The 288,358-nt window shown below is 41.7% G+C and overlaps 2 protein-coding genes and 1 long non-coding RNA gene across 9 annotated transcripts; 2 read left to right on the top strand and 1 right to left on the bottom strand.

Annotated features, from left to right (window-relative positions):
• The first annotated feature begins 25,295 nt into the window (after positions 1–25,295).
• Positions 25,296–146,467, top strand: PSPC1 (paraspeckle component 1). Of its 5 annotated transcripts, XM_075851613.1 has the most exons (11): positions 25,296–25,788; positions 41,181–41,482; positions 53,173–53,268; positions 56,454–56,650; positions 82,342–82,426; positions 84,388–84,490; positions 99,508–99,565; positions 100,630–100,817; positions 136,082–136,204; positions 139,905–140,016; positions 146,308–146,467. In XM_075851613.1, the coding sequence occupies exons 1-9, from the start codon at positions 25,405–25,407 to the stop codon at positions 136,187–136,189; spliced, it is 1,521 nt and encodes a 506-aa protein (XP_075707728.1). In that variant the 5' UTR covers positions 25,296–25,404; the 3' UTR covers positions 136,190–136,204; positions 139,905–140,016; positions 146,308–146,467. The 5 variants fall into 5 exon arrangements, with proteins under 5 accessions (XP_075707728.1, XP_075707727.1, XP_075707729.1 ...); XM_075851614.1 differs by lacking the exon at positions 136,082–136,204 and having other exon boundaries at positions 25,297–25,788; XM_075851612.1 differs by lacking the exons at positions 136,082–136,204; positions 139,905–140,016; positions 146,308–146,467 and adding an exon at positions 102,023–102,521.
• A 24,452-nt stretch (positions 146,468–170,919) lies between these two features.
• Positions 170,920–183,751, top strand: LOC142742142 (uncharacterized). Of its 2 annotated transcripts, XR_012881320.1 has the most exons (4): positions 170,920–171,493; positions 173,366–173,488; positions 177,189–177,300; positions 183,592–183,751. It is a non-coding gene; the product is annotated as an uncharacterized LOC142742142 (long non-coding RNA). The 2 variants fall into 2 exon arrangements; XR_012881319.1 differs by having other exon boundaries at positions 170,932–173,488.
• A 43,590-nt stretch (positions 183,752–227,341) lies between these two features.
• On the bottom strand, positions 227,342–263,975 carry MPHOSPH8 (M-phase phosphoprotein 8). Of its 2 annotated transcripts, none has more exons than XM_075851618.1 (14): positions 263,716–263,975; positions 258,794–258,949; positions 257,675–258,469; positions 256,402–256,498; positions 255,031–255,276; positions 254,779–254,901; positions 254,479–254,567; positions 253,460–253,600; positions 251,943–252,029; positions 250,191–250,342; positions 249,479–249,633; positions 234,941–235,068; positions 234,148–234,231; positions 227,342–232,570 (listed from the first exon to the last, which is right to left on the bottom strand). In XM_075851618.1, exons 1-14 carry the CDS (start codon positions 263,881–263,883, stop codon positions 232,529–232,531), a joined length of 2,463 nt encoding a protein of 820 aa, XP_075707733.1. In that variant the 5' UTR covers positions 263,884–263,975; the 3' UTR covers positions 227,342–232,528. The 2 variants fall into 2 exon arrangements, with proteins under 2 accessions (XP_075707733.1, XP_075707732.1); XM_075851617.1 differs by having other exon boundaries at positions 254,779–254,904; positions 263,716–263,974.
• Positions 263,976–288,358: the final 24,383 nt, after the last annotated feature.

Below are 288,358 nucleotides of genomic sequence, written 5' to 3' on the forward strand. Positions count from 1 at the left end.
GTCAGTGACGATCTGCTGTCTTTGACAGCAGTCGTCACGTTAAATTCCCTAACCCGGCTCTTTCTACCGCTTTTCTATGCTAAAACGCTGTGATTGGTCTGTCACTACTGACTGACCATTCACAGCGATCGTGGGAGGCGCCGCGCTGTAATTGGTCCCTCGCCGTATCAGTGCGACTATCGGCTGTCTGTGACAGCCGATATCATTCTTCTGTCACCATGTCTTTTGACATGGTGACAGTTTTTAGCCATGACGTAACTGTACCTCATGGTGCCTTAATGCAGGGCAAACCATGACGTACAGTTGCGTCATGGAGCGTTAAGGGGTTAATCTCCATTTTGGATTCATCATTCGGCTGTACTAACCTTCTTCCGGTCGTTTGGTCTGATTGACATTTGTTCCACCCAATCCCGGTGGTTCTTACATGGATTCCTGCTCTCACTAACTCTTTTATGAAGTCTCCTATTCTTACTGCCCCAAACTAGCTCACTTCCGATTTCGTGTTGACCTTCTTCCGGTCGCTAGATTTGATCGACACTTAAATCATCCAATCTCTGAGTCTTTTACAAAATTTCTTATTGGATACGGGGAGTGACCGCCCCAAACTAGTTCACTTCCGGTTTTCACGATCGTACTAACCATGCCTCAGATAAATCTAATTAAACTAAGATTTGTAGACATATATATACTCCTTATCCTGTCAAACAGCCTTCATCCCTTTCCCCCTGACGAAGCCTGGTGGGGAAACGCATTGGGTGTAAGTGGGCTCCTGGCACATCGTTACTCCTTACCCCAAAGTATAACTGCATCGTCTGTCAAAACTTTTCTTTTATCCATTTTTTGGCTACCTTGCCATTTCTGTCTATCGATTCTGATGGTCTATTTTCACTGTTTTTATTTGGTTATGTGACTTACCATGACTGTTTATTTACAATGTATTCCTGTATGGTATAGATGTTATGGCCAGTAGCCCACTCAGTACTGTCTTTACTGTGAGGACATATATTTTAAATCCATTTTTGATGCTATTATCTGTATTTTGTATTTTTATCATGTTTCAATAAAAATTATTTTATTTTTAAAATGTTTGGGTCATTTAACACTGATCTTCCGCATATGTGTTTAAGCTTACATATATCCTGATCTACTCCGCACAGCTTACATATACCTTGATGTAGTCTGCCCAGTTTACATATATCCCGATGTACTCCGCCCAGCTTACATATACGATGATGTTCTCCGCACAGCTTACATATACCCTGGTGTACTCTGCACAGATTACATATATCCTGATGTACTTCTCGTAGTTTACATATACCGATGTACTCCGCACAGATTACATATGCCCCCTCATTATAAACTGAAATTCCAGTAAAACTCCAAACAAAACTACGACCGAGCCAAATCTGCGCTCCAAAAGCCAAATGGTGCTACCTCCCTTCTGTGCCTGACAGTAATGTATTCTGGAGAACCCGCTTAACAATTTATGGTGTGTGTGTCTACAGTGGAACAAGCTGGGCACAACATATTGGTCACTGAAATGGCATATCAGTGGAAAAATGACAATTTTCAATCTGCAACGTCCAAGTGCACTAATTTCTGCAAAACAATTGTGGGGTCAAAATGCTCACAATACCTCTAGATGAATTTCTTCAGTGATGTAGCTTCCAAAATGCTGTAATTTTTTGGGGCTTTCCAATGTACTGGTACCTTAGCTCACTGCAACATGGTGTCAGAAAACTAATTTTGTAAAATCTCCACTCCAAAAACCAAATTGCACTCCTTCCCTTTAGAGCTTTGCTGTGTGTCCAAATAGCAGTTTATGACCACATGTGGGTTTTTGCCGTACTCGGGAGAAATTGCTTTACAAGCGTTGGGTGGTGTCAGAAAAGTTTTATTTTAAATTTATGTTTATGTAATGGAGACCAAAGTGTTGAATATGTTATCAAGTGTGAGGGTGGTGGGCAGTCTACATTTTCTATTCTTTATATGATGTGTGTAATTTCGTGCAGCAGCCATCTTGTCTGGAGTTCTCATCTTGTTTCTTTTATAATGAATAAGAAAGTCATTGTTCCTTTAAGACAGGTTTTCATGCTATTGAGGTTATTTATCTTTGACCTTGCTTCTCATAGGAAGCTTGCAGAGAAAACACAGGGAGTGAGATGGTAGGGCAGCAAAAATACTTGTGGGAGTGCCTCCCCCATCTTACAGAAATAGTTTTGCCAAGAGAGATAAGGCCACCTGCAAAACCTAATGTGTGAAGAATTATAATGATGTATCTGTAATATATTGTGTGTCTGTAATTGGCTGAATAAGCAATACGTTTATCCCATTTATAAAAACCATGATACGCAAGATATCAGCAGACAGAGGCTGAAAGATGACTTAATCTGATGTCGCTTTGTCTCCTCATTAATGAGAATAAAAGGCCACAATACTTCAATTTATTCCGATGACTCCTTGAATCTCATTTATAGATTATAAATTCTTCTAACAGGTGGCTTTTTCTCCTTTATTCCTTGTGAAAATGAAAAAAATCAACTTATTAGTGGAAAAAATTTTGATATTAATTTTTACGGCCTAATTCCAATAAATTCTGCAAAAGACCAGTGGGGTCTAAATGCTCACTATACCACTAGATAGATTCCTTAAGGTGTGTAGTTTCCTAAATGGGGTCAATTTTAGGGGTTTCCTAATGTTTTCGTTCCGAAGGGGCTTTTGAAATGTGACACGGTACCCGAAAACCATTCCAGCTAAATTTGAGCTTCAAATGGTGCTCCTTCCCTTTTGAGGCCTGCAGTGTGTCCAAACAGCAGTTCATGACCACTTGTCGGGTATTGTCGTAATCGGGAGAAATTGCTTTTAAAACATTAGTGTGCTTTTTCTCCTTTATTCCTTGTAAAAAAATTAAATATCCACGTATAATGTAGCTTTTCAATTTCATGGCCTAATTCCAGTAAAGTCGGCGAAAAAACCTGTGGGGTTAAAATGCTCACTATACCGCTCGATAAATTCCTTCAGGAGTATAGTTTCATAAATAGGGTGACTTTTAGGAGGTTTCCACTGATTTGGTCCCGCAGTGACTTTCAAATGTGACATGGCCCCGCAAACCATTCCAGCAAAATTTGAGCTCCAAAATCGAATGGTACTCCTTCCCTTCTAAGCCATGCCGGGGGTCCAAACAGCAGTTTCTTGTTACATATGGGGTACTGCTGTGTTAAGAAGAGGTTGGTTTACAAATTTTGAGGTGCTTTGTCTCCTTTATTTATTGTGAAAATGGAAAAATCGGAGCTAAAACTACATTTTATTAGAAAAACACGTAGATTTTCATTTTCATGCCCAAATTCCACTAAAGTCAGCAAAAAACCTGTGGGGTCAAAATGCTTACTACAGCCCTTGATAAATTCCTTGAGGGGTGTAGTTTCCCAAATGGGGTCACTTTTGGGGGATTTCCACTATTTTGGTCCCACAGGGGATTTGCAAATGTGACATGTCACCCGAAAACCATTGCAGCAAAACTTGAGCTCCAAAAGCCAAATGGCGCTCCTTCCCTTCGGAGCCCTGCCGTTTGTCCAAACAGCAATTTATTACCACATATGGGCCATTGCCGTAATCGGAAGAAATTGCTTTTCAAATGTGGGGTGTTTTTTTGTCATTTATGCCTTGTGAAAATGTAAAATGTCTACGTTTTATTTGAAAAAAAATTGATTTTCATTTTCACGGCCTCATTCCACTAAATTCAGCAAAGAAATTGTGGGGGAAAAAAGGCCCAGTATACCCCTTGATAAATTCCTTGAGGGTGTAGTTTGCCAAATGGTGTCTATTTGGGAGTGTTTTCACTGTTTAGGCCCCACAAGATCTCTTCAAACCTGACATGGGACCTAAAATATATTCTAATAAAAAGAAGGTCCCAAAATCCTCTAGGTGCTCCTTTGATTCTGAGGCCTGTGTTTTAGTACATTAGCATACTAGGGCCACATGTGGGATAGTTCTAAAACTGCAGAATCTGGGCAATAAATATTGAGTTGCTTTTCTCTGGCAAAACCTTCAGTATTAGGGTATGTGCACACGCTAGCTACCTTTTACGTCTGAAAAGACAGACTGTTTTCAGGAGAAAACAGCTGCGTCGTTTCAGACGTAAAAGCTCCTCCTCGCATTATGCGAGGCGTCTTTGACGCTCGTAAATCTAGAGCTGCTCTTCATTGACTTCAATGAAGAACGGCTCAAATTACGTTGCAAAGAAGTGTCCTGCACTTCTTTGCCGTGGCAGTCAATTTACGCGTCGTCGTTTGACAGCTGTCAAACGACGACGCGTTAATTACAGGTCGTCTGCACAGTACGTCGGCAAACCCATTCAAATGAATGGGCAGATGTTTGCCGACGTATTGGAGCCCTATTTTCAGACGTAAAACTAGGCATAATACGCCTCGTTTACGTCTGAAAATAGGTCGTGTGAACCCAGCCTTACAGAAAAAAAAAAAGGATTAAATATGAATGTCTGCAAAAAAAAATGAAATTTGTAAATTTCATCCCTACTTTGCTTTCATTTTTGTGAAATGCCTTAACCCCTTCAGGACTGAGCCTGTTTTGGCCTTCAGGACGAAGCCAATTTTTTCAAATCTAACATGTATTACTTTATGTGGAAATAACTTTGGAATGCTTTTACCTATCCAAATGATTGTTTTCTCGTGACATATTGTACTTTATGTTGAAAAAATGTTGTCGATAAATTCAATATTTATTTGTGAAAAACAGCAAGATTTAGAGAAAATTTGCAAAAATTAGCAATTTTTCTAAATTTGAATGTATCTGCTTGTAAAACAGATAGTAATACCACACAACATAGTTACTAGTTTACATTTCCCATATGTTTACTTTATGTTTGCATCATTTTATAAACATTCTTTCTTTTTTCTAGGACGTTACAAGGCTTAGAACTTTAGCAGCAATTTCTCATATTTTCAAGAAAATTTCAAAAGGCTATTTTTTCAGGGACCAGTTCAGTTCTGAAGTGGCTTTGAGGGCCTTATACATTAGAAAGTCCTCATAAATCACCCCGTTTTGAAAACTGCACCCCTCAAAGTATTCAAAACAGCATTCAGAAAGTGTTTTAACCCTTTAGGCGTTTCACAGGAATTAAAGCAAAGAAGGGGTGAAATTTAGAACTAGTGTGTTACTGGACTGATACACCGGTACACTGAAAAAACATAGAAAAACATAGAAAATTTTTACATGGAGTAAAGGAGAGAAAACAATTTCTCCCGTTTATGGCAATACACCATATGTGGTAATAAACTGCTGTTTGGACCCACAGCAGGGCTCAGAAGAGAAGGAGCACCATTTGGATTTTGGATTTCTGATTTTGCTGGAATAGTTTTCCGTGCCATGTCATGTTTGCAATGCACTGGAGGGACCAAAACAGTGTAAATCCCCCAAAAGTGACCCCATTTTGGAAACTACACGCCTCTAGGAATTTTTCTAGGGGTATAGTTAGCATTTTGACCCCACAGTTGTTTTGCTGAATTCATTGGAATTAGTCTGAAAAGGTGAAAATCTACTTTTTTTTCTGAAAAAACTTAGATATTTTTAATTTTTACAAGGCACAAAGGAGAAAAAGCACCCCAAGATTTGTAAAACAATTTCTCCCGATTACGGAAATACGCCATATGTGGTAATAAACTGCTGTTTGGACCCACAGCGGGGCTTAGAAGGGAAGGAGCGCTATTTGGCTTTTGGAGCTAAAATTTAGCTGAAATGGTTTTCGGGTGCCATGTCGCATTTGCAAAGCCCCTGAGAGCCTAAAACAGTGGAAACCACCCAAAAGTTACCTTATTTGGGAAACTACACCACTTAAGGACTCTATCTAGGGGTATAGTGAGCATGTAGACCCCACAGGTCTTTTGCAGAATTTATTAGAATTAGGCCGTGAAAATGAATATCAACATTATTTCCACTAAAATGTTGATTTTTTTTATTTTCACAATGGATAAAGGAGCAAAAAGCCCCTCAACATTTGTAAAGCAATTTCTCCTGAGTATGAAAAAACATTTATGACCACAGGGGTAATAATGGGGCTTAGTGTTAGCCTTTTTACTGGCTAACATTAAGCCCCGCCTTAGTAATGCAACAAAACAAAAAGTTTCCACAGCACTGGACTGCAAGTGGGTGCACGCCTCAATTGGACCTGGTTCACGGTCCTTGGTATCAAGCAGACTTCTTTGGAAGTGCTGCCTCTGTCCATTTCTTGTCCGCCTTAGTAATGTACGCTGTCAATCAGCCGGCGGCCATTACTAAAGCAGTAGTAATAAAAGTTTAAAAGAATATACAAAGACATAGAAAAAATATTTTATTGAAATAAACCCCCCCACACAACCCTCATTAACCATTTTATTGAAAATAAAAAAAGCCGTCATCGAAGTAGTCCTCGAATCTGACGTAGTCCAACGACCGAACCTGTAAAAAAACACAAACACCAAAAAAAATTAGTAACACATGTGGTACTCTCTGTTTGACCATATATCTAAGCCTACCACAAGGTAGGCTTATATACAGGGCCCCAGCAAACAGTAATCTTATACTGTATCCTAACATGTTGTAGGCTTAGATACAGGGCCCATAAGACAGTATCATATATGGCCATACATACATACATACATGCCCCCATATAGAAGTTAGTCCGTTGCCTGTGCTCCCATATAAAAGCTAATCCCTCAGTTTGGTGCTTTTGCTCCAATAAAAATAATTTTAACAAAAACTCACCTAACACGTTCCCACGACGAGGTGAACGGTCCCGTCACTGCCTTCTTACTGGTACTTGGCGCTGCTCGCATCCACAATAACAAAGCGGTGGGCGCAGATGACGTAATCATGTCAGCGTGACATGATTACGTCATCTGCGCCGCAATGCATTGTTATTCTGGATGCGAGCAGCGCCAAGTACCAGTAAGAAGGCAGTGACGGGACCGTTCAGCTCGTCGTGGGAACGTGTTAGGTGAGTTTTTTAAAATTATTTTTATCTGCTCCTCTCTGCAATCTACCACGGACGGCTATAGTTAATTTAAGCAGGTGGGCGGGGTAAAGCACCCGGCGGCCGAGTGGGCCCCTACAAGAGCAGTGGGCCCCGGTACTTGCCCGGTTTCGCCAAGTGCTGATGCCGGTCCTGATCCGCAGATATGTGGCCAGTGTCGCACTGATAAATGGTGCCCAATCTGATCTGCTTTTGGAACACTGCACATTTTGCATCGCCATATTCTGAGAGCCAGAACTTATTTATTTTTTCTTCACGGAGGGCTTATTTGTTGAGGGACAATCTGTAGTTTTTATTGGTACCATTTTGGGGTACTTGCGATATTTTTTTTATAACATTCTTTATTTTTGGGTATTTTCAACACGAAGAAATCAAAACAAGCCAGAAATGTACAGCAATACAGAAAATATACACATCCAGCATACATAGCCGGCAAGAGAAACCAAAAAGAGAACAAAAAGCAAGTCAAACAAACAATAAAATAAATAAATATATAAAACAATCCGTATTATGCATATGACACTTCCATACAATGCAACATATTCCTCTGTACCAGCAGGGGAGAAACAAATAAGGTGGACAAGATACATGGATATTGGGAATACATAATAATACATCACAATCGATACTGACAATGCATCCAGGACAGTGGGCACCACGACAGACGGCATCAGAACCATTACATTCGATAAGGCGTTAATTCCATACTCTGCATCGGATAGAGGATAAAGAAAGTAGGCAGAACCAGAGGACCCGCACTCCTGCTATCAGGGCGGAACAAGCCAATTCCCCCCCCCCTGAGATATTCTATGAGGCCTACGCGTAAAGTAAATAATTGTCCGACTCACAGAACTGCTGCCATTCCTGCCAGACCAATCTCCCCGACCTTGGATGTTCTTGCTGGACCTGCGTTGCCTCCTCCATTCTCTGCAGATGTAAAATCTCCTGGAACCATTCAGTAATGGTTGGCACGCTACTGGTCTTCCACAACCGTGGAATAACCGTGCGTGCTGCGATCAACAGGAAACGAATCAGGATTTTCGTGTATCTTTTGATCGCTCCAGGGAGCATGTAAAGAAGCAACACCTCCGGGGTATTGGGAAGCACTTGACCTGTGATTTTCTGTATCAGGTCCAACACTGTAGCCCAGAATGAGTTGATTAACGGGCACCCCCACCAAATATGCAACATCGTACCACCAGCTCTGCTACACCGCCAACATTCATCGGGTACCGCCGGATAAAAGGAATGAAGCAATGCGGGGACCCTATACCAGCGCGATAAGATCTTATAATTAGTTTCCTGGGCCTTGCAGGAGATGGAGAAGCTGTGGCACAGGGCAAAAGCTTTTGACCAGTCAGCCGACGACAGAGGCGAAGTAAGTTCTACTTGCGATATTTTTGATCACTTTTTATTACATTATATGTTTTTTATTCTTTTTTTTTACGGCATTCACCCTGGGCTATAAATGACAATTTTACTTTATTCATGCAATTACGATGATACTATATGTATATCGTATTTTTTTGTGTTTATCGTTCTTTTATGTTTTGCAGTGTTTGCGCAATAAAAACACTTATTTATAGAATTATTTATTTTTTGTGTGTCTGAGAGCCATAACTTTTTTTATTTTTCAGTCAAAAAAAGCTGTGTAAGGCTATGTTCACACGGGGTCTTTTGCCGAGTTTTTTGACGCGGAAACCGCGTCGCAAAACTCGGCAGAAACGGCCCGAGAACGCCTCCCATTGATTTCAATGGGAGGCGTCGGCGTCTTTTTCCCGCGAGCAGTAAAACTGCCTCGCGGGAAAAAGAAGCGACATGCCCTATCTTCGGGCGCTTCCGCCTCCGACCTCCCATTGACTTCAATGGGAGGCAGGAGAAAGCGTGTTTTATGCCCGCGGCGCTCAATGGCCGCGGGCGAAAAACGGCGCGATAATTGCTGTTCACACCAAGTATTTTGGGGGAGGAATATCTGCCTCAAAATTCCGTTTGGAGCTTTGAGGCAGATATTCCTCCCCCAAAATACTCCGTGTGAACATAGCCTTAGGCTATGTTCACACGGAGTATTTTGGGGGAGGAATATCTGCCTCAAAGCTCCAAACGGAATTTTGAGGCAGATATTCCTCCCCCAAAATACTCCGTGTGAATAGCAATTATCGCGCCGTTTTTCGCCCGCGGCCATTGAGCGCCGCGGTCATAAAACACGCTTTCTCCTGCCTCCCATTGAAGTCAATGGGAGGTCGGAGGCGGAAGCGCCCGAAGATAGGGCATGTCGCTTCTTTTTCCCGCGAGGCAGTTTTACTGCTCGCGGGAAAAAGACGCCGACGCCTCCCATTGAAATCAATGGGAGGCGTTCTCGGGCCGTTTCTGCCGAGTTTTGCGACGCGGTTTCCGCGTCAAAAAACTCGGCAAAAGACCCCGTGTGAACATAGCCTAAGGCTGGGTTCACACAGAGTTTTTTTGCAGGAGGAAAATCTGCCTCAAAATTCAGTTTGAAATTTTGAGGCAGATTTTCCTCTGCCTGCACGCCGATTTTCGCTGCGTTTTTCCCAACGTTTTTCGCCCGCAGCCATTGAGCACCGCGGGCATAAAACGATGCGAAATACGCTTTCTCTGCTTCCCATTGATGTCAATGGGAGGTTAGAGGCGTAAACGCCCGAAGACAGGGCATATGTCCCTTCTTTTTCCCGCGAGCTGGTTTTTCCGCTCGTGGGGAAAAAAGCCTCCGCCTCCTATTGAAATCAATGGGAGAAATTTTCGACCGTTTTTTGGTGCATTTTGCGGCGCGGTTTCCGCATCAAAAAACTCATCCAAAAACTCAGTGTGAACTCCCCCTAAGGGCTTGTTTTTTGCAGGATGGGTTGTAGTTTTTATCTGTACTATTTTGGCGTACATGTGACTTTTTGATCACTTTTCATTCTTTTTGATCACTTTTCATTCTATATTTTGGGAGGGGTGGTGACCAAAAAATAGTGATCCTGGCATTGTTTTTTACTTATTTTTTTTGCGGTGTTCACCGTGCGGGAAAAATAATATTAGAGTTTTATATGTGTACTTTTTTTAACGTGTTCATTTTTTTCCTATAATAAAAGACTTATTATAGGAAAAAAAGCATTTTTTGTTTTATTTTTTTACTTTAAAACATTTTTATGATCTTTTTTTACTTTTTTTACTTGTCCCACTAGGGGACCTGAAGACTTGCAGCGCTGATCTCTGCTAGAATACATTACACTACCTAGGTAGTGTAATGTATTCTAACTGTCATTGTGACAGGAAGCCTCCGGCTGGTCCTCATAGGCTTCCATACATGGCAGCCCGGAGGCCAGAATGGCCTCCGGTTGCCGTGACAACCATCGGCAGCCCCCGAAAATTCATGCGGGGGCAGCCGATCTGCTCTAAACCTCTTAAATTCGGCGATCGCAATCGACCGCCGCATCTAAGAGGTTGATTGCCAAATTCAGCAGCGATGGGCTGCTGATTGGCAACATGGTGAGCAGGGCAGACACCCTGCACAGTTAAACGATGCTGCGGAGTAGCACCGCGCGGCGGTTAACTGTTAAAGCGCGGTCATAACTGCACACCCAGGTGCGCGAACTTACTGCTCACCTGGACGTGCATTTAAATCCAGGTGTGCAAAGGGGTTAATGGTGTTTTGAATACCTTGAGGGGTGCAGTTTTTAAAATGGGGTTATTTATTAGGGCTTGTGTTGTATGGGCCCCTCAAAGCCATTTCACAACTGAACTGGTCCCTGAAAAAATAGCCTTTTGAAATTTTCTTGAATATGTGAGAAATTGTTACAAAGCCTTGTAACGTCCTAGAAAAAGAAAAGAACGTTCAAAAAAACTATGCCAATCTAAAGTAGACATATGGGATATGTGAAATAGTAACTATTTTGTGTAGTATTACTATCTCTTTTACAAGCAGACACATTTAAATTTAGAAAAGCGCTAATTTTTGCAAATTTTCTCTACATTTTGGTGTTTTTCACAAATAGATATTGACGGTATCGACCAAATTCCTTCACTAACATAAAGTACAATATGTCACGAGAAAACAATCTCAGAATAGTTTGGATAGATAAAAGCATTCCAAAACTATTACCACATTACACCTGCAAAGACTTAGGAAACCTTTGCAGGTGTTTTGTGTTGATTAGCTGATTAGAGTGTGACACCATAAGGGCTTATTTAGACGAACGTGATATACGTCCGTGCAACGCGCGTGGTTTTCACTAGCCTTGCACGGACCTATGTTAGTCTATGGGGCCGTGCAGACTGTCCGTGAGTTTCACGCAGCGTTTCCGCTGCGTAAAACTCACGACATGTCCTATATTTGTGCGTTGTTCACGCATCACGCACCCATTGATGTCAATGGGTGCGTGAAAATCACGCGCAGCACACGGAAGCACTTCCGTTGGACGCACGTGATTCGCGCAACAGCAGTAAAAAGTATGAATGAAAACAGAAAAGCACGTGTTTTTCTGTTTACAAACAGAGTGTCATAATGATGGCGGCTGCGCGAAAATCACGCAGCCATGCATCATACGCGGCTGACACACGGAGCTGTTAAGTACCTTTTGCGCGTGCAAATGCTGCGTTGTTTGCACACGCAAAACGCACACGATCGTGTGAATCCGGCCTAAGTCTACAATTTTCAACTTTTACCCAATATTCAAATTTTCGGAGAGACTAAATTTTGGGTTTTCATTAACGGTTAGCCATAATCATCAACATTAAAAGAAAAAAATGCTAGAAATAGATCACTCTGTGTGTAATGAATCTATATAATATATGAGTTTCACTTTTTGAATTACTGAAATAAATTAACTTTTTGATGATATTCAAATTCACTGGGAAGGACTAGTATGTACTGAGCTTTGTTCTGGTGTTGTATATGTGTACTGAGCTTGGTTCTGGTGTTGTATTCATGTACTGAGCTTGTTTTTGCTGCTGTATATATATGCATTGAGATTTGTTCTAATGCTGTATTTATGTACTGAGCCTTGTTCTGGCACTGTATATATATACTGGTCTTAGTTCTGGTGTTGTATTTATGTAAAGAGTGTCACGATCTAGAGGTATGTGGACCCACTAGGCCGCTCCTTCGTAGCGGAGAGGCAGCTGACCAACTCACAGTCTATGCAAAGTCTATGGAAGGAGTGTAGCACAATTGTACCTGAGATAGTCCAGATGGCGGCAAGGGCTCTGGCACAGATGGGGCTAGATGTGGCGGATTGCGCCAGACGTGGCGGATGGTATCCGGTATGGCCGATGACACCAGACGTGGTGTGTTCCAGCAGGCGAGGTAAGGCATGGCTCCGATACTAAACAGGCTCAGGAATGAAACACAGCACGGGATTCAGGAGATAGGAGGCAGGGCACGGGAACACTGGGAGCAGGAAACCACTAAGGGACCATTTGAAATACGAACATGGGAAAATGACAACAATGCTCAGGCAAGGAGTGGAAGGGCGGAGCCCTATTTAAAGTCCAGGTTGAACAGGGGTTAATTAGAGAACTTTAACATGTGTGCGCTCTGGCCCTTTAACCCCTCCCTTAACGCTCAGCGGCGTGATAATCCGTCGTGCTAAGTGTATCGTTCGCGCTCAGCGACGGACTATTACGTCGCGGGAGTAACGGCCATTTCGGCCGTCCTCCCGACACATATAGGAGCTGTGACGGCTGCTGTCTCGTACAGCAGCTGCCGCAGCTCCTACAGCGGGGACCGATCGCTGTGTCCCCGCTGATTAACCCCTTAAAAGCAATAGAGATCACGGCTTTTTAGGGGTTAAGCTACCATCGCCGGCCTGCTACACGATAGCGGCCGGCGATGGTGACTATGGCAACCAGACACCAAACAATGGCGTCTGGCTATGCCATCGACGGAAGCCTAGTGGGTCCTGACAAAGTCATGCTGTCAGTGAGTAGCTGACAGCTCTAATACACTGCACATGTAGTGCAGTGTATCAGAATAGCGATCAGGGCCTCCTGCCCTCAAGTCCCCTAGTGGGACAAAGTAATAAAGTAAAAAAAAAGTTAAAAAAAGATGTGTAAAAATAAGAAAATAAAAGTTTTAAAACTAATAAAAGTAAAAATCCCCCCTTTTCCCTTATCAGTCCTTTATTATTAATAAAAATATATAAACAAACAAATAAACTATACATAATTGGTATCGCCGCGTCCGTAACGGCCTGAACTACAAAATTATTTAATTATTTATCCCGCGCGGTGAACGCCGTAAAATAAAATAATAATAAACCGTACCAGAATCACAATTGTTTGATCACTTCACCTCCCAAAAAATGAAATAAAAGGAGATCAAAAAGTCGCATGTACCTAAAAATGGTACTGATCGAAACTACAGTTAGTTACGCAAAAAATAAGTCCTCGCACGGCTTTCTTGATGGAAAAATAAAAAAGTTCTGGCTCTTAGAATAAGGCAACACAAAAAGTAAATGATTTTTTACAAAAAGTATTTTATTGTGCAAACGCCATAAGACATAAAAAAAACTATAAACATCTGGTATCGCCGTAATCGTATCGCCCCGCAGAATAAAGTGAATATGTAATTTATAGCGCACGGTGAACGCTGAAAAAAAAATAGAATAAAAAAACAATAGTAGAATTGCTGTTTTTTAGTCACCACGCCACTTAAAAATAGAATAAAAACTGATCAAAAAGTCGCATGCACCCCATGAAAACTGCAATGAATTCCTCAAGGGGTCTAGTTTCCAAAATGGGGTCACTTTTGGGGGTTTCCCACTGTTTTGGCACCACAAGACCTCTTCAAACCGGACATTGTGCCTAATAAAAAGGAGGGCTCAAAATCCACTAGGTTCTCCTTTGCTTCCGAGGCCGATGCTTCAGTCCATTACCGCACTAGGGCCACATGTGGGATATTTCTCAAAACTGCAGAATCTGGGTAATAAGTATTAAGTTGTGTTTCTCTGATAAAACCTTTTGTGTTATAAAAAAAATGGTATAAAGAGGATTTTCTGACAAAAAAAATAATTTAAATTTCACCTCTACTTTGCTCTAAATTCCCGTGAAACACCTAAAGGGTTCATAAACTTTCTAAATGCTGTTGTGAATACTTTGAGGGGTCTAGTTTCTAAAATGGGGTGTTTCATAGGGGTTTCTAATATATAGGTCCCTCAAAGCAACTTCAGAACTGAACTGGAACCTAAAAAAATAAACTAGGCAATACTTTGCTTCTTATATTATACTGATAATGAGCCGTGCCCACCCCGAGATGACCCCAGTTTTGACCGTTTTTATAAACGGAGACCCCTATTCGACCGTTTCAGTGCCCGGTTTTCCCAAGCATACACCACCGAGACGTGTATTTCTATTGATGAGTCCTTGGTAGATTTTAAAGGGAGGGTTCAATTCCACAAGTACCTGCTGGGTAAGAAGGCAAGGTATGGCGTGAAGATGTATAAGCTGTGCGAGAGTGCATCAGGGTATACCTACAAATTAAGGATATATAAAGGGAAGGACACCAGTAGTCAACCCCCATAATGCCCCCCCCCCCCCTTACTGGGAGTTAATGCAAAAATTGTGTGGGATTTGGTGCACCCACTGCTGGACCAGGGTTACCACCTCTACCTGGATAATTTTTATACCAGCATCCCACTCTTCAACTGCCTCGCTTCCAGAAGTCCTGCGGCATGCGGCACTGCTAGAAGAAATCTGAGAGGCCTCCCTAAGACTCTGCTTGGGCAAACAAGAAGGGGTGAGAGCAGGGTACATTCTAGCAGCAACATATTGTGTGTCAAGTACAAGACAAGAGAGATGCCACACCAGTACCCGTGTACCAGTAGGAGGTACCAGTACAGAGACCCCCAAACCAGACTGCATCCTGGACTACAATAGGTACATGGGAGGGGTGGACTTGTCAGATCAAGTCCTGAAGCCCTACAGTGCCATGCGGTGTGGTATAAGAAGCTGGCCGTGCACATCATTCAGATGGCATTGTGCAATGTGTACGTGCTACGTCGATGTACAGGCCAGAGGGGAACTTTCCTGGAATTTCAAGAGGTGATTATCAAGAACCTAATCTTTAGGGACCAAGAAGGGGGGGGCACCCAGTACTTCTGGAAGCGAGGCCACACGCATCGTACCAGGGCAACACTTTCCAAGAGAAGTTCCCCAAACTGGAAACTGGCAAGAAGGGAAAAAGTCAAAAGAGGTGCAAAGTCTGCTATAAGAGGGGGATAAGGGAGGACACAATATATCAATGTGACGCGTGTCCCGAAAAACCAGAGCTCTGTATGAAAGAGTGTTTTAAAATTTATCATACATCCCTTGGTTTATAATTTACCCCAATTTTACTTACCCTGATGCACTCCGCACAGCTTGTCCCCCTCATCTTTCCCTTCTGAGCCCTGCTGTGTGCCCAGGCAGCTGATAACAGCCACATTGAGGGTATTGCCGTACCCATGAGAACCAACATTACAGTTTATGGGGTGTATGTCTCGGGTCAAAATGCTCACTACACCTATAGATGAATGCCTCAAGGGTGTAGTTTTTAAAACGGGGTCACTTCTTGCGGGTTTCAACTGTACTGGTACCTCAGGGGCTTCTGCATACATGACTTTGCACCAGAAAATCCCCAGTAGGCCAAATGGTGGTCCTTTCGTTCTGAGCCCTCCCATGGGCCCAAACGACAGTTTATCACCACAAATGGGGTATTGCTGCACTCTGGACAAATTTCGCAACAGAATGGGGTATTTTATTTCTTGTGAAAATAAGAAATTTTCAGCCAAAACTACATATTATTGGAAAAAATTAATTTTGTTTTAATTCCCAGCCCAATTCAAATAAGTTCTGTGAAAAAACTATGGGGTCAAAATGGTCACAACACCCATAAATGAATTCCTTGAGGGGTGTAATTTCCAAAATGGGGTCACTTCTGGTGGGTTTCCATTGCTTTGATACCTCTGGGGCTCTGCAAATGCGACATGGCACCCGAAAACCAAACCAGCAAAATCTGCACTCCAAAGAACACACAGCGCTCCTTCCCTTCTGAGGCCTCCCATGGGTCCGAACGGCAGTTTATCGCCACAAATCGGGTATTGCTGCACTCAGGAGAAATTGGGCAACAAAATGGGGTATTTTGTTCCCTGTGAAAATAAGACATTTTGATAAAAAATTATATCTTATTGGAAAAAATGACTTTTTCATTTCACAGCCCAATTCAAATAGGTGCTGTGAAAAAACTGTGCGGTCAAAATTGTAACAACAACCATATTTGAATTCCTTGAGGGGTGTAGTTTCCAAAATGGGGTCACTTCTGGTGGGTTTCCATTGCTTTGATACCTCTGGGGCTCTGCAAATGCGACATGGCACCCGAAAACCAATCCAGCAAAATCTGGACTCCAACACATGGCGCTCTTTTCCTTCTGAGCCCTCCCATGGGCCTAAACGGCAGTTTATCACCGCAAATGGGGTATTTCCGCACTAAGGACAAATTGGGCAACAAAATGGGGTATTTTGTTCCCTGTGAAAATAAGAAATTTTGATCACAAATGACATCTTATTGGAAAAAATGTCATTTTTTTTAATTTCACAGCCCAATTCAAATAGGTGCTGTGAAAAAACTGTGCGGTCAAAATGGTAACAACAACCATAAATGAATTCCTTGAGGGGTGCAGTTTCAAAAATAGGGTCACTATAGGGGGATTCCTACTGTTTTGGCACCTCAACACCTCTTCAAACCTGGCATGCTGCCTAAAATATATTCTAATAAAAAAGAGGCCTCAAAATGCACTAGGTGCTTCTTTGCTTCTAGGGCTTGTGTTTTAGTCCACGAGCACACTAGAGCCACATATGGGACATTTCTAAAAACTGCAGAATCTGGACAATACATATTTAGTAGTATTTCTCTGGTAAAACCTTCTGTGTTACAGAAAAAAAATGTAATGAAATTGAAATTCAGCAAGAAAAATGAAATTTGCAAATGTCACCTCCACTTTGCTTTAATTCTTGTGAAATGCCTGAAGGGTTAAAAAACTTTCTAAATGCTGTTTTGAATACTTTGAGGGTTCTAGTTTTTAAAATGTGGTGTTTTATGGGGGTTTCTAATACATAGGCCCCTCAAAGCCACTTCAGAACTGAACAGGTACCTTAAAAAAAAGGCTTTTGAAATTACTTAAAAATATGAGAAATTGCTGTTTATGTTCTAAGCCTTGTAACGTCCAAGAAAAATAAAAGAATGCTTAAAAAACGATGCCAATCTAAAGTAGACTTATGTCAAATGTGAACTAGTAACTATTTTGGGTGGTATAACCGTCTGTTTTACAAGCAGATGCATTTAAATTCTGAAAAATGCAATTTTTTCAAAATTTTCTCTAAATTTTGCAATTTTTCACCAATAAACACTGAATATATCGACCAAATTTTACCACGAACATGAAGCCCAATGTGTCACGAGAAAATAATCTCAGAATCGCTTGGATAGGTTTAAGCATTCCGACGTTATTACCACATAAAGTGAAATATGTCAGATTTGAAAAATGGGCTCTGAGCCTTAAGGCCAAAACAAGCCTGCGTCCTTAACCCCTACCCGCACCAGGACGTAAGTGTACGTCGTTGCGGGAAGTTACTTCCCGCACGAGGACGTACAGTTACTGAGTTAATCCCGGTGCACACTGTCGGCGACAGTGTGCACCGGGAACCAGGAGGTCAGCTGTCGCCGACAGCTGACACTCCCCTCTTGCCGGCCAGCGGTCCTTTGCCGCTGATTTCGGCGCATTAACCCCTTAAATTCGGCGATCGGGTGCAATCGCCGAATTTTAGGGGTTTCTAACATATCGGCAGACCCCCGTCTGAAATCGCGGGGTCTGCCGATAGTTAGTATGGCAAACGGAAGCCAAACAATGGCTTCCGGGTCTGCCATGGACAGAAGCCCATCAGGACCAACCTTCGGCTGGTCCTGATAGGCTTCCTGTCAGAGTGACAGAAAGTCACTGTGCCGTTCCCGATGCACACTGTCGGCGACAGTGTGCATCGGGAACTTGGAGATCAGCTGTCCCCGACAGCTGACACTCTCCAGTGTTGCCGATCAGCGGCTCATCGCCGCTGATTTCGGCAATTAACCCGTTACATGCGGGGCTCGATTGCGATCTCCGCATGTAGCGGGTTTGTAGCGCATCAGCAGCCCCCATGCAATCGTGGGGGCTTCTGATGCTTGTGATGGCACCCGGGGGCCAGACAACGGCCCCCAGGTCTGCCATGTATGTCAGCCTATGAGGATCAGCCTCTGTTGATCCTCGTAGACCAACTGTCAGAGTGACTGTGACGTCACACTGACAGTTGGAATACATTACACTACCTAGGTAGTGTAATGTATTCTAGCAGCGATCAGAGCTGCAGGTCAAAAAAAGAAAGTGTAAAAAGTAAAAGAAAAGTTAATAAACAAAAATATAAAGTGTAAAAAGTAAAAAAAAGTTAATAAATTTTTTTTATAAAAGTGTAAAAATAAAAGGTTTTGTTTTCCTATAATAAGTCATTTATTATAGGGAAAAAATGAAAACGTTAAAAAAAAAGTACACATATTTGGTATCGCCGCGTTCGTAACGACCCAATCTATGAAACTATAATGTTAATTTTTCCGCACGGTGAACGCCGCAAACAAAATAAACGGAAAACTGTCAGCATCGCTATTTTTTAGTCACCACCCCTCCCAAGATATAGAATAAAAAGTGATCAAAAAGTCGCATTTACCCCAAAATGGTACCAATAAAAACTACAACCCGTCCCGCAAAAAACAAGACCTCCCACAGCTTTTTTGACGAAAAAATAAAAACGTTACGGCTCAAAATAGCGTGTCCCAGAAAATAAATTATTTTATAGAAACTTAATTTTATTGTGCAAACGCTGCAAAACGTAAAAAAATCTATACACATATGGTATCGCCATAATCGTACCGACCGGCAGAATAAATTAAAACGTAATTTATTGCGCACGGTGAACGCTGTAATAAATAAAGAATTTAAAGCGCCAAAATCGCTGTTTTTTGGTCACCTTAGCTCTAAAAAAGATCCTGAGGGGCCAAAATCTCACTATACCCCTAGAAAAATTCCTTGAGGGGTGTAGATTCCAAAATGGGGTCACTTTTGGGGGGTTTACACTGTTTTGGTCCCTCCGGGGCGTTGCAAACCCGACATGGCACTGAAAACCAATCCAGCAAAATCTGCGCTCCAAAATCCAAAAGGCGCTCCTTCCCTCCTGAGCCCTGCTGTGGGTCCAAACATCAGTTTACGACCACATATGGGGTATTGCCGTAATCGGGAGAAATTGCTTTACAAATTTTGGGGTGCTTTTTCTCCTTTATTCCTTGTAAAAATGAAAAAATTCTATGTTTCCACAGAAAAATAGGTGATTTTCATCTTCACAGACTAATTCCACTAAATTCTGCAAAAAAACTGTGGGGTCAATATGCTATCTATACCCCTAGAAAAATGCCTTGAGGGGTGTAGTTTCCAAAATGGGGTCACTTTGGAGGGGTTTCGGCTGTTTAGGTACCACAAGACCGCCTCAAACCTGACATGGTGCCTAAAATATATTCCTAAAAAAAGGAGGCCCCGAAATCCACTAGCTGCTCCTTTGCTTCTGAGGCCTGTGTTTCAGTCCATTAGGACACTAGGGCCACATGTTGGATATTTCTAAAATCTGCAGAATCTGGGCAATAAATATTGAGTTGCGTTTCCCTGGTAAAACCTTCTGTGTTACAGATTTTTTTTTATTACAAATGAATTTCGGCAAAAAAAATGAAATTTGTAAATTTCACCTCTACTTTGCCTTAATTCCTGTGAAACGCCTAAAGGGTTAAAATATTTTCTGAATGTGGTTTTGAATACCTTGAGGGGTGCAGTTTTCAAAATGGGGTGATTTATGGGGACTTTCTAATATATAAGGCCCTCAAAGCCACTTCAGAACTGAACTGGTCCCTGAAAAAATAGCCTTTTGAAATTTTATTGAAAATGAGAAATTGCTGCTAAAGTTCTAAGCCTTGTAACGTCCTAGAAAAATAAAAGTACGTGAAAAAAAATGATGCAAACATAAAGTAGACATATAGGGGATGTTAACTAGTAACTATTTTGTGTGGTATTACTATCTGTTTCACAAGCAAATACATTTAAATTTAGAAAAATGCAAATTTTTGCAAATTTTTGCTAAAATTTGAAGTTTTTCACAAATAAATATTGAATTTATCGACCAAATTTTTTCACTAACATAAAGTACAATATGTCACGAGAAAACAATCTCAGAATCGCTTGGATAGGTAAAAGCATTCCGGAGTTATTACCACATAAAGTGACACATGTCAGATTTTAAAAAATAGGCTGTGTCCACAAGGCCAAAACAGGCTGTGTCCTAAAGGGGTTAAGGGGTTAAGGCCAGGACCGAGCGCGCACGCACCTTAGCACACAGAGCAGGGTCGAAAGGCCGCGAGTGCTGGTGTCTCCTAGGAGGGAGATGCTGGCAGGATGCCAACAGTTTGTGGTCGCGGCCGTCGCAAGGAAGGATCGGTGGCGGTCCGCGACTTCAGCCGTGACAGAGAGCTTTGTTCTAGTACTGTATTTTTGTACTGAGCTTGATTTTGGTGTAGTATTTATGTAGAGAGCTTGGTTCTGGAGTTGTGTATATGTGTTGTGCTTTGTTCTGGTGCTGTATATATTAACTGAGCTTGGTTCTGGTGTTGTAAAGGATCTGCCAGGCACAACTTCTGTGTATACGCCCATAGGTAATCAGTCTGCACCTGAGTCTATGTCTCTGAGACTGACTCCATCTTCCACCACTCAGGCTGGCAGGCTTAGGAGTAGGAGAGCCTATCGCAGCCTGGCCAGACGGAGCTAGCTCCCGCCCTCTGTCTATTTATACCTGCCTTTCCTGTTCCTCCTTTGCTTGTGATTCTTCTCGTGTGGTTTCCTGGCCCAGCTACAGCTTCTAACTATTTGATCCTGCTCCATACTGACCCTGGCTTACTGACTACTCTCCTGCTCTGCGTTTGGTACCTCGTACACTCCTGGTTTGACTCGGCTCGTTCACCACTCTTGTTGCTCACGGTGTTGCCGTGGGCAACTGCCCCATTTCCCTTAGCTTTGTGTACCCTTGTCTGTTTGTCTCGTGCACTTACTGAGCGTAGGGACCGCCGCCCAGTTGTACCCCGTCACCTAGGGCAGGTCGTTGCAAGTAGGCAGGGACAGAGTGGCGGGTAGATCAGGGCTCACTTGTCTGTTTCCCTACCCCCGTCATTATAGGTGTTGTATATATGTAATGTGCTTTGTTCTGGTGCTGTATATATATATATATATTGAGCTTGTTTCTGCTGCTGTATATATATGTATTGTGCTTTGTTCTGGTGCTTTATATATGTACTGAGCTTGGTTCTGGTGTTGTGTATAAGTACTGAGCTTGGTTCTGGTGTTGTATTTATGTAGAAAGCTTGGTTCTGATACTGTATTTATGTGTTGAGCTTTGTTCTGGTGCTGTGTGTATGTACTGAGCTTGGTTCTGATGTTGTATTTATGTATAGAGATTGGTTCTGGTGCTGTATTTATGTAAAACTTGTCCGTGTGCTGTGCGTGGAAATCACTTACAGCACACGGAGCCATTGATTTCAATGGGGCTGTTCACACATGCATGAGTTTTCACACAGCGAGAGTCTGTTGCGTGAAACTCACTGCATGTTCTATATTGGTGTGTTTTCACAAAGTCAATGGGTGCGTGAAAACCATACATAGCACACAGGTGCACATCCATTGAAAAAAAAAAGTGCTTTGCGAGCGCGTGAAAAACACATGCCACTCGCAAAGCATACAGATGCATAACGCAATGCACAAGGACCAGATTTACGCACGTTTTTTTTACGCACGTAAATCTCTCACGCTCATGTGAATGTAGCCTTAGATATAAAACATAAAATACACAACACAGACGCAAAATTTAAGCAAAGAAAAGAACATTGTACCTACTGCGAAACATGGAGGAGGCTCACTTATGTTTTTGGGCTGCTTAGCTACATCTAGCGCAGGGTGTCTTGAATCTGTGCAGGGTAAAATGAAATCTCAAGACTATCAAGGCATTCTGGAGCGAAATGTGCTGCCCAGTGTGAGGAAGTTTGGTCTCAATTGCAGGTCATGGGTCTTTCAACACGATAATGACCCAAAACACACAGCTAAAAACATCCACGAATGGCTAAGAGCAAAGCAGTGGACTATTCTGAAGTGGCCTTCTTTGAGCCCTGATCTAAATCCTATAGAACATCCGTGGAAGGACCTGCAGTCTGGAGAAGACACCCTTGATAACCTGAAACAGCTGGAGCAGTTTGCTTTATGGATGTCACAATACCAGAATTTGGGCTACGATACCGATACTTTGTGTAGTATTGCGATTTCGATACCAAAAACGATACTTTGCCAACAGTAATAAAAAAAAAAAAAGTTCTCCCATTTTCTGATGGGAGGCGCGTGGTGTGATGAATTTTGAACCTCCATGTGCCTCACATTAATAGTAATTAACCCCATCATGTTTCTCAGTCATAATGGGTTAATGTATAAGGTACATGATGGGGTTAATATCTATTAATGTGAGGCACATGGAGGTTAAATTCATCACACATCGTGCCTCACAATAAGTGATAGAAAGCAGTTTTTATTTTATTTTTTTACAGCGTACACATCAAAAATTACGCAAAAAAATTGTTGTGCAGGTTATTACGGCCGCGCCAATGTGTATATTTTATGGATTGAGACTTATTTTAATGTTTATTCTAAAAAAGGTGTATGTGTATTTTTTTTATTTTATTTAATATTACTTTATGTTTTTACTTTATTTTTAAACTTTAATGTACAGGCATATATCTATATGCCAGTACATTAGCCTGTGGACGGATAGCACACAGGCAGTTGTTAGGACATACCTCAGTATGCCCTGACAACAGGAAATATGGTAAGACAGCCCTGGGCTGTCTGCCCATATATGGTATGTCCCTCAATCGCGTCACAGGGATTCCTGTGATGCGATCCAAGGGGCATCCCCCCTTCTCATTTACCCCTGAATGCTGCAGTCCGCTGTGATCGCAGCCTTCAGCGGAATAGCGGCGGAGATGAGGGGTTTCTGTGATCTCCGCCGTTAAAGAGCGGGGCTGCGGCTGTATAATACAGCCATTGCCCCGCTCCTGACATTAAGTGCGCGCGCGGTCAGCATGAGGTGATGCGGCCTGGACTACACTAATGAGCGGTGGTTCGGGCACTGAAGACAGAACATTGGGGGTGTTTTGTAGTGCGCCCGCCATGTTCTATCTTCAGTGCCGGCGCTCATTAGTGCAGCACTGGCCGCATTGCATCATCCTGACGGCGCGCACTTGTCAGGACACAGGAGCAGGGCAATGGCTGTATTACACATCCGCAGCCCCGCTCTCATACATACATGTGTTACAATACTGAGCTGTGCCGCCGCACAGCTTAGTATCGAAATACATTAAATAACGGTATCGAACCATTTGGGGGTGCATGGTATCGAAACAGTATTGAAGTTTCTATGCATCGTGCATTCCTAGTTTGCTTATGAGGAGTGTATCTACACACATTTGTAAATAGATATAAATATATAAAACACTTCCTTTACAGTTCTGGTGCTGTATATATGTACTGAGCTTTTAATAAATGACTTTTTATTAAAAATTATTTTTACTTTTGGAGATACAGCTGCTCTGTATTTTCTACACAGAGAAGCTGTATCGTTCGCTATAAAGCGGACCTGACAGGTTCAGTATCAGCGGGTCCGGCGTGTCTCTGACACGCAGGATCCACCTGTAATCAATCATATCTAAGTTATGAGAGACACGCAGGATCCGCTGTCACTGAACCCGTCAGTCACGCGGACCTGACGGGAACAGGATTTAGTGCTAGATATAGCTGCTATTTATAGAGAATACAGAGCAGCTGTATCTCAAAAAGTAAAAATAATTTTTTATAAATACTATTTAGAAAGTTACACTAAACACAGACTGACATTTTATATATATATATATATATATATATATATATATATATATATATATCTATCTCTATATTGCCTTTAAAGGGTTTACTTGGCCTTGAGGTTATGTTCACGCACAGCAGATTTTAAAGCTTCTGACCTCTTTAGGGTCTCAAATTAATCAAAGAACTGCCTGTGTACAATCAGTAACAGGCTAATGTACTGGCATATAGATCTATGCCAATACATTAGTTACAAAATAAAAATCTATACCTTTATGGGAAAAAAAAAAGTTACATTAATGTTAAAAAAATGAATGTTAAATAAAAAAAAAGTAATAAAACACACAGAAATACAATTTTTTTTTCAATAAATAAACTTTTTCAAATATAAGTCCCAAAACATGAAATAATATAGACAAATTTGGTATCACCAAGACCGTAACAACCTGAACAACAAATGTGTAAAATTATTTATGATGATCGGTGTAAAAAAAACCTGCTTTTTTTCTGCATTTTCGCCAAAATAAAAATTTAGATAAATTAAACGATGATGTATTTGTACCAAAAAATGCTACAAACATAAAGTACAACTCGTCCCGCAAAAAACAAAGTCTCATACAACTACGTCGTACAAAAAATAAAAGTTATGAGCGTCGGGATGCAGAGGGAAATGTAAAAAAATTGTTCTGTCCTCAAGGCCAAAATTGGTTCAATCCATTTTTTCCCATTGAATATCTCTGCATGTAAACACAGGGAACATCCTGATAAAGGCTTGTGGTAGTAAGTGATAAATTATTTTATATAAATCGTCTCTAGTGATCTCCCCCTCCTGATATAACATGACCACACAGTGCCCCCTCATTCAGTACAGAGGGCACGGACACGTCTATAATAAAAATACTGTGAGGTAATATGCGGCCTTGTTTATTTGGCTGTAGATTTTTTCACATTATATTTTGCAATGCGTGAGGAGAAATTGTACGCACATCCTTCTAACTTGCCCTAGCAACACACAATCCAATAGAACACTATGCTGCCCACTGCAGTACGCCGAGCACGCTGTCTCATTTTCACCAGATTGGAGTTAGTCAATATTTTACGTCTCTCGTCCCCACTACGAGTCATTTTACCTACGACAATTAAGTGTCGGAACCGCTTGTGGTCTACTAAAACATGGCCGACGCTCTATCTTACAACGTCTCGCTGGGTGGAGTCAGTTTGACGACCGAGCGTATGGCCTCTTGCAATCCAAACGTCGCGAAAGGATCTGGATGCGTGACGTCATCACCCGTTGGAAATTTTCACGTCGCCATTTTGAAGCTGCAAGTCCGATTTGCGTGGAGACAGCTCTCTGGTTAGATTTACCGCAGTCGCCTCTGTTGTAAGATGGCAATGGCGAACAGAAACCTCAAGCAAGTGCGCATTGAGAAAAACAACAATGGAAGCAACAGCGGTGGAATGGTTTCTACTCCAAAGCAGCAAATGGTGCCGCCAGGGAAGAATAACAAACGCAGTCTGGATATGTCTGAGGGGGACCCGTCTCTTATGCCTCCTAAAATGGACGAGGGGGAAGAGGAACGGGGGGTGACCATTGATATCAAGAGCTTTCTGAAGCCTGGGGAGAAGAGTTACACACAACGTTGCCGGTTATTCGTGGGCAACCTGCCGACCGACATAACGGAGGAGGATTTTAAGAAGCTGTTCGATAAGTATGGCGAGCCCAGCGAGGTGTTTATCAACCGGGACCGAGGCTTCGGCTTCATCCGACTGGTAGGTGATTCTCTGAGCTGCATTGTGACGCGTCTCCTGCAGCCGCAACTTGTATTCATGTGATTAACCCTTTATTCGAAAAGTGAACAGAAATGATGAAAAAAAATGCTTACATTTTGATAGAAATGTAAAAATGTGCAAAATTGATGTTGCAAAATGCGTCAAATTTGACAGGAAAAAAAATAGCGCCGCATGCTGTTGTTTTTCCTGTCAAAACAATAGACATTATTAGTCAATGAGGTCCATCAGGCGCCGGAGGTCTCTATTGTACAGCGAATCTTTAGTGGTTTCCGTTCATAATGGAAGCCACAACACAAGTGTGAAGGTAGCCTTATTGATCCCAGCAAATTAGGGCTCGTCCACACGTAGCGGAATTACAGACGAAAAATACGCAGCAGAATACAGTAGCCGCATCGTCGATGAAATTTGTTAAATCTCATCCACTTGCTTTGTGAAAATTTAGACCAGATATTGACCTGCGGTGTGTATTTTTCGTACCGCAGTAAGTCAATTCCTGTTGCGAAATGTTGGCAATATTTTCTGCAGTAAACCGCAGGAAATAGTGTGTTTTTTTTCCACAGCGGAATGTCTATTTTCAGCGGAATTGCTGCAGAAATTTTCTGCAGCAGCTCCGTTCTGTGTGGACTGAACTCAGTGGGAAGGTGGAGGCTGTGCACACATCTTCGTTGTTAGGGGAAAATTGCACAGCATGCGGTATTATTTTGTCCGGTAAAATGAGTGACATCACGGCCCTAATAAAGTCGATGGGTGCCATTGGAGCTTGTCATGCCGCTGATCAGTCACTGCCATCGTTTTTGTTGGAAATGACTGACGCGCATATATATATATCATTTTGGAAGAGAAAAGCAGCACTTGGTGACTGTATAGGTTGGTGCTATGTGAACCTGACCTTGATCCAAACGGTCCTATAGACATGTGAAGAAATGATCGCAGCGCTCCAATAGGTTGTCAAACAAAAATGTGGTTTATTCCATGTTTCAGAGGATAAGCTACGTTTCTGTTCTCACAGGACCTTTTTCAAGCTGAAGTGACATGAAAAGCAGGGTTTTTATACCCATGTGCAAACAAAGCATAATCAGCAGTGATCGACATACAAGCATATAAAAAAGGCCAACATTTGGCTAAGGCCCCATGCACACGAACGTAAAAACGCCCGTAATTACGGGCACATAGACTTCTATTGGCCACGGGTACCTTCCCGTTTTCTTACAGGAAGGTGCCCGTGCCGTCGAAAAATATAGAACATGTCCTATTTTAGGCCGTAATTACGGCACGGGCAGGCCCATAGAAGTCTATGGGGCTGCCGTAATTACGGGTGGCTACGTGTGTGCACCCGTAATTACGGGAGCATTGCTAGGCGACGTCAGTAAATAGTCACTGTCCAGGGTGCTGAAAGAGTTAAACGATCGGCAGTAACTCTTTCAGCACCCTGGACAGTGGCTACCGATCACAATATAGATAAAGATGTAAAAAAAAGACGTTCATACTTACCCAGAACTCCCTGCTTCTTCCTCCAGTCCGGCCTCCTGGGATGACGTTACAGCCCATGTGACCGCTGCAGTGGTCACATGGACTGCCGCGTCATCCAGGGAGGTTGGACTGGATGTCAAGAGAGGGACGCGTCACCAAGACAACGGCCGGTGTAAGTATGAATTTCTTTTACTTTTATTACGGAAAGGGCTGTCCCTTCTCTCTATCCTGCACTGATAGAGAGAAGGGGCTGCCGATTACTGCAGTGTAATTTTGCAGCGAAAATGTGGCCGTAAATACGGGTGACACCGGATCCGTATTTACGGGCACGGGTCCGTAAATACTGGTGCAATACGGGTCGAATACGTGTGACCAAGGACCCGTGTTTACGCCAGTATTTACGGGAGGACAAAAATACGTTCGTGTGCGTGAGGCCTAAGGCCTCATGCACGCGACCGTAGCCGTGTGCACGGCCGTGATTTTCGGGTCGGCCGGCTGCGGACTGTAAGCGGACTGTCAGCCGCAGGCCGCCCGCAATCGCGGGACATGCACATGGCTGCCGCCATTGATTTCAATGAGCCCGGACTGCAGAATCGGGCCGTAATAGGACATGCCCGTTCTTTCTGCGGTCCGGGCTCCCGGGCCGTGCAAGGACCACAAAAACTACGGTCGTGTGCATGGCCCCATAGAAAAGAATGGGGCCGCAATTCTCCCGTGGATTTTCCGGGGAATTGCGGCCGCAAAAACACGATCGTGTGCATGGGGCCTAACACAAATGTAAAAAAGTGCACAGCACCATATAACAAATTACAAACAGTTAATGCATAAAGTGGATATAAAAATTCTGTTACAAAACAGTGTGTTTAACCCCTTCCCTCTTTAGCCACTTTTGACCTTCCTAACACAGCCTCATTTTTCAAATCTGACATGTTTCACTTTATGTGGTAATAACTCCGGAATGCTTCTACCTATCCAAGCGATTCTGAGATTGTTTTCTCGTGACACATTGGACTTTGTTACTGGCAAAATTTGCCCGATACATTCAGTATTTAATCGTGAAAAACACCAAAATGTAGCGAAAAATTAGCATTTTTCTCAATTTAAATGTATCTGCTTGTAAGACAGGCAGTAATACCACACAAAAATGTTGCTAACTAACATCCCCCATATGTCTACTTTAGTTTAGCATAGTTTTTTGAACATCCTTTTATTTTTCTATGACCTCACAAGGCTTAGAACTTTAGCAGCAATTTCTCACATTTTCAAGAAAATTTCAAAATGCTATTTTTACAGGGGCCGGTTCAGTTGTGAAGTGGCTTTGAGGTCCTTAGATATTAGAAACCCCCAATAAGTCACCCCATTTTAAAAACTGCACCCCTCAAAGTATTCAAAACAGCATTTAGAAAATGTCTTAACCCTTTAGACATTGCGCAGGAATTAAGGCAAAGTAGAGGTGAAATTTACAAAGTTCATTATTTTTTTCCAGAAGTTCATTTTGAATCCATTTTTTTTGTACCACTGAAGGTTTTACCAGAGAAACGCAACTCCATATTTATTGCCCAGGTTCTGCCGTTTTAGGAAATATCCCACATGTGGCTCTAGTGTGCTACTGGACTGAAGCACCGGCCTCCGAAGCAAAAGTAGCACCTAGTGGATTTTGGGCCTCCTTTTTATTAGAATATATTTTAGGCACCATGTCCGCTTTGAAGAGGTCTTCTGGAACTAAAACAGTGGAAACCCCCAAAAAGTGACCCCATTTGGAAAACTACACCCCTCGAGGAATTTATTTAGGGGTGTAGCAAGCATTTTGACCCGCCAGTTTTTTTGCAAAACTTTTTGGAACTAGGCCATGAAAATGAAAATCAAATTTTTTTCAAATAAAATGTAGGTTTAGCAAATTTTTTTTTCATTTCCAAAAGAACTAAAGTTGAAAAAGCACCATAAAATTTGTAAAGAAATTTCTCCCGAGTAAAACAATACCCCACATGTGATAATAAACGGCTGTTTGGACACACGGCGAGGCTGAGAAGGGAAAGAGCGCCATTTGGCTTTTGGAACTCAAATTTAGCAGGAATGGTTTGCGGAGGCCATGTCGCATTTGCAAAGCCCCTGAGGGGACAAAACAGTGGAAACCCCCAACAAGTTACCCCATTGTGGAAACTACGCCCCATGAGGAAATTATCTAGGGGTACAGTGAGCAGTTTGACCCCACAGGTGTTTAACAGAACTTATTGGAAGCAGGCCGTAAAAATGAAAATCGACGTTTTTTTTTTCATTTCCACAAGGATTGAAGGAGAAAAAGCACAGCAACATTTGTAAAGCAATTTCTCCCGAGTAAAACAATAACCCACATCTGGTCATAAACGGCTTTTTGGACACACGGTATGGCTCAGAATGGAAGGAGCACCATTTGGATTTTGGAATGGTTTCTGGGCGCCATTGTTTGCACATGGGTATAAAAACCCTGCTTTTCATGTCATTTCAGCTTGAAAAAGGTCCTGTGAGGACTGAAACGTAAACCACATTTTTGTTTGACATCAACATATTGCACGCACGCACGCACGCACACACACACACACACACACACACAATCTGATGTGTAATCTACATCTGTCACAGTGTTTACCCGTCATTACATACGGTGAGGATGGAACGTTGCTGAAGTTGGTCTCTTAGGGCATTCCCACACGTGGCGGATTTCCTCCGCAACTGTCCGCATCAATGCCGCACAGAATCTGCGTTGTAGATTCTGCGGCGGATCTGCCCAAAATGTGCAGTAAATTGATGCGGACTAGCTGCTGCGGACTGCGGTCAAAGTGCTTCCCTTCTCTCTATCAGTGCAGGATAGAGAGAAGGGCCAGCACTTTCCCTAGTGAAAGTAAACGAATTTCATACTTACCGGCCGTTGTCTTGGTGACGCGTCCCTCTTTCGGCATCCAGCCCGACCTCCCTGGATGACGCGGCAGTCCATGTGACCGCTGCAGCCTGTGATTGGCTGCAGCCGTCACTTAGACTGAAACGTCATCCTGGGAAGCCGGACTGGAGACAGAAGCAGGGAGTTCTCGGTAAGTATGAACTTCTATTTTTTTGACAGGTTGCTGTATATTGGGATCGGTAGTCACTGTCCAGGGTGCAGAAACGGTTACTGCCGATCGCTTAATTCTTTCAGCACCCTGGACAGTGACTATTTACTGACGTCTCCTAGCAACGCTCCCGTAATTACGGGAGCCCCATTGACTTCCTCAGTCTGGCTGTAGACCTAGAAATACATAGGTCCAGCCAGAATGAAGAAATGTCATGTCAAAAAAGCAAGACGCATCCGCAGCACATATAACATTTTCATGACAGCTGCGGAATTTAGAATCTCCATTGAAGTCAATGGAGAAATTCCGCCATGAGTCCGCCACAACTCCGCAACAGCCCTAGCATGCTGCGGACACCAAATTCCGCTCCGCAGCCTATGCGCCGCAGTGGAATTTTACGCATCGTCTAAACGAACACTGCTAAATAAAAGTGGAAGTCAATGGACAAACGGCTCCGCTGCGGATTAACGCTGCGGAGTGTCCGCTGCGGAATTCAAGAGGAATTCCGCCACGTGTGGCTTTGCCCTTATTCTTCCAGTTTCTTATTAAAGGGGAAGTATTTATATTTTTTTCTCGGTTAGTAACGATAAAGAAGTTATTTTATTAATTACAATGATCCGGGTGCATTGAGGAGAATAAAGTAGAAAACAGCCCAAAATAATAAATAATGGGCATCAAAGTGGGCAACCAAGATTGTTATTTAAATGGTTAAATGACTTTGGGCCACTAATCTAAGGGTATGAGCACACAAAATCAAAAACGTCTGAAAATACGGAGCTGTTTTCAAGGGAAAACAGCTCCTGATTTGGAGACTTTTTTTCTTATTCAAAGTCGCGTCTTTAACGGCTGTTTTTCTATAGTCTATAAAAAATGGCTCCAAAAACGGCTGAAAAAGTGACATGCACTTTTTTGCGGCCATGTTTTACGTTTTAAAAAAGGCCCATCGTAGCGGAATGCCGTTTTTCCCATTGAAATCAATGGGCAGATGTTTGGAGGCATTCTGCTCCCGATTTTTCGGGCCGTTTACAGCCCGAAAAACGGTTGAAAATACTGCGTGTGAACATACCCTAACACTGCCAACTTACAGACACAGATGACCTGCATCAAATTTAAGTGGTTCTGGGCATACAAGCTGGCATCAAAATATTCAGACACTGATTTGCATAAGTAACGGGTTTTTTCAAAGGGTTAAATGACTTTGGGCCACTAATCTAACACTGCCAACACGCTGATAATGTCCTGATATCAAATTCAGGTTGGCCCAAAGTGGTTCTGGGCATAAAAGCTGGCGTCAAAGTGGGCAAACAAACATGTCCGCTCACTTAGATGTCAGCTTTTATGTCCAGAGCCACTTTGGGCCAACCTGGACTATCAGTGTTGGCAGCGTTAGATTACGAACCCATAGTCATTTAACCCTTTAATTTTCCCATTTTTGTTCTTATTTATTTATTTTGGGCTACATTCAACTTTATTCTCCTCAGGGCACCCTTATCATTATTATTTATTAATACAATAAATCCTTAATTACTGAACCGGAGAAGAATAAAAATACTTTCCTCTTGATTAAGTAACTGGAAGAAAAAGGAAGCAACTTGAGTATCGTGAGGATAGATGCATTACAATATAGATACAATTGTGTGCAAAGCATGACATCAATGGGATCTGTTATATTTGTCACAAAAGGTGGACTGAAACGTAGGCTATGCCCACCTGAATTTACTTTCTACGTTACGTGGCTGGTTGTGCCCCCAGGCAATACTTGAGTTTGAAGATTACACTTTTTTCTTTATTAATTATTATTGTTTGCACTCGGACATTGATATTATTTCTGTATAAATTCGACACCTGACGGAACATTTTATGTTGGCACATTGAGTCCTGCACAGCTCTGTAGTACAGAGCCAGATAGGCTGCTGTACCACCTCTGTGCCATGTGTATGACGTGTGTATGTGTATATATTATAATATAATATTTTTTTTAACACAGTATATACAAATGATAGATCTGAAAACAAAGTATACAGACTGCATCATTTTCAAACATATTATTATTTTTTTTTACTTTTGTGGAACAATATAAATGAAAGGACAGTCATGCCCCCTATTTGACCTGGTATGCGATTTATACGTGTTAGTCTATAGTATTACAGTGCAGTAGTACAGCAAACCTGTAAAAATATAAAGCCATGGCAGTTTTCAAGTACATTGACTCCCTATGACCGTGATACGTCAGTCCCTGTACACACCTTCACTTCTGTGCACTTCAGTTTTCCCAAAGTGCCCTTAAAGAGACTCTGTCACCACATTATAAGTGCCCTATCTTGTACATGTGATCGGAGATGTAATGTAGATTACAGCAGTGTTTTTTATTTAGAAAAACGATAGTTTTTGACGGAGTTATGACCTATATTGGCTTTATGCTAATGAGTTTCTCAATTAACAACTGGGCGTGTTTTACTATATGACCAATCAGCGTCATACACTTCTCTCCATTCATTTACACTGCAGAGAGCGATATAGCTACATCGCTATGTGCAGCCACATAAACACACTGTAACATTACTGAAGTGTCCGGACAATGAATATACCTCCAGCCAGGGTGTCATGTGTATTCATTCTCCTGACCACTTCTGTAGAGTCTGTGATTTACAGCACAGCAGACGTAGTCTCGCGAGATTACGCTGTAAACTGTCATTCACAGCGAGATCGTGCTGTAAATCACACAGACGCTACAGAAGTGGTCAGGAGAATGAATACACATCACGTCCTGGCTGGAGGTAATGTATATTCATTGTCAGGACACTGCAGTAATGTTAGTGTGTTTATGTGACTGCAAATAGCGATATAGCTATATCGCTATCTGCAGTGTAAATGAATGGGGAGAAGTGTATGACGCTGATTGGTCACTGTCATACACTCCTCTGTACAACGCCCACTTGGTCATATAGTAAAACATGTACCACAGAGAAATAATTAAGAGCCTTTGACGCCAATGTGTGTGTGTGTGTGTGTGTGTGTGTGTGTGTGTGTGTGTGTGTGTGTGTGTGTGTGTATATATATATATATGTGTTTTAATTTATATTACACAAACACCATAAATAGTTAAAATAACATAGAGACGACTCTAGTATAATGAGTGGAGACCGCACCAAATACTGTTACTACCTATCATCTAGGGGTAGCCATATAAATATTTAAGTAGACATCTAGTTCCAAATCATCATAGCACTAATACACCATCTCTCAGAAATAAGAAAGAGCAATATCTGCATAGGTAGGAGGTTGTAAGCCAGAAAAGGTGCAGTACATATCATAGCAAATAGTGATTTGATCAAAAATGACCATTAGGTCACAAGCTTACCCATAGGTAGAGTCAATAAGTAGAGAAAGGTAGTGTCCGCTCCGCTGCATAGACCCCAGACGCGGCTTCTTCGGGGTTAAACCACCATTGACGGCCCGCTACATGATAGTGGGCAGCGATGGTTGCTATGGCAACCGGAGGCCTAATAATGGTGTCCGGCTATGCCATCTACTGAAGCCTAGTGGGTCCTGAGTCAGGACCCATTATGCTTGCTGTCAGCGAGTAGCTGACAGCTCTAACACACTGCACTACGCATGTAGTGCAGTCTGTTAGAATAGCGATCAGCGTCTAGTGCCTTCAAGTCCCCTAGTGCGACAAAGTAAAAAAGGTTGTGTAAAAATTTAAGTTTTAAAAGTCAAAATCCCTCTTTTTCCCTTATCAGTCCCTTATTATGAAATACAAATAAACTATACATAATTGCGATCGCTGCGTCCGTAACGGCCTGAACTACAAAAGTATTTTGTCTATCCCGCACTGTGAACGCCATAAAATAAATTAATAAAACCATACTAGAATCACAATTTTTTTGGTCTCTTCACCTCCCAAAAGATGGAATAAAAAGAGATCAATAAGTCGCATGTACCTAAATATGGTACTGATCGAAACTAAAGTTTGTTACGCAAAAAACAAGTCCTCGCACTGTTTTCTTGATGGCAAAAATAAAACTGTTATGGCTCTTAGAATAAGGCAAAACAAAAAGTTAATTATTTTTTTATGAAAAGTATTTTGTGCAAACGCCATTCGACATTAACCCCTTCAGGACCCAGCCTGTTTTGGCCTTGGTCGATAAATGCAGTATTTATTTGTAAAAAACACAAATTTAGAGAAAATGTGCAAAAAATTGCATTTTTCTAAATTTGGATGTATCTGCTTGCAAAACAAATATTAATACCACACACAATAGTTACTAATTAACATTTCCCATATGTCTACTTTGTTTGCATAGTTTTTTGAACGTCCTTTTATTTTTCTAGGACGTTGCAAGGCTTAGAACTTTAGCAACAATTTCTCATATTTTCAAGAAATTTCCGAAACCTATTTTTTCATGGGCCAGTTCATTTCTGAAGTGGCTTTGAGGGCCTTATATATTAGAAACGCCCCATTTTAAAAACTGCACCCCTCATAGTATTCAAAACCGCATTAAGAAAGTTTCTTAACCCTTTAGGCGTTTCACAGGAATTAAAGCAAAGTAGAGGTGTAATTTACAAATGTAATTTTTTTCATTTGTAATAGAAAAATTTCTATAACACAGAAGGTGTTACATGAGAAACGCAACTCAATATTTATTGCCCAGATTCTGCAGTATTTAGAAATATCCCACATGTGGCCCTAGTGTCCTACTGGACTGAAACACCGGCCTCAGAAGCAAAGAAGCACCTAGTGGATTTTGAAGCCTCCTTTTTATTACAATATATTTTAGGCTCCATGTCTGGTTTGAAGAGGTCTTGTGGTGACTAAACAGTGGAAACCCCCAAAAAGTGACCCCATTTTGGAAACTACAGCCCTCAAGGAATTTATCTAGTTGTATATTGAGCATTTTAACCCCACAGGTGTTTTGCTGAATTTATTGTAATTTGTCTGTGAAAATGAAAATCGACATTTCTTCTGACGAAACATAAACATTTTACATTTTTGCAAGGAATAAAGGAGAAAAAGCGCCCCAACATTTGTAAAGAAATTTCTCCTGTTTACGGCAATACCCCATATGTGGTCATAGACTTATGTTTGAACACATTACAGCCCTCAGAAGGGAAGGAGCGCCATTTGGCTTTTGGAGCTCAAATTTTGCTATAATGGTTTTCGGTGCCATGTCGCATTTGCAAAGCCCTGGAGGGACCACGACAGCGGAAACGCCCCTAAAAGTGACATTCACTATCAGAATCCAAGAGAGCAAATGCCTCTTAAGCGGTATCACTTGCGTGCCATTTGTTTTACATATTTATTTTTTTTAACACATTTTTGTGCGCTAAGACACAAATGTTTTACAAAAGTGTAAAATAAAAGATTTTTTTTTCCTATAATAAGTCTCTTATTATAGGAAAAAAATGAAACCGTTAAAAAACAGTACACATATTTGGTATCGCCATGTTCGTAACGAACCAATCTATAACATTATATTGTTGTTTTTTTACCACACGGTGAACGCCACAAAAAAAACAAACTAAAAACCATGCCAGAATCACTATTTTTTGGTGACCACCCCTCCCAAAATATAGAATAAAAAGTGATCAAAAAGTCGCGTGTACCCGAAAATAGTACCAATAAAAACTACAACCCGTCCCGCAAAAAACAAGCCCTTAGGCCTCGTGCACACTTACATCACCGTTTTCATGGCCGCTTTTGACGGGTCCGTGAACCCGTTTTAGCGGCCGTGTGGTTTCCGTTTCCGTGCGCCGAGCATGGTACTGTCCAGGGTGCTGAAAGAGTTAATGGGCTGCACTGATCGGCGGTAACTTTCAGCACCCTGGACAGTACCACGCTCGGCGCGCGGAAAATACAATTTTAATGTAATAAAAAAATAAGTTCATACTTACATTCCTCCTGTCCGGCCTCCAGCGATGACGTTCAATCCATGTCGCCTCTGCAGCCAATCACAGGCCGCTTCGGCCTCTGCAGCCAATCACAGGCCGCCGCGTCACAAAAGAAGGTCGGACTGGAGGAAGAAGAGGGACTCGTCACCAAGACAACGACCGGGTACGTATGAAATGCTTTTTATTTTATTTTTAATCAGCAGCCTCTTTTCTCTATCAGTTATTGATAGAGACAAGTGGCTGCCGATTAGTGTAATAGTTTTCTAATGTTTTTCTGCCCGCCCGGCGGTTGCTAGGCAACGGCTCCGTCATACACGCCTTCCGTGTGCCTTCAGTTTTTTCGACGGCCCCATTGACTTGCATGGGCCTCACGGTCACGGAATACCGGACCAAAGTAGGACATGCTCTACTTTGGATCGGAAAAGAGCAACGGGACCGTCAAAAAAACTGTAGTGTGCATGGCCCCATTGAAATGAATGGGTTCAGGGTGCTATCAGTGACAAAAACGGATAGCACCCTGAAGGAAAAAACTGAAGTGTGCATGAAGCCTTACACCGCTTTTTTGACTGAAAAATAAAAAAGTTACGGCTCTCAGAATATGGTGACACAGAAAATAAATTATTTTATAAAGTGATTTTATTGTGCAAACGCTGCAAAACATAAAAAAACTATATACATATGATATCGCCGTAATCGTACCGACCCGCAGAATAAAGTACAATTGTCATTTATAGCGCATTATGATTGCCGTAAGAAATAAAGAATTTAAAACGCCAAAATCACTGTTTTTGGCCACCAAAGCTCTAAATAAAATGTAATAAAAAGTGATAAAAAATGTGCATCTACCAAAAAATGGTACCAATAAAAACTACAGCTCGTCCTGCCAAAAATAAGCCCTCACACCGCTCCATTCATGGAAAAATAAAAAAGTTATGGCGTTTGGAAGGCGGGGAGTGAAAAACTAAAATGGAAAAGCAAAAAAGGATCAGTCCTGCAAAGGTTAATTAATTTCTATTAAAGAAATAAATTATTACCACGTGGGGTATTGTCATACTCGGGAGAGATTGCGTTACAAATTTAGGGCGACTTTTTCTCCTTCATCCCTTGTGAAAATGAAAAAATTCAAAATTTTAGTGTTTATATTAATTTTCACAGCCTAATTCTACTAAATTCTGCAATAGACCTGTGTGGTATAAATGCTTACTATACCCCTAGAAAAATTCCTTGAGGGGTCTAGTTTCCAAAATTGGGTCACTTTTGGGGTGTTTCCACTATATTTTGTTCCCTCCAGGGGGTTGCAATCGCGACATGGCACTAAAAACCAATCCAGCAAAATCTGTGCTCCAAAATCCAAATGGCGCTCCCTCCCTTCTGAGCGCTGCCGTGGGTCCAAAAAGCACTTTATTACCACATATGGGGTATTTCCGTAATCGGGAGAAGATGCTTTACAAATGTTGGGGTGAATTTTCTTCTTTATTCCTTGTAAATATTAAAAATGTCTGTTATTTCAGAAAAAAAGTAGACTCCAATAAATATAGCAAAATACCTGTGGGGTCAAAGTGCTAACTATACCACTAGATAAATTCCTTGAGCGGTCTAGTTTCCAAAATGGGGTCACTTTTGGGGAGTTTCCACTGTTTTGTCACCACAAGACCTCTTCAAACTCGACATGGTGCCTAAAATATAATCTAAAAATAAGCAGGCCCCAAAATCCACTAGGTGTTCCTTTGCTTCTGAGGCCGATGTTTCAGTCCATTACCGCACTAGGGCCATATATGGGATATTCCTTCAAACTACAGGACCTGGGCAATAAATATTGAGTTGTATTTCTCTGGTAGAACCTTCTGCGTTACACATTTTATTTTATTACAAATGAATTTTGGCAAAAAAAGGAGAAATTTGTCAATTTCCCCTCTACTTTGCTTTATTTCCTGTGAAACGCCTAAAGGGTTAAAATACTTTCTGAATGCTGTTTTGAATACTTTGAGGGGTGCAGTTTTTAAAATGGGGTAATTTATTGGGGTATTCTAATATATAAAGCCCTCAAAACTACTTCAGAACTGAACTGGCCTTGTGAAATTTTCTTGAAAATGTGAGAAATTGCTGCTAAAGTTCTAAGCCTTGTAACGTCCTAGAAAAATAGAAGGATGTTAAAAAAAACTATGCAAATATAAAGTACACATATGGGAAATGGTAACTAGTGACTATTTTGTGTGGTATTACTATCTCTTTTACAATTCAGATACATTTAAATTTAGAAAAATGCACACGTTTGCAAATTTTCTCTAAATTTTGGTGTTTTTCACGAATAAATATTGAATTTATCGACCACATTTTTCCACTATCATAAAGTACAATATGTCACGAGAAAACAATCTCAGAATCGCTTGGATAGGTAAAAGCATTCCGGAGTTATTACCACATAAAGTGACACATGTCAGATTTGAAAAAATCAGCTGTGCCACAAGGCCAAAACAGGCTGCTTCCTAAAGGGGTTAAAAATAGAATAAAATCTGATCAAAAAGTCGCATGCACCCCATGAAAACTACAATGAATTCCTCAAGGGGTTTAGTTTCCAAAATTGGGTCACTTTTAAGGGGTTTCCCCTGTACTGGGTCATCAGAAGCTCTGCAAATGCGACATGGCGCTCAGAAACCAATCCAGCAAAATCTACATGCCAAATAGCGCCCCTGCCTTTCTGATCCCTGCTGTTTGTCCAACCAGTAGTTTGACCACATATGGGGTATTGATGTCATCGGGAGAAATTGCTTTACAAATGTTGGAGCTTTTTCTCCTTTATTCCTTGTCCAAATTAAAAATTCGTACCTTTTATCGGAAAAATGTGATTTTCAATTGCACAGCCTAATAACACAAAATGCAGCAGAAAAACTGTGGGATCTAAATGCCCACTATACCCCTCGATAAGTTTCTTGAGGGGTGTAGTTAGCCAAATAGGGTCACTTTTGGGGGGTTTCCACTGTTTTGGCACCACAAGACCTCTTCAAACCAGACATGGTGCCTAATAAAAAGGAGGACTCAAAATCCACTAGGTGCACTTTTGCTTCTGAGGCCGGAGCTTCAGTCCATTAGCGCACTAGGGCCACATGTGGGATATTTCTCAAAACTGAAGAATCTGGGCAGTATTGAGTTGCGTTTCTCTGGTAAAACCTTCTGTTTTACAGAAAATATGGAATAAAAGGATTTTCTGACAAAAAAAATTAAGCTTGTAAATTTCACCTACTTTGCTTTAAATTACTGTGAAACACCTAAAGGGTTAATAAACTTTCTAAATGCTGGTTTGCATACTTTGAGGTGTCTAGTTTCTAAAATGGGGTGGTTGTTAGGGTTTTATAATATATAGTATCCTCAAAGCCACTTCAGACCTGAACTGGTACATAAAAAAAAAGAGGCTTTTGAAATTTTATTCAAAATGAAAAATTGCTGCATATGTTCTAAGCCTTGTGACGTCCTAGAAAGAAAAATGTTCAAAAAGTGATGCCAACATATAGTAGACATATGGGAAATGTGAAAACTAGTAACTATTTTGGGTGGTATAACCCTCTGTTCTTAATTTAAATGCATCTGCTTTTAAGACCATTTCTATTTTTTTTTCATTTTTTTTCATTTTGATATTTTTCACAAATAAACACTGAATATATCGACAAAACTTTACCACAAACATAAAGCTCAATGTCTCACGAGAAAACAATCTCAGAATCGCTTGGATAGGTATAAGCATTCTAAAGTTATTACCACATAAAGTGAGACGTGTCATATCTTAAAAATGGGCTCTGAGCCTTAAAGAGGCTCTGTCACCAGATTTTGCAACCCCTATCTGCTATTGCAGCAGATCGGCGCTGCAATGTAGATTACAGTAACGTTTTTATTTTTAAAAAACGAGCATTTTTGGCCAAGTTATGACCATTTTTGTATTTATGCAAATGAGGCTTGCAAAAGTCCAAGTGGGCGTGTTTAAAGTAAAAGTCCAACTGGGCGTGTATTATGTGCGTACATCGGGGCGTTTTTACTACTTTTACTAGCTGGGCGTTCTGACGAGAAGTATCATCCACTTCTCTTCAGAACGCCCAGCTTCTGGCAGTGCAGATCTGTGACGTCACTCACTTCCTGCCCCAGGTCCTGCATCGTGTCGGCCACATCGGCACCAGAGGCTACAGTTGATTCTGCAGCAGCATCAGTGTTTGCAGGTAAGTAGCTACATCGACTTACCTGCAAACGCTGATGCTGCTGCAGAATCATCTGTAGCCTCTGGTGCCGATGTGTCCTCGCTCGTCCGACACGATGCAGGACCTGTGAGTGACGTCACAGCGTGATCTCTCGAGAACACGGCTGTGTCTGCACTGCCAGAAGCTGGGCGTTCTGAAGAGAAGTGGATGATACTTCTCGTCAGAACGCCCAGCTAGTAAAAGTAGTAAAAACGCCCCGATGTACGCACATAATACACGCCCAGTTGTACTTTTACTTTTCAACACGCCCAGTTGTACTTTTGCAAGCCTCATTTGCATAAATACAAAAATGGTTATAACTTGGCCAAAAATGCTCGTTTTTTTAAAAATAAAAACGTTACTGTTATCTACATTGCAGCGCCGATCTGCAATAGCAGATAGGGGTTGCAAAATCTGGTGACAGAGCCTCTTTAACTGCTGCCGCATACGGAGATAATGGATATTCCCAGAATCAACAATTATAACCTATCCACAGGAAAAGCCGATGCATTTCCATATGCAGATTGGCCCCATTGAATTGAATCCACATGTATATTGTGTGAAAAATCTTTGGATTTTTCTACCTCTAAATCATGTGAACATAGCTTAACTCACTGGTTGCTAAAAGTTATCACAACTGAGGACACTTGCATTAAAAAAGAACTACTGTACATAATGGTTATTATATTTTTTTTTTTTCTAGGAATCCAGAACACTAGCTGAAATAGCAAAAGCAGAACTTGATGGCATGGTACTCAAAAACAGGCCACTCCGTATCCGATTTGCTACCCATGGGGCAGCGTTGACCGTTAAAAATCTGTCTCCTGTCGTTTCAAATGAGCTCCTTGAAGAAGCTTTTTCCATGTTTGGGTCGGTTGAGAGAGCAGTTGTTATAGTGGATGATCGTGGCAGAGCAACGGGCAAGGGTTTTGTGGAGTTTGCAGCAAAGCCCCCAGCACGGAAAGCTCTTGAGAGATGCACAGAAGGAGCGTTTATACTGACAACGTAAGTGGTTTTAGCCTTATTCTGTACTTAACCCCTTCCTGACATTTGCCGTATGGATACGTCATGGAAAGCTACTGCTTCCCGCATTTTGCCGTATCCATACGACAAGAGGTGGACCCCAGCTCAGAAGCAGAGTCGGTGCCGCTGTCAGCGGTATCTTACAGCTGACATCTGGCTGTAATGGCGGGGACCGAAATTGGCTTAGATCCCCGCCATTGTCTCTTTAAATGCATCGCTCAAACGCGATCGCTGCATTTAAGCTGTTTGCAGCTCATCGAATCCCCAGAAATGAAATTACTGGCGTTCCGGTGGCTGCAATGGCAACCGGAGGCCTAATACTGGCCTCCCGGTCTGCCTAGCACGGAAAACTTCCAGCCCCCGCCCGGTGTAAGGGCCTGAAAGGGTTCCATGGCTGATGGCAAGATGGCGCCGGCTCAGGAGCTGAGCCGGCGTCATCAGCGGTGGATGTCAGCTGTATGTTACAGCTGACATCCACCTGTAACGGCAGAAACCGGAGCTAGCTCTAATTGCTGCCATTAACCCCTTCGATGCAGCGATCGCTGCGTCTTAGAGGTTGCTAGCAGATCACCAGCCCTGCCGTGCAATCAGGGCTGCCGATGCTGCTATGGCAACAGGAGACCTAACAATGGCCTCCTGTCTGTCTTCCATTATGGAAGCTGATTAGGCGCCGGGAGGCGAAGCCTAATCGGCTTGCTGTCAGTGAGTGACTGACAGATCTAATACATTGCACGACATAGTATTAGAAAAAACAAAAAACTGACAGTTGGACCTTCAAGTCCCCTAAGTTTTAAAACCTATAATAAAAGTTTAAAGTAATAAAATAAAACACACTTGCCCTGTTCGCTTATCAAGTGCCTTATTATTGAAAAAAATAAATAAACCATTCATATTTGGTATTGCCACATCCGTAACCACCTGAACTATAAAAATATTATGTTATTTATTCCACGCGGTGAACGGCGTAAAAAAAACAAACTGTAAAAATCTATACCAGAATTTCTGTTTTTGGTCTCTTTGCCCTACAAATATTGGAATAAAAAGTGATCAAAAAGTCGCATGTATCTAAAATCGTACCTATAAAAACTATAGCTTGTCCCACAAATAACAAGCCCTCATACTGTTTCGTCGACGAAAAAATAAAGTTATGGTTCTCTCAACTCGGCGACAGAAAAAATACATTCTTTTTACAAAAGTAATTTTATTGTGCAAAAAGTTGTAAAACATAAAAAAGTGCTGTAAATTAGGTATCGCGGGAATCGTACTGACCCACAGAGTAAAGGTAACATGTAATTTATAACGCATGGTGAGCAATGTATGAAAAAAAAACTATGCCAGAATTGCAGTTTTTTTGGTCCCTTGCCTATCAAAAAATAGGATAAAAAGTGATCAAAAAGTCGCATGTACCCAAAAATGATAAGCGGCGTTTAACTGTGCAGGGTGTCTTCCCTGCTTACCGTGTTGCCGATCAGCAGCCCATTGCCGCTGAATTTGGCAATCAACCCCTTAGATGCGGCGGTCGATTGCGATCGCCACATTTAAGAGGTTTAGAGCAGATCCGGCTGCCTACCGCATGACCTAGGTAGTGTCATGTATTCTAGCAGCGATCAGCGCTGCAAGTCTTCAGGTCCCCTAGTAGGACAAGTAAAAAGATCATAAAAGTGTCAAAATAAAAGTTAGAAGTTACATAAACAAAAAATGCGCTCTTTCGTATAAGTCTTTTAGTATAGGGAAAAAATTAACACGTTAAAAAAAGTACACATATAATCTATAATTATTATTTTTCCCGCACGATGAACACCGCATAAAAAATAAGTAAAAAACATTGCCAGGGTCACTATTTTTTTGGTCACCACCCCTCCCAAAATATAGAATGATAAGTGATCAAAAAGTCACATGTACCCCAAAATGGTACCAATAAAAACTACAGCTATCAAAAAATAAAATTAGTTAAGGCTCCAATAAGTCAGGAAATGAAAAATGTGCAGTTGTGCCGGCTAGGGATGCACGGTGCATCGAAACTTCGATACTGTTTCGATACTGTGCATCCCTAAACGGTTCGATACCGCTATTTCCTGTATTTCGATACTGAGCTGCGCAGCCGCACAGCTCAGTATAGTAATACATGAATGTATGGGAGCGTGGCTGCGGCTGTGTAATTCAGCCACAGCCCCGCTCCTGAGTCAAGACATGTGCGCGGGGTCAGGATGATGCGATGCGGCCAACGCTGCATTAATGAGCGGCGGCACTGGAGACAGAACATGGTGGGCGCACTACAAAACACCCCCATGTTCTGTCTCCAGTGCCTGAACTGCCGCTCATTAGTGCAGCGCCGGCCGCACCTCCTCATGCTGACCGCGCACGCACTTCCTGTCAGGAGCGGGGCTATGGCTGTATTACACAGCTGCAGCCCCGCTCTATAACGGCGGAGATCAGAGAAACCTCTCATCTCCGCCGCTATTCCCCTGAATGCTGCGATCATACCTGTGACGCGATCATACCATATATGGGCAGACAGCCCAGGGTCTATTGACGGACCCCAGGGCTGTCTTACCATATTTCTCGTTGTTAGGGCATACCCAAGTATGTCCTAACAACTGCCTGTGTGCTATCTGTCCACAGGTTAATGTACTGGCATATATCTGATATATGTCAGTAAATTAAAGTTTAAAAACAAAGTATTGTTAAATTTAAAAAAAAATCCACATTCACCTTTTTTACAATAAACATTAAAATAAGTCTCCATACATAAAATATACACATTCAGTATTGGCGTGCACAACAATTTTTTTGCATCATTTATGATGTGTACGCTGTAAAAAAATGAAATAAACACGTCTTTCATTCACTTATTAATGTGAGGTGTGATGAATTTAACCTCCATGTTCCTCACATTAATAGTAATTAACCCCATCATGTACCTCGCACATTAACCCATTATGACTGAGAAACCTGATGGGATTAATTACTATTAATGTGAGGCGCGTTCAAAATTCATCACACGTCGTTCCTCACCTCAGAAAACGGAAGAATTTTTCTTTTATTACTGTTGGCAAAAGTATCGAAATTGGTATCGAAATCGCAATACTAAACGAAGTATCGGTATCGAAGTCCAAATTCTGGTATCGTGACATCCCTAGTGCCGGCCCAAGGGGAACATTTCTTCTGTTTCAAGAGGCGAATTATCAAGGCCCTAAAATTAGGGAACCAGGAAGGGTAGGGCAGGGCCCAAACATATCTGCTGGAAGCGAGGGGGCCCGTATTCTACCAAGACAACACTTCCCAGCAAAATTCCCCAAACTGCAAAGGTGCGGAGTGTGGACCAAAAGGCGGATAAGGAATGACATTTATCAGTGCGACACCGGCCTGTGCAGAAAGGATTGTGTCACAGCGTAACACACACCTATGGATTATTTTATTGTTTTGTTTTTTTTTAACCCAATTATTATACTGCCTGTCTATGCCCCGATGTACTATGCCCGGCTTACATATGCCCCCACATTATAAACGGAAACACCAGCAATATTCAAACAAATCTACTACCAAGCAAAATCTGCCCTCCAAAAGCCAAATGGTGCTCCTTCCCCTCTGAGCACAATCTGGGCACCACATATTGGCATATCTATGGAATAAAAAATCCCATTTTCACTCTGCAACGTCGAGTGAACACTAATTTCTGCAAAACACCTGCAGGGTTAAGATGCTCACTACACGCCTAGGTGAATACCTTGAGGTGTAGTTTCCAAAATGGGGTCACTTGTCCCCCACAAGTTTCTACTATTTTGATCCCTCAGGGGCTTTGCAAATGCGACATGACCTCCGCAAACCATTCCTCCTAAATTTGAGCACCAAAAGCCAAATAGCGCTCTTTCCCTTCTGAGCCCTGCTGTGTGTCCAAACAGCCGTTTATGACCACATGTGGAGTATTGTTTTACTTGGGAGAAATTGCTTTACAAATTATGTGGTGCTTTTTTCCCTTTAGTCCCTGTGGAATGAAAAAAATTAGCTAAACCTACATTTGGGGTCAAAATACTCACTATACCCCTAGATAATTTCCTTGGTGTGTAGTTTCCCAAATGGGGTCACTTTTGGGGGATTTCCACTGTTTAGGCACCACAACACCTCTTCAAACCTGACATGGTGCCTAAAATATATTCTAATAAAAAGAAGGCCCCAAAATCCTCTAGGTGCTCCTTTGCTTCTGAGGCCTGTGCTTCAGTCCATTACCACACATGGGGTACATGTGGGATGTTTTCTAAATCAGAACTTGGGCAATAAATATTGAGTTGCGTTTCTCTGGTAAAACTTTCTGTGTTACAAAAAAAATTGATTCAAAATGAATTTCTACAAAAAGAAATGAAATTTGTAAATTTCACCTCTGCTTTGCTAATTCCTGTGAAACATCTAAAGGGTTAAGAAACTTTCTAAATGCTGTTTTGAATACTTTGAGGGGTGAAGGTTTTAAATTGGGGTGACTTATTGGGGGTTTCTAATATATAAGGCCCTTAAAGCCACTTCAGAACTCAACCGGCCCCTGTAAAAATAGCCCTTTGAAATGTTCTTGAAAATGTGAGAAAGTCCTAGAAAAATAAAACGATGAAAACATAAAGTAGACATATGGGGGATGTTAATTAGCAACAATTTTGTGGGGTATAACTGCCTGTCTTAGCCCTCAGGCTGGGTTCACACGACCTATTTTCAGGCGTAAACGAGGCGTATTATGCCTCGATTTACGCCTGAAAATACGGCTCCAATACGTCGGCAAACATCTGCCCATTCATTTGAATGGGTTTGCCGACGTACTGTGCCGCCGACCTGTAATTTACGCGTCGTCGTTTGACAGTTGTCAAAAGACGACGCATAAAATTACAGCCTCGTCAAAAGAAGTGCAGGACACTTCTTGGGACGTTTATGGAGCCGTTTTCTCATAGACTCTATTGAAAACAGCTCCGAAAACGGCGCGAAAAACACAGCGAAAAACGTGAGTTGCTCAAAAAACGTCTGAAAATCAGGTGCTGTTTTCCCTTGAAAACAGCTCCGTATTTTCAGACGTTTTTGGCTCAGCGTGTGAACATACCCTCATGTGCACGGCACTGATTTCCGGGTCAGCCGGCCACGGAGTGACAGCTGCGAGCCGCCCACAAATCGTGGGCTGCTCACATGGCCATTATTTTCAATGAGCCCGAACTGCAGAACACGGCCGTAATAAGGCTTGCCCGTTCTTTCTGCAGTCTGGGCTCCGGGGCCATGCACGGACCGTGAAAACCACGGTGGTGTGCATGGCCCCATAGGAATGAATGGGGCCACAATTCTCCCGTGGATTTTCGGGGGAATTGCGGCCGCAACAGCACGTTTGTGTGCATGGGGCGTTACAAGCAGATACATTTAAATTTAGAAAAATGCTAATTTTTTCAATTTTTTGCTACATTTTGTTTTTTTTCACAATTAAATACTGAATGTATCGAGCAAATTTTGGCAGTAACAAAGTCCAATATGTCACGAGAAAACAGTCTCAATCGCTTGAATAGGTAAAAGTATTCCGAAGTTATCACATATATTGAAACTAGGGATGTCACGATACCAGAATTTGGACTTCGATACCGATACTTCGTGTAGTATTGCGATTTCGATACCAATTTAGATACTTTGCCAACAGTAATAAAAAAAAAAAAAATTCTTCCGTTTTCTGATGTGAGGCGCGACGTGTGATGAATTTTGAACGCGCCTCACATTAATAGTAATTAATCCCATCATGTTTCTCAGTCATAATGGGTTAATGTGCGAGGTACATGATGGGGTTAATTACTATTAATGTGAGGCACATGGAGGTTAAATTCATCATCACACCTCGTGCCCCATAATAAGTGATAGAAAGCAGTTTTTATTTTATTTTTTTACAGCGCACACATCATAAATGATGCACAAAAAATTGTTGTGCGCGCCAATACTGAATGTGTATATTTTATGTATTGAGACTTATTTTAATGTTTATTGTAAAAAAGGTGAATGTGTATTTTTTTTTAAAATTTAACAATACTTTGTTTTTACTTTATTTTTAAACTTTAATGTACTGGTATATATCAGATATGTGCCAGTACATTAGCCTGTGGACAGATAGCACACAGGCAGTTGTTAGGACATACTTGGGTATGTCCTAACAACATGAAATATGGTAAGACAGCCCTGGGGTCCGTCAATAGACCCTGGGCTGTCTGCCCATATATGGTATGGCCCTCGATCGCGTCACAGGAACTCCCTGTGACGCGATCCAGGGGCATCCCCCCTGCTCATTTTCTCCTGAATGTTGCAGTCAGCTGTGATCGCAGCATTCAGGGGAATAACGGCGGAGATGAGAGGTTTCTCTGATCTCCGCCGTTATAGAGCGGGGCTGCGGCTGTATAATACAGCCATTGCCCCGCTCCTGACAGGAAGTGCACGCGCGGTCAGCATAAGGAGGTGCGGCCGGCGCTGCACTAATGAGCAGCAGTTCAGGCACTGGAGACAGAACATGGGGGTGTTTTGCAGTGCGCCCGCCATGTTCTGTCTTCAGTGCCGCAGATCATTAGTGCAGCGCCGGCCGAATCACATCATCCTGACCCCGAGAACTTATGACTCAGGAGCGGGGTTGTGGCTGAATTACACAGCCGCAGCCGCGCTCCCATACATTCATGTATTACTATACTGAGCTGTGCTACTGCGCAGCTCAGTATCAAAATACAGGAAATAGCGGTATCGAACCGTTTAGGGATGCAGAGTATCGAAACAGTATCGAAGTTTCGATGCACCGTGCATCCCTAATTGAAACATGTCAGATCTGAAAAATTAGGCTCTGTCAGGAAGGTCAAAAGAGGCCAAAGAGGGAAGGGGTTAACATTGTGTTAAAACGTATCTTAACCCCTTAGTGACAGCCGGTTTTGACCTTTAACCCCTTAATGTCTAGCCTACTTTAAACCTTAATGACCAAGCAATTTTTTGAATTTTTCCATCGTCGCAAGAATTAAAACTTCTTTATTTTTGCGTCGACATAGCTGGATAAGGTCTCGTTTTTTTCGGTAAAAGTTTTATTTTTTAATAGCACCATTTTGGGGTACATATAATTTATGGATTATCTTTTTTGGGGGTAATGGAAAAAAAAACATACGTTTTGTCACTTTTTTGCGTCTTAGATTTACGCCGTTTACTGTGGTATAAATAATAACTTTATTCAGTGGGTTATTACGATTGTGGCGATACCAAATTTATATAGATTTTGTATGTTTTGTTACTTTTACACAGTAAAAACACTTTTCTTTTAAAAATTATTTGTTTTAAGCGTCGCCATGTTTTAAGTGCCAGAATTGTTTTATTTTGACACCGATGCAGCTGTATGAGGGCTTGATTTTTGCGGGACGACTTCTAGTTTTTATTGGTACCGTTTTGGAGTACAAGTTTTTTTTTAAGGCAAGATGAACAGAAAAAAGTAATTCTGGAATTGTTTTTTTTTTTTTTTTTTTAAGGCGTTGACCGTCCGGGTTAAATAAGGCGGTGCTGTAATGTAGAAAACAGTGTTTTTTATTTTCAAAAACTATGATTTTTGACCAAGTTATGAGCAATTTTAGCTTTATGCTAATTACTTTCTTAATGCCCAAATGTGCGTTTCTTAACTTTTGACCAAGTGGGCGTTGTAAAGAGAAGTGTATGACACTGACCAATCAGCGTCATACACTTCAATCCATTCATGTCCATTTGTACTCTGCACAGCGTGATCTTGCTGTTCAGTAAGGTTAATGTGGGTGTATGTGACAGAAGTGTCTTGAGAGTGAATAGACATCACCTCCAGCCAGGACGCAATGTCTATTCACACGCCCGAAACTTCTGTAAAGTTTGTGTGGGACTTAATAGCTGCATGGCGTGATCTTGTATGTGAGATTTCCAGCAAGTCAAACGTAATCTCGCGAGATTACGATGTAAACGAGATTACGTTTGCCTTGCTGAAAATCTCACAGAAAAGATTCAGACGTGTCAGGATTCTTAATAAACATCACGTCCAGGCTGGTAGTGATGTATATTCATTATCAGGACACTGCAGTAATGTTAGTGTTTGTGTATGTAGCTGCACATAACGATATAGCTATATCGCTAGTGCAGTGTAAATGAATGGAGAGAAGTACATGACGCTGATTGGTCAGCGTCATACACCCCTCTGTACAACGCCCACTTGGTCTAAAGTAAAACACGCCCACTTGGGCTTTAAGAAACTAATTAGCATAAAGCTAAAAATCGTTCATAAAGTGGTAAAAAATCGTTTTTCTAAATAAAAAGCACTGCTGTCACCTACATTATAGCGCTGATCTCCTTATGTAGGAGACAGAGTTTCTACTGTATGATAGGTCTCAAAGCATGGGTAATTACATACATAGCCCCAGTTATGAAGCGCAAAAAAAACATGTATCCCTTTTGGCCATGTTTTCAGCAATCCCTGTAACCCTTGTACTGATATTTATTGGTTGTAGTGGCAAGGACAGGGTGTAAAAAGTGATGCTCCGTGACCTCTACTTTAAATATAATTAATATAATATGATCAATAGTTTTTTTTCTTGGAATTTCAGATATGTCATAGTTTCTTGGTCCTTTTTGTAACCTATATAGGAATTAAAAGTAGCATCCCGTGACCTATTGCCACCTGCTAGTACCAGGTTCTAGCTTTCCTCTTGATCAAATGAGGTTGAAGAGGCCCGATTCAAGTGGTTGACACCCCCTCTAACCTAATGTACTCTGTAAGGGTATGTTCACACGGCCAAATTTCAGACGTATACGAGGCGTATTTTGCCTCGTTTTACGTCTGGAAATACGTCTCAAATAGGTCGGCAAACATCTGCCCATTCATTTGAATGGGTTTGCCGACGTACTGTGCAGACGACCTGTTATTTACGCGTCGTCGTTTGACAGCTGTCAAACGACGACGCGTAAAAATACAGCCTCGTCAAAAGAAGTGCAGGACACTTCTTTGGACGTTTTTGGAGCTGTTTTCTCAGACTCCAATGAAAACAGCTCCAAAAACGGACGTAAAAAACGCCGCGAAAACGCCGCGAAAAATGCGAGTTGGTAAAAAAACTTCTGAAAAGCAGGGTCTGTTTTCCCTTGAAAACAGCTCTGGATTTTCAGACGTTTTTGTTGACTACGTGTGAACATACCCTAATAGTGGTTACTGTCTGTCTGCAGTAGTGTCTCTCTTCTCTTCTCTTTTCTTCTCTCTTCTCTCTCCCATCATTGCACTTAAGGGCTTATTCATTGAAGTCAATGGGTGCATGAACACCGCGCACGGCACATGGACGCACTGCCGTGTGTGATGTGCTATAGAGTAGTCAAAACTATGAATAAAAACAGAAAAACACCACGTAAAAACATAAAACTAGAATGAAAGCTTTTTTTAAAAAAAAAGTGGCACACTAGAATAATTGTCCATTTACACAGCAGCCTTTTTGAAGGAACAAACACTGCATATGGTCATAGACAATATTTCCACTAACACCAATGTTTTGTGGGCATCCTGGGGGCTTTAATTCACTGTCTCTGCCCTCATAAATATTGAAGCTGCACGTGTAACCTGTGTTACACTCACAAATTTGGTATAGCTTTATGCCATACCTGGCTCTTTTTGATAGTATGTACTGCCTAAAAGACTATCACAACTGTGAGCGCAATTTAGCAACCCACTTTTAGGATCCCAGATTAAGGATGACACGGCTCATCACTGGTATGATTGTATTTACAGGTTTTTCACTGACTGCCAGTTCAGTATTAAGCTACTTATTCCAACCACTAATATGTATCATGATTGCCTTTGTCATTATGACTTGTTTTAATTGTTATGTGTTTTGTAAGATACGGAGAGCTTTCATAGTGAGGCCTCTGGAAAGAAGTGACAGGTTGTTGTGAAATTAGAGGCAGGTAATGATTACCAGACCTATAAAATCACACAAAGTGGTAAATGTGAAAGGAAATGTATTTTCCAAAGTGTTTTATATCTACTGTATGCCTTATATACTCATATCCTTAGATGTTTGTACAAGTTAGTTATATTAGAAGGTAGATACTCTGCAGAGCTGGGACTTTAAGGCAGTAGCGCTGTGTGCAAAACACTACAGAGACTAAACATGGGGGAATCACGCGCTACGATTCATGATTGCACGAGGGAACGGCCCCTCTAAGAACCAATTAAGTTGTGCCTAAACTTTATGACTCATTTGTTATTGTCAGTCTATAAATATCAACTGCTGATCAGATTAAACTAGAAGGATTTCCATACAGTAACGTGTCTCTGTGTGTATTTGCTTCTCTGAGCTGCTCGTATTCATAAATTGATTCTTAAAAGCCAATTTGGAGCTGGATGGAACTCGAGGCGTAGTGGGTTGCTAATTTGCGTTGACATAGCTGTATAAGGTCTTGTTTTTTGCGGGACAAGTCATTTTTATTAGCACCATTTTGGGGTACATATAATTTATTGATTAACTTTTTTATTATCTTTTTTTTGGGGGGGGGAGATGGAAATAACTCCGAAATTTTGCCACTCTTTTTTGCGTCCTAAATCTACGCCGTTTACTGTGTGGTATAAATAACATTAACTTTATTTAGCGGGTTGTTACGATTGCAACGATACCAAATTGGTATAGATTTTGTATGTTTCACTTTATATCACATTTTTTTTTTAAGGCAGGGTTCACAGAAAACTGCAATTTTTCCATTGTTTTTTATATTTTTTGCGGTGTTCACCGTGCGGGTTAAATAATGTAATGGCTTTATAGTCTGGGTCGTTACGGACGCGGCGATACCAAATATGCGTAACTTTTTATTTTGTGAATAGTAAAGCATTTTGTAAGGGGAAAAAGTGGGGTTTTCATTTTTTTTACATTTGTTTTTTTATTAACTTTATTCAACTTTTTTTACCCTTTTTTACCAGTCCTACTAGGGGACTTTAATATGCAATCCTCCGATCGCTATTATAATACACTGCAATGCTTTTGTATTGCAGTGTATTTCTGCATCTTCTAGGCCATGCCTCTTCCATAGCCTAGCAGGCATTCACCACAGGCAGACCTGGGGACCTTTTTATTAGGCCCCCGGCTGCCATCGGAGACAGACACTCGGTGATCTTATCGCTGGGTGCCGGTGGGCTGAGAGGGAGCTCCCTCCCTCTCCAAAACAACTCCGATGCGGCCCTCGCTATTGAGCGCCGCATCTGAGGGGTTAAACGGGTGAGATCGATATTTATACCTCTGGTAGCTGAGAGCAGGGAGATTTAACGGCTCCCTGCTCTATTTTTTTTTATTCTGATGCAGCGTCGTGAAAAGGCGTATGCATCAGAATAAGGCCCATTAGTGGCCGCCGTGAAAAAGCGTGTTGGTGATCACTAACGGGTTAAGCCTTTTTACATCTCATGCTTCACTGTAGGTTCAGCCTGGCTGAAGTCTGTCACATAGTATTTAAATTTGTCATTTGCTCTTTAGTTGAGCCCTGGTGACATACTTGACCGCTGACAAATATTTTTATTTATTTTTTATTACTAATCCTGTGCAGTAGTCTATTTCAAAGAGCCTGTAGGCATTTTAATGACACTTTTACATCTAATGATAAATTCAGTCCAGTTGATTCTAAAGTTTAATATAACCTCTATTTGTATCAAACGTTTTTAGGACACCTCGACCAGTTATTGTAGAACCGATGGAACAATTTGATGATGAAGATGGTTTGCCAGAAAAATTTATGCAGAAGACTCAGCAGTACCTCAAGTAAGTTAATTTGTTGGATCAGTATTGGTTTAACTTGGTTTAACACACAGGGTATGTTCAGACTAAATAATTTGCGTGTGCAGAGCCACCGCTACATTCATTTTCTATGGGGCTGCCAGAAGCGATCTCTGGCAGCCCCATAGAAAATGGGATTGGTGGTGGTCCCAGCTGTCGTACCCCCACCAATCAGATATTTATCACCTATCCTGTGGATAGCTAATAAATATTGATTATGGGAAAACCCGTTTAGGGCTATGAAATTCTTAAACTACAGATGCATCCGTATTAAATCAGTATTGCTAAAGGGCCATGTTACGAAATTCAATTTATTACCTACAATACAGCCCATAAGTATTCTAGTTATGTAGTATGATTGCAATACCGGTGACCTACTGATGCAAAATGATCGGTAATACGGTCAGGTCTTTTAACCCCTTCCCGCCGCAGCCATTTTTAAAATTTTCGTTTTCGTTTTTTCCTCCCCAACTTCCAAAAGCCATAACTTTTTTTTATTTTTCCATCGATATAGTACTATGAGGGCTTGATTTTTGTGGGACGAGTTGTAGTTTTTCGTAGCACCATTTATTGTGCCATATAATGTACGGAATTCACTGTGCAATTAAAACAACATGTGATTATGGCAATACCAAATATATATATATTTTTTTTCTATATTTTACTACTTTTAAAAGTAAAAACCTAAGTGTAAAAAATGTACATTTATTTTGTTGCCAAATTCTGACATGCCCTATCTTCGGGCGTTAACGCCTCTGACCTCCCATTGACATCAATGGGAGGCAGAGAAAGCGTATTTCGCTGCGGTTTTGCCCATGGCACTCAATGGGCGCTAGCGGAAACGGCGTGCAGGCAGATGACAATCTGGCTCAAAATTCCCAACGGAATTTTGAGGCAGAATTTTCCTCCTGCAATAAACTCCGTGTGAACAGGGCCTAAAGGTGTCCATAAAAATTAATACAAATGTTAATGTATCAATCCAGAGATGATTCAGGAATGTTATTCAAACCCCCAGAGTTTTAACAAGATAATTTAAAAATCCAATAATTTTCACGTTGTTTTAGTTTATTAAGTCTTTTAGGGGTATCGGGAGGGATTTGTTCAATATGAGTGATGTTAATTGAATTAAGTTTTGGACCTCCCTTTCAGCACTGATGACAGCAACAATTTTGTAACTAGAACGCATCTTGAATCGGTGGATGTAAACCCCTACATCGATTTTAAGGCTGGGTTCACACGACCTATTTTCAGGCGTAAACGAGGCGTATTATGCCTCGATTTACGCCTGAAAATAGGGCTCCAATACGTCGGCAAACATCTGCCCATTCATTTGAATGGGTTTGCCGGCGTATTGTGCAGACGACCTGTAATTTACGCGTCGTCGTTTGACAGCTGTCAAACGAAGACGCGTAAATGGACTGCCTCGGCAAAGAAGTGCAGGGCACTTCTTTGCCACGTAATTTGAGCCGTTCTTCATTGAACTCAATGAAGCACAGCTCAAGATTTACGAGCGTCTCAGACGCCTCGCAAAATACGAGGAGGAGCATTTACGTGTGAAACGAGGCAGCTGTTTTCTCTTGAAAACAGTGTCTTTTCACACGTAAATGACAGCTAGCGTGTGCACATACCCTTAAAGTGCACATTACCCCCATGGTTAAATAATATACCGTTTGGCCAATTTAGAAGGGTTAGAAAGAATTGCTCATCCCAAAGAAACTTTAACTGAATGCAATATTTTAGAAAAAAGATTTAAATAAAAAAAATTCCTGACTAGCTTAATTAAAGGGGCTCGTCAAAAAGCAGCAAGGTTGACACATGTTTGCATCAGGCTAGCTGCATCTACAAACGATGAGTCTAGATCTAGAAACTATTTATTACTACTTTTAATAACCCTGGAATGGCGTCCCAGTCGCTCTCTGACCCGTGTCCTTTAGCGTTTAAAATTTTATTTTTAAATCACACTGTATTTAAGGTGCATTACAGTTTGTCCTATGTATGGCCTGATGACGCTAGTTCAGAGTTGAAACACGTAGCCTTTTAGCAACACTAAATACACTTAGTTGATTTAAACATTTATTCTGGATTGCATGTGTAGCAGCGCGATTGTGGTCCTATTTTTTTTATAGATCCCTTATTCTTTCTAAAGTTTGTCACTACAGAACATCCTTTTACAAATCCCACCTGCATCGGTGCCACTATATTTGGGAGAAGTTTGGCCAGTCTGTTTGCCATGAGTTTTGATGAGGTTTGTCCTGGTTTATCAGGGATATGAGGCTGGATCATCTTCTTGTTTTCTTTCTTTTGGCAGTAGATTGATATAAACAGTGTTTGCATTAGGTGGAAGAGATTCATCTGCCAGTAACTATTGTTATACAGACACGACCGTGTTGGTGTGATTTTGTATTTGTAGTGCTTTATAAAACTTCCTCGGGTAACTATCTGGTTCCTGAGATTTGCCTTCAGATTCTTAATTACGTCTTGCACCTCTTCCGCAGTAACCGGCGCTTTTAGGGTACAAAACACGCACGGCGTAAACACTGCTGATTTTCCACAACGGATTCATTGGGTAAAATCAGCAGCGTATTACAGTAGAAGCAGTGTGGGTGAGATTTCTACAAATCACGCGCACACAGTGTAAAACAGCAGCTGGAAAAAACGCAAATGACCTGTGGTGCCGTTTCATCAGCCACAGCATTTCAATTAATGGTACGGAGTGGGTTTCCCCCATTTAGTTCAATGGGGTACTTAAACACGCAACGAAGTATAGTGCGTTGCAACATTTGCGGTGGAATCACAGAGATTCCGAGACAAAAAAGGAGGAAATAAAAAAAAAAAAGTTATACTTACCCAGAGTTCACTCCTTCCTCTCCAGTCTGGCCTCCTGGGATGAAGTTTCAGCGGTCACATGGGATGAAATGTCATCCCAGGAGGCAGGACTACGCGCAGAGAAGAGGGAATTTTCGGACGGCATTCCCTGCGGTATTCGGGGAAGATACGCTGCGCAGCTTGACGCAACGTATCCGCCCTAAACACGCTGTGTCTGTTCGTAACCTTCGGGAAGTAAGCTCCTCTGTGCTGAGTGTGGGTAGAGAGGCTGCCTAAAAATTCTAATGTCTTTTTATTTGTATGTCTAAGCCTTTTTTATTAAAATATAAATGTTTTGTTTTCAGAGAAAGGGAGGAACCTCCGAGGTTTGGTCAGCCTGGAACGTTTGAATTTGAATATTCCTCTAGATGGAAAGCTCTGTACGAAATGGAGAAACAGCAGAGAGAGCAGGTTGACCGGAACATAAGAGAAGCAAAGGAAAAATTAGAAGCTGAGATGGAAGCAGCTCGCCATGAGCATCAACTGATGCTTATGAGGCAAGGTAAGAACCCTCTTGGCTAATAATGTGGCACACAGGTCTTCCCTTTTTTTTTTTTTTTTTGCACAATATTGATTGCCGTATGATAAAGTGTTAGCGTATTTTTCGGACTATATGACGCACTGGACCTTGAGATGCACCATAATTTGTAGCCTAAAAGAGGAGATAAAGGGTTTTCCCTTTTAATTGTACATTTCCTGGGTAATATTCAGACAGTAGGGTATGCAGTACTATGGTGCCCCAATGCAATGCCAGCCCTAGTGCCCTCACCCTCTCCTGAATACACCAGACATCAGAGGTGTGGAGGGGCTAGAAGGTCCTTGCAGATCAGTACCTGCACAGATATACCGTGCTGTCGGTACATATGTCTAGGTCATCTGCTCACTGGACAGTCAGATTTGACAATTCTGTGTGTAAGATGTGACTGTTCAGTGAGCAGATAACCCAAGAGACTTTTTACATACGGCACATGACATGCTGCTACCATTATACTGCACTGCAAGGACCTTTGGAGCACGGGGAGCTCAGTCTCCTTCATACACTGGCAGCTGTGTGCCTTAAGGCTTTAAGACGCAGCACAATATTTGAGCAGTTTCTAGAACAAAAAGTGCGTCTTATAGTACGAAAAATACAGTAGGTCAAATGTATTTTTCTAGATTTCTATAAAGTGTGTTTTTTATATGGAAGTTAAACTTGACATGGTTTTTGAGGGGTCCTAAATAGTTTGCCCTTAGGGCACCTTATTCACGTTTGCTTATGTCTATTCTTAATTCTTTCTGTCTATGACCCATGAGTGTGTTAACCCCTTCGCGCTCAGGTCAGTACTATTACGTCGTGCTGAGCGCATCGTTCGCGCTCAGCTCAGTAATAGTTCTGACCTGAGTTAACACGGTGCCATCTTTCCCCGGCGCGTGTTTGAGCTGTGATACCTGCTGTTTCCGATAGCAGGCTATCACAGCTTAGTGTGCAGGGACCGATCGCGGTGGTCCCCGCCGATTAACCCCTTAGAAGCCACGTTCAATAGCGATCGCGGCTTCTTAGGGGTTAAGCTGCCATCGCCGGCCTGCTACACGATAGAGGGCCGCGATGGCTACTATGGCAACCAGAATCCTAACAATGGACTCTGGCTACGCCATCGACTGAAGCCTAGTGGGTCCTGACAAAGTCCGCACCCACTATGCTTGCTGTCAGCGAACAGCTGACCGCTCTAATGCACTGCACTACGTATGTAGTGCAGTGTATTAGAATAGCGATCAGGGCCTCCTGCCCTCATGTCCCCTAGTGGGACAAAGTAAAAAAAAGTGTAAAAAAGTAAAAAAAAAGTTGTGTAAAAATAAGGAAATAAAAAGTTTAAAAAGTAAAAATCCCCCTTTTTCCCTTATCAGTCCTTTATTATTAATAAAAATATATAAATAAACTATACACAATTGGTATCGACGCGTCCGTAACGTCCTGAACTACAAAACGATGTCGTTATTTATCCCGCACGGTGAACGCCGTAAAAGAAAATAATAATAAACCGTACCACAATCACAATTGTTTGGTCACTTCATCTCCCAAAAAAATGGAATAAAAAGAGATCAAAAAGTCGCATGTACCTAAAATGCTCCTGATCAAAACTACAGTTCGTTACACAAAAAATAAGTCCTCGCACGGCTTTCCTGATGGAAAAATAAAAAAGTTCTGGCTCTTAGAATAAGGTAACACAAAAAATAAATTATATTTTACAAAATGTATTTTATTGTGCAAACGCCATAAGACATAAAATAAAACTTTAAACATCTGGTATCGCCGTAATCGTATCGCCCCGCAGAATAAAGTGAATATGTAATTTATAGCGCACGGTGCACGCTGTAAAAAAAAAAATAGAATAAAAAACAATAGTAAAATTGCTGTTTTTTTAGTCACCACGCCTCTTAAAAATAGAATAAAAACTGATCAAAAAGTCGCATGCACCCCAAGAAAACTACAATGAATTCCTCAAGGTCTCTAGTTTCCAAAAAGGGGTCACTTTTTTTGGGGGGTTTCCACTGTTTTGGCACCACAAGACCTCTTCAAACCGGACATGGTGCCTAATAAATTAAATTAATTAAATGTCACCTCTATTTTGCTCTAAATTCCTGTGAAACACCTAAAGGGTTAATGAACTTTCTAAGTGCTGTTGTGAATACTTTGAGGGGTCTAGTTTCTAAAATGGGGTGTTTGATAAGGGTGTCTAATATATTGGCCCCTCAAAGCAACTTCAGAACGGAGCTGGAAACTAAAAAATAAACTAAAAATGAGGCAATACTTTGCTTCTTATATTATACTGATAATGAGCCGTGCCCACCCTGAGATGACCCCAGTTTTGACCGTTTGTATAAACGCAGACCCCTATTAGACCGTTTCAGTGCCCGGTTTTCCCGAGCATTCACCCCAGAGAAGTGTATTTCCATTGATGAGTCATTGGTACATTTTAAAGGGAGGGTTCAATTCCGCGAGTACCTGCCGGTTAGGAGGGCAAGGTATGGCGTGACGATGTATAAGCTGTGTGAGAGTGCATCAGGGTATACCTACAGATTTAGGATATATGAAGGGAAGGACACCAGTATTCAGCCCCCAGAATGCCCCCCCTTACTGGGAGTTAATACAAAAATTGTGTGGGATTTGGTGCACCCACTGCAGGACCAGTGTCACCACCTCTACCTGGATCATTTTTATACCAGCGTCCCACCCTTCAACTGCCTCGCTTCCAGAAGTCCTGCGGCATGCGGCACGGCTAGAAGAAATCTAAGAGGCCTCCCTAAGACTCTGCTTGGGCAAACAAGAAGGGGTGAGAGCAATCTAGCAGCAACATATTGTGTGTCAAGTACAAGACAAGGTAGTTGCCACACCAGTACCCATGTACCTGTACGAGGTACCAGTACAGAGACCCCCAAACCAGACTGCATCCTGGACTACAATAGGTACATGGGAGGGGTGGACTTGTCAGATCAAGTCCTGAAGCCCTACAGTACTTCGGGAAGCGAGGCCACACGCATCGTACAAGGGCAACACTTTTTAGGAGAAGTTCCCCAAACTGGCAAGAAGGGAAAAAGTCAAAAGAGGTGCAAAGTCTGCTATAAGAGGGGAATAAGGAAGGACACAATATATCAATGTGACGCGTGTCTCGAAAAACCAGAGCTCTGTATGAAAGAGTGTTTTAAAATTTATCATCCATCCCTTTATTTTTAATTTACCCCAGTTTTACTTGCTCTGATGCACTTCGCACAGCTTATCCCTCCTCATCTTTCCCCTCTGAGCCCTGCTGTGTGCCCAGGCAGCTGATAACAGCCACATGTAGGGTATTGCCGTACCTGGGAGAACCAACATTACAGTTTATGAGTTGTATATCTCCGGTGGCGCATGCTGGGCACAATATATCGGACACTGAATTGGCATATATGTATAGAAAATTGCAAATTTCACTCTGCACCAACTGCTGCACATTATCTTTTACACAATACCTGTGGGGTCAAAATGCTCACTACACCTCTAGATGAATGCCTTAAGGGGTGTCGATTTTAAAACAGGGTCACTTCTCGGGGGTTTCAACTGTACCGGTACCTTAGGGGCTTCTGCGTACAAGACTTAGCACCAGAAAAGCTCCAGTAGGCCAAATGGTGGTCCTTTCCTTCTGAGCCCTGCCGTGTGCTCAGGCAGCTAATAACGGCCACATGTAGGGTATTGCCGTACCCGGGAGAACCCACATTACAGTTTATGGGGTGTATGTCTACGGTGGCACATGCTGGGTACAATATATCGGGCACGGACATGCCATATATGTATAGAAAATTGCAAATCTCACTCTGCACCATCTGTTGCGCATTATCTTTTACACAATACCCGTGGGGTCAAAATGCTCACTACACCTCTAGATGAATGCCTTAAGGGTGTCGTTTTTAAAACGGGGTCACTTCTCGGGGGTTTCAACTGTACTGATACCTCAGGGGCTACTGCACACATGACTTAGCACCAGAAAATTCCCAGTAGGCCACATGGTGGTCCTTTCCTTCTGAGCCCTCCCATGGGCCCAAACGGCAGTTTCACCACAAATAGGGTATTGCCACACTCAGGACAAATTGGGCAACAAAATTGAGTATTTTATTCCTTGTGAAAATAAGAAATTTTGAGCCAAAACTACCTCTTATTGGAAAAAATTACATTTTTTTAAATTCACAGCCCAATTCAAATAAATTCTGTGAAAAAACTGTGGGGTCTAAATGGTCACAACACCCATAAGTGAATTCCTTGAGGGGTGTAGTTTCCAAAATGGGGTCACTTCTGGTGGGTTTCCATTGCTTTGATACCTCTGGGGCTCTGCAAATGCAACATGGCACCCGAAAACCAATCCAGCAAAATCTGGGCTCCAAAGAACACATAGCGCTCCTTTCCTTCTGATCCCTCCCATGGGCCCAAACGGCAGTATATCACCACAAATAGGGTATTGCCGCACTCAGGACAAATTGGGCAACAAAATGGGGCATTTTGTTCCCTGTGAAAATAAGAAATTCTGATAAAAAAAAATGACATCTTATTGGAAAAATTGTCATTTTTTTAATTTCACAGCCCAATTCAAATACGCGCTGTGAAACACTGCGGGGTCAAAATGGTAACAATAACCATAAATGAATTCCTTGAGGGGTGCAGTTTCCAAAATGGGGTCAGTTTTTGGGGATTCCTACTGTTTTGGCACCTGAACACCTCTTCAAACCTGGCATGCTGCCTAAAATATATGCTAATAAAAAAGAAGCACCAAAATGCACTAGGTGCTTCTTTGCTTCTAGGGCTTGTGTTTTAGTCCACGAGCACACTAGAGCCACATGTGGGACATTTCTAAAAACTGCAGAATCTGGACAATACATATTTAGTAGTATTTCTCTGGTAAAACCTTCTGTGTTATAGAAGAAAAATTGAATAAAATTCAAATTCAGCAAGAAAAATGAAATTTGCAAATTTCACCTCCACTTTGCTTTAATTCCTGTGAAATGCCTGAAGGGTTAAAAAACTTTCTAAATGCTATTTTGAATACTTTGAGGGGTCTAGTTTTTAAAATGGGGTGTTTTATGGGGGTTTCTAATACATAGACCCCTCAAAGCCCCTTCAGAACTGAACAGGTACCTTAAAAAAAAGGCTTTTGAAATTTTCTTAAAAATATGAGAAATTGCAGTTTATGTTCTAAGCCTTGTAACGTCCAAGAAAAATAAAATAATGCTCTAAAAACTATGCAGATCTAAAGTAGACATATGGCAAATGTGAACTAGTAACTATTTTGGGTGGTATAACCGTCTGTTTTACAAGCACATGCATTTAAATTCGGAAAAATGCTATTTCACATTTTTCTCTACATTTTGCAATTTTTCACAAATAAACACTGAATATATCGACCAAATTTTACCACTAACATGAAGTCCAACGTCTCACGAGAAAACAATCTCAGAATCGCTTGGATAGGTTTAAGCATTCCGACGTTGTTACCACATAAAGTGAAATATGTCAGATTTGAAAAATGGGCTCTGAGCCTTAAGGCCCAAACTAGGCTGCGTCCTTAAGGGGTTAAAGGACATCAGGGATCAGAGAAACGTTCCTACCTGCCTAATATTGATCTCACTCTCAACCCTTTTTAGCCTAGCATCCCCATGGCAAATATATTTGAAGCAAGTACCCCCAAAGCTATTTTCCAATGTGATTTTAAGTAATTTATTCTAAGCTGGCAACATAATACACTGCAAAGTTGGCGTTCGTGCAAATTCATGTGTAAATCAATCACAAAAAAATAAAATACATTAGGCGTAGTAATAAGCTACATAAGATAAAGTAGAAGTCACTTAGTCAATGTTGAGGTTCACAGTTTCCACCATACAATGCCTACTTAGTACCCCAATACAGTATTCAAAGTACCCCCATACAATTATTAATCAATTAATGTCATTCAGTATCCAATTAATGCTGTATGCCAAAAGTAATAATTTATTGCCAATATGTACAGTAGAATGTGACTATGTAGTCAGTTCATGCCGCCACCCACCTCCAGTGCAATTTAAGTACGGTGAGTCTCCAGAAAGTGCCATAAATGTTGAACGGTGGGAGTTCAATTCGGGGTCCCTCACGATTGTCAGAACAACTTTTTTTTTTTTTCTCCCCAGTCACTACCCATTCATGCATGCGACAAGTTAGTGTCAATTCGCCCCCGTTCTGACAGTCATTGGAAGTCCAAGCAATAAGACTCCCACCAATCAGTCATTATACCAACCTAGATCATTTATAAAGTAGGGGTGCACAACCTGTGGGCTTGTGATGCTGTTCTGAGACCCCCAACGATAAGTACACAGACATGCTTGCCTGTGTCCTGATGGTTTAGAAAGGCACAGTTATCAAACTACAGTCACATTCTGATGCAGTGAATGGCCGCTCCATCCTCTGTTCCCTGCACTGATCATAGATATCAATACAGGATTGTGACTATGTTTCTCTGGTACGGATGGACCTGTGATCCTGGTGCACCTCATTCTGAGTTCTTCAGCTTCCGCGATATTTCCCTCTTTGAAATGATCAAACCACCAAGGGACAAGCTTAAAGATTCTCAAGGTACCCTGAAGACCATTTAAAAGCAGTGCGAATGCACCTATTTCCAAGACAGCGTGTTCACCAATGGGAAGATGTACGATGGTGCCCGCAGGCATGTTTGGCACTAACCCTGCTAATGATTCAGGCAATAAACGTTCTTGTGCTCCCTTGGACACAGCAGACACTGATCCCATCCCAATCTTTAGATCTTTTCTCTAAAAGACCTTATCCCAAGCTCTGTCACCAGTCATGAATGTATTGGCTGACATCAAATCGGATGTAAAACGTATAGACCACACCGTGGCCATGTGGGAGGAAACTTAAGCTGGAATTATACAACATAGCGGACTTTCTTCAATCCCTTCTGCTTTCCCACCAAACCCACCTGAATAATGTGCCTCTGCAACTTGAGGATCCAAGAGTACCGCAGCTGGAGGAAGAATATTGGGACAATGAAGCTCTTACTCAAACGGTGAAGCAAATTTTTGCCTCCTTCGTTTCAATGTTTTTTATTGTTTGTTTTGCAAGAAACAAATGAACATTATTGCAATTATTGAACAGAAAGTGCAATCTCAGTAAAACAGCTATAACATCTCTGCAAAGAGGAAAATGCAAAAATAGTTGATTGAAGAGATAGTATAGTAACACAACAAAGAATAAGGCAAGAACAAAAAAAGAATCTAAGCAGACATCCAAAAATAAAAACTGCACTGTTGACAAATCACCGTACATTGAGGGAAAAGTGATGTCCGGCCAGTAGGCGCCGATTGTCATGTAGTGTAGTAAACGCTCTGGAACCAAGGGTTCCACAGGTGTGTGAGCTTATGAAATGAGGAATTACCCAAGGATATGATTTTTTCGTATATGTATCAATGCTATCAATTCTCCTAGTAGTGGAACCGCAATCTCTCTCCAAAGTCGTGTTGTTACCAGTTTTGCCATTAGAAGGGTTTTACAGATCAAACAACGCAGTGTGATGGAAAATGTACCCATTTCAAGAAAGAGTAAGGCCAGCTGTGGTGTCTTGGGGATTTGACCGTTAGACGTTGGACAAGAGTTCAAAAACCTGACACCAGTACGAATCAAGTTTAGGACATTTCCATAAAATATGGTAGAGCGTGCCAGTGTTTCCGCATCCCCTCCAGCACACAGGGGATGAGTCAGGGGACATTTTGTGTAAACAGTCTGGAGTATAATACCATCTCAGAGATTTTTTTTGTAGCGGCTTCTATGCGTTGGATACACGGCAGAGATTTATAAATTAGTTTGAAGGCTTCCATCCATGTCCTATCAGAAAAGGAGCAACCAAATTCCCTCTCCCAGGACTGAAGGGGACTGGATTTGGAGAAACGAGTGTGAGTGTAACATGTTGTATATAATTCTCAGACTCTTAATGCGTTTCAAGAAAATTCCAAACACTTTGAAAATGTATCAGGATTATTGTGAGTCGTGATGCAATGTTAAACCTGCAGGTATTTGTAAAAATCTGAAACCGGCACAGAGTATTTAGATGTGAGGTGCTCAAAACTAGGGATGTCACGATACCAGAATTTGGACTTCGATACCGATACCTCGTGTAGTATTGCGATTTCGATACCAAAACAATACTTTGCCACAGTAATAATAAAAAAAATAAAAAGTTCTTCCATTCTCTGATGTGAGGCGCGAGGTGTGATGATGCATTTTGAACCTCCATGTGCCTCACATTAATAGTAATTAACCCCATCATGTTTCTCAGTCATAATGGGTTAATGTATAAGGTACATGATGGGGTTAATTACTATTAATGTGAGGCACATGGAGGTTAAATTAATCACACCTTGAGCCCCACAATAAGTGATAGAAAACTGTTTTTATTTTTTTTTTACAGCGTACACATTATACATGATGCAAACAAATTGTTGTGAAGGTTGTTACGGCCGCGCCAATGGCGAATGTATATTTTATGTATTGAGAATTATTTTAATGTTTATTGTAAAAAAGGTGTATATGTATTTTTTTTTTAATTTAATATTACTTTTGTTTTTACTTTTATTTTTAAACTTTAATGTACTGGCATATATCTATATACGGATAGTACACAGGCAGTTGTTAGGACATACCTAAGTATTCCCAAACAGGAAATATGGTAAGACAGCCCTGGGGTCCTTGAATGGACCCTGTTCTGTCTGCCCATTTATGGTATGTCCCTCAATCGCGTTACAGGGATTCCTGTGATGTGAACCAAGGGGCATCCCCCCCTTCTCATTTACCCCTTGAATGCTACAGTCCGCTTTGATCGCAGCATTAAGGGGAATAGCGGCGGAGATGAGAGGTTTCTCTGATCTCTGCCATTATAGAGAGGGTGCTGCTCCTGTGTAATACAGCCATTGCCCCGCTCCTGACATTAAGTGCGTGCGCGGTCTGCATGAGATGATGCTGCCGGCGCTGCACTAATGAGCGGCGGCGCAGGCACGGAGGACAGAACATGGGGGTGTTTTGTAGTGCGCCCGCCATGTTCTGTCTCAGTGAAGCGATGGCCGCATCACATCATCCTGACGGCACACCTTTGATAGGACTCAGGAGTGGGGCGATGGCTGTATTACACAGCCGTAGTCCAGCTCTCATAGATTCATGTGTTACTATGCTTAGCTGTGCGGCTGCGCAGCTAAGTATCGAAATACATGAAATAACGATATCGAAACAGTATCAATGTTTCGATGCATCGTTCATCCATACTCACTGATTGTTGGTAAATAAGTGTGGGGTATTAGTAATGCCTTTCATTGACCATAGGGTCAGGTTTAGATTGGGGACAATTAATGAAAAGATCTATGGGACGGTATGACTTTAAGAGAGGGGTGCGTTCAGGAGATTTACGTTGGAAAAAAGACCAGCATTGTAATGTTGCTTGGGTCAACGGGGACAGTGAGTGGAGCGAAGGAAAGTTCCAAAAGGTTAAAAACAAAGTAGTTTTTAGACTAATTGGTGATATGTACGAGGATTCTATCTGAAGTCAATGGATATCTTTGTCATGCCACCAATTCGATCTGTGCAACAAGAGTGGCAATATAATAATTATATATGTCAGGGACACTCAATCCACCCATCCTTTTTGTCACGAGTATGTATATGGTGGGAGATTCTGAGTTTGCAACCTGTCCAAACAAATAGGGGGAGGGTTTTTTGGGCTGAATTAAAAAATTGGTTGGGGAGACTGATTGGGAGGGTTCTAAAGATGTATAGTAGCCTTGGAAGGAGAAGCATGTTATATGCAGCTATTCTTCCTAGCCGTGACGTTATATATTTAAGGAGTCTTTCAGATTCTGTATGTAAGGACTGAAGAAGGGGTTCATAATTTAGCTTTATAAAGGTCACGGAAGAAGAGGTTATGGTGATACCCAAGTATTGAGTGCCGTTTATTTGCCAATCAAAGGGATGTTTCGTTTTGAGGAAATACAATGTGTCAGGGTCTAAGTGAAGAGGTAACATCTGAGATTTTTGAGTATTCCGTTTATAGTTTGAAAGTTTACCAAATGAGTTAACGTTCAAGACTGAAGCAAGCAAAATTTCCGGTTGGGATAAGGAAAGGATGTCATCCGCGTATAGTAAGAGAGAACACATACTATGTCCAGTTTTTATGCCGTGAACTGCGCTATGCGTTTTAATATGTAGGGCCAAAGGTTCCATGGAAAGGATGAATAATATTGGAGATAAAGGGCAGCCTTGGCGTGTGCCATTGAATATGTTGAAGTCTTCAGAAAGGACACCATTGGTGTAAACTTTGGCTGAAGGGGCAGAGTTAAGAGCTTGAATTACGTCAAAAGATATTACCGTCAAAGCCCATTGTTTTAAAGTGTAGCTAAACGTTCGATAAACTTCTGATATGTCATAGTGACATGTCAGAAGTTTGGATTAGTGGGGGTCTGAGCACGGAGACCCCCACTAATCTCTAGAACGAAGCAGCTGAAGCGTTCATGTGAGCGCTCAGCTGCTTCGTGTCTGTTCGGCTTTTTCCGGAAATAAATGTATCGTGTACGAGCTCAATAGAAAGTTTGAGCCCGTACTCTGATTCATCGGCTTTCCGGAAAATGCCGGAGTACGGGCTCATAGACTTTCTATTGAGTCCGTACACCGATACATTTATTTCCAGAAGAAGCCGCACAGACACGAAGCAGCTGAGCGCTCACACGAGCACTTCAGCTGCTTCGTTCTAGAGATTAGTGGGGGTTTCTGTGCTCAGACCCTCACCAATCCAAACTTCTGACGTGACTATGACATGTGAGAAGTTTGCCGAACGTTTAGCTACACTTTTTTTTTTTTTTTTTTTTTTATACTTATATATTTTTATTTTCATTTGCATTAACATGGGAATAAAAAAACAATAGCAAATACAGACGTGCAGGTACAAAGTGGGTGAACAAAAGAAAAATTTGTACATTACATTGATCGTCTATAGTTAGGTCAACACAGCATTACCACAATATAGTGCTAGGACTCAATGGGCGGACTATCTAAGATCTATTTATACAATATAAAAACATTGAAGCTATTGTCCGCTCGGATTATGCAGTAAGAAATACGAAGCTTAACTTAATGCTATTCCACGTCTGCATCCACCGCCTACACGAGATAAGAAAAGATTCCCACAATAATAACATGACAATAGACAGATACACTAGGGTAGGAAGAAGGGAAGGTAAAGATGGATCCCAGGAGTTATCATATTCTATACATTAGGCCTAAGTGTACTTTGAGACCAATGGTCTCTATCATGGTGGTCTAGAGGAGTCATACATGTCCCAGAACTTCCACACACTTGTAAAGCGATCTACGCAATTATTCAATGAGGCCGTCAGTGATTCCATTCTCTTGACCTCCCTAATTCTGTCATGAAGGGTATTCAACGTAGGAGGAGTATTGCGTTTCCAATTGGCCGCAATAAGACACTTCGCAGCTGTAAGTATATGAAGAAGCAATCGGGACTGGACCTTCCCCCATCCCTTCGGTGGCACATTTAGAAGATAGGTCAAAGCTTGCCTCGGGGGTCTAACCCCTAAAACCCCCTGAATAAGGCCTCCCAACTTCCCTCCAGAAGGGTTTTATTAGTTGACAGTCCCAAAAGATATGAGGAAGTGACCCCACGTCGCTGTGACATATCCAACACCTATCCGATACCAAAGGGAAAATGCGATGGAGGAATTCCGGAGTATGATACCAGTGCATCAAAATTTTATATTGGTTTTCTTGATTTCGCTGCCTGGGACCAGATGATTTGCCACAGCGACATGGGGAGCTCCCTGCCCAGGTATGCCTCCCACCTGGCCATATAGCCATGTCTGGCCGTCTCCTGAAGAGGCGAGTCAGCAAGAATAGCATATATCCCTGATATTAACCCCCTAGTTGAGACAGTCGTTTTACAGAGCGTTTCAAAGGCTGTGGGTTTAGAAAACACGGTTCCCCTCGCATAGAGTTAGCAAAATGTGTGATTTGCATATAACTGAAGTAGGAATTTTTTGTTAAGTTATATTTAGCTTGCAACGTCTCGAACGGCAAAATCGTTCGTTGACAGGGGTCTACTATGTCAGCAAAGTAAAATAAACCGGCTCTCGACCATGGCTGGGACATTTTTGTAGTAAGGCTCATAGGTAAGGAGGGATTATATAGGAAGGGTGTCATTAGGGATTTTGAGGACGACAAAGCGTACTTCGCTTTAGATATCCTCCAAATATTCCTAGTGAACGTCATTGAGTGCACGAGGGGGGTCGTCAGGGTGTCCGCCGTTCCAGACCACAACAAAGCATTCGGGTGTGTAGGTGCGATCCATAGTTTCTCAGTCCATTTATTATATGCCCTTAGTGAGGTCCAGCATGGGATCCTTCTCAAATGAACCGCCAGGTAGTACCGGTAAACGTCTGGGACAGCTAAGCCACCCGCCGTAACAGACGAGAGCATGACTGAGCTTGGGATTCTATGTCGTCTACCCGCCCAAATGTATTTCAGAAGAGTAGTTTGAAATTTGCACATGTCTTTTCGTGGTATAGGAACCGGAAGGGTTTCCAAAAGGTATAAATACTTTGGTAGGATAGTCATTTTAACCGCCGATATTCTACCGCAAAAAGACAAGGGCAGGGCAGACCATCTAGATATGAGTTTATTTATGTCTTGAAAGAAAGGGGCGTAATTATGTTTGTACAGGGATGCATATGAACTAGATATCTGAGTGCCTAAGTATTTTATTGTGTCCGTCTTCCAAGTATATTTAAAGGAAGACTGCAGGGTCGCTATAAGTGACGGGGCCAGATTAATCGGTAAGGCTTCTGTCTTAGAGTTGTTGATTTTATAACCCGAATGTCGACTATATTCTTTTAGGACCGAATGTAGGTTGGGCAAGGAAATCTGTGGATTGCGCAGAGTCAGGAGGACATCATCGGCGAAAAGGGATATTTTAAATTCCCTATCTCTTACCATGATACCTTGAATATCCGGATTTCTCCTGATATATGAAGCCAGTGGCTCTACGCAAAGCACAAAAATGAGGGGAGAGAGCGGGCACCCTTGACGGGTACCATTGAAGATAGAAAGGCTTTGAGATGTAGCATGTGACAATTTTAGCGTTTCGTTCGGGGAGGAGTATAGTGCACGTATCGCGTGAAGAAAAGGACCAGAAATACCAATCATCGCTAGGGTGGCGAAGAGGAAGGACCAGTCTAATCGATCAAATGCCTTCTCAGCGTCCAGACTCAAGAGTAGACCCGATGTTTCTGATTTATTGATAACATCTATGAGATCTATAGTTCTTCTAGTGTTATCCCCCGCCTTTCTATGCATGACAAATCCCACTTGATCTTTTTGGATCAACCCGGGCAGAAGGGAAGCCAACCTATTGGCCAATATCTTGGTGAATATTTTTAAATCTGCATTCAGCAGCGATATCGGTCTGTAGTTAGAACAATCAGAGTGGTCCTTCCCCGGTTTAGGAATAACCGTGATAAAAGAATGAAGCATTGAGGGCGGTATCTGCTCCCCCGACAGGAAGGAATTAAAGAGGTCTATCATATGTAGAGTTAGAGAATCCTGAAAGACTTTGTAATAGAGATAAGAGAAGCCGTCAGGACCCGGTGATTTACCATTAGGGAGTTCTTTGATCGTGTCCTGTATTTCATCTAACAAGATGGGTGCATTGAGCATATCAATGTCCGATGTTGTAAGAGTGGGGAGAGAGCAAGATTTTAGATATTCCGAGAGGCACTGGGTTCGGGCAGTGGGGTCGGTAGGGAGTTGAGACGGGAGGGAATATAGCTTTGTATAATATTGGTGGAATAGATCGGCCTGTTGCTTAGGGTCAAAGAGGAACTGACCTTGTGAGTCTTTAAGCGCCGATGGGGTCGAGTGTAGTTGGTTGTTACGTAATTGCGCTGCCAGTAGTGAGTGTGCCTTATTTCCCCGTTCGTAGTATTTCTATTTAGTATATAATAATAATCGTTCCACCTTGGCTATGGAGAGATCCTTCAATTTACTCCGCGCTTCAATAATGCGACGGAGAGTGGATGTAGAGGGAAACATGGCCATTCTACATTCTAGGGCGGTAAGGGTCGCTGTCAAGTCTACCTGCTGTTGTTTCGTGTCTCGCTTGAGGCGAGAAGAAATGGAGATACAATGCCCCCGAATAACTGCTTTATGGGCTTCCCATATTGTAGATAACGTAGGGACTGAGTTCTTGTTAAGGGTAAAATATGAGTCAATGTGGTTCTTAAGAGCATCCCTATGTATGGGGTATTTAAGCAGCCTTTAGTTTAGTCTCCAGTGGCATTGTCTTGTAGTCCGTAAATCTGAACGGAGGTCAAGCATAATCGGTGCATGGTCTGACCATGTGATAGGGCCAATGTCCGCTGAGGATGTAGAGCGTAGGCTCGATATGTTACCCAGAAAGAGGTCTATCCGTGTATGAGTATTGTGCGGGTGGGAATAGAAAGTGTACTGTTTAGCCAAAGGATTAGTAACCCTCCATAGGTCATATAGATTATATTTACGGATCAGGCGACGAAAGGCTAGGGTATGTCTGCGTAGGTCTGATGATGGCGTGGGCGTAGTGGGGCATTGTCTGTCCCTTACGTCTGACACGGGGAGATTAAAGTCCCCACCTATGATGAGTGTTAGACGGGAGGCTTGAGAGTTTGGCAAACACTTTCTCCAGAAAAGGAATCTGCAAGGTATTCGGGGCATATATATTACATAGCGTGAGAGGGACACCTCTCATTGTCCCCACCAGGATAACATATTGACCCATTGGGTCTATAATGGACTTACTAACTTGCAGCGGACAGTCTCTAGAGATCAGAATCGCAACTCCCGCTTTTTTCTTATTTTGTGTCGCCGTGTATACCATAGGAAAGTGGGGCAAGGCAAATTTAAAGGAGCCCGATCTGTCATGGTGCGTTTCCCGGAGAAATGCAATATCCGCTTTCAAGTATTTTAGTTCTGTGAGCGCTAATCTCCGTTTGACATTAGAGTTTAGGCCCTTAACATTTAAAGAAACTATGCGCGCCATGACAGATCTAAAGTCAGCAAATCAAACATGAATATAAACCCCCAAGAAGGGCCCAACCTGCATCTATAGCGGGACGGTAAGAGACCATAGATCCTCTCCATCTCTCCAGAGCCATATTCCCGAAGATATCTCCTATCAGAAGACCAGAATCCAAGGAAAGAGGGGGAAGGATAGGGGAGACGTAGACATAAAAACACGTAAAGTAAAAGCAATAAACATATACAGTAACAGTGCACTATCAAGTCACACTATTGACTATGAATGGAAAGTACCTTCCATATGGAGACATAATAATTAAATCGATTCTTTTGCGTAACTAACAGTGAAAACACTAGGTGCATAAAATGCACTAGGAAAATGAGTCGTCTCCGTAGGGAATAAGTATCCCTAGAAGTCGACGCAGCTGGAGCCCACCTTAACAACTTCTGCTCCAGGGTCAGCCAAATCTGGTGACTTGGTCTGATAGCCCCCCCACCACCACCTATATGGGTGTAATACAGTTTAAAAGAAAATAACACATAACAACATAAAAATAAAGAACAAATTCAATGCGGCCTGTGCACTAAACAGTGCATATACGAGTAGTAGCCTCCCGCAACAAACTCTTATCTCCGGATTGGAGACTTGCGACCTCTGTCGATAATAGGGTTCCCCGGTGTGGTGGATTTCTTTTTTTGCAGGACTTTGTGCCAGACGGGTGGAGGGGGTAGAACGAGATCCCAACTAGGCAATTTCGGTAAAGGAATATCCAGTATGGCACAAAATGCTTGTACATCCATAGGCGACCTGAGGACTGCGGAGCGTCGATCTCTTCTGGCTGTAAGACTGAAAGGGAATCCCCAGCGGTACAGGTTGTTAGCATCCCTCAGGATGGAGAGCAGCGGGCGCAGTTGTCGCCGCTTATGTAGGGTAATCCAGGATAGGTCAGGTAGTAGTTGAATCGTAGCATTTCCATATTCAATGGACCATTGGGTTCTGGCCTTGGTCATTATGGTTTCCTTCAGCTCAAAGTCCGTAACACAGCAGATGATATCTCTTGGCAGGGTGGTGGCCCCTTTTGGTCGCAGAGCTCTGTGAGCTCAGTCTAATTTAATAGGATGGTCCATGGCTGCGCCTATAACTTTGTTAAAAATGGTCGTCAGGATCGGTTTCACATTTTCGTCTTGTTTAGGTTCAGGTACACCCCTGATTCTAATGTTGTGGCGTCGACCCCTATTCAAATCTTCCAGATGGTTATGGTAGCCGTGTTTTGGGCCACTACCGTGGACTGTAGTTGGGAAATATATTGGCGGGTGGAATCGTGATCATCCTCCAACGTCTCCACTCTATTTGCTACATATTGTATATTCTGCCGTACAGCTGCAATGGCGGCATTACAGGTATCTTTTACCTCCGCTATAAGAACCTTAATGTCCTCTCTAGTAGGAAGCTGGCAGAGGATGGAATGCCAGTCTGCCCTTTTAGGTGTGGGGCACTCGGAGTCAGAGGATGAGAGCTCTGCCTGGGAACCCAAGCCTCGGTCACACGAGGGTGGCCGTGTCAAAATGGAGGGAGCTTCCAGCTCCGCGTCACGTGTCTCTCTTCTCCGGTCTCTAGAACGTTTCGAGGAGGGGGAGGGGGTCTAGTCCCTCGGAGCCTTGGGCAAGAGCGGGAAATTCTCTAGGGTAAAAGGTAAGTCACCAACCTGTGAGCCGTTATGCTGTGGAGAGGCACTCGTCAGGAAAGCTTGCTCTGGGTGCGGTAAGGAGGTATCCAAAGATGGCGGGCCTACGTTCACGTGGCCGTCTTCCCGCCCCAGGTCATGGCGCTGGTCAGCAGATACAGAGCCAGGTAGCTCCGGTGTCAGGGACTGTACCTGATCGGCAAGCGGATCTCCCTCCAGGGACTCTGATGGGCACCAGGAAGCTTGTGATGCTGTGTCTAAGGAAGGCGCCATTGGTGGCGTTTGTTCCGCCTGTGGGTCTGCGCGAAGGAATGCGTCCAGAGTCCCGGGATTCGGCCCGCCGGAAGGTACCATTTTATTCTCTGGCTTCTTGGGCATACGTTTCCCCATCTTGCGGGTGTATTGGGAGGCTAAATCCAAGATCAACCGCAGTTAATAGGGTGGTTAGTGGAGGAGCTCTGAACCGTGCGTCCTACTCCATCGACATCCGGTCACGCCCCCGTTTAGCTACACTTTAAGGGTCTAAAAAGCGTATGACCAATTAATGCAGTCAAACGCTTTCTCCGGAACTAGTGCCAACAATGTTGCTTGAATTTTGGGTGATTCGATAGACTGTAGTAAGTTTAAGATTAGTCTTGTATTGTCTGAAGCTTGTCGGCCTTTAATAAAACCTACTTGATGTCTGCTTATCAGAGTGAACAATGTGTGGGTAATTCTATTGACTATCAATTTCGCATAAAGTTTTGGGTTAGAATTGAGCAGCGATATGGGTTGAAAATTTTGAAGTGTGTCGGTGGTCCTCCCTGGTTTAGGCAACGTAACGATCAAGGCTGATTGATTCTCTTTAGGGAAGGAGCCAAGGGTCATCGTTGGAAAAATCTGCCCAAATAAGGAGTCCATTTAGATGAGAAGGTTTTATAATATGAGTTAGTAAGTCCATCGGGACCAAGAGTTTTGCCTTGCGGAAGAGATTGTATAATTTTTCAAAATTTCTAGGTTTGTTATAGGGGCATACAATGCGTGTAGTTGGTCCGAAGAAAGACTAGGCAGAGAAGCATTCGGAAAGAAATTTTGTATGTCAGAGGCTATAGGACGTTCTACAAAGGGATCGTCTTTAAGATTATATAAGGAGGAATAATATCTACGGAACTGATCAGCGATTTCTCTAGGACCTAACATTTTACTCCGAGATTGGAGGTTTAGTAAGTATGGTATTCTGGACTTTTGATGTTTGAGTTTAAGGCGTGCAGCTAATAGCTTCCCAGATTTATTATTTTGGGAGTAGTACTTGGCTTTAGTTTTTCTAAGTTTTTTTTTTTTTGTAATCTGATAGAAGGCATAATTTGAGACGTTGTCTCAGAAGAAGTAGTTGTGATACTTGTGAGGTCTGTAGGTGTAGATTTGTTTTTAGTGTTTAAACCACGAATTTCATCCGTCAGAGACGAAACCTCAACCATTCTCCTGTTTTTTAACCATATGACCCAATCTGATAAAGGTGCCTCTGATGTATGCCTTATGGGCGTGGCATAAGGAGGCAATTCCGACATCTAATGTGTCATTGGTCTGGAAGTATTCTCCAAAATCTGTTTCTAAGGTTTGTCTATGTGTGGGATGGGACAGGAGAAAGGGGCTGGATCTCCACGAATATGTAGGAGGGGAGTTATGAGTTTCCATGAGTGTCAATGTGTTTGGAGCATGATCCGACCAAAAGATATCGCCTATAGATGTGGACTTGACTAAAAAGAGAGAGTCCCTGTCCACCAGAAACATTGATTCTTGCATAGCTATTATGCACGTGAGAATGGTGGGAGAAGTCTGTTTCTGAACCATGTTGCATACATCACGTATCGCCTCCCTCCAAAACAAGTCTAGCTGTAATACTCTGCTGCTAGAGAGGCAGGAGAGGTCTTTTATGATAACACCACAATTAGACTTCTAGGTTCTTGTGGCTAGCATTTTATCAAAATGCATTCTTTTGAAACCATTGACTGATGATCTACGTGCTAACACGGTACCTGTCGTCTGGATATTTCCCTTTTTGGCTGGCCACAGCCAAAGATGGATGGCAGAACAAGACAACCCCGTTAAATTTCAAAGCGGCCAAATCTTAAAAAAAAAATTAGACGCTCCATCACTACATTATAAGTGCCCTATCTCCTACATAATGTGATCAGTGCTGTAATGTAGATTACAGCAGCGGTTTTTATTTAGAAAAACGATCAATTTTGACCAAGTTATGACCTATATTAGCTTTATGCTAATGAGTTTCTCAATGGACAACTGGGCGTGTTTTACTATATGGCCAAGTGGGCGTTGTACAGAGGAGTGTATGACGCTGACCAATCAGCGTCATACACTTTTCCCCATTCATTTACACAGCACATAGCGATATAGCTACATCGCTATGTGCAGCCACATAAACACACTATAACGCTACTGCAGTGTCCTGACAATGAATATACATTACCTCCAGCCAGGACGTGATGTATATTCAGAATCCTGTCACTTGGCTAGGGAGGAAACTTGCTATCAACCTATGTACTTACGCATATCCTATATACACGCCAATCTCTTCCAGTATCTTTCCCAAATTTAGGAGTTCATTTAACAAGTTCCTTTTATCGTGCTAAACCTCCTAGATTGGCTCATACATTAAAAAAGAAAGCAAGGGAGGTGTTTCTTTACCAGACGTATTCACATATTATAAGGCTATACTGCTTATTAGGTGGATGCAACTAGCTGACTCTACTTTACATGCGCCAAAAATAGATGAATGCAATATCTTAGGTAAAAACTTTGCTTGTCTTCTCTGGGTTAAGACGCCGCTCTCTAAAAAAATAAAATAACCACCTCATAAGCGATCTAACCATAGGCATGTTAACCCCTTAGTGTCTAAGCCTATTTTGGCCTTCAGGACCAGCCCCATTTTTGCAAATCTGACGTGTCACTTTATGTGGTAATAACTCCAGAATGCTTTTGCCTATCCAAGCGATTCTGAGATTGTTTTCTCGTGACATGTTGTACTTTATGATACTGAGAAAATTTTGTCGTTAAATTCAATATTTATTTGTAAGAAACGCCAAGATTTAGAGAAAATTAGCAAAAATTAGCATTTTTCTAAATTTAAATGTATTTACTTGTGAAACAGATAGTAATACCACACAAAATATTTACTAGTTTATATTTCCCATATGTCTACTTTGTTTGCGTCGTTTTTTGAACATTCTTTTATTTTTCTAGGAGAGTTACAAGGCTTTGAACTTTAGAAGCAATTTCTCATATTTTCAAGAAAATTTCAAAAGGCTATTTTTTCAGGGACCAGTTCAGTTCTGAAGTGGCTTTGAGGGCCTTATATATTAGAAAGTCCCCAGAAGTCACCCCATTTTGAAAACTGCACCCATCAAAGTATTCAAAACAGCATTCAGAAAGTGTTTTAACCCTTTAGGCGTTTCACAGGAATTAAAGCAAAGTAGAGGTGAAATTTACAAATTTCATTTTTTTTCTTCGAAAATTCATTTGTAATACATTTTTTCTGTACCACAGAAGGTTTTACCCAAGAAATGTAATTTATTATTTAGTGCCCAGATTCTGCAGTTTTTAGAAATATCCCACATGTGGCCCTAGTGTGATAATGGACTGAAACACAGGCCTCAGAAGCAAACGAGCACCTAGTGGATTTTGGGGCCTCCTTTTTTTAGAATATATTTTAGGCACCAGGTCCGGTTTGAATAGGTCTTGTGGTACCAAAACAGTAAAGACCCCCAAAAAGTGACCCCATTTTGGAAACTATACCCCTCAAGGAATTTATCTATGGGTATAGTTAGCATTTTGAACCCACAGTTTTTTTGCTAAATTTATTTGAATTAGTATGTGAAGATGAAAATCTACTTTTTTTGTGAAAAAACTTAGAAATTTTAAATTTTTACAAGGAATAAAGTAGAAAAAACACCCCATCATATGTAAAGCAATTTCTTCCGATTTATAGCAATACCCCATATGTGCTAATAAACTGCTGTTTGGACCCACAGCAGGCCTCGGAAGAGAAGGAGCACCATTTGGATTTCTGATTTTGCTGGAATAGTTTTCAGTTCCGTGTCGCGTTTGCAATGCACTAGAGGGATGAAAACCGTGGAAACCCCCCAATAGTGACCCCATTTTGGAAGCTACACCCCTCAAGGAATTTTTCTAGGGGTAAAGTTAGCATTTTGACCCCACAGTTGTTTTGCTGAATTCATTTGAATTAGTCTGTAAAGGTAAAAATCTACTTTTTTTCTGAAAAAAGGTAGCCATTTTTAATTTTTACAAGGAATAAAGGAGAAAAAGCACCCCAACATTTGTAAAACCATGTCTCCTGATTACGTAAATACCCCATATGTGGTAATAAACTGCTGTTTGAACCCACACCGGGGCTTAGAAGGGAAGGAGCGCTATTTGGCTTTTGGAGCTCAAATTTAGCTGGAATAGTTTTTGGGTGTCATGTCGAATTTGCAAAGCCCCCGAGAGACCAAAACAGTGGAAGCCCCTCAAAAGTAACCCCATTTGGGAAACTACACCACTTAAGGAATCTATCTAGGGGTATAGTGAGCATTTAGGCCCCACACGTCTTTTGCAGAATTTATTAGAATTAGGACGTGAAAATGAATATCAACATTATTTCCACTAAAATGTTGCATTTTTTCAATTTCACAAAGGATAAAGGAGGAAAAAGCACCCCAACATTTGTAAAGCAATTTCTCCCGAGTACGGCTATACCCCACATGTGGTCATAAATGCTTTTTCATTAGAAAGTAATTAACCCTTTCCGAACTGATTCATGTTTTGCTTTTTCGTTTTTTTCTTCCCGCTTTCCGAGAGCCACAACTTTTTTATTTTTCCGTCAATAGAGTGGTGTGAGGGCATATTTTTTGCGGGACGAGCTGTCGTTTTTATTGGTACCATTTTTTGGTACATAAGACTTTTTCAGCACTTTTTATTACATTTTTTGGTAGAGCCAGGGTGACCAAAAAACTGTGATTTTGCCGTTTAAAATTCTTTATTTTTCATGGCGTTCACCGTGTGAGTTAAATAATGATATATTCTAATAGCTTGGACTTTTACGGACGCAGCGATACCAATTTTGTGTATTTTTTTTTTTTACATTACTTTAGAGAAAAAATGTGAAAAGGGTTTATTTTTGGACTTTAAATATTTATTTAATTTTTTCCACTAATAACTATTTACTTTTGTTTTTACATATTTTATTAGTCTCCATAGGAGACTTGAACCAGCAATCGTTAGATCACTGGTAGAATACACTGCAATACTAATGTATTGCAGTATATTGTGAATTTTACAGGCTCCTGTAACAGCGTGATCGCTGTTTCTGTCAGTTAGTCCCGGGTATCAGCTGTAATACACAGCTGACACCCGCAGCGTATGGCGCGGGCTCAGCGCGTGAGATGCTCCATATATCACCCCCCACACCACGACATGCTATTAAGTCATGGTGCGCAAAGGGTTTAATGCGCAGCGGATGGTGGAAAGTGAAAATTAAAATTTTCCACTGCTGTGTCATTTTAGTGCACTATATGTTGTGCCCAGTTTGTGCCACAAATACCACATAAAATATTAACAGGGTTCTCCCGGGTATGGCGATGTAGGGCTCAGAAGGGAGGGACGCCATTTGGCTTTTGGAGCGCATATTTTGCTTGGTAGTAGCTCTGGCGTTTTGTTGGTATTTCAGTTTATAATGTGGGGGCACATGTAGGCTGGGCAGAGTACATCAGGGGCATAATAAGAGGGTATAATAATGGGGTAAATAAATAATAATCCGCAGATATGTGGCCAGTGTCGCACTTATAAATGGCACCCGATCCTATCTGCTTTTGGAACGCTCTGTACATTTTGCATCGCCATATTCTGGGAGCCGGAACTTTTTTATTTTTTCACCACCGGAGCCGTGTGAGGGCTTATTCTTTGCGGGACAATCTGTAGATTTCATTGGTACCATTTTGGGGTACATGCGATTTTGTTGATCACTTTTTATTAAATTTTTCGGCAAGCAAGGTGACCACAAACCATAAATTCTGACAATGATTTTTATTTATTTTTTACAGCGTTCACCCTGGGCTATAAATAACTATTACGATTACAGCGATACCATATGTATATAGGTTTTTTTATGTTTTAGAAAATAAATTATTTTTTGTGTCACCATATTCTGAGAGCCATAACTTTTTTTATTTTTCAGTCCAAAAAATCTGTGTAAGGGCTTTTTTTTTTGCGGGACGGTTTGTATCGGTACTATTTTGGCGTACATGCGACTTTTTGATCACTTTTTATTACATATTTTGGGAGGGGTGGTGACCAAAAAATAGTGATTCTGGCATTGTTTTTCATAAAAAATTTTTGCGGTGTTCACCGTGTGGGAAAAATAATATTATAGTTTTATAGTTGGGGTCGTTACGAACACGGTGATACCAAATTTGTGCAAATTTTTTTTTTTTACGTATTAATTTTTTTTTTCCTATAATAGAAGACTTATACTAGGAAAAAAAGCAGTTCTTGTTTATATCACTTATAACTTTTATTTTTACACTTTTTTTAAAACATTTTTATTCTTTTTTTTACTTTTTTCACTTGTCTTACTAGGGGACACTTAGACTTGCAGCTCTGATCGCTGCTGGAACACATTACAATACACACGTAGTGTAATGCATTCCAACTGTCATTGTGACGTGACAGTCACACTGACAGGAAGCCTACGACGACCACCCTCCGGGTGGTCCTCATGGGCTTCTGTACATGGCAACCCGGAAGCCATTGTCTGGCGTCCGGTTGCCATGGGTACGATTGGCAGCCCCCGTGATTTCACATGGGGGCTGCCGATCGGCGCTAAACACCTTAATTGTGGCGTTCAAAATCGAGCGCCGCAATTAAGGGGTAAACTGCTGATATCCGCAGCGATGGGCCGCTGATCGGCAACGGGGAATGCAGGGCAGACACCCTGCACAGTTAACCGCCGCTGCGGTGTAGCACCGCGCGGCGGTTAACTGTCAAAGCACAGACGTAACTGCACGTCAAGGTGCGCGAACTTACTGCTCACCTTGACGTACAGTTACGTCATGGTGCGTTAAGGGGTTAAAGGTATTCCACCAAACCAAGGCTCTGAACCTCTTCAAGGTTACTCTTACTGTTTTGGCCCTATTAAGTGTCTTAACACAACCACACCATGCCAAGCAACTCTACTGAAGGAATCTGGCTACAACCCTTCATCCTTAATACAAAATGTAGATTTTACGTCTACATTTCAAAAATTTTAAAGCGTTCAAATCAGGATAAACTGATTTTAACCTGACGTGAAAACATACTTTTGCCAAACGACCACAGAAAAAAATCCCAGTATCCTTTTCCATGGACTACCAAACGGTAGCAGCGGTACCCCATTCTACTCATAGATTGGAGTCCCCAACCTTTACTTTAGGTGTGCTATAGACATCTCTGATAGCTATTTACATTTTATCGTGGCCCATGGTAGTGGTACAATCGGTCAATGTGCTCCTCGGACCATAAAATGTTATGCACCCCTGCCTTGGGGTAAATTCACATGCAGCACGTTTGTTCCACTGTCCCGTCCATCTGCCTGGGGCTTGCAGAATTCCATGCACAAGCTGTAGAAACAACCCATTCACATGTTTAATATATGTGCTCTGTGAATAACACCTTAATTAGGATTAAGGACAAATGCACACTAATATTAATACTAAGAAGAAACAGAGTCTGTAGCCAGTATATAATCGAAAGATATCAATACAAAACTTTATTTAAATATACACAATAACAAACATTAAAAAAGGCATAGTAATAGGAGAAACTCAATCACAAGATGACATAGAAACGCATCAGGAGAGCCAAGGTAAGTATGGAAGAACCTTTTGAAGTATGGGTTCAGAGTAAAACTAAAATTAGTGTGACATAAATTAGTTAAGTCTATTTATATATTTAAATGCTGTTAAAGGGCATAAATGGTCCCAAGAACAGGCATCATATGAAAGAAGTAATGGGTCTAAACAGGACCCTATATGAACAATTACTAAAATAGTCTTACCCATAAAGAATCCTTGGCTGAGTCCCGATGGTCACTGTGTGCGCCCCGACGCGCGTTTCGCGAATGTCCGCTTCCTCAAATGCACACTAATGTAGGGATGCCTGATAGCAACACCGCCGAAGAAATGCTAGCACAGGCTTCCAGTATCCGTAGTTTCAGTTGCTGCACATCTCGTATCTTCACAGCATAGACAATTACCTTCAGATGACCCCAAAGATAAAAGTCTAAGGGGGTCAGATCGGGAGGCATTTCTTCTGCGGTGTTGCTTTCAGTGTGTGAAGAGTGGGAGAAGAGGGTTACATTGACAATCCAACACAATGGGCAGCACTTTGAACACATTTTATAAGTGGTCAGAAACTTGTAAATAACTCATGAAAGAATAAAGTAACGTTAAAACCAAGCACACCATTGTTTTTCTTGTGAAATTCTCGAGAAGTTTGATGTCACATGACCCTCTTCCCATTGAAAAAACGAAAGTTGGATACAAAATGGCTGACTTCAAAATGGCCGCCATGGTCAACACCCAGCTTGAAAAGTCCCCCCCCCCTCCCATATACTAATGTGCCACAAACAGGAAGTTAATATCACCAACCATTCCCATTTTATTTAGGTGTATCCATATAAATGGCCCACCCTGTAAACTAAATTGTAATGCCTCAGACATCTCTGCACTCCGTTATAAGGTAGACTAGGAGATGAAGGGGGTGTTTGCATAGTACGAACAATTTTACTTTTGCTTTCTTATAGCAGAGTGTGGTTTTACATCTACAGTTTTGGGACCTACATGTTTGATTTTTTTGTAATGGAAATAATTTGCTCTATTTGTGCAGATCTAATGCGACGCCAGGAAGAGCTGCGAAGGCTAGAGGAACTGAGGAATCAGGAGCTTCAAAAGCGAAAGCAGTTTCATATGAGGTAAATTTGGCAAGTATTATAACCTATTTTTATGTGTAACAGTCATTTAATCCCCCCATAAATCAATAGTACAAGCGAATATAATAAACTTAATATCATTTATTAGAGAAAATGTATTTTTCTCAATCCGGCATTTCTGCCTCCTGCACTGATCACTGTAAATTCACTGCTAAAATCTATATTCAGTGAGGCAGAGATGACGATGCACTGAGAGATCAGGTTACAGCTGCTGCCCATAGTCTACGGGGGTACCAGAGTAAGGCTGGGTTCACACGAGCACGTTACGTATTTCGGCCGCAAGTACCGGACCGAACACACTGCAGGGAGCCGGGCTCCTAGCATCATAGTTATGTACGACGCTAGGAGTCCCTGCCTCTCCGTGGAACTGCTGTCCCGTACTGAACACATGATTACAGTACGGGACAGTTGTAGGTGCAGATTTTAGCTGCGGAACTATCTGTGTTTACCTGCTGTTTTGATGCAGATTTTCTCCATCAAATTCTGCAATGTGCGCATTTGGCCTTAGTGAGTGGTCTTCATCTCTGCCTCACAGAATACGAATTTCAGGAATGAATTTGAATGTAAATGATCAGTGCAGAAGGAGAAGTCTAAGCGGATAAAGTTGCATTTTGCTGTAATAAGATATATTATAAAGCTATAATATATTCGCTTGTACTATTTGTTTATGGGGGGAAAAAAAATGTAAAGACGGTTACACTTTGACTACTTGGAGACACAGCCAATTTTGGGCTTGTTTTATTTGCGGAGGGAGTTTACGTTTTTAATGGCACCATATAAAGTACTGGGAAATGTAAAAAAAAATGCTTAGACAGGAAATGGAAAAAAGAAAAAGGGATTCCGCCATTGTTTTTAGGTTTTTTTCTTTTTCTGATCTTCACCATGTGGTAAAAATGTCATGTTAACTTTATTCTGCAGGTCAATACGATTACAGTCATACCAAATTTATATTGTTTTTTTTTGAATGTTTTACAAAGAAAAATCTTCATTAAAAAATAAATTTTGTTGCCATATTCTGAGAGCCATGTGAGCGCTGTAATTGCCACCACTTTGCGTTACATGTGACTTTTTGATCACCTTTTTTTTTTTTTTTTTCTTATTGAATTATTTGTCCCCTGAGCCTGCTGTGTTCTACTGTATATAATATAACTCCTGAGACTGCTGTATACTTCTAGTATGAAGAAGGTTTTGAGCCAGGGGGTATACATACAGCATATATATTGGTATACAGCAGGCAGGCTCAGGGGGTATATATTCTATACAGTAGTATACCAGTCCACTAACACTTGGTTACTTGGGGATGATTTTACCTATCAAGGCGATTCTCGTGACATATTGTACTTTATATTAGTGGAAAAATTTGGTCTATTAGATTCAGTCTTTGTGAAAAACACAAATTGAGAATTTTTAAAAATAGATTTTTCTAAATTTAAATGTGTCTGCTTGTAAAACAGATTGTAACTATTTTGTGTGGTATTACTATTTCACATATCCCATATGTCTACATTATGTTGGCATAGGTTTTTTTTTTAACGTCCTTTTATTTTTCTAGGACGTTACAAGGCTTAGAACCTTAGCAGCCATGTGTTCAATATACCACTGGGTAACTTTCTTTGACTTCTGAATTTAGATATCTTGGGTGATCCAATCTGAAAACATAGTACTATTTGAGGAATCCTAAAGTATATCTACCAGCTGCCGACCGGCTGAGAGGAATCATGATACACCATGTGATTCCACAGATCCAGCGAGTGCTTTTCCAGCACTTCCTATTGGGCACTGTGGGGGCTGTTTGGATGCAATTACTTTCACTAGTATAGCTCTATTTGGGAATCACACTGATGCTCTAATATAAAGAAGTCTGTCATTGAGATAGGGGAATTGAAATAAAACACTTAATAACGTACACAGATTCACGGTATCTACATTAACCTATATTCTAGACATGAAGAAGAGCAGAGACGACGTGAAGAGGAGATGATTCGACAGAGGGAACAAGATGATCTAAGACGTCAAGAAAGTTTCAAGCCTGCTTACATGGACACTGTAAGTCATTTTAACAAATTCAATCTACTGTTCCAGAAAATAGACTTCTCTATGTAGAATTACAATCTTCATCCTGCTTAGTATTGTGGATGTTCTTGGGCTTCTTTACATAATTGTTACCTTTTCTTTGTGTAGTAAGTTTGCTATAATCCTATTGTAATGGTAGTTTTTGTACTCCTTGTCACTGCTACCTCTGTGGAAGAAGAGACCAAAACCAAGAAATGTTAGGGTCTCCTCCTTCATAGGAAAAAATAAGTCCTGGTTGCTTGTCCAGAATCCCTGGAACTTCTAATCATCCAGATTAGTGTAGGGTTGCCTACTACCATGGTCAGCCTTATATCCGATGTCTTTACCTTCCTGTCATGTAGCTTTTACATGATCAGATTATCAATTTAACCGTGATTAACATTTTAGTGGCCTTACGTGATGCAGTGTATTGAAATGTTAACATTTGTTACTCTTCAGTTTTCTCTCTCAATCTATATAGTGGGCAGGTTTTAGAAACCAACTTTTAAGCAACAGCATTGAACCAGCTCTAACGAGGGGAATTTTTAAAGATCTAGTAATATTCCTTGTTCATTGTTCATATATTACAACAAGGGGCCACAGTATGGAGGGCTAAAACGTCACACATATGGGCTAATAAAGTCCTTACATCACTAAACTTGTCTGGAGTGCTGCCTATTTTTTGGATGTCTATATATTACTACATGAATATTTCACCATATTTAAAGTCTGTTCTTTTGGAATTGTTTTTGCACAATGTAACACTGTATGCATTTAATCACTTTACTCAGGTTTGAAAAAAAACATTCTAATTTCTCGTCCGTGTCATTGGGGGATACAGATGACATTGAGTATAAGCTGATGCAGACTCAAAGTAAAAGTATTAGCTCCTCTTACCAGACTATACCCCTCCTGTAACACGGAGCTAATTAATTTTATCTTCGTGTCCGTAGGAGACAGACCTACCTGCTCGTCGGCTCCATCTATTTTTCTCAGGCACAGTGAAACTCCTATTCCCTCTTACCCACCAACTATGGGGTTAACCACTGAACCAGCCAGCTCTCTTCTGGCTTTCACTACCTCTTCAAGTTTAGGTACGCTGAAAGGGTGACCCTGCTGAACTCCTGGGATACAAATGTGGGGTTTCCTTTAAGATGGAGGGAGTATCCTACCAGCCACCCGCCCCCAAGCAACCCACAGGTCTGAATGCAGAGCAGACGTCCATTTTCCCCCATGGTTGACCGCCTAGTTTTGGCTGTGCGAGATGCCTTACAAGTCAAGTATGCTGAATCTTCCTCCTACTCTAGGGTTTCTCCTTTCGATGCACCTGGAGCTCAGCAGAATGTTTTCCTTATTACTGACAGTTTGATAAAGTTCTATCTAAGTAATGGAAGTTTGCTGACAACTGTTTTTCAAAGCCAAGCCCCTGAAAGTCATGTATCCATTCCCTGAAAACTTGTTGAACAAGTGATCACATTTCCTGGCAGTAGACCCACCGGTTTCTTGCCTGGCTAAAGGCACTACCTATGGCAGACTCTTCCTCCTTCCGTGATAATCGTAACCACCAGTTGGAATATTTTCTCAACTTTCCTTTGAGGAGGTTGGATGGGCCCTAGATCGATCTTCGCTTCTTCCTGGGTGGACAAGCCTGCTACTTGAAAGAGCAAGACAGCTTTGACGGGGTATACTTTCTGGCAGAAATTAACAACCAACTTTGTCACACAGGAAAGTAACTCTGCGAGGCCTTGCTAGTTATGGCCAGGTAACTAGCTTGTTTGCTGTTCACAGGATGCTCTGAGGATACAGCCTATTAAGAGACCCTTAATGGCTCTTACCTTCTCTGTCTCTCTTCAGTCGCCCGCACTAAAAAGTATCTGAGGTTAAGAGCACTCAACTGCCCCAGAGCAAGCTCCTTTAGTCGGGTCCCACCATGAAGAGCGCTGCTCAGTTTTGTTCCTTTTGCGGTTTCTCCAGCCCACGCCCTTTGTGGAAGCAGATGGAGTGAGCTGGATGGTGGACCACAAGGCATCCAGTTTGAATCACAAGCTACCTTGCTTCTTGACTCAAGCTCAAGATCCTCTTTAGTTCGTGGTGAATGTATTGGTCATTCTATGGCATCCGTTTGTGTGTTCCACTATATTTTCCTTGCTTTCCCACTCCTGTCCCTCATCCTTAAAGGGATATTCCCAACTTGGACTTTTATTTCATATTCACAGAGGTGGGACCTGCATCTATCTCTAGAACAATGCCCCTGACTACTGTCCTGTCGCTGGGCTCCGGCCTCTGAGTAATGAGGTGGTTGGGTTTTCTGGAAACAGCGCAGCGTGTTTTGTTACTCTTTCTTTAGCTCACATAGAAGCGAATGGAAGTTACGGCAACTGTTTGTGAATATGCCACAAATGTTCTAGATGGAAATACCTCTTAAAGAAGATCAAAGTGGAAGGTGTTTCAGTTATTCTTCTCGCCTTAGATTGGCCACGTCAGGCCTGGTATGTGACCTGGTTACTCTACTGACTGACGCCCCCAGGCATCTCCCTCTTCTGGAAGATTTGCTTTCCCATGGTTCACTCTTCCACAAGAATTTACTAGTTCATCGTTAAATGGTGGGGCTGTTGAAGCCGCCGTGCTAAGTTTGCGTGGCTTCTCGGATTAAGTGATCCAAACCATACTTAAAGGGATTGTCCCATCATCAAAAATGGCAATGTTAAAGAGGCTCTGTCACCAGATTATCAAATCCCTATCTCCTATTGCATGTGATCGGCGCTGTAACAGATAACAGTAACGTTGTTTTGTTTTTTTTAACTATCATTTTTGGGTAAGTTATGAGCAATTTTATATTTATGCAAATGAGCCTTTCTAATGGACAACTGGGCGTGTTTTCTCTTATTTTCAACTGGGCGTGTATTGTGTTTTTAGCAACTGGGCGTGTTTACTTCTTTCACTGCACAATCACACTGTGCTGTGGATCATGCTGGGCTGGAACAATGAGAAGTGCAGGACACTGATTAGTCACTGATTGGTCAGCGTCATACACTCCTCTGTACAACACCCAGTTGGTAAAAAGTAAAAACACGCCCAGTTGTCCATTGAGAAACTCATTAGCATAAATCTAAACTAGCTCATAACTTGCTCAAAAATGATCGTTTTTTAAAATAAAAACCACTGCTGTTATCTACATTACAGCGCCAATCAGATTATGTAGAATATAGGGCTCTTATAAACTGGTGACAGAGCCTCTTTATGCAGACCAGTCCAGTAATGCAATACTGACCACACCAGTAATGCAATACTGAGGAACTTTGCCCAAAAATTTCTGCTTTCCATGATATAGCTTTTACTGGTGTTCAGTACGTATACCTACCCACACACCCTCCTAGGAATGCTTGTGTCTCTGGTCACGCATCCACCATTTAAGCTATCTGTTCAGCCAAATCCACTCTGAATAGCGGAAGGATGTGCATTCAGTACACCAGCTTTCTCTCTGCCTGTCAAACCGTGAAGTCAAGCAATTTGACATACCATCTTACAGTATAGTTCCTGCCTGCAACATGGTATATGTGTTTATGTGGGAGCAGAACATGCTGTGGCCAATTTGCAGGGACTATACTCTAAGGTGGAAGGAGACATGAATGCTGTCATCAGGCGCAGCATGGTAGATGCGAGGGAACTAAGCAACTGCAAATTCATCGTGGGATTTGTAGCATAAGCAGATTGCTTGCTTGCAACATGGCACCTTTAGTGTCGAGAGGGGGAGAAAATAAAAGAAACACGTACTCAAAAGATGCTTACACGGTCTAAACAACTTTTTTAACGTTTAAATAGACTGTACACTACTATTTAAAAGTTGAAGGCTTTTTTTGTTAAAATGTATTGTGGTTAAATCTAGGTTAGATAATAATCTTCTTCGATCTATCATAAAACAAGTTTTTAGTTTTTTTGTGGTCTGAGAAGAGTCATTATCTTCTGTTGCGTTTTATCTTTCTTGCCTGCTCTTTCTTTCAAGAGGGACTGGATCGAAGTCTTAACCTTAGCTCTCCCAAGGGCCCAGGGGTCAGCCCTTTCTGTTCTACTCCAGAGGCTGTTGGCAGTCAAGTCCGCTGTCCAAACATTCCTGCAGGATGTGGCCCATTCTTTACCTCCCTACCGTCAGCCTATGTCTGCTTGGGACCTCAACCTTGTCCATAATGCATTGCAGTTTCCTTGATTCAAGCTGCTGAAAAATCTTTCCCTCTGTCTTATTTCTTGGAAAGTATCTCTTCGTGTCAATCGCCCCCATTCGTCGTGTCTCTGAACTGGCAGCCGTTCCTGGTAATTCACCAGGACAAGATCGTGCTCTGTCCTGTCCCTACCTTTTTCTTTCCAAGGTGGTTTCAGCTTTTTATATTATTGAAGACTTTGTTCTCCTTTCCTTCTGTCCTTCCCACACTAAGGGAATGGTCCCTCTACAATTTAGTTGTCCTTCGCACATTTCAGAAGTAACTTGTCCAGCCTACTTCTATCCGCTGCTCAGACCTTTTTTGCCATTCCGGAATGTCCTAGGCAGGGGTCGGGCATCATCCTAAGCCGGTGGCCGGTATGAATAAACTCTTTAAGCGATCACCGATTGAACTATAATTATCGGTGTTCACGACTCGTTATGGGCATTTATCTGCCTGTGTGGCCACTCCTGGTCTTCCCTCCACACCTCCTCAGAATTATATAGGGTACTTAACTTCGCATCCTCTGCTGCCTCTCTTTGTTGCAGACTTTATCACACAGTGCATATCACTGTGAAAAAGAAAATAGTGGCACAACCATCATTTTGTTGTGTGCGCTTTGAGCATCTCTTTAAAGCACGGTGTATGTTTTTCGTTTCAATAGTCTTTACTAACAATCTAGTATTTTACAAGGACCTTTGACTGCTTATTCTATATATGAACTTGGTATTCTCAAAGCCTCATTGTCTAGACAAAGTATGCATGTAAACCAAGACCAGAATTGTAGTCCTTGACGATATTTATGCTGCAGCGTCTGATGGCAGCATAAAGTGACCGACACGCTGATTTCAGTGTCCTGTCACTTATAAATATTCCATAACTACTTTACCTAATTTATACTTGCGGCATATTGCAGTGCATAGTGATAAAAGTGTCAAGCAGTGGCGGGAGCATTGTGAATATGAGTATATTTGGACTCAAGGCTCTTATAAGTTCTAAATTCTCCTAAACTATGAACATAACTTAATAAGTGACTGCACGCTGAAACTGTCTCATTACTTTATGCTGCCCGGTCTGAAGGATATGACAGATCTGCTTTAAACCCTTAATTACCGGATCTTAATGACCAGCTACCTCCTTCAGTTTTTGCTTCTCTGCATTTAAGCAGTCATAACTTTTTTATTTTTTCATTGACGTGGCTGTATGAGGCCATGTTTTGTTTTTTTTCTCTGTTTTTTTTTTTCCCGTGGTTTGGGTGTAGAAAAATTAACTAAGTGCTAAGTTATTTTTACCGATTCTTGCCCCTTTTTTTTGTTTTTGTTTAATCATTAAGGGATAACTTATTATTTACAATTCTGTCACTATGACACATGCTTATGTTAGGGCAGCACATAGTGTTCCCTAACAGCAGGCAAACTGAACAGACAGCCCTGGGGTCCTTTCTAGGTCCCCAGGGCTGACTGTAGAGTTATTCCCCAGACTTTATTCTCGTCACCAGGTTTCCAGTGATGTGATCAGAGGGGAGTTCCCTTTGAACATTCCGCGGCCATAACCGCGCTGATCAAATTGTTACAGAGCTGGGGTCAGAATTTTTCCCAATCCCAGCGGTGTTCAGGAGGCTTCCTTCAGTTCATTTGCTGTTAGTTACAGCCTCCTTAGAGTAGGAGCGCCCACCGGAGTGTTCATCAGCCTCTTCTGCAGCGACGCTAAAAGACGTGTCTAGATAAAGGACCTGCACCGCCTCCTGTCAAGTCAGTGGGCGCTCGTTAAGGAATAAGTCGTAATTGGTTATTAAAAAGGCTTGTGTATTTTTCCCATTCTTTGGTACAGGTATTAACACTATGTAATGAAATGTCAATAACTGTGTTTAACTTATACAAGTGGTGTTTATATACTACAGGGACATAAGAGAAATGTACATCCTTTATTTCCATGCTTGTATTTCTTTGCACACATATGCTCTCTGTTTTCATCATATACAATGTAAGAGTAATAACTTGTGATTATTTGTGCTATTTTGGACTTATTACAATTTTGTTTTAGCACCACATATTTAGATTAGGAGATTTTTATGCTTGCCATCTTCATTCTGTTTGTTTTTCTGTACATGTACCCATTTATTTAAACAAACTTCTGATGGGATCCGTGCTGCTGAGTGATGTACTTGTGTTCCTTCTTTCTAACAAATGTGGGTGTTTGGAACCCGCCTATCACAACTTCTTTAAATAATATACAGACAACTGTTTTCAGTCTGCAATGAGTATCACCATGATGAATACCTGGATCAAGTGAAGATTGTCCCCCTAGGACATAAACTTAACTTGACGCAAATGTTAACGCAAATTAAGTATATGTTCCCTGACCATATATTTTAGTGATAACAATTTTATTTATATTCATAAACATAATCCTAGTGCCTAATCCTAAACCGGAAACTGCTCTGCAATGTGCAGAATTTCTGTTAAATGCGCCTTTGCCGATCCGAACTCCCCCACATGAATTCTGCAAGATATGTAGGAAGCAAATCACGAAGAACACCCTTTTCGTCTTGATACGAGCCTTACATTTATTCCAGTAAATGTGTTACTTGTGGGCACCAGTTGAAGAAACTAATCGAAAATGGGGAGACTGAGATTGATACGTTCATGACTCCAATTCAGTGTCGGTTGAATATTGTAGGCAGACCAGGAATCACTGTGCACTGTTGAACCTTGGTGCACCACACATTGGATAATATGATGGAGGGTTTCAGCCCTTCAATAGGAGCAACTTTCATATAAAGTAAGAATGTCCTTTGTTGCCCATTTCAACCAATCATCGCTCAGCGTTAATTTTTCCTTAGCTCATAAATATGCGAGCTGTGGGGTTGCTATGAGCAACAAATTACTTTCTTTCTATAAGACTGTTTGATAGATCTCCTCCAATGTCACTGAGGAAGCAGGGGGACATAATCTTCACTTGTTCAATCAGGGGGACATAAACTTCACTTAATCCAAATACTTTGGCTGCTAAGCAGTGTCTGCAGAAGCATCCAGTGTAAAGTTACGCCCCATACACACGGCAGTGCCTTCGATTACAGCCACGGACAGCGATCTGCACCTTCGCCCCGTACTCCCATACAAGGTATGGGAGCATGGTCCGTAAAAAGGAAAAGATAGGACATGTCCTATCTTTTACAGCGGCTTTCTACGGCCCAGACACCTTCCTGTAAATAAAAGGGAAGGTGTCCGTGGACAATAGAAGTGAATAGGTCCGTAATTGCGGACACTAATTTCGGACAGTTTTTATGGTCGTGTGCATGGGGTTCTTACGGCGGCATATTCAGTTTTTGGGTTTTTTCGTAGTACAAGTTGGGGACAGTTTTGTAATATCTCCACTTATCCGACTACTCCTTCCCACTGCCTCATGCACTGATCACTCACTTTCTATTCACTGGTACAATCAGTCTTCAGTGAGGCAGATAGGATTATCTGCTCACTGAGAGATCAGGATATAGCTGCTGCCTATAGAAGTCTATGGGGAGAATGAAGCAGCTGCAGCTTCTAGCAAATGTCCTACTATCTCACCCCAGTGCTGGATTTTCAGCTACGCTGTTCAGTGCTGCTGTGTATTGACCTCCATGCTGCTGCTTCTTAGCGTGTGCTACTAAGAGATTGGGGAGCTCAGGGAGGACTGAGAACTAGATTCTGCAGAGGAGGAAAAATGCTTAATAAAAGTCATAATGGCCAGAAATAGTGTTCTTCTTTATGTGTACACACATGACAGCTTATTGTGAATAGTTAGGTACGTCTATACACAGCGTTTTTGACTTTCAAAAAAAAAAAAAGAAAAACACCACTAAAAATGCTGTGTGTGAATTCGGCCTTGAAGGGGTTTTCCGCGACACTTTAAAATCTGCTGGAGGGCAGGTAATGGCAGCACATAATAAACAGGCAGGTACTCTCCCCCTGCTCCAGCGATGAGGTCTTGTTCACCTCTGCCTGGATGCTTTTGCAGTGGTCATGTTACGTTCTTGGGTCACGTGCCGTTGCAGCCAATTGCTGGCCTCTGCAGTCATGCCCCGTTCATGGCAGAATTACTGCTGAGGCCTGTGATTAGGTTGACTTAAAGGCTCTGTACACTGTTAAAGACTTTTTTAGAAAGAATAAATGTCTATCTGTGTATTTTTTGTGCAGCTTTGTAGTTTTTATTAAAAATAATTTTTACACTTTGAGACACAGCCGCTTTGTATTTTGTATATAGAGCAGCTGTATGTAGCACTGGCTGAAACCTGTATCAGTCAGGTCGGCGGCACCAACAGGTTCAGTGTCAGCGGGTCCTGCGTGTCTAACATGCAGGATTTTGCTGTTGCCGATCACATCTAAGTTCATAACCTAAAGGTTTCAGCCAGCCAGGTTTCACCTAAAATCTCAAGGTTTTTGTTTTTTTAAATAAGTCAATTGGAAAAACGTTATCCAATAAATCACTCATTTAAAATTAAAAATGCTCTCAAAGGTTTCCATAGCCTTTAAGTAGTCGTACTGTAAGTTTTGGAAGATACAACAATTGCACTTTCTTCTGCTTTCAAGTACAGGTAGACTTGTCAGGGTTAACACTCTGGAAGGGGTTCAACTCTTGATTTCTTTTAGTCTGTGTGCTTGTTTCAGGTTTGCACAAACTGTTGTCACCATCCTATTTTTAGGACAGGGTAGATAACCATCTTAGAAATGGCTGTTTATGTGGTCAATCCCTTTTATGTCTGGTGCCTTCCCTCATGGTATCACTGTAGTGCAGTCTGTTGCATGAAACACGGTTATATATATATTTTTTGTTCTCTATACAATGAAATACCTGTTTTTTGTTTTTTTTATGTATTGAGGTTTTATAATTAATGCAAAATGAATCGAAAACTGTTTAACCCCTTAGTGACCACCAATACGCCTTTTTACGTTGGTCACTAAGGGGCCTTAGGCTAGGCTGACGCCTTTTAACGTTGGCCTAGTCTAAGTCCTGCACGGGTCTCCCGTGCAGCCAGGAGCCGGGGCTCTGCTGTCTGACAGCTGAGCTCCTGCTCCAACGCCTGCGATCGAAGTTTACTTCGATCGCGGCCGTTTAACCCGTTAAATGCCGCCGTCAATGGCAACCGCGGCATTTAACTTTGTTTAAAGAGGGAGTGCGCTCCCTCTGTCACCCATCGGAGGCCCGCGAATGCAATCGCTGGTCTCCGATGGGCTGTCATGGCAGCCGGGGGCTTGATAAAAGCCCCCAGGTCTGCCCTGGACATAGGCAATCTGTTAGGACGTGCCTCCGGCGCGTCCTAACAGGCATGATGTCAGATTTACACTGACAGGCAATAATGCTCTGGTATACGAAGTATACCAAAGCATTATAGCAGCGATCGGATGATCGCACAGTAAAGTCCTGTAGTGGGACTAATAAAATAAGTCATCAAAGTGAAATAAAGATTATTAATAAAGTACAGTAAAAAAAATAAAATAAAAGTACACATATGTGGTATCGCGGCGACCGTAATGACTCCATTAATAAAGTTAATATGTAATTTAAACTGCAAGGTGAACACCGTAAAAAAAAAACGCAAAAAACAATGGCGAAATTGCTATTTTTTTCCATTGCCCCCAAAAAAGTCATAATAAAAATGAATCAATAAGTCCCATGCACCCCAAAACAGTACCAATTCAAACTACGTCTTGTCCCGCAGAAAACAAGCCCAAAAAATCACTACATTGATGGAAAAATAAAATAATTACGGCTCTTGCAAAGCGATGATGCAAAAACAAATAATTTTAGTTCAAAAGTGTTTATATTGTGCAAAAGTCGTAAAACATAAAAAACCTCTACATATGTGGTATCGCCGTAATCGTACCGACCCATAGAATAAAGGTAACATGTTATTTACGTCACATAGTGAACGGCGTCAATTTAAAAACGTATAGAATAATGGCAGAATTTCAGTTTTTTTTTATAATCCCCCCCCCCAAAAAAGGTTAATAAAAGTTAATCTAAAAATTATATGTACCCTAAAATGGTGCTATTAAAAAGTACAACTAATCCCGCAAAAACCACGTCCTAATACAGCTATGTAGATGAAAAAATAAAAACGTTATAGCTCTTTGAATGCGACTATAGAAAAATGAATAAAATAGCTTGCTCATTAAGGCCTAAAATGGGCTGGTCACTAAGGGGTTAAATGTTGTCAACATAGCAGAAGTGTTGTGATTTTGTGACTTTGATTTAAGCCCTGTATTTCTAAGTGATTTTGTAAAATGCTGTATGTATATTGTGATTTCTGAAACGTCATTCATGGGTCAGAATATTGATCCTTTTTTCTAGATTACAAATTTTCAGTCAAACCTTTTTGTATTGAAAACTTCTAGATTATAAGAGTAATCAAGCCAACTAAATCATAATTGCTTAACAGGCACAAATAGTTCTACATGTATAATAGCTAAATTTCATGCAAATCTGCATTAAGCTTGCCCCTTTACGGCCTCCGCTTAGCACCGTGTCAAAAACGGGTCTTATGGAAGATATGTATGGGCTTTGTGTGTAAGATTCCGTTATTTTTTTATTTTTTTTACGGGAAAGTGGAAAGACCCAATAAAGATTCTGCCTTCTCTGCTTTCATGTGCAAAACATAACCACCTTTCCTTTGGATATGGGAGATTTATTCCTGAGAAGGTAGCAATACATTTAATAGAAAGTAATTTATATATTTTTGGAAAAGCTACAAAATGTTTTATTTGTTTTGTTTTTTTTCCCCAAATTGTTTTGTTTAAAATAACTATGAAGGAACAGCCGACAACCCTTATTAATTCGGTTAATATGCATCACTCTTTAGCACAGTACCTTAGAGATTGTCATACAATCAACCTTCATCATACGGCTATGTTCACACGGTGTAATTTGGATGCTAAAAAATGACAAGTAATATTTGTTAAAAGCAAATTCATTTTTTAAGCGTGGTTTTGTGTGTGTTTGCGATTTTGGATGCTTTTTTCAAAAAAAGACGTGAACAGGGCCTAAGGCCCCATGCATATAACCGTGCCCGTAATCACTGTCTGTGATTAAGGGCGCGGGCAGTTTGCGGACCATGCTCCCATATGAAGTATGGGAGCGCGGTCAGTAAAAAGCAATAAGAACATGTCCTATCTTTTGCGGAGCCTTTTTACGGGACAGATACCTTCTCGCAAATATACGGGAAAGTATCCGTGGGCAATAGAAGTGAATGGGTCCGTAATTACGGACGAATTCTACGGTCATGTGCATGGGGCCTTAGGATATGTTCTTCTGGTTGACTGACTGAGGAATTGAAAATAGTCATTCTAACAGTCAAGCATATTTTTTCTTTTTTAATATACATCCGTTTCAGATAATAAAAAATAAAAAAACTAAAAACCGGTTTCATTATCAAATCAAGTGATTGTATTTTTCCTTTTATTTTCATTAGTATTTTTAAATTACAAAAATATTTAGTATTGCTATAACATGTACCATAACGTTATTGTGCCTTTTTTTTAAGGTAGAGCATCAGCAAAGCATGAAAAAGTAATAGAGCTTTTTTATGCAACCCGCCATTAATAAAACTTATTATAAATCACATCCCGTTTTTTGTTTACATTTAGAGTGTATGTCAGGAATGCCATTTTGGCCCCTGGCCGTTATATATCAGTATACCACAAAGAAAGTATTAAGTAGTGACGTAGACTGCGCTATCCTATCACGCAGAGTCCATTAACAAAAATATACACGTTAAACATGTTTTTTGCATGGCAGTCTTTGCGTGACAGATGCCACAGTATGACCTCCATTACTGGCATCCGTTATGTGTGTGAGCTTTTCAATAGCTTTTAATACTTGAATGGATGCTATTATAGGCTATGAGTGACGATTGTGTTAAATGGATGCCTATTAGTCGCCCATAGACTATAATGGTATCCAATGAACTTTTATGAGTAATAGCCTCTGGTTGACGGATGCCGCTGTTGGGCATCAGTCACATCCTACGTTTAGGAGCTTCCGGCGTATACGTCAAAGGTAGGCCAAAAATATAATGTAAACATAGCCTTTTACACTCGTATTCTCTAAATGGTGAAAAATAAGAAAAAATATCTAGCAAAAAACAATGTAGCTAAATCAATGTCGGACAAATATTTTAAAATATACCTTGATTACTGCCACCTCCTCTTTGGATATATAACATATATCTAACTCACTTCACAGATAAGCAGTTCACTAACTGCATTCATGATTTTTAGAATCGAGTTTGAGTACCTGGAAAGGTTCAAGTTGAAGCCCTCTCCTGAGACTGAAAGTAGATTTCTGACCACCTCAGACTTGTGCTAGACAATAGAGCGAAGCTGCATTCCCTGACATTCGCTGCATCCTAAGGGATGAGCTTTAAATACTTAACAAAGGAGTTGTCCTTGGATTTTATTTTATTTTTGTTTTTGGTGCATTTTAGTGTTTATGTTGTTTTTGTACTGTTTAAGATATAAATACTGTACCTGTAGGTGGGAATTGGCTTTCACACCACATTCACAATGGCTTTGTTGTATTACCGTATGCTTCCGATTTCATAAGGTTTTTTTCTCTCTGATTACGTCTGAATCTGAGGCCGTCCTGCCGTGTTCAATTGGATGCTGCATTTCTGTGCTTTTGCTTGATACAAAACATTATGGCAATCACATGTCTAGTCCTTGCCTTTCAATAAATAAAATAGATTTTATGTGATATCACAATTTAAAATGCGTTTTATACCTACAGTTTTTTTATACAAAGGCAAAGTTGTCTCCCTATATAGTAAGGACTGACTAATAGTGACTGGTGCATGTAACTTTTTTTTTCTTTTTTAAAACTTAGATTAAATAACATCCATTTTACAAACTATTTTTTCCATATTATGGCAAAGTGTTTGAGATGCCAAATGTCACTTTACCTGAAAAGAAGTACATTTCTGTGTGTGGTAAAACAAATGTAATTATAATTTTTTAAGATTCACACAACAATGAGAATTGGGAAGAAGAAGAAGCCCACAAGGCGAGGGGGGAAAGGAAGAGGAAAAAAGAAAGCCAAACTACAGGAAATGCTGAACTTAACACATGTAATGGCTAAATAATGAGACCCCAAGACACCTCTGGACTTAAATAATGCCCTAGTGCCACCTTAAGAACTGTAACGTGTTTTTATGTCAGTGTAGATTTTGTGGATTTTAATTATGTGTCCAAATAGGTAAATGTTTTACTATTGTGACTAAACCTGTTACATGTACAAGTAAATTGATAATAAAAACCATGGGAAACAGGACTTTGACATTTGTTATTTAAACGGACAAAAAGAATGTTCTATATTGAAATCCTAGTACTGGATATATGCTCGCACGGAAATGTTTGATTAAATGTAATTTATATTCTAAATGATCAATGCATTTATATTTAGCTGGATGTGCCACACTCTCGGGTTCTGGTGAGGACCTTTTTGTCAGGGAATGTCAACCAAGAGAAATGTGTTAGGAGTTACTTTTGATTATTTATATCTGTTTTACAGTTTTGGATTGTACACAAGCTCTTTAGAAACTTCTCGCTCAGTTTTGAGGTAGTAGTTTGTAATACCTCATATAGCGTAGGTCTGTATTGTTAGATGTTTGATTTCATGAAAATCCGCATTTCCCGGACCAAACACAGTTGAGGGCGCCGGGCTTCTAGAATCCTAGTTCTGTATGACGCTGTGTCCATGCCTCCCCGCAGGAATACTGTCCTCTCACAACTTGGCTTGTCCATATTCTTATTGACGTGCTGTTTTTATTTTCTACTCCTCTGTATTGGGAAATGTAACGTAAAATAACAAAACAAAGACCTTCATTGCTTCAGCCTTTTCTGTTATTGTTTTAAGGAATGACTGCCACGAAAATCACGATCTGTGTGACTCTTACACTCGTAATAAAATGAAAACATTGAATTCTTTTCCATACTCGTGTATCTGGTGTTTATGATCTTCCATTGTCACTATAGGAAAGACCTTGCTTGTTTCTTTATTTTGAAAGCTAAAGACTGTTCACACTTGCGTCGTGGTATTCATTATTACCATAGTCGTGTCGGATGTGTGTGTAACGGAACCAGAGATACCTTTGACTTCTGCTAACGGGTCCATCAGATTTCCATTTCTTTTGCAGCAAAGATTCCATTATTCTGGTCTTTAAAGAGCAATGAAACAAACCATATCTGTAATGTGAACAGAACCGTTATATTTTCTGAATCTGTAGGACTAGTTTAGTGTTTATCTACCTGGTTTTGTTCAGTTTGGTTATTCATTGGACTCTTACCATTTGATATCCATTTTTATGACCTACTTATTTCCACTTAAACAGGTTCCCCCATAACTAATAACTATTTTATACAGTAGTATGTATGTTAACATCTGTATTTTAAGAAATCAATGTATACGGAAAATGAAATCTAAACTAGCGTATATTGGTTTTTTTTTTTGGTTTTTTTTAATACTGGAAGCTCTTGAGTACAGATTTCCACCGTTATTAATGTACAGTGGAATGCTACAAATACAATTACAACAGTGTCCTACTGAAATGCTTTTGTTCTCAAATAGCACATTTTCTATTTTTGTATACTTTCTTTTTTTACTGTTTTCCTTCCTCAGTAGAGAATATATTCGGCATTAGTGACTTGTGATTTGCTTTTTTTTTTTTTTGTTCTGCATGATGGTTATAAAATAACACACTAAATAATACTGTTCTACATTCCCATACACATTTTCTAACTTCAGTTTATCTAGGTTGACTACAAACACTATGTTTATTTTCAGAGAGAACAGGAGTTGAGAATGGGTGATATGGGCGTTCGTGGAGCAATAAACATGGGAGGTAGGGATTTTTACTGGAAATTATTTGGTTTTTTTTGTCCATAAAAGCTATTTTGAGACTTTACATTAGCTTTATATGGGCATTTTATTTTTTTTACAATGCATATTGTGCTGTACTTGTGTTCAAATGGCATTTTAAATACTACTGTGGTGAAAATGTCTTAGGCTGCATTTATACGGGATGGTAATGCTGGGGGTTTTCTGTGCAGAAGTTCCAGGCGGACAAACCGCAGCGGATTACAGTCCCAGCCATGTGGATGAGATTGGAACAAATCTCACCCACATGCTGCTGAGCTTTTTCTAGATCGAAATCAGAACATGCTGTGGATTTTCAAAATTGCAGCATGTTAATTCTGTTCTGGATATTCACTGCAAATTTTGGCAGTTTCAATGTCTGCCGCAAAATACGCACATAAAATATATGTATTTTGCTGGAGAAATGCTGCAGAAAATCTGCAGCATTTCAGTCCCGTATGAATCCGGCCTTATTTGCTTCATGAGATGGACTGTTAACTTTCGGTCAACAAAAATGAATAATCCAGGAAGTTATTTTACCCAGTACATTTCTATACATTTACCTTGTGGATATCATTCCTTATATATTTTAAAGCCTTCTACTTATTTTTCATGTAAAATCCATATTGTATTCAGAAATAGCATGACTTTTATGTTTGTTACTATATGTGTTTGGGTACTTTTTATATTTCTATAGTGAACTTTTGGTACCTGGGATCAAGCCCTGCATAACTTTTCCTAATGGCTGTAACCTGTGTAAATCACTTCTTATATTCTATTGTTTCTGGTCCTGGATTAAGACTTGTCAAACATCCACTTTAAAATATAGTTAGTTAAATTGTTGTACAAATCTAATCTTTTTCATAAAAACTTAATTTTGATGATTCTAGTTCGTTTTGAGATATATAATAAACTTTTTCTTGAACTTCTCACATTTTTAAAACCTCCTCGGTTTTACTTTGGTTTTAAAAGTATTAAAACCCTTTTGAAATAATGTTCAATGGGTGCAGCAGAAAAAGAACCATTCTAAGTATAGATTGTTTTACATAGATACCTATAGCCCAGCCCCTGCTGGTAACCAAGGTCCTCCACCTCCACCACCACCTCCTCCAATGATGGGGATGAATATCAACAGCCGAGCAACTGTCTCAAGCCCTTCAATGGGTCCTGTTCCTACAATGGGCTCTGAAGGCGCTGCAAGCATTGGAGCTGCAATGATGCCAGATAATGGATCAGTGGTAATGTATTCGTAGTTTTTCTTTTAAAAACTTAATTGAAATGCGAAATTCCATTGACTTGTTGCACTATTTAGCCAATTGCACTCTTGTATAAAAGCAACATTTACCTCAGTGATAATTTAGAGTTGCCTTTCTATTTTCATTATTACTTTTTATACTTTTAAACATAAGTTTGCAAGCAGATAAAACACTTACGCTTTGGTGCGGAATTTAAAAAAAAAAATAATTCTTTAACCTTTTCATGTGATCATAGTCTTTGCTCATGTTGTGGTCCTAATTTTTCTTTTACTTCAGGTAAAATATTGTATTCGCCGTAAACATGACTTCTTTACCAGTATTACTTGTCCGTGACACAAAATAACATTTTAAATTGATAATATTGTAACTGCCACAAATTTTAGACCACTTGATGGAAATGTATTGTATTGTATAATACAGCTCTTTTTTTATTTTATTTTTTAATTTATGTATTTGATTTTAAATCACATTTTGTAACTGTAGGAACTATGCATTTACATTTTAGTACATATCCGAAGTGTTAATGGTTTATTCATTAGAACGTACTAAAATGTTTGATTTGTAACTAGATGTTTCATATGTCCTTCATAACTGCATATAATCAGTTTTTATTTTTTGTGAATAGTAAATTATTTTACATGCATTTTGCATGCAAATTTTTTTCAAGTTTGAAGTCTGTATTAGTTCCATACTTAAGTTGCTCGTGCCAAGTTTTCTTGCACAAATATTACTGATACACATGCAAAAAGATATCTTAGTAAATAGCTATATGAACGGACCGATTTTGATTATTTTTTTTTTTTTGGGGGTTCCGTTTTCCCTGTTTCCGTAATAAATACTTTCCTATATAAAAGTCTTTATTAGGTCAAATTATCATTTTGTTTGTTTGACGAAATATGTTCTGATCACATGCCAGTAGTAGTGAACTTATAACTATATTGAGTTTGTAGTATTTGTTTTACTTGCTTGAGCAAAGAATATAATCCAGTGTATTAGCATACAAATCCTTTTTTTTTTTTCCATTATATGTAATATAGTTACTAATTTAGTTGCTCCTTTCTTCCCTCTATGTTCGACTCTCCTGGACTGTCTTCTGAACGTCGTCATCACTGCACTTTGTGAATATATCCAATAATAATGACAAATGTTAACCTTTTGGGACTGCACATTGAACAAATGCTCTATAGCGCAATGATAGATTCTCACAACCATCTCCATCCCAAATGGGATCGCCTATGGTTAACAGGGCAGGAACTGAAGCTGCTCAGCCAGCAATGGGTGGTGTAAATGCAGTTGGTGGTGGACCTGGTGGCTATGGTAGAGGAAACCAAGGGGGAAACTTTGATGGATCAAACAAGCGTCGCCGTTACTAGTACATCATGCCGTAATATCTAGAATGCGTTTAGTAGATAAATTCCAGTGGAATGTCTTTTTTTCTTATTTTAGTTTTTTATTTGAACCTATTGTTTTGTCTTAACTCTAGCGTTTGTAGAAAGTACTTTTTGTTCTGTAACTCCTACATCTTGTGTTTTTAATCTGATTGAGATTCATCATGCCGCTATGTGAAAGTTGAATGTTTCTGTGATTTATTCTATTTGTAATAGTGTTGTAAAACATGCAGCTTAAGCGATCACAATAAAGGCAAAACTTCCTTTGAATTGTAATAAAGCAATTTAAAAGGTAGAATTTCAGTGTCTAGATTAATGAATTAACTTTTTTCACCCGTTCATGACCATTCTTTCCTGTGGGATATTATCTGAAACACATTTGAGTGGTTCTATACAAATAAATAATAAGAAAAAACAAGGAGAAATAAAGATTTATTTTTAATTTTTTCTTGAATCCTCATTAGAGAGCTACTTAAGAATTTGCAATGCTACCACTCTAACTGGTCATGGTGCTAAAAGGCAAGTTGAAAATGAAGTCCAATCTGTGGGCTGCATGTTGTACAGCAGGAGGAGCCGGGTAGATTGATATTTAGTTTTGTGGAAAAAGATTGTTTAACTTATAAAATAGGCTGTCAATAAAGAGTGAGACCACCCCTTGGACTCCTAATCCCAGACTGAGCAGAGACTTAAAAGAATATTATATGAGTGTGCATACACCAGTTGCTGCCAATCACTTAGTAGGACAGCCCACTGGACTTCTAAGCCCAGAATTAACAGAGATTTCAATTACTATTATACATGTTCTATTAAATCTTTCCACACACCACTATATATCAAATTGCTCAGCTCTCACTGCTTTATAACATGCAGCCTGCAGATTGGACTACGTGTTTAACATGACAGAGCATAACATGCTGCATTTGTGATGTCCATTTTACAGCCGCCTTGACCAATGTGAAAACTTGTGCTTTTTTGCAGTAGTTTAATGCTCGTTCACACCACTTGCATGCCACATAATTGGGCGTGATATAATCTAATGTGTAAAGAAGGCCATGCATGCGAACTAGCATTTCTTCTAGCAGTCCCATTAATTATCTAATTATCTTGTTGAATTCCTGTTTAAAGAGGCTCTGTCACCAGATTTTGCAACCCCTATCTGCTATTGCAGCAGATCGGCGCTGCAATGTAGATTACAGTAATGTTTTTATTTTTAAAAAACGAGCATTTTTGGCCAAGTTATGACCATTTTTGTATTTATGCAAATGAGGCTTGCAAAAGTCCAAATGGGCGTGTATTATGTGCGTACATCGGGGCGTTTTTACTACTTTTACTAGCTGGGCGTTCTGACGAGAAGTATCATCCACTTCTCTTCACAACGCCCAGCTTCTGGCAGTGCAGACACAGCCGTGTTCTCGAGAGATCACGCTGTGACGTCACTCACAGGTCCTGCATCGTGTCGGACGAGCGAGGACACATCGGCACCAGAGGCTACAGTTGATTCTGCAGCAGCATCGGCGTTTGCAGGTAAGTCGATGTAGCTACTTACCTGCAAACGCTGATGCTGCTGCAGAATCAACTGTAGCCTCTGGTGCCGATGTGGCCGACACGATGCAGGACCTGGGGCAGGAAGTGAGTGACGTCACAGCGTGATCTCTCGAGAACACGGCTGTGTCTGCACTGCCAGAAGCTGGGCGTTCTGAAGAGAAGTGGATGATACTTCTCGTCAGAACGCCCAGCTAGTAAAAGTAGTAAAAACGCCCCGATGTACGCACATAATACACACCCACTTGGACTTTTACTGTAAACACGCCCACTTGGACTTTTGCAAGCCTCATTTGCATAAATACAAAAATGGTCATAACGTGGCCAAAAATGCTCGTTTTTTAAAAATAAAAACATTACTGTAATCTACATTGCAGCGCCTATCTGCTGCAATAGCAGATAGGGGTTGCAAAATCTGGTGACAGAGCCTCTTTAAGGTGGTTGATTAAATTGGCTTTTGCTGAATTTATTAGCTTATCATTCCTGTAATATAGTATGTAAAAGCAATGTCCACCTTTTGCAAACAAATCTTTTACTGTTACAACAAATATAAAATAAATGAAACCACTTTGCAAATAGTTTAAACTTTTTTTTTTGTACATGGTTTCTATGCTCAAACTGTCCATGGTTGCAGACTACACACATGGCTTGTGTACTCTGATGCTGCAGCTGTACTACACTATGTTCCCATACGTTCCCCTACTTCATGCTAACCTTCCACATATGTCACCAGCTAGAAGGGGGCAGATGGAAGGAAGCAGACTAAACAAAGTTTGTAGTCTGTTACCATGGAGATGCATAGGTGTGCTTAAGTGATGTAGGCCAAAAATAGCAGAAACTTTTAATCCTTACCATTTTCAAATTTGTTACCAAGGTGGCCATAACCCTTTAATTTATATTAAAGGGTAACTAAACTTTAAACAAACTTCTGACATGTCATAGTGACATGTCAGAAGTTTTGATTGGTGGGGGTCCGAGCACTGAGACCCCCACCGATTGCTGAAACGAAGTGGCAGAAGCGATCGGGTGATCACTGAACCTCTTGGTTTCTGATCAGCTTTTTCGACATGTCAGTGTTTCAAAGTTTAAGTTTAATTAGGCCTTATGCACACTCCGATATCGTCCTCAATTATGGTCCCATTAAGGTCTATTGCCCATGGACACCTGGAAGGTGTCCGTGATTTAGAAAGGCTCCACAAAAGATGGGACATTTCCTCCTTTTTGCAGACCGTGCTCCTATACTTTTTATATGGGAGCACGGCCTGCAAATGCGGGTGGCCGGCCGTGCACGTAATTACGGGCACGGTAGTGTGCAGGGGGCACTGCCCTTTAAAGAGATGCACGCACGCACACACACATATACATACAAGCACACACACACATATACATACAAGCACACACACACATATACATACAAGCACACACACACACACACACATATACATACAAGCACACACACGGCTTTTAAGTATATGCACCTGTTAGTGCATTCATCTTAATGGACTTTCACAGGCGGTCCTCATTGAATCTTCTTTGCAGCTCACCAAGAAAAGAGTTTTGTAAATGCACTTTAATATTCCAAACTCTAGTTTTGTGAATATTACTTGTCTAATGTTTATGTATCTGGTTTGTAAAGCATTATATTAGCCTTTTCTTAAGGATTTTAAAACAAATTTCTTTGTAGGGAATATAATTTCAAAAATCAGCATTGGATTCTCTGTTAAAATTGACTTTTTACGTTACACATTTACAACAAATTGCTGTAATGTTAAAGCCTGTTCACATCAGTGTCTGATTCTGTTTGGGGTTTCCGTTCATCTATTCCATCAGAGGAACAGATGAATGGGAAGCCGAACGGAAACTATAGCTTCCGTTTGAGGAATTGCCATTGAAATCAATGGTAATACAGTTTGGTTTCCGTTCCGTTATTGCGTTAAATAAAACAAACTTTATGGAACAGAAACCAACAAACATTACCATCGATTTCAATGATAAATTCTTCAAACGAAAGCTATAGTTTCCGTTCGGCTTTCCATTCATCTGTTCCTCTGACGGAATAGATGAACTGAATCAGATGCTGATGTGAACAGGTCTTAAAATGCATCTCACGAAAGTGAATGTTTGTGTCCCACATGTTGTGATGTGCTTTAAGGCACACCTCCAGTTATTCATTCATTTAATCACTACAAGTATGAAACAATTTACCAAGGTACAGTGAAACCCTCCAAAAGACCACTTCATTGAGAAGACAACCGCTTTATCCAGACCAGATTTCCTGTGACAGATTTTCAGCTCCAATATATATTATCTATACTGGCCATCTTCTTTGAGAGGACTACCACCCCTAGAAGAGCACTTTTCAATACAATTTTGGGTGGAATTCTCAGGTTTCACTGTATTTGCAAAGTTGTTCTGTCCTGGATGTTCACTGCGGATTTCCCTTCTCCATGTAGAAGGGGTGAAATCCAAAGCAAGATTTTGCTATGAAAAATCTGCAATTAATCCACTGTGTGAAAGTCCCCCAAGGGCAGTTTTGATGCAGGTTTTTAATTTTTTGTCATTCCTTTTCCAGGTGTATTGTTAAAGAGAAGGAAAGTATATAGGAAAGAATCACATTTGAAATCACCTTTAGAGCGACATCAAAGCAAAACTTTTTTCTTTTGTTGTCCGAAAATTTCCTTATTGCAAACAGTCAATATTCTGTCCGTGTCTGTTACACTTTATTTTTTAATTGGGGAAGGGGGGAATCTTGGTTGAACCTGCACCAATCACCTGTTGATGGCTTATACTAGCAATATGCAATCAATCATAAGGACTAAACTTTAAAGTGTAGCTAAACATTCGGCAAACTTCTGACATGTCATCGTGACATGTCAGACGTTTGGATTGGTTGGGGGGTCCAGCTTTTTCCGGAAATAAATGTATCTGTGTACGGACTCAATAGAAAGTCTATGAGCCCGTAGTCCGATACGTTGGGTTTCCGGAATAAGCCGATCAGAAATTAAGCAGCTGAACGCTCACACGAGCACTTCCGCTGCTTCGTTCTAGCACTGAGACCCCCACCAATCCAAACTTCTGACATGTCACTATGACATGTCAGAAGTTTGCCGAACGTTTAGCTACACTTTAAGCTGGGCGGGGGGTAGTTCGCTACAACACGAACGTTAAAGTAGTTGGCAACTTTTTAATGAGATTTCTGCAACGCCCTTGGTGTTTTCTAACCTAGGCAACTGTAAATCTCCCCCCCCCCCCCCGCATTGCTCCACCTGGAATGGCTTCGTAAACATTTGACGGCACAATTCTCTCATCCATGGCTTTTTCAAGATGGAAATGGTCAGGTGATTTTGCCATGTGTCTGCCTCCCCGGCTGTGTGCTCTTATGCCCCGGCACTGGACATGATCTGTCCATGCGCTAAAAGTATTCAGTGCCATTGCAGAATAGCATACAGCCGTGCTGGTGCTCACGTGGCCAAATCACTTGACCATTACCTTCTTGAAAGCTATAGATGGGATAATCGGGCGGTCTACTGTTAAATACTTTCCAGGGGGAGCAGGGGCCCCTGAAATGCGGCGCAAAGGTAAATGAGAAGATACTTACTATTGCGTGTGTCATTCTTTTTAGAAATTTCAATGTGAACAATCTGTAACTAGTTATGGGTTCTGTCATACAGCACTCAGAAGTCTAGGCTGTCAGAAGTGTCCTACATAAAATGTAGTAGAACAAAATATATACAAACGTTGCCATTATTATTTTAAGGTTTTGAAATTGACCTAATATTACAGTTGTGAAGATTAGAACACGTTTCTTAGTTAATCGCTGCTTATAACTGTGGAGCTCATATATTTAAGAACAAATCAGGTCTCCTTCTTATGGCAGAGCACGGAGCCTGTATGACCGCATACGGAGCCCTTATGGTTTTACTACAAAGCCATAGGCACTCTGTGCCATAATACATTGCTTCTGTATAGCTCCATATTACAGAGGTGTATCTCCGTAATACAGCAATAGATCGAGTATACCGCTCTGTGCCTCCATATGAAGTCAGAGATATAGTGTGGGCCCATAAACTTCTATGGGTTATGTATTCTAGCTTAGTACTACTCAGTTTCTACTGAGCTGTAATATGGTTGTATGCATGAGGCCCTATTGCAGAAAAAAGGATGTGTAATGATTGGCAAACAGTTTTTTTTCCCTTCAAACTCTATTCATTGTTTTCCCATAATAGATTTAATAGTAGTTGTTTAATGCTACTTTAAAGCTGATCAGTCCTGAGCACGGTCTGTGTGTGTATATGTATGTATGTATATATCACATATCCGTGTTAAAGTTTTAGTAACCTTTGTAAAAACATTGTATTACTTGGTCTTAAAAATAGTCCGATAAGCTTGAATGCATACCTAACTTGTCTGAGCTCCTATGAGTGAGGCAGATTTTGGTACACCAGGTTACTGCACGTAAAGGCTTCTTTTTCCTGGATACAAGCCATCAGAACAAGTTGAACCTGCAGGGAGTGCTGCGAGATTCCAACTAAAGCCTGAAAAATGATGAATGGCTCTGGACTAGAATATACGCTAGAACTCCTTCAGTTATCCAGCGTTAACTAGATCTAGAAAATATTTTTCAAAAGTTTAGCATATGCTTTACATTTTAATTGAAGAAAAATGTGCGTTTCTGTTTAGAAGTGAGTTGGGTGCTTATTTGCACAATATACGTTTAGTGTTGATCTATCAAAGCTGTTAAAAACTTTTAGTCAACCGCTCCGCAGGATTAGTGTCTATAAGCTGAAAATAAAGGAGCATAACCATATGTTTTCAATGCACAAATCGATGTTAAAGCCGTTCACATATAAACTGTATGCTGTATAATGCTGTTATGTCGATATTCTCTTGCTTTAACTAGCTTTTTAGACAATGGTTAGTGTTTGTTTTGTTTTTGAGGTGGGGTGTTGGTAGATTTTATTTGGGCCCCTTTCACGCTGCGTTTTATGGTTTCCGTTTGATGTATATGCCGGTAAAAGCTCTCTACGTATACATTAACCCTTTCATTGCCTAGAACGTATGTTATATGTCATGACTAAGTACTTGCTGTAGCTAGAACGTAAGAACTACAGTTCAGATCTATATATAGTAGGGTATCATATCAAAGAGCAGTACCTTGGCTTTTAAAGAGACTCTGTCACCACTTTAAGTGGCCTATCTCCTACATAAGGAGATGGGCGCTGTAATGTAGGTGACAGCTGTGCTTTTTATTTAGAAAAACGTTCTATTTTTACCACGTTAGGAGGGATTTTTGCTTTATGCTAATTAGTTTCTTAATGCCCAAGTGGGCGTTGTACAGCGGAGTGTATGACGCTGACAAATCAGTGACCAATCGGCGTCATGCACTTCTCTCCATTCATTTAGTCAGCGCATAGTGACACTGTGTTGTTCACTATGTGCTGTCTTATACTGCCATATTAACGTTACTGAAGTGGTTAGACAGTGAATAGACATTCCTTCCAGACAGGACTGGATGTCTATTCACAATCCCGACACTTCGTTAACGTTTCTGTGGTACTTACAGCAGAGCAAAGAGTAATCTCCCTGTAACCTGTCATTTACAGCGAGATCTCGCGAGATTACGCTTGCTCTGCTGTAAATACCACAGAAAAGTTAACGAAGTGCCGGGATTGTGAATAAACATCCCATCCTAGCTGGAAGGAATGTCTATTCACTGTCTAAACACTTCAGTAATGTTAATGTGTCCGTATAAAACCGCACATAGCGAACAACGCAGTGTCACTATGCGCTGACTAAATGAATGGGGAGAAGTGCATGACGCTGATTGGTCAGCGTCATACACTCCTGTACAACGCCCGCTTGGTCTAAAGTAAAAACACGCCCAGTTGGGCATTCAGAAACTAATTAGCATAAAGCTAAAATTGCTCCTAACGTAGTAAAAATAGATCGTTTTTCTAAATAAAAAGCACTGCTCTCACCTACATTATAGCGCTGATCACATTATGTAGGAGATAGGGCACTTATAATGTGGTGACAGAGACTCTTTAAATGATACCAGGCGCAATATTCAGGGAGCAACAAGAAAGAATTTTACTTGCTGTTTTTGTGTTTGTATAAGGGAGGGGGGTTTACCATTAAGAGAGGATGTCACGTTTTAGGGGTTTTGTTATTTTTGTGTTTGTTTTTTACTAAAGGGGTGAGAATTTGAGCCGTTACGTATCTAATCACCCCTTGCAATTTATCAGACCGGTTGCTGACTCCATGACTGATCTTTACCGACATCAGGATTGCAGAGGTTTTTTATGTCAAGGCTTGATGATTCTGTGAAGATTTATGCATGGCATAAGTGGCATGTATGAACTTGGCGCATCTTGAACTTTTTATTTTAGGAGATTTTGTGTGTTTCAGGCTCTGCTTGTCAGGTTTTTAGCCACAAATATGAATCTGTATGAGGTTTTTTTTTGGTTTTTTTTAAACGTTTACACTTTTGATGTCAAATTTCATGAAGGCATGGAAACTTTGCATGAAGGTCGTGAGGCATTTTCACAATGTGCGGGTGTCTAATTACAGAAAATGGGTATGGGGGGTATAATATTTTACAATCTAGGTTATATTTGTTTGTCAAATGGATAGAAATGGTAATGGCAGCAAAAGGGTTAAACTGAGGATGTGACAGGTGCCTAACCGTGTGATCCGCCGCCCATAGACTATTATGGGATCTGTTAAAAGGATACGTCAAAAACTCGCAAAACTGTTCTATCCAGCAAAAAAACAAAAAACTTTTGTATGTATGCCACCCGACGGAGGCCAAAAATACACACGTTTGGCCTCTGGTATAATGAGGGGGGGGGTCTATGGGTGGTGCATTGAATGAACCCGGAGCGTTAACGCTGTATACGTCAAACGTTCATGAGAAACGCAATGTGAAAGGGGCATTATAATACTTAATAATTTGGAATGTTTGATCTTAGAATATCTTTTTAATACACAATGCAAAGATTAATTTTCAGCTTTTGGAAAAATGTATTTGGAGTAAATAATTAAGAATTGCTCCAGCATTTCGCCATAGCAGCACCACAACCACCTGATTGTTGATTTAAACTCTGCAATTCTTTTATGTATATTGTACTAACCTACAGTTCAGCTTTAGATCCGATGCCATCTTGGTTTTTAGATTTTTATTCTGCTTTATTTTCCCTTGTGTTATACTACCAATCCCATGAAGCCTCTGCACAGGTGAAGCCAGTACCATCTATGCCTGCCTGAGGGCAGCGTTCTTTATCTCGCCACAATGTTTTCCTAAATTAAGTGATGAAGTATAGACATAAGAAGACTGAACTGTGATATCCTTCATTATATCTGTGTGACATGGATCGATCTGGTCATCGGTCACGTGTGAAATCAATCATGCGGTTCAGGTCTTTCCCAATTGACCCAAGGAGATAAAGCATGCTAGTGTTCTGTTTCTAAACTCTAGTAATATAAGCAGCAAAAAAAGAATCGGTATGAGACTTACTCATGTCATTCCTTAAAGGGTACAGACGTTGATGGTGTCTTGCTAGGAAACTATATAGTGTTTAAAGGGTATTCAGTCTAGAAGACTATGTCGTATCCGCAGGATATTCCATAACTGTCATCATATAGTGGGTTCCCTAACCCAAATTATACTAAGGTATTGCAGTATATTGTTAATCTGACTTGCTCCTTTTAAGCCCAGAGGGAACTGCCCTCCCCATTCTAACGGCTTAGATGCTGCTGTTGACCGTGGCATTTAAGTGGTAAAACGTTACACTGAAGCGTCAGCTGTAAGACAGGCGACACACACGTTCTATGGAGCGGGCTCTACCTGTAAGCCCGCTCCATACTCACTGACCCACCTCTGCCGTATATTTGCAGCAGATATCGGGAATGGGTTGAGATATATTTACATCTGAATGTACGCTTTAAAGGGGTTGCCTGGTGAAGTAAAATGAATGGACTATCCCCAGAATAGGCCATCAATATCTGATCGGTGGGGGTCTGAATTTTTGGTAACCCTGCCGATTAGATATTTGAAGGAGCCGCCGCGTTCTGGTAAGCTCTGCTACCCCTTCATTTCTTACGTCGTTCCGTACTGTACAACGCTGCTGCGTTTGTAGCGATGGAGCAGTGTTACAGCTTTCTCCCATTCGCAAATTTTATTTTACTAGACAACCACTTTAACTTTTAGTATAAGATCACCGTTGAACATAATATAGTTTGTTTATTGGGGCCACCTACAGGCTGCATATACTTCTGTTTATGTATCTCATATTGATCTTAAATTACACAGTGTTCGACAGATTAGGTCAGCTAATGTAATCCACTGAGACAGGTGTAAATATTATTATCTCCTAGAAAGCAAATAGTCCATGCTCTGTGTAGACCTTTTCGGAGAACGCTTGGTCAAGCTAAAATCTTGGCGTGAAGGCAATCTCGCTTCTTTGGGGACATTGCTACTGTCACACGACAGACTATTCAATTGTCCCGACAGTCCTCAGTAAACTACTTGTTCTTAGGAAAACATTGAGGTTCCATGAATGTAGCCCTAATCTATCAAGCAGCCAGTGGTATTCAAAGATGAACCTACATAGATATTTTAAGTTGGTTGAATATAGATTTGATCTAAAACTATATCAACACTATTAAGTTCTTCGAAAGTTGTAGGAGTGGAAGGTGACTACTGTTATGTGATTATTTTTTTATATATATATATATATATATATATATATATATGACTAGGCAATTGTTTACTTTGAGGATTTTAAGATATAATTTGAAAACTTTTGTCGTAATTTTAATATTTTAACCTTTAATAAAAGGGTATACTCTCCTCAATTTCCAAGACTCCATTCATTGTCTGAAAAACACCTGGAACTTGTTTAAAACAGTACGTGAGTTGTGTTTTTGTCTTGTGTTTTTTTTTTTTTGTGACAAATTCTATCCGGTACCAATACACAATGCAAATGACACGTTTAGTTGTATGATCTCTAATGTGTTTGGTACAGTTATGTTATTAGGGAAATGTTATGCTTGTCCAACAGATGACTCGTTTGTGCAATACCTTTTGCATGCTTTAGTATCTTTTTAATGACCAAGACACCATTTACCTTTTTTCACTTTTCACATTTTGTCTAATTATAATTTGTTGTAAAATGTATTCCTCTGTATCTTAAAGCAGATCTCCAGTCCATTTTACGTTCCACCTAGCTAATTGGAAGCTAACCATCTTAATTTAAAGGTTTGTGTTTCTTAAAGTTTTTTAATCTACAGAATCCTTCAGCAATTGTACAGTCATTGACTGGCAAATTAAAAAAAAAATAAAAAATAACGAAGAAACTAGCATTAGTTTAGTAGTAATTTTCACTGAGAAGTCTCTAAACTCAGGCATGGTTGAATAGAATATAAACTTTTAAGATGCTGGGTTTAAAACGGTGACCACCGCTAATGGTACCTCCTACGATACCTATGAAGTTGTCACATGAATATATTTTGTCAGTAAGTAATACTGTGGTTATTTTCAATATCCGTATTTGGTAATAAAGTGATTTCTAAAACCATGTTTGGGAGTCTGAGAACTGTAATGATGGCCATTTCTGGTCAACCTGTTTGGTAAATGGAAATCTAGAAAGCCCTATAGGTAATAGAATTTTAAGGTTAAAAACAAGTGTGAAATGATCAAAACAATGAAAGTCTAAAGCTGTGTGTTTAAACAACATAAAGCCAGTTTTAGACCATAATATAGCTGCATTTTATCGTTCATACTATAGACGCGATACCCAGACCTCCATGAAATTAGGTATTCTATTAATTAGTGGCTTTTGTTCTGCATTTTACAAATGCACTCATTGTTTTATTTTTGTATGGCTAGCGCCACACATTTTTCACAAGCCTTTCCTTTTTTCCCAATACTCCGAATTCTACAGCTTATGCCATTTAATAACGTGTCCCCCACCATAAAAGCACTGTTTTCTAGGAGGGAATACTGTGCATTATATGGCACTCGTATAAATACAATGTTGACCGCAATGTAGTCTGCGATTATAGTTCTACGCACCCAAGTGTGAATGAGCTCGAAAGGCTATTCTGCTCAACAGAAGTAATCTTTTGTTTATTTTATTTTTTATCATAATTGGAAATCTGTTAATATAGAAAGGTTTTGATTTACATTTTATAATCCGAGGATATTAATACAGCAGGCTGCATGCATTCCTAAAAGTCCTGGAATGTTTAGAATATAATTTCTATTAGTTACTACTTTTGGTTACCTTTTTAAAGAGACTTTTTTTTTTAATTATAACGTCAGCTGGTTTTTCCAGTACAATTCACAACTTTTTGGGAATTTGCAAAGGTTTCTTTCACAGTTTCTTAACCCCTTCCCGCTCCTTGACATACTACTCCGTCATGATGAGCGCACCGTTTGCGCTCAGTGACGGAATAGTATGTCACAGGAGGAACGGCCATTCAGGCCCCCCTCCTGGCTCATACAGGAGCTGTGATAACTGCGGTCTCGTAGAACAGTTGCCGCAGCTCCTTCAGCAGAGACCGATCGCAGTGATAACCGATGATTAACCCCTTAGAAGCCGCGTTCAATATCAATCGCAGATTCTTAGGGGTTAAAATACCATCGACGTCACGCAACATGATCGCCGACACCGATGGTTGCTATGGCGACCGGGGGCCTAATAATGGCCTCCAGCTATGCCATCTATGGAAGCCTAGTGGGTCCAGACGTAGTCAGGACCCACTATGCTTGCTGTCAGTGACAGCTCTAATACACTGCACTACGCATGTAGGGCAGTGTATTAGAATTGCAATCAGGGCCACCTGCCTTCAAGTCCGCTAGTGGGACCAATAAAAAAAAAAAATCTATAAAATTAACAATTCCTCTTAAGCCCTTATTTAAGAAAATAAATAAATGAACTATATATAATTGGTATTGGCGCATTCGTAATGGTCTGAACTACAAAATTATTTTGTTTAATCCAGCACGGTAAATGCCGTAAAATAAAATAGTAAACCATGCCAGAATCGCAATTTTTTTTTTTCTTTTGGTCACTTCACCTCCCAAAAAATTTAATAAAAAGATCAAAAAGCCACATGTACCCAAAAATGGTACTGATCAAAACTACAGTTCGTTACTCAAAAAACAAGCCATCACACTCCTTTCTTGGTGGAAAAATAAAAAAGTGATGGCTCTTCGAATATGGCAACACAAAAAGCAAATGATTATTTATTAAGTATTTTATTGTACAAACGCCATAACACATAAAAAAAATTGTATGGCATCGCCGTAATCTTATCGCTCCGCAGAACGAAGAGCATTTAATTTATAGTGCACAGTGAACGCTGTAAGAAAATAAAGGAATAAAACAATGGTAGAATTGCTGTATTTTAGTCACCATGCCTCTTAAAAAAAAAAAATAGACAAACTGATGAAAAAGTTGCATGCACCCTATGAAAGCTACAATGAATGCAAATGCGACATGGCGTCCAGGAACCGATCCAACAAAATCTACATACCAAATAGCGCTTTTGCCTTTCTGAGCCCTGCCGTTTGTCCAACCAGCAGAAACCCGCTAGGTGCTTCTTTGCTTCTGAGGCCTGTATGTCAGTCCAGTGGCACACTAGGGCCACATGTGGGATATTTAATAAAACTGCAGAAACTGGGCAAATTATATATTTAGTTATGTTTCTCTGATAAAACATTCTGTTCAGAAAAATTGAATAAAAGTGATTTTCTGCATAAAAAATGAAATTTGTACATTTCACCTCTGCTTGTACATTCCTGTGAAACGCCTAAAGGGTTAAGAAACTTTATAAATTCTGTTTTGAATACTTTTAGGGGTCTAGCTTTTAAAATGGGGTAATTTATGGGGGGTTTCTAATAAATAAATATATATATATGCCCCTCAAAGCCACTTCAGAACTGAACTGGTACCTAAAAATGAGAGATTGCTTATGTTCTAAGCCTTGTAACGTCCTAGAAAAATATGTGTTCCAAAAATGCCAACATGTAGTAGACCCATGGGAAATGTGAACTAGTCACTATTTTTGTGTGGTATTACTATCCGTCTTACAAGCAGATACATTTAAATTCAGAAAAATGATCATTTTTTCAAATTTTCTCTACATTTTTCACACAAACTGGATATATCGACTATCGTTTTACCACTAACCTAAAGTCCAATGTCTCACGAGAAAACAAGCTCAGAATCTTTTGGATAGGTAAAAGCATTCCAGAGTTATTACCACATAAAGTGACACGTCTGATTTGAAAAATGGGCTCTGAGCCTTAAGGCCCAAACTAGGCTGCCATTAAGGGGTTAAGGTGCACCTTTTAGCACTCTTTTTTTTCCTGCTTTCATATTTTTTTTTAAATGTTAAGATACCACCCTCAGTCACACTAAAAAAAATCCCTCTAGATTGAAAGAGTAAATACTAGACCTGGGGGAGAAAGGCAATACAGCAGCAGCTTCTCGCTCTCTTTGACTTTTTGTGAGACTCATACTGTGTGAGCGGATAATCATGAGGGAAACATCAGGTTGGCTCAGAGTACAGAGTGCAGTCTTGACCTCATCCCCGGAAGAGCCCATCCACTCAGCAGCTATGAAGAGAGAAAATGTACATTTACACAAAGCTGAAAAGACCCAAAATATGCAGGTTAGACACTTGGTTCTGTGCATCTATCTTCATCTAAGGAGTGTATGTGGATGTTGTTTTTTTAAGGATAGGTACTCTTCAAAAATTGCATCTATTGCTGCCAAGCTCCTTCTTGACAACTAACCGCACCCACAATACTCATTTGCATGCTCTGTTTCCTCCAACCAAATTGTTTTTGATTTGTTTCTCGTTAACCAAGATGGAGCCTGGCAACGTGGTAGCGTTCACTTGTTTAGAAGTGTTGCTAAATGTCGATTTGTCATATTCAACCTAAGGCCAGGGTTACACCTAGACTTTTTGTAGTACTACATCATTGATTTTAAATATTGGGCTACAGCTGAAATCCAAATGAGTACATTGAGTTGCATGCATCTTGTGGACTGCAGCTGATTTGGAGAGGGTTAATGATTTCTAAAAAAAACTATTACGACTCGGCATAACTATCTGAATATAGTTGTGTGTTTAAACCTTTTGCTGTCAGGACAACACAATTCACGCGCACACTTAACCGGAATTATGAAATAGAAAAAAAATTACACCCCCATAGTAATTTTAATGAGATTCGCACATTGTAAATTTAGGAATGCATTTTGGTCTAACTTTTTGATAATAAACAATTTTTTTTTAATGCATTTATAGCTGCCCCAAGACATACCGCACTTATTAAAAATAAAGTTGAAGTGCAAAGTTATACATGCCATCCATGTAACTACATGCAAACCTTCACGAAATTGCCAGAGCTGAATGAACTAAATGTGTGATTCATAGGCTAGTAAACATCTATGTCCGTCAACAAATATATCAATGTTCAACTTTGCTTTCAAATCACCAGAATTATTTTTACTAAAAGGACTGTGAAGACTGGTCCTTAACGTTGTAATAAAGGCTATATTCACCTTTGACTCGTTGATTTTTTTTATTTTATTTTTCATTTTTATTTTTTTAATAAAAATGTCTATCAGTGTTTTTGTTCAACTTTCCAAATCCTAATTTTATTTTTACTTTTTGCGATACAGCTGCTTTGTGTCCTGTATGCAGAGCAGCTGTATCATGCGCTGAGACCTGAATCCATCAGGTCAGTGGCACTGACTCGTTCAGTGACAGCGGGTCTTGCGTCAGCGATCGAGCGGTTACCGATCAGGTCTCAGCACACGATACAGCTGCTCTGTATTCCGAATACAAAGCAGCTGTATCTCAAAAAGTAAAAAAAATTAATAAAGTATTTGGAAAGTTGCACAAAACAAACATTTTTATTTAAAAAAAAAAAATAAATATTTCAAAGCTGTACATGGCCTTTATCATCTAAGCTCTAGCTCTTATATTCTAGTTGCGGAAAATCATGACATATATTACAAACGTCTTTGGCAGTGAAAGGGTTGAATACTTGCAAATTACATCTGTGTAAAATACGTGCTACAACAATATGGTTTTTAGGTTTTTAATTTTTTAAATATTCTCTTGTTTTGTGCTAGGAACAAAATGTCAATAGGAAATAAATGCATTTTACTTTTTTAATCTGTTAGTAAAATCTTTCAGCAGGATCGAGATGTTTACAGCGTGTAATTCAACAAAGAAAGTGGTGTCCTAACTGCCCAACATCATGATTTTGAAGTACCAAGAAATTCGTAAAATCAAGGTTTTATTCTGATGTAACAGTAAGCCGTAATTTGGAAGTGTTACTGTAAGAAACCTGGTCATGTAGATTCATTCGTCCATTGTAAAAATTCTATTTTCATTAATCACATGACCATGGATCTGAAACCATTATTCCCGACTATTATCCAGCTACTTTCATTTGGTAGGTTAGCCTGAAGAATGGGAACAGGTGGAAGGCAGTATGCAGGAACAGACTGCAAAGGTTTTGTTTTGTAGTCTGTTGCCATAGAAACACTTAGATCTGTATAAGAGTTTTTAGTTTTTTTTTGTCAGGGCTGTTTGCCAAGTTTTCTTTTCTTTTTTTTATTGTATGAGCACCTACCCTGAAAAGAACTGATACAGTAAATTTGTTGCCCTGCTTTGGTAAGTTAACTGATTTAATATAGGAAAACTTAAAACATTACTGCTTAACTAGTCAAATATAAAAATCTGCTGTGCGCCCACTTACTCTAATAGCAATATTGTGCCTGTGCTTATTTACCTTTTTAGTAAGCACCTGTAGTGTTACTAGGTTGGTAGGATGGAACCAGAAAACAGTAAGTGCACAGAAACCTCTAGCTCTGTAACTCAGTAGTGTAGATAGATGAATAACGCCCATGGCAACGAACGTAGCGAGAGAGATGGGTATGCTGCCGTCACTGAATTGATCTATTACTTCTTGCAGTGAGAATAGTCAAAAAAGACTAAACTTCCTAAACTATATAATTTTTTTCAAATGCTTTTTGTCATCCGTGGTTGATGTGAGCCACATTATTGAAGCATTAAAGGGGATGTCCGAGCACGGACCAGTTTTCTCATACTGATGTACTATCCGCAGGATAGGTCCACAGTATATGATTGGTGGGGGTCTGACACCCGGTCCTGCACCGATCAGCTGCTCCGGCTACCTCCGTGCCCTTGATGTCCGTGCCAGAAGCAGATGGCTCCGGTCACCGTATAGTGGTCGTACTGCAGCTCTTCTTCTTTTCAAGTGTATAGGAGCAGATTTGCCGTCTTGCAGCACAGTTGCTATGCACGGTACAGAGCAATCTGCTTCCAGCACTAAAGGCAGCAGGAACAGCTTACCGGTGCGGACAGCTGATCGGTGCAGAGTTTGGGTGTAAGAAACCCACCGATCATATATTAATGACCAGTCCTGTGGATAGGTCATTAGTATAAAAAAAAAAATGTCTGATAGATACAGATCCCAGCTCTAGATCCCACACCAGTCTCCAGTACGGGAGTTACCAGACTGCTGCCCTTCCTGGGGAGACGGCCACCACATTCAGGCTGATAGTGAATGGAGAGGTGGCCATTCATGTGTGCGACTCTCTCCTTTAAAATGTATCATAGTTATGGAAACAGCCGGACAAGCAAGCTCAGTTTCCATACCTCCGATAGGAATGTTGAAGGAGGGACGCGCATGCGCTACCACCTCTCCGTTCATGCTCTGCCTGGATCCGTCTCTTGCCTCACCAGGCAGGACGTGAGTCGGGTAACCCCCGTTCTCGAGATATGTGCCGGTCCAAAGCTGGTACTCTCATCTATCAGACAATTATGGGCTATCCTTTGTATTTGCTGTAAATGTTTTAGTTGGGAATACCCTTTTAAAGGCACATAAACAATGTGCAGCGTGTACAGCACATCTATGTACGGTATCTATCTTTAAGATGGAAGCAACACTCCTAGCCTATTATCTCGATTCTTCTCAGACAATATGTAGATCATCCATCTACTTAATTTCTAGTGAGACCACATCATTACATGGTTGTAAGTAAAGAGACCTATTTTCTTTGTATTTTAAAAGTTGGATCCCCAGGAGTGTATAATGCTTTTCTCTGCTGCCCCTAAAGTGTGCAGTCTTGCCTCTAAAATCCATACAGAATTACCATAGATGCATTTATTTATTTTGGGCAAGGAAAGAGCTGACAACTCTCTATTGACCATTTAAATAAACCAATTATCTATTCTTGCCTACCTAAATTACAGGTTTCCTGTATACGATCAGCCTGAAGAACTGTTTACCCTACAAAGAACGTCTTCACCATACTCTACACTGGTTTTAAATGTACACAACCAGTTTTATTCTTCTGACTCAGCGCTGATACATTGACTCAACCATTGTCCTTTCCTCCACCTTCTGCTAATTCCTCACTCCCACTTCCTTTAATTTTTTTGTCAAATTGTTTAGATAGAGCGATATATATATAATTAATTATTACTGGTATATAATTTATTTTACTTTGAATGTTATAATATATTGTATTGACATTGATGTTAAGCTTCCTATAGGTGTTAAATGTTGTAGGCAAATAAGGCTGATTTCGGTTATATTTGTTGAGAATTGAATGTGTATAGGGCCTTCTAAAGGCCATATTAGAGTGAGGGACAAGGGCTTTGTGCCACCACTCTCCAGGATGATTAATTGCTGGGGCTGACTTCTAATTTTTTGTTTGTTTTGAAAATCCTGGACCAATGCGCTCTATATGGGCATTGTATAGACCTATTTAGACAGTATGGCGCTATAATTGGGACACCGTATTGGATTGCCATTGTTTTGGCATTGTATGGCACTCTAACGTACAGCCTGGTTTTCCTCAAATTTTTAAAAAGGATAGACCTGGTATGTCTGAGAGCTGCCAGGGTAACAAGCATATAACCTGATGTGGGTTTTTTTTTTCTCAAAATAATTGGGACCACAGGTGTCTGGTAGTCCCTGCTCCAGTGACATAACATACAGCCAAATCAAATGTGCATGTTAATGGAGAGATTGGGATCGATAACGTTCAGCCACATTAACTTTTGTATTCTTTAGTCCATAAAACTGCTTATCTGGTAAATATATGCCTATAAAGAGTAAAAATGGTGTTCAAGTTGCAAAGAATGTTTTTTTTTGTTTAGGAAAATTACGTGAAAAGCCTATTATGGCCTTTTTTATTATAATTAACTTTTTGGTCCATCTTGAATTGCGTCTATATCAATTTAACAGCAGCAAAATGAAAATCTATAGTGCACCATACAAACCTCGATTCGGTTTAGTCCTGTGCCGTGTGACCGTTTCCTTACAAATTTCCTCTGATTTTAAACTAAGCATACTGAAGTTTTTTGTATCCCCCCCCCCCCTGTAGATTCCATACGATAATTCTAGTCCCTCCGATAAAGTTGTTTTTCTAGGGAGCAGTCCCACATGTACTAAGAATTCTAGTGCTCCTTATATACTAGCAGCATCTTTGTCCGCAGAGAAGTTTTTAATTTTAAGACCTATACTGGTATGTATTGTAACTGAATGGCTGCATGTGTGGTTTCTCCATTTAAATCCTCTTATTCTGAGGTTTATCTTCCATTCATTTTTATGCCTATGCCTGATCAACCTGTCAGAGTAATTTCTGCAGCAACCTTATTACTTGTACCCACAAGTCTTAGTATGTGGATGTTACTTCACATAAGACTCCTTTTATAAGCATACTATTTACTTTCCGTGAATTTGTAAGACTGGTGACTTCTCAGTTTATAGCCTGCTTCTCATTTACACTATCCATTACAGATGTTTTACTTTTTTTTTAAATTTCCTATAAATGAAGATATTATGGTTTCTTAAAGTGGATCATGCTTATTTTACTGATGTTTTTTTCCCCGTGTATTTTATATATATGTATTGTCCTTTTTTTTTTTTTAATTTTACGTTATAATTAATTTTGTATGTTTATCTTTTCGTTTCCATGTAAAAAGAATGAGTTGTATATTTCTTGTTTGGCCTCCCATGACCATTGTTTTTAAAACCCAATTTCTGTGACTATATATTTTACAGATCTTTAAAATTCTTCGCTTCTTTATACTAATGTTCTAGCAGTGAAGCGCTACCTTGATGATTTCTTTTAGCTCACATTATAGTAAAACTCACCCTTCATCTGTGCCCACTTCAGTACATCTGCATAGTAACTATTCTGAATAATAATCTTTACCGTGTTCTGTCCGGATAATGAATGATTGTCCTCAAATGGACTGCAAAACCATGCCGCTGTTACCGCCCATCGCAACATTTGTACTACAGGTAAGACCATTAGCATTTGAATATTTAAAAAAAAAAAAAAAAAAAGTATTTAAAAAATGAAGTCTGGTAGAATCTTGTGTGAATTGTAATAATCAACTTGTGGTTAGTGCACTATGGTTAAGCATGTGTTTAGGGTTTTAATTAGTTCCTATTTTAATTCGGTAACTGATTTTATAGAACAAAATGTGTGCCCCAGAATATTTTTAACATTTTTTGAAAATATTTTTGATGTATTTGAAAATGTTACTCGCTACTATGGTATAAAAGGCACATATTGAGTTGCAAGTCAGCATGAAGGAATTTTATAATTGTAATTTTATTATTTTACAAAAGTGAAAATGAATCCAAGTACAAAAGTAAATGAGAAAAGTATTTTAAAGCACCTGGAAACCTTTTGTTAGGCTCTATTCTTTTAGTGTGGCAGTTACCTGAGGAATCCCCAGGTTTTGGTTGTGTTTTTTTTTTTGTTTTTTTTATATCTCACTGTGCTTTTACCCAATTGCCAATAAAAACCAGCAAAACTGCAGTGTAAATCAGTGCAAATGATTTCAGAATGAGACTGGAGGTGGATTTGCAACTCTAAACCCCTTAAACTCGACTGTAGTTACGGATTATAGTTCAGCCATTTTGGAGCAAAGATGAGAAAAAATGCAGGCAAACAGCCAGAAGAACACTGAGGAAAAGATGAAAGGAAGGGCTATCCAAAGGGTAGTGACTTGTATATAGCTTTTTTTTTCAGACCACAATTCTACTATAAAGAAATGTCTTGTATTTCATTTTGCTTTATTAATTAGATTTACGTATATAAAAGATACATTTTTAATTGTAGCGTTTATTTTTGATTTCTTAAACCTTCCTTGGGGGTATTCATTTTGGAGACATACTGCCTTCCTGTATAGTTCGTACAGCAGGGTGTATGCACTTTATGGCAGCTGAAATTAATGGGAGTCGATTGGCAGGGAAATCCCAGGTTAGTTTCCAGGAAGCAAGAGTGCAGCCCCCTCCCCCATATATCAGGAGTGGCAGGGGAAGTGCATAAGTAGTCTGATCTGTGTATATAGTGTTGCTAGCCTTATTTAGACTTCCAGCTGTTATTAACTTGCCCACCCTCTGACGGGGAGATGTTTCTCCTCATCCTGTGCTGTGTATACAAGTAAGCTGACAAGTGAGCAACAGAGAACAGGAAATATCTGCTTATTATGACTGCTCTAGTGGCCAGTGTGAAAACGAATATTTTAAGATTATTTTTTTTTATGTGCATTTAAAAAACAAAACATAAAATATAATTTTTTTTACAAAATGTGTTTAATCCCTTAACGCTGTGTGACGTAATAGTACAGATGCCTGCTACGTCCCGCCCAGAGGCAGGGCCTAAAAGCCGTCCGGCCGCAGTAACAAGATGGCTCAGAAGCGGAGCCTGCGCCATCAGCCAACACCGTGCTGTAACGGCAAGGAATGGAGCTAGCTTTGGTCCCTGCCATTAACCCCTTAGATGCTGCGATCGCGGCATCTTAGTGGCTTGCAGCGATCGAAATCTACACAATGTGATCGTGAGGATGCAGATCGTTGCTATGGCAACCATAGGCCTGACAATGGCCTCCTGGTCTGAAACGTACGATAGCCTATTATGCCCCGCCTAGTGACGGGACCTAATAGGCTTACTGTCAGTGAATGACTGACAGCTGTAATGCATTTCACTACGTGGGTAGTTCAATGTATTAGAGTAAAGATCAGAGGCGCAGGCCCCCAAGTACCCTAGTGGTACACAAAACAAAGTTAATGAAAGTGTAAAAATAAGTTTCAAGTTAATAAAAACAAACACTGACTTTTTTTACTATAATAAGCCTTTTATTATAGGAAAAAAAATGAAACCGTTAAAACAAAAAAAAAAAGTACACACATTTGGTGTGTCGCCATGTTTTTCCCACACGGTGAACGCCGCAAAAAAATAATGCCATAATCGCTATTTTTATTATAACACCCCTCAAAAAACATGGAATAAAAAGTGATCAAGAAGTCCCATGTACCCCAAAATAGTACCAATAAAAACTACAACCCGTCCCGCAATAATTAAGCCCTTGCACATCTTTTTTGACAAATAAAGTTCTGGCTCTCATAATTTAGCGACACAAAATGTACAGTGTGTCCAAAAGCGGATAAGATTGGGCACCATTTATCGGTGCGACACTGGCCACATATCTATGAATTATTATTTATTTACCACATTATTATACCCTGATGTTCTCCGCACAGATTACATATGCCCCCACATTATAAACTGAAATACCAGTAAACTCCGAACAGAAAAGCTGCCAAGCTAAATCTACGCGCCAAATGGCACTCCCTCTCTTCTGAACCTTACAGCGTGCCCAAACAGCAGTTTACGTCCATATATATGGCATCGCCATACCCGGGTGAACCAGCTTAGCAGTTTGAGGTGTGTGTCTTTGGTGGGACAAACTGGGCACAACATATTGTGCACTAAAATAGCATATCAGTGGAAAATCGCAGTTTTCACTTTGCACCATCCGATGCGCGTTAATTACTAATGAAAAAAACACCTGTGGGGTCAAAATGCTCACTACACCCCTTGAAATGCCTTAAGGGCTGTAGTTTCCAAATCACCCAAATAGACCTCATACTCATGGTTCTCTTCACTTCTGAGCCCTGTCATATGTAAAGTCAAATGATAAATGCCTTGAGGGGGTGTAGTTTCTAAAATGGGGTACTCTGGTACCTTAGCAAATGCGACATGGCGCCCAAAACCAATCCAGCAAAATCTGCATACCAAATAGTGCTTCTGCCAGACCTGCGGTGTGTCCAAACAGCAGTTTAAGACCACATGTGGGGTATTGCCGTGCTCAGGAGAAATTGCTTTACAAATGTTGGGGTGCTTTTTCTCCTTTATTGTGAAAATGGTAAAACAGCTAAAACTACATTTCATTAGAAAAAAATTTAGATTTTTATTTTCACTGCCTAATTCCACTAAATTCAGCAAAAAACCTGTGGGGTCAAAATGCTCACTATACCACTCGATAAGTTCCTTGAGGGGTGTAGATTCCCAAATGTGTCTTTTTGGGCGGTTTCCACTGTTTTGGTCCCACAGGGGCATTGCAAATGTGATATGGCACCCGAAAACCATTACAGCAAAACTTGAGCTCAAAAAGCCAAATGGTGCTCCTTCCCTTCTGAGCCCTGCCGTGGGTCCAAACAGCAGTTTATAACAACATATGGGGTACTGCCGTAATTGGGAGAAATTGCTTTGCAGATGTTAGGGTGTTTTTTTTCTCCTTTATGCCTTGTAAAAATTGAAAATTTCTAAGTTTTATTGGAAAAAATTTAGGTTTTAATTTTCACGGGCTTCATTCCACTAAATTCAGCAGAAAAAACTGTGGGGTTAAAATGCCCACTATACCCCTTAATAAATTCCTTGAGGGGTGTAGTTTGCCAAGTGGTGTCTTTTCGGGTGTGTTTCAACTGTTTTGGCCCCACAAGACCTATTCAAACCTGACATGGTGCCTGCCTAAAATATATTCTAATAAAAAGAAGGCCCCAAAATCCTCTAGGTGCTCCATTGCTTCTGAGGCCTGTGCTTCAGTCCATTAGGACACTCGGGTCACATGTGGGATATTTAAAAAACTGCAGAATCTAGGCAATAAATATGGAGTTGCATTTCTCTGGTAAAACCTTCTGCTACAGAAAAAAAAGGAATATATATGAATTTCTGCAAAATAAATGAAATTTGTACATTTCACCCCTACTTTGCTTTTAATTTTTGTAAAACGCCTAATGGGTTCAGTTTTTAAAATGGGGTCATTTATGGGGGTTTGCATTGTATGGGCCCCTCAAAACTACTTCACAACTGAACTCGTCCCTGAAAAAAAAGCCTTTTGACATTTTCTTGAAAATGGGAGATTTCTGCTAAAGTTTTAAGTCTTGTAATGTCCTAGAAAAATAAAAGGATGTTCAAAAAACGATACTATTCTAAAGTAGACATAGGGGGAAGTGTTACTTAGCAACTATTTTGTGTGGTATAACCATCTGTCTTACAAGCAGATACATCTAAATTTCGGAAAATGGTAAACTTTGCATTTTTTCACAATTGAATACTGAATGTATCGACAATTTTACCAGTAACATAAAGTCCAATGTGTCACGAGAAAACAATCTCCGAATCGCTTGGATAGGTAAAAGCATTCCAAAGTTATTACCACATAAAGTGGCACGTCCGGTTTGAAAAATGGGGCTGCGTCCTGAACGTGCCAGCTAGTCAACGTCCTTAAGGGGATAATAAATACCTGATGGAAATATTATTGTCAGACGATACATCCACTTAAAGGATCCAGGACAATACATATTAAAAATAAGTGATGTTGTCCAAAGTAAAGCTTATTCTTGCATAAAAAGTGCTGATTGGTTTGTTCAATAGGCAGAGTTCAGATTGTTTTGATAACTGTAGCGTTCCATGTGACTGGCTAAAAGTGGGCTTTCTATTTTGTCTGGAGTTTCACTTTAATCACGGTTTTAAATGAACGCTCTGATCTTATCATACCTTCCAGTAACCGATTTGTTTAGAATATTATACATTTTTAGAGAATGGAATTTGTATCCTATTGTTATGACTTTTATCTCACTAGTTTAACCCTTTCATGACCAAGGGTCATTTATACCCCTGTGTCCAGGTCAAATGTTCTATTTATGACATTCACTTCTTTAAACGATAATATCTTTACAACCGCTTTAAATATCCGAACTGTTTCTACTATATTTTTTTTTTTTTACAAGACTGAGGTTTTGCTTTTCTAGATTTAATTAATTACATGTGTTCCATTTTTATTATGAGCGGACAAATCACTAAAAATGTGGGGGGAAAAAAACACTTTTAATCAGTTTTTTTTAAAATATATTTCTGTTATTTATTTGTGTGTGAATATATATATATATATATATATATATATATATATATATATATATATATATATATAGAGCGCCATTTTTCAAAACCGTAGTCCAGATGCAATATTCCCGTTAGGACACCTTACCAGTGTCCCTAGAAACTTAATAAAATCCTCCAATACGAGACCGCACTCCTTAGTAGTATAAGCAGGTTTATTCACCACATATGACGTTTCCGCCCTACTCCATGGGGCCTTTCTCAAGCATGAATATATACATACACACTGTTGCAGCTCTGTAATAATTAGCCGCCTTCGCTCTCCCCTCACAGGGGATCCAGGAGAGAGAAGAAGACTAAAGTCAAAACTTTCAGTACCTTATCTGCCCATATAAGGAGCACATTGGCTCCGTTATCTCTGGGCAGTAGCTATGGATGGAGATGGAGAAGGAGTGGGAGGCTTCGACACACTGGGAGAGAGCAGGGACAGTGAGCAGCGCTCCACTTGTAAGTTTAGTTTTAAAAAAAACATATGTTTTATGAGACTAAGTCAGAGGTGTCGGCACTTGTAAAGCGAGCCGACACATAGATTAGTGCAAAGCTGCTCACGCTGAAGCAGCTAATACACTCGTTAAGCCCTGATGCACGCTGCAAACCTCTATATACGTGCGAACTGCATAATTTTTTCTACTATTTGTTAGAAAAAAATAAATGCCCCTTTTGTGCTCCTACATACAGAATTAATGCATGTTTTGTGCGCCTCACAGTAAAATAAATGCCCCTTTTGTGCTCCTACATACAGAATTAATGCATGTTTTGTGCGCCTCACAGTAATATTAGCCATGAAAAAATATCCTTACCTATCCCCAGTCCCACAATGGGTAGATTTACTTAGGCCTTTTCCGGCCTGTGCTGTCAGCCACCTGATGTCATTGCGCCACCTGCACCAGGCCTCCTGAGAGACAGCAGTGACGTGAATGTGTCGCATGTGCAGGAGCGCCAACCTCCTGCTCTGTCAGCGTCCCGGCGCAGATAGTGCAATTCAATACTGCCAATAAGTCTGTGGTCTGCTACAGAGATTGGTGGGGCAGTGAGTTGACGGCTCCCTGCTCCGCCATAGTTTACATAGTTGCCCTGAGGATGCCGATACAGTTAGTGAAAGTGGTGCCGTCACACGGAAGCCCTGTGCGGAAGCACCATCTCCCCTATGGTTAAAGTGGCCCAGCCTCGTGGAGAGCAGTTACAAACAGCATCTCCCGCTCTGGAGGACCGGTTCTGTCCTGCACCGACAACCCATTGACTTGAATGAACACTGTGCTATGCTCACTTTTCCCTGTGATGGCGCTGCAAGGAAATAAAAAATTTCTATAGTTTTTTTTAAAGTTTTACTCCTTTTACAAAGACAATACTATTTGTTAGAAAAAAATAAATGCCCCTTTTGTGCTCCTACATACAGAATTAATGCATGTTTTGTGCGCCTCACAGTAATATTAGCCATGAAAAAATATCCTTACCTATCCCCAGTCCCACAATGGGTAGATTTACTTAGGCCTTTTCCGGCCTGTGCTGTCAGCCACCTGATGTCATTGCGCCACCTGCACCAGGCCTCCTGAGAGTACTTGGTGTCAATGGCATGGCGCAGACAGCAGTGACGTGAATGTGTCGCATGTGCAGGAGCGCCAACCTCCTGCTCTGTCAGCGTCCCGGCGCCACCTGCACCAGGCCTCCTGAGAGTACTTGGTGTCAATGGCATGGCGCAGACAGCAGTGACGTGAATGTGTCGCATGTGCAGGAGCGCCAACCTCCTGCTCTGTCAGCATCAGCAGTTAGAGAATCTTAACCCCTTCACAACTGCCATTCGGCTATATACGGTCTAAGTGTTATGAATTTAAATCTGCATAAATTCCTCAACCATTCTAGATCCATGCAAGCAATGTAATTAGGGTTGCAATCTAAATTCTTATTTTAGTTCTTCATAGCTGTACTCTAATAAAAGCTGTTATGACAGTTTTTTGGGGTATTTCAGTTACACATTCAATGCAAAAATTACAAAACCTATGCGTTTTCTAGTCTCACACCAACTATGGATACTCTCACTTTCTTAGTGTGTTCTATCAAAGACAAAAAAATTTTTTATCCGGTGCTGAGGAGCTGCGGTAAAAGTGACAAATATGGCGGCACATACTGTGATCATGGTGCCTGTGCATAAATGGGCATCACAAGAAAATAGAAAAATGCCATAGTCTCTAATATCTGACTTAAAGAATATCTACTACGTAGCTACATATGTACTGATTTTCTGAGGTTGATAAAATATTCAAACATCTATATTATAACTTAAAGAATTTACTTAATATTAACCTTGTGGTGGAACTTTGTACACGTGTGAAATAACTTTTGCGCTAGAAAGAGGCTAAAGGTGGCCTTTACTTATTAAAAAAAACAAAAACATCAACAAACGCTTATTCAGCTGACGTCTTTTTCTCCCGACTCCCCCATAAACATGCACGCTCGGCCAAGCATGCATGTTCATTTCAATGTGGGAAGGGAATAAGCCATTGCCAGACACTGCTGTTATATTTATTGAGGGACTCTGATACAAGAGTAATGTATTTATGAAGAGATTGGAATATTCTTAATATGTGAATTATAATTAAGCAGTGTTGTAAATTTTGCCATGCAACCTATTGTATAATAGCCCAAGGGAAATTGTATACTCGGCACAGTGCTGGAATTTTTTTATTTTTTTTTGTCTCTAAGACCGTAAATAGAAATCAAGGTTTTTCAGCAGCGGATTCTCCCTATTTCCCAATATCCAAGAGTAACAGAAGTGCAGCTTAGCCTTAACTTCAGGAACGATGCAGTCCAAAATTACCTTGGTATTCTGATGTCTAGAGATCTCGGGAAGAAAGATTTCTATCCACTGTCTCCCGTAGTCGATTTAACTACTTGTTAAAAAAAATTTGTGAAATAAGCCACTTAAAGCTTGTTTACTCTTTTTTTAATAGTTTTTTTAAGTTTTTCCTTTCTACTTTATTCTTGTACCATTGATTTTGTTTTAAAAGTAAACAAGAGCACCATATTCTTTTCAGTGGATAGTTCTATACATATATCTCGAGTGATGGTCTAATTTTCTCATCTTTCCAAGTACTTGCGTGCCCTGTTATAGCTTTACAGTCTACTATAATGAATCCACCTGCCAACAAATGACAGTCTGTTTTTGTGAGTTACTAAAATATGATGTGCATGTTTTCAAAGTGAAGCATATTGTAGCTTTGTAACATGCTACATTTTAGACCAGTTTCACACATGAGAAATTTAATTGATCCTATTGAGTATTTTATCATTTGAAGTATTGAAAGTGTAATGGCTCCACAAACAATTGATTTAAAATGGGGTATCCAACATAGAAAATGGATAAATAGAACATGAGCACCAGGATCCCTAATTTCTAATTTATTTTTTTGTCCATATTTCTGTATTTTGGTTGAATACCTCACTTTCTTGCTAGTTTTTATTTGTGTCCTGTTTTTCAGTATTCTCTTTTGTCACAAGATTTAGGTACATCTTGAAAACCAGTTTGTGGTGACAAGCTTTCAACACTGGTCAGCTTGTTATGCATCAATTTAAACCTGCAGTGATAGTACAGGAATGCTCCTGTAGGCAGATTTCTAGCTTGATATGTGGAACTAGAATGTCAGAGGGATGTACTTGAATAACTATTGAATACACCAGCTAAGTTGTCAGCCAAAAAATATGTAGACATCTCTTCAATTAGTTGGTTGAGCCATTTCGTCCACACTTGCTAGCTGATGTATAAAATCAAGCATACTTACATTTAGTCTCAATAGCAGTAGAATGGGTCTTACTGAAGGCCAGATGAGGAGGGAGGAAACTAGTAACCAGAGGACTCCTACACAAACACAAGATAACATGAAAACTCCATGCAGATATTGCCTTTGGCTCGATTCAAACCCAGTGCTAACCACTGAGCCACTGTTCTAATCGCTTCTGCAATTTGGCAGGATTCCAGACACCACTCATAGCTCTGTTAAAGAAAACCTCAAGCAAAGACCACTTTTAATCCTAGCAAGCCCCTACTAATTGTCCATCCATCTCTGGTCTCTCATTAAAGGGGATATCCAGTAAAATAAAATTGATGGCCTATCCTCAGGATAGGCCATCAATATCTGATTGGTGGTTGTCTGACTATTGGAACCCCCGCCGATCAGCTGTTTGGAGGGGCCATGACCCTCCGCCAATCACTAATTCTCTTTTATCGCTCCACACCTAAGCGCCGACACATTTGCAGAGGTGGTTCACAGTATTCCAGCTGTTAAAGTGTTCCTCCTGTTCACGTGATCGGAACCCCCCACGATCACATATTGATGGCCTATCCTGAGCCCAACCTGCTTTTAATCAGACATAATCTTGAAATTTAGATTCCACCTGCTTTCTCTTTTCTGTTCAATGCTATATCAATCTTTTGATGCCGAAGAACAGCATCACATAAGCAGGTGGAACATTCTCGGTACTGCCTGCTAAATTAAATGGTGTGATTTATTCCTCCCCTAAATATTTTCCTGAATAAGATAAGGACTTAGAGCTAGGGTGTCTGAGCTGTAATCGACATTATAACTATCTGACCAGAAACTTTTATAATCGGTAACTGTGATAGGAGTTTGTACCTCCCACCTCCACCGTGGAGAGCCTGTGTGGAACAGTCCATGTAATTATACCATGCAGGAAGTTCTGGTGCCTGTATGAGCGACACAGATTTTTCTCCATTTGAAAGGGACAGCGTTTCTCAGACCTGATTCACACTGTTATGCAATGGCCCCATAGTGGTGCATCTGATATCTAGTGAAAGAAGCAGCATAAAAAAGTATGAGACTGACACTCGTAATTTAATAAGGGGACACTTGTAAGACTAATTTTGGGTAGAGTTTCCTTTTTCAGAATTGAAACCATGACAGTAGTATTAGTATCTTACCAGTCTGTTAGCATCGCAAAGCATGGAAAGACATGGCTGAACAGAGCGCAATATTTTGCATGTAAATTATTTGATAAAGTTGGAACTAAATACAAAATCTACAATGAAAGATATAATTTGCAATATTACTTTTATAGTTTATATTGTCTACAAATACTATTGACTATTCATGTGTATTCGATATTCACATGTTAAATATTGACAAGTATTTTACTTTCCAGGGTTCATGATAACCTGAAAAATATTATGCGTATCATTGAACGCCATACGTTCTTTTTGCATTATTGTTGGTCTTAGGTTATTAACAAATATATTTTGATTTCTTGTCACTCAGGTAAGTGCGATTATTGCAGTGCAAAGGAAAACCAGGTCCAATTGGAAGCCACTTAAAATATTTTTAGATCAATACATAGTGTATAAACCTCGTTACCCAACTGGACCCAACATCTTTACCCAACCATTTTTAAAGGGGTTTTCCAGAGAGATAATTAATGGTCTATCCTCAGGATAGGCCATAAATATGTGATCGGTGGGGGTCCAACTCCCTGCTTGAAGGGACTTTGGCGTCTGTGCGATCGCTGCTTTCCCTTCATTCCGTCACTGCTCTGTACTGTGAAATGCCGACGCACTTGTAGTGGCAGTAGACAGGATTACAGTCTTTTCCCTTTCACTTGAATCCAAGCCTGGTTTTTGGCTTAAAAAAAGAAAAATGAACAAACCATGAATTTGCACCAAATGATGTAATTTTTGTGAATTTATCTTCGCTGTAAAACGATTATCCACAGGCCTACTGTTAATTCCAGCTCATTAGGCTCACAGTGTACTGCTTTGTTGTGACTTGAACAAATGTGCTGATACAGGTCTAGTAATATTTGAGCATTGTTTGGAGGTTTTTACCGACTATTCTTTTAGTTCCTTATCTGTCGCGTCCTTCAGAGTGCCACCACTGTTTCCAGTGTAGTTAGTCTATTTTTGACACGTTGTCAAGATATTTGTTCCTCTCTACATTTAAAGGCATGGTGTTGCCCGAAAAACATGTTTTTTTTTTTAAAAATTAAACATTTAGTGTGTGGGTGATTAAACATTGTTCAAATTTTTTTTATTTTTTTCGCGAGTCAGGAAATATTATAAATTTTTTCTAATTTATAATACTACCCATTTTTGGTCACTAGATGGAGCTAGTTCCCAAAATTGCAGCATTGCAACATTGGGTTAAAAGCCCTCGCTCTAGTGAGCTCTCAGCATCCCCCCCTCCTTTATCCTGGCTAGTGCCGGGATAAACGAGGGGTTTGAAAGGTTTAACCTCCTACACTGTGTGTCGCCATTTTTTGAGGTAACCCACAGTGTAGTAGGTTTACATACAGTAGTAAACACACACAAACACTAACATACATTGAAATCTCTTACCTGCTCCTGCCGCCGCGGCTCCCTCCGGCCCGTCCGCTCCCTTTGCTGCCGCTGTTCCATGTGCACAAGTCCGGAAGCCGCGACCGGAAGTAGTAATATTACTGTCCGGCCGCGACTTCCGGTCCACAGGAAAATGGCGCCGGACGGCGCCAATTTCGAATAGGACTGTGTGGGAGCGGCGCATGCGCAGTTCCCACACAGACGCCGTACACGGCAGTCAATGGGACGGGAGCCGTTCGCAGTCCCTATGGGACTGTGGCTGCCGTATTCCATGTCTGTGTGTGTCGTTAATCGACACACACAGAAATGGAACAAAAAATGGCAGCCCCCATAGGGAAGAAAAAGTGTAAAAATAAGAAACGGTAAAACACAAACACACAAATGAATATAAACGTTTTTATTAAAGCACTAACATCTTTAACATATAAAAAAATTATTTGTGATGACACTATTCCTTTAAGCCCTAAAGGACTTGCCAGTGTAGCTGTATTAATTACCTAGCTACATTTTAGGTGGCGTTTAGATTAGTTTTCTAGCTAATATCTTTATTGCTTTACCCGGCACTATAAAATAATGGATTATCACTTTTTTTTAGGAGCCTTATCGTCAAAAAAAATGTGGCACGAACTTATAAGAAATTATGACATTCAGTATTCTCATAAGGTTTCATGCACACCACAGAGCAATGGGCACAGAACCTGTATGACACCAACTAGAGTTCTTTTGGTCTTGTATTACAGAGCACTCCAATAGGCAGCCTTGCGGCAACATTTTCTTCCCTAGGTACCCATTTTACTCTACTGTACAACTGTATTTAACATTTTACTAGCTTTTTTCCATGGTTTACCTTTTAAGATGTGTTCTTGGTTAATCGCTTGGTTTAATCTACATTCTAAACAAAAAGGGCACTTAAAGAAGATCTGTCACTAGCTCAAATAAGTTGAACTGGTTAACTGACCGGAATAGTGTCTCCCTGATTCAAGCTCTGTTTTTTTCTGGACCACTGCGTTCCAGAGTTATCGCCCCCTGTTGTTTTGGCTTCCTATATTCTAATATGCTGTAGTTGGCCAACGGCATGAACTACCCTCAAGCTATCTTGCGCGAATTGTTCAGCATCAGGGGCAGGGAAGCTAACTTCCCTGCTCAGCAAATCAGCCTATAGGGAGCCAACACAACAGTGGACCATATCTCTGGAATGGGTGGAGGTGTCTAGGGAAAAAAAATGAAGCTGGAATGAGAGAGACAGCGCCATTCATGTCAGTTAACCAGTTCAACATAGGTGACCTAGTGACAGTTCCTCTTTTTAATATGGAAATTTTCAATAAGAAATTTTTTTTCCCGTGGTTACCCAATAAAACACATGATAGGGTTTTTTGTTGTGGTCCTTTTGAAAGAAAACAACAAAAAGCCGTATTAAATTGTTCTAAATCGTGTTTTAGTTTTTATCCTACTGTTAGTGTAGATTTAGGTGTAACTATGTAAAATGACTGACAAAAAAAGAATTCTGGTGAAGAAGAAACCAAGCTTTATGGACATCCGTGATGATTGTCAAGGATAGTCCTAGCTTTTCCCCCCACATCATTAGTACCATTCCAGGGCTATTTAGTCCACTGTGCAGCAGAACAGCCAACGGAGGACGTGTATGGAAGTCATGCATGGATTAATTGAATGTACAATTTTTCAATACTGTATTTTTACAGTATTTCATACTCTGTCATTTTTAATGCTTAATAAACAACCTAGCAAATAAAAAAAACGACAAATAGATCTTTTGACAATTTAACCTTCATTACAGGCCTAAAAAATATTCTTCACTTATATAGGCAATGCACTTTGAACAAACGTTGCTTAAATCAATAGCACAAGCGAACTTAAGAAACGTATTTGTTAGGAAAAAAAAATGCCTCTTCCTCCTTATCAGACTCTTCTTCTGCCTCTTCCCCTAACCGTTTACTCGCTCTGAATTTACTGCTTTTTTGGACTATCATCTCACTGAGAAGTTTATGGAGGAGAGAGACAGACGCTACTTCAGCTTTCTAGTGTTTTATCTCACCCCAGTTCTGGATTCACAGCTACACTGCTTCTATATATGCGAAAGATCAGGATGTGCTCTTCTCTGTGTGCTTTGTATGGTGGAAATGATCGCAGTTAGGAAATTTAGGAATTAGAAAGACATCCTTCAGTGGGGTAAACTGCTAAAAGAAAAAGTGCAGAATACAAGTCATGTAATGGCCAGAAATAGTGTTATTCTTAATGTACACACATGACCGCTTATTCTGAAGTCACCTGAAACGACCGGTATGCTTTGTCATTTCCACCAGTTGTCTTCACTTGTAGTATTTAGAAGGTGGAGCTATGGGTGTACATTCTGTCTAGGGGCTGTGCACGGTATTTGCAGGATGTTAGTACTAGTTAAACATTTTCAGAGCTGTTAAGTGGAGGATGATCATGGTATTTCTAGATAAATTATCCCTTGTGTAAATTGCCGTTAATATTTCATGTTGCTCAAATCTATTTGATGAACATGTAGAATTATTAAATAGACAATACAGTAAGGTTTCATATTCTATGTCTGTGGCGTGACAAATCTAAGTTATTGAAAGAAAAAAAAAACACTTCTGATTCTGAATTACTCTAATGAATTATTTGTTTTAGCTTATCCACTGTGAAACACTTAATGTTTCTGAAGTTCATAGGAATTTGCTGTACTCCAGCTATACTGCTATAAACCATGGCAGCCTTGAGTGTCTGAAACCAACTTAGGAGGGATTGTGAAAGGTAATGCCATTTTCTTACATAACAATTTAACTCACTTTCTGTCTTCAAAGCCTTTATTTTATTTTATTTTTTCATTTTGTTACTCACCTCACCTTTCTCAGTGAGTTTATTATATATATATATATTATATTTTTTTTGTATAAAAATAATGCTGAAACCTGTAAATAAATGCTTTAATATTGTTTTGTTGTTTTTATTTTTTGGATTGGATCCTTCTGATTTATACATTGCATCACTTGTTTCTGTCTGGTCTTGGCATCCTAAGTCAACACATACTTCCGTTTCACGCAGAACTAATATTTTTATCTCATACTTTGTTTGGTGCATTGTGTTGTGCATTGGGTTGTTTTAATTTGATGAATAAACTAGGTTTGCTTTTCATAATTCAAATTTCCATTCATTATGACTTAAGTATTATTAAGTCTTAAATCTGTTGTATTTATTTTGTTCTGTTGTCTTTTGTGCTCATTTTCTCATAATTTAAGTCTTGAGAGTGCACACCACAAAAGAACGATCAGTGGTTTTAAAAAAAATGTCTTGAGAATCCAACAGACCTTGCCATTAGTTCAGTCCTCTCAGCCGGTGACTACATTATTGCTGCTTAGCAACCGCTCACTCAAGAGGCGTACTTTAGGCAGAAATTCCTTATGTATGAGTGGCTTTTGCATTTACTGATTGTGCCATTAATTACAATGACTTAAACGGCAGCACACTATGGGCTGATCAATAATTAAGATAATTTAATCGTTGTGTGTTTTATAAATTGTTGTCCATACAGAACTGTATATGGATGTGTAAGCTGTGTCCCACATAACTTTGTGAACTCAGACACACATCCATATGATTTTGGTTTTGAGCTCTTGCTTTGTGTTTAATTTTCACTGTATCGACACTTTCGGCACTGAATATAACCTATTTTTTAATTTCCTAGTCCATATGTATACACAATTGAGTGATTTTGTGTGGTCTGTTCAGTGAACCTGGCTCAAGCTATTCAGATATTAAATATTATAAATAGGCATTAATTGTTTGCTTTGCACAATACGAGCCAATAAATCACCAGTGTTTAGTATGTGTGTGTATATTATATTTACAGTACTGCAACCATTATAAGTGCACATCAAAAAAACTAAACATGCTATGGTATTCCAGTTGGCTTGAGACTTAAACTGTTGGATGGTTAAAGCTGGTTGGATCAGCTCATTTCTAAACGTCTAGTTACTTCTCCTATATTCGGTTAATAAGTCACTAAAGTGGAATTTTGGGTATAGTTGACGTTTAAGTTTAATATGTACTTGAGGTTCTATGTCGCGCTCTACTTTTCAGTCTGAATAGATACTTTTCATCAGTTATTAGTTTTTTATAAAAGTGGTGTGTTCTTATGTGGCAGAGGTACTTTGCGCCCCCTTAGACACCAGGGTCGAGAGTGACTGCTACCTCTGCACCTCCTATAGCTACACCCCCAGTCTGAAAGAACCAGTATCTTAAAGGGGTCCTTTTGCTTTTAAAAATCTTTTTGCTAGAATTGTTTCTCAAAGTATTTCAGGTAAGCGATTAGCATTAATCTACAGGGAAACACAGCAGCAAGTGTTTAATTCCTCTGCAGCGCTACAGGTGAAATGAATCATTAGTGTCCATCGAAAAGCATGTACTGTCCGTGTAGTGCATAGACCACACTGCACTTTCCCTAATCAAGGAAAGTTTCGAATGAGGTGTTTCCTTATATAAACACAGTTTCCTAAAGAGTATTTGAAAATGGGTTTTCAAAACCTGGAAACCCCTTTAAAAGAATTGTCCAATAGACATTGGTGGTATATCGCGTGGAAAATGCTAACAATGTCTGATTGTTGTGGCCCGACTTCTGTGCACCAGCTACAGAAAACCGAGCAGAACAGACCCGGAAACAAAGTGGCTTGCCATAGCGCAATGTCTTTTCTGAAACAACCACTTTAAAAGATTTTTTACTTTACCCCGATTTCAAGATTTCTAGCTTAAAGTGTAATCATCATTTACGTTTTGTTCCCCTTTATAGTTGAATAGTACAAGCGGTGATGAGAAACCTTTAAACAAATCTTAATACAGAAAAACGCCTCTTCTACTTCTCAAACACTTCTACTTATCCCCTTCCCTGCCTCAGACACTGATCACTCTGAATACTGATTTTACCAGTTAATTTAGTGAGGCAGTAATGAGGTGGATTATCAGATTACAGTTGCTGCCTATCCAAGTCTGTGGAGAGGAACATCTGCTTAGTGAGACTCAGACACTGCTTCTTCTCGTAAATGTTCTATGTCACCCTAGAGCTGACTTGACAGCTACACTGCTCCGTACTGCTGTATAATGTCCTCCATGCTGCTGTTTCTATGTATGTAACGAGAGATAGGAGAGCAGGGTTTTCTTTTCTCTGTGTGCTGTGTATAGAAGACATAGCAGCGAGTCTATGCTGCCACTGGAACGCTGCTCGGGGGAAACTGACAATTCGAAATAGATCTTAGAGAAGAAAACTGCTAATAAAAAAAAGTTTTATATATAGATCTACAGAGATATATGTATATGATATAGGGGTCTCGGTTCCGAGAGGGGGCTGCGCATGCACATGGCCCTCTATACTGTGTTCTATAAAGGTTATGGAAAAAGCAGAGCGGCGATTTCTAGGCCTTTTCCAAAACTCCCATAGAACATAATGTAGAGAGCCCTTCGCATATGCATCCCCTTCTCCACTTGGCCCCCGCCTGGAATTGGTAGCTTATGGCTGTCCCACCAGGTGAAAAGGTGTGGGTGACCCACGTTCTTGATCTAGATGAGGGTAATTATTTTAACAAATAATTACAGCATTAGTAACGATAAATGCACAAAACAATAAAAATATTGTTAACTGTTGGAGAATCTTGATTTTCCATAAATGCAAATTATTTACTGAATTGCAACCAGTATTTGGTGGTCTTTTTTTTTTTTTTTTTGCTCTGCTGGCTTACTAATCGAATGTAATTAAATTCGCAATCAGTTTTTTTTGTAGTTGTAATGGGGTAAACATGCGTCTGGTTTTCTCAGTCTGCCATAGTTAGCCATTGTGATGAAAATTGTATCATGTAAATGTACTATTAGATTTAACAACTTTTCAGAGCCATTCATTTAATACTTCTTGTATGTGAGTCTTGTCTACTACCTCATTAACATCAGCTGATCCTTAAACATTTTTTGCCTAAGACCGACAAGTGGTTACCAGTTTTCCGGTTTTCTACATTCGGAAATTAGAATGAATACACAAGTAGTAATGCAATGTGCATTTGTAAATGTATATACAGTAGCACAGGAAGGCCCCATGCACACGACCGTAGGTTTCGTTACGGTCCGCAATGATGGACCCATTCCTTTCTATTGACCACGAACACCTTCCCGTATATTTGCAGGAAGGTGTCCAGGCCGTAGAAAGCCTCCTCAAAAGATAGGACATGTCCTATCTTTTGCATTTACGGACCGTGCCCGTAATCGGTGATTGTGGTTACGGGCACGGCCGTGTGCATGAGGCCTAAAGCTGGAAAATAAGAACATTTTTAAAGGAAGCAATTTGCTTATGAAATTAAAAAATTATACATGATCTTTTGAGGAGCAGATAAAGAAGCATTGTTAAACTGCAAGCGTTTATTTACTATCAGACTAGACGTTGCAGGGTATTTACATTTTTATTTCTTGTTTTTAGGGGAGCCTCCTAGTCGATGATGCCGGGTAAAGAGAAAAAAAAAATCAAACTTTTGTGAACAATTAACAAATGTCGCAATGGAATTATCAGGAGCGCTAATCACAAATTTCAGGTATGAATGTTAGAGAAATTTACTTTAAATTCTAGGTGTCAAAGTTTAATCTTTTAGGCGCTTCACACCACGTTTGTCCATACAGTTAACAAACGTCCGGATATTAAAAAAAACAAAAAAAAAACTTCAGCGATCATACTGTGTTGGACCTTCAAAATAGGACTCTTGAGTTTTATATGCACTGGGTAGGTTTATTTATATTGCGAAAATATTTCCAAAGAGGCTCACTAAAGTGCATTAAACTACATACGTGTATTCATTTCATTTTAGTTTATTAATGTGCTTCTTTATTTGGGTCCAAAACCTAAATAAATCTTAAGCCCTTCCTTACATTTGATACATCGTTACGTCCTAGGAGGTAAGGGGAAACGGTTGAGCGTCATACTTAGCATTTGTCGGCTGTGTCTTACAGCCGGCACTTCACTGCAACGGCTGTAGAAAACAGATCATGGGCGTTTAACCACTTAGGTGTCAAGGTCTATAGCGACTGGTATCTAAGCTGTTAAAAAATGGGGGTGGCCCCCTGGGACGCGTTCTACAGCGTGCTGAGGCTTGTAATGGCAGCCTTTTGGAACCTCTGTAGGCCCCCAGGCAATGCCGTAAAATATAAAATTAAAGCCATCAGAATTGCTGTTTGGGTCAACTCGCCTCCCACAAAAAAAGTTATTGACAGGCATGTACCCCAATAAAACTACAAATCATCCCGAAAAATACAAGCCCTCGCACCGCTCAGTCGATGGAAACATAGGTGTTCTGAGTCTCAATATGGTGACACAAACCAAGATTTGTTTGAAATGTTTTTTCGGTTTGTTAGAGTAGAAAAACTGAAAATAAACTATATAAATTTTGTATCGCTGTAATCCTATTGACACGCAGAATAAAGTTGTAATTTTTACCACACAATGAATTTTTCAGTTCCCAGTACATCATATGGCACTGTAAATGGTGCCGTAAAAAACAACGTGTCCAGAAAAAAAACAAGCCCTCATATAGCCATAAATTCAAAAAGTTATGGCTTTTGAAACGTGGGGAGGTAAAAACTAAATTTAAAAATGACTGACGGCAAGGGGTTTAAAACAACACGTGTTTCGTAATAGGTATTTGCAATGATCTATAGTTTTCCTACCTTTTAGACTAATATTTCTGTAACTAGTAGTATATCACTTATAACTTGCCTATTTAGCAACATACTGATTTCTAATATGTTTATTTCCTATATTCCGGATGGGGCACGAGCTTTTCTGAATGGTTTTGTAATGTTTTAGGACATCCCTGCTTAACCCCTTAAAGAGGCTCTGTCACCAGATTTTGCAACCCCTATCTGCTATTGCAACAGATAGGCGCTGCAATGGAGATTACAGTAACGTTTTTATTTTTTAAAAAACGAGCATTTTTGGCCAAGTAAACACGCCCCGATGTACGCACATAATACACGCCCAGTTGGACTTTTACTTTAAACACGCCCAGTTGGACTTTTGCAAGCCTCATTTGCATAAATACAAAAATGGTCATAACTTGGCCAAAAATGCTCGTTTTAAAAATAAAATAAAAACGTTACTCTTATCTACATTGCAGCGCCGATCTGCTGCAATAGCAGATAGGGGTTGCAAAATCTGGTGACAGAGCCTCTTTAATGACCGCCGATAAGCCTTTTCACGGCGGTCATTAGTGGGCTTTATTCTAGAGCGCCGCCATTCCACGGCGGCGCTTTAGAACGAGATTGTGCTGCAAGCAGCGCGTATATCTCCAAACCTCAGCTGTTGGGTCACAGCTGGAGGCTTGGAGACAACGTCAGGGGACCCTCTGATAGGGTGTTCGCTGTGATAGGAGGAGGTGATCGCTGTGATCGCCACCCGCTGAATGTAAACAGCGTGCTCTCGCCTCTGCTCTCTCTCTCTCCTCTCAGTTGTGGTTTTGAGAGGAGAGACAACTGTGGAGAGAATAGAAACATCGTTACAAACAGTGAAAAATACATTACATTGTAATAAACCCCCCCCCCCCCCTGTTGTTTTTTTTAAATAAGTGTTTATTTCAATTTTTATAGTAAAGGTCATTAAAAAACAAAAATTCTAAAAAAGTAAAAAAAAATTTGAGGAAGCGTATTAGAATGGCGCGCAAACTTTACAGCGCAGAGCAAGCTTATGCTATTTTGTGCCCTGATTCAGGCAGTGACACCGGAACCGCTTCAGAAGCGGAAATATGTTATGATGACACTACCAGTACTGCTTCGGACGCTTCCACAACCACTCCCCCCTATGGAAGATGCCGCTGTTGCCGAAGCCACAGGCGCACGTGCGGGAACTAGTAACCATATAGTACTGTCAATTTTTTGGGATGCTGCAGCAAACTTTATACCTCAGGTGCCCCAATTTATGTCAACTCTGGGCATAAACATTGACACCACGAATTTTGCCCCACACAATTTTTTTCATATTACATTTTTTTAAGGATGCGCTTTTACAATTAATTGTGGACCAGACGAACCTTTATGCGAGGCAGTTTTTAATGCATAACCACATGCAGGCTTTTCCAAGGGTCGTGTTTCCTACCAATGTCCGAGAGATAAAAAAAATGTAGGGCTTATTCTGAATATGGGCATTGTAAAAAAAAAAAAACGTCCACCCTTTCTTACTGGTCAGCAAGTCCTATTCATGAAACCCCAGTTTTTTCGTCAATGTCCTGGAGCAGGTATGAGGCATTAATGCGTTTCCTGCATTTTAGTAACAATTTAGAAAGCCTGCCAAGAAGTGATCCTAGGCACGATCGCCTTCACAGGCTGAGGCCCTTGGTTACTGTGCTAAAAGATTAATTTCTAAAATCCTACACTCCTGACATGAACTTGAGTGGGGATGAATCCCTTATAAATTTTAAGGGGAGATTGTGTTTTAGGCAGTACATACCATCAAAGGGAGCGAGATATGGCGTAAAGCTATGCAAAATGTATGAGAGTAAGACCGGTTACACATGCGGCTTCAATATATATGAGGGCAGAGACCGTGAAATAAATCCCCCATGATGCCCACAAAACCTTGGTGTCAGTGGAAATATAGTCTTTGACCTTATGCAGCCGTTCCTTCAAAAAGGCTACAGGGTATACACTGACAATTTTTATTCTAGCGTGCCACTTTTCAAAAGCCTTGACGCTGACAAAACAGGGGCCTGTGGGACGGTTCGAAGAAACTGCAAAGGATTGCCACCACAACTTCTCTCAATGCGCCCGGCAAAGGGGGAATCCATTGCTTTCGCAAGTGATGAACTTCTTGCACTTAAAGAGGCTCTGTCACCAGATTTTGCAACCCCTATCTCCTATTGCAGCAGATAGGCGCTGCAATGTAGATAAGAGTAAAGTTTTTTGTTTTTTTTTAAAAACGAGCATTTTTGGCCAAGTTATGACCATTTTTATATTTATGCAAATGAGGCTTTCTAAAGTACAACTGGGCGTGTTTAAAGTTAAAGTACAACTGGGCGTGTATTGTGTATGTACATCTGGGCGTTTTTACTTTTACTAGCTGGGCGTTGTGAATAGAAGCGTATGATGCTGACGAATCAGCATCATCCACTTCTCTTCAGAACGCCCAGCTTCTGGCAGTGCACAGACACACAGCGTGTTCTCGAGAGATCACGCTGTGACGTCACTCACTTCCTGCCCCAGGTCCTGCATCGTGTCGGACGAGCGAGGACACATCGGCACCAGAGGCTACATTTGATTCTGCAGCAGTATCGGCGTTTGCAGGTAAGTCGATGTAGCTACTTACCTGCAAACGCTGATGCTGCTGCAGAATCAACTGTAGCCTCTGGTGCCGATGTGTCCTCGCTCGTCCGACACGATGCAGGACCTGGGGCAGGAAGTGAGTGACGTCACAGCGTGATCTCTCGAGAACACGCTGTGTGTCTGTGCACTGCCAGAAGCTGGGCGTTGTGAAGAGAAGTGGATGATACTGATTCGTCAGCATCATACACTTCTATTCACAACGCCCAGCTAGTAAAAGAAGTAAAAGCGCCCAGATGTACATACACAATACACGCCCAGTTGTACTTTAACTTTAAACACGCCCAGTTGTACTTTAGAAAGCCTCATTTGCATAAATATAAAAATGGTCATAACTTGGCCAAAAATGCTCGTTTTTTAAAAAAAAAAAACGTTACTCTTATCTACATTGCAGCGCCGATCTGCAATAGGAGATAGCGGTTGCAAAATCTGGTGACAGAGCCTCTAAGTGCAATGATCGGAGAGATGTTTTTATGCTGAGCACTGTTCATGCTGACACCAAGGTCATTGTCAGAGAGAGGCGCTACTGCGGAAAGAGAGAAACCGCTCTATATTACAGAGTACAACAGGTTCATGGGTGGGGTTGACCTTTCAGACCAGGCTCTCCAACCTTATTGGATCAAAAGGAAAACTAGAGCCTGGTACAAGAAACTGGCAATCTGATGCAGGTTTCTACTTTCAATTCCTATGTAATATTCAAAAAGTCCCAGGGAACCATGACATATCTGGAATTACAAGAAAAAAATTATTGAACATCTTTTATTTGAAGGAGGGGAAGTAGGATTCCATGAATCAGAAGATGTCAAGAGACTCACGGAGCATCACTTTTTACATCCTGTCCCTGCCACTGAGACGCAAAAGTATCGGCAGAAAAGATGCAGAGTTTGCCGAAAACATGGCCGAAGAAGCGATTCACGTTTTTTTTGCCCTTCAAGACTAGGACTGTGTAATTACCCATGCTTTGAGACCTACCATACAGTAGCAAATTACTGAATTGGGGAAAGCCAAAATAGGGAGGGATTTCTTATGCGAAAGTGAACCTGTCAATGATAATTCTGGGTGGGGGGGTGGTCTTTACATCTGTAGGGAAAAACGTTTTTTCTTTTTTCATTCTCACTATACCCCTAGATGAATATCTTCAGGTCCGTGATAATACATAGTGTCATAAATATTTTATATATTTTATCTCAGATTTCAACGGAAAAAATCGGAAAGGCCTAGGTACAAACTATACTAATAGGTAAAAACCCTGTGGGGTCGTCTTTCCCAGATTGGGTCATTTTTAAGTGTATTTTTATGATCAGACACCACAGGGCCTCTGCAAAAACACTATGGTGTCTAAAAATCAGCTTTGGAAACAGTCATCCTTAGGCCAAATTGGACACCTTTTAGTTTGAGGCCTTGCCAAGTGCCCGTGAGATAACATACACCAACATATTTGGTATCCAAGCAATCAGAACAAATTCAGAAATCTAGAGGCATGCAAAAGTAAAAACATTATTTATTTAAAAACTTACATAACAAATTGAAGAAAACGGTTTTGTTTTTTTTGTAAAATTATGAAAAAAAAACCTATAGTATATACCACCAAAATAAAGCCCTGTTTCTGCTGAAAAAAAAAAACATACCAAATTTTTAGGGATACATTTGATTCCTACAACGTTATAACCAATTAAATAATGACATCGTGAAACTGCTAATTTTGCTTTGGTCATTAAGGCCCAGAATGCATGCAGGGGGAAGGGGTTAAAAATCATTTAACACACATCCATCCACCTGACATGTTTCACCATGCTACACAGATTCAGGGGCTGGGATCATACACGAACGTGTCTACAGACCCCTGGCAGTTCTACATCTGGATACTTTTTTTTTTTTTTTTTTTAAACAAAAAAAAAAGCGTAGGCTAGAGAGATAGATAAACCCATAGATGGAATTCAGTTTCGTTCTTTTTTTTTTTTGTTATATATGTTTCTGATGAAGGGCGTGAAGTGTGATTTTAGCCTTATTCGCATGTTAAATGCCATGAAATGGTCACTAACCTTTTGAAAAGCTTTGCATAAATAAATAGTACAACCGAATATATTAAATCTTGTACTTTATCTTTATTAGGGGTAATTTCTTCTTTCTACACTTATCAGACACTTCTCACTTCTGCACTGATAACTTACACTCCAGTCACTGCTAAAATGTGTCTGGAGAGACTAGATGGATTATCAGCTCACTGAGGGATCAGGTTACATGCTTCCCATAGAATTCTATGGAAATGGGAGCTGGTGGAGGCAGACACACATAGAACACTTACCAATAGCGGCAGCGTCTTTTATATCTCACCCCAGTGTTCGGTTCACAGCTACACTGCTCAGTACTGATGTATAATGTCTCTGTGTGTATGTAACAGACACATAGGGGAGCAGGATATCCTCTTTTCACTTGTATTTACTGTGTACTATGCTGTTGTCCTGTATACACATGCACATGATTTAACTATATTTTGAGACTCTACTATTCTATTTTTACAGTCCACTAGCTGTACCTGAATGGGATGAAAACGCATATGGAAGAAGATAGCGTCACAAATACATTTTGGTCCATTAAACCACAGGAAAAATGTTATGAAGAATGTCCACCTTAAGTTATTTATCATAAATAAAATTACCTTCTGAAGGTCCTTTGAAAAAACTTCTAAAAATGAGCTTGAACAAGATAATGAAATGTTTGATCTTTGTGTCATTTGAAGTCTTTCTACAAATCTGATGAATCTACGTGAATCTACTTTATTTTGGTTTTTTAATAGTAAAGCAGTTTGTAAGGGGAAAAAGTGGGTTTAGCTACTTACCTGCAAACGCTGATGCTGCTGCAGAATCAACTGTAGCCTCTGGTGCCGGTGTCCTCGCTCGTCTGACACGATGCAGGACCTGTGAGTGACGTCACAGCGTGATCTCTCGAGAACACGGCTGTGTCTGCACTGCCAGAAGCTGGGCGTTCTGAAGAGAAGTGGATGATACTTCTCTTCAGAGCGCACAGCTAGTAAAAGTATTAAAAACGCCCCGATGTACGCACATAATACACGCCCACTTGGACTTTTACTTTTAAACACACCCACTTGGACTTTTGCAAGCCTCATTTGCATAACTACAAAAATGGTCATAACTTGGCCAAAAATGCTCGTTTTTTAAAAATAAAAACGTTACTGTAATCTACATTGCAGCGCCTATCTGCTGCAATAGCAGATAGGGGCTGCAAAATCTGGTGACAGAGCCTCTTTAAGCCTAGGCGGTTTGCCAGCCCAAACAAACTAAATTTGCAGAGAGTTGACCGCTATAAAAAATGAAAGCTGAATGGTACGTCGACCCATCCATGTGAAAGTACCTTTCGTCCACCTATCGCAGTCTGTATGTTAGCAAGGAGCAGTGGTAAATGTAATTTACGGTCTTTCAGATCAGACTGGATTTTAACCCAGAGGTACTTGAGAGCTGTCGTGTTCCACTTAAAACTAAATGACTGTTCTAAGGAATGTTAGAGAGAAGGGGGGAAGGGAAATGTTCATGGTTTCTGACTTAGAAAAATTAATTTTAAAATTAGAGAGTTTAGAAAATTGCTGAAACTTATGCATAAGACTCGGGAGTGAAATAGATGGGTTGGTCAAGAAAAATAGGTGGTCATCTGCGTAAGCTGCAACTTTATCCTCTCTCGTACACAGCGTTATACCATTTATTTCGGGGTTCGCTCGGATATGTCAGAGAAAGGGCTCGAGGGTCAGAATAAAAATTGGGGGAGATGGAGGACAACCCTTTCTGGTCCCATTATGAATGGAGAACTCGTCTGAAAGGATGCCATTCACACGAACCCTGGCAGAGGGACATTAATACAAGGACATCATCCAACCCATCATGTGGGATTTAAGGCCAAGACGGAGAAGGGTTTCCTCCACATATGTCCAGTTAACTCTGTCAAAAGCTTTTTAAGCATCTGGAGAGGAGCATGAGTGGTATATTAGACAACTGAGCTTTATGGATAAGATTAATGGTCTTAGTCATGTTGTCACGTGCCTCCCTACCTGACATGAACCTAGCCTGGTCCGTGTGAATGACATCCCCCAATAGTGGAGCCAAACAAACCCTAAGAATCTTAGCAAAGATCTTTATGTCTGAATTGGGGAGAGAAATCGGTCTGTAACAAGCGCATTGTGAGAGGTCCTTACTGGGTTTAGGAATCACCGCAATATGTGCTCTGAGTGCATCAGGAGGGGTGGTAGAAGTGGACAAAGAGTTCAAGGAGGCCAAGAAATGCGGGCTCAAGGTATCAAAAACGATTTTATTGTACGGTAGTGTAAACCCATCAGGTGTGGGGGCTTTGCCCGACTGGGGGTGTTTGCGGGCATGAGATAATTCTTGTATAGAAATCGTAGTTTCCAAAGCAGAGAGATTATCCTCTGACATAGAGGGGAGGCCAGAGTCAGCAATATTTGATCTAAAATTACTAGAGAGTAGCTGGGTTAGTAGAGTCAGTTTTGTATAAAGAGGCATAGAAGTTGCAAAATGTGGCTGCTATGTCTAATTGAAGGTGGGCCCGAGGGCGAGGAGAGGGGTTAGAAAGGGTACATGGGAGTGTGAATGCTGAATGTGCAAAGCTCTAGCAAGAGATTAACTACATTTGTTTCCGTATTCATAAAAATGACGTTTACATTTGGATAGGGAAGTTTTAGTCTTAGATAACAGGAGGGAGCGGAGGGCTTCTCGTTTCTGAAGAAGGGCCACCTTACACTCTGGATTGCGGGAACGTTCATGAGCAGTTTACAAAGTCTTAAGCTCAGAAATTAAGAGGGTGATGGCCTTAGAACATTCCTTTTTCAAACAAGCACCATGCTTGATAAACGGGCTTCCCACATAACGCATGGGTTAGTGGCGACTGTGGCATTGAATGTGAAATACTCATCGTTGGAGCATTGGATGTCAGGTGACAATCGTGTCATTAAGAAGGCAGGAGTTCAGTTTCCACTGAGACTGGAATGGGAGCGGGAAGTGAAAAGAAAGGGTCAGAGAAGGTGATCGTGTCAATGTCAGCAGATTTGAGGGAATGAAGAGACTGATGTTTGAGAGAAAATGATCTAGTCTGGAATAGGTGTCGTGCTGGGGAGTAGAAAATCAAGTCCTTGCCCGAAGGATGGAGAAGGCGCCAAGAGTCGATAAATTGATGGTCATGAAGGGTCCAGTGAATGCGGCAGAGATGGGAAAGGGAGAGCGACGATGAACCGGTAGAGACGTCTACGGTTAGGTCTAATGCAACATTAAAATCACCGCCTAGGATGATGGTACCATCCCCAAACTCCAAACAGCCATCAAGAGCTGAGCTTTGACCTACAAAGGTGTATACCTGGGAGGCCACAGATCCCTTAACTAGAAGCATTCGTCCCATACCATCACTGCGAGAGTCTAGAAATTTCCATTGAAGGAAGCGGGAAATAACGCTCGTCCCTCTGGATTTCGGATCCGGACTATAGCTATGATACGCATGCGGAAGCCATAAGTTTGATAATGTGAAAGGTTTTTGTTCGCAGAGGTGAGTTTCTTGTAGAAACGCAACATGGAGATGTCTACCTTTTTAAGAGATTCAGAGGAATCGAACGCTTTCCAGGGCTATGAAGGCCCTTAACATTCAACGTACCCACATGCAAGTCCATCTGCGTTTGATGCGACATATCTGAAAAGAGAGAGAAAAATAAGGGGGAAAACGAATAGAGAGGACAGAAGGAAGGGCAGGAAGACAGAAAGGGAGTAAAGAGGCCCAGAGGCCGACTACTCAGTAAGAAGAAAACCTGAGAAGAGAAGGTATGAAAAAAGTGGGCCAGCACAAAAAAAAAACCTAAATGTGTAATATATTCCGTCTGTTACCTAATGGGCAGCGACAGAGGCACAAACATTTGCGAAACTAGGCGCTAAAGCCTCGAGAGATGATCTCCAATTATGACAACGGGGCAGGATGTTTCAAAAAGAATCAATATGGATGTATAATGGAGTTCTAGTAAATACTGCATAAGGGAAAGGAAAATGAGGAAGAGGTATACAGGGAGGGGGAAAAGGGAGGGGGAAAAGGGAGGGGGAAAAGGGAGGGGGAAAAGGGAGGGGGAAAAGGAAGGGGGAAGGAGAGTTCGCAACAAAGACATAGACCGTATCATGCAAGGAATGTGACATATAAGACTAGTATACATTTACAAGCGAGTATGAAACATTGCAAATGAACAACGTAATCTCAGTAACATTTACCAGTGGTACAGGATAACAATAGTTAATGTCACATGTCTAATTAGTGTAACGAGTAAGCATTTATAAGCGAGTATGTAACACTGCAAGTGAACAACGTAATCCCTTTAACATTTTCCAGTGGTACAGGATGTTAATAGTTAGTCACATGTCTAACTATTAGAAGACTAGTATGCACATATAAGCGAGTATAAAACATTGCAAGTAAACAACGTAATCTCACTAACATTTACAAGTAGTACAGGATACCGATAGTTAATGTTACCTATCTAATCAGTATAAGACTAGTATGCATATAGAAGCAAGTATGTAACATTGCAAGTGAACAACGTAATCTCACTAACATTTACCAGTAGTATAGGCTACCAGTAGTCAAATTAAGCTTATTAGAGTATGAAGTAGTGCAATAGAAGACATTAGGTAACTAGAAAGTGCCAGAGGACTTCCATGGATAAAAGACTGCATAGTAGTACCGTGATGATTTGAGTAACCATGGAAAACCTAAAAGAGCGCACCAGACAAAGAATAAATATGCAATATACTAACATAATTATATGGCCAGTTGTCATACTGAAATTGCCACAGTGAAGGAACACTGAAGAATCCAGCAAATGAAGAACTAGAAATTGTTTGAGGGACCACCGCATTCATAGAAAACGAGTTCCCATTTGCAAGAAGAGGGATTAATGGAAGGAGGCATAATTAGGCCTCCAGAGGAATGCTTAATGAAAGATCCAGAAGGAGTGGACGCAAATCTGCCAAAAAGGGCCTGTTGATGGAAGGATGGCAGGGACGGGGGGGGGGGGGTGTCTCTTGATTGCTGATCAGATCTCTCCAATGATAGCCAGTCAGGGACCAAAAAGGGTTCAATTTGAAAAAATCGAAGCAAGCAATCTAAATCAGTAGCGGCGTAATAGAAGGGATTCAGAGTCTTTCTTGACCACAAGGAACGGGTGCCCTCAACGATAAGTCGCTCCCGTGGCTTTAATTTTTTCCAGGAGAGGATGTAAGAGACGTCTCATGTACAGCGTCCTAGAGGACATATCAGGGTATACTGTAACCGTATCGCCTCCGTCCGTCAACGGGCCACAAGACCAGTCGCTCCAAACAATTAAGTCCTTGTCCGTATAGTAATGGAGACGACGTACCATGTCCCTTGAGTTAGAAGGATCAATTGGACCCGACGGGTTACTCTGTGAATCTCTTATCAGAAAAGTGGCATCTGGGGTTCTATTCATGAGATCATTAAAGATAAGGGACACCCTTGTAGACAAGTCGTCCGAGGTCCAAGTTTAGATAGGCCTTTAAGGCAAACCTTATTTCTACGACCCCTTCTCTCCTGGTCGTCTAATTGGAGAGCAAAGGACTGCATGTGTGCTCTATTTAAGATGGCTGCTCGTTCAAGGGATGCCACTCTAGAGTCAATAGTAGATACTGTCTGTTCAGTAACAAGGGTTCTGCTGTCCAATCTATCTACATGGGATTGCTCGATTCTAGAGACCAGGGAATCGAGATCTCGCCAGGTTGGGAGGCTTGATTAAATTCACGCAGGAGATGGAGATCAGCGTGAAGGCCTGACTGCTCCATCTGTAATTCCGTCATGGGAGGCAATAGTAAAATGGCAGGCGCTGCTTCCGTGGGAGCAGTAGTAGGGGGAGGTGGGAGAGTTACCTTGGTGTAATTAGCGGTCGATGAGGAGTCAATTGCAGACCTTGGAGAAGAGGGTTGAGATGACGGAGAGGAAACTTCAGATGTAACGTGAGGTGAATGAGACGACGCCATGTCTTCCATGGCAGACTGTGCAGCAGAGGAGCGTGATGTGATGTTGAGAGAAAATGGTCCATACTCAGACTTCGAGTTGAGGATCTATTTAAGGTCCGGGAAGGTGTAAAGAAAGATCCCTGTCGTTTTCCAGGCATCGCCAGTAAGATTCGCACTGTAAAATCTGCAATCTTTGTGATCGGTAGTGCGGAGCTCCCCGAGACACGTGTTCACGGCTCCATAGCTAAGCCACTCCCCCCTAAAACCTTTAATTAAAGAAATTATGTGTCGCCATATTCTGAGTCCATAACTTTTTTTTATTTTTCTGTTGATTCAGCGGTGTGATGACTTATTTTTTGTGGGGTGAGCTGTAGTTTTTACTGGCACCATTTTGAGGTATATGCGACTCTTTGATCACTTTTTATTCAATCTTTTGGGGAGTGAAGTTGAGCAACAAACAGCAATTTGGGAGTTTTATAATAAACAAAAATTTTATAGGATACATACGTCCAAACTTCTTTATATGGTAAAACTTTGCCTTCTGAGCTAAAACCTTACAAATACATCTGAAATATATTTGTTAGGAATGGCTCATGATGTCACCTACATCCTTTCCTTCATAGTGGTGGGGAATATAGGCGTTAAAACATAGCTCTACAATTGTTACATACAACCCTTTTGGTAAGAAATATACATTTTATAAATATTTTCACATTTCCCCTGTTTTTGACAACATACTTAATCTAAATATTCTGTCCCTATTGGACCCAATAATGGCTGAAGGTGGAATCTCTTGGCCTTTCCTACACTTAGGGCTCATTCAGACGAGTATCTATGTAGTCTGTGTGACGGCCGTTAAAACAACGGCCGTCACACGGACTCGTACGTCAATGGGGCCGTTCACGCGTGTGAAAAAATAGGACATGTCCTATTTTACTGCGTGTCACGCATCTCTCCACGCATCTCTCCATAGACTCTAGTCTGAATAAAAGTGATTTTCTGCATAAAAAATGAAATTTGTACATTTCACCTCTGCTTGTACATTCCTGTGAAACGCCTAAAGGGTTAAGAAACTTTATAAATTCTGTTTTGAATACTTTTAGGGGTCTAGCTTTTAAAATGGGGTAATTTATGGGGGGTTTCTAATAAATAAATATATATATATGCCCCTCAAAGCCACTTCAGAACTGAACTGGTACCTAAAAATGAGAGATTGCTTATGTTCTAAGCCTTGTAACGTCCTAGAAAAATATGTGTTCCAAAAATGCCAACATGTAGTAGACCCATGGGAAATGTGAACTAGTCACTATTTTTGTGTGGTATTACTATCCGTCTTACAAGCAGATACATTTAAATTCAGAAAAATGATCATTTTTTCAAATTTTCTCTACATTTTTCACACAAACTGGATATATCGACTATCGTTTTACCACTAACCTAAAGTCCAATGTCTCACGAGAAAACAAGCTCAGAATCTTTTGGATAGGTAAAAGCATTCCAGAGTTATTACCACATAAAGTGACACGTCTGATTTGAAAAATGGGCTCTGAGCCTTAAGGCCCAAACTAGGCTGCCATTAAGGGGTTAAGGTGCACCTTTTAGCACTCTTTTTTTTCCTGCTTTCATATTTTTTTTTAAATGTTAAGATACCACCCTCAGTCACACTAAAAAAAATCCCTCTAGATTGAAAGAGTAAATACTAGACCTGGGTGAGAAAGGCAATACAGCAGCAGCTTCTCGCTCTCTTTGACTTTTTGTGAGACTCATACTGTGTGAGCGGATAATCATGAGGGAAACATCAGGTTGGCTCAGAGTACAGAGTGCAGTCTTGACCTCATCCCCGGAAGAGCCCATCCACTCAGCAGCTATGAAGAGAGAAAATGTACATTTACACAAAGCTGAAAAGACCCAAAATATGCAGGTTAGACACTTGGTTCTGTGCATCTATCTTCATCTAAGGAGTGTATGTGGATGTTGTTTTTTTAAGGATAGGTACTCTTCAAAAATTGCATCTATTGCTGCCAAGCTCCTTCTTGACAACTAACCGCACCCACAATACTCATTTGCATGCTCTGTTTCCTCCAACCAAATTGTTTTTGATTTGTTTCTCGTTAACCAAGATGGAGCCTGGCAACGTGGTAGCGTTCACTTGTTTAGAAGTGTTGCTAAATGTCGATTTGTCATATTCAACCTAAGGCCAGGGTTACACCTAGACTTTTTGTAGTACTACATCATTGATTTTAAATATTGGGCTACAGCTGAAATCCAAATGAGTACATTGAGTTGCATGCATCTTGTGGACTGCAGCTGATTTGGAGAGGGTTAATGATTTCTAAAAAAAACTATTACGACTCGGCATAACTATCTGAATATAGTTGTGTGTTTAAACCTTTTGCTGTCAGGACAACACAATTCACGCGCACACTTAACCGGAATTATGAAATAGAAAAAAAATTACACCCCCATAGTAATTTTAATGAGATTCGCACATTGTAAATTTAGGAATGCATTTTGGTCTAACTTTTTGATAATAAACAATTTTTTTTTAATGCATTTATAGCTGCCCCAAGACATACCGCACTTATTAAAAATAAAGTTGAAGTGCAAAGTTATACATGCCATCCATGTAACTACATGCAAACCTTCACGAAATTGCCAGAGCTGAATGAACTAAATGTGTGATTCATAGGCTAGTAAACATCTATGTCCGTCAACAAATATATCAATGTTCAACTTTGCTTTCAAATCACCAGAATTATTTTTACTAAAAGGACTGTGAAGACTGGTCCTTAACGTTGTAATAAAGGCTATATTCACCTTTGACTCGTTGATTTTTTTTATTTTATTTTTCATTTTTATTTTTTTAATAAAAATGTCTATCAGTGTTTTTGTTCAACTTTCCAAATCCTAATTTTATTTTTACTTTTTGCGATACAGCTGCTTTGTGTCCTGTATGCAGAGCAGCTGTATCATGCGCTGAGACCTGAATCCATCAGGTCAGTGGCACTGACTCGTTCAGTGACAGCGGGTCTTGCGTCAGCGATCGAGCGGTTACCGATCAGGTCTCAGCACACGATACAGCTGCTCTGTATTCCGAATACAAAGCAGCTGTATCTCAAAAAGTAAAAAAAATTAATAAAGTATTTGGAAAGTTGCACAAAACAAACATTTTTATTTAAAAAAAAAAAATAAATATTTCAAAGCTGTACATGGCCTTTATCATCTAAGCTCTAGCTCTTATATTCTAGTTGCGGAAAATCATGACATATATTACAAACGTCTTTGGCAGTGAAAGGGTTGAATACTTGCAAATTACATCTGTGTAAAATACGTGCTACAACAATATGGTTTTTAGGTTTTTAATTTTTTAAATATTCTCTTGTTTTGTGCTAGGAACAAAATGTCAATAGGAAATAAATGCATTTTACTTTTTTAATCTGTTAGTAAAATCTTTCAGCAGGATCGAGATGTTTACAGCGTGTAATTCAACAAAGAAAGTGGTGTCCTAACTGCCCAACATCATGATTTTGAAGTACCAAGAAATTCGTAAAATCAAGGTTTTATTCTGATGTAACAGTAAGCCGTAATTTGGAAGTGTTACTGTAAGAAACCTGGTCATGTAGATTCATTCGTCCATTGTAAAAATTCTATTTTCATTAATCACATGACCATGGATCTGAAACCATTATTCCCGACTATTATCCAGCTACTTTCATTTGGTAGGTTAGCCTGAAGAATGGGAACAGGTGGAAGGCAGTATGCAGGAACAGACTGCAAAGGTTTTGTTTTGTAGTCTGTTGCCATAGAAACACTTAGATCTGTATAAGAGTTTTTAGTTTTTTTTTGTCAGGGCTGTTTGCCAAGTTTTCTTTTCTTTTTTTTATTGTATGAGCACCTACCCTGAAAAGAACTGATACAGTAAATTTGTTGCCCTGCTTTGGTAAGTTAACTGATTTAATATAGGAAAACTTAAAACATTACTGCTTAACTAGTCAAATATAAAAATCTGCTGTGCGCCCACTTACTCTAATAGCAATATTGTGCCTGTGCTTATTTACCTTTTTAGTAAGCACCTGTAGTGTTACTAGGTTGGTAGGATGGAACCAGAAAACAGTAAGTGCACAGAAACCTCTAGCTCTGTAACTCAGTAGTGTAGATAGATGAATAACGCCCATGGCAACGAACGTAGCGAGAGAGATGGGTATGCTGCCGTCACTGAATTGATCTATTACTTCTTGCAGTGAGAATAGTCAAAAAAGACTAAACTTCCTAAACTATATAATTTTTTTCAAATGCTTTTTGTCATCCGTGGTTGATGTGAGCCACATTATTGAAGCATTAAAGGGGATGTCCGAGCACGGACCAGTTTTCTCATACTGATGTACTATCCGCAGGATAGGTCCACAGTATATGATTGGTGGGGGTCTGACACCCGGTCCTGCACCGATCAGCTGCTCCGGCTACCTCCGTGCCCTTGATGTCCGTGCCAGAAGCAGATGGCTCCGGTCACCGTATAGTGGTCGTACTGCAGCTCTTCTTCTTTTCAAGTGTATAGGAGCAGATTTGCCGTCTTGCAGCACAGTTGCTATGCACGGTACAGAGCAATCTGCTTCCAGCACTAAAGGCAGCAGGAACAGCTTACCGGTGCGGACAGCTGATCGGTGCAGAGTTTGGGTGTAAGAAACCCACCGATCATATATTAATGACCAGTCCTGTGGATAGGTCATTAGTATAAAAAAAAAAATGTCTGATAGATACAGATCCCAGCTCTAGATCCCACACCAGTCTCCAGTACGGGAGTTACCAGACTGCTGCCCTTCCTGGGGAGACGGCCACCACATTCAGGCTGATAGTGAATGGAGAGGTGGCCATTCATGTGTGCGACTCTCTCCTTTAAAATGTATCATAGTTATGGAAACAGCCGGACAAGCAAGCTCAGTTTCCATACCTCCGATAGGAATGTTGAAGGAGGGACGCGCATGCGCTACCACCTCTCCGTTCATGCTCTGCCTGGATCCGTCTCTTGCCTCACCAGGCAGGACGTGAGTCGGGTAACCCCCGTTCTCGAGATATGTGCCGGTCCAAAGCTGGTACTCTCATCTATCAGACAATTATGGGCTATCCTTTGTATTTGCTGTAAATGTTTTAGTTGGGAATACCCTTTTAAAGGCACATAAACAATGTGCAGCGTGTACAGCACATCTATGTACGGTATCTATCTTTAAGATGGAAGCAACACTCCTAGCCTATTATCTCGATTCTTCTCAGACAATATGTAGATCATCCATCTACTTAATTTCTAGTGAGACCACATCATTACATGGTTGTAAGTAAAGAGACCTATTTTCTTTGTATTTTAAAAGTTGGATCCCCAGGAGTGTATAATGCTTTTCTCTGCTGCCCCTAAAGTGTGCAGTCTTGCCTCTAAAATCCATACAGAATTACCATAGATGCATTTATTTATTTTGGGCAAGGAAAGAGCTGACAACTCTCTATTGACCATTTAAATAAACCAATTATCTATTCTTGCCTACCTAAATTACAGGTTTCCTGTATACGATCAGCCTGAAGAACTGTTTACCCTACAAAGAACGTCTTCACCATACTCTACACTGGTTTTAAATGTACACAACCAGTTTTATTCTTCTGACTCAGCGCTGATACATTGACTCAACCATTGTCCTTTCCTCCACCTTCTGCTAATTCCTCACTCCCACTTCCTTTAATTTTTTTGTCAAATTGTTTAGATAGAGCGATATATATATAATTAATTATTACTGGTATATAATTTATTTTACTTTGAATGTTATAATATATTGTATTGACATTGATGTTAAGCTTCCTATAGGTGTTAAATGTTGTAGGCAAATAAGGCTGATTTCGGTTATATTTGTTGAGAATTGAATGTGTATAGGGCCTTCTAAAGGCCATATTAGAGTGAGGGACAAGGGCTTTGTGCCACCACTCTCCAGGATGATTAATTGCTGGGGCTGACTTCTAATTTTTTGTTTGTTTTGAAAATCCTGGACCAATGCGCTCTATATGGGCATTGTATAGACCTATTTAGACAGTATGGCGCTATAATTGGGACACCGTATTGGATTGCCATTGTTTTGGCATTGTATGGCACTCTAACGTACAGCCTGGTTTTCCTCAAATTTTTAAAAAGGATAGACCTGGTATGTCTGAGAGCTGCCAGGGTAACAAGCATATAACCTGATGTGGGTTTTTTTTTTCTCAAAATAATTGGGACCACAGGTGTCTGGTAGTCCCTGCTCCAGTGACATAACATACAGCCAAATCAAATGTGCATGTTAATGGAGAGATTGGGATCGATAACGTTCAGCCACATTAACTTTTGTATTCTTTAGTCCATAAAACTGCTTATCTGGTAAATATATGCCTATAAAGAGTAAAAATGGTGTTCAAGTTGCAAAGAATGTTTTTTTTTGTTTAGGAAAATTACGTGAAAAGCCTATTATGGCCTTTTTTATTATAATTAACTTTTTGGTCCATCTTGAATTGCGTCTATATCAATTTAACAGCAGCAAAATGAAAATCTATAGTGCACCATACAAACCTCGATTCGGTTTAGTCCTGTGCCGTGTGACCGTTTCCTTACAAATTTCCTCTGATTTTAAACTAAGCATACTGAAGTTTTTTGTATCCCCCCCCCCCCTGTAGATTCCATACGATAATTCTAGTCCCTCCGATAAAGTTGTTTTTCTAGGGAGCAGTCCCACATGTACTAAGAATTCTAGTGCTCCTTATATACTAGCAGCATCTTTGTCCGCAGAGAAGTTTTTAATTTTAAGACCTATACTGGTATGTATTGTAACTGAATGGCTGCATGTGTGGTTTCTCCATTTAAATCCTCTTATTCTGAGGTTTATCTTCCATTCATTTTTATGCCTATGCCTGATCAACCTGTCAGAGTAATTTCTGCAGCAACCTTATTACTTGTACCCACAAGTCTTAGTATGTGGATGTTACTTCACATAAGACTCCTTTTATAAGCATACTATTTACTTTCCGTGAATTTGTAAGACTGGTGACTTCTCAGTTTATAGCCTGCTTCTCATTTACACTATCCATTACAGATGTTTTACTTTTTTTTTAAATTTCCTATAAATGAAGATATTATGGTTTCTTAAAGTGGATCATGCTTATTTTACTGATGTTTTTTTCCCCGTGTATTTTATATATATGTATTGTCCTTTTTTTTTTTTTAATTTTACGTTATAATTAATTTTGTATGTTTATCTTTTCGTTTCCATGTAAAAAGAATGAGTTGTATATTTCTTGTTTGGCCTCCCATGACCATTGTTTTTAAAACCCAATTTCTGTGACTATATATTTTACAGATCTTTAAAATTCTTCGCTTCTTTATACTAATGTTCTAGCAGTGAAGCGCTACCTTGATGATTTCTTTTAGCTCACATTATAGTAAAACTCACCCTTCATCTGTGCCCACTTCAGTACATCTGCATAGTAACTATTCTGAATAATAATCTTTACCGTGTTCTGTCCGGATAATGAATGATTGTCCTCAAATGGACTGCAAAACCATGCCGCTGTTACCGCCCATCGCAACATTTGTACTACAGGTAAGACCATTAGCATTTGAATATTTAAAAAAAAAAAAAAAAAAAGTATTTAAAAAATGAAGTCTGGTAGAATCTTGTGTGAATTGTAATAATCAACTTGTGGTTAGTGCACTATGGTTAAGCATGTGTTTAGGGTTTTAATTAGTTCCTATTTTAATTCGGTAACTGATTTTATAGAACAAAATGTGTGCCCCAGAATATTTTTAACATTTTTTGAAAATATTTTTGATGTATTTGAAAATGTTACTCGCTACTATGGTATAAAAGGCACATATTGAGTTGCAAGTCAGCATGAAGGAATTTTATAATTGTAATTTTATTATTTTACAAAAGTGAAAATGAATCCAAGTACAAAAGTAAATGAGAAAAGTATTTTAAAGCACCTGGAAACCTTTTGTTAGGCTCTATTCTTTTAGTGTGGCAGTTACCTGAGGAATCCCCAGGTTTTGGTTGTGTTTTTTTTTTTGTTTTTTTTATATCTCACTGTGCTTTTACCCAATTGCCAATAAAAACCAGCAAAACTGCAGTGTAAATCAGTGCAAATGATTTCAGAATGAGACTGGAGGTGGATTTGCAACTCTAAACCCCTTAAACTCGACTGTAGTTACGGATTATAGTTCAGCCATTTTGGAGCAAAGATGAGAAAAAATGCAGGCAAACAGCCAGAAGAACACTGAGGAAAAGATGAAAGGAAGGGCTATCCAAAGGGTAGTGACTTGTATATAGCTTTTTTTTTCAGACCACAATTCTACTATAAAGAAATGTCTTGTATTTCATTTTGCTTTATTAATTAGATTTACGTATATAAAAGATACATTTTTAATTGTAGCGTTTATTTTTGATTTCTTAAACCTTCCTTGGGGGTATTCATTTTGGAGACATACTGCCTTCCTGTATAGTTCGTACAGCAGGGTGTATGCACTTTATGGCAGCTGAAATTAATGGGAGTCGATTGGCAGGGAAATCCCAGGTTAGTTTCCAGGAAGCAAGAGTGCAGCCCCCTCCCCCATATATCAGGAGTGGCAGGGGAAGTGCATAAGTAGTCTGATCTGTGTATATAGTGTTGCTAGCCTTATTTAGACTTCCAGCTGTTATTAACTTGCCCACCCTCTGACGGGGAGATGTTTCTCCTCATCCTGTGCTGTGTATACAAGTAAGCTGACAAGTGAGCAACAGAGAACAGGAAATATCTGCTTATTATGACTGCTCTAGTGGCCAGTGTGAAAACGAATATTTTAAGATTATTTTTTTTTATGTGCATTTAAAAAACAAAACATAAAATATAATTTTTTTTACAAAATGTGTTTAATCCCTTAACGCTGTGTGACGTAATAGTACAGATGCCTGCTACGTCCCGCCCAGAGGCAGGGCCTAAAAGCCGTCCGGCCGCAGTAACAAGATGGCTCAGAAGCGGAGCCTGCGCCATCAGCCAACACCGTGCTGTAACGGCAAGGAATGGAGCTAGCTTTGGTCCCTGCCATTAACCCCTTAGATGCTGCGATCGCGGCATCTTAGTGGCTTGCAGCGATCGAAATCTACACAATGTGATCGTGAGGATGCAGATCGTTGCTATGGCAACCATAGGCCTGACAATGGCCTCCTGGTCTGAAACGTACGATAGCCTATTATGCCCCGCCTAGTGACGGGACCTAATAGGCTTACTGTCAGTGAATGACTGACAGCTGTAATGCATTTCACTACGTGGGTAGTTCAATGTATTAGAGTAAAGATCAGAGGCGCAGGCCCCCAAGTACCCTAGTGGTACACAAAACAAAGTTAATGAAAGTGTAAAAATAAGTTTCAAGTTAATAAAAACAAACACTGACTTTTTTTACTATAATAAGCCTTTTATTATAGGAAAAAAAATGAAACCGTTAAAACAAAAAAAAAAAGTACACACATTTGGTGTGTCGCCATGTTTTTCCCACACGGTGAACGCCGCAAAAAAATAATGCCATAATCGCTATTTTTATTATAACACCCCTCAAAAAACATGGAATAAAAAGTGATCAAGAAGTCCCATGTACCCCAAAATAGTACCAATAAAAACTACAACCCGTCCCGCAATAATTAAGCCCTTGCACATCTTTTTTGACAAATAAAGTTCTGGCTCTCATAATTTAGCGACACAAAATGTACAGTGTGTCCAAAAGCGGATAAGATTGGGCACCATTTATCGGTGCGACACTGGCCACATATCTATGAATTATTATTTATTTACCACATTATTATACCCTGATGTTCTCCGCACAGATTACATATGCCCCCACATTATAAACTGAAATACCAGTAAACTCCGAACAGAAAAGCTGCCAAGCTAAATCTACGCGCCAAATGGCACTCCCTCTCTTCTGAACCTTACAGCGTGCCCAAACAGCAGTTTACGTCCATATATATGGCATCGCCATACCCGGGTGAACCAGCTTAGCAGTTTGAGGTGTGTGTCTTTGGTGGGACAAACTGGGCACAACATATTGTGCACTAAAATAGCATATCAGTGGAAAATCGCAGTTTTCACTTTGCACCATCCGATGCGCGTTAATTACTAATGAAAAAAACACCTGTGGGGTCAAAATGCTCACTACACCCCTTGAAATGCCTTAAGGGCTGTAGTTTCCAAATCACCCAAATAGACCTCATACTCATGGTTCTCTTCACTTCTGAGCCCTGTCATATGTAAAGTCAAATGATAAATGCCTTGAGGGGGTGTAGTTTCTAAAATGGGGTACTCTGGTACCTTAGCAAATGCGACATGGCGCCCAAAACCAATCCAGCAAAATCTGCATACCAAATAGTGCTTCTGCCAGACCTGCGGTGTGTCCAAACAGCAGTTTAAGACCACATGTGGGGTATTGCCGTGCTCAGGAGAAATTGCTTTACAAATGTTGGGGTGCTTTTTCTCCTTTATTGTGAAAATGGTAAAACAGCTAAAACTACATTTCATTAGAAAAAAATTTAGATTTTTATTTTCACTGCCTAATTCCACTAAATTCAGCAAAAAACCTGTGGGGTCAAAATGCTCACTATACCACTCGATAAGTTCCTTGAGGGGTGTAGATTCCCAAATGTGTCTTTTTGGGCGGTTTCCACTGTTTTGGTCCCACAGGGGCATTGCAAATGTGATATGGCACCCGAAAACCATTACAGCAAAACTTGAGCTCAAAAAGCCAAATGGTGCTCCTTCCCTTCTGAGCCCTGCCGTGGGTCCAAACAGCAGTTTATAACAACATATGGGGTACTGCCGTAATTGGGAGAAATTGCTTTGCAGATGTTAGGGTGTTTTTTTTCTCCTTTATGCCTTGTAAAAATTGAAAATTTCTAAGTTTTATTGGAAAAAATTTAGGTTTTAATTTTCACGGGCTTCATTCCACTAAATTCAGCAGAAAAAACTGTGGGGTTAAAATGCCCACTATACCCCTTAATAAATTCCTTGAGGGGTGTAGTTTGCCAAGTGGTGTCTTTTCGGGTGTGTTTCAACTGTTTTGGCCCCACAAGACCTATTCAAACCTGACATGGTGCCTGCCTAAAATATATTCTAATAAAAAGAAGGCCCCAAAATCCTCTAGGTGCTCCATTGCTTCTGAGGCCTGTGCTTCAGTCCATTAGGACACTCGGGTCACATGTGGGATATTTAAAAAACTGCAGAATCTAGGCAATAAATATGGAGTTGCATTTCTCTGGTAAAACCTTCTGCTACAGAAAAAAAAGGAATATATATGAATTTCTGCAAAATAAATGAAATTTGTACATTTCACCCCTACTTTGCTTTTAATTTTTGTAAAACGCCTAATGGGTTCAGTTTTTAAAATGGGGTCATTTATGGGGGTTTGCATTGTATGGGCCCCTCAAAACTACTTCACAACTGAACTCGTCCCTGAAAAAAAAGCCTTTTGACATTTTCTTGAAAATGGGAGATTTCTGCTAAAGTTTTAAGTCTTGTAATGTCCTAGAAAAATAAAAGGATGTTCAAAAAACGATACTATTCTAAAGTAGACATAGGGGGAAGTGTTACTTAGCAACTATTTTGTGTGGTATAACCATCTGTCTTACAAGCAGATACATCTAAATTTCGGAAAATGGTAAACTTTGCATTTTTTCACAATTGAATACTGAATGTATCGACAATTTTACCAGTAACATAAAGTCCAATGTGTCACGAGAAAACAATCTCCGAATCGCTTGGATAGGTAAAAGCATTCCAAAGTTATTACCACATAAAGTGGCACGTCCGGTTTGAAAAATGGGGCTGCGTCCTGAACGTGCCAGCTAGTCAACGTCCTTAAGGGGATAATAAATACCTGATGGAAATATTATTGTCAGACGATACATCCACTTAAAGGATCCAGGACAATACATATTAAAAATAAGTGATGTTGTCCAAAGTAAAGCTTATTCTTGCATAAAAAGTGCTGATTGGTTTGTTCAATAGGCAGAGTTCAGATTGTTTTGATAACTGTAGCGTTCCATGTGACTGGCTAAAAGTGGGCTTTCTATTTTGTCTGGAGTTTCACTTTAATCACGGTTTTAAATGAACGCTCTGATCTTATCATACCTTCCAGTAACCGATTTGTTTAGAATATTATACATTTTTAGAGAATGGAATTTGTATCCTATTGTTATGACTTTTATCTCACTAGTTTAACCCTTTCATGACCAAGGGTCATTTATACCCCTGTGTCCAGGTCAAATGTTCTATTTATGACATTCACTTCTTTAAACGATAATATCTTTACAACCGCTTTAAATATCCGAACTGTTTCTACTATATTTTTTTTTTTTTACAAGACTGAGGTTTTGCTTTTCTAGATTTAATTAATTACATGTGTTCCATTTTTATTATGAGCGGACAAATCACTAAAAATGTGGGGGGAAAAAAACACTTTTAATCAGTTTTTTTTAAAATATATTTCTGTTATTTATTTGTGTGTGAATATATATATATATATATATATATATATATATATATATATATATATATATATATAGAGCGCCATTTTTCAAAACCGTAGTCCAGATGCAATATTCCCGTTAGGACACCTTACCAGTGTCCCTAGAAACTTAATAAAATCCTCCAATACGAGACCGCACTCCTTAGTAGTATAAGCAGGTTTATTCACCACATATGACGTTTCCGCCCTACTCCATGGGGCCTTTCTCAAGCATGAATATATACATACACACTGTTGCAGCTCTGTAATAATTAGCCGCCTTCGCTCTCCCCTCACAGGGGATCCAGGAGAGAGAAGAAGACTAAAGTCAAAACTTTCAGTACCTTATCTGCCCATATAAGGAGCACATTGGCTCCGTTATCTCTGGGCAGTAGCTATGGATGGAGATGGAGAAGGAGTGGGAGGCTTCGACACACTGGGAGAGAGCAGGGACAGTGAGCAGCGCTCCACTTGTAAGTTTAGTTTTAAAAAAAACATATGTTTTATGAGACTAAGTCAGAGGTGTCGGCACTTGTAAAGCGAGCCGACACATAGATTAGTGCAAAGCTGCTCACGCTGAAGCAGCTAATACACTCGTTAAGCCCTGATGCACGCTGCAAACCTCTATATACGTGCGAACTGCATAATTTTTTCTACTATTTGTTAGAAAAAAATAAATGCCCCTTTTGTGCTCCTACATACAGAATTAATGCATGTTTTGTGCGCCTCACAGTAAAATAAATGCCCCTTTTGTGCTCCTACATACAGAATTAATGCATGTTTTGTGCGCCTCACAGTAATATTAGCCATGAAAAAATATCCTTACCTATCCCCAGTCCCACAATGGGTAGATTTACTTAGGCCTTTTCCGGCCTGTGCTGTCAGCCACCTGATGTCATTGCGCCACCTGCACCAGGCCTCCTGAGAGACAGCAGTGACGTGAATGTGTCGCATGTGCAGGAGCGCCAACCTCCTGCTCTGTCAGCGTCCCGGCGCAGATAGTGCAATTCAATACTGCCAATAAGTCTGTGGTCTGCTACAGAGATTGGTGGGGCAGTGAGTTGACGGCTCCCTGCTCCGCCATAGTTTACATAGTTGCCCTGAGGATGCCGATACAGTTAGTGAAAGTGGTGCCGTCACACGGAAGCCCTGTGCGGAAGCACCATCTCCCCTATGGTTAAAGTGGCCCAGCCTCGTGGAGAGCAGTTACAAACAGCATCTCCCGCTCTGGAGGACCGGTTCTGTCCTGCACCGACAACCCATTGACTTGAATGAACACTGTGCTATGCTCACTTTTCCCTGTGATGGCGCTGCAAGGAAATAAAAAATTTCTATAGTTTTTTTTAAAGTTTTACTCCTTTTACAAAGACAATACTATTTGTTAGAAAAAAATAAATGCCCCTTTTGTGCTCCTACATACAGAATTAATGCATGTTTTGTGCGCCTCACAGTAATATTAGCCATGAAAAAATATCCTTACCTATCCCCAGTCCCACAATGGGTAGATTTACTTAGGCCTTTTCCGGCCTGTGCTGTCAGCCACCTGATGTCATTGCGCCACCTGCACCAGGCCTCCTGAGAGTACTTGGTGTCAATGGCATGGCGCAGACAGCAGTGACGTGAATGTGTCGCATGTGCAGGAGCGCCAACCTCCTGCTCTGTCAGCGTCCCGGCGCCACCTGCACCAGGCCTCCTGAGAGTACTTGGTGTCAATGGCATGGCGCAGACAGCAGTGACGTGAATGTGTCGCATGTGCAGGAGCGCCAACCTCCTGCTCTGTCAGCATCAGCAGTTAGAGAATCTTAACCCCTTCACAACTGCCATTCGGCTATATACGGTCTAAGTGTTATGAATTTAAATCTGCATAAATTCCTCAACCATTCTAGATCCATGCAAGCAATGTAATTAGGGTTGCAATCTAAATTCTTATTTTAGTTCTTCATAGCTGTACTCTAATAAAAGCTGTTATGACAGTTTTTTGGGGTATTTCAGTTACACATTCAATGCAAAAATTACAAAACCTATGCGTTTTCTAGTCTCACACCAACTATGGATACTCTCACTTTCTTAGTGTGTTCTATCAAAGACAAAAAAATTTTTTATCCGGTGCTGAGGAGCTGCGGTAAAAGTGACAAATATGGCGGCACATACTGTGATCATGGTGCCTGTGCATAAATGGGCATCACAAGAAAATAGAAAAATGCCATAGTCTCTAATATCTGACTTAAAGAATATCTACTACGTAGCTACATATGTACTGATTTTCTGAGGTTGATAAAATATTCAAACATCTATATTATAACTTAAAGAATTTACTTAATATTAACCTTGTGGTGGAACTTTGTACACGTGTGAAATAACTTTTGCGCTAGAAAGAGGCTAAAGGTGGCCTTTACTTATTAAAAAAAACAAAAACATCAACAAACGCTTATTCAGCTGACGTCTTTTTCTCCCGACTCCCCCATAAACATGCACGCTCGGCCAAGCATGCATGTTCATTTCAATGTGGGAAGGGAATAAGCCATTGCCAGACACTGCTGTTATATTTATTGAGGGACTCTGATACAAGAGTAATGTATTTATGAAGAGATTGGAATATTCTTAATATGTGAATTATAATTAAGCAGTGTTGTAAATTTTGCCATGCAACCTATTGTATAATAGCCCAAGGGAAATTGTATACTCGGCACAGTGCTGGAATTTTTTTATTTTTTTTTGTCTCTAAGACCGTAAATAGAAATCAAGGTTTTTCAGCAGCGGATTCTCCCTATTTCCCAATATCCAAGAGTAACAGAAGTGCAGCTTAGCCTTAACTTCAGGAACGATGCAGTCCAAAATTACCTTGGTATTCTGATGTCTAGAGATCTCGGGAAGAAAGATTTCTATCCACTGTCTCCCGTAGTCGATTTAACTACTTGTTAAAAAAAATTTGTGAAATAAGCCACTTAAAGCTTGTTTACTCTTTTTTTAATAGTTTTTTTAAGTTTTTCCTTTCTACTTTATTCTTGTACCATTGATTTTGTTTTAAAAGTAAACAAGAGCACCATATTCTTTTCAGTGGATAGTTCTATACATATATCTCGAGTGATGGTCTAATTTTCTCATCTTTCCAAGTACTTGCGTGCCCTGTTATAGCTTTACAGTCTACTATAATGAATCCACCTGCCAACAAATGACAGTCTGTTTTTGTGAGTTACTAAAATATGATGTGCATGTTTTCAAAGTGAAGCATATTGTAGCTTTGTAACATGCTACATTTTAGACCAGTTTCACACATGAGAAATTTAATTGATCCTATTGAGTATTTTATCATTTGAAGTATTGAAAGTGTAATGGCTCCACAAACAATTGATTTAAAATGGGGTATCCAACATAGAAAATGGATAAATAGAACATGAGCACCAGGATCCCTAATTTCTAATTTATTTTTTTGTCCATATTTCTGTATTTTGGTTGAATACCTCACTTTCTTGCTAGTTTTTATTTGTGTCCTGTTTTTCAGTATTCTCTTTTGTCACAAGATTTAGGTACATCTTGAAAACCAGTTTGTGGTGACAAGCTTTCAACACTGGTCAGCTTGTTATGCATCAATTTAAACCTGCAGTGATAGTACAGGAATGCTCCTGTAGGCAGATTTCTAGCTTGATATGTGGAACTAGAATGTCAGAGGGATGTACTTGAATAACTATTGAATACACCAGCTAAGTTGTCAGCCAAAAAATATGTAGACATCTCTTCAATTAGTTGGTTGAGCCATTTCGTCCACACTTGCTAGCTGATGTATAAAATCAAGCATACTTACATTTAGTCTCAATAGCAGTAGAATGGGTCTTACTGAAGGCCAGATGAGGAGGGAGGAAACTAGTAACCAGAGGACTCCTACACAAACACAAGATAACATGAAAACTCCATGCAGATATTGCCTTTGGCTCGATTCAAACCCAGTGCTAACCACTGAGCCACTGTTCTAATCGCTTCTGCAATTTGGCAGGATTCCAGACACCACTCATAGCTCTGTTAAAGAAAACCTCAAGCAAAGACCACTTTTAATCCTAGCAAGCCCCTACTAATTGTCCATCCATCTCTGGTCTCTCATTAAAGGGGATATCCAGTAAAATAAAATTGATGGCCTATCCTCAGGATAGGCCATCAATATCTGATTGGTGGTTGTCTGACTATTGGAACCCCCGCCGATCAGCTGTTTGGAGGGGCCATGACCCTCCGCCAATCACTAATTCTCTTTTATCGCTCCACACCTAAGCGCCGACACATTTGCAGAGGTGGTTCACAGTATTCCAGCTGTTAAAGTGTTCCTCCTGTTCACGTGATCGGAACCCCCCACGATCACATATTGATGGCCTATCCTGAGCCCAACCTGCTTTTAATCAGACATAATCTTGAAATTTAGATTCCACCTGCTTTCTCTTTTCTGTTCAATGCTATATCAATCTTTTGATGCCGAAGAACAGCATCACATAAGCAGGTGGAACATTCTCGGTACTGCCTGCTAAATTAAATGGTGTGATTTATTCCTCCCCTAAATATTTTCCTGAATAAGATAAGGACTTAGAGCTAGGGTGTCTGAGCTGTAATCGACATTATAACTATCTGACCAGAAACTTTTATAATCGGTAACTGTGATAGGAGTTTGTACCTCCCACCTCCACCGTGGAGAGCCTGTGTGGAACAGTCCATGTAATTATACCATGCAGGAAGTTCTGGTGCCTGTATGAGCGACACAGATTTTTCTCCATTTGAAAGGGACAGCGTTTCTCAGACCTGATTCACACTGTTATGCAATGGCCCCATAGTGGTGCATCTGATATCTAGTGAAAGAAGCAGCATAAAAAAGTATGAGACTGACACTCGTAATTTAATAAGGGGACACTTGTAAGACTAATTTTGGGTAGAGTTTCCTTTTTCAGAATTGAAACCATGACAGTAGTATTAGTATCTTACCAGTCTGTTAGCATCGCAAAGCATGGAAAGACATGGCTGAACAGAGCGCAATATTTTGCATGTAAATTATTTGATAAAGTTGGAACTAAATACAAAATCTACAATGAAAGATATAATTTGCAATATTACTTTTATAGTTTATATTGTCTACAAATACTATTGACTATTCATGTGTATTCGATATTCACATGTTAAATATTGACAAGTATTTTACTTTCCAGGGTTCATGATAACCTGAAAAATATTATGCGTATCATTGAACGCCATACGTTCTTTTTGCATTATTGTTGGTCTTAGGTTATTAACAAATATATTTTGATTTCTTGTCACTCAGGTAAGTGCGATTATTGCAGTGCAAAGGAAAACCAGGTCCAATTGGAAGCCACTTAAAATATTTTTAGATCAATACATAGTGTATAAACCTCGTTACCCAACTGGACCCAACATCTTTACCCAACCATTTTTAAAGGGGTTTTCCAGAGAGATAATTAATGGTCTATCCTCAGGATAGGCCATAAATATGTGATCGGTGGGGGTCCAACTCCCTGCTTGAAGGGACTTTGGCGTCTGTGCGATCGCTGCTTTCCCTTCATTCCGTCACTGCTCTGTACTGTGAAATGCCGACGCACTTGTAGTGGCAGTAGACAGGATTACAGTCTTTTCCCTTTCACTTGAATCCAAGCCTGGTTTTTGGCTTAAAAAAAGAAAAATGAACAAACCATGAATTTGCACCAAATGATGTAATTTTTGTGAATTTATCTTCGCTGTAAAACGATTATCCACAGGCCTACTGTTAATTCCAGCTCATTAGGCTCACAGTGTACTGCTTTGTTGTGACTTGAACAAATGTGCTGATACAGGTCTAGTAATATTTGAGCATTGTTTGGAGGTTTTTACCGACTATTCTTTTAGTTCCTTATCTGTCGCGTCCTTCAGAGTGCCACCACTGTTTCCAGTGTAGTTAGTCTATTTTTGACACGTTGTCAAGATATTTGTTCCTCTCTACATTTAAAGGCATGGTGTTGCCCGAAAAACATGTTTTTTTTTTTAAAAATTAAACATTTAGTGTGTGGGTGATTAAACATTGTTCAAATTTTTTTTATTTTTTTCGCGAGTCAGGAAATATTATAAATTTTTTCTAATTTATAATACTACCCATTTTTGGTCACTAGATGGAGCTAGTTCCCAAAATTGCAGCATTGCAACATTGGGTTAAAAGCCCTCGCTCTAGTGAGCTCTCAGCATCCCCCCCTCCTTTATCCTGGCTAGTGCCGGGATAAACGAGGGGTTTGAAAGGTTTAACCTCCTACACTGTGTGTCGCCATTTTTTGAGGTAACCCACAGTGTAGTAGGTTTACATACAGTAGTAAACACACACAAACACTAACATACATTGAAATCTCTTACCTGCTCCTGCCGCCGCGGCTCCCTCCGGCCCGTCCGCTCCCTTTGCTGCCGCTGTTCCATGTGCACAAGTCCGGAAGCCGCGACCGGAAGTAGTAATATTACTGTCCGGCCGCGACTTCCGGTCCACAGGAAAATGGCGCCGGACGGCGCCAATTTCGAATAGGACTGTGTGGGAGCGGCGCATGCGCAGTTCCCACACAGACGCCGTACACGGCAGTCAATGGGACGGGAGCCGTTCGCAGTCCCTATGGGACTGTGGCTGCCGTATTCCATGTCTGTGTGTGTCGTTAATCGACACACACAGAAATGGAACAAAAAATGGCAGCCCCCATAGGGAAGAAAAAGTGTAAAAATAAGAAACGGTAAAACACAAACACACAAATGAATATAAACGTTTTTATTAAAGCACTAACATCTTTAACATATAAAAAAATTATTTGTGATGACACTATTCCTTTAAGCCCTAAAGGACTTGCCAGTGTAGCTGTATTAATTACCTAGCTACATTTTAGGTGGCGTTTAGATTAGTTTTCTAGCTAATATCTTTATTGCTTTACCCGGCACTATAAAATAATGGATTATCACTTTTTTTTAGGAGCCTTATCGTCAAAAAAAATGTGGCACGAACTTATAAGAAATTATGACATTCAGTATTCTCATAAGGTTTCATGCACACCACAGAGCAATGGGCACAGAACCTGTATGACACCAACTAGAGTTCTTTTGGTCTTGTATTACAGAGCACTCCAATAGGCAGCCTTGCGGCAACATTTTCTTCCCTAGGTACCCATTTTACTCTACTGTACAACTGTATTTAACATTTTACTAGCTTTTTTCCATGGTTTACCTTTTAAGATGTGTTCTTGGTTAATCGCTTGGTTTAATCTACATTCTAAACAAAAAGGGCACTTAAAGAAGATCTGTCACTAGCTCAAATAAGTTGAACTGGTTAACTGACCGGAATAGTGTCTCCCTGATTCAAGCTCTGTTTTTTTCTGGACCACTGCGTTCCAGAGTTATCGCCCCCTGTTGTTTTGGCTTCCTATATTCTAATATGCTGTAGTTGGCCAACGGCATGAACTACCCTCAAGCTATCTTGCGCGAATTGTTCAGCATCAGGGGCAGGGAAGCTAACTTCCCTGCTCAGCAAATCAGCCTATAGGGAGCCAACACAACAGTGGACCATATCTCTGGAATGGGTGGAGGTGTCTAGGGAAAAAAAATGAAGCTGGAATGAGAGAGACAGCGCCATTCATGTCAGTTAACCAGTTCAACATAGGTGACCTAGTGACAGTTCCTCTTTTTAATATGGAAATTTTCAATAAGAAATTTTTTTTCCCGTGGTTACCCAATAAAACACATGATAGGGTTTTTTGTTGTGGTCCTTTTGAAAGAAAACAACAAAAAGCCGTATTAAATTGTTCTAAATCGTGTTTTAGTTTTTATCCTACTGTTAGTGTAGATTTAGGTGTAACTATGTAAAATGACTGACAAAAAAAGAATTCTGGTGAAGAAGAAACCAAGCTTTATGGACATCCGTGATGATTGTCAAGGATAGTCCTAGCTTTTCCCCCCACATCATTAGTACCATTCCAGGGCTATTTAGTCCACTGTGCAGCAGAACAGCCAACGGAGGACGTGTATGGAAGTCATGCATGGATTAATTGAATGTACAATTTTTCAATACTGTATTTTTACAGTATTTCATACTCTGTCATTTTTAATGCTTAATAAACAACCTAGCAAATAAAAAAAACGACAAATAGATCTTTTGACAATTTAACCTTCATTACAGGCCTAAAAAATATTCTTCACTTATATAGGCAATGCACTTTGAACAAACGTTGCTTAAATCAATAGCACAAGCGAACTTAAGAAACGTATTTGTTAGGAAAAAAAAATGCCTCTTCCTCCTTATCAGACTCTTCTTCTGCCTCTTCCCCTAACCGTTTACTCGCTCTGAATTTACTGCTTTTTTGGACTATCATCTCACTGAGAAGTTTATGGAGGAGAGAGACAGACGCTACTTCAGCTTTCTAGTGTTTTATCTCACCCCAGTTCTGGATTCACAGCTACACTGCTTCTATATATGCGAAAGATCAGGATGTGCTCTTCTCTGTGTGCTTTGTATGGTGGAAATGATCGCAGTTAGGAAATTTAGGAATTAGAAAGACATCCTTCAGTGGGGTAAACTGCTAAAAGAAAAAGTGCAGAATACAAGTCATGTAATGGCCAGAAATAGTGTTATTCTTAATGTACACACATGACCGCTTATTCTGAAGTCACCTGAAACGACCGGTATGCTTTGTCATTTCCACCAGTTGTCTTCACTTGTAGTATTTAGAAGGTGGAGCTATGGGTGTACATTCTGTCTAGGGGCTGTGCACGGTATTTGCAGGATGTTAGTACTAGTTAAACATTTTCAGAGCTGTTAAGTGGAGGATGATCATGGTATTTCTAGATAAATTATCCCTTGTGTAAATTGCCGTTAATATTTCATGTTGCTCAAATCTATTTGATGAACATGTAGAATTATTAAATAGACAATACAGTAAGGTTTCATATTCTATGTCTGTGGCGTGACAAATCTAAGTTATTGAAAGAAAAAAAAAACACTTCTGATTCTGAATTACTCTAATGAATTATTTGTTTTAGCTTATCCACTGTGAAACACTTAATGTTTCTGAAGTTCATAGGAATTTGCTGTACTCCAGCTATACTGCTATAAACCATGGCAGCCTTGAGTGTCTGAAACCAACTTAGGAGGGATTGTGAAAGGTAATGCCATTTTCTTACATAACAATTTAACTCACTTTCTGTCTTCAAAGCCTTTATTTTATTTTATTTTTTCATTTTGTTACTCACCTCACCTTTCTCAGTGAGTTTATTATATATATATATATTATATTTTTTTTGTATAAAAATAATGCTGAAACCTGTAAATAAATGCTTTAATATTGTTTTGTTGTTTTTATTTTTTGGATTGGATCCTTCTGATTTATACATTGCATCACTTGTTTCTGTCTGGTCTTGGCATCCTAAGTCAACACATACTTCCGTTTCACGCAGAACTAATATTTTTATCTCATACTTTGTTTGGTGCATTGTGTTGTGCATTGGGTTGTTTTAATTTGATGAATAAACTAGGTTTGCTTTTCATAATTCAAATTTCCATTCATTATGACTTAAGTATTATTAAGTCTTAAATCTGTTGTATTTATTTTGTTCTGTTGTCTTTTGTGCTCATTTTCTCATAATTTAAGTCTTGAGAGTGCACACCACAAAAGAACGATCAGTGGTTTTAAAAAAAATGTCTTGAGAATCCAACAGACCTTGCCATTAGTTCAGTCCTCTCAGCCGGTGACTACATTATTGCTGCTTAGCAACCGCTCACTCAAGAGGCGTACTTTAGGCAGAAATTCCTTATGTATGAGTGGCTTTTGCATTTACTGATTGTGCCATTAATTACAATGACTTAAACGGCAGCACACTATGGGCTGATCAATAATTAAGATAATTTAATCGTTGTGTGTTTTATAAATTGTTGTCCATACAGAACTGTATATGGATGTGTAAGCTGTGTCCCACATAACTTTGTGAACTCAGACACACATCCATATGATTTTGGTTTTGAGCTCTTGCTTTGTGTTTAATTTTCACTGTATCGACACTTTCGGCACTGAATATAACCTATTTTTTAATTTCCTAGTCCATATGTATACACAATTGAGTGATTTTGTGTGGTCTGTTCAGTGAACCTGGCTCAAGCTATTCAGATATTAAATATTATAAATAGGCATTAATTGTTTGCTTTGCACAATACGAGCCAATAAATCACCAGTGTTTAGTATGTGTGTGTATATTATATTTACAGTACTGCAACCATTATAAGTGCACATCAAAAAAACTAAACATGCTATGGTATTCCAGTTGGCTTGAGACTTAAACTGTTGGATGGTTAAAGCTGGTTGGATCAGCTCATTTCTAAACGTCTAGTTACTTCTCCTATATTCGGTTAATAAGTCACTAAAGTGGAATTTTGGGTATAGTTGACGTTTAAGTTTAATATGTACTTGAGGTTCTATGTCGCGCTCTACTTTTCAGTCTGAATAGATACTTTTCATCAGTTATTAGTTTTTTATAAAAGTGGTGTGTTCTTATGTGGCAGAGGTACTTTGCGCCCCCTTAGACACCAGGGTCGAGAGTGACTGCTACCTCTGCACCTCCTATAGCTACACCCCCAGTCTGAAAGAACCAGTATCTTAAAGGGGTCCTTTTGCTTTTAAAAATCTTTTTGCTAGAATTGTTTCTCAAAGTATTTCAGGTAAGCGATTAGCATTAATCTACAGGGAAACACAGCAGCAAGTGTTTAATTCCTCTGCAGCGCTACAGGTGAAATGAATCATTAGTGTCCATCGAAAAGCATGTACTGTCCGTGTAGTGCATAGACCACACTGCACTTTCCCTAATCAAGGAAAGTTTCGAATGAGGTGTTTCCTTATATAAACACAGTTTCCTAAAGAGTATTTGAAAATGGGTTTTCAAAACCTGGAAACCCCTTTAAAAGAATTGTCCAATAGACATTGGTGGTATATCGCGTGGAAAATGCTAACAATGTCTGATTGTTGTGGCCCGACTTCTGTGCACCAGCTACAGAAAACCGAGCAGAACAGACCCGGAAACAAAGTGGCTTGCCATAGCGCAATGTCTTTTCTGAAACAACCACTTTAAAAGATTTTTTACTTTACCCCGATTTCAAGATTTCTAGCTTAAAGTGTAATCATCATTTACGTTTTGTTCCCCTTTATAGTTGAATAGTACAAGCGGTGATGAGAAACCTTTAAACAAATCTTAATACAGAAAAACGCCTCTTCTACTTCTCAAACACTTCTACTTATCCCCTTCCCTGCCTCAGACACTGATCACTCTGAATACTGATTTTACCAGTTAATTTAGTGAGGCAGTAATGAGGTGGATTATCAGATTACAGTTGCTGCCTATCCAAGTCTGTGGAGAGGAACATCTGCTTAGTGAGACTCAGACACTGCTTCTTCTCGTAAATGTTCTATGTCACCCTAGAGCTGACTTGACAGCTACACTGCTCCGTACTGCTGTATAATGTCCTCCATGCTGCTGTTTCTATGTATGTAACGAGAGATAGGAGAGCAGGGTTTTCTTTTCTCTGTGTGCTGTGTATAGAAGACATAGCAGCGAGTCTATGCTGCCACTGGAACGCTGCTCGGGGGAAACTGACAATTCGAAATAGATCTTAGAGAAGAAAACTGCTAATAAAAAAAAGTTTTATATATAGATCTACAGAGATATATGTATATGATATAGGGGTCTCGGTTCCGAGAGGGGGCTGCGCATGCACATGGCCCTCTATACTGTGTTCTATAAAGGTTATGGAAAAAGCAGAGCGGCGATTTCTAGGCCTTTTCCAAAACTCCCATAGAACATAATGTAGAGAGCCCTTCGCATATGCATCCCCTTCTCCACTTGGCCCCCGCCTGGAATTGGTAGCTTATGGCTGTCCCACCAGGTGAAAAGGTGTGGGTGACCCACGTTCTTGATCTAGATGAGGGTAATTATTTTAACAAATAATTACAGCATTAGTAACGATAAATGCACAAAACAATAAAAATATTGTTAACTGTTGGAGAATCTTGATTTTCCATAAATGCAAATTATTTACTGAATTGCAACCAGTATTTGGTGGTCTTTTTTTTTTTTTTTTTGCTCTGCTGGCTTACTAATCGAATGTAATTAAATTCGCAATCAGTTTTTTTTGTAGTTGTAATGGGGTAAACATGCGTCTGGTTTTCTCAGTCTGCCATAGTTAGCCATTGTGATGAAAATTGTATCATGTAAATGTACTATTAGATTTAACAACTTTTCAGAGCCATTCATTTAATACTTCTTGTATGTGAGTCTTGTCTACTACCTCATTAACATCAGCTGATCCTTAAACATTTTTTGCCTAAGACCGACAAGTGGTTACCAGTTTTCCGGTTTTCTACATTCGGAAATTAGAATGAATACACAAGTAGTAATGCAATGTGCATTTGTAAATGTATATACAGTAGCACAGGAAGGCCCCATGCACACGACCGTAGGTTTCGTTACGGTCCGCAATGATGGACCCATTCCTTTCTATTGACCACGAACACCTTCCCGTATATTTGCAGGAAGGTGTCCAGGCCGTAGAAAGCCTCCTCAAAAGATAGGACATGTCCTATCTTTTGCATTTACGGACCGTGCCCGTAATCGGTGATTGTGGTTACGGGCACGGCCGTGTGCATGAGGCCTAAAGCTGGAAAATAAGAACATTTTTAAAGGAAGCAATTTGCTTATGAAATTAAAAAATTATACATGATCTTTTGAGGAGCAGATAAAGAAGCATTGTTAAACTGCAAGCGTTTATTTACTATCAGACTAGACGTTGCAGGGTATTTACATTTTTATTTCTTGTTTTTAGGGGAGCCTCCTAGTCGATGATGCCGGGTAAAGAGAAAAAAAAAATCAAACTTTTGTGAACAATTAACAAATGTCGCAATGGAATTATCAGGAGCGCTAATCACAAATTTCAGGTATGAATGTTAGAGAAATTTACTTTAAATTCTAGGTGTCAAAGTTTAATCTTTTAGGCGCTTCACACCACGTTTGTCCATACAGTTAACAAACGTCCGGATATTAAAAAAAACAAAAAAAAAACTTCAGCGATCATACTGTGTTGGACCTTCAAAATAGGACTCTTGAGTTTTATATGCACTGGGTAGGTTTATTTATATTGCGAAAATATTTCCAAAGAGGCTCACTAAAGTGCATTAAACTACATACGTGTATTCATTTCATTTTAGTTTATTAATGTGCTTCTTTATTTGGGTCCAAAACCTAAATAAATCTTAAGCCCTTCCTTACATTTGATACATCGTTACGTCCTAGGAGGTAAGGGGAAACGGTTGAGCGTCATACTTAGCATTTGTCGGCTGTGTCTTACAGCCGGCACTTCACTGCAACGGCTGTAGAAAACAGATCATGGGCGTTTAACCACTTAGGTGTCAAGGTCTATAGCGACTGGTATCTAAGCTGTTAAAAAATGGGGGTGGCCCCCTGGGACGCGTTCTACAGCGTGCTGAGGCTTGTAATGGCAGCCTTTTGGAACCTCTGTAGGCCCCCAGGCAATGCCGTAAAATATAAAATTAAAGCCATCAGAATTGCTGTTTGGGTCAACTCGCCTCCCACAAAAAAAGTTATTGACAGGCATGTACCCCAATAAAACTACAAATCATCCCGAAAAATACAAGCCCTCGCACCGCTCAGTCGATGGAAACATAGGTGTTCTGAGTCTCAATATGGTGACACAAACCAAGATTTGTTTGAAATGTTTTTTCGGTTTGTTAGAGTAGAAAAACTGAAAATAAACTATATAAATTTTGTATCGCTGTAATCCTATTGACACGCAGAATAAAGTTGTAATTTTTACCACACAATGAATTTTTCAGTTCCCAGTACATCATATGGCACTGTAAATGGTGCCGTAAAAAACAACGTGTCCAGAAAAAAAACAAGCCCTCATATAGCCATAAATTCAAAAAGTTATGGCTTTTGAAACGTGGGGAGGTAAAAACTAAATTTAAAAATGACTGACGGCAAGGGGTTTAAAACAACACGTGTTTCGTAATAGGTATTTGCAATGATCTATAGTTTTCCTACCTTTTAGACTAATATTTCTGTAACTAGTAGTATATCACTTATAACTTGCCTATTTAGCAACATACTGATTTCTAATATGTTTATTTCCTATATTCCGGATGGGGCACGAGCTTTTCTGAATGGTTTTGTAATGTTTTAGGACATCCCTGCTTAACCCCTTAAAGAGGCTCTGTCACCAGATTTTGCAACCCCTATCTGCTATTGCAACAGATAGGCGCTGCAATGGAGATTACAGTAACGTTTTTATTTTTTAAAAAACGAGCATTTTTGGCCAAGTAAACACGCCCCGATGTACGCACATAATACACGCCCAGTTGGACTTTTACTTTAAACACGCCCAGTTGGACTTTTGCAAGCCTCATTTGCATAAATACAAAAATGGTCATAACTTGGCCAAAAATGCTCGTTTTAAAAATAAAATAAAAACGTTACTCTTATCTACATTGCAGCGCCGATCTGCTGCAATAGCAGATAGGGGTTGCAAAATCTGGTGACAGAGCCTCTTTAATGACCGCCGATAAGCCTTTTCACGGCGGTCATTAGTGGGCTTTATTCTAGAGCGCCGCCATTCCACGGCGGCGCTTTAGAACGAGATTGTGCTGCAAGCAGCGCGTATATCTCCAAACCTCAGCTGTTGGGTCACAGCTGGAGGCTTGGAGACAACGTCAGGGGACCCTCTGATAGGGTGTTCGCTGTGATAGGAGGAGGTGATCGCTGTGATCGCCACCCGCTGAATGTAAACAGCGTGCTCTCGCCTCTGCTCTCTCTCTCTCCTCTCAGTTGTGGTTTTGAGAGGAGAGACAACTGTGGAGAGAATAGAAACATCGTTACAAACAGTGAAAAATACATTACATTGTAATAAACCCCCCCCCCCCCCTGTTGTTTTTTTTAAATAAGTGTTTATTTCAATTTTTATAGTAAAGGTCATTAAAAAACAAAAATTCTAAAAAAGTAAAAAAAAATTTGAGGAAGCGTATTAGAATGGCGCGCAAACTTTACAGCGCAGAGCAAGCTTATGCTATTTTGTGCCCTGATTCAGGCAGTGACACCGGAACCGCTTCAGAAGCGGAAATATGTTATGATGACACTACCAGTACTGCTTCGGACGCTTCCACAACCACTCCCCCCTATGGAAGATGCCGCTGTTGCCGAAGCCACAGGCGCACGTGCGGGAACTAGTAACCATATAGTACTGTCAATTTTTTGGGATGCTGCAGCAAACTTTATACCTCAGGTGCCCCAATTTATGTCAACTCTGGGCATAAACATTGACACCACGAATTTTGCCCCACACAATTTTTTTCATATTACATTTTTTTAAGGATGCGCTTTTACAATTAATTGTGGACCAGACGAACCTTTATGCGAGGCAGTTTTTAATGCATAACCACATGCAGGCTTTTCCAAGGGTCGTGTTTCCTACCAATGTCCGAGAGATAAAAAAAATGTAGGGCTTATTCTGAATATGGGCATTGTAAAAAAAAAAAAACGTCCACCCTTTCTTACTGGTCAGCAAGTCCTATTCATGAAACCCCAGTTTTTTCGTCAATGTCCTGGAGCAGGTATGAGGCATTAATGCGTTTCCTGCATTTTAGTAACAATTTAGAAAGCCTGCCAAGAAGTGATCCTAGGCACGATCGCCTTCACAGGCTGAGGCCCTTGGTTACTGTGCTAAAAGATTAATTTCTAAAATCCTACACTCCTGACATGAACTTGAGTGGGGATGAATCCCTTATAAATTTTAAGGGGAGATTGTGTTTTAGGCAGTACATACCATCAAAGGGAGCGAGATATGGCGTAAAGCTATGCAAAATGTATGAGAGTAAGACCGGTTACACATGCGGCTTCAATATATATGAGGGCAGAGACCGTGAAATAAATCCCCCATGATGCCCACAAAACCTTGGTGTCAGTGGAAATATAGTCTTTGACCTTATGCAGCCGTTCCTTCAAAAAGGCTACAGGGTATACACTGACAATTTTTATTCTAGCGTGCCACTTTTCAAAAGCCTTGACGCTGACAAAACAGGGGCCTGTGGGACGGTTCGAAGAAACTGCAAAGGATTGCCACCACAACTTCTCTCAATGCGCCCGGCAAAGGGGGAATCCATTGCTTTCGCAAGTGATGAACTTCTTGCACTTAAAGAGGCTCTGTCACCAGATTTTGCAACCCCTATCTCCTATTGCAGCAGATAGGCGCTGCAATGTAGATAAGAGTAAAGTTTTTTGTTTTTTTTTAAAAACGAGCATTTTTGGCCAAGTTATGACCATTTTTATATTTATGCAAATGAGGCTTTCTAAAGTACAACTGGGCGTGTTTAAAGTTAAAGTACAACTGGGCGTGTATTGTGTATGTACATCTGGGCGTTTTTACTTTTACTAGCTGGGCGTTGTGAATAGAAGCGTATGATGCTGACGAATCAGCATCATCCACTTCTCTTCAGAACGCCCAGCTTCTGGCAGTGCACAGACACACAGCGTGTTCTCGAGAGATCACGCTGTGACGTCACTCACTTCCTGCCCCAGGTCCTGCATCGTGTCGGACGAGCGAGGACACATCGGCACCAGAGGCTACATTTGATTCTGCAGCAGTATCGGCGTTTGCAGGTAAGTCGATGTAGCTACTTACCTGCAAACGCTGATGCTGCTGCAGAATCAACTGTAGCCTCTGGTGCCGATGTGTCCTCGCTCGTCCGACACGATGCAGGACCTGGGGCAGGAAGTGAGTGACGTCACAGCGTGATCTCTCGAGAACACGCTGTGTGTCTGTGCACTGCCAGAAGCTGGGCGTTGTGAAGAGAAGTGGATGATACTGATTCGTCAGCATCATACACTTCTATTCACAACGCCCAGCTAGTAAAAGAAGTAAAAGCGCCCAGATGTACATACACAATACACGCCCAGTTGTACTTTAACTTTAAACACGCCCAGTTGTACTTTAGAAAGCCTCATTTGCATAAATATAAAAATGGTCATAACTTGGCCAAAAATGCTCGTTTTTTAAAAAAAAAAAACGTTACTCTTATCTACATTGCAGCGCCGATCTGCAATAGGAGATAGCGGTTGCAAAATCTGGTGACAGAGCCTCTAAGTGCAATGATCGGAGAGATGTTTTTATGCTGAGCACTGTTCATGCTGACACCAAGGTCATTGTCAGAGAGAGGCGCTACTGCGGAAAGAGAGAAACCGCTCTATATTACAGAGTACAACAGGTTCATGGGTGGGGTTGACCTTTCAGACCAGGCTCTCCAACCTTATTGGATCAAAAGGAAAACTAGAGCCTGGTACAAGAAACTGGCAATCTGATGCAGGTTTCTACTTTCAATTCCTATGTAATATTCAAAAAGTCCCAGGGAACCATGACATATCTGGAATTACAAGAAAAAAATTATTGAACATCTTTTATTTGAAGGAGGGGAAGTAGGATTCCATGAATCAGAAGATGTCAAGAGACTCACGGAGCATCACTTTTTACATCCTGTCCCTGCCACTGAGACGCAAAAGTATCGGCAGAAAAGATGCAGAGTTTGCCGAAAACATGGCCGAAGAAGCGATTCACGTTTTTTTTGCCCTTCAAGACTAGGACTGTGTAATTACCCATGCTTTGAGACCTACCATACAGTAGCAAATTACTGAATTGGGGAAAGCCAAAATAGGGAGGGATTTCTTATGCGAAAGTGAACCTGTCAATGATAATTCTGGGTGGGGGGGTGGTCTTTACATCTGTAGGGAAAAACGTTTTTTCTTTTTTCATTCTCACTATACCCCTAGATGAATATCTTCAGGTCCGTGATAATACATAGTGTCATAAATATTTTATATATTTTATCTCAGATTTCAACGGAAAAAATCGGAAAGGCCTAGGTACAAACTATACTAATAGGTAAAAACCCTGTGGGGTCGTCTTTCCCAGATTGGGTCATTTTTAAGTGTATTTTTATGATCAGACACCACAGGGCCTCTGCAAAAACACTATGGTGTCTAAAAATCAGCTTTGGAAACAGTCATCCTTAGGCCAAATTGGACACCTTTTAGTTTGAGGCCTTGCCAAGTGCCCGTGAGATAACATACACCAACATATTTGGTATCCAAGCAATCAGAACAAATTCAGAAATCTAGAGGCATGCAAAAGTAAAAACATTATTTATTTAAAAACTTACATAACAAATTGAAGAAAACGGTTTTGTTTTTTTTGTAAAATTATGAAAAAAAAACCTATAGTATATACCACCAAAATAAAGCCCTGTTTCTGCTGAAAAAAAAAAACATACCAAATTTTTAGGGATACATTTGATTCCTACAACGTTATAACCAATTAAATAATGACATCGTGAAACTGCTAATTTTGCTTTGGTCATTAAGGCCCAGAATGCATGCAGGGGGAAGGGGTTAAAAATCATTTAACACACATCCATCCACCTGACATGTTTCACCATGCTACACAGATTCAGGGGCTGGGATCATACACGAACGTGTCTACAGACCCCTGGCAGTTCTACATCTGGATACTTTTTTTTTTTTTTTTTTTAAACAAAAAAAAAAGCGTAGGCTAGAGAGATAGATAAACCCATAGATGGAATTCAGTTTCGTTCTTTTTTTTTTTTGTTATATATGTTTCTGATGAAGGGCGTGAAGTGTGATTTTAGCCTTATTCGCATGTTAAATGCCATGAAATGGTCACTAACCTTTTGAAAAGCTTTGCATAAATAAATAGTACAACCGAATATATTAAATCTTGTACTTTATCTTTATTAGGGGTAATTTCTTCTTTCTACACTTATCAGACACTTCTCACTTCTGCACTGATAACTTACACTCCAGTCACTGCTAAAATGTGTCTGGAGAGACTAGATGGATTATCAGCTCACTGAGGGATCAGGTTACATGCTTCCCATAGAATTCTATGGAAATGGGAGCTGGTGGAGGCAGACACACATAGAACACTTACCAATAGCGGCAGCGTCTTTTATATCTCACCCCAGTGTTCGGTTCACAGCTACACTGCTCAGTACTGATGTATAATGTCTCTGTGTGTATGTAACAGACACATAGGGGAGCAGGATATCCTCTTTTCACTTGTATTTACTGTGTACTATGCTGTTGTCCTGTATACACATGCACATGATTTAACTATATTTTGAGACTCTACTATTCTATTTTTACAGTCCACTAGCTGTACCTGAATGGGATGAAAACGCATATGGAAGAAGATAGCGTCACAAATACATTTTGGTCCATTAAACCACAGGAAAAATGTTATGAAGAATGTCCACCTTAAGTTATTTATCATAAATAAAATTACCTTCTGAAGGTCCTTTGAAAAAACTTCTAAAAATGAGCTTGAACAAGATAATGAAATGTTTGATCTTTGTGTCATTTGAAGTCTTTCTACAAATCTGATGAATCTACGTGAATCTACTTTATTTTGGTTTTTTAATAGTAAAGCAGTTTGTAAGGGGAAAAAGTGGGTTTAGCTACTTACCTGCAAACGCTGATGCTGCTGCAGAATCAACTGTAGCCTCTGGTGCCGGTGTCCTCGCTCGTCTGACACGATGCAGGACCTGTGAGTGACGTCACAGCGTGATCTCTCGAGAACACGGCTGTGTCTGCACTGCCAGAAGCTGGGCGTTCTGAAGAGAAGTGGATGATACTTCTCTTCAGAGCGCACAGCTAGTAAAAGTATTAAAAACGCCCCGATGTACGCACATAATACACGCCCACTTGGACTTTTACTTTTAAACACACCCACTTGGACTTTTGCAAGCCTCATTTGCATAACTACAAAAATGGTCATAACTTGGCCAAAAATGCTCGTTTTTTAAAAATAAAAACGTTACTGTAATCTACATTGCAGCGCCTATCTGCTGCAATAGCAGATAGGGGCTGCAAAATCTGGTGACAGAGCCTCTTTAAGCCTAGGCGGTTTGCCAGCCCAAACAAACTAAATTTGCAGAGAGTTGACCGCTATAAAAAATGAAAGCTGAATGGTACGTCGACCCATCCATGTGAAAGTACCTTTCGTCCACCTATCGCAGTCTGTATGTTAGCAAGGAGCAGTGGTAAATGTAATTTACGGTCTTTCAGATCAGACTGGATTTTAACCCAGAGGTACTTGAGAGCTGTCGTGTTCCACTTAAAACTAAATGACTGTTCTAAGGAATGTTAGAGAGAAGGGGGGAAGGGAAATGTTCATGGTTTCTGACTTAGAAAAATTAATTTTAAAATTAGAGAGTTTAGAAAATTGCTGAAACTTATGCATAAGACTCGGGAGTGAAATAGATGGGTTGGTCAAGAAAAATAGGTGGTCATCTGCGTAAGCTGCAACTTTATCCTCTCTCGTACACAGCGTTATACCATTTATTTCGGGGTTCGCTCGGATATGTCAGAGAAAGGGCTCGAGGGTCAGAATAAAAATTGGGGGAGATGGAGGACAACCCTTTCTGGTCCCATTATGAATGGAGAACTCGTCTGAAAGGATGCCATTCACACGAACCCTGGCAGAGGGACATTAATACAAGGACATCATCCAACCCATCATGTGGGATTTAAGGCCAAGACGGAGAAGGGTTTCCTCCACATATGTCCAGTTAACTCTGTCAAAAGCTTTTTAAGCATCTGGAGAGGAGCATGAGTGGTATATTAGACAACTGAGCTTTATGGATAAGATTAATGGTCTTAGTCATGTTGTCACGTGCCTCCCTACCTGACATGAACCTAGCCTGGTCCGTGTGAATGACATCCCCCAATAGTGGAGCCAAACAAACCCTAAGAATCTTAGCAAAGATCTTTATGTCTGAATTGGGGAGAGAAATCGGTCTGTAACAAGCGCATTGTGAGAGGTCCTTACTGGGTTTAGGAATCACCGCAATATGTGCTCTGAGTGCATCAGGAGGGGTGGTAGAAGTGGACAAAGAGTTCAAGGAGGCCAAGAAATGCGGGCTCAAGGTATCAAAAACGATTTTATTGTACGGTAGTGTAAACCCATCAGGTGTGGGGGCTTTGCCCGACTGGGGGTGTTTGCGGGCATGAGATAATTCTTGTATAGAAATCGTAGTTTCCAAAGCAGAGAGATTATCCTCTGACATAGAGGGGAGGCCAGAGTCAGCAATATTTGATCTAAAATTACTAGAGAGTAGCTGGGTTAGTAGAGTCAGTTTTGTATAAAGAGGCATAGAAGTTGCAAAATGTGGCTGCTATGTCTAATTGAAGGTGGGCCCGAGGGCGAGGAGAGGGGTTAGAAAGGGTACATGGGAGTGTGAATGCTGAATGTGCAAAGCTCTAGCAAGAGATTAACTACATTTGTTTCCGTATTCATAAAAATGACGTTTACATTTGGATAGGGAAGTTTTAGTCTTAGATAACAGGAGGGAGCGGAGGGCTTCTCGTTTCTGAAGAAGGGCCACCTTACACTCTGGATTGCGGGAACGTTCATGAGCAGTTTACAAAGTCTTAAGCTCAGAAATTAAGAGGGTGATGGCCTTAGAACATTCCTTTTTCAAACAAGCACCATGCTTGATAAACGGGCTTCCCACATAACGCATGGGTTAGTGGCGACTGTGGCATTGAATGTGAAATACTCATCGTTGGAGCATTGGATGTCAGGTGACAATCGTGTCATTAAGAAGGCAGGAGTTCAGTTTCCACTGAGACTGGAATGGGAGCGGGAAGTGAAAAGAAAGGGTCAGAGAAGGTGATCGTGTCAATGTCAGCAGATTTGAGGGAATGAAGAGACTGATGTTTGAGAGAAAATGATCTAGTCTGGAATAGGTGTCGTGCTGGGGAGTAGAAAATCAAGTCCTTGCCCGAAGGATGGAGAAGGCGCCAAGAGTCGATAAATTGATGGTCATGAAGGGTCCAGTGAATGCGGCAGAGATGGGAAAGGGAGAGCGACGATGAACCGGTAGAGACGTCTACGGTTAGGTCTAATGCAACATTAAAATCACCGCCTAGGATGATGGTACCATCCCCAAACTCCAAACAGCCATCAAGAGCTGAGCTTTGACCTACAAAGGTGTATACCTGGGAGGCCACAGATCCCTTAACTAGAAGCATTCGTCCCATACCATCACTGCGAGAGTCTAGAAATTTCCATTGAAGGAAGCGGGAAATAACGCTCGTCCCTCTGGATTTCGGATCCGGACTATAGCTATGATACGCATGCGGAAGCCATAAGTTTGATAATGTGAAAGGTTTTTGTTCGCAGAGGTGAGTTTCTTGTAGAAACGCAACATGGAGATGTCTACCTTTTTAAGAGATTCAGAGGAATCGAACGCTTTCCAGGGCTATGAAGGCCCTTAACATTCAACGTACCCACATGCAAGTCCATCTGCGTTTGATGCGACATATCTGAAAAGAGAGAGAAAAATAAGGGGGAAAACGAATAGAGAGGACAGAAGGAAGGGCAGGAAGACAGAAAGGGAGTAAAGAGGCCCAGAGGCCGACTACTCAGTAAGAAGAAAACCTGAGAAGAGAAGGTATGAAAAAAGTGGGCCAGCACAAAAAAAAAACCTAAATGTGTAATATATTCCGTCTGTTACCTAATGGGCAGCGACAGAGGCACAAACATTTGCGAAACTAGGCGCTAAAGCCTCGAGAGATGATCTCCAATTATGACAACGGGGCAGGATGTTTCAAAAAGAATCAATATGGATGTATAATGGAGTTCTAGTAAATACTGCATAAGGGAAAGGAAAATGAGGAAGAGGTATACAGGGAGGGGGAAAAGGGAGGGGGAAAAGGGAGGGGGAAAAGGGAGGGGGAAAAGGGAGGGGGAAAAGGAAGGGGGAAGGAGAGTTCGCAACAAAGACATAGACCGTATCATGCAAGGAATGTGACATATAAGACTAGTATACATTTACAAGCGAGTATGAAACATTGCAAATGAACAACGTAATCTCAGTAACATTTACCAGTGGTACAGGATAACAATAGTTAATGTCACATGTCTAATTAGTGTAACGAGTAAGCATTTATAAGCGAGTATGTAACACTGCAAGTGAACAACGTAATCCCTTTAACATTTTCCAGTGGTACAGGATGTTAATAGTTAGTCACATGTCTAACTATTAGAAGACTAGTATGCACATATAAGCGAGTATAAAACATTGCAAGTAAACAACGTAATCTCACTAACATTTACAAGTAGTACAGGATACCGATAGTTAATGTTACCTATCTAATCAGTATAAGACTAGTATGCATATAGAAGCAAGTATGTAACATTGCAAGTGAACAACGTAATCTCACTAACATTTACCAGTAGTATAGGCTACCAGTAGTCAAATTAAGCTTATTAGAGTATGAAGTAGTGCAATAGAAGACATTAGGTAACTAGAAAGTGCCAGAGGACTTCCATGGATAAAAGACTGCATAGTAGTACCGTGATGATTTGAGTAACCATGGAAAACCTAAAAGAGCGCACCAGACAAAGAATAAATATGCAATATACTAACATAATTATATGGCCAGTTGTCATACTGAAATTGCCACAGTGAAGGAACACTGAAGAATCCAGCAAATGAAGAACTAGAAATTGTTTGAGGGACCACCGCATTCATAGAAAACGAGTTCCCATTTGCAAGAAGAGGGATTAATGGAAGGAGGCATAATTAGGCCTCCAGAGGAATGCTTAATGAAAGATCCAGAAGGAGTGGACGCAAATCTGCCAAAAAGGGCCTGTTGATGGAAGGATGGCAGGGACGGGGGGGGGGTGTCTCTTGATTGCTGATCAGATCTCTCCAATGATAGCCAGTCAGGGACCAAAAAGGGTTCAATTTGAAAAAATCGAAGCAAGCAATCTAAATCAGTAGCGGCGTAATAGAAGGGATTCAGAGTCTTTCTTGACCACAAGGAACGGGTGCCCTCAACGATAAGTCGCTCCCGTGGCTTTAATTTTTTCCAGGAGAGGATGTAAGAGACGTCTCATGTACAGCGTCCTAGAGGACATATCAGGGTATACTGTAACCGTATCGCCTCCGTCCGTCAACGGGCCACAAGACCAGTCGCTCCAAACAATTAAGTCCTTGTCCGTATAGTAATGGAGACGACGTACCATGTCCCTTGAGTTAGAAGGATCAATTGGACCCGACGGGTTACTCTGTGAATCTCTTATCAGAAAAGTGGCATCTGGGGTTCTATTCATGAGATCATTAAAGATAAGGGACACCCTTGTAGACAAGTCGTCCCGAGGTCCAAGTTTAGATAGGCCTTTAAGGCAAACCTTATTTCTACGACCCCTTCTCTCCTGGTCGTCTAATTGGAGAGCAAAGGACTGCATGTGTGCTCTATTTAAGATGGCTGCTCGTTCAAGGGATGCCACTCTAGAGTCAATAGTAGATACTGTCTGTTCAGTAACAAGGGTTCTGCTGTCCAATCTATCTACATGGGATTGCTCGATTCTAGAGACCAGGGAATCGAGATCTCGCCAGGTTGGGAGGGCTTGATTAAATTCACGCAGGAGATGGAGATCAGCGTGAAGGCCTGACTGCTCCATCTGTAATTCCGTCATGGGAGGCAATAGTAAAATGGCAGGCGCTGCTTCCGTGGGAGCAGTAGTAGGGGGAGGTGGGAGAGTTACCTTGGTGTAATTAGCGGTCGATGAGGAGTCAATTGCAGACCTTGGAGAAGAGGGTTGAGATGACGGAGAGGAAACTTCAGATGTAACGTGAGGTGAATGAGACGACGCCATGTCTTCCATGGCAGACTGTGCAGCAGAGGAGCGTGATGTGATGTTGAGAGAAAATGGTCCATACTCAGACTTCGAGTTGAGGATCTATTTAAGGTCCGGGAAGGTGTAAAGAAAGATCCCTGTCGTTTTCCAGGCATCGCCAGTAAGATTCGCACTGTAAAATCTGCAATCTTTGTGATCGGTAGTGCGGAGCTCCCCGAGACACGTGTTCACGGCTCCATAGCTAAGCCACTCCCCCCTAAAACCTTTAATTAAAGAAATTATGTGTCGCCATATTCTGAGTCCATAACTTTTTTTTATTTTTCTGTTGATTCAGCGGTGTGATGACTTATTTTTTGTGGGGTGAGCTGTAGTTTTTACTGGCACCATTTTGAGGTATATGCGACTCTTTGATCACTTTTTATTCAATCTTTTGGGGGAGTGAAGTTGAGCAACAAACAGCAATTTGGGAGTTTTATAATAAACAAAAATTTTATAGGATACATACGTCCAAACTTCTTTATATGGTAAAACTTTGCCTTCTGAGCTAAAACCTTACAAATACATCTGAAATATATTTGTTAGGAATGGCTCATGATGTCACCTACATCCTTTCCTTCATAGTGGTGGGGAATATAGGCGTTAAAACATAGCTCTACAATTGTTACATACAACCCTTTTGGTAAGAAATATACATTTTATAAATATTTTCACATTTCCCCTGTTTTTGACAACATACTTAATCTAAATATTCTGTCCCTATTGGACCCAATAATGGCTGAAGGTGGAATCTCTTGGCCTTTCCTACACTTAGGGCTCATTCAGACGAGTATCTATGTAGTCTGTGTGACGGCCGTTAAAACAACGGCCGTCACACGGACTCGTACGTCAATGGGGCCGTTCACGCGTGTGAAAAAATAGGACATGTCCTATTTTACTGCGTGTCACGCATCTCTCCATAGACTCTAGTCTATGGGGGTATCCATAACCACACGCCCCGCACGGATGCACCTCGGACGTGAAACAACAGTTTTTTCACGTCCGAGATTAGCTATGCTCGTCTGAAGGTAGCCTAATATAGTGACCATTAGTTTAGGAAATTTACCGATCATTAGTTTCAGTTTAAACTATGGCATACCATTGATTACTCAGGTAGCCGTATAGGCAGTGGTATTGTCAAACTTGCCTTGAGATCCTTTCCCACAGATCAACTATAAAGCATTTTCTTAAGACGTGTGGGGTGTTCCTGGCCACACATCTAACCCTAGTAATCTGGTTCCTTCCTAAAGATATCACAGTAGCCTCATATGTCGACTTGAGAGAGGTTCCATCCATCATCGATAAATCGAGGTATGTGAACTGTTAATTTGTCCACGTATTGCAATCGTACAATGTCAAGTTCCAACATTCGGACACAAGGATTTCCTCTACTGCAAGGGGGACACCTAGATAGGACATACTCTTGGCTGCTATAGGTGAAGGAGTGCGTATCCAGCAGTCAGTCAAGTTAATTATTCTTGCTACTGCCTGATGATATTTGATAAACTTATTGTGCTAATCCTCCTTTAGGTAACCATGTTGACGTCACAGCGTGATCTCTCGAGAACACGCTGTGTGTCTGTGCACTGCCAGAAGCTGGGCGTTGTGAAGAGAAGTGGATGATGCTGATTCGTCAGCATCATACACTTCTAGTCACAACGCCCAGCTAGTAAAAGAAGTAAAAACGCCCCGATGTACACACACAATACACGCCCAGTTGTACTTTAACTTTAAACACGCCCAGTTGTACTTTTAGAAAGCCTCATTTGCATAAATATAAAAATGCTCATAATTTGGCCAAAAATGCTCGTTTTTTTAAAAAAAACAAAAACTTTACTCTTATCTACATTGCAGCGCCGATCTGCTGCAATAGGAGATAGGGGTTGCAAAATCTGGTGACAGAGCCTCTAAGTTCTGAGTGCAAATGATGGAGCTGTTGCGGAAAGTATAGTCCTGTTTTGGGTGGACACCCAAACAATATCGCACATGGGCTCGACCCTATCTTTCTGTTTGGAGTGATTCTGACAGTAATGCTATAGGAAGGCATTCTGTCCATGGTTGTCCTGTCCCCGCTATTTCCTTTTGAATTTTTAACTTCAGTGTACCAATCATTCTTTCTACCTTCCCACTACTCTGGAGGTGATGGGGTGTATGGAATTCCTGTTCAATGCTGCCATTACTTTTCTTGAGTATTTGTCGTCTGAAATGTGTACTTCGATCTAGGGCTGGGCAATTAATCAGAAAAAAAGGAATCCGTGCAGATAACCGAGGTCATCTCGCAAGTTTTTTTTTTTTTTTCTGGTTTCAACTGAATCTGATACTGTTGAGTCCTATAGTAGGGCAGGGGAACTTCAGTTCCCTGCTTTACTATTCACTGTATAATACTGGCTGCTCACGGCTCAGCGTAGACAGGCGTGATGACGTCACTGCCTCACGCCTGTGCTGAGTTGTGAGCTGCTCAGCACGAATGTATTAAGTCTGCTGCGCTTCTGCCATATAACTCTGTTTCAGGCAGCTTATTGGTCCATAGAGTCCTCAATGCCCGCCCCATTTATTTCTTGTTTAGCCTCAATTCCTGCCCCAATGGTATATACAGGGATGATGGGGGTTATATACAGGGTTATATACAGGAATGATGAAAGTAATATACAGGGATGGTAATATGTAGGAATGTTGAAGGTAATATACAGGGATGATGGTACAGGGCTCACCATCATCCCTGTATATAACTCCCATTATCCCTGTATATATAGTTAGATATCATCCCTGTGTATATACCATTAGGGCGGCATTGTCCACTCGCGGTGGCGCATGGGCAGTGATGCTAAACAAGAAGTAAATGGGGCAAGCATTGAGGACATCGTGAACCAATAGAATGCCTGAATTGCAGCGGAACAGGAAAATATGGGCCGAGCCACACAGACAGGAGGAGCAGGGGGATATCGTCTGCTCGTCGTTGGAACGGGGGTAGATGACCATGTATTTTATTATTTTTATTAGGCACTATTGGTGCTTTATGGGACATTATACTGTGGGAGCAGTTATAGAGGCATTATACTGTGTGAGGGGCAGTGTCGGGGGTTATTTTATATAAATCAGGCTCGGGATCTAAATTAAATGGCGTGACATGCAAAAAGGGGTGTGGCCTAAAATAGTTTATTGTGATTTTGATTTAGGTCATGATCGCCCAGCCGTACCTCGATCACTTTCTATGATTTCTGGACCACCATACCTAAATACTACTCAACGACTTCCCATCGCTAATATGCCTATTTATGTCGGGAAATTTCTGATTGCTAGCATTTAACCCATCACCGCGCGGTGTGATGACGGGAGCCTTGTGAATGGTCCCAGCCCTGCTATTGGAAGATTGCTATTGAGACCTGTGGCAGGCCTTAATATCAATTCACCAAATTTTCCCGTAGACTGCAATGATCGCAGGTTCAAGCCCCCAAGTTACGTTTTTAAAAATCTAAAAACTCAAATCTCCCCCCCGCCCCCCCCTTTTACCCTAGGTCACATATAAAGTTAAAGAAACAAACACAAACATTTCAGTATCCCCGCGTCCGAGTGCCTGAACTATAAAAAAAATATTTTTCCAATACGGTGAACGCCGTAGTGGGGAAATAAGGTCAAAATGACCAAAGCACATAAATAATAAAAACTGATTGAAATGCTAGACATTCCCCAAAATGGTATTAATAAAAACTACATATTTACACATACAAAAAGATGTCTTATACAGCTCTGCAAACAGAAATATAAAAAAAGTTACGCGGGGTCACAATATGAAAGTATTGACACATAACAGAAACAATATAAATTTGTTATCACCGTTAACCTACTGACCCGCAGAATAAAGGTAATGTGTCATTTTCATGGTACAGTGAACACTGTAAAAACGAAACCCATCAAATGTTGGAACTGCTGGTTTTTTCCAATTTCAACCCATTCTGATTTTTTCCCCAGTTTCCCAGTACACCACACGTAATATTAAATAGTACCATCAGAAAGTACAATTTGTCCCGTAACAATTAAGCCCTCATGACTGTCAACGAAAAAACTAAAAACTTGACTTTCTGAAGACAGGAAAAAAACAAAAAGCATAAAAAATGAAAATTTGTCTGGTCCTGAAAGGGTTCATTGAGCAGCTTCTTGGCTGTGGTTTTTGCATTGACTGGTGCAGCTGGCCATGCTTTGGGCCATCCTGCAAAGATATCAACACAGACTAGGACATATTCATACCGACCATCCTTGGGTAGCTGTGTATAATCAATCTGCAGTTGCTGGAATGGCTACAGTGTCACCAGATTTTGCAACCCCTATCTGCTATTGCAGCAGATAGGCGCTGCAATGTAGATTACAGTAACGTTTTTATTTTTAAAAAACAAGCATTTTTGGCCAAGTTATGACCATTTTTGTATTTATGCAAATGAGGCTTGCAAAAGTACAACTGGGCGTGTTGAAAAGTAAAAGTACAACTGGGCGTGTATTATGTGCGTACATCGGGGCGTTTTTACTACTTTTACTAGCTGGGCGTTCTGACGAGAAGTATCATCCACTTCTCTTCAGAACGCCCAGCTTCTGGCATTGCAGACAGCGTGTTCTCGAGAGATCACGCTGTGACGTCACTCACAGGTCCTGCATCGTGTCAGACGAGCGAGGACACATCGGCACCAGAGGCTACAGTTGATTCTGCAGCAGCATCAGCGTTTGCAGGTAAGTCGATGTAGCTACTTACCTGCAAACGCTGATGCTGCTGCAGAATCAACTGTAGCCTCTGGTGCCGATGTGTCCTCGCTCGTCTGACACGATGCAGGAAGTGAGTGACGTCACAGCGTGATCTCTCGAACATGCTGTGTGTCTGTGCACTGCCAGAAGCTGGGCGTTCTGAAGAGAAGTGGATGATACTTCTCGTCAGAACGCCCAGCTAGTAAAAGTAGTAAAAACGCCCCGATGTACGCACATAATACACGCCCAGTTGTACTTTTACTTTTCAACACGCCCTGTTGTACTTTTGCAAGCCTCATTTGCATAAATACAAAAATGGTCATAACTTGGCCAAAAATGCTTGTTTTTTAAAAATAAAAACGTTACTGTAATCTACATTGCAGCGCCTATCTGCTGCAATAGCAGATAGGGGTTGCAAAATCTGGTGACAGAGCCTCTTTAAACTGTCCCCTGTGTTATAGCTGGCACAGAGAAGACATGTCTGCACATAGTTATACCCAGGGGCAACCCAGAACCTGGAAACTAAACTTATCATTTCTTCCTTGGCTGCATGTATTGGTCCATGTGTCATGGGGTACAGAACCCAGAGTAGGCTCTGCTTCCCTTCCGTCTGCCATAGCTCCTCTTTTGCCCCTTTTCCTTCCATTTTAGCCTGTTTTTGGAGTAATCTGAGCATTGTCACGTCAACAGCCCCCATCTGACCTGCTTAAGCTGGCTCACATAGCATTATTGTGGGAAGGGGCATCAGTTTAGCTGCTTCGTCTGCCCTTCGGTTACCTATGGCTTCAGGGGACTGTTCCTTTATATGTGCCTGGACTTTAATAATCGCTACCTTTCGGCTACAGGTTCAGGTTTACCTGATGAGCCAACAAAACCTCTGCGCCTCCAAATTGGGACATAATCATGTGCAACACCAAAAGCATACCTTGAGTCAGTATAAATGTTTGCAGTTTGACCCTCGGCCTGTGTATACACTGCAGAGTGCCTTTAGCTCTGCCTCCTGTGCCGAAATCCCAGATAGGAGTGGTTGCTGAAAATTTCATGCAAGGTGGTGATGGCATATCCTGTCTTGAGTTCTCAGTTGTGTTATGATCTGAATCCATCTACAAAAAGCTCAAGATCTGCATTAGAGAGGGGTACTTCCACCACATTATCAAGTTCTTTTGCTGCTTGTTTCATTAACCCCTTAAGACATAAGGAAAAATGACCCCAGCGGTTGGTAGGAATCAAGGACAATATATTTACAAAAAACTGCTACCGTGTTTCCCCGATAGTAAGACACCCCCGATTGTAAGACGTATCGGGGGTTTCAGGGGGGTCGGCTAATATAAGCCGTACCCCGAAAGTAAGACATATGTCTTACTTTCGGGGAAACACGGGGGTATTGCCGCCTCCTGCCCACTTCCGCGCCGACCCCCTCTCCATACGTCACCGTGCCGTCCTGTGATGGCGCGGGTACTGAGATTGTACCCACGCGATCAGCGGCAGGAGCACGGCTGTTATACACAGCCTGGCTCCTGCTGCAACTGCCGGAATCGAAGCGCGCGCCGATTCCGGCAGTTTAACCCATTAAATGCCGCTGTCAATAGTGACAGCGGCATTTAATGTGTTTGACAGAGGGGGGAGCTCCCTCTGTCACCCGATCGGCGCCCCCGCAAACAAATCGCGGGTCGCCGTCGGGTTTCCATGACAGCCGGGGGTCTAACAAAGACCCCCAGGTCTGCCTTCAGCATCTGCCTGTTAGGCGATGCCGGAGGCATGACCTAATAGGTTGCCTGTCAGTTTTACACTGACAGGCAATAATGCTTCGGTATACTAAGTATACCAAAGCATTATATATGCGATCGGCACATCGCATAGTGAAGTCCCCTGGCGGGACAAAAAAAAAAAAATGTAAAACAGTTAAATAAAGTTTGTGAAAAAAAAAAATATATAATTCGACAATTTTTTCCCAATATAAGACATACCCCGAAAGTAAGACATAGTGGGGCTTTTGGGGATAAAAAGAAAGTAAGACACTGTCTTACTTTCGGGGAAACACGGTACCAGCAGAATAATTCCTTTAACCCGTTAGTGACCGGCCCACCGTGTTTTTACGTCGGTCACTAACGGGCCTTATTCCAATGCCATAGACTTTTTACGTCGCGGCATCGGAATAAGTAAACAGCAGGGAGCTGTCAAATCTGGGCTGGGAGCGTCCCTGCTCTGCCGGGTGAGATCGATATTAGTATCGATCTCACCCGTTTAACCCCTCAGATGCGGTGCACAATAGCGTGCACCGCATCTGAGTGTTTTTGGAGAGAGGGAGGGAGCTCCCTCTCCCACCAACACCCGGCGATACGATCGCCGAGTGTCTGTGTCTCCAATGGCAGCCGGGGGCCTAATAAAGGCCCCCAGGTCTGCCTGGAGCGAATGCCTGCTAGATCATGCCGGAGGCATGAACTAGCAGATGCCTGTCCGTTTTAAACGGACAGGCAGTAATACACTGCAATACAAAAGTATTGCAGTGTATTATAAATGCGATCGCAGAATCGCATATTATAGTCCCCTAGTGGGACTAGTAAAAAAGTGAAAAAAAAGTTTAATAAAGTTAATTTAAAAAAAAATGAAAAACACAGCTTTTCCCCTTACAAAATGCTTTACTATTAAAAAAAAACAAAATAAAGTTAAAAAGTTACACATATTTGGTATCGCCGCGTCCGTAACGACCCCGACTATAAATCTATTACATTATTATTATTTTTTTTTCCAAAATTGTTTTTATTAACATTTTCCAATAAGGGGTACAAAAAGTAGAAAGGGGAGGATGGGGGTTGAGAAATATACAAGACATTGAGAAAGATCAAATAATGGGATAAAACAATAAATAAAAAAGGAGAAAAAAAATATATTGAGAAGTAAACAAAAATAGGGGGGGGGGGGGAGGGGAACTAAAACATAACAGTCATAACCGTTACTATTATGCTCATTATATCCATAATTCCAATAAGTCAGGTGAGGGGATCTACACATCAAGCAAATGCAGGGTCTCCCCTTCTCGTCGGGTCTTCAACCCCAGTGTGACAATAGCATGGGCATGGAACTAGCCAAATACCCTGTGCCAGTCTCACCGATATGTTATCCAAAAGCTTTCTCCGAGAAGCGAGATCGCCAATAAGCAGATCAGAGGCGTGACCCCCGCAGGCATCATAAGAATCCGAATCCCCGACAACGCATCATCTCGCAGTGAACACACGTTACAATATAGGTGCGTCCCCCATAAGTAGCTGTTCGTTAAACCATATAGTGGAGTCAAAGCAGTGTTTTATTTTCATTTGCACGTTCCGCTGGAGGAGTGAGATAAAGGATTCCCAAGTATTGAAAAATTGCTTGACCTTTTGCTCTTTATGGAGAGAGGCCTCCATCCAATCCATCTTCATCAGATAGGAAAGCTTGTCAAGAAACATTTTGAGCGGCGGGGCCTGATCATGAAGCCAGGTTTGTAGGATAGCCTTTACCCCCGCTGCCGCCACGTAGTGCAATAGTCTGTGCGCCCCGGGGGAGCAGTGGTGTGTATCAGGGTCCAGGTACCCAAAGATTGCCCATAACGCTGTGTTAGGAACAAAGTTTGTGAGGTGTTCAGAGGTGAATGATTGTATTCTGGACCAGAAAGTTTGGATATTTGGGCAGGACCATAGACAGTGATAGAGGTTAGCCTCCGGTGTGTGGCATTTGAAGCAATGCAAGGTGGGATAGACGCCTATTTTGTGCCCTATATGCGGTGTTAGGTATGACCTATGGGAGACTTTCAATCTCATCTCCAGGAAACGCGCCGAAGGGAGAAATTTATGTGCCTGCGTCAGGGCCGCTAAAATGGTTGTGTAGGTGAGCGTGTGGTCATCTGTTTGCCATTTGGTTAGGGGGGTTTGAGTTTGAGAATAATCTAAGGGAACGTGGATAAATTGATAATTACGAGTGATTTGACCCCTGAGGTAGTTTTGTTTTGAAAAATGATGTCGCAGGCATGGGTTCCATTCTTGGTCAGGTATCGGTGGTAGTATCTTTGTTAAGTAGCTTTTGACTTGCATATAGCTAAAGAGATCAATCGGGTGATCCGGAAACTTAGAACATAGCTCTGTAAAGGAGAACATCCTACGCTCTTCTATGTTCACAAATTGCCCCACAGAAGTGAGCCCCAGCCTGTACCACCTGTGGAAGACGGCAGCAGGGTTACCACTCTGAAAGTCAGGGTTACATACCAAGGGCATATGAAGAGATAGCAGAGGAGAAAGATGAAAGAGAGATCTTATCTTCTGCCATGCCTTGTAGTAAATAGTAAGGGGTTGGCCCTCGTTTCCCTCGTCAAGCTCCCATAAGGAAGATGCAAGAGTCCTGATAAAGCGTTCCCCATGAACAATGCCGAATCTAGAGGTGAGGAGGTGTATACGGAGGTGTTGTGGATCCAGTCAGAGATATACCGATATAAAGCTGCCAAATTGTAGTGTTTAATATTGGGGAAGTTGATCCCCCCCCGTTACCCCTGGGCTGCTGCAGGATGATATAGGCTATTCTGGATCTTTTCCCGCCCCAGATAAAGGTTCTATAGAGAGAGTTGATTCTGCGCTCATCTTTGGGTGTGAGGTAAATTGGGAGAGTGTGGAAGAGGTACAGGAGGCGTGGGAATTCTGTCATTTTGAGTAGATTAGCCCTGCCCAGATAAGATAGTGTAAAGTGTTTCCAGGAGAGGAGCGTCTTCTCCAGTTCCGTTATATAGTGCGATATGTTGGTGCTATAGAGTGCGGACGGGCGTTTCGTGATTCGGACTCCTAGATATGTGAGGGCCTGAGAGTTCCATTTAAATGGGAATTTGCGTGACCACAGGGGCGTGGAGGGGCCTTTCAGCAACATCGCTTCTGTCTTATCCAGGTTCAGAGTGTAACCGGACAGTCACCCCACCCCCTCCAATTCACTCAAAAGAGGGTCTAGAACCTGTTTGGGGTTAGATACGGCCAACAAAATATCGTCAGCAAAAGCGGCCACTTTTAGTTCTATATTACGTAGTTTAATGCCCTGAAAAGTAGATGTCTGGGAGAGATGGCGCAAGAGGGGGTCTAAGGCGAGATTAAAAAGGAGGGGGGATAGGGGACAACCCTGCTTGGTGCCCCTAAAAATGTCTATCGGAGCTGTGTTATGCCCATTGACCGTCACACTAGTTGCACACCCAACACAAAGAGATTGCAGGAATTGTGTAACAGTCAGTCCAAGATTCGTTTGCTCCATCACCTCATCGAGAAAAGGCCACGCGACAGTGTCGAAGGCTTTCTCAGCGTCAAGGCTCATCAGCATGTTAACTGGTTGATCCTGCTCCTGCGCCATGACTGTGGCAGCAACAGCTGATCTTATATTCTTGATACTAGTCCTGCCTTGTGTGAAACCCATTTGAGCTTCGCATAAAAGGTCGGGGAGAACAACCTGGAGTCTGTCAGCCATTATCCTTGCCAATAATTTGTAGTCTTGATAGAGTAGTGAAATTGGCCGATAAGATTGGGCCAGAGACGGGTCCTTATTTGGCTTTGGTAAGAGAACTGTGCGAGACTCTGTGAATCGGTCAATGGGCATTTGGCTATGAAGGCGTCGTTAAATAAATTAGTGAGAGTGGGGATTATTTGGGGGGCCAGTATTTTATAATATTCTGCTGGGAATCCATCCGGACCCGGTGTTTTGCCATTGGAGGTCAGAGCGATGGCCCGTCGCACTTCCTCCTCCTGTATGTCCGAATTCAGCAAAGATTGCTGATCTTCAGATATGGAGGGCAAATTTATGGTGTCCAGAAAGGTATTGATATCTGGGAGGGATGCCGGGGCCGCTCTATAAAGATCTTCATAATAGTCAGAGAAAATCTGCGCTATCTCAGAAGCGTCGGTGACAAGGGAGCCGGTGGTAGGGTGCTGCAGGGATAAAATGGGCTTGAATGGACGTCTTTGCTTAGTTAGGGTGGCGAGTAATTTTCCAGTTCTATTTCCCCATCTATAAAATTTATTGTCTGTGTTTTTTACCTGCCAATGGGATTCCTCGTGGACAAATGTGTCTAGTAGATGCCTGGCCGTTTGATAAACTGTTTGGTTATACGCAGAAGAATCTGCTGCATATGTGCGCTGAGCGGTCAGTAAAGCCTTATGTAAGGCGTCAAAGCGTTCCCTTCTCGTTTTCCGCCTACGGGACAGATAGCTGATGACATGACCTCTCATTACAGCCTTAGAAGTCGCCCACAACAAGGGGGAGTCATCCGTATGAGAGACGTTGTCGTCCAAGAATTGACTCCAATATGTTTGGAGATACTGTTTAAAGTCATCAGAATCTGCCATGTACGCAGGAAACCTCCATATTCTAGTTCTCACATTGGATGGGGATAAGGATAATGACATTGTAATTGGAGCATAGTCTGATATGGTGATTGGATGTATACGTGATGAGTAATGCGCCTCAAACAGGGGGGAGGATATCAGAAAGTAGTCAATACGGGAGAATGTTTTATGGGTTACAGAATGACACGTGTATTCTCTCGCCCCAGAATCCATCACCCTCCAGGGATCGCACACATTGAGGGAGTCAATGAGAAGAGTGAGGGAGGCGATCGCTACCTGGGACTGGGGTGTAGAAGGGGACCTGTCTAGTGTGGGGCATTGTACAAGATTGAAGTCACCTCCAATTATTAAGCGACAGTCGGAGAAGCTTGTTATGATTTGGAGAACCTCTGGGAAAAAGCTTTGTTGGTCATGATTAGGGGCGTAAATGTTCACCAGTAAATATGCTATCCCGGCTATTAAGACCTGTAGTATTAGGTACCTGCCTTGAGGGTCTGCTATGGAGTTCTCTACAGTGTATTGAATGTCCCTTCTGAAAAGTGTCGCGACCCCCCGCGAAGAGGAAGAATGTGAGGCAGAAAGGCAATCCGCTAGCCACGGGGCTTTCAAGTTGCTTTGCGTGCCTGATCTCCAGTGAGTCTCCTGAAGAAAAATAATGTCAGGGGAGAGTCTTTTGAGATGATTAAAGGCATGGTGTTGCCCGAAAAACATGTTTTTTTTTTTAAATTTAAACATTTAGTGTGTGGGTGATTAAACATTGTTCAAATTTTTTTTATTTTTTTCGCGAGTCAGGAAATATTATAAATTTTTTCTAATTTATAATACTACCCATTTTTGGTCACTAGATGGAGCTAGTTCCCAAAATTGCAGCATTGCAACATTGGGTTAAAAGCTCTCACTCTAGTGAGCTCTCAGCATCCCCCCCTCCTTTATCCTGGCTAGTGCCGGGATAAACGAGGGGTTTGAAAGGTTTAACCTCCTACACTGTGTGTCGCCATTTTTTGAGGTAACCCACAGTGTAGTAGGTTTACATACAGTAGTAAACACACACAAACACTAACATACATTGAAATCTCTTACCTGCTCCTGCCGCCGCGGCTCCCTCCGGCCCGTCCGCTCCCTTTGCTGCCGCTGTTCCATGTGCACAAGTCCGGAAGCCGCGACCGGAAGTAGTAATATTACTGTCCGGCCGCGACTTCCGGTCCACAGGAAAATGGCGCCGGACGGCGCCAATTTCGAATAGGACTGTGTGGGAGCGGCGCATGCGCAGTTCCCACACAGACGCCGTACACGGACGTGAATGGGACGGGAGCCGTTCACAGTCCCTATGGGACTGTGGCTGCCGTACTCCATGTCTGTGTGTGTCGTTAATCGACACACACAGAAATGGAACAAAAAATGGCAGCCCCCATAGGGAAGAAAAAGTGTAAAAATAAGAAACCGTAAAACACAAACACACAAATGAATATAAACGTTTTTATTAAAGCACTAACATCTTTAACATATAAAAAAATTATTTGTGATGACACTATTCCTTTAAGTACTTTTTTCCTCTTCAGGGGCGTGTTCAGTCCTGCTACATTCCAGGAAAGGAATTTAATAGGGTGGGTACTAAAAGTGTCAGGGTGTAGTGTGTTTGGGGTACTCATCCTGTGTCGAGGTGGTAGATTCGGATCAAAGGTAGTGAAAGCCAGATGCTGCACCCCACGGTCCCAGCGAGCCGCGAGTACAGCCCCTTCCCACTGATGCCATTACAAGCGGGAGTCACGCCTCCCATCACCTGAAAAAGGATAAAATACATGAGCGAGCATAAGTAACACAAAAAAAACATAGAAACAACAAAAGTTATAGCGGCATTAACCAGTAACTGGTGTTCTGCTGTGAACACAACTGCCGCAGTTTGCGCTTTAACTCGCCAAGGTAAGCGAGGTAAGCACATGTCCATTAGTAGGCTATTACATTATTTAACCCGCACGGTGAACGCCGTAAAAAATGTAATAAAAAACTATGGAAAAATTGCTGTTTTCTGTGAATCCTGACTTTAAAAAAATGTGATAAAAAGTGATCAAAAAGTCGCATCTACTCCAAAATGGTACCAATAAAAACTACAAGTCTTCCCGCAAAAAAAAAGCCCACATACAACTGCATCGGCGAAAAAATAAAAACGTTACGGCTCTTCAAATATGGAGACACAAACAAATAATTTTGAAAGAAAAGCGTTTTTACTGTGTAAAAGTAGTAAAACATACAAAAACTGTACAAATTTTGGTATCGTTGCAATCGTAACAACCCGCTGAATAAAGTTATTGTGTTAGTTATATCACACGGTAAACGGCGTAGATTTAAGATGCGAAAAAGAGTGGCGAAATTTCCGGTTTTTTTCTATTTCCCCCCCAAATAAAAGTTAATAAAAGTTAATCAATAAATAATATGTCCCCCAAAATGGTGCTATTAAAAAATACAACTTGTTCCGCAAAAAACAAGACCTTGTACAGCTATGTCGACGCAAAAATAAAAAGGTTATAGCTCTTGGAATGCGACGATGGAAAAACTTAAAAAACGGCTTGGTCATTAAGGTTTAAAATAGGCTGGTCATTAAGGGGTTAAATCCAACTGCCAATGACTGGATAAGTGTATGAGCAAAAAAAAAAAAAATTTTATTATGCCACTAAAGAGCAAAAGACTGACTACACTGATTAATTAAAATGAATAACATCACCTCCGTTTGAATTAGAACTAACTGTGCACATTAGACCACGTGTGTGTATTGTATCCAGTGTTGCTCGCGGCTGCAGACCAACGAGTCAAACACTTAGCATATGTGGAGAGCAACGGAGGTACATATTAGATTAAAAAGGTTATATCAGAGCCCCCCCCCCCCCCGACATGTTTCGCCTCAGGGGTTCAGGGGCTTAATGATATCGCACCGAAAATGCTGGGCTATTTTAAGCTGTCGGGGAGGAACAGCTAAGAACATCATGCCAGCCAATCGTATGCCCTCATTGTGGTCAGGCCCCCAAGACGGAATGATCGACATCTCAATAGGCCAATCGGTGACATATCACACGAGGACCAATGAGAGACGCATCAGGCCTCCGTCCAATGTTACATAGAGGGGAGAGACACAGTTCCCACCCCCTCTGACGGATGCCGGAGGCAGCCAATCAGGAGGGACCAACGGCGGAGCCACAACATGTGTCCGCCCCCTGTGCATTCCCCCACGTCACACTCCATCACTAACCATGTTGACATTAAATGTTGTTTATATCTGGCTAAGCCATATAGGACAGGCGGCCAGGTCCCTACTGCACAGTTGTGCCAAAGTTCATTTAGGATCATACGATCTGTCAGATACGTTAAAGGGGAGGAACATAGTCACCCATCCCCTCTGACAAATATAGGAGGTATCACGGTGGGGTTAGGACTTGTGTCCGCCCCCCGTGTGTAATTGCATCCATCGAGGATCAATGAAAGCACTATGCCTCCGTCCAGTACCATACAGGGAGGAGGGACACCGTTCCCCCCCCCCTCTGACGGACGCTAGAGGCAGCCAATTGAGGGGGACTAACGGCGGAGCCGTATCATATGTGCACCCCCCGTGCACTCCCCCCTGTCAGATTCACTCATAAATATTACTCGCAATATACTACATGTTATTTGTATCTAGCAGCACCATAAAAAATAGGCAGTCAGACATATAGGGTACAGATGCGCAAGATCCATTGAGAAATTTTTCTCTACATAGTCAATAAATCAAATACATAGAGGGAAGGGACAGGAACATGGGAAGTGTCACAGTGAGGCTAGGACTAGTGTCCGTCCCCCGTGTGCAATTACACTGTGTCTCCTAATAGGTGCATATGGGGCCATTCTTGGGGAAATGACAACTGGTGGGCGAACATTATCAACAAAAGGTGGCAGGATGTTGATATTGTACGTAAATACAAATATATATCTGCATGGCGCGTTATCTCAATATATAATAAAAGACATAGGGTAGTCAGAACTACTCTGTCAAGTTAGCTCAAAAGAATGAAGGATTTGTAATAGTCATTCAGACGGGAGCGTGTGCAATAGTTCATTAACCGCTCCAATGAATTTGATATGTAGGTGTAAGATAATAGCTGGCCCAACTATCCGATTTTTTGTGGTAAATAATAATTTTTAGAATCATGAAAAGTATGTTCGTTAAATAAAAGCTGCAAAATTGAAGCCCTCATTAAGTCCAGCGGGACTCAAAGTATTAAAGGGGTTGTCCGAGATATATTTTTATTTTAAATTTAAACACACAATGCACACATTAAATATTCCATAATATACTTACCTGTGCAATCTTGCTTCTGTACTCCGTTCTGGCAGCTCTTTTCTTCTGATCACATGTCTTCTGACGTCACGTTTTCTTCCTCCTCCACTGTCGTGTCGTGTCCCGATCACATGGTCTCGCCCCAGCGAGACCTCGGATGGGATACGACACGTCACTGGAGACGTGTCGTTTCTGCGGGTGCCCGCCCGACCAGCCTATGCATCTTTTCACTGTGAGCGTGTCTATGCGTGTTCACAGTGAAAAAAGTGAAGAGGGACGGCACCTGCGGACTAGAGAGGTACAGTGGCATCTGTACTTTTAGTTCTTCCCCTATCAAAGCCTACACATAGTAGGCTTTGATAGGGAATTATACAATACGATGCAGCACATGGGTCGCATGCAGCCCTTGAGGCTGTTATCTGCGGCCCGTGGGACACCATTGCGCCGTAGGACCCGCACTACGCCGTAGGACCCGCACTACGCTAGTATAAGCTCTGCTCCGATGTCAGGCGAGTCCCGGAGCAGAACCTATAATAGTACACTGTTTAACAACTGGTTCCCGACCGCTGGCTGTATTTTTACGGCCAGCGGTCAGGGACGGGTCCTTAAAACCCGAGCCATAGACTTTCTACGGCTCGGGTTTTAACTTGCTGCCCGCGCGATCGGGCAGCTGAATGTCGGGTCTCCGGCTGTCAGTGACTGCCGGGGACCCTGAGGAGAAGATAGAAGCAGCTTTCGCTGCTTCTGTCTTCTCCGATGTTTTTTTACACAGCGTTCAATGAACGCTGTGTATAGGAATAGAGACAGCAGCAGCGGCGCTGTCTCTATTCCTCCCGTTGATCATGTGACTGGTCACATGATCGCCAGATGCCGTTAGTGGCAGACTGTTGCTGAGTCTAACTAGACCCAGCACAGCCCTATCAGTGACAATCGTCACTATGAGAGGGCTGATTTCCCCTGTAACTGGGGCTGCTGTGCAGCTCCAGTTACAGTGGAAAAGATGGTGTAAAATAAAGAAAAAATATATATAAAGTTTCCCAAAGGTCTTTTTTGACCTTTGAGGGACAGACCATAGTAAAAAAAAATAGTAAAGTACAAAAAAAAACTAAATAATAAATACACATAAAATACCCACCCCAAAAAAAACTTTCCCCCCCGCCAATCATTGTTGTAACGCTAGCGCTGACCCTATTACCCTAATATAGACATGTAATATATAAAAATTTACGGTAGACAATGACGATCACAAATAAAAGGTCTATTTTAGGGTAAAGCTGTGTTATTACCAAAAAAAAATAGCTGAAACGTAAAAAAGCGTATTTTTTTACTATTATTTTCAAACTTTATGAACGAAAATTCTAAAATGGCAAAAAAGGTGTGTAGAAAAACGATAAAAAATGAAACCTGCATCGTCTACGGAAAAAACACGTCGTTGGCCCAACAAATAAAAAAGTTATAGGCATTTAACGAACACGTGCTAAAAATGGTGTCTGGTCGTGAAGGCTCAAAATAGCCCCGTCCTGAACTAGATAAGATCTTCTGGGGTCCTGTATCTAAGCCTACATTGTTAGGGTATGTTCACACGAGGGCGTCCGTAACGGCTGAAATTACGGGGATGTTTCCGCCTGAAAACATCCCCGTAATTTCAGCCGTAACGGCATGTGCAGGCGCTTGAACGCCGCGTCCATTACGGACGTAACTGGAGCTGCTATTCATTGGAGTCAATGAATAACGGCTCCAATTACGGCCAAAGAAGTGACAGGACACTTCTTTGGCGCGGGCATCTATTTACGCGCTGTCATTTGACTACTTCAATTACACCTTTTTTATTTTTAATAAAATTGTTAACCAGTCCGTGTGTTTGCATTAGGGCGGATTAACACGATTGTGCTATACGTCCGTGCGACCCGCGTGAATACCACGCGGGTCGCACGGACCTATGCAAGTCTATGGGGCAGTGCAGACAGTCCGTGAGTTTTACGCAGCGTGAGTCTGCTGCGTAAAACTCGCGACATGTTCTATATTTCTGCGTTTTTCGAGCATCACGCACCCATTGAAGTCAATAGGTGTGTGAAAATCAGGCGCACCCCATGGAAGCACTTCCGTGGGACGAGCGTGATTCGCGCAACAGCAGTAAAATAATGAATGTAAACAGAAAAGCACCACATGCTTTTCTGTTTACAAACATCCAAATGGCGTGTCATAATGATGGCGGCTGCGCGAAAACCGCAGCTGCGCATCCGTATGAACATGACACAGAGCTGTCAAGTGCATTTTGCGCACGCAAAACGCCGCCATATTTGTGTGCGCAAAACGCACACGCTCGTGTAAATCCGCCCTTATGCATCAGTGTGCTTTTCGATTGTCATGTGTTATTCACGCACTCACAAAGCCAGCCCATTTTTTTCTTCTTTTTTACAACAAATTGCTGTGTAAATCACGCACCAAACACGTGTGTGCTGTTTGTGGTTTTCACGCATGCATTGACTTCAATGTGAGTGTAGGTGCATGATAACGCACCAATAGAGGACATGCAGTATGTTTCATGCAGCGGACTCTCGCTGCGTGAAAAGTCACGCATGTGTCAACGGCCCCATTGAAATAAATGGGTCGCGTGTGTTGTGCGTTTTTTCAAAGCACAGCACACAGACTTGATAAACGCTAGTGTAAATCGTGCCTAAGGCCCCATTCACACCAGGGTGAATCTCGTCCGTGTGCTGATCGTCGAAACCACGCACAGCACACGCGACCCATTTATTTCAATGGGGCCGTTTTCACGCAGCGAGAGTCCGCTGCGTGAAACATACTGCATGCCCTCTATTGGTGCGTTATCATGCACCTACACTCACATTAAATAGATGCATTCGTGAAAACCACGCACAAGCGTGTTTGCTGCGTGATTTATGCTGCAATTTGTTGTAACAAAAAAATGGCCTTTCTGAGTGCGTGAATAACGCATGCCACTTGCTAAGCACACGGATGCATAACGCACACAAACTGACCCGATTCATACGCGTTTCTCACGGCCGTCAATCTTACACGCAAGTGTGCATGAGGCATAAGACGGGGCTGGACGAACACTAACCATCACTATGACCCTGGTACCCTCCGCCACCAGGGAAACTGGGAATAGCATACCTGGGTAACATCCAGTAGCTGACCATCGCTAATACTGTGGTGGCCACAGCGCTGGCTGTTATTATTAGGGCACGTTCAGACGTAGCAGAGTTTTTATGCTTCAAATGTTGTTGCAGATTTAGGGGCAATTACGCAACGAATCTGCACCAATATTTGCAGTTTTGCCAGGTAATTCAGACGTTGCAGAAAACACAGCTGAATTGCCACAGATTTCAGTTTTTGCATTGCAAAGGCTGAAATACTTTGTGCCATTCCACTTCTCCGCAACAGACAGTGCATTCTGCGGCTAGAAATTTCTGCACCGCTGCCTATCGTCCGCAGCGGAGTTTTCATCAATGTCTGAACTAACTTGCCTAAAAATGTGTAGAAGGCCTGATTCAGACGAAAGTGGCGTTTTTGCGCAGGCAAAACACGCGCCATTTTGCCTGCGCAAAAGCCACTTACCTGCTCCGTGAGGCAGCATCATATGCGTGGTTTTTGCGCAGCCGCCATCATTATGACACGCCATTTGGATGTTTGTAAACAGAAAAGCACGTGGTGCTTTTCTATTTACATTCATCCTTTTGACAGCTGTTGTGCAAAACAGCCAGTTCGCACGGAGGTGCTTCCGTGCGGCAATGCGTTGTTTTCACGCACCCATTGACTTCAATGGGTGCGTGATGCGCGAAAAACGCCGGAATATAGAACATGTCGTGAGTTTTACGCAGCGGAATCACGCTGCGCAAAAATCAATGACAGTCTGCACTGCTCCATAGACTTGCATAGGTCCGTGCCACACGTGTGAAAAACACGCGGGTTGCACGGACGTATATGGCGTTCGTGTAAATCCGCCCTTAGGTAAACAGCGCCACTATGATTCTGGTCCACAACGGATTGCTTCATGTCTCTGCCTAGGTCTATGTCCAAGCAAAGCGTGCAGGAGCGGAATCCCCGACCATAGTGGGATTCCACTACTCGGATAAGTTACAATAGCGCTACGCACAATAGCGCTAGGTACAGGTGGGGGAGGGGTAGTGTGTCATCTATGTAATAAAATTACTCCTCCTCACAGCACAAAGTGCATGTGAGGAGGAGGAATGGTACATGAAGTACAATAACGGAGGCAGCATTAGGCTAAGTTCACACAGAGTATTTTGCCGAGTTTTTTTTTAAGCGGAAACAGCGTCGCAAAACTCGTCAAAAACGGCCCGAAAATGCGTACCATTGATTTCAATGGGAGGCGTCGGCGTCTTTTTCCCGCGAGCAGTAAAACTGCCTCGTGGGAAAAAGAAGCGAGATGCTCCATCTTCGGGCGTTTACGCCTCTGACCTCCCTTTGACTTCAATGGGAGGCAGAGAAAGCGTATTTTGCGTTGTTTTATGCCCGCGGCGCTCAATTGCCATGGGCGAAAAACGCCACGGAAAACGACGCGAAAAACGCAGCAAAAAAAGCCGCAAAAACAACGCCAAAAAGGCTACGATAAACGCTGCGAAAAACATCGCAAATAAAACAGCGAAAAAAGAGGCAAAGAACGCCACGAAAAACGACAGGAAAAACGCCACGAAAGACGCAACGAAAAACGCAGAAAAAAAACCGCAAACAACGAAAAAAAAGACGCGAAAAACGACGAAAAAAAGGCTACTATAAACGCCACGGAAAACGCTGTGAAAAACATCGCGGAAAAAGACGCGAAAAAAGCCGCAAACAAAGAGGCAAAGAACGCCGCGAAAAACAACTGGGAAAACGCCACGAAAGACGCAACGAAAAACGCAGCAAAAATAGCCGCAAACAACGACGCAAAAAAAGAAACGATAAACGACGCTAAATAGGCTATGATAAACACAACGGAAAACACAGCAAAAAACATTGCAAAAAAAGACGCAAACAAACAAGCAAAAAACGCCAAGATAAACGAAGCGAAAAACGGCCCGAACAAAGCCGCAAACAAAGCCGCAAACAGCGCACAAAAAACTCCGGGAAAAATGACGCTAAAATCAACGTGCAGGGAGAGGTAAATCAGCCGCAAACTTCAAGACGGAATTTTGAGGCAGATATTCCTCCTGCAAAAAAACTCTGTGTGAACATGGCCTTAGTGGAGAGAGACATGAGATAGAAGAGGGTGGACGAGGGTGAGGGAGACACGAAGAGGTTTATAGACCTGAAAAGAGAAAGAAAACATAAATCTGAAAAACATAATGGGAGGAGAACATTTGCTCATCATCCTTCAAGAATGTCAGCAAGAAGACAAGTCCAGTGAAGGAGGTCAGCGGGAGGAGCAAGGACAGCTCACGTGAACTCTTGGAAGGTACGTGCACGCTCATTGCAGCCTGCAATGAGCGTGCGCGGGAAAAAAGTTTCATAACAAGGAAAGATCAACAAACCAGAGCTGAACTGCATGTAAACAAACTGTGCTAAATTCAAAGAAGAAATGTGCTAAGTAGAATCAAATAATGCTTTATTTAGGTTGTCTGTATAAGGGGTGATGTATGACACAGTTTTTGAAAAAATGTTGGTATCTCGGACAACCCCTTTAAGGCGATAGATCCATCTGGCCTCTTCCTGCAACAATTTACGATCAAGATTGCCCGAGCGTGGGCCCATCCTAACCAAAGAAATACCCCAGAATTTCAGTACCCGAGTATCACCACCATGGAGAGAACGGATATGTCTCGATAATGGTGTATCTTCTTTCCCAGTAATGGAAAAGCAATGTCGAGAAATTCTTCTCCTAAGTTCCTGGATCGTTTTTCCTATGTACAGTTTCGGGCATGGACATTGAGCCGCATATACCAAACCACTACTCTGGCAGTTCATAAATTGTTTTATCTGATAGATTTTGCCATCAGAGATATTGCAAAAACTTTTGGTGACAGGCATATAGGGGCAGAATGAGCATCTGCCACATGGATGTGAGCCTGTAATTGTTGTTCTGAGCCAGCATTTGGAAATAGATAAAGGTTTTGAGTAGTGGCTATGGACTAGATGTTCACGTAAATTCTTCCCTCTTCTATACGTTACACTGGGAATGGGAGAGATCTGGTCACATAGATCAGGATCTGCCCTCAAAATAGGCCAGTGTCTTTCTAAAATCTTTCTGACTTGGGAGGAACATGCATCGTAGGTACCGATGCATCTGATGACAGAGGTGGGTTCTATACAGTTGATATTTCTGACAGGTGCAGATCCACAAAGAAGATCCTGCCTTTTTGTCGCCCTGGCATAGGCCCTATGTAGATGTTTTTTCGGGTAACCTCTAGCTACAAATTTTTTAAATAAACCATCACATTCCGTCTTAAAGGATGCTTCATCTGAGCAGTTCCTTCTTGCTCTTAGATACTGACCCACTGGGATACCCCTTTTCAACGCCGGGGCATGGTGACTCTCCCAATGGAGAAGGCTGTTGGTAGCTGTGTGCAGGATCTTCTTTGTGGATCTGCACCTGTCAGAAATATCAACTCTATAGAACCCACCTCTGTCATCAGATGCATCGGTACCTACGATGCATGTTCCTCCCAAGTCAGAAAGATTTTAGAAAAACACTGGCCTATTTTGAGGGCAGATCCTGATCTACGTGACCGGATCTCTCCCATTCCCAGTGTAACGTATACAAGAGGGAAGAATTTACGTGAACATCTAGTCCATAGTCACAGCCTATTATCTATTTCCAAATGCTGGCTCAGAACAACAATTACAGGCTCACATCCATGTGGCAGATGCTCATTCTGCCCCTATATGCACCTATTAGGAGACACAGTGTAATTGCACACGGGGGACGGACACTAGTCCTAGCCTCACTGTGAAACTTCCCATGTTCCTGTCCCTTCCCTCTATGTATTTGATTTATTGACTATATAGAGAAAAATTTCTCAATGGATCTTGCGCATCTGTACCCTATATGTCTGACTGCCTATTTTTTATGGTGCTGCTAGATACAAATAACATGTAGTATATTGCGAGTAATATTTATGAGTGAATCTGACAGGGGGGAGTGCACGGGGGGTGCACATATGTTACAGCTCCGCCGTTAGTCCCCCTCAATTGGCTGCCTCTAGCGTCCGTCAGAGGGGGGGGGGGGAATGGTGTCCCTCCTCCCTGTATGGTACTGGACGGAGGCATAGTGCTTTCATTGATCCTCGATGGATGCAATTACACACGGGGGGCGGACACAAGTCCTAACCCCACCGTGATACCTCCTATATTTGTCAGAGGGGATGGGTGACTATGTCCCTCCCCTTTAACGTATCTGACAGATCGTATGATCCTAAATGAACTTTGGCACAACTGTGCAGTAGGGACCTGGCCGCCTGTCCTATATGGCTTAGCCAGATATAAACAACATTTAATGTCAACATGTTTAGTGATGGAGTGTGACGTGGGGGAATGCACAGGGGGCGGACACATGTTGTGGCTCCGCCGTTGGTTCCTCCTGATTGGCTGCCTCCGGCGTCCGTCAGAGGGGGTGGGAACTGTGTCTCTCCCCTCTATGTAACATTGGACGGAGGCCTGATACGTCTCTCATTGGTCCTCGGTGTTATGTCACCAATTGGCCTATTGAATATGTCGATCAGGCCGTCTTGGGGGCCTGACCACAATGAGGGCATACGATTGGCTGGCATGATGTTCTCAGCTGTTCCTCCCGGACAGCTTAAAATAGCCCAGCATTTTCGGCGCAATATCATTAAGCCCCTGAACCCCTGAGGACGCTGTATAGCACAGCGAAACATGTCGGGGGAGGGGGCTCTGATATAACCTTTTTAATCTAATATGTACCTCCGTTGCTCTCCACATATGCTAAGTGTTTGACTCGTTGGTCTGCAGCCACGAGCAACACTGGATACAATACACACACGTGGTCTAATGTGCACAGTTAGTTCTAATTCAAACGGAGGTGATGTTATTCATTTTAATTAATCAGTGTAGTCAGTCTTTTGCTCTTTAGTGGCATAATAAAATTTGTTTATTTTTTTGCTCATACACTTATCCATTCATTGGCAGTTGGATTTAAAGGAATTATTCTGCTGGTAGCAGTTTTTTGTAAATATATTAACCCCTTAAGGACAGCCTGTTTTGGCCTTGTGGCACAGCCGATTTTTGCAAATCTGACTTGTCACTTTGTGGTAATAACTCCAGAATGCTTTTGCCTATCCAAGCGATTCTGAGATTGTTTTCTCGTGACATGTTGTACTTTATGATACTGAAAAATTTTTGGCGTTAAATTCAATATTTATTCGTCAAAAACACCAAAATTTTGAGAAAATGTGCAAAAATCTGCATTTTTCTAAATTGTAATGTATCTGCTTGTAAAACAGATCGTAATACCACACAAAATATTTACTAGTTAACATTTCCTATATGTCTACTTTATGTTTGCATCGTTTTTTGAACGTGCTTTTATTTTTCTAGGACGTTACAAGGCTTAGAACTTTAGCTGCAATTTAACGCATTTTCAAGAAAATTTCAAAAGGCCATTTTATCAGGGACCAGTTCAGTTGTGAAGTGGCTTTGAGGGCCTTATATATTAGAAACTCCCCATAAATCACCCCATTTTAAAAACTGCACCCCTCAAAGTATTCAAAACAGCATTCAGAAATTATTTTAACCCTTTAGTCATTTCACAGGAAATAAAGCAAAGTAGAGGTGACATTTACAAATTTCTATTTTTTTTAATGAAATTCATTTGTAATACATTTTTTTCTGTAACACAGAAGGTTTTACCAGAGAAACTCAACTGAATATTTATTGCCCAGATTCTGCAGTTTTTAGAAATATCCCACATGTGGCCCTAGTGTGATAATGGACTGAAGCACCGGCCTCAGAAGCAAAGGAGCACCTAGTGGATTTTGGGGCCTCCTTTTTTTAGGAATATATTTTAGGCACCATGTCAGGTTTGAGGAGGTCTTGTGGTGCCAAAACAGTGGAAACCCCCCAAAAGTGACCCCATTTTGGAAACTACACCCCTCAAGGAATTTTTCAAGAGGTATAGTTAGCATTTTTAGCTCACAGGTTTTTTGCTAAATTTATTGGAACTTGTCTGTGAAAATTAAAATCTACTTTTTTTCTGAAAAAACATACGATGTTTGTTTTTACAAGGAATAAAGGAGAAAAAGCGCCCCAACATTTGTAAAGCAATGTCTCCCGATTACGGCAATACCCCATATGTGGTAATAAACTGCTGTTTGGACCCACGGCAGGGCTCAGAAGGGAACGAGGGCTATTTGGATTTTGGAGCGCAGATTTTGCTGGAATGGTTTTCGGTGCCATGTCGTGTTTGCAAAGCCCTGGAGGGACCAAAACAGTGAAAACTCCACAAAAGTGACCCCATTTTGGAAACTACACCCCTCAAGGAATTTTTCTAGGGGTATAGTTAGCATTTTGACCCTACGGTTTTTGCTGAATTTATGGGAATTATGCCGTGAAATTGAAAATCTAAATTTTTTTCTAATAAAATGTAGTTTTAGCTCAGATTTTTTCATTTTTACAACAGATAAAGAGAAAAAACACCCCAATATTTGTAAAGCAAACTCTTCTGAGCACAGCAATACCCCATATGTGGTAATAAACTGATGTTTGGACACATGGCAGAAGTTAGAAAGGACGGAGCGCCATTTGACTTTTGGAGCTCAAGTTTTGCTGGAATGGTTTGCGGCCCCATGTCACATTTGCAAAGCCACTGAGGGGCCAAAATAGTGCAAACCCGGCAAAAGTGACCCCATTTGGGAAACTATACCCCTCGTGGAATTTATCTAGCGGTATAGTGAGCATTTTGACCCCACAGTTTTTTTGCTGAATTATTGGGATTATGCAGTGAAAATGAAAATCTACATTCTTTCCACTAAAATGTTGAATTGTTTTCATTTTCACAAGGAATAAAGGAGAAAAAGCGCCCCAACAATTGTAAAGCAATTTCTCCCGAGTCCGGTAATACCCCACATGTGGTCATAAACTGCTGCTTGGATACACCGCAGCGCTCAGAATGGCAGGAGTGCTACTTGGCATGTAGATTTTGGTTGATTTTTTTGGGCGCCATGTCGCATTTGCAGAGCCCCTGAGGTACCCGTACAGTAGAAACCCCTGAGAAGTGACTCCATTTTGGAAACTTTACCCCTCAGGGTATTCATCTAGGGGTGTACTGAGCATTTTGATTCCACAGGTGTTTCATAGATTGTATTAGAATGAGGCAGTGAAAATGAAAAATTATTTTTTTTCCCAAAAATATGTAGTTTTGCACCCATTTTTTTCCCAACAAGGGGTAATAGGAGAAAAAACAACACATAATTTGTCACCCAATTTCTCCCGAGTATCGCAATACCCCATGTGTGGCCCAAAACTGCTGTTTGGGCACATGGCAGAGCTCAAAATGGAAGGAGTGCCATGTGGCTTTTAGAGCACAGATTTTGCTGGACTGGTGTATGGGTGCCATGTCGCATTCGCAGAGCTCCCTTGGGTACCAGAGTAGAGTGTAAAACCCTGAGAAGTGACCCCATTTTGTAAACTACACCCCTCAAGGCATTTATCATTTGCCTGGACATATGACAGGGCTTAGGAGTGAAAGGCGCATGTGAGGTCTATTTTCGTGATTTTCGCAGCATTAGCCCACAATGGCAAAGCTCTGGGGTCAAATAGTAAAACAAACCCCCAAGTAGTGACCCCCATTTTGGAAACTGCACCCCTCAAGGCATTTTGACCACACAGGTTTTTTTTTCTATTAGAAATGAATGCTCAGTGGATGGTGAAAATTGCAAATTTCCACAGGTATATGCCATTTTAGTGCACAATATTTTGTGCCCAGTTCATGCCACTGAAGACAAATACATCAAACTGTTAAGCGGGTTCTCCCGGGTATGGCGATGCCATATATGTGGACGTACACTGCTGCTTGGGCACGCTGCAGGGTTCAGAAGGCGCCATTTGGCTTTTGGAGCGTGGATTTTGCTCTCTAGTTGTTCTGTTTGGGGTATTACTGGTATTTCAGTTTATTATGTGGGGGCATATGTAATCTGTGCGGAGAACATCAGGGTATAATAAGAGCGTATAATAATTGGGTAAATAAATAATTATCCACAGATGTGTGGCCGGTGTCGCACTGATAAATGGTGCCCGATCTTATCCGCTTTTGGACACTCTGTACATTTTGCATCGCTATATTCTGAGAGCCAGAACTTCTTTATTTTTTCTCCACCGGAGCGGTGTGAGGGCTTATTTGTTGCGGGACAATCTGTAGATTTCATTGGTACCATTTTGGGGTACATGCAATTTTTTTATCACTTTGTATTTCATTTTTTTGGCAAGCAAGGTGACCAAAAACCTACAATTCTGATGTTTTTCATTATTTCTTTTTTTACGGCGTTCGCCATGCGCTATTAATGACCATTTTACTTTATTCTGCGGGTCGGTACGATTACGGCGATACCAGATGTATATAGTTTTTCTTATGTTTTGCAGCGTCTACACGATAAAATCACTTTTGTTTCAAATAATTTATTTTTGGTGTCACCATATTCTGAGCGATAACGTTTTTATTTTTCCGTCAAAAAAGCGGTGGGAGGGCTTGTTTTTTGCGGGACGGGCTGCAGTTTTTAATGGTATAATTTTGGGGTACATGCAACTTTTAGATCCTATTTTTTAATTCTGTTTTGCTAGGGGTAGCGACTAACAAACAGCGATTCTGGAATAGTTTTTTCTAAAAAAAAATTACAGCGTTCACCATACGGATAAAATAGCACGATATTTTTATAGTTTGGGTCGTTACGGACGCGGGGATACCACATATGTGTACTTTTTTTTATGTTTTCTGGTTTTTCCTATAATAAAAGACTTATTATAGGAAAAAAGGCTGTTATAGTGTTTTTTTAACATGAAATTTTTTACAACATTTTTATTAACTTGTTTTAACTTTTTTTTTGTCCAACTAGGGAACTTGAAGGCATGAAGCCCTGATCGCTATTCTAATACACTGCACTACCTACATAGTGCAGTGTATTAGAGCTGTCAGCTATTCACTGACAGCAAGCCTATTAGGCTTCGCCTCCCATCGGGGCCTAATAGGCTTCCGTACTAGGAAGCGATTGTTCGGCTACGGTTGCCATAGCAACCATCGGAACACCCGCGGGTGCCGATGGTTGTCATTATCAACCATAGGGTACGATCTAATCACTTAGATGCAGCCAAAGCTGCATCTAAGGGGTTAATCGGCCGGATCGGAGCCTAGCTCCGGTCCTGGCCGTTAGGGCACAATGTCAGCTGTGTCAAACAGCTGACACCCGTGCCCGTGGTTGCCGACAGGCTACATGTCACTTCGATGCGTTGATCGATGCATCGAAGGGGTTAATCGGCCGGATCGGAGCCTAGCTCCGGTCCTGGCTGTTACAGCGGGTTGTTGCACAGCCGATACACTACGTCATGGAGCTGTGATTGGTCAGTCTTCTTTGACTGACCAATCACAGCGATCGACGGCAGGGGACCGCTGTGAATGGTCCCCTGCTGTCTTACTGTGTCGGTCAACTGTCATAAATAGTTGACGGCACAGTTCTGTCACCTTGTCCTTTGACAGGGTGACAGTTTTTAGCCAGGACGCACCGGTACGTCCCGGTGCCTTAAAGCACTTTAATGCAGGACGTACCGGTGCGTCCTGGTGCGTTAAGGGGTTAATCAAAACAATCATGCATGTCATCTGGGTCATCAAATGAGAAAATTGTGTGTGGTATCTTATGATCCCCTGTCTCAAATCACAACCTATCAGTGTTAAGGATCTGCCAGGCACAGCTTCTGTATCCCCGCCCATAGGTAATCAGTCTGCACCTGCTTCTATGTCTGTGAGACTGACTCCATCTTCCACCACTCAGGGTGGCAGGCTTAGGAGTGGGAGAACCTATCACAGCCTGGCCAGACGGAGCTAGCTCCCACCCTCTGTCTATTTATACCTGCCTTTCCTGTTCCTCCTTTGCTTGTGATTCTTCTCTGTTGGTTTCCTGGCCCAGCTGCAGCTTCTTGTACTACTTGTCCCTGCTTCGTATTGACCCTGGCTTACTGACTACTCTTCTGCTCTGCGTTTGGCACCTCGTACACTCCTGGTTTGACTCGGCTCGTTCACTACTCTTGTTGCTCACGGTGTTGCCGTGGGCAACTGCCCCGTTTCCCTTTGTTCTGTGTTCCTTGTCTGGTTGTCTGTCGTGCACTTACTGAGTGTAGGGACAGTCATCCAGTTGTACCCCGTCGCCTAGGGCGGGTCGTTGCAAGTAGGCAGGGACTGAGTGGCGGGTAGATTAGGGCTCACTTGTCTGTTTCCCCATCCCTGTCATTACAATCAGCTTCGTGTTCTGCTCTCTAATGCTTTCTAAAAGGCCTCTTCATTATGTTTTAAGGGCCTTTTAGACGAGTCGATTCTCGTTCGAATAATAGTTTGATTGAACAAAAGTGATCAATCAGCCTAGGTGTAAACACTGCAAGCGATCGAACGATTAACTATATATCCTTCGTATATCGACTATTGCATCGTTTTGAATGAAAGAAATATTGTTTGTCGTCACTAAATGTGAAAGTTTAAACAGGTATCGTTCGTCTTTCAACAACAAAGCCAGACAAGCGACCTAAACACCGATCACAATAACTACTATTTCAACAATAATAGATGCAGTTAAATAACGATCATTCGCTATGGAACGACTCGCTTACTAATTGCTAATCGTTCGATCGTTACAATTTCTTGGCTTGTCTAAAATGCCTCTAAGGGGCAGTTCACACAGAGTTTTTTGACGCGGAAACCGTGCCGCAAAATGCGCCAAAAAACTTCCGAAAATGCCTCCCATTGATTTCAATGGGAGGCGGAGGCGTTTTTTTCTTGAGCGTGAAAACCGGCTCGTGGGAAAAAAGGACATACCCTATCTTTGGTCGTTACGCCTCTGACCTCCCATTGACATCAATGGGAGGCAGAGAAAGCGTACTTCGCTGCGTTTTATGCCTGCGGCGCTCAATGGCCGCAGGCGAAAAACTTCACAAATCGGCGTGCAGGCAGAGGAAAATCTGCCTCCAAATGGAATTTTGAGACAGATTTTCCGCCTGCAAAAAACTCTGAACCCAGCCTTAGTCTTTCTTCACTCTCTTCTTTTGAACCAGGTGGAAGTAATGTAGCTGGGTGTGTTAGGGGGTGAGAGTAATGCTACCTCGTATTTTGTAAGTCTTGGAGCTAATAGATGTTTTGTCCTGGCCTGTGAAAAAATTTCCTGTACTGAATATAGTACCTGTATGGTGAGAGGGCTCAAGTATATCTGCTACTTTCTTTGAAAAGTGTTACTACTGCTTTGATGATTGACTGTGCCCTTCTGATCACAAGGTCTAGATGTGCAGAGTAAGTACCCCAATAGTCTTTGTTTTGACTCATGTAGTTGTATAAGGACACCTTGTGCATGTCTGGTATGTCTAAGGCCCCATGCACATGACCGTAAAAAACCTCAGTTTTTGCGGACCGCAAAAATGGACCCATTCACTTTCCTTGAACGCAGACACCTTTCTGTAGAGCTACGGATGCCGTAGAAATGTTCCGTGCCGTAGAAATGTTACGAAAATTATGGAACATGTCCGTTCTTTTGCATTTTGCAGGCCATGCTCCCGAAAATGCGGGTGGCAGTCGGCGGCCAGCCGTGCCCGCAATCGCTGGCCGTGATTGCGGGCCGGTCGTGTGCATGGGGCCTAAGGCCTCATGCACACGACCGTGTCCGCAAATACTGACCGTACATACGGTTCCTTATTGCTTTATAGTCATAAGCAGATCATTAGCAACGTACCCATTTCTGCTGAATGGTATCCGCAAATACGGTCCGTATTGCATCCGTATATACGGATCTGCAAAAAAAAAGGCCTGGTTGATGGGAAATCCCCTTTGTGTTGCTTAGCAACACTTCGCAAATACGGATAGCCAACCGCACATATAGGACGCAACTCAGTAGCCATCCGCAATTTTGGCTTCCCCCATAGACTTCTATGGAGGAGTCTGTGCCGCAATTGCGGACCAAAAGCGGACATGCTCCATAATTCCTGGCACCGTTCTGCGGCACGGACACTCATCCGTAGTGATACGGAAAGGTGTCCGCGTTCAATGGAAGTGAATGGGTCAGTTTTTGCGGACCGAAAAACTGAGGTGTTTTTTTTTACAGCCTTGTGCATGGGGCCTAAGACTGGGGCAGGTAAAATTGCCTCCTTGAGCTGCTGAAGGATTGTCAATTCCTCACCTGTCAAGTAATATTTTTCTGATATTAGTTCTATGGGTGCCTCTCCCATTTCTAGAACTGTTCTGGCTGCTCCAGTGTCCACTAGGCAGCGTAGGATCTTGCCTTACAGAAGCGTTAATTCCACTAGGTCTAAGTTCGGCTTCTACATTAATGGGCAATATGGGGGTGGGGGACACTGGATTGCCTTTTTCTTAATCATCATACCCTTCTTGTTGTACTACCTGAATTTGAGTTTGGAGACACTGAGTTTGGAACAATTTCTTTTAATGTGTCCCTGCTATCCACAATAGAAGCACAGACCCTTTCTCTTTGCTTCCCCGGGATCTCTCTTTCTTACTTGGTCTATTTACCTGTTGTCTGGCATTGCTCTGGGTTTGTGTGATTTCTTTTTTTGTGAGATTCCGGCAAGTGAAACCAAATCTCGTTTAGCTCCGTGATCTCGCGAGATTTGGTTTCACTTGCCGGAATCGCACAAAAAAAAGTCAGAAGTGTCAGGATTCTGAGTACACATGACGTCCAGGCTGGATTTCATGTGTATTCATTATCAGGACACTGTAGTAATGTTAGGGTTTGTGTATGTAGCTGCACATAGTGATATAACTATATCGCTAGTGCAGTGTAAATGAATGGAGAGGAGTGCATGATGCCGATTGGTCAGAGTCATGCACTCCTCTGTACAACGCCCACTTGGTCGAAAGTAAAAGTACGCCCACTTGGGCATTAAGAAAGCTCATTAGCATAAACCAAAATCGCTCCTAACGTTGTGAAAAAAGATCGTTTTTTTAAATAAAAAGCATTACAGTCACCTACATTACAGCGCCCATCTCCTTATATAGGAGACAGGGCACTTATAATGTGCTGACAGAGCCTCTTTAAATTAAACATCATGGAATGAGGTTTATTTGCCCTTCCTGCTCTTCTAAGGCCCTTCGGATCAAAGGTATCAGAATATAGTCCGGTTTGCTTGAATTACTGGGAAGGCTTCAAAATAAAATGGGGTTCTGGAGGTAACCATGTATATACAGTACTGTACAAAAGTTTTAGTCAGTTGTGGAAAAATGCTGCAATTTAAGAATGCTTTTAAAAATGGAAGTGTTTAATATTTTTTTTTTAACAATGTAACGATGCTCTTTGACAGACCGGATACAGGTACAAATAAGCAGATTTCAGGATAAAGCAACGTAATTTATTAACGTGGATCTTTGGATTGCAACCATTTTCCACCTAGAAGCACCAGTGACCATACCAAGGACAGGGATGCAGAAACAGGTAATGGGGTTACCAGACAGTTCATAAACAGACAGCGGGGCTAACAGGCCCGGATGAGGTAAACACTAGAGTGGCAGAGATAAAGCTGACCTCCGATGGAGCCAGGGGGCACCCGGAGCAGCGACCAGGCATAAGCACTAGACTTGGAACCAGGAGATGTCAGGGACAGAGTCCAGGAGTAGCCAGTCAGAACCAGGAGATATCAGGAGCAAGTGGTATCACATCACAGGATAAAGTCTTGGTACAGGTGAAATGAAGCAGGACTGGTACACAATCATGGCAGCAGAGCAGATCATCACACACTAACCAGGGATCAAGAGCATTGGGATCAGGAACTAGAGGCAAAATACACCAACCTGGACAGGGCCACAATCAGGAATAATACACGATCCTCAAGCAAAGGCTGATGAGACAGGATTTTAATAGCAGAGTTAATTTGACCCCTCAGAGGAGGTCTGGCATTAACTTGAAAAAAAAAACAGATGAGGGTCACCGATATCACTTTCAAGACTAGAGAAGACTGGACATGGGTGCATAGTAACTTCAAGAGTAGATGACACCATTGAAGAAGACCAGACAAAGAATGGCGACCGCACACTGCGGATACCAATGTTACCTAAACCGCTAAATATAAATAGACATTACTGCTAAATCTACTTACAATAGGGTTTGACCACCTGCCACGACAAGGCGACCTATATAAAAGGTGGGGACCTACTCTGCACATACACCCAGAACTGGGACTAAGCCTACATATATATCTGGGGATGGTAGGAACCAGCATTAACCCCTTCCCGTCGTAAAAAACTTTCAGATTTTAATTTTATCCTCCCCACCTTCCAAAAGCCATAACGTCTATATTTTTCTGTCGATATAGTACTATGAGGGCTTGATTTTTGCGGGACGAGTTGTAGTTTTTCGTAGCTCCATTGATTTTGCCATATAATGTACTAGGAAACGGGGAAAAAAATTATTTGTGGGGTAGAAAATGAAAAAAAACGATGTTTATTTGCGCGCCGTTTTTACGGAATTCACTGTGCAATTAAAACAACATGTTAACTTTATTCTGTGGGTCAATACAATTACGGCGATACCAAATATATATAGTTTTTTCTATATTTTACTACTTTTACAAGTAAAAACCTAAGTGTAAAAAAGAAAATGTATTTTGTGTCACCAAATTCCGAGAGCCATAACTTTTTTATTTTTCCGTCAATTAAGTGGTATGAGGGCTTATTTTTTGCGGGATAAGCTGTAGTTTTTAATAATACCATTTTGGTACATAAAACGGTTTGATCACTTTTTATGGGAGATTAGGTGACCAAAAAAGAGACATTTTGGCGTTTACAATTATTTTTTTTACGGCGTTCACCGTGCGGGTTAAATAGTGATATATTGTAATAGTTCAGACTTTTACGGACGCGGCGATACCAATTATGTTTTATTTTATTTTTTTTACTATGCTGTAGGGGGAAAATGGGAAAAGGGGGGTTTTTTGAACTTTTAATATTTACAATTTTTTTTGGACAAAAAAAAAAAATGTGACTCATTTTTACTTTTTTTTTTTTTTAGTCCCCCTAGGGGACTTCAATCAGCGATCGTTAGATCACTTGCACGATGTACTGCAATACTAATGTATGGCAGTATATCATGATTCTGACAGGAATCTATTAAGCCCTGCCAGAGGGCTTAAAGAGGCTCTGTCACCAGATTTTGCAGCCCCTATCTGCTATTGCAGCAGATCGGCGCTGCAATGTAGATTACAGTAACGTTTTTATTTTTAAAAAACGAGCATTTTTGGCCAAGTTATGACCATTTTCGTATTTATGCAAATGAGGCTTGCAAAAGTACAACTGGGCGTGTTGAAAAGTAAAAGTACAACTGGGCGTGTATTATGTGCGTACATCGGGCGTGTTTACTACTTTTACTAGCTGGGCTTTCTGAAGAGAAGTATCATCCACTTCTCTTCAGAACGCCCAGCTTCTGGCAGTGCAGATCTGTGACGTCACTCACAGGTCCTGCATAGTGTCGGCACCAGAGGCTACAGATGATTCTGCAGCAGCATCGGCGTTTGCAGGTAAGTCGATGTAGCTACTTACCTGCAAACGCTGATGCTGCTGCAGAATCAACTGTAGCCTCTGGTGCCGACACGATGCAGGACCTGTGAGTGACGTCACAGATCTGCACTGCCAGAAGCTGGGCGTTCTGAAGAGAAGTGGATGATACTTCTCTTCAGAAAGCCCAGCTAGTAAAAGTATTAAACACGCCCCGATGTACGCACATAATACACGCCCAGTTGTACTTTTACTTTTCAACACGCCCAGTTGTACTTTTGCAAGCCTCATTTGCATAAATACGAAAATGGTCATAACTTGGCCAAAAATGAAGAACTGCTCAAATTACGTTGCAAAGAAGTGTCCTGCACTTCTTTGCCGAGGCAGTAATTTTACGCGTCGTCGTTTGACAGCTGTCAAACGACGACGCGTAAATGACAGGTCGTCTGCACAGTACGTCGGAAAACCCATTCAAATGAATGGGCAGATGTTTGCCGACGTATTGTAGCCCTATTTTCAGACGTAAAACGAGGCATTATATGCCTCGTTTACGTCTGAAAATAGGTCGTGTGAACCCAGCCTCAGGGTTAGTTAGTGTCAGGGAAGTGTCAAAAAGCGTAGTTAGGTGTAGCGTCAGGGACAGGAATCAGTCACTGCAGTTAGGTTTAGCGTTAGGGATCCATCACCGTAGTTAGGTCAGAGGCGTAGCTAGGTTCTCCAGCACCCGGGGCAAAGATTCAGTTTGGTGCCCCCCCCCCCCCCTCTCTTTCCCGACATCTCCTTCCCCCTCACCATGTTTGTTTTCTCTACCAAATCGACGTGTCATTCTTTTTATGTGACGCGAGCATAAAAACATTTGCACATTTTACAAGCAATATGGTTCTATACACAACACCAGAACCAAGCTCAGTACATAAATACAGCACCAGCACAAATACAGCTCAATTTAGTATAACCCCTGCCGTACAGGTTTGTACGGCGTAAAACTACAGCTCCCAGCATGGCCCGAACAATGATAAGGATATGCTGGGAGTTGCTGTCTCACAAAAAATAAATCCTATCATAATCATCTCGCTATAGATCATACAGTGACTACAATACTGATTAGAGGCAGAATAAACATTTACATTAAGTGACTCACCGGTGACGTCTCAGAGTCTAGTTCTTTTTCTCCATCCGGTCGAGACCTCTATGATGACTTCTCCCGGTCACAGCCCATTTCTGCCGTTTGCCGCTCAGATGTCTTCAGCTTCTCACTTTTCCAACATTTCTGCACCTATAAATAAAGATAAAGTTATTATACCACACTCTACGCCCCTAAATATAATAGTGCCATACACTGCACCTCTAATTATAATAGCACCATACACCGTGTCCCACACACAGTGACCCCTGTAGATAGTGCCTCAATAAGGCCCACCCCTGTATATAGTGTCCCACAAATAACTCCCCCTATAGTGCTGTACATAGCCCACCCTTGTATATAGCCCCCTGTAGATATAGCCCAGCCCCCTGTATATAGTGCTCCACGTATAGCCCACCCCTGTATGTAGCCCCCTGTAGATATAGCCCACCCCTGTATATAGTGCTCCACAGATAGCCCACCCCTGTATATAGCCCCCCCCCTGTAGATATAGCCCAACCCTGTATATAGTGCTCCAGATAGCCCACCCCTGTATATAGCCCCCCTGTATATAGCCCAACCCTGTATATAGTGCTCCACAGATAGCCCACCCCTGTATATAGCCCCCCTGTAGATATAGCCCACCCTTGTATATAGTGCTCCACAGATAGTCCACCCCTATTGGGAATTTTTTTTTATTTTGTTTGCCGTATACATTTTGTCTAAGCACAACAAACATGTCCCAAAGGACATTTACTGCCGACATACTCGTCGGATGGTGACCGCGCAAGAATGGATACCCCTGAGCGAAGTGACTCCATTTGGTCGCCCACACCAGACAATTATGAACCCCAAATCCCTGAGTACACGGGCAACCCAGGGATCAAATTTAACACGGCAGGGCTCAGTGAGATGGACTTTTTCAAGTTCTTTTTTACTCATGATTTTATAGAACTTATGGTGTCCCAGACAAATTTATATGGCCAACAGTATATCACCAAGAACCCCAACTCATTTTATGCCCAATCCCAGAGGTGGACTCCTGTAGATGCAGCAGAGTTGGCCAAGTTCTGGGGACTTCACTTGAACATGGGGCTTCTAAAAAAAGCCGTCCATTAGGACCTACTGGAGCACGGACATCTTATACCACACCCCGATGTACCGTATGGCCATGTCCAGGATGCGTTATGAAGCAATACTTCGCTTCTTACATTATGCTGATAATGAGAAGTGCCCATCCCGAGATTACCCCAGTTTTGACCGTTTGTATAAACTGAGACCCCTATTAGAGGATTTCAGTGCCCGGTTTGCCCAAGCATACACCCCCGAGAAGTGTATTTCTGTCGATGAGTCCCTTGTACATTTTAAAGGAAGGCTTCAATTCCGCCAGTACCTGCCGAGTAAGAGGGTAAGGTATGATGTGAAGATGTATAAGCTGTGCGAGAGTGCATCAGGGTATATCTACAAATTTAGGATATATGAAGGGAAGGACAGAAGTATACAGCCCCCAGAATGCCCCCCGCCCCCCTTACTGGGAATTAATGCCAAAACTGTGTGGGATTTGGTGCACCCACTGCTGGACCAGGGTTACCACCTCTACCTGGATAATTTTTATACCAGCGTCCCACTCTTCAAGTGCCTCGCTTCCAGAAGTACTGTGGCACTGCTAGAAAAAACCTGAGAGGCCTCCCTAAGACACTGCTTGGGCAAACACTCATAAAGGGTGATAGCAGGGCACATTCTAGCAGCAACATATTGTGTGTCAAGTACAAGGACAAGAGAGATGTCCTTGTATTGACAACAATACATGGCCACACCAGTACCCATGTACCTGTACGAGGTACCAGTACAGAGACCCCAAAATCAGACTGCATACTGGACTACAATAGGTACATGGGAGGGTTGGACTTGTCAGATCAAGTTCTGAAACCCTAAAGCGCCATGCGGAAATCGAGGGTGTGGTAGAAGAAGCTGGCCGTGCACATCATACAGATGGCATTGTACAATGCATACGTGCTACGTCAGTGTGCAGGCCAGAGGGGAACTTTCCTGGAATTTCAAGAGGTGGTTATCAAGAACTTAATTTTTAGGGACCAGGAAGAGGGGGCACCCAGTACTTCTGGAAGCGAGGCCACACGCATCGTACCAGGGCAACACATTCCAGGAGAAGTTCCCCAAACTGGTGGGACGGGAAAGACTCAAAAGAGGTGCAGAGTCTGCTATAAGAGGGGGATAAGGAAGGTCACAATATATCAATGCACATGCTGGGCACAATATATCAGACGCTGAAATGGCATATATGTATAGAAAATTGCAAATCTCACTCTCCACCATCTGCTGCGCATTACCTTTTACACAACTGTGGGGTCAAAATGGTCACTACACCTATAGATGAATGCTTTAAGAGGTGTAGTTTTTAAAATGGGGTCACTTCTCGGGGGTTTCAACTGTACTGGTACCTCAGGGGTTCGGCTTACATGATTTAGCACCAGAAAAGCGCCAGTAGGCCAAATGGTGCTCCTTCCATTCTGAGCCCTCCCATGGGCCGAAACGGTAGTTTATCAACACAAATTGGGTATTGCCGCACTCAGGCAAAATTGGGCAACAAAATAGGGTATTCTTTTCCTTGTGAAAATAAGACATTTTGAGCAAAAATGACATCTTTTTGGGAAAAATTAAATTTTTTTTTATTTCACAGCCAGATTCAAATATGTGCTGTGAAAAACTGTGTGGTCAAAATGGTCACAACAACCATAAATGAATTCCTTGAGGGGTGTAGTTTCCAAAATGGGGTGACTTCTGGTGGGTTTCCATTGCTTTGATACCTCTGGGGCTCTGCAAATACGGCATGACACCCGAAAACCAATCCAGCAAAATCTGCACTCCAAAGAACACAAATTGCTCCTTCCCTTCTGAGCCCTCCCATGGGCCCAAACGGCAGTTTATCACCACAAATGGGGTATTGCCGCACTCAGGAGAAGTTGGACAACAACATGGGGTATTTTTTTCCTTGTGAAAATAAGACATTCTGAGCAAAAATGACAATTTTGGAAACAAGTAAATTTTTTTTATTTCACAGCCCAATTCAAATTCATGCTGTGACAAAATTGTGTGGTCAAAATGGTCACAACAACTGTAAATGAATTCCTTGAGGGGTGTAGTTTCCAAAATGGGGTCACTTTTGGGGGATTTATACTGTTTTGGTGCCACAACATCTCTTCAAAGCTGGCTTGGTAGCTAAAATATATTCTAATAAAAAAAGAGGCCCCAAAATGCCCACTAGGTGCTTCTTTGCTTCTGGGGCTTGTGTTTCAGTCCACGAGCGCACTAGAGCCACATGTGGGACATTTTTAAAAACTGCAGAATCTGGACAATACATATTTAATAGTGTTTCTCTGGTAAAACCTGTGTTACAGAAAAAAATGGAATACAATTGAATTTCTTCAAGAAAAATTACATTTTCAAATTTCACCTCCACATTGCTTTAATTCCTGTGAAACGCCTAAAGGGTTAAGAAACTTTCTAAATGCTGTTTTTAATACTTTGAGGGGTCTAGTTTTTAAAATGGTGTTTTATGGGGGTTTCTATTACATAGGCCCCTCAAAGCCACTTCAGAACTGAAACCTTAAAAAAAAAGGGGTTTGAAATTTTCTTGAAAATATGAGAAATTGCCGTTTATGTTCTAAGCCTTGTAACGTTCAAGAAAAATAAAAGAATGTTCAAAAAACGATGCCAATCTAAAAGTAGACATATGGGAAATGTGAACTAGTAACTATTTTGTGTGGTATAACCATGTGCCTTACAAGCAGATGCATTTAAATTCAGAAAAATTCTATTTTTTCAACATTTTCTCTAAATTTTGCAATTTTTCACAAATAAACACTGAATATATCAACCAAATTTTACCACTAACATGAAGCCCAATGTCTCACGAGTACACTATCTTAGAATCGATTGGATAGGTTCAAGCATTCCGATGTTATTACCACATAAAGTGAAATATGTCAGATTTGAAAAATGGGCTCTGAGCCTTAAGGCCCAAACTAGGCTGCGTCCTTAAGGGGTTAAATAGTACCCGCAAAACTCCAGTGTCAATGTCTACAGTGAAGAGGCGACTCCGGGATGCTGGCCTTCAGGGCAGAGTGGCAAATAAAAAGCCATATCTGAGACTGGCTAATAAAAGGAAAAGATTAATATAGGCAAAAGCACACAGACATTGGACAGAGGAAGATTGGAAAAAAGGGTTATGGACAGACGAATCGAAGTTTGAGGTGTTTGGATCACACAGAAGAACATTTGTGAGACGCAGAACAACTGAAAAGATGCTGGAAGAGTGCCTGACGCCATCTGTCAAGCATGGTGGAGGTAATGTGATGGTCTGGGGTTGCTTTGGTGCTGGTAAAGTGGGAGATTTGTACAAGGTAAAAGGGATTTTGAATAAGGAAGGCCATCACTCCATTTTGCAACGCCATGCCATACCCTGTGGACAGCGCTTGATTGGAGCCAATTTCATCCTACAACAGGACAATGACCCAAAACACACCTCCAAATTATGCAAGAACTATTTAGGGAAGAAGCAGGCAGCTGGTATTCTATCTGTAATGGAGTGGCCAGCGCAGTCACCAGATCTCAACCCCATAGAGCTGTTATGGGAGCAGCTTGACCGTATGGTATGCAAGAAGTGCCCATCAAGCCAATCCAACTTGTGGGAGGGGCTTCTGGAAGCATGGGGTGAAATTTCTCCCGATTACCTCAGCAAATTAACAGCTAGAATGCCAAAGGTCTGCAATGCTGTAATTGCTGCAAATGGAGCATTCTTTGATGAAAGCAAAGTTTGAAGGAGAAAATTATTATTTCAAATAAAAATCATTATTTCTAACCTTGTCAATGTCTTGACTATATTTTCTAGTCATTTTGCAACTCATTTGATAAATATAAGTGAGTTTTAATGGAAAACACAAAATTGTCTGGGTGACCCCAAACTTTTGAACGGTAGTGTAGCTATGAGACTATCAGGGAATTGATCTTCCCTTCTGGAAGAAAGGACATCTGCCTGGAGGAATCTAGCAGAATCCCTATAAGGACGCATTTGTTTGATGGGGTTAAATTAGATTTTTTTTAGATGTTCTATCATAAGTTCATTAGGATAGAGCAAATTATTTCTATCTGTTGGATCAGGGTTTGAGATGTTTCTGCCACTATAAGAAAATCATCCAGGTAGGGAATCAGAAGGATGTCCCTCGTCCTGATGTATGATGTCATTTCTGCTATTAATTTTGAGAACACCCTTGGGGCTTGTGAAATGCCAAAGGGGAGGACTCTGTACTGTAGGTGAAACAAAGACTCTGCTACCCTTAGATATTTCTGGTGAGGACTGCATATTGGCACATGATAATATGCATCCTCCAGGGCTAGTGATGCCATCACACAATCTTTGGAGAGGAGATTTATGGTTGAAGGAATACTCTCTATGCAAAAACTTTTGTAGGTCAAGAGTTCAAATCCTTTAGATTTATTATGACCCTATATTTTCCTTCTGGTTTCTTCACGAGGAAAAGAGGGGAATAAAAGCCCTGGCCTGTCTCTGCACTGGATTAGAACCCCTTTTTTTTTTAATATGTGACAGAATTTCTGACATACTTTGTTTCTCTGAATTTTTTAGGGTCTTTGTGAGAAGAGATCTGAATTCTAGAACATACCCTGTTTTTATAATTCCTAGGATCCATGGATTTGTTATTTATTCCCAATTTTTGAAAAACAGGGATAGACTACCCCACGCCATGGATCTTCTGGTGTCATTGTTGGTGGTGTCTGTTTTTGGGGTCGTTTGAGGCCTGAAAAGAAAGCCCTTGTTTATCTTAGGAAATTTTGAGGCCCTAAACTCCTGTCCCCTAGGGTTAGGTCTTTTATTAAACCTCTTGGCACAAAAGGAATCCATTGGTTTTCCTTGAGTAGGGAACCCCTTTTTTCTATCAGACGCTATCTCTAATATGTCATCTAGCAGGGCCCAAACAATCACCAGAGCAGGGAGTAGCACATAGCTTCCCTTTTGATCCAGTGCCCCCCTTCCAGGTTTTTAGCCAGATAGCTCCTCTAGCAGAGTTTGAGAGAGCCACTGTTCGGGCAGAGGCGTACAGAATCTACCGAGGCATCGGCCAAAAAAAATCTGCCTTAGATAGCAGTGGAAGGGAGAGGATCTGATCCCTAAAAGTCTTGTCTCTAATGTGAAGCTCTAATTGTACTAGCCATATCTTTAGAGAGCTAGCCACACAAGTGGCTTAAAAGCCCCCGTAGAAGTTTCCCAGGTTCTATTGAGGTAGTAATCTGCTTTTCTATCCATGGGATCGGCTAAAGAGCCTAGATCCTCAAAGGGAAGAGCATTCCTCCTCGATATGTTTGCCACTGGCACATCAAGTCTAGGGTTATTAGCTCAGTCCTTGAAGACCTCTTCAAAGGGATATTTCCTTTTAAGAAATTTGGGAATACCAACTTTCCTATCTGGATTTTTCCATTCCCTTTTGATGAGGCGTAATACATTCTTATGAATGGGAAAAGTTCTGTTTTCTAGGCCCTAAGCCTTCAAACCTTATGTCCTGGTATTGTATTGGCTGGGGTGGTCCTCTGCTCTGAACGCCTGGAGCCCCTTCTCCCCGTTGGGGTCGCCGGAACCAACGCTTCCTGGAGCGTAGGACACGTTACCCCACCGGAAGTGACTCGTCTCTGCGACCGGAAGTTTTTCACAGAGTGCGCCGGAAGCCGCCAACGCTGGGCCTTCGTACAGGCACCACCAGGGAACCGGATATGACCCTGGGAGAACCGCTCTCCCGCCAGAGGAAGGTCTCACCTCGTGGGACCTAAAACCACCTCCAGGGAGGGAAGCGATGGACCAGGAGAGGAGGGAGTAACCAAACCCAGACTTAAGGTTGCTCCCTCCAGAGGAGACTTACACCTTCCAGAGCACCCCTAGGGAGAAAAGGTGAGCTCCTTGCTAGAGGGTCTGCAACTCGGGGAGAAGTGCTTTTTCCCTGACAGGAAAACTGACTGGGTGTGCGGAGAGGTGTGTCCTTTTTTTTTTTATATCCTCAGCCTTCCTGTCCAGCAAATGGGATGTCTCTCCAGAGGTGCGTTCATAGGTGAAAGGGTAAAACAGCAGTTCTGGAATTGTTTTTTTTATATTATTATTTTTTTTTTAACGGTCTTCACTGTGTGGGTAAATAGCGTGATCTTTTTATAGTTCGGGTCGTTATGGACATGATGATACCAAATAGGTGTACTTTTTTAAAATGTTTTCCTTTTTTTCCTGTAATAAAAGACTTATAGGGAGTCATAGTATCTACGGTCTGTCCGCAGCACGCTTCTTATGTGGCTTCTAGTCTCCTTGAGAGCACAGGGTTTCAAATCTCATTTTGTTAACATCAAAAGATAAAAGTTCATCAGTTTTAATGAAAACATTTACTTAATTATAGCAGTTAACATTAAATATCATCCTCAATATTAGATTAGATAGGAAGCTGTTAAATACAGACACTATAAAGCGTTGTTCCACATTGTGGAAATATTTTGACATTTGATGTGGTGAAGGACCTAGATGAGAATCCATCTTTATCTTTGCATATATGTCCTTTGTACTCGCAGACCAGCAAAAATCAACTGCTACCAGTCACCGGCAACCATCCTTCTATATAAAACGCCTGCATAGCGCTGGGATCTTATGGAACCATCTGCTTGCTCCTTTTCACTCCTCTTTTGAGCAAATTTTTAGAGAAGGTGGTAACAAAAACTCCATAATGAGCAGCACAGAGGCCAAACAGCAGAGATCAAATTACTTACTTGCAGGGATCAGATAGTATGAAAACACGGGACTGCTGATTTAGAGATAGCTGAAAGGAAATCTGCTTAGTCCACAATATTGGATGGGGCAGGGGAGAATATTAAAAGAAAAAAAAAAAAAAAAAAAAAGAGAGAATACAGTACATAATAGATGTTCAGTTCATTGGAGAGGATTTCTGTGGTAAAGGGATCTCTGTACGGACACGCAAGATCAAAAATAATGTGAACCCCGGTACCACAGCACAAAACCAGTGACAGGAATGACCGTCAAATAAAATATGCTACTGTACATGTTACTTCTAGTAAAAACACGGGGAATAGGCTGTTTTGACGGACTTGTCCCTCATTCTTGTTGTACAGGAAGGTGCAGTCCCTAAACTTGAGAGGTCCGTGGCTCTTCAGTTAATGCAGCTGTACTCTGTATGCACAAATCAGCAGTTTTACCTAAAAAAAATAAAAGGGATCATTAGAATGCAGGATGCAGCAGTACACTCTTGAAGCTGTATTCCCATCTAAGACGCTCGTGGAATATTTACAGGATATGCCATAAATGTGGGTCCCAGCTCTGGAACCCGTACCTATGTTAAGAACGTGAACCCCATGGCCCCCTTTCCCTACTGGCATGGTGGCTGCCAGCTGGCACATCCAAGCAGAGAATGACTGGAGAGGTGGCCATGCGCAGCTCTCTGCATTCATTTCTATGGGAGTTACAGAAACAGCTGAGCGTGAGCTCAAAGAGGAGAACGGAGACAGGGGTCAGGTGGCCCACATTCTTGAAAAAGGTGCATGTCCCAGAACTGGGACCCCCTCCTAACAGACATTTATGGCACATCACATAGTTATGCCATAGATGGAAATATCCCTTTAACCACTTCCCGACAATTGACATATCCATACGCCAAAGTCGGGTAGGGGGAAGTATGGAACAGGCTCACGGAGTGAACCCGTTCCATACGATTCCGGTGTCGGCTGTATGTTACAACCAACACTTCAGAGTAACGAGCGGGATCGCGCTCAAGTGCGATCCCGCTCGGTTAACTCGTTAAATACCGCGGTAAATAGTGACCACAGCATTTAAATTGTTAGAAAGAGGAGGGGCAACGCAATCACGGGGGGGGGGGGGGGGGGTCGGGCGATGGTTGCTATAGCTGCCTGGGGGCCTAATGAAGGCCCCCCAAGTCCGCCATCTTTGTGCTCGTATTAAATAGAAGCCTGTCAGAATCATGATATACTGCAATACATTAGTATTACAGTATACAGTGCAAGCGATCTAACGATCGCTGGTTGGACTACTGATCCACAGAATAAAGTTAACATGTTGTTTTAATTGCACAGTGAATTCCGTAAAAACGTCGCGCAAAAAACAATGGAGGAAATCGTTTTTCCATTTTCTACCCAACAAATATTATTTTTTTCCCGTTTCCTAGTACATTATATGGCACAATAAATGTTGCTACTAAAAACTTCAACTTGTCCCGCAAAAATAAAGTCCTCATAGGATCGACAGAAAAAAAAAAAAAAAAAGAATAAATGTAAAAAAAAGTTATGGCTTTTGGAAGGTGGGGAGGAGAAAACTAAAATCTGAAAAAGGGCTGCGGCAGGAAGGGGTTAATATTAATGGTGCTACAAGTGTCAGCTGTAAGAACGACATCACATAACAACCTAGGAAGAAGGTTACACCCTAAGAGACAAACACCAATAAAAGAAGAAGGGCTGGAGAGGAAAAAAGGACAGGAGAGAGAAGACCAGCCACATAGGAATATATGTTATCAGACACACTGGTGAATGTAAAAAGCCGGGACAGTAAACTGTGAAAAAAGGTTATTTCTTCGTATTCTCCCAGGGGCTGCACGCTAACCCAGCACTGCCTGTGTGAGATGGTAGAGCGTATTAGCTGGTCTCCTTCTTTCCCCTCTAAAAATCAGCAATGCCAATAAGGGCTGCTGAAGCTGTATATGTACTTCATGCAGATCAACAGATGAACATTGAAAATTGCTGAATTTAGAAACTTCACAACTTACCTTTGCAGCGGGTACCTCAGATAGTCTTATAAAAAGTTTATTGGCGCCAGGAACAGGGCTGAAGGAATAAATAAAGTGAGCATCCTAAAAAACAAGAGAAGATAATATCAGACAGTTCTACATTCCCTCTGAGCCAAGGCAGGAGTTGTACAGCTTTTTTTCGATTGAAGTACTAAATCATAGAAAGCTATAATATCCCCAAGCTTAGCAAGTCAACTTCTCCTACATCTTATACTGCCCGCAGATTGGGACACAAAGGAGGCTGGACAAAGCACTTTAAAAGGGTACAATTCTGGCCCTAAAGGGGTTTTCGTATCAGAGACATTTATGACATATACAAAGGATCTGATAATTGCGGTTCCCACCTCTGGGAGCCGAACCTATCTCTAGAACGGGGCCCCCTAAACCCAGTTCTACCTTTTTCTGCTCCCTCTGCCTCCCGGCCACTTCCTGACTACATGGTCGGAGGTTATGAAAACTGAGCTACGCTGTTTCCGTAACTCCCGTAGTAGTGAATGGCAGTTACAGCAGCAGTCTAGCATGCAAGTTACGCGGTTTCCGTAAGTACCAGTCATTTCTATGGGACGTATGGAAATCGCATAGCTCAGCGAGCTACGCAGTTTCCTAATTCATGGGCGGAATTCACCCGGTTCTGCCGCAACACCGAACGGCAGAACGGGGTTTTAGAGATAGGTGTTGGTCCCGGAGGTGGGACCCACATTTGACATTTATGAAATATCCGGTCAACTATCTCATGGGAAAACTCCTTTTATACTTTTTTGCATCAACCTACCAAAAACACTGGAAGCTGGAATTTATCATTCAGCACCACAGCCTGGACACTGCACGGCCCACAGAGCCGAACCACCACTTCCTTACCAAAGAAGTTTGCGTGAAAAACGAACAAAAGAATTCCAGATTCTGAAAAGAGGCAAAGCAAAAAAATTACTTTAAGAAAACAGTGTCATACAGAACAAGTTTATAACTGCCAAAGATCAAACGCTAAGGCCCAGTTCACACTGAGTTTTTTGGTGCGGTTTTAGAAGAGGAAACTGCATCAGAAACCGCACCAAAAAACGGACGAAATCGCCTCACATTGATTTCAAAAACGCTAGCAAGGAAAAAAAAAAATGCGACATGCTCTTGCTTCCCGCGGTTCCGTCTCTGACCTCCCATTGAAATCAATGGGAGGCAGAAAAAACTTTTCGCTGCGTTTTTTTTTTTGCATGCGGCCGAAAGATGCCACATAGAAAGTGCAGGCAGGTCAAAACTCATCATTGGAACGGGTTAGGGGGGAGTATGCATATTAGGATTAGGCACTATTGGAGGCAGCTGTGGGGGCATTATACAGCGTGAAGGCAGCAATGGGGGACTCTATACTGTGTGGAGTGCAGCTATGAGGGCAGTATATGGTGTGGTGGCAGCTATGGGGGCATTATACTATGTGGGGGCAGCATACTGCGTGGAGGGCAACATTATACTGTGTTGAGGCAGTTTTAGGGGCATTATAAGTTGTGGGAGCAGCTATGGGGCATTATACTGTGGGGGCAGTGTCAGGGGACATATTATATACAGTTGTGTACAGCAGGCACAGGGGATAAATATTAATTCAATGGCATAGCATGCAAATAGGGGACGTGGCATGCTAAAAAAAAAAAAAAAAAAAAAAAAAGGTGTGGTCTAAAAGGTCACATGTTCAATTAATCGCGACTTTGATTTAGGTCATAATTGCCCAGCCCTAGTTCAAGGGTCCGTAAAGTTTAAGTATTTGCAACACTAAAAGGGGCAAACATTGTATGAAGTGACCGCTTGTGTATGTTCGCGGCCATTTGTGTGGTGCCTGCCTATGTACGTGCGGTTTTTAAACCCTTAACCCCTTCCCGACATTTGCCGTACATGTACGTCATGGAAAGCATTGACTTCCCGCATCTTGCCGTACATGTACGCCGAATGTTTGGGACCGGCTCAGAAGCTGAGCCGGTCCCATCATCACCGGATCTCAGCTGTATCTTACAGCTGACATCCGGCTGTAACGGCGGGGACCGAAATTAGCTTCGATCCCCGCCATTAACCCCTTAAGTGCAGCGCTCAAACGCGATCGCTGCACTTAAGGTGTTTACAGCTCATCGGAACCCCAGTAATGAAATTGCCGGGGTTCCGGTGGCTGCAATGGCAACCGGAGGCCTGTTACTGGCCTCCCGGTCTGCCTAGCACCGAAGCCGGTCAAGATCCGCCCGGCGGCGGAGCCTGATCGGCTTCCGTAGCTGCCGGCAAGATGGCGCCGGGTCAGGAGCTGATCCGGCGTCATCAGCGGTGGAAGTCAGCTGTACTGTACAGCTGACATCCACCTGTAACGGCAGGAACCGGAGCTAGCTCCGATCCCTGCCATTAACCCCTTCGATGCAGCAATCGAAAGCGATTGCTGCATCGTAGCGGTTACTAGCAGATCGCCAGCCCTGACAGGCAATCGGGACTGGCGACTGCTGTTATGGCAACAGGAGACACAATGGTCTCCTGCTCTGCCATTACGGAAGCCGATTTAGGCCCCGCCGGGAGGCGAAGCCTAATCGGCTTGCTGTCAGTGAATGACTGACAGATCTAATACATTGCACTACATAGGTAGTGCAATGTATTAGAAAAAAAAAATCTGACCGTTGGACCTTCAAGTCCCCTAGTGGGACTTGAAGAAAAGTGTAAAAAAAGTATAAAAAAGTGTAAAAAAAAGTGCAAAAAATAAAAGTTTGAAAACAGTAAAAGTTTCAAGTAATCAAATAAAACACAATCCCCCTTTTACTCTTATCAAGTCCTTTATTATTGAAAAATAATAAACCATATGTATTTGGTATCGCCACGACCGTAACGACCGGAGGTATCAAAATATTATATTATTTATTGCACGCGGTGAACAGCGTAAAAAAAAAACGTAAAAAACATTACCAGAGTTTCTGTTTTTTGGTCACTTTGCCCTACAAATATTAGAATAAAAAGTGATCAAAAAGTCGCACGTATCCAAAAATGGTACCTATAAAAACTATAGCTCGTCCCGCAAAAAACAAGCCCTCATACAACTCCGTCGACAAAAAAATAAAAAAGTTATGGTTCTCACAACTTGGCGACAAAAAAAATACATTCTTTTTACAAAAGTAATTTTATTGTGCAAAAAGTTGTAAAACATAAAAAAGTGCTATAAATTAGGTATCGCCAGAATCGTAATGACTCACAGAATAAAGTTAACATGTAGTTTATAATGCATGGTGAACGCTGTATAAAAAAACGAAAAAAGCTGTGCCAGAATTGCGTTTTTTTGTTTACCTGGCATCCCAAAAAATAGGATAAAAGGTGATCAAAAAGTTGCATGTACCCCAAAATGGTACCAATAATGACTACAGCTCGTCCCGCAACAAACCAGCCCTCATACCGCTACGTCTATGAAAAATAAAATCAGTTATGGCTCCAATAAGTCAGGAAATAAAAAAATATGCAGTTGTGCCCGAGGGGAACATTTCTACTGTTTGAAGAGGCGATTTATCAAGGACCTAAAATTAGGGAACCAGGAAAGGGAGGGCCCAAACATATCCGCTGGAAGCGACGGTGCCCGTATTACACCAGGACAACACTTCCTAGCAAAATTCCCCAAACTACAAAGGCGCGGAGTGTGGACCAAAAGGGGGATAATAAAGGACGCCATATATCAGTGCGACACCGGCCTGTGCAGAAATGATTGTGTCACAGCGTAACACACATCTATGGATTATTTTATTGTTTTTTTTTTTACCCCATTATTATACCACCTGACTATGCCCCTTATATACTCCGCCCGGCTTACATATGCCCTACATTATAAACGGAAACACCAGTAAGACTCCAAACAAAACTACTACCAAGCAAAATCCACGCTCCAAAAGCCAAATGGCATTTCCTCCCATCTGAACCCTACAGTGTGCCCAAACAGCAGTTTCCTTCCACATATATGGCACCGTCATACCCGGGAGAACCCTTTTAGCAATTTTTGGGGTGTGTGTCTCCAGTGGCATAAGCTGGGCACGACATATTTGCCACTGAATGGCATATCTAGGGAAAAATATAAATTTTTAATTTGCACCATCCACAGCGCATTCATTTATGGAAAAGACCTGTGGGGTGAAAATGCTCACTACACCCCTTAATAAATGCGCATTCATTTATGGAAAAGACCTGTGGGGTGAAAATGCTCACTACACCCCTTAATAAATGCCTTGAGGGGTGCAGTTTCCATAATGGGGTCACTTCCCAGGGGTTTATTTTTATTATTTCACATCTGAGCCTCTGCAGTTGTGAACCAATACTTTGTAAATCGCCAAATTAGGCCTCAATTTTACATGGTACGCTTTCACTCCTGAGCCTGGTCGACTGTCCAGGCAAGAGATTAGGGCCACATGTAGGGTGTTTCTAAAACCAGGAAACCCAGCATAATAATTAGAGAGCTGTCTTGTTATGGTGGCACAAGCTGGGCACCACATATTGGCATATCTACCGTGTTTCCCCGATAGTAAGACACCCCCGATTGTAAGACGTATCGGGGGTTTCAGGGGGGGGTCGGCTAATATAAGCCGTACCCCGAAAGTAAGACATATGTCTTACTTTCGGGGAAACACGGGGGTATTGCCGCCTCCTGCCCACTTCCACTCCCACTTAACGCCGAAGGACGGATATATCCGTCCTCAGCAGCTGCTAGTTCGCGCCGGAGGACGGATATATCCGTCCTGTGATAGCACGGGTACTGAGACTGTACCCACGCGATCAGCGGCAGGAGCACGGCTGTTATACACAGCCTGGCTCCTGCTGCAACTGCCGGAATCGAAGCGCGCGCCGATTCCGGCAGTTTAACCCATTAAATGCTGCTGTCAATAGTGACAGCGGCATTTAATGTGTTTGACAGAGGGGGGAGCTCCCTCTGTCACCCGATCGGCGCCCCCGCAAACAAATCGCGGGTCGCCGTCGGGTTTCCATGACAGCCGGGGGTCTAACAAAGACCCCCAGGTCTGCCTTCAGCATCTGCCTGTTAGGCGATGCCGGAGGCATGACCTAATAGGTTGCCTGTCAGTTTTACACTGACAGGCAATAATGCTTCGGTATACTAAGTATACCAAAGCATTATATATGCGATCGGCACATCGCATAGTGAAGTCCCCTGGTGGGACTAAAAAAAAAAAAAATGTAAAAAACAGTTAAATAAAGTTTGTGGAAAAAAAAAAAATAAAAAAATTTTTTTTGCCAATGTAAGACATACCCCGAAAGTAAGACATAGTGGGGCTTTTGGGGATAAAAAGAAAGTAAGACACTGTCTTACTTTCGGGGAAACACGGTATGGAAAAAAATCCCATTTTCACTCTGCAACATCGAGTTCACACTAATTTCTACAAAACACCTGCAGGGTTAACATGCTCACTACACCCCTAGGTAAATGCATTGAGGGGTGTAGTTTCCAAAATTGGTTCACTTCTGGGGGGGTTTCCACTGTTTTGGGCCCACAGGCGCCCAGAAACCAATCCAGCAACATCTGCACTCCAAATGGCGGTCCTTCCCTTCTGAGCCCTGCCGTGTGCCCAAACAGCAGTTTATGACCACATATGGGGTATTGCCGTACTCGGTAGAAATTGCTTTACAAATGTTGGGTTCTTTTTTTTCCTTTATTTGTTGCGAAAATGAAAAAATTTGCGCTAAAGCTACGTCTTATTGAAGAAAAAGGATTGTTTTTATTTTCACTGCCCAATTCTAATAAATTCTATGAAACATCTGTGGGGTCAAAATGCTCACTACGCCCCTAGATGAATTCCTCAAGAGGTGTAGTTTCCTAAATGGTGTCACTTTTTGGGCGTTTTCATTGTTTTTTCCCCTTAGGGGCTTTGCAAATGTGACATGGCCGCCGCAAACCATTCCTGCTCAATGTGATCTCCAAAAGCCAAATGGCGCTCTTTCCCTTCTCAGCCCTGCCGTGTCTCCAAACAACCGTTTATTACCACATGTGGGGTATTGTTTTACTCGGGAGAAATTGCTTTACAAATTTTACGGTGCTTTTTCTCCTTTAGTCCTTGTGGAAATGAGAAAAAAAATCACTAAACCTACATTTTCTTTGAAGAAATGTTGATTTTAATTTTCACGGCCTACTTCCAATAATTTCTGTAAAAAACCTGTGCGGTCAAAATGCTCACTATACCCCTAGATAATTTCCTTGAAGTGTGTCGTTTCCCAAATGGGGTCACTTTTGGGGGATTTTGACTGTTTTGGCACCGCAAGAGCCCTTCAAACCTGACATGGTGCCTAAAATATATTCTAACAAAAATAAGGCCCCAAAATCCTCTAGGTGCTCCTTTGCTTCTGAGGCCGGTGCTTCAGTCCAGTAGCACGCTATGGCCACATGTGGGATATTTCCTAAAACTGCAGAAACTGGGCAATAAATATTGAGTTGCATTTCTCTGGTAAAACCTTCTGTGTTATAAAAAAAAAATTGTACTAAAAATTTATTTCTGCAAAAAAATATGAAATTTGTAAATTTCACCTCTACTTTGCTTTAATTCCTGTGACATGTGTAAAGGGTTAAGACATTTTCTAAATGTTGTTTTGAATACTTTGAGGGGTGAAGTTTTTAAAATGGGGTGACTTTTTGGGGGTTTCTAATATATAAGGCCCTCAAAGCCACTTCACAACTGAACTGGCCCCTGTAAAAATAGCCTTTTGAAATTTTCTTGAAAATGTGAGAAATTGCTGCTAAAGTTCTAAGCCTTGTAACGTCCTAGAAAAATAAAAGGATGTTCAAAAAACGATGCCAATCTAAAGTAGACATATGGGGGATGTTAATTAGCAACAATTTTGTGTGGTATTACTGCCTGTCTTACAAGCAGATACATTTAAATTGAGAAAAATGTTAATTTTTGCAATTTTTCGCTAAATTTTGGTGTTTTTCACAATTAAATACTGAACATATCGAGCAAATTTTGCCAGTAACTTAAAGTCCAATGTGTCACGAGAAAACAATCTCAGAATCGCTTGGATAGGTGAAAGCATTCCGGAGTTATTACCACATAAAGTGACACATGTCAGATTTGAAAAATGAGGCTCGGTCAGGAAGGTCAAAAGTGGCTAAAGAGGGAAGGGGTTAAGGACCCAGCCTGTTTTGGCCTGGCTCTGTCACCAGTTTATAACTGCCCTATCTTCTACCTAATCTGATAGGCGCTTTAATATAGAGAGGCCATGTCTTTTCATTCTCCCGACACTCCGGTAAAGTTAATGAGGGAGTAATGCTGTGAGTACAGATGGGCATGAATGAAGAGAAGTGTATGACGCTGATTGGTCACTGATTGGTCAGCGTCATACACTTCTCTTCACTACGCCCAGTTGATGAAAAGTAAAAAAAAAACGCCAACTTGGGCATTAAGAACAAATTTGCATAACACTTAAAATGCTCATAACTGTCAATAATAAACATTTTTTTAAAACAAATAACACATTACTTCTCTACATTAACCCCTTAGTGACCAGCCCATTTTAGGCCTTAATGACCAAGCTATTTTATTCGTTTTTCTATAGTCGCATTCAAAGAGCTATAACTTTTTTATTTTTTCGTCTACATAGCTGTATGAGGACTTGTTTTTTGCGGGATTAGTTGTACTTTTTAATAGCACCATTTTTGGGTACATATTTTTTTTATTTACTTTTATTAACTTTTTTTGGGGGGGGGGGGATTATAAAAAAAAACCTGAAATTCCGCCATTGTTCTATGCGTTTTTAAATTGACGCCGTTCACTGTGCGGCGTAAATAACATGTTACCTTTATTCTATGGGTCGGTACGATTACGGCGATAATATGTAGAGGTTTTTTATGTTTTACGACTTTTGCACAATAAAAACACTTTTGAACTAAAATTATTTGTTTTTGCATCGTCGCTTTCCAAGAGCCGTAACTTTTTTATTTTTCCATCAATGTAGTGATTTTTTCGACTTGTTTTTTGCGGGACGAGACGTAGTTTTGATTGGTACTGTTTTGGGGTGTATGGGACTTATTGATTCATTTTTATTATGACTTTTTTGGGGGGCAATGGAAAAAAATTGCAATTTCGCCATTGTTTTTTGCGTTTTTTTTTTTTACGATGTTCACCTTGCGGTTTAAATGACATATTAACTTTATTAATGGAGTCATTACGATCGCGGCGATACAATATATGTGTACTTTTATTTATTTTTTACACTAACTAAAAACCATTTTATGGAAAAAAATGGATTTATTTTTTTACTGTACTTTTTATTAATAATCTTTATTTCACATTGGTGACTTATTTTATTAGTCCCACTAGGGGACTTTACTGTGCGATCTTCCGATCGCTGCTATAATGCTTTGGTATACTTCGTATACCAGAGCATTATTGCCTGTCAGTGTAAATCTGACAGGCAATCTGTTAGGACGTGCCTCCGGCGCGTCCTAACAGGCATATGTCCAGGGCAGACCTGGGGGCTTTTATCAAGCCCCCGGCTGCCATGACACCCCATCGGAGACCCGCGATTGCATTCACGGGCCGCCGATGGGTGACAGAGGGAGCTCACTCCCTCTGTAAACAAAGTTAAATGCCGCGGTCGCTATTGACGGCGGCATTTAACGGGTTAAACGGCCGCGATCGAAGTAAACTTCGATCGCGGGCATTGGAGCAGGAGCCCAGCTGTTATCAGACAGCAGAGCCCCGGCTCCAGCCTGCACGGGAGACCCGTGCAGGACTTAGGCTAGGCGAACGTGAAAAGGCGTCAGCCTAGCCTAAGGCCCCTTAGTGACCGACGTGAAAAGGCGTATTGGTGGTCACTAAGGGGTTAAAGCGCCTATCAGATTAGGTAGAAGATAGGGCAGTTATAAACTGGTGATAGAACCTCTTTACAGACACATCCAATATTTTCAAATGGGTCACTTTGTGGTAATAACTTCAGAATGCTTTTATGTATCCAAGGGATTCAGAGACTGTTTTCTCGTGACACATTATACTTTAAGTTAGTGGCAAAATTTGGTCGATACATTGTGTTTATATGTGAAAAACAACAAAATTGAGAAAATTTGCAAAAACTAGCATTTTTCAAATTTTTTATGTATTTACTTGTAAGACAGATAGAAATACCACACAAAATAGTTACTAGTTAACATTTACCATACGTCTACTTTACATTGGCATTGTTTTTTTTAAAAGTCCTTTTATTTTTCTAGGACGTTACAAGGCTTATAACTAGCAGCAATCTCACATTTTCAAGAAAATTTCAAAAGACTATTTGTTCAGTTCTGAAGTTCTAGAAAGTCCCCATAAATCACCCCATTTTAAAAATTGCACCCCTCAATGTATTCAAAACATCAAAACAGCATTCAGAAAGCTTCTTAACCTCTTAGGCGTTTTACAGGAATTAAAGCAAAGTAGGTGAAACTTGCAATTAAAAAAAAAATTTTGCCAAAATTAATTTGTAATAAAAAAAAAATCCGTAACACAGAAGGTTTTACCAAAGAAATGCAACTCAATATTTATTGCCCAGATTCTGTAGTTTAGAAATATCCCACATGTTGCCCTAGTGTGCTATGCGACAAACACCGGCCTCAGAACCAAAGACGCACCTAGAGGATTTTGGGGTCTCCTTTTTTTTTTTGTAGAGTATATTTTAGGCACCATGTCAGGTTTGAAGAGGTCTTGTGGTACCAAAGCAGTGGAAACCCCCAAAAGTGACCCCGTTTTTTGAAACTACACCCCTCAAGAAATGTATCTAGGGCTATAGTTAGCATTTTGACCCCAGTTTTTTTTTTGCTAAAACTTATTGGAATTAGTCTGTAAAAATGAAAACCTGACAGCCACATTTGCTTTTATTGGCAAAGTAATTAATTTCAATGTTTGCTTGTCCCCGGCCCTAGCCCTTTGTTTAATTGGTCTTTGCGAAATTCCACAGGATTTACGTTATGTAGTAGGTCATATAATTTTTACAGCTAGATTACTCATTGCTCAGACATGGAAATCCCATGTTCCCCTGACGGTAGCAGAGCGGATTAATTTCGACTACACCATGGAAAAAATGGTGGCGATTCGGCTTAATTCTGTAGGCAAATTTACAAGTCAATGGTCCACATGGTTTGACTTTGACATCGGGAGCTTCTGTGCCTGCTATTACCTCAACTTAAAGCGTAACTAAACGTTCGATCAACTTTTTATTTTCTAGCAGCATGTGTAATATAAATATATTTTGTAATCTACTTTATTACTGAATTAATTTGGGCTCCTTTTTGTGTTATATGTGTTTTAAATGGCCACTGACGCTTTTCTACCGCATTTTATTTCTTGTATTTCTCCTGTTGCTAGCAGAAATCCGTACACCGTGTGAATGTGTCAGTGTACGGATTCTGCTGCCTATGAGTACGGGTGGGTGGTGCCCCCATCCTGACGTCAGATGTGCACGCCCCCATCGTGACGTCAAGAAGGTCTCTCTGCCTCTATTCACTACACAGTTCTCTATAGAGTGACCGACAGCAGCAGAGCGCATAGAAGACTGTGCCTTGTCTCTCTGCCTGGGTGATTCTCCCCCTTCCCTCCGGCAAAGAGTCTCAGGACATCTGAGCTGATAATTAGCATCAGATAAGACTAGGACTGCTCCGTTCCCCCGATGCACCATTTGGAAAGCAGATTTTGCTGGAATGGTTTTCAGTGCGATGTCGTGTTTGCCACACCCTGGACTACAACAGTGCAAAGCCCCCTTAAGTGACCCTATTTTGGAAACTACACCCCTGAAAGAATTCTTCAGGTGTAAAGTTAGCATTTTGACCCCACAGATTTTTTTGCAGAATTTATTGGAATTTGAAAATCAAATTTTTTTCTAATAAAATGTTGTTTTAGCTCATTTTTTTCATTTTTACAATAGATAAAAGGAGAAAAAGCACCCTAACATTTGTAAAGCAACCTCTTCTGAACACAGCAATAACCCATGTGTGGTAATAAACTGCTGTTTGGACACACGGCAGGGCTTAGAAAGGTAGGAGAACCATTTGACTTTTGGAGCTCAAGTTTTGCTGGAATGGTTTGCGGCGCCACGTCACATTTGCAAAGCCCCTGAGGGGCCAAAACAGTGCAATCTCCACGAACGTAACCCCATTTGGGAAACTACACCCCTCAAGGAATTTATCTAGCGGTATCGTGAGCATTTTGACCACACTTTTTTGGCTAAATTGATTGCATTTGAGCAGGGAAAATGAAAACCTACATTTTTTCCCACTAAAATGTTGATTTTTCATTAAAGGAGATAAAACAACCCAACACTTGTAAAGCAATTTCTCTAGAGTCCGGCAATACCGCATATGTGGTCATAAATTGCTGTTTGGACACACCGCAGGGCTCAGAATGGCAGGAGAACTACTTGGCATGCAGATTTTGCTTGATTGGTTTTTGGGCGCCATGTCACATTTGCAGAGCCCCTGAAGTACCAGTACAGCAGAAACCCCTGAGAAGTGACTCCATTTTGGAAACTATAGCCCTTAGGGCATTCATCTAGGGGTGTAGTGAGTTTTGATCCCACAGGTCTTTCATAGATTTTATTAGAATTAGGCAGTGGAAATGAAAAATTTTATTTTTCCTAAAAATATTTCGTTTTTGCTCCCAATTTTTTATTTTCACAATGGGTAGTAGGAAAATAAAACACCACAATTTGTTCCAAGTTCTCCCGAGTACGGCAATACCCCAATGTGTGGCCCTAAACTGCTGTTTGCTGGACTGATTTATGGGCGCCATGTCGCATTTGCAGAGCTCCCTTAGGTACCAGAGTAGAGGACATATGACAGGGCTTAGGAGTGAAAGAGCAAATGTGCATTTGAGGCCTATTTTGGCGATTTTCGTAGCATTGGCCCACAATGGCAGGGCTCTGGGGTCAAATAGTAAAAACAAACCCCCAAGTAATGACCCCCATTATGGAATCTGCACCCCTCAAGGCATTTTTTAAGGGGTGTAGTGAGCATTTTGACCCCACAGGTTTTTGTTGTTTTTTTTTTTATTAGAAATGAACGCTCAGTGGCTGGTGCAAAGTGAAAATTCCAATTTTCCAGAGATATGCAATTTTAGTGCACAATGTGTTGTGCCCAGCTCGTGCCACTGAACACAAATACTAATCTGTTCACATGTTGTGGTGCTGCGGGGTGGTAACTGTTGCTGTAGTGCACCACTTGTAGGGGACGTGGCCCAGAGCCAAGGAGGCTTGGCACAGCCTGATAGAATGGGTGCTTTTGGGCCTCTGGATTGCTCACTCCTCGGGAGCGGTGCTGCGGTGGCGGGGGCCACCATGCGGTGCTGCAACCGATAGAGTAAGTACCCACTTTGAAAGAGGTGGCCTTGAAGTGGCAAGGGGGCTTATACAGTTTGATTAAAATGTTAACAAATAACCTCATGTTTAGGTTTATAAATTCAGATCAATGTATACATTGTGGATGTGCGGTCCATGTCTAGTTTCTCACAATACTGATACTCAAATACCTTAAAATGTTAAGCGGGTTCTCCCGGGTATGGGGATGGCATATTCGTGGACTTAAACTGCTGTTTGGGTAGGCTGCAGGGCTCAGAAGGGAGGGACGGCATTTTGCTTTTGGAGCGCAGATTTTGCTTGGGGTTTGCTGGTATTTCAGTTTATAATGTGGTGGCATATGTAATCTGTGCGGAGTATATCAGGGCATAATAAGAGAGGGTATAATAATGGAGTAAATAAATAAATAATCCGCAGATATGCGGCCAGTGCTGCACTGACAATTGGTGCCCAATCTTATCCGCTTCTGAAACACACTGCACATTTTGCATCGCCATATTCGGAGAGCCAGAACTTTAATTTTTTCGCCAACAGAGCTGTGTGAGGGCTTATTTGTTGCGGAACAATCAGTAGTTTTCTGTGGTACATGTGATTTTTTGATCACTTATTATTTCATTTCTTGGCAAGCAAGGTGACCAAAAACCAGCAATTCTGCTAAAGTTTTTGTGTTTTTTTAACGGCGGTCACCGTGAGCTATAAATGACCTTTACTTTATTCTGCGGGTCGATACGATTACGTCAATACCATATGTACATAGTTGCTGTTTTTTGAATGTTTTGCAGCGTCTGCACAATAAAATCACTTTTGTTTCGTGTCGCCATATTCGGAGAGCCATAACTTTATTTTTTGTCAAAAAAGCTGTGGCAGGTTGCGGTATAATTTTGAGGTACATGCAACTTTTTGATAACTTTTGTTTATTCCATTTTGGGAGGGGAAGTGTCAAAAAAAACAGCGATTCTGAAATTTTTACACAGTGTTTACCGTGCGGGTAAATTTGCGTCATTTTTATAGTTCGGGTTGTTACGGACGCGGTGATACCAAATGTGTACTTTTTAAAATGTTTTCAGTTTTTTCCTATAATAAAAGACTTAAAAAAACTAAAAAAAAAACTGCCTTTTTTTCCTTAAAGAGGCTCTGTCACCAGATTATAAGCGCCCTATCTCCTACATAATCTGATTGGCGCTGTAATGTAGATAACAGCAGTGGTTTTTATTTTCAAAAACTATTTTTGAGCAAGTTATGAGCTTGTTTAGATTTATGCTAATGAGTTTCTCAATGGACAACTGGGCGTGTTTTTACTTTTTACCAACTGGACAGAGGAGTGTATGAGGCTGACCAATCAGTGACTAATCAGTGTCCTGCACTTCTCATTGTTCCAGCCCAGCATGATCCACAGCACAGTGTGATTGTGCAGTGAAAGAAGCCCGGCTGGAACAATGAGAAGTGTATGATGCTGATTGGTCACTGATTGGTCAGCCTCATACACTTCTCATTGTTCCAGCCCAGCTTCTTTCACTGCACAATCACACTGTGCTGTGGATCATGCTGGGCTGGAACAATGAGAAGTGCAGGACACTGATTGGTCAGCCTCATACATTCCTCTGTACAACACCCATTTGGTAAAAAGTAAAAAACACGCCCAGTTGTCCATTGAGAAACTCATTAGCATAAATCTAAACTAGCTCATAACTTGCTCAAAAATTATAGTTTTTCAAAATAAAAACCACTGCTATCTACATTACAGCGCCAATCAGATTATGTAGAAGATAGGGCTCTTATAATCTGGTGACAGAGCCTCTTTAATTTGAAACTTTTTTCTACAACATTTTTATTAACTTTTTTTTTTTTGTGTCCCACTATTGGACTTGAAGGCATGAAGACCTGATCGCTATTCTAATACACTGCATTACCTACATAGTGTAGCGTATTAGAGCGGTCAGCTATTAACTAAAAGCAAGTCAATTAGGCTTTGCCTTCCGGCGGGGCCAAATAGGCTTCCGTACCAGGCGGCCATTGTTAGGCCTCCGGTTGTTATAGCAACGTAAACGCCCGAAGAGCTTTTTTTCCTCCCGCGAGATCGTTTTTCTGCTTGTGGGAAATAAAACGCCTCCGTCTCCCATTGAAATCAATGGAAGCCATTTTCGGACGTTTTTTGGCGCGGTTTCCGTGTAAAAAAAAAACTGTGTGAAGAACCCTTACAGGGGGTTTTGTTACAATTAGAGTACGTGCTGCATCTAGTATTCTACAACAGACCCATCTGTTTTCTTTGGAGATTTGATTAACAGTAAGACCCCATGCACACGAACGTGCTTTTGCGGCCGCAATGCCCCTGAAAATCCACGGGAGAATTGTGGCCCACCATTCATTTCTATGGGCCCATGCACACGACCGTGGTTTCCACAGTCCATGCATGGCCCATGGTCCAGGCTCATAGAAAATAATGGATGCGGCCATGTGCACAGCCCGCGACTTGCGGGCGGCTCACTGATGACACTGCGGCTGGCCGACCCGAAAATAACAGCCGTGCACATGGCTAGGGTCGTGTGCATGAGGCCTTAGGGTAGGTTCACACTAAGTTTTTTGACACGGAAACTGTGCCAAAGAACGTCCGAAAATGCTTGATTTCAATGGGAGGCAGAGGTGTTTTTTTTCCGTCTCGCGGGAAAAAGAAGCGGCATGCTCTATCTTCGGGCGTTTAAGTCTCTGACCTCCCATTGACATCAATGGGAGGCAGAGAATACGTATTTTGCAGCGTTTTTTGCCCGCTGCGCTCTATGGCCGGGGGAGAAAAACGCAGCGAAAGACGCGGCAGATGGAATTTTGAGGCAGAATTTTCTTCTTGCAAAAAAACTGTGTGAACATATCCTTACATTTAATAAGGCTAATTCCATTGTATAACCAGTGAATATACTATTATGGGAGGTATAAACCTTATTTATATTCTGTACTCCACCATTACAGACCTGATTATATATTATATAAAAGACATGAAATACTTTACCTTCAGGTATGTTAAATGGAGGCTTGTAATTGAAATCTAAAGAAAAATCTGGTCCCTCGCAAAGCCTGTGACAGGCAATTGGGAAAATGGGCTCAAGCAACACAAGACGGGCCTCAAAATAATCCTTTATAGCATCTTCTACTACTCTGGAGAGTCTGCGAGGAGAATGTATTAGATTAGACACAAATGATATAAAAGATCATGAAAACAGCACAAAAACACATTTAAATCAGCTTCTTGTAAAAGATACATTTATATCTAGAGCACTTACATCTCCAGCTGTAGTGAACCTACACAGATATATTATTGTTACAACAGAATATAGCACTAAAAAGGAGAATATATGTAGAGTGCCCTCAGCGCGTGAGCAAACGCAATCTTTTACCTAAAGACATGAAATGTTTCCCACTGCCCGATCAGCAGTGAATGCAAATGAAAAAAGAACTGCAGGTGGTGAACATCAACGCGTACATTCAGTTATATGGGACTTCCAATATATCATAGAGACATGTCAGACTCCCAATACCCCCAGCAACTAACTGAATCTGGCAGAAGGAGTCTTCACGTCGCCATATGTAGAATTACAACGGACATTCAGATGGATGGCTGTCCATGTAATGCAGTCAGCTAATAGGGCATGTGGGGAGGGTAGGTTTGATACTAAAGTCCTGAATGCCCACGTAACCAGGCTAGAAACAGAAAGAACACTTACTTTTGCAAATGGCCATTAAGTAACTCAAAGAGCACATTATCGCTTTGTTTCGCGAACTGTAAAGCATTGCTCTGGTGCTTTGTTAGTACATTACAATCGGCGCCGTGTTCTATCAAGAGTCGGACACTGTCAACATTTCCTTTTTTACAAGCCTAAAAAAACAAGAAGAATTGTTTTGTTATATATGGGTATTTAGAACTAGGACGCCGAGTCTGATGAAACCATCATCTTTCTAACAGGAGTTTATGCCACGTATACAGGGATTACTACAATTTTACAGAGGACCTTTCAGCACTCCTGACATATCTGGATTAGTAATAGTTGCACAGAATTGTTTTTTTGGAGAATGCCATCCCTCTGGTTGGTCGCATTGCCCTTATCAATGAAGTGTGTCCCTATACACACACGGACATTGTCCAATCCCTGCTGACAGCATCAGATTGTGTAGGAACAGCTTAAAGGAACAGTGTCATCACAAAATATTTTTTTATATGTTAAAGATGTTAGTGCTTTATTAAAAACGTTTATATTCATTTGTGTGTTTGTGTTTTACTTTTTCTTCCCTATGGGGGCTGCCATTTTTTGTTCCATTTCTGTGTGTGTCGATTAACGACACATACAGACATGGAATACGGCAACCACAGTCCCATAGGGACTGCGAACGGCTCCCGTCCCATTGACTGCAGTGTACGGCGTCTGTGTGGGAACTGCGCATGCGCCGCTCCCACACAGTCCTATTCGAAATTGGCGCCGTCCGGCGCCATTTTCCTGTGGACCGGAAGTCGCGGCCGGACAGTAATATTACTACTTCCGGTCGCGGCTTCCGGATTTGTGCACTTGCACCAGCGGCAGCAAACGGAGCGGACGGGCCGGAGGGAGCCGCGGCGGCAGGAGCAGGTAAGAGATTTCAATGTATGTTCGTGTTTGTGTGTGTTTACTACTGTATGTAAACCTACTACACTGTGGGTTAGCTCAAAAAATGGCGACACACAGTGTAGGAGGTTACATCGTTCAAACCCCTCGTTTATCCCGGCACTAGCCAGGATAAAGGAGGGGGGGATGCTGAGAGCTCACTAGAGCGAGGGCTTTTAACCCAATGTTGCAATGCTGCAATTTTGGGAACAGCTCCATCTAGTGACCAAAAATGGGTAGTATTATAAATTAGAAATAATTTATAATATTACCTGGACTCGTGCAAAAAAATAAAAAAAATTTGAACAGTGTTTAATCACCCACACACTAAATGTTTAATTTTTTAAAAAAAAACATGTTTTTCTGGCAACACATTCCCTTTAAGTGATAAGCGGAAAGGTTACACCCAGTTGTCAATTTAGTCCTACATTTCCATGAAGAATAACAGGACTAGCACAACGCAGAGCTCTAAGAAAAGGTGCTGCCGAATGGTTATTTCGTGGGCAATACAACTACCGGTATTTACTAAAACAGATGTCAGGACACGTCTTTGAAGGGTCAGAAAACAAAAAAAAAAAACCACATGAACATACCACACTGATCAAATCTACAGACTGAATGAGCAATTGACAGTAATGGGAACATATTAAAAGAAAAAAATCTAAGCCCTAGAACGACCCACATAGAACAAAGTTCATGATGGGAATATATGTGAAGAAGCCTTTTCACCATTATGAATTCTTTACACACTTTTGCCTCCACCTCTAGTAGTGCCACAAATAACATGTAAAGTGGACATTACAAACTACAAAGGGTTACACAAGAGGAGCCACAAAATACCTTCATCAGAGCAGTTTCTCCAGTCACTTGTTGTAAATTCACAAAAGCACCAGCTTCCAAGAGCAGGGCCACTGTAGTCAGGTAATTCTAAAGAAAGAAGAGGATCAAAAATTTATTCACAGAACACCAATATAAATAGCTGCAAGAGGAGGTAGAAAATGATAAATAATTCAGGAAATTTCACAGATATTCAATAGAAGGGCAATACGCATCATTTGGCTGATTTGGGCAAAATGGCCAGTTTCTCTGTTCTGTATAGACAATGTGACCACTGACACAAAAAGGGGTTCTCTCATAATGATCATTTCTCACCTATCCACAGGATGGATGATAAATGTCTGAGCGGTAGGGGTCCGACCGCTGGGATCCCTACCGATCCCGAAGTGCCCTATGTGAATGGAGAGTCTCTGCGCATGATCGGCCACCGCTCCTTTCACTTTCTATGGGGCTGCCGAAGATAGCGCTCAGTTATCTCCAGTAGCCCAATAGAAAATGATCATTATGAGAAATCCCCTTTAACAGTTGGAGAGTAAAAAAGGAGTTGGAACACGTAAAAGAGGAGATCTGACGAGTAAACGCACGGCTGCTTAGCGGGAGATCTCCAAAATCTATATTCCAGGTTATAACATTAGATCTATGGGTACAAAATGGGTAAACTTCGCAATATACGGATCCTAGTCTTCTGTTTAAAAGTGAACGCGATGATGGGTTGTCCACAACTATTACACGCGGTGTTGTAGTTTCATCCATGGTGGAGTCACATGCCGGCAACATCCCAACACAGAGAAAAGGGACTGGCAGAACAGGAAAGGAGCCGCATTAGTAAGATTAATAAGACTGATATACAGTGAAACCTCTGAGACCATCACTCAGGATTGCATTAAAAAAAAATAAAAATGGTCTTCTAGATGGACGATTCGTGTGACAGGAAATCTGATCTGATAAATGGATTACCTTCTCAGAGAGGCGCTATTTCAGACAAGTTTCACTGTATTACTTTTTTCTTTTAGATTTAGTTCCATAATTCATCAAAAAGACCCATGTATGAGGAAGATAGAAAAGAGTGACCCAAGGGAGCAACGCAGGGTAGAGTCATCCAATGACCATGAGCGGCAGATCGTAGAAATATTTGTTTGTAACCAAAAGAGAACACCGACAATAACAGAATTGTTGATGTAAGTTGCTCCGTCCTAATGGGGAAGAAATGCCGGCAAGCGAATGGCCAGCAGAAAAGACATATAAACGCAAGGACATTAAAACATCAGGTCACCTCTCACCTCACGCTCCAGGTACAATGGAAGTTTTTCCAAAATGTCTTAATTTGTGCCCATAAAGACCTATTGCTATATCTTGAAGCCATTACCGGTTCACACAAATACACGGACATGGAACAGTTTTCCGTATCACACACAGCACGCACTTCTTTTGCACGTTATTAAGAGAAAAAAAATACACGTGACGTTTTCCTGTATTAAAAGATCTTTGCTAAACTGGCATATAAATAAAAGAATACCCACTTTTTCAGTTGCATGAATTAGGGCAGTTGTCCCGTTCTTCTGCTTGCCATTGATTTTGGCTCCCTTCTTTATCAGAAGCCTCAGAATGTCATCATGCCCTGCAGCGGCAGCCATCATGACTAGAGTCATCCCGCTGGCGTCCTACAGTGGCAAAGGCAAGGCTGGAATTAATACTGTAGCTCCTTCTCTCACAAATTCACACAGAACAAAACATAAATAAAATGTTATAGCAGGTCTCACTGCAGATCACGGAGGTATTCTCCCCTAGTAACCGTGCTTCTAGGAGAGAAGTTGGTGGCATAGAGGCATCATATAGCAGCACAGGGCGTGCCAACATGTAACGAACAGACCTGTAGCGATTCTGCATGCTGCCGTGCTGTGTATGTTAGGCCAAACGCTTACATGTCCTGAAAAAGTTTGCTAAACTGCACTCGCAGACACATATTATATAGAAGCCTATTCGGGATTGATAATACTTTATTATTAGCAATGTAATAACTTAGGATGCAACTCATAAGCGACTAGACCTAATACGGACTTCTTTATGGATAGCGCAACATGAGTAAGAATTGTAGGAGGTCTTGTCACCTCTCCTGACATGTTGATTTTAGTAAATACTTGTACTCCCCATGAAATAGCAATTCTGGGGCATCTTTTGTTCATATAGGTCCTCTATTATTCCTCCTAGTAATGTATCAATGTATTAACAACTTGGTGCTATTACTCCCCTTGTCAAGGGGGCGTGTCCCTACACAGTCTCACTCTGCAAGCACTGATTGGACAGTGTCAGTCTGTGCAGGGACACCCCCAAAACGGGAAACACCCAGTTTTCAATTTATCCATACATTTCTAAGAGGAATAACACAGAGAAACAGCACAATGTAGAGGTCTAAGAAAAGATGCTCCAGAATTGGAGCATCCCCAGGACAGAAAAAGCTGCTTGCGACCATTGCAAAAATTCCAACCGTGTCTGTTACGTGGCTAGCGAATCGCGGAAAAAAAAACCTCAAATAACTTACCTCCTGGTCCAAATTATACTCTTCTTTGGAATTCAGCGCATATTTTACAGTCAAGTAGTCACCATTTTTTACGGCTTCTTTCAATGCACCTGTTATATACAGAAAAAAAAAAAGGAAACTCACTACCATTTATTTCTCTGCTTGCACTGGACATTCCCACATACAGAAATCTCGGACTGCAGCCAGGGGCTTTACAGCGTGCCGTAGCCCCTTGGTTTATAATGTATCCGTCTCATGGCACGTGCACTTTAAGGTCAAAATTTGTATTTTATATAAAGACATACTACAGGTAAAACCTACTGTTTGATATCGGATCTTTTGGGATTATTTCATCTGATCCATCAAGGTGCCTTTGAAAGTCTTCCAGTGTCATCCACTCCAACTGCAGGTCCATTCCCACAACATGGGACCTGCTGTCCAGAGCTACTGCAATACACAAAATAGTTCTTACTATTAAAGATTTACAGCCGAGGAAAAAGTGGGAAACCGTACAAATCCCAATGGTTTGCTTGCTCGGCCTGTTCTAAGGTCAGAACACAAAATGCAACACACCTGAGCTGTCCTGCATGTGAGACACGGTATCCATAACTTCCTGATCTCCTTCAGACGTTCCAAATGTCCAGGAATCGGCCTCATCTTGCGCACTTCTTCTGTCTTTGAAAGTTGATTTCGCATCCTTCATCTTATAATCTTCTGGAAGTTTGTATTTAAAGGTGGTCTCTTCCTTCTTCTTTGTATTCTCCATACACTCTACACGATCCTCAGCAGATATTGTGAAGGCGTCATACACCTTGGTATCTGACACGATCATTAAAAACAGCACATTTAAATTTTACTTTCAGAAAGAATTCTCTTGAATAAATACCGAAACTTTAAAACCACCTTCAAGAAAAGGTCCACCTTTCAAAACCATTTATATATTAATATAATCTAGGTAATAATGGAGTAACTTCATAAATCCATTATACAGTATTGCTTAACTTGTACTGTTCCTGAGTTTTAGCCTGTATTATTGCCCAGAGTTGAATTCACAATTCTACTGACTGATAAAAAGTGCAACTTCAATTATAAACCAAAAATCATATGTTGCAGCACTTACTAGAAACTTTATCTTTGCAATAAAGTTCGTTAGCAGAGTCGTCCTCCGGCTGCGCAGACCCCCCCATGTTGCACACTCCAACAACGGACTGTAAAACCGTAGCAGAAGACACAGCCCTGTGTACGGTCTCCTAGTCAGACGAACCCTGCAGCAACCGCACTGTAGTCAATAGGAGCTTTGCTGCAGACTCCCTACAGAGGTCTAGGAGAGCTCACAAGGCTCTGTCTGCTGATGGATAGGTGATCAGTATATTGTCAGCGGGGGCCAAAACCCGGACCCCACACCGATCAGCTGTTCCAGCGCCCGGAGTCATGCATGGTCAGTGCCGGAAGCAAATGGCACCAACCACTGTATAGCGGCTGTTATGCAGTACCGCTCCTATTTAAGTGAATAGGAGCAGAGCTGCAGTAACCCAGCACGGCCACTATACTGTGGTTGGAGCCTTCTGCTTCTGGCACGGACCATGCATAATTCCAGCACCCAAAGGCAGCCGGAACAGCCAATGGGTGTGGGGCCGGGTATCGGACACCCACTGATCACATAAGATAACCTACCCTGTGGATAGGTCATCAGTATAAAAAACAGCCCCAAGCTGGACAACTCCTTTAACACTTGGAAGCATAACGTAGGACTAGTTCATGGGCTATACCATTCTTTTGAGCGGGGACATGGATCTACTGCACTGCTGTAAGAAAGGTAGGTGAGCAGAATTTTAAATATGTGTTATTGGTATGGTCTTAATACCACATGAGTAGGACGTCAATAATAAAAAGAAAATTCTAAAACTGTATCCACATCTGAATATATGCTGGTTGTGAACTCACTTTTTACCACCTTTGGATCCTTCTTTGCATCTTTTTCAGCGTCATGTTTCTTTTTGGGCTTGTCTTTGGACAGATCAGATTTCTTTACGTCTTTATTCTGGTGGAGATACAAAAGGAGTTAAAAAGTATCTAAGTATCTGACCAGAAAAATGATGGGCCCCGTGGAGTGCCTGGGCGTTGGCAGACTTCACATGATCTTGGTATGGTCGATCACATTTGTCACAGTAGAGAGTTGTGCCCCTTTCTTTTACAATGTACTTATGTGTGCTTATAGAACTGCAACAGAGTCATAAACCTCGCTCATAGACTTCAATGTGATTCTTGCTGGAATGTACCGAGTGCCTTTATTTCTCTTTATCAGTTTTATTTTCAAATTTTAATAATTTCCACTTTTTGCTTACGCATTATTACACGCCAAACACGCGATATGATTCTGTTGTATTGCTTGCATATTGCTCTATATTAATAGGCTTCTATCTGGATGTGTCTGCATTTCTATGTTATTGTTATTTTTTATTTCTAAAAAATAAAGATTTTAAATAAAAAGACATTAAGTATCTGACAAGAGGTTGCACTTGTGTATTATAAAAAGGACACAGTACATTTACAGCAGGACATCTAATTCAGTATGGACTGCGCAAAAAAGTACTTCAAAACCACCCACACAAAAAAAATGACAGAAATTATGAATGACGGCATCTGTACCAAAGACTGGCATCAGTATCTGCATTAAATGATTGCGGCAGTGGTACTGAAATAACGGTTATGAGAAATTAGCGGCTTCTCTGTAGGGGGTTTTAGGTTGTGTTGGATAACTTGGCGAGTACTTGACCTGTAGAGGAGGGGAAAAGCACAGGAGAAGCCCTGAAAGAAATAACGTGGGGGGGGGGGACACTGTGGCACTATGGGCAGTACCAGTGCCAGTCAGTCGTCTGGAAAACAGCCAATAATGAATATGTAACACTTTACTGTGTATATATCAGAGAAGAACAAAAGAAAAAAAAAAAAACAGAGCTCGTTCCCGAAAAATAAAAAGGGGCAGGCTTCGCTTCTCAGGACCATGCCAAGCATTGCTCAGCTCTTTCCATAACTTCCATGGAGTTCAATAGAGACAAGGCCATTCATCCATTTAAGCTGATGGAGCTGGCAGCTGCTGGGACCCCCATTCTCCTGATAGGTGGGGGGTCTGAGAGGTGGAATCGCCACCTATGATGTATTTATGACAAATCATATACTTTAAGAACACTGGTAACCATTGTAGTTAGACACATACCTCTGTCAAGGAGTCCACAGATTTCCGAGTCTTGTCATCACTACTTGGTCTAGAGTTTTTGGGGATCGGGGCTGGCAGCTTTTCTGCAGCGACGTGCTCCTTAATTTTATCAACAGACTTTTGTTTTTTCAGGAAACTCTTTTTCTCAAGATGGGTTTCATCGTAAAACATTGACTTTGTGGCATCATCTCTTTCAGCTTTCTTCTTGTGTTTCTTTTTCTTTTTTTTCAATTTTACATCATCAACCTCCTCGTCAAAAGTCTCTACAACGGCCTGCTCCTCCGGAACATCCACCACCATTTCCTGGCTTTTAATAGTCTCATCCTGAGCCAACTTGTCTCCATCATCCACAGGAACTTCACCGCTTATACTCCCAGCATTCACTTCAGGTTCTGGAGACTCTGGTTTATCAGTCTGCTCCATTTCAGGGACTTTTTTCATTTTTTTCTCTTTATGTTCTTCTTTAGCCTTTGCTTTACCATCCTTATTGTCCTCCTTTCTGGCTTTCTTAGCTTCCTTAGTCTCTTCCTTTTTTGGCTTCTTGATACTCAGGTCCTCTGTGCTTTCTGACAACCTTTTCTTTGGCTTGGAGTCAACAAGTTGATTTTCCAATGTTTCTGCCTCAGCCCTTGACTTTTCCTTGATTTTTCCAGATTTTGACTTCTTTTTTAAGTCCTCTTGTAGCATCCGGTCTTCTTCTTCCTTCGATTTCTTCTTTTTCTGGTTAGACTCATCTTTTGCGCTATGCTGAGAGTCACTGTCAGATTCTGCATCGAAAATATCGCTCAATTTTGGCTATGAAATGGTAAAAAATAAAAATAAATAAAAAACAGTCAGGTGTTAGCTGTATTGCGAACCCTTTAAATATAACAGAATCAACCTCTCTGACAATATTTTATCAGAAAATGCTGACTCCAATGAATTGAAATAGCCTCCTCCTATAGATCTTTTTCTACTTTGCTTTACCATATAGACTGAAGCACTCCGGCTGATTTGTAATTTTTTTTTTGCAAATATCATGCAAACTCACCAGGAATATTCTAGCGGTGTCTTAAATCCCATTCGATTACCTACCCAGATTAATACAATGACATGGTACATCATGCACATGATATTTACCAGTGCCTCCTTCTTAGCAACTTTCTGTTTAATTTCCACTTGTTTCCGCCTAAATTGAAGAAGGACTTCTTTACAGTCATCAAGATGAGCCTCTGGTTCCCAAGTATCTCCATCAGAATCATATCCCTTCCAGCGGACACGGTACAGGATTTCCCCCTGTAAGAAAAAAAATAAAATAAATCAGTAACAAAATGGTTTATGATAGAAGTCCATATTAGAATCAGAATTTAGAGGAGAATCTACAGGAGCTAGGGAAATTGTAGGAGGTCCGAGCCCCAAATGGTCTGATCTGCCATTGTGATATGTGAACAGATTTGGTGCGTAAATTCCCCTTTAATATCTGTACTGATCTTATATACGGTTATTGGAGTGCTAAACCACAAGCCAGACAATCCAGGAGAAATACACTGAAGCAGCATACAAGACGGCCATGAATCACATGATGCGGCCGGCATTCATCTCAGCACAGGAAGCTTTCCCACGTGAAATGAATTGGGACATCTGCAGAATGACATTTTACACAGGAGGATGGGGAATGGGGGTGGGGGAGCAACTGAGAATAATACGGGCCAGATAGAGCAGTATATAAAAGAGGGAAGAGGAGGTAATACACAACAATTCCACGGAATCTCATCTAATAGAGACAGTTGTTCAGGATTCTTGTCCACATTGCAGGTTCACGCCGGCTGCATACAACTGACGGCTCTGCATGTTAATCACTGGGCAGCTGGGTAACGGAACAGTACTTCTCTGTGTCACACTAAAGGCAGCCCCTTCTGTCGCTTGTTAAGTCACTACATCCCGTCGTTCTCTTTTAACCGGTTCTTGCCAGATGACGACAAGTAAAAATATCACAGCCAAGTAAATTTAATCTAGTACGAGAACCATAAAAAACAGGTAAAAACTGACAGAACTCTACATGAAGCAGAATCCACGACCATTTCAGGTACATCTTACTTTTTACAGGATCCAATTAGTATTGGATTTGCAGCGTCCCATCACCGGGACCATTTACAATTATAGCTACAAAGTATAAAACAACTCCCAAAGCAGGTTAGATGCCCCAGGGTGAACCTTCTCCTCCCTCATCACATCTGGCGTCTGCTATGGAGTATGTGTGCACTACAAACACAAAAGTTGTGCCCAAAATAAAGCTGTGCGGAGACGTTTATAGAAAGCCGTGTCTCACAGGTGATCAACACCCTCCATGGGAAACGGGCACAACGGAGATCACTGCAGGGACAGCTCTGACAAATCGTGTGCACTTGCTGCTGCTGATCACCAAATCCCCTCCCCCATACATGGCTTGACACCTTATTGAATGATCGGGTCACACAAAGCGATCATTAGAGCACGCCTACATGAGGCCTAGAAATACATCAAAATACAACATCTGACCAGAGGACAAGTGACCAGTGGGCTAAGGAGGGGACATTTTAATAGTGGGGATAAAATGACAAATAAGGATGTCCTCCCTCCACTGGTCCTCCTGGCAGATTACACCCTGTATATTTTATTTTGCTCTAGTCCAGTTCTACACCGTACACCAAACTACTGCACGGATCTCCAGCCTGTGGTGAAACTACAACTCCCAGTATGCACGGACAGTCTTCAGTTTCAGCACAGCAGGAGACAATGAAGACCGCTGCTCTACTGTATAAGAATTTACTCCCATACTGTGCAGTAGTGTGTGCCTCTCCAGCAGCACTCCCCAACATTTGTATGGTTGGTAGAAAATGCTGGAAATTGTAGTTCCACACCATGTAGATGGCTAAATGCTTAATAACTTTTGGATCCACACAGACTTAATCCTGAAATTTACAACCAATCTGGTGAGGAGAAGCAACACAACAACATTAAGCCATACATAAATACAGCGAAGGCCTATATAAACCGGCGAATAATCGTGAATGAGCATGTCTAAAAACGCTCATTCAGCCGATTGGCCATGTAAACAGCGCAGCGATCAGCCAAGAAGAGAGCAAACGCTCGGCTGTCAGCTGATCACATCACTTATTTAGGCTATAAAATCCTCGTTGTCGGCAGCGCATCTCCCCATGTAAAAAGGCATGTGCTGCAGACAATGATGAAAACGGAGGACGATCGAGCGATCGTATTAACAATCGTTTGTCCCCAAGAAGTATAGCATCGGCTCGTGTACAAGGGACGGCTGACAATCACTGATCGACTTGTTACATTGTAGGTCAGCACTCAAATCTACCCGTGTAAACCCACCATTCTGGTCTACAGCCAGAGGTTAAATTCCACACAGACTTAATCCTGCTCACAGCTGACAGTCTGTTACTATTGTATCCAGTCTAGGCAACCCTCTGCAAATAAACAGACTGGACTCTAGGCAAGGTTTTATTTTCACTGATACATTGGAGCAAACAATCAGGACAGGAGATTGCTGCAATAACCCCATCACATAAAGCTGTGAACAGGACTAGGTCAGATTAGTATTTCCCTCCATGAGAACAGAGAGAGACTCGGTAAAAGTGACTGCCGCTGCAGTGGACCCAGCGTGCATTATGTGGACCGTCATTCATGTGTAATTCTACATTTCCACTGCAGGGACTTTCGACTGAGATATTGTACCCGTCAGACACCCCAACAAAGCTTTATTTACAGGATACTGGACCACCCTAGACGGATATGTTCACACGTAGCATAAATGCTACAGAAATCTGCAGCGCACTAAAGTGGTAACAAAGTGGAGGAGATTGTGACAAATCTCATCTCCGTGCTCTCCACCTGTGGTGCAGATTTTAGAATCGCAGCAGGTCAATTTCTGTTGCGGATTTCAATTCCGTCAATGTGGCGTGAAATCCGGAGCCAATTCCACAGCAAAATCCACATGTGTATTTTGCTACGGATTTGAGTGTAGCGATAACTAGGAAGTGCCCAACAGGTCAGGACCCGCCAACATGATCCTGTAATCTGTGGGCATGGCAGCTCTGCATGGAATTGGATTAATCCTGTAATCTATGGATGCCATTTACCTGCGTTCCTTGCAGGATCGGCCATCATGTCTGATATGTATGGACAGGATTCGTTATGTAACAAAGTCCTCAAGCACACAGTGAAGCTGCACGCCCAGAGCCTGTACAGCCGCGCAGGGGGTCCGTGGTTCCCTATGCCTCTGGGCAACGCTGAATGTTCTCTAGAACCAATGCTGGCAGGAGAGAACCGCTCATTATACAGCATGCGATGGAACAGATTACATATAAATACACAAGAGAAATCTCTCCATGTGCCGGTGTATAAAATCAGAGGAACACAAAGGTAAAATATGGGCCCACCGATACAATGCTGGACGTTTGAATTCCTTTTTGGTAACCTATACATGAAAAAAACCGTAGATGGAAGCATTGGTATGGCGGACTCGTGTCGATTATTAGACGTAGAGTAAGATTGTGCCGTACAGGGCCGGCTCATACTAGATCGGTGCTGGCAGATTGCATGCTCTGCAGACCGCTATCTCCTGACTCAGCCATAAACATGTACAGATCAGCCACGTATGTATGTTCACTGCCATAGAAAAAGGAGATAAGCAGCTGTTGCCACTTATCTCCCAGAGAGCAAGGGCTCCGGCGCAATAAAATCCAACATGTCTCCTCCTCGTTTTCCTCAAGATCAGATTGGACATTCATTCTGCAACCTTACAAATGACATTGTTGGCAGATGCCCCCGATTATGATATTGGATCCACCGACAATTACCTCTACTGTCCTTGGACCCTATTCAGACCTGGCAGGAGGTGCAGCTTCCCAAAAAATGGAAAAACAGTGAAAAGGTATGTTCACACAGGTCGGATACACAGCATAAAAGCACACCGCGTTTTCGACCTAGAACCCACAAGGAATTCTGGACAAACGACCTCACCAAATTGCGGTGTAGAAATCGCCACTGCGGGAAACAGCAGAAAAAAAAAGCCACTACTTACCTTAACTTGGGGTGCCATAGCGAAGCGTTCCTCCGCTCTGTTTGGCCTCCTGTGATGATGCTGCAGCCCATGTAACCACTACAGCCGGTGATTGGCTGCAGCAGTCCCATGTAAGCGTCATCCCAGGAGGCCGAGCTGCACGGAGAACAACAAGGGGAACAAGGAGCCATCGTTATTACAACGGGGGGGGGGGGGGGTGTCTATTCCTACGAAATCAACGAGGAATAAAAACACTAAATAGAAAACAGTCAAGTGTAAACTGGGCCCTAAAAAAAAAAAAAAAGACAGCTGCCAAATATCTAAAAAGCAGCGCCCCAGAGATGACTGTGAACCAGGGGTCCGCAATGTCTGTGAACCAGGGGTCCGCAATGTCTGTGAACCAGGGGTCCGCAATGTCTGTGAACCAGGGGTCCGCAATGTCTGTGAACCAGGGGTCCGCAATGTCTGTGAACCAGGGGTCCGCAATGTCTGTGAACCAGGGGTCCGCAATGTCTGTGAACCAGGGGTCCGCAATGTCTGTGAACCAGGGGTCCGCAATGTCTGTGAACCAGGGGTCCGCAACCTCCTGCACTCCAGCTGTTGTAAAACTTAAATTCCCAGCATGCCCCAACAGCCCCTGGCAGGCATAATAAAGCCATTTGCTGTCAGGGCATGCTGGGAGTTGTAGTTTCACGGGAGCTGGAGCACTGGAGGCTGCTGAGCTCTGTAAACACCCCGCCCCAGCACTGGATATAACCCACTCTATGCACCCCATTTACTTAACCCTATAAAAACAGTAATACTGTAAAACCATGGGTTAATCCTGAGGCATGATGGGAGTTATAGGCACCATAAAAATAAAGCGGTCTGGTACACCCAATAGATGGAAGGTCTTTACCACGTGACATAGGAATAACTACAGGCCCATTCACATTAGTCTCTACCATGACAGGAACTCTTCCATATTCTAGCCCGTGAACTCCGTCTACTCACTCACCCCTTCAGTCTTCGAGTCCAGGATACTCTCTACTTCAAATACGTCCTCCTCATCCTCCTGCTCACTATCGGCCCCCTCCACCGTGTTCGCTCCTTCCCCGGTATTTTCCAGCTGCTCGCCCCCTTTGCTGACAGCACCGCTGCCATCATGTCCTGCAAACTCCGCCATGATGGCTCGAGTTAGGTAGACGACAACGGGAAAATCCTCCTGCGCCACACACCTCCCCGATACGTCCCGAAAGGATGGCGCTCTCGACCAATCACAGAGTAGGGCAAGGGCATTGGGTTTACCCCTTCCATCCAATAGGATACAGTGAATGAGTTTGCGGGCAAGTATGTCGAAATCTGAGTGGCTATTGTAGACTTATGACAATAAGAGACTCACCAATCGCTGCGTAATATCGCCTGAAGGGCGGAACGGATTGTAAGGTAACATTAGGCAATGCCAGGGAGTCCTAGACCACGCATGACCGTCTGGCACCTTCTGCGCATGCGTTACTTTCTATTTCTTATCAAACACAACATATAATAATATAATATAGAGCAGTGGTCTGCAACGTGTGATATATGTCACGCGAGCTGCAGGCGCTTAGGTCATGCTGGTTGTTGTAGTTTGACAACTAAAGGTTGCTTCTGCTATAACGTTATGCCATCTGTAATGGAGAACTGCAAGTCCCAGCAGGCAATGTTATGTTTCAGCTAAACAATAGAAATGGAGCGGATCATACACATAGTTGCCAACATTTGATTTTTTTTCCAGGGACACTTAGGATGTGGCGTCTTTAGTGGGTGTGTCCTATGGGGGCATGGCTCATCTTGTGGGGGCGTGGTTTTACAGAATTTCTGCATACAAATAAACAAACAAAAATGTCTGCACTAGTTTGGCTGACAACTACTATGGTGGTCAGTATCTCGCTCTGGTTGTTTACAGGCAGGTGATGTCTCACTTTATCACTAGGGCTAGGCGATATGGGCTGACCACTACTGGTAGCGTAAAAACCAGCGCAGATAGTGCCACACTCAGTGCCCCCAGTAGATAATGCCGCAATGCCCCCTGTAGATAGTGCCATACAACCCTTTCTTAGATAGTACCACAGTGCCCTCTGTATATAATAGCACAGTGCCCTCTGTAGATAATAGCCAGTGCCCTCTGTATATAATAGCACAGTGCCCTCTGTATATAGTAGCACAGTGCCCTCTGTAGATAATAGCCAGTGCCCTCTGTAGATAATAGCACAGTGCCCTCTGTAGATAATAGCACAGTGCCCTCTGTAGATAATAGCCAGTGCCCTCTGTAGATAATAGCCAGTGCCCTCTGTAGATAATAGCCAGTGCCCTCTGTATATAATAGCACAGTGCCCTCTGTAGATAATAGCACAGTGCCCTCTGTAGATAGTCACACAGCCCCCTTGTAGATAATAGCCAGTGCCCTCTGTATATAATAGCACAGTGCCCTCTGTATATAATAGCACAGTGCCCTCTGTATATAGTAGCACAGTGCCCTCTGTAGATAATAGCCAGTGCCCTCTGTATATAATAGCACAGTGCCCTCTGTATATAGTAGCACAGTGCCCTCTGTAGATAATAGCCAGTGCCCTCTGTATATAATAGCACAGTGCCCTCTGTATATAGTAGCACAGTGCCCTCTGTAGATAATAGCCAGTGCCCTCTGTATATAATAGCACAGTGCCCTCTGTATATAGTAGCACAGTGCCCTCTGTAGATAATAGCCAGTGCCCTCTGTATATAGTAGCACAGTGCCCTCTGTAGATAATAGCCAGTGCCCTCTGTAGATAATAGCACAGTGCCCTCTGTAGATAATAGCACAGTGCCCTCTGTAGATAATTGCACAGTGCCCTCTGTAGATAATAGCACAGTGCCCTCTGTAGATAATAGCCAGTGCCCTCTGTAGATAATAGCCAGTGCCCTCTGTATATAATAGCACAGTGCCCTCTGTAGATAATAGCCAGTGCCCTCTGTATATAATAGCACAGTGCCCTCTGTATATAGTAGCACAGTGCCCTCTGTAGATAATAGCCAGTGCCCTCTAGATAATAGCACAGTGCCCTCTGTAGATAATAGCACAGTGCCCTCTGTAGATAATAGCACAGTGCCCTCTGTAGATAATAGCCAGTGCCCTCTGTAGATAATAGCCAGTGCCCTCTGTATATAATAGCACAGTGCCCTCTGTAGATAATAGCACAGTGCCCTCTGTAGATAGTCACACAGCCCCCTTGTAGATAGTGCCACACAGCCCCCCTGAAGATAGTGCCACACAGCCCCCTGTAGATGGAGCCACAAAGCCCCCTTGTAGATGGAGCCACAAAGCCGCCTTGTAGATAGTGCCAAAGCCCCCTTGTAGATAGAGCCACACAGCCCCCTGTAGATACTGCCACGCAGCCCCCCGATAGATTATGCCACACGGCTCCCTGTAGATCATGCCACACAGCCCCCATGTAGAAGCCACGCTTTGACTGGGGATTCCTTTGCTGGAGGAGCCCCTGACGTCACTGTCCATAGACAGTGACATCAGGGGATCCCCCTGGACCGGAATGTGATGTCAGGGGCCAGGGCCGGCCTTAGGATAGATGGCGCCCCGTGCGAAATTATCTTTCGGCGCCCCACGCCATTATAAAAAATGCCCCATAAAAAAGCATAATTCCTCCCCACAGTATAATGCCCTATATAGTGCCCCCACACAGTGTAATGCCCCTTTAGTGCCCCACACACTATACTGTCCATATATGAACAGTGACATTGAGCAACTAACTCCTGAAGCGGAATCCCTGTCCACAGCATTGCAGACGCTGTGACCGGGGATTCCACTCCAGGAGAAGCCCCTGACGTCTGTCCATTTAGTCGGGGGGTGCTATCTACAGGGGTTCTGCAAAAAAATCTCCTCCTCCTCACATCCACTTCGCGCTATGAGGAGGAGTAGAGAAAGCACGTCCGTGGCAGTTGTCCAGAGGAGTGTCGCGGTCCCCCTGGAGGGTTCTCATGGGAACCTCATGTTGGGAACCACCAGCCTAGTAGATCGCAGAGCAGGGAGATGCCTCCCTGCTCTGCTATAGTGTTCAATAGTATCTGCGTCTTTAGCAAGGCCGTATTTACAACTCACGCTGCCCTAGGCACTAAGCCTGAATATACCCCCATTACAGGCCTATTTAGTTTAGCCAATTATCATCATGATTCGCCAGTTTCTGACCAATTATAATGATATTTGGTCAGTGTTAACAAAGGAGTGCAGAGGAAGGAACATTTCTCCTCTCTTCGGCTCGTACCCACTGGCGCCCCCCTTACAGCATGGCGGCCGGCGCCCTGTGCGACCGCACGTGTCGCACATAGCTAAGGCCGGCCATGTCAGGGGCAACCCCAAAGCAGTAGTCCCGGACAGAGTGCTACTAGCAGTCTGCCTGAGACTCCAACTCTGCTCCTGACAACACTGACAACACCCTAGAACCGGAGACCCAGAGCAGAGCGCTGCTAGCACTCTGCCTGGAACTCCAGCTCTGCTCCTGACATCACTGTCCCCATATATGGACAGCAAAATCAGGGGCTTCCCCAGCCAGAGTCCCGGAGCAGAGCCGCTTCTCGCACACTGCCTGGGACTCCTGCTCTGCTCCTGACATCACTGTCCATATATGGAGAGTAATGTCAGGGGCTTCCCCAGCCGGTGTCCTGGAGCACAGCCGCTTCTAGCACTCTGCCTGGGACACCTGCTCTGCTCCTGACATCACTGTCCCTATATGGACAGTGATGTCAGGGGCTTACCCAGAGCAGGAGTCTCGGAGCAGAGTGCTAGTATAGTCTGTGGTCTGAGACTCCATCTTTGGGGAAGCCCCTGACATCACTGTCCATATATGGACAGTGAAGTCAGGGGCTCAGTTTATGACCAGAATCCGAGGCCAGAGTATCGGCAATGCTTTGGCCAGGGATTCCGCTGCAGGAGGTGCCCTGCACCGACATCACTGCCCTTATATGGACAGTGAAGTCAGGGGCTCCGTCTATGAGCGGAATCCCGGCCAGGGCATCGGCAACTCTTTGTCCGGGGATATTGTTACAGGAGGAGTGAATGGCAGAGCAGGAAACAGATCGTTTCCTGCCCTGCCATAGTATTCAATTGTATCTGCGTCCTGAGAATTAACTACAGTCATACGATGATGTCGTGTATAAGGCAGCTGACAAGGGGGGAAACATTGTAATCTGGCCCGTCACACTATATGAGAAAGAGGTATTCAGACAGCTTAGAGATAAACACACATACTCTAAATTGACATTCAACCCAGTGGGGTCTTTTTCTGCTGAACTGAAACATATTCTGAGTTTAGCTTTTGAAAAAGGGATAATCTCTAAAAAAATTCTGGAAGGTCTGACCGTGATCTACCCAAAAATCCCGACTTTTTATTTACTGCCCAAGGTTCATAAAAATTTGACAAACCCCCCTGGAAGACCGATTGTGTCGGGAATTGGAGGATTGTGCGAACCCATCTGTAAATTTGTCGACTACTACCTGAAACCCTTGGTAGAATGTCTTCCCTCATACGTGAGAGATACGACAGATGTGCTTACTCATCTGGATGAGATCACTTTAGAACCTGACATGATCTTGGTGACGGCCGACGTTGAATCCCTCTATACCTCTATTAGACACGAGGATGGAATCGAGGCGGTCCGCCTCTTTCTGGGAATGAGCAACTGGGACAGCCAAACGTGTGACCTTATAGTGGAATTATTGGAGTACATCCTGACTCATAATCTATTTGTATTTAGGGATGTATTCTACTTACAGAAACAGGGCACTGCCATGGGGGCGGCGTGCGCGCCGTCATATGCCAACCTGTTTCTCGGGGCGTGGGAGAGGCAGGTTTTGCATGGTGGCGGCGCCCACGCCGTGGACCATGTGCAGTGCTGGCTGCGGTACATTGACGACATATTATTCATTTGGCAAGGGACAGAGACATCACTTCTCCAGTTCATGCAGGAATTGAATGTCAATGACCGCAACATAAAACTGACGTATGTGGCCGATACAAAAAAGGTCAATTTTCTGGACATATCCATCGAGGCAGATACCCAGGGGGTGCTGCGGACGGATGTGTTCAGAAAAGAGACGTCTACCAACTCATTACTACATGCTACATCGGCACACATACTTTCCACTGTTAAGGCTATCCCGGTTGGTCAATTTCTCAGGATGAGGCGGATCTGCTCATCAGAGGTCAGTTTTGAGAATCAGGCCAGAGACTTAAAATCACGATTCCAGGAAAGAGGATACAGTAACAGATGTATCAAAAATGGTTACAGACGGGCAAAAAATACTGACAGACGGACATTATTACATCCTGCTAAGGCCAGGATGAAGGATAATTATGTGGTCAGGTTTATCTCAACCTTCAACAACCAATGGGAACTGATGCGGTCAATTCTAAAGAAACACTGGCCTGTACTGCAGACTGAACAGGCCTTTGTGTCCTCTTTACCAAAAAATCCTCAGATGACGGCAAGGAGGTCCAAGAACCTCAAAGATATCCTTATTAAAAGCCACTACGTGCCCAAACAATTACAGCCCTTTTCGACCAGAGGCCCTATTCAGGGGTGCTACCCATGTGGTGAATGTGTGGCTTGTGTGAATGTGGTTCGATCAACCACATTTACATCCACAAGTGGTGAACGTACCTTTAAAATTCTTGAGTACATATCCTGTAACACTAATCATGTGGTTTATTATGCCACGTGTGGTTGTCCTAAAATCTATGTGGGCCTCACCACTAGACAACTTAAAATCCGAGTTAGAGAACATGTCAGGGACATAGTGGCGGCAAAGGAAATTGAGGATCTAACCATACTTAAAACCATCCCTAAACATTTTAAGCTCTGTCATGGAGGAGACCCCAAAAGTTTTAAGGTTAGGGGGATCGACCGGGTACACTGTGGTGTCAGAGGTGGAGATGCGAAGACCATGTTGGCCCAAAAAGAATGCAGATGGATTGCAGTCCTTGATACCATGACCCCTTTGGGTTTAAATGAAAGTTTGAGTTTTGCAGCCTTTCTGTGATATCTCTACCAGGTTTTTAATTTTTTGATGTTTTAAATTGATAATAAAGTGCTTTTCTGTTGTTTCTTCGATAGTGCTCAGATTTGAATTTCTACTTAACTCTGATACTTTCATCTCTGCGACCAATACGGATTCCAGGATTTGCCGTGTAAAGAAAAAAGAATGCTCGATCAAAATTTCCCCCTTTTTTATTCTCTATCACTGCTTTTACATTTGTATGGGATTTTTGTCCTTTTGTGAATACATGTGTATTGTATTTTATATATTGGATTATTTGTCTCTTTATTACTTATTATATGTTTTTATGTGATTTAATATGCACCTCAACATTTGTCTATTTTGTTGTGTGTTTTGTTTTTTTCTTGCTTACTGCCCTAATCACTTTTGTTTCATTAATTATGTCACGTGTACTCCTCTGATTACAGTGCTTTATATATATTATTTTATCTGAGGATTAAAACCTTCTATATTCACTGTTGTATATATATGTAGTGTATTTGTATCTTGTAACGATTTACAATTACTCATATCTGCACATAATTTTTCTGTTCACATTGACACTATGTTCACAACATACCATACACTTATATTTCATTCAAAAATTCTTTTTTAATATAAACTGTCCATTTCCAAATATAACCACTAGATGGTGCTAATATACAGGGATTTAACTTGTTAACAACTTTTAAACTCTACATAGAGACTGAACAGTGGCGGATTATCATATGGGCGTTTCGGGCGGCCGCCCGGGGCCCGAGGCTCCCAGGGGGCCCATGGCAGCCTGAAACGCACATCATCTCCTAAATCTATTCAGCGCGCTAGCGCTGCTAACGGCCGAAGATGAGGAGGAGCAGGGAATTGGCCGGGAAATAGGTAGGACACGCCTCCCTGACAAGTGCGGGCCGCCGCCATTGAGTAACAGAACAGCGACAGACGGCTGTTCTGTTACTCCAAAGCAGCAAGACAAGAGCCGGGCGGGCGGTCACCGGCGCTGAGGTCAGTACAGGCTTATCCTCCTGCCCAACTGGTTCCCGACCGCTGGCTGTATTTTTACGGCCAGCGGTCAGGGACGGGTCCTTAAAACCCGAGCCATAGACTTTCTACGGCTCGGGTTTTAACTTGCTGCCCGTGCGATCGGGCAGCTGAATGTCGGGTCTCCGGCTGTCAGTGACTGCCGGGGACCCTGAGGAGAAGATAGGAGCAGCTTTCGCTGCTTCTGTCTTCTCTGATCTCTTTTACACAGCGCTCAATGAACGCTGTGTAAAGGAATAGAGACAGCAGCAGCGGCGCTGTCTCTATTCCTCCCGGTGATCATGTGACTGGTCACATGATCGCCGGGTGCCGTTAGTGGCAGACTGTTGCTGGGTCTTACTAGACCCAGCACAGCCCTATTAGTGACAATCGTCACTATGAGAGGGCTGATTTCCCCTGTAACTGGGGCTGCTGTGCAGCTCCAGTTACAGTGGAAAAACATGGTGTAAAACAAAGAAAAACAATATATAAAGTTCCCCAAAAGTCTTTTTTGACCTTTGAGGATCAGACCATAGTAATAAAAAATAATAAAGTGCAAAAAAAAATTAAATAATAAATACACATAAAATACCCACCCCAAAAAAAACGTCCCCCCCCCGCCAATCATTGTTGTAACGCTAGCGCTGACCCAATTACCCTAATATAGACATGTAATATATTAAAATTTACAGTAGACAATGACGATTACAAATAAAAGGTCTATTTTAGGGTAAAACAATGTTATTACCCAAAAAAAATAGCTGAAACGTAAAAAAGCTTATTTTTTTACTATTATTTTCAAACTTTATGAATAAAAATTCTAAAATAGCAAAAAAGGTGTGTATAAAAATGCTAAAAAAACGAAACCTGCATTGTCTACGGAAAAAAACGTCGCAAAAATCACGTCGGTTTTATATTTTTTTTAATAAAAATGTGTGTTTGGGGCAACTTTGTAATTACGTTTTATTAAAAAATATTTTCACTTTTTGAGATATAGCTGCTTTGTATCCTGTATCCGTCAGGTCAGCAGAACTGACGGGATCAGTGAAACGGGCCCTGCGCTAAATTATAATCTTAGATGTGATAGATTTGAGGTGGATCCTGCGTGTCACTGATCCTGTCAGTCCTGCTGACCTGACGGATACAGGATACAAAGCAGCTGTATCTCAAAAAGTAAAAATATTTTTTAATAAAATCAATCAATCACACTGATACACAGACATACCATGTATATATATATATATATATATATATATATATATAATTATAATATAAAGTTTTTAAATGTGTACATAACATTGTGGCACTATATACAAGGGGGAGCGCTGTGTGGCACTATATACAAGGGGGGGCTGTGTAGTGCTATCCACAGTGGTATGTGTGTGGCGCTCTTTATAGGGGGGGCTTTTTGGTGCTATTTACAAGAGGGGGAGGGCTGTGTGGCGCTCTCTACAGGGGGGCTGTATGGCACTATCTATAGGGGGCTGTGTGTAACGCTCTCTACGAGGGGGATGTGTGATATATAGCGGGGGCTGTGTATGGCGATATCTATGGGGGTGTGTAATATCTACAGGGGCTGTGTGTGGCACTATGTACAGGGGGCTGTGTGTATGTGGTGTTTTACAGTGTGTGGTATTATTATATTCAGGCGCGCAGTGTTTGGTGCTATTATATTTAGGGGTACACTATGTGGCACCATGATAACTTTATTTTCGTTTATAGGTGTGGAAATGTTGGAAAAGTGAGGAGACGTCTAAGTGGCAAATTCTGCAGAAATGAGTCATGGCCGGGAGAAGTCGTCATGAGTGCTGGACCGGATGGAGAAGAAAAGAGGAAAAAAACTACTAGAATCTGAGACGTCGTCACCTGTGAGTCACTAGATTTATAGAGAATCTGTCACCTCTCCTGACATGTTTATTATAGGAAATCCTTGTATTTCACAAAAAGTCTTTCTGCAGTCCAGGACTGATAGACAATTCCCCTTGTCAGGAGGTTGTGTCCCTGCACAGTGTGATCCTGTCAGTATGTAGGGACACCGCGCTGTGACAAGGGAAATCGTAACACTGTTAATGCTTGCCCAAAAAGGTAGTGTTAAAAATAGTTACGGCGCGGTGAGGAAGGGGGGCCCAAGTTTGGGTAACAGCCCAGGGCCCATGCTCTACTTAATCCGCCACTGAGACTGAATGGCTATACTCGGAGAGTGTAGGTCGAGCATCCCACAGAATTAAAATCTTGTCAATATATACTCACATTTCCTGGCCCATTAGATGGGACCTATATGAAATAGGTAGGGCTTGGAGTTCGTCTGCCGGTCGTTCAATATGGCTCTCTGCGCCTGCGCTGTTTCCCTGGTGACGCGTCCCGGGATTCGCGCATGCGCGGTGGGTCATTGACGTCCGGCGGCGATACCCATGTCCGTCATAGTCAGGCGCCGCTTAGATCGGCTCCTGATTGGCAGAGGGGAGATCAGATGACTTCATCGATCCACATATAAACAGGGCACTAACACAACATCTGCACCCCTTGAGAAAGCTACGGGCGAAACGCGCGTCGGGGCGCTATCCTATACCGCTGGGTCACACTCAACCTCCCATACATGGGTAAGTGCATACATTGGATCTAAATTTGGCTTTTTGCCATTTTTCCAGGCACTAATTACTTACTTTTTAGTCACCACAGGCCTTTTTAGAGTTAGGCATATTGTCTTTTTTCACACAACTTATACTTTGAAATCATTCCTATGTTGATGCACCCCATGTTGGAGTTACATTGAGTTACAGTAACTGTGTATACCATCAGTGTATTTAAATATATATATATACTCAATGTATACATCTGTGATCCGTACAAGGATTTATTTTTAGATTCTCTGTCTATGTCATTTAATGTATTTTATTCTTTTTCTTCAATAAAGATGTTTAGTTGTTTCATACATTGATATATATGGACTCTGTTTCTCTGGTTTATCATATATTGTTAGAGTCCTTATCTCTAATTTTCCATATGGGTGGTTGAGTGTTTTTCCCACCTTTATACGTATTTGTCCTGTGAGACATCCTGTCTAATCATTACAATTGAATGTAGCAGTTGCCGGGACAAGTCACGGGACAGTAATTTGCCGGGAATGTCTCTGTAAATTCGGGACAGTCCTGGCAAATTCGGGACTGTTGTCAAGGATGCATACATATTCCTAATATCAGGGGCGTTATTAGGAAAGACTGGGCCCCATAGCAAACGTTTGCAAACTTTTGACTGGGCTCCCCCCCCCAGGTGCCACACGCAGCCCCCCTTATAGATAGTGCCCACTGTAGATTGTGCCATACAACACCCCTGTAGACAATGCTATGCAGCCCCCCTGTAGACAATGTCACACACAACTTGTAGATAGCGCCCCACCTCCCCATTTTATATAGTGCCATACAGCCCCCCTGTAGATATCACCATAAAGCCCCCCTGTATATAGCGCCATACAGCTCCTCCTGTATATAGTGCCAAACAGCCCCCCCTTGTATATAGTGCCACACACAGATCCCTGTAGAATGCACCACACACAGCCCCCTGTAGATAGTGCCACAGCTCTCCCCCTTGTAGATAGTGCCACACAGCCCCCCCTTAGTAGTGCCACACAGCCCATTTGATCTAGTGGCACACAGCCCATTTGAATTAGTGGGACACAGCCCCCCCCTTGTATATAGTGCCACACTGCCCCCCTAGTATTTAGTGCCACCCTGCTCCCATCTTGTAAATAGTGCCATCCTCCTCCCCCTTCTATATAGTGCCACCCTGCTCCCCCCTTGTATATAGTGCCACCCTGCTCCCCCCTTCTATATAGTGCCACCCTGTTCCCCCCCTTGTATATAGTGCCACCCTGCTCCCCCCGTTGAATATAGTGCCACACAGCCCCCCAGGCTCCGGTCAAGACACATGCGCGGACCAGTATGATGCAGTGACGTCATCACTCCGGCCTGCGCAGGGAGTGGCCTGCAGTCTCAGGGCCGATTCTAGCTTTTCTACTGCCTGAGGCAAAGATTGAAATGGCGCCCCCCATATTTTGATTTACTTCCCCTTGGCTGTTCTACATAGCTACCAGCCTCCTCAAACTCTTGCGGATGCGCCATTATCTTGTACTCCCCTGGCTGTGTGGTGCAGCGATGAAGCCGGGCAGAGTACACCTCGCTGCACTTTGCATGCCTAAGTAGTACAAGGCAATGGCGCATCCGAGAAAGTTGTATCAGCCAGGGGGATGTCAATCGAACATGGAAATGTGGGTTTGGAGGCAGGACGATGTGACTTTTCAGGATAGCAACACCTCCCCATGACCCTTTAATGAGTAATTAGCATATAGTGTGCGCCGTTTTAAAAGTTGATTTTTATAGACTTTGCTGCATCTGAAAAAAACCATACAGGGGAGTGTTTGGAAATATTGTCAGGTCATGTATTGCCGCATGGTGGTGGTTCAAGGGGTTAAAAGCACCAGACATGTTCCCAATAAATACACAAGGAACTGAAAACAATTGCCCTGCAATTTTGTTATTATAAATATATCCTATATATAATTACAGCTCCAGGACCAAGCTCATACGTATATATGGCGCCAGAACCAACCTCAGTACATAAACACAACACTAGAACCAAGCTCAGTACATATATACAGCACCAAAACAAAGCTCAGTATATATATATATATATATATATATATATATGTAAAACTACAGCTCCCAGCATGGTCCCAACAATGGTAAGGATATGCTGGGAGATGCTGTTTCACAAAAAAAATCATATCATAATCAAACCACCCATCATCTCGCTGCAGATCATATAGTGACTACAGTACTGATTAGAGGCAGAATAAACATTTACATTAAGTGACTCACCGGTGACGTCTCGGATTCTTGTTCTTTTTCTCTTCTCCATCCGGTCCAGACCTCTATGATGACTTCTCCCAGCCACAGCCTATTTCTGCAGTTTGCTGCTCAAATGTCTTGAGCTCCTCAATTTTCAAACAATTCTGCACCTATGAACGAAGATAAAATTCTCAACACCCCTAAATATAATAGCACCATACACTACACCTCTAATTATAAAAGCGCCATACACTGTGTCCCTGATTATAATAGTACCATACACTGTTTCCCACACACATGCACGCACACACACACACACCACGCCCTCTGTAGATAGTGCCCCCATAGCCCTCCTGTAGATAGTGACCCCGATAGAGCCTTTGTAGATAGTGCCCTACATAGAAGCCCCTGTAGATAGTGCCCCACATAGAGCCAACTATAGATAGTGCCCACGTATGGACTCTAGAGCTGCAAGGCAATAGGGCTAACCACTGAGCCACCGTGCTGCCCTACATATAGCTCCCCCTATAGATAGTGCTCCACATATAGCCTATCTCTGTAGAAAGTGCCTCACATATAGCTCCCCCTGTATATAGTGTCCCACATATAGCCCACCCCTGTAGACAGTGCCCTATATATAGCCTCCCTGTAGATAGTGCCCCACAGGTAACCCACCCCTGTATATAGTGTCCCACATATAGCCTACCCCTGTAGATGGTGCCCTACAAATAGCTACCCCTATAGTTAGTGCTCCACGTACAGCCCACCCCTGTATATAGTATCCCACATATAGCCCACCCCTGTAGATAGTGCCATGCATATAGCTCCCCCTGTATATAGTGCTCCAAATCCCCACATATAGACCCCCCTGTAGATAGAGCCCTCCCCTGTAGATAATGCCACTCACAGTTTTATTAGAATAAAAAAAATTACATACTCACATGATCCCATTCCCGCGCTGTCCGGTGGTAATGCAGACCTGCTCTCTTCTGGGCAGGTCCGCTGGAGCTGAACAACGCAAGCGGCACGATGACGTCACTTGTTGAAAGGCGCTGATTGGCAGGGCAGAACGACTTGCCTTGTCAATTAGCGCCTTTAAACAATGGAAGCGGTGGTTGGTGGGGCAAGTAATTTTGCTCTACCAATCAGCGTCATTGTAAGGCGCTGATTGGTCAGGCACGGAACGTGCCCAGCCATTCAGCACTAATGCATGTATTTGTACCTGGGTGCGATAGCTCAGGTACAATTAGTGCAAGAGGGGGTGGTGGCGGCTGGTTTCAGTGGCGCCGCTGCCCCCTCAGTAGGCAGCAGCAGCCTATAATATTCATTTGTATCTACGTCCAGAGGACGCAGATACAAGTGAATGTGGCTGTCGCTAGCACCGGGGCCGCCCGTCCCGTAGTGGCGTCACTACCGGTGTAGCAGCCATAAAGGCTGTTAGCGGCGCCACCAGGCATGGGGGGGGGCTTCGTGTCAGCAGGTGGCACGGGCTCCCTCATGCCACGGGCCCCGTAGCTGCCGCTACGGCTGCTACAGCGGTAGTTACGCCACTGCCTAATATTACTAGCTGCCTCCTCTCGCCCTTGGTAATTATTCTTGGTCTTGAACCCCCAGCAATTCATCTTTGCCAAGATCCCAATATTCAAAGTAATGAAGTATCTTTGGTAGCACAAATATTGTGTCTGTTTTACGCACCTTGTCCAGCTTCGGATCAATCTCGGGTTTAGTAGTCAACCACGCCAAATCCAATGCACTAAATATGTCTCTCACCTCCCTCATGGTCGCTACCTTAACATCCTATTTCCCCTTACGGTCGGTGACGGGCCAGCTGGACTATATGGGAACTTGCCTTGCTAATGACGTGCACACTATTAGTATCGCGAACTACCCCCCATTACTGCGACGACTTAGACCTGTCACTAGGTCCTACAAGGGGAGTTAGTAGTCTTACCTAATAGCCGCTGTGTATGTGAGTCCAGCGGGGTTTGTCCTGTACTCGTGCATCCCCCCCATTGTTTAGCTATGGACCCCTCTTTATTGAGCAACCAATATGCAAATGGCCTGCTGGCTAGCCAAGTGGGTTTGGCCCCCAGCGATTCTCAATGTGTGGAGCTACCACTGAGCCTCTGACACTGACCTATCAGCGTGAGGCTATTTACTTTAGCCATTCATAGGCCAGCGTCATCGCAAGAGACTCACAGTCACAGCGGCTATTAGGTAAGACTACTAACTCACTTTGTAGGACCTAGTGACAGGTCCTCTTTAAGCTGGCCATACACATTAGATATATGTCAGCCGATTTTTGCGAGACAGGCTGACCATCTAATGTGTATGGTGGTGTCCCAACTTTTCCCCAATGGCAAATGTCGGGGGAGAGAAGGGTCGGGCATGTTGAATTTCATCCTTTTGTTGGTTTGGAGAAAAGCAGCTGCCAGATGAGTCTGGCAGCCGTTTTCTAATTTCTCCCTATTGAAACTACATGGGCGCTCGGCTAAGCCGATGTGTATGGAGGAGTCGTTAGGAATGGCTGTCGACCAAACAATTGTTCGGCTGACAGCTATCTAAAGTCTATGGCCAGCCTTATAATATTTGCCCAAGTCTTCCAGCATAGTTATATTTCATGGCTGGTCGGGGTGCATGCACTAAAAATTGTGTTTTTACCTAAACTACTGAAACTTTTTTGCGTGTTCCCGGTTCCTGTTCCAGGTCCGATTATTTCAAAGGTTGATCAATAAATTTGTCTGGCAGGATGGTATTCCTAGGGTTAATAGTGCTACTATATACCGGGATAAAGCTAAAGGAGGTATGGAGGTTCACAATGTGACTAAATATTATCAGGCGGACCAGATATCAAGGTTCTCACGAGGTGGTACCTGACCCCTGCCTGAATAGCTAAGGCGGTCCCAGGGAACTCTCTATGTTGCTTTCGAGGATGCCATGAACCGGGAGATAAGTTTCATATATGGTGGCAATGTCCTGGAGTGTGGAGGCTTCAAGTGCAGGAATATTTCCTTATCCTGACCCTCACCCGTCAAAACTTAGTTAAAAACCCCTTGGAGTCCCTCTTTATTAAGAAAATTCTCAATATACCCCACCACTTCCATGTTTTAATTTCCTTTGTGTTTTTGACTGTGAGACAAACGATTGCATGGATTAAGTCATCTCTTCATTTTGCTGAAGTTAAGAGACTGATGTCTTGGTACATGACTATTCAGAAATTGACGGACATACTCCTGGGTAAGGTAGACAAGTTCCAATCTATATGGTCCCCTTGGACAATGTCATCAATACCTCTTTTGCTCGTTCTCCTCTTTTCCCCCATTCCTAAGTGGAGTTGTAATCTTTGCTAGTTGACGGCGTGGGCTCGCTGCTGGTGGGGTTGGTCTTCCCCCATCCCTCCTACTCTTCTCGTCTTTACTTGTACTTGATCACAGCTCTCTTTGGCACTCTTTATAACACCTTGTCCACAAGTTGCCATGTTTTTCATTGACTAGCTTCCTTCTTATGTCCAGCTTCTCGCTTTATATTGTCTTGATCCTGTGAACATCCTCAGTGATACCCCTAATCCCAGCAATCACTAAGGCCTCGTGCACACTTACGTCACCGTTTCCACGGCCGCTTTTGACGGGTCCTTGAACCCGTTTTAGCGGCCGTGTGGTTTCCGTGTGCACTCCGTGTTTCAGTTTCCGTGCGCCGAGCATGGTACTGTCCATGGTGCTGAAAGAGTTAATGGGCTGCACTGATCAGCGTTAACTCTTTCAGCACCCTGGACAGTACATGCTCGGCGCGCGGAAAATACAATTTTAATGTAATAAAAAAAATGAAAAAAAAATCAGTTCATACTTACATTCCTCCTGTCCGTCCTCCAGCGATGACGTTCAATCCATGTCGCCGCTGCAGCCAATCACAGGCTGCCGCGGCCTCTGCAGCCAATCACAGGCTGCCGCGGCCTCTGCAGCCAATCACAGGCTGCCGCGGCCCCTGCAGCCAATCACAGGCTGCAGCGGCCTCTGCAGCCAATCACAGGCTGCCGCGTCACAAAAGAAGGTCGGACTGGAGGAAGAAGAGGGACTCGTCACCAAGACAACGACCGGGTACGTATGAAATGCTTTTTATTTTATTTTTAATCAGCAGCCTCTTTTCTCTATCAGTTATTGTTTTTCTGCCCGCCCGGCGGTTGCTAGGCAACAGCTCAGTCACACACGGACGGATGCCTTCCGTGTGCCTTCAGTTTTTTTGACAGCTCCATTGACTTGCATGGGCCTCACGGTCACGGAATCCCGGACCAAAGTAGGACATGCTCTACTTTGGATCGGAAAGGAGCAACGGACCGTCAAAAAAACTGAAGTGTGCATGGCCCCATTGAAATGAATGGGTTCAGGGTGCTATCCGTGACAAAAACGGATAGCACCCAGAAGGAAAAAACTGAAGTGTGCATGAGGCCTAACCTGCTTTAGTCAATTGTTCCGACCTCTGCGTTAAAAAATAAACATATATCACTAGCTGTCTCCATTTGATCAATGTCTGCAACATATTCTTGCAAATGTCTCATGATTCCTGATAAATGTCTCTAATGCTATAGACTGTAAAAAAAACAGGTCCAATAAAAATGAAGAGGTACCAGACCCGTGATACCTTACACAAAACACAAATAACTCAAAACTAAAAAAAACAAAAAGATCAATAAAGCAGAGGCCTAACTTGCAGCTCTTGTTGCTATGGCAGACATGGGCCTAACAAAGGACCCAGGCCTGCCATAACTATATGTCTATTAGGCCGTGCGTTTGTAAAAATATAATAAAAGCATTTTTTCCATTTTTATTTGTAAAAAAAAATAAATACACATATATGGTATCGTTGCGCTAATAATCCCCCGAATAATAGTTAACTTGGTATTTAAACTGCATGGTGAACGGCATACAAAAACCACACTAAATAGCGGAATTGCTTTTTTTTTCTTCATTTCGTCCCATGTATCCAAAACGGTACCAATGAAAACTACACCTCGTCCTGCAAAAAACAAGCTCTCATAAGGCAACATCAACAGAAAAATAGAAAAGCTATAGCTCTTGGTATGCAACGATGAAACAAATAATTTTTGTTAAAAATCGTTTTTATTCTGCAAAAGTAGTAATATATAAAAAAACTTATACATATGTAGTATCGCCATAATCGTACGACCCATAGAATAAAGGTAACATGTTATTTACGCTGAATAGTGAATGCTGAAACAGCTGTGACTCTTTAACCCCTTCCCGACATTTGTCGTAAGTATACGACATGGAAAGCCAGTGCTTCCCGCAAAATGTCGTATACTTACGCCAAATGTTTGGCACCAGCTCAGAAGCTGAGTCGGTGCCATCATCACCGGATCTCATATCTATCTTACAGCTGACATCCCGCTGTAATGGCGGGGACCGAAATTAGCTTAGATCCCCGCCATTAACCCCTTCACTACAGCGTTCAAACGTGATCGCTACATTTAAGCTGTTTGCAGCTCATCGGAACCCCAGCAATGAAATTGCCGGGGGTTCCGGTGGCTGCAATGGCAACCGGAGGCCTAATACTGGCCTCCCGGTCTGCCTAGCACGGAAGCCGGTCAAGATCCGCCCGGCGGCGGAGCCTGATCGGCTTCCGTAGCCGCCGGCAAGATGGCGCCAGCTCGGGAGCTGATCCGGCGTCATCAGCGGTGGAAGTCAGCTGTATGCTACAGCTGACATCCACCTGTAATGGCAGGAACCGGAGCTAGCTCCGATCCCTGCCATTAACCCCTTCGATGCAGCAATCGAAAGCGATTGCTGCATCGTAGCGGTTACTAGCAGATCGCCAGCCCTGACAGGCAATCAGGACTGGCGACTGCTGCTATGGCAACAGGAGACACAGCTCTGCCATTACGGAAGCCGATTAGGCTCCGCCGGGAGGCGAAGCCTAATCGGCTTGCTGTCAGTGAATAACTGACAGATCTAATACATTGCACTACGTAGGTAGTGCAATGTATTAGAAAAAAAACATCAGACAGTTGGAACTTCAAGTCCCCTAGTGGGACTTGAAAAAAAGTGTAAAAAAAAAAATATAAAAAAGTGTACAAAAAAAGTGAAAAAAATAAAAGTTTGAAAACAATAAAAGTTTCAAGTAATCAAATAAAACACAATCCCCCTTTTTCCCTTATCAAGTCCTTTATTATTGAAAAAAAAATAATAAACAATACGTATTTGGTATCGCCGCGACCGTAACGACCTGAAATATCAAAATATTATATTATTTATTGCACGCGGTGAACAGCGTTTTTTTGTCACTTTGCCCTACAAATATTGGAATAAAAAGTGATCAAAAAGTCGCACGTATCCAAAAATGGTACCTATAAAAACTATAGCTTGTCTCGCAAAAAACAAGCCCTCGTACAGCTCCGTCGACAAAAAAATTAAAAAGTTATGGTTCTCACAACTTGGCGACAGAAAAAATACATTATTTTTACAAAAGTAAATTTATTGTGCAAAAAGTTGTAAAACATAAAAAAGTGCTATAAATTAGGTATCGCCGGAATTGTACGGACCCGCAGAATAACGTGAACATGGTGAGCGCTGTATAAAAAAAACTAAAAAAACTATGGCAGAATTGCGTTTTTTTGTTTACCTGGCCTCCCAAAAAATAGGATAAAAGGTGATCAAAAAGTTGCATGTGCCCCAAAATGTTACCAATAATAACTACAGCTCGTCCCGCAAAAAAAAGCCCTCATACCACTACGTCTATGAAAAGATAAAATTAGTTAAGGCTCCAATAAGTCAGGAAATAAAAAATATGCAGTTGTGCCGGCCCGAGGGGAACATTTCTTCTGTTTCAATAGGTGATTTATCAAGGACCTAAAATTAGGGAACCAGGAAGGGGAGGGCCCAAACATATCTGCTGGAAGCGAGGGTGCCCGTATTATACCAGGGCAACACTTTCTCAGCAAAATTCCCCAAACTGCAAAGGTGCGGAGTGTGGACCAAAAGGGGCATAAGAAAGGACGCCATATATCAGTGCGACACCTGCCTGTGCAGATAGGATTGCTTCACAGCGTAACACACATCTATGGATTATTTTATTGGTTTTTTACCCCATTATTATTCCACCTGACTATGCCCCTGATCAGGGGCGTAACTAGGAAAGACTGGGCCCCATAGCAAACTTTTGACTGGGGCCCCGCCCTCCCCTGGGTGTCACACAACCCCCCCTTGTAGATAGTGTCTTTTTTACAGCCCCCCCTGTAGATAACGCCATACAGCCCCCCTGTAGATAACGCCATACAGCCCCCTCTGTAGATAGCGCCATACATCCCCCTGTAGATAACGCCATACAGCCCCCCTGTATATAACGCCATACATCCCCCTGTAGATAACGCCATACAACCCCCTCTGTAGATAACTCCATACAGCCCCCCTGTAGATAACGCCATACAGCCCCCACTGTAGATAACGCCATACAGAGTCCCCCCTGTAGATAACGCCATACAGCCCCCTTTGTAGATATCTACAGAGGGGACTGTATGGCGTTATCTACAAAGGGGGCTGTATGGCGTTATCTACAAAGGGGGCTGTATGGCGTTATCTACAAAGGGGGCTGTATGGAGTTATCTACAGAGGGGGTGTATGGCGTTCTCTACAGGGGGGCTGTATGGCGTTCTCTACAGGGGGGCTGTATGGCGTTACCTACAGGGGGGGCTGTATGGCGTTACCTACCGGGGGGGCTGTATGGCGTTATCTACAGAGGGGGCTGTATGGCGTTATCTACAGGGGGATGTATGGCGTTCTCTACAGGGGGGCTGTGTGGCGTTCTCTACAGGGGGATGTATGGCGCTATCTACAGAGGGGGCTGTATGGCGTTACCTACAGGGGAGTCTGTTTGGCGTTATCTACAGGGGGATGTATGGCGCTATCTACAGGGGGGACGCTGTACGCCGTTATCTACAGGGGGGTCTGTATGGCGTTATCTACAGGGGGGGCTGTCTGGCGTTCTCTACAGAGGGGGCTGTATGGCGTTCTCTACAGGGGGGCTGTATGGCGTTCTCTACAGGGGGGGCTGTATGGTGTTATCTACAGAGGGGGCTGTATGGCGTTATCTACAGAGGGGGCTGTATGGCGTTATCTACAGGGGGCTGTATGGCGTTCTCTACAGGGGGGGCTGTATGGCGTTATCTACAGAGGGGGCTGTATGGCGCTAACGCCATACAGTCCTCCCTGTAGAGAACGCCATACAGTCCCCCCTGTAGAGAACGCCATACAGCCCCCCCCCTGTAGAGAACGCCATACAGCCCCCCCTGTAGAGAACGCCATACAGCCCCCCCTGTAGGGAACGCCATACTGCCCCCCCCTGTAGGGAACGCCACACAGCCCCCCCGTAGGGAACGCCGTACAGCACCCCCCCCGTAGGGAACGCCATACAGCGTCCCCCCTCCCAAAAAAATGCGACCTACAGTGTGTCCTACAAAAGACATGTATCCCCTATCCACAGGATAGGGGATACATGTGTGGTCGCTGGGGGACTGAAAGTCCCCCGAAGTTTTCCATGACTAACCTCTGACTTCCGGCGTCTGCGCAGCTCAATAAAAATGAAAGGAGCGCTGGTGACGCATACGCACAAGCGCGACCGGTGCTCCATTCATTTCTACGGAGCTGCCGACACAGACCCCGAAAGTCCGAGGTTTGTGATGGAGAACGTCAGGCGACTTTCAGTCCCCCGTTCTCCCTATCAATGCCAGCGATCACACATGTATCCCCTATCCTGTGCAATAATCAAACAAATCTACTACCAAGCAAAATCCGCTCTCCAAAAGGCAAATGGCACTCCCTCCGCTCTGAACCCTGCAATGTGCCCAAACAGCAGTTTCCTTCCACATATATGGCATCGTCATACCCGGGAGAACCCTTTTAACAATTTTTGGAGTGTGTGTCTCCAGTGGCATAAGCTGGGCATGACATATTTGCCGCTGAAATGGCACATCTAGGGAAAAATATAAATTTTTAATTTGCACCATCCGCAGTGCAATCATTTATGGAAAAGACCTGTGGGGTGAAAATGCTCACTACACCCCTTAATAAATGCCAAATGGGGTCACTTCTCAGTGGTTTCTTTTTATTATTTCACATCTGAGCCTCTGCAGTTGTGAACCAATACTTTGTAAATCGCCAAATTAGGCCTCAATTTGACATGGTACGCTTTCACTCCTGAGCCTGGTCGAATGTCCAGGCAAAAGATTAGTGCCCCATGTAGGGTGTTTCTAAAACAGGGAAACGCCGCATAATAATTAGAGAGCTGTCTTGTTATGGTGGCACAAGCTGGGCACCACATATTGGCATATCTATGGAAAAAATCCCATTTTCACTCTGCAACATCGAGTGCACACTAATTTCTACAAAATATCTGCAGGGTTAAAATGCTTACTACACCCCTAGGTAAATGCATTGAGGGGTGTAGTTTCCAAAATGTGGTCACTTCTGGGGGGTTTCCACTGTTTTGGGCCCACAGGCGCCCAGAAACCAATCTAGCAACATCTGCACTCCAAATGGCGCTCCATCCGTTCTGAGCCGTGCCGTGTGCCCAAACAGCAGTTTATGACCACATATGGGGTATTGCCGTACTCGGGAGAAATTGCTTTACAAATGTTGAGTTCTTTTTTTCCTTTATTTGTTGAGAAAGTTAAAAATTTTGTGCTAAAGCTACGTCTTATTGAAGAAAAGGGATTGTTTTTATTTTCACTGCCCAATTCTAATAAATTCTATGAAACATCTGTGAGGTCAAAATGCTTACTACACCCCTAGATAAATTCCTCAAGAGGTGTAGTTTCCTAAATGGAGTCACTTTTTGGGCGTTTTCATTGTTTTGTCCCCTCAGGGGCTCTGCAAATGCGACCTGGCCTCCGCAAACCATTCCTGCTAAATGTGATCTCCAAAAGCCAAATAACGCTCTTTCCCTTCTAAGCCCTGCCGTGTGTCCAAACAGCCGGTTATTACCACATGTGGGGTATTGTTTTACTTGGGAGAAATTGCTTTACAAATTTTGCGGTGCTTTTTCTCCTTCAGTCCTTATGTAAATTAGAAAAAATTAGCTAAACCTACATTTTCTTTGAAAAAATGTAGATTTTTATTTTTAGGGCCTAATTCCAATAATTTCTGCAAAAAAACTGTAGGGTCAAAACGCTCATTATACCCCTAGATAATTTCCTCAATGGGTGTAGTCTCCAAAATGGGGTCTTTTGTGGGGGATTTCCACTGTTTTGTCCCTTCGGGGGCTTTGTAAATGTGACATGGCCTCGGCAAACCATTTCTGCTAAATTTGAGCTCCAAAAGCCAAATAGCGCTCTTTCCCTTCTAAGCCCTGCCGTGTCCAAACAGCCGTTTATTACCACATGTCGTGTATTGTTTTACTCTGGAGAAATTTCTTTACAAATTTTACAGTGCTTTTTCTCCTTCAGTCCTTGTGGAAATGAGAAAAAATTAGCTAAACCTACATTTTCTTTGAAAAAATTTAGATTTTAATTTTCACGGCCTACTTCCAATAATTTCTGTAAAAAACCTGTGCGGTCAAAATGCTCACTATACCCCTAGATCATTTTTCTTGAGGTGTGTGGTTTCCCAAATGGGGTCACTTTTGGGGGATTTTCACTGTTTTGGCACCGCAAGAGCCCTTCAAACCTGAAGTGCCTAAAATATATTCTAATAAAAATAAGGCCCCAAAATCCTCTAGGTGCTCCTTTGATTCTGAGGCCGGTGCTTCATTCCAGTAGCACGCTACGGCCACATGTGGGATATTTCCAAAAACTGCAGAACCTGGGCAATAAATATTGAGTTGTATTTCTCTGGTAAAACCTTCTGTGTTATAAAAAAAATTGTATTAAAAATTTATTTCTGCAAAAAAATATGACATTTGTAAATTTCACCTCTACTTTGCTTTAAATCTTGTGAAATGTCTAAAGGGTTAAGAAATTTTTTAAAGTGTGTTTTGAATACTTTGAGGGGTGAAGTTTTCAAAATGGGGTGACTTTTTGGGAGTTTCTAATATAATATAAGGCCCTCAAAGCCACTTCACAAGTGAACTGGCCCCTGTAAAAATAGTCTTTTGAAATTTTCTTGAAAATTTGAGAAATTGCTGCTAAAGTTCAAAGCCTTGTAACGTCCTAGAAAAATAAAAGGATGTTTAAAAAACGATGCCAATCTAAAGTAGACATATGGGGGATGTTAATTAGGAACAATTTTGTGTGTTATAACTGCCTGTCTTACAAGCAGATACATTTAAATTGAGAAAAATGCAAATTTTTGCAATTTTTCGTGAAATTTTGGTGTTTTTCACAATTAAATACTGAACATATCGAGCAAATTTTGCCAGTAACTTAAAGTCCAATGTGTCACGAGAAAACATTCTCAGAATCGCTTAGATAGGTGAAAGCATTCCGGAGTTATTACCATATAAAGTGAAACATGTCAGATTTGAAAAATCAGGCTCTGTCAGGAAGGTCAAAAGTGGCCAAAGAGGGAAGGGGTTAAATGGGATGATTAAAAAACAAAAAACAAAGCTTGGTCATTAAGGTGTTAAAATCCGCAGCATGTCTGTTCTTATTGCAGATTTTCCCTGGCTATTTGCCAGGGATTTGTGGCAGATTTTTCCGTCCCATGTGGATGAACCCTAAGGGTAAGTTCACACATAGCAGAAATACTACAGATTTTCTGCAATGGATTTTGTTGCGGAAAATCGACATCATAATACAGTAGCAGCAAAGTGGATGAGATTTGAACAAATGTTATTCACACACTGCGTAAATACTGAGGGGAAAAAACGCTCAGAAATTGACCTGCGGTGCAGAATTTTATTCCGCAGCATGTCAATTGTATTTGCAAAAACGCTGCTTATTTGTTGCATTTTTCCCATTCAATTCAATGGGGAGGTAAATCCTGCAACAAATAGCAGATGAAAATAAAAAACGCAACTCTGAAAAAATTATTTTCTTATACTTACCCAGAATTCCGTGTTTCTTCATCGAGGCCGGCCTCCTAGGAGGATGTTTCATCCCATGTGACCGCTTGCAGTCAATCACAAGGCTGCAGCGGTCACATGGGATGAAACGTCATCCCAGGAGGCCGGGCTGCAGGATGGCGGAAGGAGCGTAGCCATGGCTAAATAAGTATGGTTTTTTTTAGGTGCAGTTTTCCGCAGCGGACATTCCATTCGAAAAACGCCACCACAATTTGATGTGGTTTTTCGTCCAGAATTCCCAGCTAATACGCGGTGTAGATTTACGCAGCGTATCCGCCCTGTGTGAACATACCCTTACTGTGAAATGTTATGATCTCTGTTCTGTATGTTACGTATAACCCTGGTTAGTAGCTGGACTTTGTACACTGTTCACATATTATACATACTTATACTTTGTGTCTTTTGTGTATTTGTTTTAATTATATTTTCTGCTCTCTTTATGAAACAAGAACGTGTATATATATATATTTCTACCACAACCAAATAAAGAGAGTTTATAGTAATATCACAATTCTGTCTTTAGTCCCCTGTAACATACAAGCTACACTATGTAGTGTATTAGAAATTTGGCTATTTTTAGGTTTATCAGCCATTAATGTAAAGCAAACTATGGTAAACATCATTTGTAAATTCTTGTTTTATCCTTTGCCCTTATCTCTTCCTCACAATCTCAAAAAAAGCAAGACTTCCCTTCTTTACAAGCCTAAAAATCTAACCTAAAAATCACC

The sequence above is a fragment of the Rhinoderma darwinii genome, chromosome 2, assembly GCF_050947455.1.
Source record: "Rhinoderma darwinii isolate aRhiDar2 chromosome 2, aRhiDar2.hap1, whole genome shotgun sequence".
NCBI classification, from domain to species: Eukaryota; Metazoa; Chordata; class Amphibia; order Anura; family Rhinodermatidae; genus Rhinoderma; species Rhinoderma darwinii.

Coding starts and splice junctions, on each gene's coding strand:
- PSPC1 (XM_075851612.1), top strand. CDS start 25,405: ATGGCAATGGCGAACAGAAACCTCAAGCAAGTGCGCATTGAGAAAAAC. Junction 41,483..53,172: donor GGAGCGTTTATACTGACAAC/GTAAGTGGTTTT, acceptor AAACGTTTTTAG/GACACCTCGACCAGTTATTG. Junction 84,491..99,507: donor AGCCTGCTTACATGGACACT/GTAAGTCATTTT, acceptor GTTTATTTTCAG/AGAGAACAGGAGTTGAGAAT.
- MPHOSPH8 (XM_075851617.1), bottom strand. CDS start 263,883: ATGGCGGAGTTTGCAGGACATGATGGCAGCGGTGCTGTCAGCAAAGGG. Junction 235,069..249,478: donor TCCATTTAACATACCTGAAG/GTAAAGTATTTC, acceptor GCCTCTTTTCAG/AATCTGGAATTCTTTTGTTC. Junction 234,232..234,940: donor TCCAGCTTCCAGTGTTTTTG/GTAGGTTGATGC, acceptor CTTGTTTTTTAG/GATGCTCACTTTATTTATTC.